The sequence below is a fragment of the Macaca fascicularis genome, chromosome 5 (assembly GCF_037993035.2).
Source record: "Macaca fascicularis isolate 582-1 chromosome 5, T2T-MFA8v1.1".
Lineage (NCBI taxonomy): Eukaryota > Metazoa > Chordata > Mammalia > Primates > Cercopithecidae > Macaca > Macaca fascicularis.
This window is the reverse complement of record NC_088379.1, coordinates 189,354,056-189,642,413: the sequence shown is the minus strand read 5'-3', so window position 1 is coordinate 189,642,413 and position 288,358 is coordinate 189,354,056. Positions and strand designations below refer to the sequence as shown.

The window sequence follows — 288,358 nt, the reverse complement described above, 5'->3', positions numbered from 1 at the left end:
TCACCAGTAACTTATGAGGCTCACTTACATGAAGCCATTCAAGAATAAGACAAGAGATGACAGCAGTCACCTGGTGTGTACAGAAAGTGCGTTCAGAACTGCAGAGGGGAGGGATCAATGTGTGCTACAGCCAAGGAAACATTTAGTAAAGATGGAATTTAACCCCTAAGCACTGTCAGGCTAGAGCAATAGGAAGTACAAACGTTTCATATGCAGAGAATAACACGAACAAAGGCACAGAAGCAGAAATACGAGTAACAGACTCAGTGGGTCCTGTTCGTTATGCACCTGTCCTGACCCTTGCACCATGCCGGGCCCTTTGCATTCATTGTATCTGATGCTCACAGCAATCCTGAGATTATGAGGTGGGTATTTTACAAATACAAGAAGTCAGTTTTAGAGAAGTACTAAATGGCAGAATCAGGATTTCATGTCTGTACTTCATTCACCGTGTAGGAAGGTGAAGGTGGTTAAGGAGGTGCCGCTCTGGGAGCAGAAGGCAGTCACTGGGGCAGATCGGTGGAGCTATGTTACGGAGATCCAGGATGGTCAGTGAGGATGCTGGGCCTCACCTGGTAAGCAACAGGGACTGCCGTAGATGTTTCAGCACAGAAATAGAACGGCAAACTTTAATCAGACACAATCTGAGTTCAAGGCCATGTTCTGTGTTAGCTGTGTGACTGGGAACCACAGTTAAACCTGCTGAGATTCTGTTTCCTCCTCTGTAAAATGTGTTCAACAGGAACATCAATGTATAGCATTGAAAGGCTTAAGTAAGATTTTACTAAAGTACCTGAGATATAGTTAGCATTTACTATATGATAGATGTTGTTGCTGTTACTACTACTACCACCACCACTGCTGCTGCAACAGTGCTTAAGGATGATAATCTGGAGAAAAACAGCTAACAGATATTTCCTGAAGACATGAAATGAGATGGCATGGATAGATAGATAGATAGATAGATAGATAGATAGATAGATAGATAGACAGAAAGATAGATAGATGATAGATAGGCAGATAGAGATATATGCCATTTGGTTATATATACACAATCAAAACTTGACTCTGGAAATACAGATGAATAAAGGTGAATTAGAGTCTAGTATAAAGAGAGAAGATTGGAGAATGAGGATTGACACATCTGGGATGTCCACAGTTGGGGAGCAGGACACGGGAGAGAGTCAGTGACAGACACAAGGAAAATGCAGAGGAAGAGGTAAGATGGTCACGTAGACCACAGCAGTCAGGTAACAGGAAGGGGTTCCTCAAAGGGCGAACGAGGTCTACTGTGCCGAGGCGTGCTATGGGGAGAGCAGATTAAGGACTAGGAAAAGGCTTCTGCCGTTGGGGCAGTGACAATGTGGAACACAGACTGGGAGGAACCAGGTAGGAGTAAAAGACACTGGCCACAGCCACAGGCACTGCCCATTCATCTGAGGTGTAAGTATACAGAGAGAACTCGGCTGTGGCTTGAAGTAATAGCAAGACAAAGAAGGAGGTTATTTTTAGTTCTTGGAGAGGCCAATATTGCTGATAATCCTGCGCGAGCTTCAGTTCATCCCTACCCCTTACTATGGCACAACTCTTCATCGACTGGCCCCTGAGCCTGCACCCTCTTACGGTGCAGGTTACTCCTGGACTTAGTCTGGGTTCTGTTAACTCTTGTTTTCTCTTTCAGGTCTCACTGTTGCTACCCCACTCATCAACTTGATCTGTTTGCCCCAATCCCACCATTTTGGATGACATTATGGATCCTCTGATCTTTAACAAATCCATCCAAGATTGTCTGTTTCTTCTTCTAAGGTGTCGCCAGGAATGAAGATTCTTTCACCTGATTTATTTTTTCTGGTTTAACACGTGTCTGAAAAAATAATAGCAATTATTATTATTATCATTGTAGAATTCATTTCACTCCTCTCAAACACATTCAAAAAGTCTCTTCATCTCTTCCATTAGGATTATACTCAGCTGTTACCCAACTACCCAACTGTATCTTGGGGTTGTGTAATTCTGTCATGAGTTGTACTCAACTGTTATCAAACATATCTTGGAGCATGCACCAGGAACAAAACCCCTGACTCAGCCCACCTTGCAAGTAATTCTTAGACACACACTTTCTCCACAAAGCCTGGCTAGTTGAAGTTCTCTAAATCCCCACCCCCACCCCCCACCAACCCCGGTTAAGCATAGGACTTCCATGGTTACATCCCATTTATTACTTTCCCAAACATGCTTAATGCATTTCATCTCCATTAACAAACATTGTCTGCTAATGAACAATGTAGATAGATACCACGTTGTATAAACAGTTACTTATTTCCCTTCTGTTGTTGGTTTTATCCAATAAACTAGTCCCATCAGCTTCAATTTATATCACCTTATCTCATACAGATGAGAAACTGTATGTAATTCAGCCTGTCTAAACTGGAGGTAACGCTAGACTGCAGTATCCCTGCACAGTGTCATATTAAAAATGGCACCCTATAAATTTTTTATGAGTTAATAATGATTGTGATCCTATTCCTATTTTCTACAAGTTCTTCTATTATGGTGGCAATTAAATAGCCTCACTTTCCTTTCATTTTCTGCAAACCTACTGCAGTCATCATTAACTTTCTTAATTGGCAGTGGCTCTGAATTCCAGTCTTCCAGAGAGTTCCCATAAACAGCCTCTTTCTTAATACTTATATCATAATGTTTTCCTCCTTCCCTTGCATTTCATTCCGCCTTTGGGCAGGAACAGCATCATTTCCTGCTCTTCTGGGGTTTCAACACTGACTTCAAAGCACCCTTGCTCATCTCACTGGGAGACTCTGCAGCCAAGCAGAGATTTGCATGAAGCCCACCCACCCTTCACCAGCACAGGATACATGGACATAACTGCAGTGACTCTTGGCGACTAGTCTCTGTGGTGCACACTCTCCACCCTACCACCAAAAAGGTCCCCAGTACCCTAAAAGGAACTGTGGACTCAAATATCACCTCAAATAAAATGAGGTCTTTCTGAGAGAAAAGAGATGTTGACGCAGGTGATGGGGAGGGGATAGGAGAGAGTTGATATAAAATGCAATTATAGGCTCTTATGCTTTCCAAAGGGGGGGATGATTCAGTGATTCCTGGCTGGTCCACAGCTGTATGTCAACTGAGGTTAAAATGCTAATTTGAATTGCAAATCTCTGAAAAGAAGGGGAAAAGCTAAGGAGATAAAATTTAACAGGGTGAGTCCTGAATTTATATTTAAACGAACTCCACAAGTACAAGAAGGCAGAGGCTGGCAACAGTACTTGCTGTCATGTTTAGTTGGCCACTGGTCAGTCTGACACAGCACGGGGTGTGATCATGTAGCAGCTATGAAAAGCTTATGCTGCATAATAATAGTAGTCATACTTCAAAGCGTATTTCAGTTATGAATGCACTCTGACCAGAAAAGTAACTTGCACTAGAGTAGCAGTCAAATAGCAAGACGCGTGGAGAAGTGGCGCTCGCTGTGCTTCAGCAGCTCAACAGTGTCTCTACTCTCTCAGCCTCTTCCTTCTGCTTGCCACCTCTCAGTCACAAGACGGCTGCTGCCACCCAGGCTCATATCCAAATTCAAGGCAACAAGAAGGCCATGGAGTGGCCCCTGCCAGGTATGGCCTTTTTCCAGGCATCCCCAGCAGATTTCTCACTGTCTGTAACCACATCCCACAGCGTTCTTTTTTTTTTTTTTTTTTTTTTAATACTTTATGTTCTAGGGTACATGTGCACAACGTGCAGGTTTGTTACATATGTATGCATGTGCCAAGTTGGTGTGCTGCACCCATTAACTCGTCATTTACATTAGGTATATCTCCTAATGCTATCCCTCCCCGCTCCCCGCACCCCACAACAGGCCCCGGTGTGTGATGTTCCCCACCCTGTGTCCAAGTGTTCTCATTGTTCAATTCCCACTATGAGTGAGAACATGCGGTGTTTGGTTTTCTGTTCTTGCAATAGTTTGCTGAGAATGATGGTTTCCAGCTGCATCCATGTCCCTACAAAGGACACAAACTCATCCTTTTTTATGACTGCATAGTATTCCATGGTGTATATGTGCCACATTTTCTTAATCCAGTCTGTCACTGATGGACATTTGGGTTGGTTCCAAGTCTTTGCTATTGTGAATAGTGTCATAATAAACATATGTGTGCATGTGTCTTTATAGCAGCATGATTTATAATCCTTTGGGTATATACCCAGTAATGGGATGGCTGGGTCAAATGGTGTTTCTAGTTCTAGATCCTCGAGGAATCGCCACACTGTCTTCCACAATGGTTGAACTAGTTTACAGTCCCACCAACAGTGTAAAAGTGTTCCTATTTCTCCACATCCTCTCCAGCACCTGTTGTTTCCTGACTTTTTAATGATTGCCGTTTTAACTGGTGTGAGACGATACCTCATTTCCCACGGTGTACTTAGGTGCAAGGCTGGCCTAGAGAGTCAACGCTTGGGTTTTCCAATACCTGCATGGGACGTGGGCAAGAAGGAAGGGAGTTGGGTTTAGGAAACCAGTAGTGCCAGCCCTTTACTTATATCCCATCTGATCCCCACAGCAACCCTGAGGAGTGGCTGTTTATTATCCCTATTGAGCAAATGAAGAAAATCAGAACTGGCAACATCAAGAAAAAATGAGGAAAGACATACATTAGTAAATAATAAAGCCAGGGTTCCAATTCAGATCAGGTTGAATCCAAAATTCCTCTCCCTGCCATTATAATGCATCATAGTGTTCGGGTCATGTGGGCCTGGGAAGGATGAATCATATTCAACTATCCCACCACATTTTTTGTCCATTTTTTAAAATCTAAAGTATAACATACATCTTGTTATGTTAATACTGACATCTCGAGAATATTAAATCTTCCAATCCATGAACATAGACTGTTTTTCATTTATTTGGTTTCTTCTTTGATGTATTTCAACAAAGCTTTGTAGTTTTCACAGCATAAGTTCTGTACTTCTTTGTTAAATTTAATTCTAAGTATTTTAGTCTTTTTATCTTAAGTGAAATTACTTTCTTAATTTCATTTTTGGTTTGCTCATTGCTACTGTGTACAATACAATTAATATTTGTACATTGCTCTTAATCCTGTAACCTTGCCATACCTTATTCATCTTGTTTGTTCTTTGAATATGTGAAACATTCAAAAGATTTTAAAAGACAGAACTATACCCAAAGGTATTGTCCTTGTAATTTTATGTCTGATTGGAAGAATTCTCCACAGACTAGCTTCTGGTGGTGTACTTTTCAAACCTTGTTTTTCTCTACTACCCATACATTTTCATGAGAATTCTGGGTACTAGAAGGTACAGTCATACCACAGTATGACCTCTGGTCCTGGACTTTAGTATCACAGTGCTGTTAGTAAGCCATAGGAGTATTCCTGGAGGTCATTTTCTCACTGGGGTGCCCAGTAATAACTTAACCATATGTTAAAGTTACTGGAAACCACATCATTATAACCTACTCCACCAAAACTAAATGTATCGATAACTCAATTTCCCCTTAATTGGGTCTCCAAAATGCCCAGTAACACCTGATGCAAGGGGAAATGTGATGGAGGGGAGGCTGAAGTGAAGGTCCAGCAGACTTAACTAGTTGTAGTAAAGATACTTTACCTCGGAACATTTACGAAACATATGACCATGTGAACACAATTCTGGGTCCCCTCTGGGGCTCAGAAGAAGGTGTCAGTGCTAATGAGGGGCTCTAAAAGTGAAAACTTCATTAAATTCATTGCAAATCCGCCTTTCTACTCCAATTCTGAGTTGTGTTCCTTTATTTGCAAAATACAAATAATATTTGTTTTGCCTATTTGAAAGGTTATTGTGATATATAATGAAATTTGTGGGTTTTTTAAAAAAATTATATTATTATTTAATGCCTGATTAGAGTTTTTGTGTATTTCATGCATTAGAGTTTTACATGTGTTTTCCAGCATTGGCTATGACAATATCTCCCTTCCCACATTCTTTTCCTATGATAACTTTGACACTCCTCCACTGAGAGCCTGGGTCTTTGCTCCCTCTCTTTGAATTTGGATGTCATCCTGTGACCACAGCAGAAGTGACACTATGACTCCAAAAGCTACGTCATAAATGGCAACACAGCTTTCGCCCGGCTCTCTTGAAATCAAACTGCTGTAAGGAAATTCAAACCATAGAGAAGCCCACACAAAGAACAGACAGCTACCTCCAACCTTCCAGTCATGCGAGGGAGCCCATTTGAAAGTGGTCTCTCCAGGTCCCATTAAGCTGACACAGGGTGGAACACAGACAAGCTGTAGACTCACGAGCAAAAGCAATGACTGTTGTTGCTTTAAGCCTTTAGATTTTGGAGTGGTGTATTATGCAGCAACTGATAACTGATACACCATCCCAGCTTTCCAGTGAAGGCCCTCTCCACTCACGCCAAAATGAACTTCTGTTCTGCAATACACTTTGCATTTCCCCCAATATGCCTTTCTCATGCCATCTCTTCCAGAATGTTTTCTGCCCATTGAAATACGACTTGTCCTTAAAGGCCTCTCTCAAATGCCACTTCCTCTCTGAAGCTTCTCACACTGCCCCCGCCAGTTTTCCTATCTCCCTCCTCAAAAATCTTGGAGGCCTTTGATTCTATCATTTATACAGTACTTATTGCCAGGATTGATATTTAGGATATTTATCAACTGACCCAGAAGGGAAGTTTCCTGGATTATCAGTCCTGGGAGCGCCCTCTGCCTTGTGGCAAAGTTGGTTCCACACCTTTTCAGCTCCTCCTCTTCTAGCCTAGAAGCACCTTAAGGGCAGGCTGCCTCATATGTTTTTCCTCCACGCAAAACATAGGTTCTTGCACATAATAAACTTCATACATTATTATTATTATATTATTTTGAGACAAAGTCTTGCTCTTGTCCCCCAGGCTGGAGTGCAATGGCACAGTCTCGGCTCACTGTAACCTCCGCCTCCAGGGTTCAAGCAATTCTTCTGCCTCAGCCTCCCGAGTAGCTGGGACTACAAGCACATGCCACCACACCCAGCTAATTTTTGTATTTTTAGTAGAGACGGGGTTTCTCCATGTTGGCCAAGCTGGTCTCAAACTCCTGACCTCAGGTGATCCACCCGCCTCGGCCTCCCAAAGTGCTGGGATTACAGGTGTGGGCCACCGCACCCAGCCCATACATTATTTTATAAATAATTTGTTGGGACTTAAAGATGGAGAGAAAATACTCACAGGGGAGAAAGTAGATTAAACCTTTAATACTATAAATTACTGAGAAATAAGATCATTTTTCTCAAATTGGGATTCTGAAGTCACAGGATTTTTGATCTGGCATTTTTTTTTTTTTTTTTGAGACAGAGTTTTGCTCTTATTGCCCAGGCTGGAGTGATCTCAGCTCACTGCAACCTCTGCCTCCCGAGTTCAAGCGATTCTCCTGCCTCAGCCTCCGTAGTAGCTGGGATTACAGGCACGCACCACCATGCCGGCTGATTTTTATATTTTTAGTAGAGATGGGTTTCATCATGTAGGCCAGGCTGGTCTCGAACTCCTGACCTCAGGTGATACGCCTGCCTCGGCCTCCCAAAGTGCTGGGATTACAGGTGCGAGTGACCGTGCCCAGTGATTCTTACATTTTTGTGTGCAAAAGGATCCCTTGAGGAAGAGGGGGGAGGGGCATGCAGGTTCTGGAGTTCCCTTCCAGACATTCTGAATGGGCAGATCTGGCTGGGCTGATGCAGTTGCCTCCTTAACAAGCTGCCCACCTGGCGCTGATGTGGGTAGTCTGAGGCCCACGGTGTCAGAAGCCCGGTTTAGTCAGGCTTCTGCATGGTGACTGGTTTGTCCCCTCCTGCAGGAGTCACGTGTCCTCTGAACTGGCCATGGAGCAGAAGAGGCCGCATGGCCAGAAGGAAAGGAAAACTGGTGAGGAGAGCCACAGCTCTGGGGCTGGATTTGAAGGAGAAATCACTGCCTTTCATCCTTGGGTGGTGGTAAAAGCATGTCTTCCTTTGGGGCTGTCCTCAGGTGGGGTGATCTGTTTCTTCACAGTCAGTCATTGTTAATGGTGTGAATCACTCAACTCTGGTTCGACCTCCAACCTTGGCTACCCGTTCCCACCACTCCCTTGTCTAATTTCACTTGCTCACAGCTCCAGGGCCATGCTGAGATTCCCACCAGTCCCTCCTCTAACTTCACTTGCTCATAGCCCCAGGGCCATGCTGAGATTCTAACACTAGATCATCTACTGTCACCCGTTTTTCCTGCATAAAATTTACCTTGTTCTGAAACCTTCATCTATATAGAAAGAAACCCATGAAGTCTTTCTAGTTTATTTTTCCAGCTCCCGTCTCCCCGTCCCCTAGAATCGTTGACACAATGAATTAATCTGCGCTGGGATCTGGGTCTCTGGTTGAGGCCTTGGAGCCACCGCCTGTGCCTGTGAGCTCACCCATCATCGCTAACAGGTTGCTCCACAGCCTTTCAGATCTCCATATTTCCCTAACATAAAACCCAAGGGGCCAGGCGCGGTGGCTCATGCCTGCAATCCCAGCACTTTGGGAGGCCAAGGTGGGTGGATCGCTTGAGGTCAGGAGTTCGAGACCAGCCTGGCCAACATGGAGAAACCCCATCTCTACTAAAAATACAAAATTAGCCGGGCGTGGTGGCACGTGCCTGTAATCCCAGCTACTCGGGAGGCTGAGGCAGGAGAATTGCTTGAACCCTGGGGGTGGAGGTTGTGGTGAGCCGAGATCGCACCACTGCACTCCAGTCTGGGTGACAGAGAGAGACTCCATCTCAAAAGAAAACACGCACACACACACACACACACACAAAACCAAGGGACTTCCGGGAATTAAAACACCTTGACCCTTTCATCACCAGTGTCTTCCTCGTCTTAGAGGCAGAAAAGGAAAAAAAGCAGTGGGAAGCAGTAAGAAGCTACCGCCGACTCACTATGAATTACTGCTGACTTTGAATAATTCAGCAGCTGCAGAATAGCCATCTTTTGTTTAAAAAATAATAGGCTTTTCTGAAATGCTTTTTGGTTTTTTTATTTTTATAAATACCTGCCCAGAACAGTCAAGACAACTGACATCTGCTAAGTGACTGAGACCCTGTAGAATTTGTATACTGGCATGGTGTGCAGTTTCGTGCAAGTGTAACAACAGAGACAAACAAATCTCTATCATTGCCACAGACTGCTTATAGCAAAATTCCAGAGCTCCTGTCATTGGTCTTTAATAGTTGTGCTTTGTTGATTTTGTTACAACGTGTGCATTTGTGTCAACATTATACAAAGCACTCCTTATCACAAGAGCTAGTTTCACTCTACAACCATACTGTAAGACAGGTATTATTTTAAGATCAAGAAACCAAGGCTCTGAGAGGTGAGTGACTCACCTAAGATCATGAACTAATAATAAGCAACAGATCAGGGACATGACCTGGGACATTGATGCCAATTCCAGGGCACCTTCCACCGTATCATGTGGCACTTGCTCTACATATGTGCCAGGCAGCACCCGCATGGCTTTTGCTCATGAAACAACGTGGACCCAGGCCTACACAGCAGTTGTGAGAAAGTGCCTCCAGCTGGGAGCACATCTGGCCCAGGGCACCAGCTGCCACTCCACGCTCTGAATCCATCCTGGCCTATGCTGAGGCTCCCTTTCCATGGGCTGCTCCCCGCCCATGATGGGGCATGGCAGGGACACTAAGCAGGCCCCTTCCTGAGAGACATGGGGCTCTTCTGCCTAGAATGTTGTCTCAGCACTTCCCTTCTGCCTTGCTGAACTTTCCCTAGAACCAAGGAGGCCTCCATACAACCTTTCCTCTCCTACGTTTGGAGTCAGACTTGCATTGCAGTCTAATGGTCATCCCACTTCTCTCCAGGCCATAGATAAAATCTACGGCCTCTGCTTCTTGGGGGACCCAGATTATCACAGCTTATCTCATTCCTTTGCAACAGATGCCCCGGCAAGCCATCTCTCCAGGCTCAGGAACCTAAAGAAGAATCTGCCCAGATGTGGTGGCTCACACCTGTGATCCCAGCATTTTGGGAGGCTGAGGCAAGAGGATCACTTGAGCCCAGGAGTTGGAGACCAACCTAGGCAATACAGCAAGACTCCCATCTCTACCAAAAAAAAAAAAAAAGAAAAGAAATTAGCTGGCTGTGGTGCTGCACATCTGTAATCCCAGCTACTCTAGAGGCTACGGCTGGAGGATCACTTGAGCCCGGGAGTGAGCTATGACCACACCATTGCACTTCAGCCTCAGTGACAGAGCAAGGCCCTGCCTCAAAAAAAAAAAAAAGAATAAGATAAAACAAATAATAAAGGAGACCCTAGTGCTCAGGTTCTCTAGTGAAGAGGAAGGCGAAAGATAGAAAGGTCAGACAAACTTGAACATGCATGCCAAGATTGGCCTGGGTCTGCCCGTAGACACGGAGGAAACTTCTGGTAGAATGTTAGGCAGGGAAACAGACGCTGCTATGAGCATGTTGGCCTGGGCAGCTTGCGATGGTCAGGAGGAGGTGGTTGCTCCCCAGCAGCGGTGCTTCCGATGAAGCCGCATGTTGCAGTGGAAGACAGGCCATTCCTGTCTGGCCTTCTGCACCGCGCCTAGGCTTCCAAAAGCTGCTATCGTCAAGACCTATTTTTGTTCACCTTTAAACTGCTTGTTACGGGGAGGAGCCAGCCAGCCATGACGCATACTCGTTAAAGAAAGAAGCGCCCATGGTGAGCGCTCCTGATAAGAAGAGAGAGCATTCGTCATTGTCTGTATCTGTCATTCGAAGAAGGAATCAATGTCAAAAATCCCACACGTTCTGCTCCTGTGAGTCACAGAGTAAGCCTCCCATTCTCGAGCTCGTTCAGTCACCAAACACATTCTGATCTCCCTGTGCCCAGGCGGTGGGATTCAGAGAAGAAATGCTGCCTAACAGTCAGCACCCAGTGCCAGGAAAACAGGACAAGGGGAGTTGTCAGGGCAGACACCAGGATTAAAGTTGCTTTTACTAAAAAGACATTTTTTTTTACCTTGTTAACAAACATATTTACCATGGTACATGGTGGCAATGCTCTCAGTTTTAAAACACAGCAATTATCCTCCAGTGGTCACTAATTAATCCAGGTGTGGCTAGGAACAGCTAGATATTGATGTGTGTGATGATGGCACCTCTATCATCTGGCTGCCATTGCTGGCTGGGGTTCTGTTCTGGGGCTGTGTGCCCAGGGTTTACACCTCACTATCTTACAGCACACTGGAGCTCCCAACAGTCCCCCAAGGTCCGGAGATAACCAACGGGCAGGAGACAAGGGAGGGGTTTAGACATCAAGGAGCCAAGTTCTATAGCATCCTCTAGATCCGGGCTACCGAGCATTTGAAATGCGGCTAAGTCTGAACTGAAATGTGCCATGTGTAAGAGACACAACAGATTTTGAAGACAGCATGAGAAAAAGAAAGTAAAATATCTCAGTAATTTTATATTGGTTACATGTTGAAATAATACTAATTTTTGATATTAGTATTTTTGATATAATTTTGATATATTGGGTTAAATAACAGCTGAGCCGAGACCACGCCACTGCACTCCAGCCTGGGCGACAGAGTGAGAATCCATCTCAAAAAAAAAAAAAAAAAGGATGAGTGAACAAATAGCATCTGCTACTCATTTCTGGTAGGTCAAGAAGCAGTTCTACCCTCTCCTAATCTTAACCTAACACCTGAGAAGGAGGTAGGAGATTTGCAAAAATCCATCTCCCAAATTTGAATCATCAGCCCTGAACTCCCCTGAGGTGTATATCTGACTGCTTACTTGCAAACTCCACTTAGACGAGTAATAGACATCTCAAACTTCACATTTCCAAAACAGAATTTTTTATTTTCCCCTCAAACTGGCTCCTACCTAAGTCTTTTTCATCTTAATAGATGGCGCCATGATCCATCTGGTTTTTTTCAGGGCAAATACCTAGAAGTCATTCTTGAGTCCTGTAGTTTCCTACTCTTCTCCCCCATGATCACCACCACCCAGTCCCATCCATTCAAGAAACAGTCCTATTGCTTATGCCTGTAATCCCAGCACTTTGGGAGGCCAAGGCAGGTGGATCAGTTGAGGTCAGGAGCTCAAGACCAGCCTGGTCAACATGGTGAAACCCTGTCTCTACTAAAATACATAAAAATGAGCTGGGCATGGTTGTGTGTGCCTGAAATCCCAGCTACTCAGGAGGCTGAGGCAGGAGAATCGCTTGAACCCGGGAGGCAGAGGTTGCAGTGAGCTGAGATCATGCCACTGCACTCCAGCCTGGGTGACAGAGTGAGACTCTGTCTTAAAAGAAAGAAAGAAAGAAAGAAAGAAAGAAAGAAAGAAAGAAAGAAAGAAAGAAAGAAAGAAAGAAAGAAAAGAAAGGAAACTATTGGTTCTATTGCAACATCCATTGCTACTACATCCACTTTTTCCACTGTCACTGTTATCACCTAGGGATAAGCCCCCTCCATCTCTCACATGCATTATTTCTGACTGTCCAGGTGTTGCTGCCACCGCTATCAGAATTCTGTAAGCCATTATTATCCTTCTGACAAGACAAAAACATGGATGCTATGAACTGTACAGCAAGATGACTTTGATCCGCATGTAACAGATGCGCTTCCATCCACGGAGACACCACATGGGAGGGAAAAACCTGGAGGCAGTCATCTAAATATACAACTGCCTTCAGGCAAGTCTTCACTTGGCTGGTCCAGACAGCAATCTACCCTCTTTATAAAGCCCTCCACAGATGTGAGGTTCAGAGACAGGCAGGCCTAGGCTTTGACTCAACCATTCATTGGTTGAATAGCCTTCCCCATGGGGTGGGTACAATAACGGGTACAATAACGACAGCAAGCATCACTTTCCACCTCAGTGCTCTTCCTGCTGCCTTTGGGGACCTCACCAACATCATCCTCCAGTTCAGAAGCAAGCAAAGCAGAACCCTCACCCCCACTTAGAACATACAAAACAAAAAACAGCCTTCATCTGCAGGATCACCGAAAAATGAGGGAGAAATCAAAGCTGATGGAACTACACGCAGACACACTTTCCCGATTTGGTTATTTAATGATTTTGTATTGCTACAGAATTGCAGAGGAAATTAACTTAGCTTATAAGAAGACGAAGGACTAGGAGCCTGAACGTTCCATGTGAGACCTTTGCCCACAAGAGCAGAGGACCCGGATGCTCCTCTCTGCGATCAGACTAGGGACTCCGCACCTTCATGCCCTCCCTCTTCCTGCCCCTAAACGTCACCTTCTCCTATGGCAATCCTCCTGAAACATCCTCCTCTCTTACAACTCAATAGGCCCCATAAACACACTGCCATTCTTCCAGTCATCTTTGACTCCTCCTTCTGCCTGACCACTCATCTCCGTTGGTAACTCTTATGTGTTCCTTCAACTGTTTCTTAGACCTGCAGGCACCACCTGGAGCAGATATCTCCGTACTTCATGTGACCTCCCAGGAGGTGGTCCTTTCTTCACCATCTTCCCTGTTCAGTCCAGCTCACCATGATCACTGCTGCCAGGTTAATCTCCCATAAGCACCATTTTCTTTAAGTCATTGTAAATAAGAATCTGCAGTAGCTCCCTATGGCTTATTCATTCATTTTCTAAAAATCCATTCATCCAACACATAGTTATGACAAGCTATATGCTAGGTGCTGGGGATAACGGTAAAGAAGACAATTTAGCACCAACTTCATAAATTCCAGTGAACTGCACACCCTTCTGTATGATTTTCAGCCCTTCACCAGCTCTCAATCAGGCCTTCGCTTTCATTCTTTCCCCATTGTGAAGTTTCTCCTCCCCTTACTTTATCCTCTGAATTTTGCTCATCATGAAAGGACCAATGCAAAGCCTCCCTCCTCAATACTTCCGTGAATTCGTATCACTGACTTCCTATATACCATTCATTTGGTTCTTATCCTCTACGGCCTTTTAAAAGATGCATTTCACAAATGAAATTACTTTTTCATTTCTGAGTCTTATCCCCACAATTATATAATATAAATGTCTTGAGGAGAGTTCCCCCACAGATTTTTAGTTGGTAGAGTGTTTCATACCAATTTTTGATTAATTACTTTATCTACATAGAAATTTACTATTTGGGTTAGGCATGATGGCTCAAGTCTGTAATCCCAACACTTTGGGAGGCCGAGGTGGGTGGATTGCTTAAGGTCAGGAGTTCGAGACCAGCCTGGTCAACATGGCCAAATCCCGTCTCCACTAAAAATACAAAAGTTAGCCAGCGTGGTGGCATATGCCTGTAATCCCAGCTGCTCGGGAGGCTGAGGCATGAAAATCACTTGAACCTGGGAGGCAGAGGTTGCAGTGAGCTGAGATCGTGCCTCTGCACTCTAGCCTGGGTGACAGAGTGGAACTCCGTCTCAAAAAAAAAAAAGAAATATACTGTTTGAGGAATCGACTACATTATGTCAGTGAAAGCCATAAAGGAGAAAATAAGACTATTATTTTACTGTTGTCATCATAGCAAATTGTCCAGTTGAATTTCTACCATTTAGACTGTATATTAAATCTTTAATAAGCCGATATTTAATATCCATCCTATACATTGAAAAATTATTTACAAACTCCATTTGTAAAACAGAAGCCATGCTTAAAGTCAGGATTTGATATTTCACTGTTCTTTATTATTTCTTGTGCTCCATATGACATTGAACAAACAGCAAGTGCCCATTAAAAATAATTCACTGTAATATTTCCCTATATTTCAATGGTTAATTTTCTTGTCTGACTTTGCCATTGCTTTCTGACTTACTCAAAGGCAAGACTGTGTTTTGTTCACTGTGGCATCAGTGGTACCCAGGACGGGCCTGTTACTGACTGGAGGGGAAAAGACCAGTGAAGGTGATGGATGGATGGAAGGATGCCTGAATAGACAGATGGGCAGATAAATGGGTGAGTGACATAGAGCAGTAGAGATTTCTCCCAGTCTGGGGTATTAGAAACTTCCTCAAGGAACTGGCATTTGAGCTGAATCTTACAGGCTAAGGAAGATTTAGCTGTGTGAGGTGATAACAAGGGCAAACCCAGGCAAAGCCAACATCCTGAGCAAAAGCTCAATGGGCCAGAAAAGTGTGACTGCAGGAGAGTTGGCAAGCTATGGAGACATGGAAAAAAAATTGATGAGAGAAGGTACGTTTGATGTCTTTTGGCCAGGCACAGTGGCTCACACCTGTAATCTCAGCACTTCGGGAGGCCGAGGCGGGTGGATCACGAGGTCAGGAGTTCAAGACCAGGCTGGCCAACATAGTGAAACCTCATCTCTACTAAAAATACAAAAATTAGCCAGATGTGGTGGGTGGTACGTGCCTATAATCCCAGCTACTCGGGAGGCTAAGGCAGGGTTCACTACTTGAACCCGAGAGGCGGAGGTTGCAGTGAGCCGAGACCATGCCATTGCACCCCAGCCTGGGTGATAGAGCGAGACTCTGTCTTAAAAAAGAAAAAAAAAAAAAAAGATACGTTTGATGTCTTCTGAGCCCCTTAGAAGGGGTTTAAGCTCCTTGAAGGCATGGCCAGTTCATGGTTGCGTTCCCAGTTCCTAGCACAGTGCCTCTGGCACTGGGCGCGGTGGCTCAAGCCTGTAATCCCAGCACTTTGGGAGGCCGAGGTGGGCGGATCACAAGGTCAGGAGATCGAGACCACTGTGAAACCCCGTCTCTACTAAAAAATACAAAAAATTAGCCGGGCGCGGTGGCGGGCGCCTGTAGTCCCAGCTACTCAGGAGGCTGAGGCAGGAGAATGGCGGGAACCCGGGAGGCGGAGCTTGCAGTGAGCCGAGATCGCGCCACTGCACTCCAGCCTGGGCAACAGCGTGAGACTCCGTCTCAAAAAAAAAAAAAAAAAAAAAAAAAAAAAAAAAAAAAAAAGAATGAAACAATCAAGAATGCATGAATGAAGGTTGGCCCCTGGCCAATTCTCTGAAGTCATCTCCCGTCACCCTTTTCTGGCCCCTCCACGACGTCATGTAGATATTCTTGTCTTCTCTTCAACGTGACCCGGAGCCTTTGTGTGTGCTTTTCCCTCATTCTGTGCTTTGCACCCACTGACCCGCCTGCTCTTCCTCTCACATGCGCGGAGACTTTCCCACTTGCCATTTCTTTGATCTTTCTGCTTGGAAAATTCTTCCTGCCTATCTTCACTTGATTCCACCCTTCATCTGAATATCTGTTTAAAATCTCTTTCACTTCTTTGAGAGGCCATCCTGCCAGCCTATGAAGAGTTGCCTCTCTCTGGTCACTCCCAAATCCCCCCAACCTGCTTTGTTCTTTATAGCACATACCACCACCTTATATCAGAGAGTTGTTTCTTTACTGTTGACTGCCCCCGACTCCTCTTGCTAGAATCTAGCTCTCATTCAAAAGACCTCACGTAGTGGGAAGGACTTTGCTTATTTACTGCTAATTCTCTGAAGCCTAGAAGAGTGTTTGAGACATAAATAATAGTAAATGTTTGTTGAGGCCAGGGCAGTGGTTCACGCCTGTAATCCTAGTGCTTTGGGAGACCTAAGCGGGAGGATCACTTGAGGTCAGGAATTGGAGACCAGCCTGAACAACAAAGCAAGACCCTTGTCTACCCGCCCTTGCCAAAAATAATAATAATAATAATAATAACTTAGCAGGATGTGGTGGCATGCGCCTGTCATCCCAGCTACTTTGGAGGCTCAAGGGGGAGGACTGCTCGAACCCAGGAGTTCGATGCTATAGTGAGTTATGATCACGACACTGTGCTCCAGCCTATGACAGAGTGAGACCGTGATTCTAAAAATAAAATAAAATAAAAAAATATATATTTGTTGAATAAGTAAACAAGTAGTTCAAATACTTTATCCTGCAATTTAAGTTTTTTTTAATAGTCGTACTCCAATCTGCCCTTACAGTAACAAAGTCTAAAACTTTGAAGGTAGAATGGACTACATTAGAATTGTCTTATCCAATCAAAGCACTTTAAAAGATGAAAATAATGAGGCCTAGACAGGTAAAGATCAAGTTGGAGGCCAGATCACACAGCTAATTGGAGAAAAAGCCAGAATGAGACAACTTGGTCTCTCCGGGCCTGGCTTACCCCAGCCCACACCAGTTCTTGCGATCCACTCTCTGTAGAGGGACCATGGTGAGCTTTCTAAAAGGCGAATATGACCTGCCTTTGTCTAAAACTGCTCAGTGTCTCTCTGTTCATAGTCCAATGGTATAAGCTGGCTGAGAAGGGCAGCCAATTCTGCCCTGTCTCCTTTCTGTACTCCTCCAACCTCACGCTCTATGCTGTCTCATATATCTGGGCCTCTGTATACATCAGCATTTATGCCTGGGCTTACCATTATCTGCATGGTGATTCTTATCCATTCCTCCTTCAAAATTTTATTTATAAGTGTACTCCACTGTAAGGTCTACCACTATTTCTCCAGTAAATAATTAATTCCCCCCGGGCGTAGTGGCTCACGCCTGTAATCCAATGCTTGGAAGGCCGAGGTGGGCATATTGCTTGAGGTCGGGCATTTGAGACCAGCCTGACCAACATGGTGAAACCCCGTCTCAACTAAAAATACAAAAAGTAGCTGGGTGTGGTGGCATGCGTCTGTAATCCTAGCTACTTGGGAGGCTGAGGCAGGAGAATTGCTTGAACTGGGGAGGCAGAGGTTGCAGTGAGCTGAGACCACACCACTGCAGTCCAGCCTGGGCAACAGAGTGAGACTCAAATAATAATAATAATAATAATTCCCCTCATCTGAACTAATTGTAATGTTAGTACTTCTCTTACCATTGATCAAGGAATGTGGTGGAGTTTTGTCATTTTTTACTACCCGGTATTTAACCTCTTCCTACTTGGAGGGGTCACATCACACTGTCTGCAACTACAGACAACAAAGCAAACGGATCCTCTTCCTCACTCCACCCCTGGCAGCCAGGGCACAGGCACAGGACCAAAGACTGGCAACCAGGAGCTCTTGCCTAGAATTCTGACCACTGGGTGCGTGCAGCAAAGATAAAAGGAGGGCTGGAACCTCCTTGTGCAGCAGCTGTGGCCTGCAGTGGACCCAACCTGGTGGCAGTTACTGTGGCTGTGGTGGTTGGCAGCCTTCTGAGCAGCCTGTTCTTGTTAAGAGATGGCTGTGATTCTTCCTGCTTCTTGGACCACACACCAGCTCAGGTCTTTCAGTCTCGGAAAGTCTCCAATTTCCTTTCAGTGAATTCTGTATCTACTCACGTTGCTCATGGTGGATTTCTGTTGCTTACAATCAAGAAGGCAGCTGTCTCATACTCACGGCAGTTCCTGGCCCAGAACTGTACAAATTAGTAGGTGCTCAGTGAGTAGGAGTTAATAGTAAAGGTGAAAAGACTTGAAAAGGAGACACATTGAAGTAGGCCAAATAACCTAAACTGTAAACTAGACCACTGTGCTTCATTTTTGTTTTCATTTAACATCCAAATTATGGAACCTGAATGGCATGAGGAGCCTCCGTAGGAACAACACCAAAGAGACAGAGGTTTCAAAATGTTACCATTATCGAAGTCTTTAGGAATCTCTCCAGATTATTACCAAACAGCCAGGTTCTTGGCAAAGTGGGAGCTTAGTGCATTCCCGTAGACTGTTCGACTTGAAGAAAAGACCATGAGAGCAGAGGTGTTCGAACGTGTTCAGCAGTGAGGCCAAATGCCCACAATGCCATGAGCTGTTTACATTTTCAGTTGAGAACTATGCTGAAAAGAACAGCCTGTCAAGCATCTTAAAAATGGATTTTTAGTCATGATAAAAAATCATTTCCCCAAAAGTTAATCTTCAGCTGTGTAGAGTGCAATATTATAATCAATTTTATTCAGTCAGTGAAAACATTGATATTTACCATATTGAACTAATTTCAAAAGCTGCGCATTCAATATATTCATGCCAAAGACACCACACTCAATTTTGACTGCACAAGAATATCCCTAATGGAGGCTCTTGGCATTGAATTTAACAGACTCAAGGAAGAGAATGTGTTTTCACAGAGATATATGGGTGTCAAACATAGGCCAGACTTTGATCCCATAGCCAAAATGCTGGCGGTATCAATAATGAAATGTCTTTTTAGTGGGTTAATCAGGTAAAACATTTTATGCTAAAAGTTTTAGGCAAATTGCATTCTGTGGATAGATGGGTACTAGGTCATCATACTGTGAGCTCCATGAGGTCTCACATTATGTTCAACTCTGTATCCTTTCACAGTCAGGTATAAACACACACTTGCGTATTCCAGCACCTGCCACTGTGGCTAGCACATAATAAATGCTCAGTAAATGGTTTCACGTGAGTGCATGAAGACCTCTTCAGGAAAGTCTTCATGAAGTTGGCATGAAACTTCCACCTATTAGCTCCAGGGACTTGCAAATGGTAACCACGCATCTAGGAGGCTGAGACAGGGAAGACAAAACTGAGGACCTATCACATAGCAGGTCCCTTACAACCTGCGGTGCTGGCCTTACCTCATTTTCAGATGTAGACATTGAGGCTCAGAGAGATCAGCCACAGAATTAGTAAGAGGTAGAATCAGACCTTGAACTTAGATCTCTACAACTACAAATCCAGTGCCCTTTCTATTCCCCCAGGGGCTCTTAACTGGGGACCCCAGGGAACCCATAGAAAGCATGTGGGAAATGTTTATTAGGAGGGTCTGTATCTTCCATTGCATTCCCATGGTGGTGCATGGATTCCAAAAGGCTGAGATGTGAGCTCCTGGCTGTATGCAGGCTCTGGGCCGGCATCAGCCTGCTGCAGGAGAGAAGTAGAGGATGCAAATGGAAGTGGAGCATGGTGGTATGTTGTTCCACTCACAGTTTCAACATCCCTCTGAGCCAATATGCCAACTCTATGGGGTCCTGGGGTCCTGCCTCCATAGGGTATCATAGGGTGACAAATGACCTGATCCAAGTCCCATCCACTGCCCATGGCATTTATAGACATACTCTACTCACATAAACTTAAAATACTGATGTTTGTGAGCATGTGTGTGTGTGTGTGTTGGGGTGGGGGTGAGGGGTCCGAAAGACCACGGGGACATGGATAAGACCTGCAATGATTCTCTCTGTTGTGGTGATGTCACTGGGTTGTGATCTAAAAAGGAGAGAAAAGCCAGCAGAGTTCATACCCTAGGGATGCAGTAAGAAACAGCTATTGATAGATTAAATGCTAAATCTAATTTTACTCTGGATCTCTGGGCCATAGGCCTTCTTGGGCATAAGACAGAGATAGAAAACTCTGTTTCCTAAATTTAACAGGTGTTGGCCAGGCACAGTGGCTCATGCCTGTATTCCCAGCACTTTGGGAGGCCAAGACGAGCGGACCACCTGAGGTCAGGAGTTCAAGACCAGCCCAGCCAACATGGTGAAACATTGTCTCTATTAAAAATACAACAATTAGCCGGGTCTGGTGGCAGGTGCCTGTAATCCTAGGTACTCGGGAGGCTGAGGCACGAGAATCACTTGAACTGGGAGGTGGAGGTTGCAGTGAGCAGAGATTGCCCCACTTCACTCCAGCCTGGGTGACAGAGTGAGACTCAATCTCATAAATAAATAAATACATAAATGTAACAGGTATTTATAGAGTATTTGCTGCTGCCACTAGTCACGGTACTGGGGCAACTCTGTGTAATATAAAGAAATAAGGAAAATTCTTTATGTGTGCATGTTAAGCAAACAAGTCATCACAGTTCAGTGTGACAAGACTAGAAAGATGGCAGGGTGCTGTGGGAGCACCCTCAGAGGAAAGGAGGATGATACCCAGGGGAATGAGAAGCAGTTCTGTTGGAAGTGATATGTCACTTCAATTAAATAAACACATACCAAGTGCCAGGCACTGTACTGGCTTGGGGATGGAAAGTGTCTAGACACAGAATATCTGCTACCAAAGAGCCCAAAACCAGGCCCACGGAAGCACAAGAAGGACAACCTGCTACAACAAAGGCAATGTGTGTAAAGTACAGGGCGGCACAGCCCTGGGAGCAACAAACTGTGTGTGTGTTCTAGGGAGAGTGATGTCTGAGTCAGGTTTGGGAGGATAAACATGAATTTACCAGTGTAGAAAGAAACACAGACACAAATGTGATAGTAATAGTATGTACAGAACATTCACCAGGGGCCAAACACTGTACTAAGTGATATTACTGACATTATCTCACAGAGCACTACTACTCAACTCTTTGAGGTAAACACTACTACTCTTAGTACTTGTGCACTCTTAGTACAAATTTCTTCAGACTTTATTATGTACACAGTCAGGATGTGGGTAGATTGCAAAATAGCCAGCAAAATTCTCCTCCTCATACTCATGTGCTTCAGTAGTCCTTTCCCATACTGAGTCTTGATTTGGTCATGTGGCTTGCTTTAGCCACAGAACCCATCCCTGCTGTAATTCCCCTCTCCAGCAAGACAGAACTCTCTGCAGGTTAAGAGCCAAGGGTCTAGAGCCAGATTGCCTGGATTCGAGCACACAAACATGATGCACGGGGTTTGAAAAGCATTTATACCCTGAGGCTTGTCCCCTTTGCTGTGCTTGGAGCCCTGACACCACTATGTGAACATGCTTGAGCTAGCTTGCTAGGGCGGCCATGTGAAGAACTGAGGAGCCTCAGCAAATAGCCAACCATCAAACATGTAAATGAGGCTATCCCAGAGCACCTGGGCCCAGCTGATCACCAACTATTGGTGGCTGCAGGATGGAGCCCAAGAGAGACCAGCAGAGGAACCACCCAGCTGAACCTAGCCCAAGTGCCAACCCACAGAATGATGAGCTAATGAATGATTGTGGTGTTAAGCCATTAAGTTTTGGTGTGATTTGTCATATAGCAAAAGCTAATTGATAGAGGGTGCATCTTCCAATGGACATTGTTTTGCAATTAAAGTCAGCAGAAATTCTTTTCTTTATCAAGGCTACATAAATTAATGGTGCATCTTACAATTGGTGATTTAGATTTGACGCAATACAAAGTATAATATTCACTCAGCAGATAAGAAAGATAGGGATTTGACGGTTGCTTGCCTTGGGTCTGAACTAATAAGTAGTGGAATTGGATCCAAGCAGTGTGACTCCAGACTTTTGACTCTTGACCTACAGATAGCTGGAGAGGAAAATGACAAGAACTTGTCGGTGGGGAAAGCAGGGTCGGGTTATGAAGCATGCTTTAGAAACCCTTGCAGAGGTTGAATTTTACTGGTTGGGAATAAGTGGCCAGTTGAGTGAGAAAGGTGAAGTAATTATCATTTCTTTTTGACATTGACTACATACAATCTTCATATCACTTCCAGAAGCAAAAAAAAAAAAAAAAAAAAAAAAAATAGAGTGCTGTGGGGATGCAGGGTGGGGTCTGGAAGCCCTGGTTTGTCAGCTGTGTGTTGGGGCAGAACTGCAATGCCGGGAGAGGGCCTGAGCAGTGAGTCTGGGAGAGCTGGAGGCCTCTGACCCAGAAAAGAGAGGGGAAACGCTGGGCAGCTGTGGCCTAAGCAGCTGTGGATCGTTCTCCCTCATGGAGTGGATGAAGCCGGTGGATCAAGTGCATGCTAAAACTAAAAGGGTTGTGGAGAAAGGGACTATGGCTTCATCAGGGCCACTGAAGACCATGTGATAATTATCAGTAGTGTTAGAACAGTGTCCGCCTGGTGGAAAGTCCTCTTCTTCACTACTGCTGAAGCCCAGGAGAGTTGTACCATCAAATCCAAGCAGTGGCACAATAACAGTGCAAAAAGCATTGCCAACGAGTAGATATATTGCGAGGCTCATATAGCTTAATTTTTAGGGCTTCTCACTTATAGAAGCCCCTTGTGAGACCTTGGGAGGGGCTCTGGCAACCTAGTCACTTGGATAAACGTTTCCACAGAATTTGCAAAAGTAAGACCACATAGCTGCAATCAGCTGATGCAGCACATAGCACAGTTGGTGCACTCTATGCCAAGTCTCTTCTGTCACCACCTCATCCCATGATGGTGCTGAAGTGGCCAAGGTCATCTTTGGAACCCAACTAAGAGGAGCTGGAGCTGGACATACATTTCTTTGGGTCTGGGGAGACGTAGTTATGGAATTCACAGTGACTTGCTCGTATAGCTCTAGCTTTCTCTGCACAGGAATGCCTTCAGGGATACTTCTCCATCCTCTCCGTCAACTTATCTAGCATCCTGGCAGGAGGTTCAAGGTCAGAGGTCATATCTCCCCTCTCCTAAGGCATCTTAGGGCATGGGCAGGGGAAGAGAAACACGGAGTGAAATGGACATAGCCGGTAGGTTTACCACTGAAAATTCTTCCAATCAGCAGGCATTTAAAACGAAAAGCAATGAACTTGGTACTCATCAACATAGTTTTGATTTTGAGTCAAAACTAACAATGTAAGAAAAGCCCATCAATCACGGTAAAGTCCAAATTTCCTTCCTGTAGAAAATTATATTATAAAAATGTCACATGGCCTTCCTCCCAAAAACCTATAGCCCCAGTCTAATCATGAGAAAAACATGAGAAAACTCCCAACAGAAGTATGTTTTACAAAACACTCACCAGTATGCCTCAAAACTGTCAAGGTCCTAAAAAACAAGGATACTCTGAGAAACTGTCACAGCCGAGAGGAACCTAAGGAGGCATGATGAGTAAATGCAGTGCCATATCCTGGCTGGGATCCAATGCAATGCCATATCCTGGTTGGGATCCTGGGACAGAAAAAGGACACTGGGTAAAAACAGATGAAATCTGAACAATGGATGGGCTTTGGTTATAATAATGTGCCATTATTGGCTCAATCATCATCACAAATGTTAATCTAAGATGTTAATCAGTGGAAATTGGGTGGGGGGGTTTATGGAACTTGGCAATTTTTCTATAAATCAAAAGCTGTTTTGTCAAGTTTATTTGAAATGTTGCATGAAGAAAACATTCAAGAGTATGCAGCCCAAAACATAGGAAAAAAACTTATTAGAATGGTAGGAAAAAATAATTAATAAAATTTTTTGGTTATTTTTTCTGGATTTTGTGAAATTTATGATTGCAATTATGTATGTAGGCAACATTTTTTTCCTTCCTTACTGCTGGAGGCCCAAGAAAGCCCAAACTTTTAAAATTTGTATTTTACTGTGATTTCTGTTCTAATTCTGAAGGAAACATTCACTTTCATATCCAACTTTGTATTTGTAATTTTCTTAAAGAGTTTCCCTAAATTGTGTAAGTTTAAGGCTCCGAACATGGGTCTACCCTTGGTTGACGTTGATCACATCTGAGTAGTTAGAAAAATGTGTCCAACTCAACAATTGAATACCTACTCTATGTAAATGCAGAGGACTTGCAGGGGAGTAAGAAAGACTGGGATGGTTCATGAGGATTCACGGGACACACTGCCTCCTTCCAGGCCCTTACAGTTTCATGGGGGCATGGATGTACGCCTAATAGAGTTGCAGCCCCAAAATGGATTGAACAACAAGCACTCAATTACTGATGCCAATCTTCCTTTAACCAGCCAATTACCAAATTGGCTGGTAATTGGCTCTCTAATTAAAAGCACATCGGCCATTATTAATTGATGTGGCTGTACTTCAGATAGCCATGCCCAAAAGCAATAGACACAGAAGATTAAAAATAATTACAACTTCCTAGGTTCCTAATCACAAGTGGGAACTTTTGAGACAAGACCACTGTAAACCTGCTCATCAGCTTGTCCCAGAAAGACTTTGATTCTTTTTTTCTTTTTTCTTTCTTTGTGTTGACATGGTCTTGCTCTGTTGCCCATGCCAAAGTGCAATGGTGCAATCACGGTTCACTGCAGTCTCGACCTCCTGGGTTCAAGAGATCCTCCCACCTCAGCCTCCCATGTAGCTGGGACTACAGGCTACAGGTGCACACCACTATGCCGGGCTAATTTTTGTGTTTTTTGTAGAGACAGGATCTCGCCATGTTGCTCACACTGGTCTCGAACTCCTGGGCTGAAGTGATCCGCTGACCTTGGCCTCCCAACACGCTGGGATTACAGGCATGTGCCACTGCACCCAACCCAACTCTCTTTAGCTTCTCTAGGAGATTGATCAATCAGTGGTAGGCAGATATCAATGTGAATCTAGCCAGAACTAGCCACAACATTTTAATCAGGCCAAAATGTAACAAGAGCAGGAGCAACCAAAAAAAGACTCAAATTTCCACTAGGAAATTTGCACCACTATAATATCCAATTGGCTCTTATTCTCTTGGCTAGAGAGATGTTTGAAAAGACAAGAAAGTAGAAAGGAGGGTTAAGACTGATTTCTTAAAGAAGTAAGTACAAGGAAGTATAGATTCATGCTGCCTACTTCTAAAAGAATTCCATTCCTCATAACTACATAGCATTATAATACTACTGATTCATAAGTTTAATTCTATTGGAGAGGACACCAGGATTACTAGTGTTTATTTTCATCCAGGATCTTTATTCTTTAATGTTGCTGGTCCCACTGACATATTTCAGTATACAAAAACACTGCAGCATCAATAGCCAAAAGAAAAGCCATTATGATGTGAATAGTGGTCATTGTGATCACTGTGATACAATTTTTAAAAACTTTTTCTTAGAGACAGGGTCTCACTATGTTGCTTAGGCTGGTCTTGAATTCCTGGACTCAAGCAATCCTCCTGCTTTTGCCTCCCAGAGTGCTAGGATTACAGGTGTGAGCTACCACACCTGGCCTAATTAAAAAAAAAAAAAAAAAAAAAAGTTTATGTCCTTCATTTAAAAAAAAAAAAAAGGCCAGGCACGGTGGCTCATATCTGTAATCCCAGCACTTTGGGAGGGTGAGGCAGGTGGATCACGAGGTCAGAAGATTGAGACCATCCTGGCTAACCCGGTGAAACCCCATCTTTACTAAAAATACAAAAAACTAGCCGGGCGAGGTGGCGGGCGCCTGTAGTCCCAGCTACTCAGGAGGCTGAGGCAGGAGAATGGCGGGAACCCGGGAGGCGGAGCTTGCAGTGAGCTGAGATTGCGCCACTGCACTCCAGCCTGGGTGATAGGGCGAGACTCCATCTCAAAAAAAGCAAAACAAAACTTGTTTTTTTTTTTACCTAAGTCACAAACTCCCAAATATAGAGTCTGGAATCTTCATTTAATGAGAACACCAAGGGCATGGTTGTCAATCCTATGACACCTGTCTGAGGTAGGCATTATTCCTTATTTAAGGAGGATGCAATGAGGCTTGATGCAGATTCACTGACCCCAAAGCCTGTGTTCTTAACCACTATGCAATACTGCTTCCCATCAAAGTCTTTACTCCAGGCCACAAGACAACCCCGCACATTGTAAAACTTTTTGGAGTGATTAGACTCAAAAAGTTTTGTTTTTTTTTAAGTGTTTGTGCTGAAAGAGACCTAAGGGATTATTTAGCCCAGCCCCCTTATATCCTGAGGAGAAATCTAGGTTCTAAGGAATGAAGGTGCTTCCCAACGTCACATAGAAGTTCTTGCCAGAAGGAGTGCGAACTCAGGTCTGATTCTGGGTTGTGTGCCTTTCCCACCCTTGAGTTGGAAATCACCTGCATTAAGGGCTAGAGCCCAGAGAGAGGCACCCGGTTTAAGAGTAAAGCGTCTTGAGGAGAAGAGATAAGGTGAGACAACCAGAGATGACCGACTTGTTACAGGTTGAATTGTCCCCTCCACATTCCCCAAGTTCACATGTTCAGGGTTTTTTTGTTGTTGTTGTTGTTGTTTGTTTGTTTGTTTGTTTTGAGACAGTCTTGCTCTGTCTCCCAGGCTGGAGTGCAGTGGCGCAATTTTGACTGGCTCACAGCAGCCTCCACCTCCCTGGGTTCAAACAATTCTTCTGCCTCAGCCTCCTGAGTAGCTGGGACTACAGGTATGCGCCAGCACACCCCGCTAATTTTTGCATTTTTAATAGAGACTGGGTTTCACCATGTTGGCCAAGCTGGTCTTGAGCTCCTGACCTCAGTTGATCTGCCTGCCTCGGCCTCGCAGAGTGCTGGGATTACAGGTGTGAGCCACCGTGCCTGGCTGTTCAGGTATCTTAGAATGGGACCTTACTTGGAGATTATCTCTTGATTACAGAGGTCATCAAGTTAAAATGAGGCAATTAGGATGGGCCCTCGTCCAGTATGACTGGTGTCCTTATAGAAAGGGGGAATTTGCACACACACACACCACAGGGAAGATGGTGTGAGGAGAAATAGGGAGAAGATGGACATCTGCAAGCCAGAGAGGCCTGGCACAGATGCTCTTCATGACCCTCAAAGGCAGCCAGCCCTGCCCTCGCCGTGATTTTGTACTTCTAGTCTCCAGAACCAGGAAAGACCATACCATTTCGATTGTTGAAGCCACTTAGTGTGTGGTACTTTGTTCCAGCAGCCCTTGAAAAAAATAGACCACAGAACTTGGGAGGTGCCTGCGGAGGCTCTGGGGCTGAGGGACTGGTTGCAGAAGTAAGATGAAAAAGGAGAGGCAAAGATGACAAAATCATGGGTGGGGAGGCGAGATCTGGACAGAAAAACCAGGGATTAGCCAAGTGGGAAGCAGTGAAAACGAACGTGGAGTCCATTTTTTCTAGATCTAGAAGAACTGAGCTGCCAGAGAGGTTGCTGGTGTGTGCGTTGCCCTCACCCCACTGCACCGCTGCGCCCAGCACATTGTGGGAGAGACCCAGGGAAAGTCCTTCAGATATTTGTGGGAGTGAACTGCAGGGTGCCTGAGGCCTGGGGCGAACCCATGGTCAGTTTCCCCGGCCTGCAGCCCAGGCATAGTCCTGTGGTGGTTGTGCCCACACTCTGGGGGCGACCTAAGTGCCAAGTGTGGTACTGCCCTCACTAGCATTCAACCTCTGTGCCCCGCTTCCTCTTTGGTGAAAGGACAGTAATGACAGCACCTACCCCACCGGATTATGAAGATTAAATAGAATAATGTGTATGCAATGTTTGTAGCAGTGCCTCGCATCAAGCACTGGGTAAACAGTATCTGTTATTATCAAAGGCCTTTATGACAACAATCATTCTTCAAACGGCCCGCCAGCCAACGCTGGGCGCAAACCCCACGGTAACCGGGACCACTGTTGTTAGAAGTTGAGGTTCCTGGTCGGTCCCAGGTGCTACAAGGAAGAGTAGCCTTTGGAATGTGAGCCCGAAAACCATCGTGTTGGCTTCTGAAGCCCCCAGACGGGCATGGCAGGGACGCGGAAGCCCTGAGAACCGCACAGCAGGTGGCCGCCCTGGTGCAGCGCGCAGTCGTCCCTCAGCTCCCCTGCACTGGTGTGAGCTGCAGGCGCTGCCCACCTCAGGCTCTGCAGACACCAGACAGAAAAGGTCTTCCGGCCAGGCAGCGTGGCGAAGCCCTGTGGGGCCGCGGTGAAAAAGGGCTCAAAGCGGCCGCGCAAGTCGGTGTCAAGCAAAAACGGAGAGGAAGGCCCTTGCCGCCAGGGCCCTCGCAGCAGAAGCCCGGCCTGCCAGGAGGCCAGTGGGGCACGGGCTGAGGGTGCAGGATCCGGAGGGCGCCGCCCGCCCCTCGGGCATCGCAGGGCCCAGGGTCCGCGGGGCCTCTGAGGTGAGGCGGTCCAATGTACCCTTTGTCCTTCCTCAGATTCATTATGAAATCCCAGGCAGTCCGGGCCACTCCAGCTGCGTTCGCCCGCCGCCGCCTCTCCCCCGCCGGCCATCCGCCAGCCACGCGCACCCAGACTGGAGGGCGGCCGACGCGCGGCGGGGCGGGGCCTGCGGGGGGCGGGGGCCTGCGGATGGGGCGGGGCCGCTGGGGGGCGGGGCCGCGGGAGGGCGGGGCCGGCGCGGCGAGCGCACCAGCAGCATCCTGGCTCAACCGCGGCGGTGGCGGGGGCGCAACTAGCAGGCAGAGGCGGCGGCGCCAGCGGCGCCTTAAATAGCATCCAGAGCCGGCGCGGGGCAGGGAGTGGGCTGCGGTGACAGCCGGCGGCGGAGCGGCCGGTCCACGGAGGAGGTGAGTGCGCCCGCCGTGCGGAGCCGCGCCTGCTCCTGCGGCGGTGCCTGGGCCCCGGCCGAGGCGCGGGCTGAGGTTGCCCTTCAGGGCCGAGCCCGGAGCAGCGGCCGCCGCGGAGGCGCGTGAGCCGCCTCAGGCTCGTGGGGCCGCGCCGCCTTTCCGGCCTCCTGCCGCGGCCCCGCTTCCCTCGGCAGCCGGAGGCCTCCAGGGCGCCCGTGCCGCCGCGGCTTCCTGTGTCTGAGCCGCGGGCGGCGCGGGCGCGGGGCTTGTGCGCGGCGGGGGATGCGCGCGGTACCGACCCCTGTGTGTGCGGCGGCGGGGACCGGCCCGGCGGAGCGGCCGGACGCCGCGCTTCGGTTGGGAGGAGGTGGCCCCGCCAGACCGCTGACGTTTCTCTCGGCCGCGGCCCCTGCCTGCCCCAGAGACCGGGTTCGCGGGCGTTCGGACCGCGCGTGGGGCGGGACTGCACCCGCGCCCGCTGAGATGCCGGCCCCACGCCGCGCGCCGGCACGAGGCCCACAGGCAGCTCAGAGGCCGCTGCCAGTTGCCGACATTCTCGCAGTGTCTCCAGAGGAGTGCCCGTGGCCCCTGCACTTGACCGTGGAGCATTGATCTAAGGCGTGCTGGCATTTTTTGAAATTGAGAAGCAAAGATAACGTCTGTCACCTGGCAGCGTAGACAGAGAGTGGCGGTAGATGACTTGAATGGACACGTGGATTCGAGTCTGGGGACAGGCGTTCCCCCAGTCAGTGCGTGTGAGAGTGTGGAAACCTCTTCCCCATACCGTCCAATTTCAAGGTTATGGAGCGTAGTTAAGAGTGACCATTCTAAAAGCGTCCTCTAGTGCCCTGGCTAAGACTTTTAAGCTTCTTGGTGCAGGAGTATCTGAAGTCCCGCGACTCTCACTGCCCTCCCTGCCTTTTATTATTTCTTGACTTTTGATTAGCTTTGAGAGAAACTGGTTAAATCTTGCAGGTTCTGCCACACATTTCACAATTTAACCTGTGATTGTCCCATGGAAAACAGTTATTGGCCTCATGCCAGCAAAAAAATCAAAAACTTCTGGTTGATTCTTTTTTTTTTTTTTTTTCAAGTGCATGTGGGAAGGTTAGGTTGGCTAAAACGTAAAGTTTGAGTTGTAGGTGTGTGCTGCGTAGGCTTGAGAAGATGGAGCTGTTTAAGGAACCATTGCTCGCCATCAGGTTGGAGCTAGACAGTGCAGTGCCATATAGTGGAAAAGGACCGGGTCTTGGGAGACTTACTTTCTTGTTCTGACTCAACTCGGAAAACACCTACCTAGTCTGAGGCCCCCTCAGACTATCTCAGAGTTGCTGCCACAAACACTGGTAAAACTGTCCCTACCTTCTAGCATGCTTCATGTCTACGTCTTGCTATATCTTTTTTGATGTAACTGTTTTGTGGAAAATGGTTGTGTGTTTGGGGAGGCTTTTGAGAAAAGATAAGGTTGTCTTGTCGTTAGAGCTGGGTATTTCTCCTCCTCTCTCCCTTCCAGTTTGTGAACAAACTGCATTAGACTAAAATATTTCATGAGTCCAAATACTGTGACTAGAAAAATAAACTTGTTAGCAGCACACCTTATACCTCTTCACTTTAAAATAATAGACATATTAAAGACTTCGTTTTCTGAATTTACTGTAAACAGAATACTTGAAAAAAAAAATTACCCAGACGGGTGCGGTGGCTCACTGTAATCCCAGCACTTTGGGAGGCCAAGGCGGGCAGATCACTTGAGGTCAGGAGTTCGAGACCAGCCTGACCAACATGGAGAAACCCTATCTCTACTAAAAATATAAATGATTAGCCAGGCGTGGTGGCACGCGCCTGTAATCCCAGCTACTCGGGAGGCTGAGGCAGAAGAATCGCTTGAATTCGGGAGGCAGAAGTTGTGATGAGCTAAGATCCCGCCACTGCGCTCCAGACTGGGGACAGAGCAGGACTCTGTCCAAAGACAAAAAAAAAAATACCCTTCCCCCACAATTTTAAGCATTTTGACATATTTCCTTCCTGTCTCTGTTGTTCCTATTTTTGCAGTATTTTTAGTATTATTGCAGGCAGCCTGACCAAAAAGAAATCTGAGCTGTTAAGTTTTTGGTATTTGGGAGGTAGATACATGTGACTCACGCATGTAGGGACAGGTGTCTGTTTATACCATACAGGTAGAGTTTTCATAGCCACCTCTACTTTTGGGTGAAGTTTAGGCTAACTGGAAGTGTACCAGCATGCTGTGGTGTATGCAGAAAAGTGAATATAATTCAGATTATGTGATAGTTTTCTCTTCTTGGCATTATGTATAACCCAGGGCTTACCACAAACTCAAATTTCTTATGCATTGACGTTCGGCATTTGATGTAAAATGACTATCTCAGAGTTGCTGCCACAAACACTGGTAAAACTGTCCCTGCCTTCTAGCATGCTTAATGTCTAGGTCTTGCTACATCTTTTTTGATGTAACTGTTTTGTGGAAAATGGTTGTGTGTTTGGGGAGGCTTTTGAGAAAAGATGAGGTTGTCTTGTCATTAGAGCTGGGTATTTCTCCTCCTCTCTCCCTTCCAGTTTCACTTTTCTGGAAATAGCAAGACTGTAGGAATAGTAATTTGTAGATATTTATAGTCAGTAACCTTAGAGGAATGTTTCATTTTTAAGATCAATTGAATTTATTGTGTAAGTTTGCCATTTAAAACGTGCCCATTTGTGTTTACTGTCTCTCATAACCGAACTCTGTTAAATTAGAATCCATTAGTAATGTTTTGTGGACAGTCTTGTTTGGATGATGCAATGCATGAGACTCCTGTACTACAAAATAGAGAAGAATTTCCTTTAAGGCAGCTCAAAGCTGTTGGTATCCTAAAGCCTTTTTAGGCCTCAGTGTCTGACAGGCAGTGGTCTGACAGGAGGTAGATAAAGGTGCTGGAGCTCTTAGTGAAGGCTGGCAGTCCAGCTTGGTAGTCAGACAAACGCATGACGGTCAAAAGTGCCTTCGACACTGGGGCCTGGAGAAGAATTCTCAGTGGCCAGCGCTGATCTGAAGCTGCAGAGAGTTGAGTTTGAGTTTCAACATGCTGGTACTTCAAGGGGCTTCTGAAAAGTTTTAAAGGAGCACAAGCCCTGAAGGAGTAGCTGAACTTAGTGAACTAGAGAAGGCAGGGGCAGTTTTACCAGGGTTTGTGGCAGCAACTCTAAGATTGTCATTTTACATCAAATGCTGAATGTCAATGCATAAGAAATTTCAGTTTGTGGCAAGCCTTGGGTTGTATATAACGGCAAGAAGAGAAAACTATGACATAATCTGAGTGATGTTCATTTTCTACATCATGACATTTTCGCTTTCTTTTTTTTTCTTTTCTCCCAGATAAGGTCTCACTCTGTCGCCCAGGTTGGAGTACAGGCACAATCATGGCTCACTGCAGCCTCCACCTCCCTGGGCTCAGTTGATCTTCCCACCTCAGCCTCTCCAGTAGCTTAGAGTACAGGCGCACACCACCATGCCCAAATAATTGTTTTTTTTGTTGGGGTGGTGGTGAAGCGGTTTTACCGTATTGTCCAGGCTTGTCTCGAACTCCTGGGCTCAAGCGATTTGCCCTCCTTGGCCTCCCCAAAGTGCTAGGACTACAGGCGTGAGCCACTGCATCCAGCCCACTTTCACTTTCTTGACTGTGTTAGAAACAACACAGTATTCATTCACTTATGACCTTTGAGGAATCTAGAGGGGTGGGTGAAATACTGGAGACTCCTTGAAGTGTGGCTGGCTTCAAGGGTGTCACCCTTGGACAAAAACTTAAGTGGAGGTGAGTAAGGGCCCCGCTACCCTTTGCTGCCAGCCTTAGAAGGATATGATCATCTGGAGGCAAATAGCTTGTTGCTTGAGGCCAGGAGTTCAAGACCAGCCTGGGCAACACAGCAAGACCCCATCTCTAGAGAAAAAAGGTAAAAACAATAACATAAAATCTCAAAACTGGTGGTTCCATTATAGGTGCCTGGGCTGATTCTCTTTATGAAATATTTGCTGGTCTTCAAGTTTAAATAAAATTCTGAAAGCTGTCTAATATCTAAACCAAAACCACTTACCACAGAAAAGCTATATTCATTTTTCATATTTCAAGAGTCATGAACGCTTATTGGAAAAAATTTGGGAAATAGGAAAAATGAAGCTCTTCCAGAGATTAAATACTATTAACATTTTGTTGTATTTCCTTCCGGTCTTTTTTCCCTATACAATAAACAAATTTTAAGCATATATTGTTAATTAAAGATTAAAATTTTGACAATTTAATCACCTAAGTTATATTGTGGGCTTTTTTCCACGTCGTTACATATTCTTCAAAAACTAAGTTCTGAAGACAACTGCATTATTTGCTGTATGGACCATAATTTAGTTGCTTCTCCCCTATTGCTGGATATTTTTCAGAACAGTTTACCCACCTTTGTTATATGTTTAAATAGGTCTTTAAAAAATAGGGCATGTTCTGCTTTAAAACTCTTGAAATTAACAATAATTTGAAAAGTGTTTTTACTAATGAATAGGCTTGATGGACTTTTGGGTTCATGTGTTCCAGTCAAAAGCGGTTGAAATAGGGATTTCATGGTTTGGAAAGAGAAATGGAAAGAAGTTAGGGCATCAGAGGAGGAAACGGGGCCTGCCTGTAGACCATTTCCTCATTCTGGAGGGGACTTCTGATAAATGTAGGCTCTGTCCATTAGCACAGCTTTGGCTGCTATAGAAATGGGCACTTTCCCCTTAGGTTTGTTGTGGGAGAAATGTCCATCTTAGAAGGACTGAAATACTCTGAATACTATTTATTCCTTTATTAAGCAGAGTCATGAGAAAGTGCTTCCGGAGCTAGTTTCTCCTTCTGGGCCCAGGTGTCCGCCACGAAGCAGGGCTGTGGTAGCTGACCGAGGTGGTGGCCACAGCCTGGACACAGCCAGGTTTAGGAACGAAGCAGTGACCATAGCAGCAGACAGAGCCAGGTGCTGCTAAGCTTCTGATGGGTTAACTCATTAGTACCCCCAGCAACCCCGTAAGGTAAGTCCTGCTGCTAGCCTTACTGTACGCAAGATAAAGGAACAGGTGCAAAGATAAAGTTGCTCAAACCAGAATTTGAACCTAGGCAGTCTGGCTTCAGGGTCTGTGCTCCTAATTGCTTGACTCTACTGCCCCTCCAGAGCTAGAAGTTTCTCAGTCCAGGAGGGCCTAAAAAGTTCCAGGTTAGGCCAGGCGCGGTGGCTCACGTCTGTAATCCCAGCATTTTGGGAGGCCCAGGCGGGTGGATCAACCTGACCAATATGGTGAAACCCCGTCTCTACTAAAAATAACAAAAATTAACCAGGCGTGGTGGCGCGTGCCTGTAGTCTCAGCTACTCAGGAGGTTGAGGCAGGAGAACTGCATGAACCCAGGAGGCGGAGGCTGCAGTGAGCCCAGATTGCGCCACAGCACTCCAGCCTGGGCGACAGAGTGAGCCTCCCGTCTCAAAAAAAAAAAGGGAAGAAAGTTCCAGGCTATACACCTGGCAGTAAGACAGGAAGGACAGAGCTGAGTCTCCTTCGGTGTCGCTGCTCCTTGATTTTACCCCCATCTCATTTATAGTCTGCCTTGAATTATCTCTTTATACCACTAGAGTGCTGAAAGAGACCACACATTTTGATTCAGCTTGGCTCAGGGAGTGGTAAGATCACTTGCTATGTAGCTGTGACTTTCTAGAGAATTAAAAAATAAAAGGCTTTGCCTGCCCTGGACATTGGTCTTGTAAGGCTGGAGAACAATTGAGGCGCACAGTGAATGCATGCAGTGTGCTGGAGGAAGAGAGCACATTTCAGCTGGGAACAGGACTCAGGCCGAGCAGTGGTGGAGCAGCGTCCGCTAATGTAGGAGACTGGCCTCACTGCACCCATAGGTTTGCTTTCTGCTCTGTGTCGTGGGGTACTTTGATCTCTCAGCGCATTCTAGATCATATTCAACACTTTGAACAGACGAGAATAAAATTGGGACTTCTCGGGGTATGAAGGCACAGCAGCATCGCCTAGTGGTTGTGGATCTCTTTTTCCCAGTGAGATTTTAGGCAGAACCCTGAGAGATGAAATACATAAAAGCAGGGCTGCGGTGGTTGAAGGGCTTCCTCTGTCTCCCTTTGCCACCTGTGAGGGACTTCAGAGCAACACTGAGATAAGCCACCTTATTCATTGCACCCGTGCAGTGACTGCAGGGCTCGGAGGGGGGTGACTTGGCCAAGGTGACAAAACCTGCCTGCCCCTCTGGCCATACACGCATGTGGAGTTTGTTCCTGGATCCTGTGCCTGTTCAAAGAATGGCTGGACCTTGGTGTTGCCCTTGATTTCTGCCCTGAAGTCCAGTCAGCCAGCAGTTCTGCTTATTCTGACCTACTCTCTGCAGTATTGCCCAACGCACATGCATTTTCTCCTTGCCTTCTCAGTATTGCCATCCTGGTCCAGAATTGTCACCTCCAGTTTAAACAGTGAAGGCCTTTGTTAGAAGGGGGGGCAGGGTGCAGAGGGGAATGGTTGCTTTTTCTAAATCACGGCTCTGATCAAATCCCTCCTGAGCGGAAGCCTTCCAGGCCCCCCTCTGTAAGGCCCCGGGTGTTTGTTTACCTTACCTGTCAGGGCTTCTGCAGCTTGGTTCTTACCTGCTGTCTCCACGCTTCTCCAAACCACCACATCCTGAGGCTTCTAGAAAGCAGACTCTGGTGGCACGGGGTTAATGGGTCTGTGTACCCAAGACACTGTACCTGGGTGCTGTCATCTGCCCGACTGACCTTCCTATGTCCTGGTCCGATGGTGTCTTTGATCTTACAGCTAAGATTCGAGACCCTAAAAGTCTCTAGACTCAAGCCTGTGTTTTTGCTGGGATAAAGTTTGTGTTGAGTACATCTAGGCTGGGTGTGGTGGCTCACGCCTGTAATCCTAGCACTTTGGGAGGCCAAGGCAGGCTGATCACCTGAGGTCAGGAGTTTGAGACCAGCCTGGACAACATGGTGAAACCCTGTCTCTACTAAAAATAAAAAAATTAACCGGGTGTGGTGGCAGGCACCTGTAATCCCAACTGCTCAGGAGGCTGAGGCAGGAGAACCTCTTGAGCCTCGGAGGTGGAGGTTGCAGTAAGCTGAGATAGCGCCACTGCACTCCAGCCTGGGGTATAGAGTGAGAATCTGTCTTCAAAAATAAAAGTACATCTAAATGGTACAATGCCCACCTCGGCCTGTTTGGAATGCCATTCCTTGTCCCACGGAGCCCTGCTCCTCAGAGACACTTTTCCTGGAGTGACTCTCCCCTTCCTCAGCTGCGCTCACTGTCGTTCAGCTGGGGAGGCACCAGCGACCACGCTAGTGGTTAAAATATCGAAACGCTCCCATCCTGGCTAGAGAACAGCTGCTACCCTAGTGCCCCACCCTTAATATGGAAACTAAAGGGTTCATACATGGGGCAGCAGAGGAACTTCGGAGCCCTGTTCTGGTGCCCTGGCCTGTGTCTTTCCTGACTGGTTGGTGCCTGGCTATACTGGGTATTAAATATTTTGACGAGCATCCCAGCCTCTGTCCCACGTGCATCTTTTCATGAGCACATATCTGGCTTTCACAGACCGGCACCCCAGCCACACTCTAAGCTCTGGGCACATGGGAGACCTAGTCACTGTCATTTCTGTGTTTTCAGCAGCATTTAATACAGGGCCTTACCACTAGTAAGCAGGTATGATTATCTGATGATGGATTGAGTGTAGGGCAGGTTCCAATGGTCAGATGTCCCATAGAAGGTGGTCCCTAACAAGAGTATACATTGTCATGTTCCAGGTTTGTCTATTCTGATCCTGTGCAAAACTTAGATCTTATAGCTAAGATCAAGGCACTGAAAGTCTCTAGACCTAAGTCTGTGCTTTCACTGGGTGAAGTTTGTGTTTCAGAGTACGTCTGAGGTGTTTCTTTCCGTGTAGTTTGAGTTGTGGTGGAGAAGCAGGTGGCTGTGGTCTTTGCAGGGTGTGGGAGGGGAGGAGATTGGTGTTGAGTCCCAGCTAATGTTACATAACTCTACTGTAGTCTTCCTTTACCTGGTATTCTTGCGTTCAAATTGCCCCTTGTTTCTGTGCCACTAGTGAAATGGTCAAATGGCTCATTGTTCCTTCAAGGAACAGGTAATAGGTGGACAATTACCTACATTGTGCCTTAGGCAAGTTTCTGAGGCATCCCAGGATGGGTAGCTGGCGGGGGCCTTGTCTGTCAAGCGTCCCAGCCAGGCACCTCACAGTGGACGGAACTGAGTTCTCGAGGGGGTGGCTGAGCAGTCCAGACTCTCACGTTAGACTCTGAAGACAGCCAGTCTGTGCTTTTCTCTTCTGACGTGAGTCAGAGGCAAATTTTGCTGATGCCAAGACCTCCCTGGAGTTCAGGCAGGGTGAAGATCCTTGTCCTTGGGGTCAGGGCTGAAGCTTCAGGGTTTCCAGGACAGACCTTCAGAGGAGGCCAGTCCTGGAGCCTGGCATGGGTCTCAGCCTCAAGTCTCTGTCCTCCACAAAGGCGGGCTCAGCACTAACCCTCTCTCGCAGGCCAAGTGACAGTCACCAGCAGCGTCTTGCCCTCTCTGGCATGCTTCTCTCCATCACTGGGTGATGCTGAGTGTCTTTGCCTCCCTCCTTGATGTGACAGTCCCTTTTTACAGGCTTTCGCAGACACTGTCCCTCTGCCTCCCAGGCGTGGCACGCCTTTCAAGGTGCTTCCATTAGCAGCTTCATTCATTGTTGCCCATGGTGGGGAACAGATGGAGACACTAGCCAGGCAAGACACCAGAGCGGCTGTAGGGCTGCTCAGGAGATTGAAGGACTGTCTCGAGTGGGGTATGTGCCCCATAGAGGCTGGCTAGCCCATCCATTAGGGTGTAGATAGAATAGAAACATTAGAACTTCTATGGATAGTTATTTTTTGGCCATCTTTTAAATTCATATTTGTGTGTTTTCTAATGTTCAGAACATATTTGCAGAATGTCCATGTATATAGTTTATAGATAAAAGCATTTACATGTGAGGGGTGCATGTATTTATTAGGGTACATCATCAGAAGTTTAGAGAACCAGAAAGTTAACTCCTTCTCTAGCACCAGTATCATGGGAGACCTCTGAATGCCATTTTTTCAAAAGGAAAGAATTTGTCAGTTAAAGGGGAATAGAAACTGCTCTCTGGCTGGGTTGTGATTCTTGTCAAATAGGCCTGTGACTTCAGGAGAGTCGGGTTAACTCCAGAGTATGTTTTGTCTTCGATCGCAGAGCTTAGCAATGTGGAAGCCTCATTGGGATCGGGGTTTTATTTTTTTCTCTTTTGTTTACTATCATATCCCCTGAGGCTGGAGCTGACTTTGCATATCCTCAATATTTGCAAATTGAATATATGAGCCTTTCTATTGCATGATAATTAAGTATTGTGCTGAGTTGGATGCTTCAAGTCAATATTCAGGTTGGCTCCTTTTGTTTAAACCGTTGGGCAGTTGGCGAGATGCAGCCTACGTGCCAGTCAGTTTTACTGTCCTACACATCATACCCCCATGCGGTGGAACCATAGAGCCATGGAGGCCTCAGAAGTGTCACCTGAGAGACAGGGTGTTGGGATGTAACTTAAAATAATTTTTTAAGAAGTGGGTATAATGAAACAGTAGTAGCAAAATGTTGATCATTACTGGAACTGAAGTTGGAGTCATGGGTACATAAAATACAGTTTTATTATACTACTATGTCTACTTTTGAATATATTTGAATTGTCATAATACATTTTAAGTGAAACATAAAGGGAGTATAGAGACCCCAAACTAGTATCACCCATTCCGAGCAGGTAATGGCCGAACTGTACAGTCTCTTTTTCTTTCTGTCTTTTAAACACTGGTCATTGTTCTATAATCTTCTGCAACTTGTTAGGTTTGTTTTGATTTTGGCTTCCCCAGGGCCAGTCGCCTCTTTTTATAGTTACCTGAGCTCTTTGTGTAATTTTAGCTCCTGTCTCGTGGTTGTCACCCGTACCTTTCTTCTCCTTCCCCATACGATGGGCTAAATCCTGGTTAACCTTTTCTCTATTTCACTTGTTGCTTCCTGTGACACCACTGAGGTCTTCCGCGTAACAGGCACAATTTAGAGGTCAGAACAGGGTCCCATGTTTTTTGCAGGCTGTGTCCAGTCCTGGGAACCCACAACCTATGATTATCTTGTAGATTCCATTCATCTCTGCTTTTTTTTTTTCTCTTTTTGACGGAGTCTCTGTCGCCCAGGCTGGAGTGCAGTGGCGCCATCTTGGCTAAGTGCCACCCCCGCTTCCCAGGTTCAATCGATTCTCCTGCCTCAGCCTCCGAGTAGCTGGGACTACAGGCGCCTGCCATCACGCCCGGCTAATTTCGCCATGTCAGCCATGCTGGTTTCGAACTCTTGACCTCAGATGATCCACCCACCTCTGCTTCCCAAAGTGCTGGGATTACAGGCATGAGCCTGTAAACTTGGCCTCATCTCTGCTTTTTAAAGTCACAGCAGGTACCTGTTGAAATGTGTAAAAACTCAAGTGGATTTCTCCAAACTCTTGAGAGGCTGGTCTTCCTCTCCCAGGGCAGAGAGGTCTTTGTGTTCTGTCTTCTCACCCATGTCCTGCTAAGCCATTTCTGTGGTTATCAGTCTCTGAAACCTTGATGTATTTTAAGAGGTGTAAGTAACTCTACCCAACCTGTGCCCTCTTTAGCCTTCTTATCCAGGTCACTGATATGTGATAGCTGTGACCTCTGCGAGCCGTGGGGTGGTGTGGACTCCTTGAAGACAAGGACTGAGTCTTGCTCCTCCCAGTCTCCCACTCCAGGCCTGGGTCCTGGCGGGGACAGGAGGGCTTTATGAACTAAACACCCACTGGGCGAGGGCGAGCCTCCTGCAGCCAGCTGTTTCTTACTCAGCCGGTTGACAAGAATGCTGTCATGGGAGAGAGAGGCAGAGGCTCCTGGCAGTTGCTTTACAATGTTGCTGTGAGTCCCCAGCCCACCTGCTGCTCCTGCAGGGCCTCCTCCCTGCCTCTTTGCTCACAGCACTGTCTGGCTGTTGCTGTTCTCCACCCCCTCCTGTCTCTGCCTGTTCAGACTTGGCCTGGTTCCACCTTCAGCTCTCTGGACAGCCCTCCCTCAGATGCCTGGTGCATGCGTACTGTTTTCTCCCTCCTCTAGATTCCTGGAGCACCAGGGCTCTACCTGCCGTGGTTATCAGATCTGTCTTCGGTGGCTCTGTTAACTCTTGCAGGTGTGTTTATCTTCATTGATATCCTAAACTTGCTGAAGGCAAAGAAAACCTTGTAAGTGCTTTATCCTCAAGCTTTCTGTTTGTCAGGGACTAAGGAGAGTTCCTCATCCCCCTGTAACGTTCAGAGTGTTGCTTCTTTTTTGTGGTGTGACCCCTTTTTCAAAGAGGCACTTAAGTGGAAGTGGCTCACATAGCAGGTCAGCAGCTGAGCTGGGTCCAGCGCAGGCAGACGATGCAAAGCATAGCTACGTATTTTCCAGGAAGGGTTTATATCCTATCTGTCATTCTGTTCTAAGGACAGGTCACTACCCTAAATCCTTTGTGGAGCAGGTGGGAAATACATAAATACAAGAGGACATTAACTGACCTGACTCACTTATAGCTTCTTTATCTTGAGAAACTTTAAAAATACAGCTAATAGTTAGGATGGCAAGTTTTATATTGTATTAATTTTACCACAGTAAAAAATTGGAAAAAATACAGCAACATACAAAGAACAACAACAGTAGTAAAAGCATCCATAGACTCGCCACATAGAATTGAGGGTTTTATCATTGACTCTTTTGTTCACACATCACTGTTCCCTGGGGCTTTTGGGTATAGGTGGAAACTTCATTGTTTACTCCTGTACGCCGGGATTGCCTGGCCGTCTTTTCCCTTCTCTTACATAGTCTTGGAGAAGCTACCATGGTGTTCGTGATGGAACGAGGCGTAGCTCTCCTCTGTTCCCACTCTCTTCTTTATTCTCCCTGAAGCCGGCACCGATAGAGGAGCTGGCTCAAGATTTTGCAGCTGATCGGAGGCACAGCCAGTACCTAGAATGTGATCTTCTTGCATTTGGTCTAGGATTCTTTCCATGTTCATATTCTGTTTATTTCCATAGTCACCACGGGAAGATGGGAAGATCCTGACTTTGGGCAAAGCGCCTGAGAGGACCCGAGGATGTAGGTACCTTCTCTGCGAGCAGTTTCTCAAACAAGTGGAGCTTCCTCTCCATCCCTGGCCCTCGGAGGAGGAGAGTGCCTGCCTAGCTTGGGGCTCGGGGCCAGCTCTGGCTGTTGTGAAAGGACATTTGATCCTCTCTGCTGTGAAGTTGTCCTCCCTCCTCCTGGTATGGTCCCTTGCTTCAGGGCTGACTTTGTGGTTCAGCTGAGTCCAGTCAGGTGAAGAGTCTTCTGGATTCTTTCAGTGGCAAAAAGCCATTTATTTCCTTCTTTAGCTTTTGTAATAACAGGCCGTGCTTGTCTTGCCTAGTACCCTTAGAACCTACTGCCGTGTTCTTCAACATGCAGTCATACAGACACAATTCTGACTCTTCCTGTGCTGAACGTCCACTGAAATAACGTGCTGTATTGATCCAGTTCATGGGTAAGAAGTTTAATCTACACAAGCCTTATCTGTCTTGCTCTTTGCAGAATGGTTGCGTCAGCCTAACAAGCAGATCTTTCTGTCTCCATCCACTGCCACAAAGCTGTTGACTTAGGCTATCTGCCCAAGTCTGCTGGCTTCTCTAGCTCTTACCAGTAAACTTCTGTCTCGTTGTGATGTATCTACAACAGTTGCTTAGCCTTATTCAATCAGTATTGGAAGACAAGTGGAATAATCTTGCTCCTCAGGACATTTTTTGAATGGAAACTTGCCCTCTTAAATAGGTACTGCCAAAATTTAGCCCTGCTGTCCCACGCAAAGGCTGTACATGACCTGGATATCTCCACGGGGCGTGTCCTAACTATAATCGTCATTTTCTCACGTGGATGTACGTGACAGATATTTGTCGCTGTGTGTGAAGAGAGAAGGGAGGAGAGCTATATGTTTTGTTTTTTTTTTTTACTCTGGAGAATGTTGGGCAGGTCCTGTTGTCAGCATTCCGTACGTCGCAGATGGCTGCCCACTAGCTCCGTGTTTCTGGAGCGTTCTGCTCATTGGAGCCCTCGCACGGGACTCTGGATCTTGTGCTTGAGTCTTGTCTGTTTCCCTGGTTTGGAAGATTCTCTTTTCTATCATAGAAAGCTCACAGAAGTTGGAGTCCAGCCCTGGTATGGGGCTCTGGGCTCAAGCCTTTCTGACCATTTGCTGTTTTACCTAAGAAAAGTACTTATTTGATCTCTTCCCTTCCCTGTGGGCAGCCTTGATTTGTTTTAAATGAATCATCAGTCGTCTGTCCAAATCTCAGTGTATCTCAGTGTCTTCTAAAGGCACTTGCCCTTAGAGTTGATGGCAGCCTTGGGCTGACATTATACGTAAGTGAAACAATTTGACGGCAGCCTTGGGCTGACATTATACGTAAGTGAAATAGAAAACGTGATCAAAATAAGAGCAAGAGAATATTCTTATGTCCCCTTTAAATCAGTGGCTCACACCGTTTTCTTTGTCCCCCAGTCAGCCAGGAGATGTTCTCTAATCCTTTCTGGTACGCTGTATAGGAGTCTGGTGGGAGTAGAAGGAGATGACTGAAGTTGGAAAATGCTTTCAATACCCCCTTTCTTTTTGGAGAATCACTGATTTATGAATATATCCTCCAGGGACCTGCCGCAGAGACACGGTCACAATCACAGAGGGTGTGACATGGTCAGAATCACACAGGGTCATTCATGACTTGGCAGATGTTTGTTAAGCACCTGTCCTGGGCTTGGGACTGTGTTAAGCACCAAGGGCGTATAAAGACAGATGGGAGGAGACCCTGGCGGGGGAGAGGAAGGAGCAGCTACGTCGGTACTAAGTACCACTCGCTGTAAGTGTAAGACAGGAGGTCCTAAGTACCACACAGGGGTTACAGATAAAGAAGTCCTGGAGTTCAGAGGAAGGACTGATTGCCTGTCATAGAGAGGAGGGGATTGTGTAAGATTTCGGGGTGATTGTGGAACCGCCGCCTCCTCACACGTGAAGGAGGGCCCTGAGGACCCTGGAGAGTTGGGCGGGTTGCTCACAAATCGCCCTCCTGTCTCCTCCTCCCAGTGTCTCTTCAGGGTTTTGCCGTTCATTCGCAGGCTCAAAATTACTTCTCTTTTTTCCATTTGTATCCACTGAAGCAGTTTTTAAAAATAATGAAACGTTTTTATTGTGGTAAACTATATATAACATAAAATTTGTCATTCTGATCACTTTTAAGTATACTGTTACACAATGGTTGAAGTACATTCACAGTGTTGTATAACCATTACCACCATCTAGTTCCAGAATTTTTCGTCATCCCGAGTTGAAACTCTGTACCCGTTAAGCAATAATGCTCATTCCTCCTCCCCCCGCCCAGCCCCCAGTAACCTCTCTGCTGCCTTCTGTCTCTGTAAATTTGCTGATTCTAGGTACCTCCTAGAAGTGAGATCATGCAATATTTGTCCTTTGCTTCATCCATGTCATGGCGTGTATCCAAATTTCCTTCTTTTTAAAGGTTGGGTAATATTCCATTGTATAGACTACATTTTGTTGATCCATTCATCTGTTGTTGGAAATTTGGATTCGAATCCTGGGCTCTTAAAGCATTGTGCAGCTGGGCGCGGTGGCTCACACCTGTAATCCCAGCACTTTGGGAGGCCAAGGCGGGCAGATCATGAGGTCAGGAGATCAAGACCATCCTGGCTAACACAGTGAAACCCTGTCTCTACTAAAAATACAAGAAAAAAAAAAAAAAATTAGCTGGGCGTAGTGGCGAGTACCTGTAGTCCCAGCTACTCGGGAGGCTGAGGCAGGAGAATGGCGTGAACTGGGGAGGCGGAGCTTGCAGTGAGCCGAGACCGCGCCACTGCACTCCAGCCTGGGCGACAGAGTGAGACTCCGTCTCAAAAAAAAAAAAAAAAAAAAACCAAAAAACTTTGTGCATCATGGCTGGTCATTATCAGTGTCACCTATGCCCTCTGTCTAGACTCGAACACCCACGCATGCCTGGGCTGATGTGCTTGGCTGTTGAGGTCCATGGGCTTTGACTTCAGATCCAGGCAGTCATCCTGTTCTCGTGTGGAACAAGGGCAGGACATTTGACTCCTATAGTTTCCTGATCTTTGAGCTGAAGGCAGTAACAACCCCGTGCAGTAAGGCCTGTGACGAGCACGCATTTAGTCCTGTGCGCAGTCGCTTAGCACAGCGCCTGACACACACCAAGTGCGTAAGCACAGTGGCTCCTTACAAAATCATAGCTAAGCCGATTTCCCCAAACATCTTCCTTCCCCTCTCCTATCCGCTTGAGCCCTATTGTTGGTTCCAGATTAATGTGCAAAAATGCGAGCCCTGGGGTCCGGAGGCACTTCTAGTAGCCTCGTCTCTGTCCCTGTAGCGTGAAGGATAGCTCATTTTCCTAGACGATGCTCATTCGTTGGGACCAGCTCACCTGTGCCTTCTCCATGCAAGTCTCCCCGGGAGAGAATGCTCCCTGTCAGAATTCCTTTTGCACTTACTGCTACTTTGTTATCCACTATTGTGTGTAGACATTTATGTTATGTCTTTTAATTCCAAGCCTCATTAGTGAGGTCTGCAAGTTTTTCCTCAGTTTATACCCCCATCTGAATATGAAACAATTCACCTGCCCCAATATAAGATGAAAGTGTCCCAAAATTCTCCTTCAGTCTTCCTATTTAGGTCTTACCAAGGCTGTTGTAGTATGAGGTGCTCTCAGCCCCTGTATTTGGAGCAGCCTCAGGGAGAGAGAAGGCACATTGTCCTGAAACCATCTCTGCCAGTCCTAGTCATGGGTCTTTGTACAGGTCAGCTCGCTGAGGTAGACTTTTTCTAAGGCAAATTTAATGCTAGCTGGGTAATTATTTCTTAGGGTTTGACCTTACAAAAGCAAATGTTGGTTGTTACTGTAAATAGTACATTTAAAAATCCATTTAAAAAGCAATAGAGTATGAGGTTTAGATAGATAAATGTGGACCCATAGGACAAAATTTCTCCTGTTCTAATATCATTCAAATGTGTTCTTGTGACTTGGGAGGATTTTTTCACTAGTAGCGCATATATGACTTCAAAAACTGCTTCAACTTCAACAATTTCAATGGAAGAGGAAAATGTGAACGTATGCCGCAGAAAACTGTTCGATGCTTCAAAAAGTGGCTGTAGAGATGCCCCAAACCCTATTTGAAGACGCGTGTTCAAAGAACTCAAAGAACATAGTAATGAAATGGGAATTTTTTTTTTTTTTTTGAGACGGAGTCTCACTCTGTTGCCCAGGTTGGAGTGCAGTGGCACCATCTCAGCTCACTGCAAGCTCTGCTTCCCGGGTTCATACCGTTCTCCTGCCTCAGCCTCCCTAGTAGCTGGGACTACAGGCGCTCGCCACCACACCCAGCTAATTTTTTTTTTTGTATTTTTAGTAGAAACGGGGTTTCACCATGTTAGCCAGGATGGCCTTGATCTCCTGACCTTGTGATCCTCCCGCCTTGGCCTCCCAAAGTGCTGGGATTACAGGTGTGAGCCACTGTGCCCGGCCTAATGAAATGTGAATTTAAAACAGTATTTCTAAAGTAATTTAGTTCTTCATGTGACTTAAATATAGATGTAGTTTAATGAATACAGAAACTGCTATACGATATTTGACCCTGCATCCTAAAAATTTATCTGTTCAAATTCGACATGTTGTGTTTGAGATCTCTTTATTTTGGGGGGTATATATGATATTTGTGACCAATGTGAATGGTTGAGGTATGGTCCTCATTTTACTGGTTAACACTTAAAAGCTTTGTGTCTCACTCTGTCTCTGGTAACTTTATAAGGGGATGGGCAGGGAGTGGTTTAAGTGTAGAGGTACTCAGCTGGACTTGATATTTCAATAAGATTTATAAAATCAGGGCATCCACTCTGTTTCTCCTTTTTAAGTCTTTTGGAAATTCAATTGGTGATCTATAAGATCACTTTAATGAAGATTAAGTGGGTTTAAGATTTATTATACTTAATTGGGAAGAAAAAGCCCCAAGGCAGTGGGGTGGGACTAGCTAACTCCCTGTGGAGCCGCTTGCATGTTTGTGTGTGGGATCCCAAAGTTACCCCAAATCTTTCTCCTGATGCTCGGAGTGAGGAGATGGGCCCAGGGCAGTGACCACAGTCAGGACTCGGTGGGATAGGGTTTGGACAGCGACCTCTGCTTTCCTGTCTAGCTGGGAGACTGGCATCTCTTTTGAGCTGCTGTACCTCCCTCTCTCTAGGGAGAGCCTGACTGCTCTTTTGGTTCAAAAGGGAATGGCTTAAGCAAATCTAACTTTAGGGAATTTGCCAAGCCAGGGTTAAGGAGCACACATCCAACGGGTTTGGAGTGGGGCTTTGAAAGAACAGCAAATGGCCCGGCTGCTGCTCTCTTGTTCCTCCCTGAAGCCTGAGCTCTGCCCAGCTAGTGAAGGACAAAGCGGGTGCTTTCAGCCTCTGTAAATAGCCTATTGTACAAGGGGAGGAGGCGGGGCACGGAATGGCAGCATCTTGCCAGCTTGGGTTGCTGCGTTAAGGAAAGATGTCAGGCTTTCTTAATTTGCCACTGCCGGGGCAAGGGTGCAGTTTATGTGGGTTTGTTTGAGGGCTACATTCCTAGTGAAGTGTTCCATCAGATTGCCATTATTCATCTTAATGAAAGCTTGAGGAACTTTAGAAGGAGAGAAACATTCAGACCACCCGGTTTTTGGTTTCTAAATGACATGAAGAGAATACAATGTTAATGTAAGTAAAAGTTTGCAGAATTGCAGGGGTAGTGTGTGTGTGTGTGTGTGTGTGTCCTCGAGAAAATGATGTCCTTGTGAGTCACCTCTGGCCCTGAGCCACTATTTTCATGGTACAAATAAAAAGGTGAAGAGGTGAACCTTTGTGTATAGTAGGCCTCGCACCCACGTGTTCGGAGGCCGGGGTGATGGGATACATGCTAACGTTTATGTAAGATGTTGAGCATTCAGATGGACCTCAGTACAGAGCTCTCATAATACCTGGGAGCGTGAGTACTGGAAGGACTTTAGAAACCTGACCTCATGGTTCCTAACCTGGGTTGGGCTAAAGGAGACTTGTGGTAATTATGTGTATTCTCGGGGGAGAGGGTCAGTGGCTTAGCATAGTTTAAGAATTATTAGCATAGGTGGGATTTGGAGTCACACTGTTTGGTGTCCCGTTCTTGACTAACGTCCTGGGGAAGCCTTATAAGTCTCTGGCCTTGGTTTCTTCCTCATCAGTTTGCATTTGTGATGTTCAGATAAGACACTGGATATGAAAGCCTTTCCAAAACACTAAGGAAATGCTAATTGCATTTTTAGTTCTCCTATCCGAAGTTTGGGTAGACTTTCTGTTTTCTGACAGTCATGCAGTTCAGTTTCCATCACCCTGCCTCGCTGTGCCTGTCTCTGCCCAGGTCTATTTAAAGGAATCTTCTGTGCTGGATCTTTACACTGGGCTTGTGCCCAGATTTCCTTGGCCATTGTTACCTTCCCTGTCCTTCTGTGGTCTTAGACTTCAGGTTTGTAGGAAATTCAGAAAACCCAGCTGAGCAAACCCACCTGCTGTAAGGGTCGGGAGGAGGGTGCACAGGAGTGGCTGTGGAGGAAGGAGAAGCTGGCTGTTGGTAGCCTTGTGTGTTCCTGGCTGGGAAATACTGGCTCCTTAAGCCTTTAAGCCAATTGAATCATATTTTTGGCAAACTGCAGCATGATTTATATGCCCAGGCTATAAATTTCCTCAGATGTTTATGTGGAAATTTGATTTTGAAAGAATAAAGAAATATTCAAACCAGAACACTATTAGAATAAGAATAAAATCTGAGTTTTACCATTTGTTAGCAAGTGTATGAGTCTTAATCCTTCTTAGAGACCCCTTAGTCTAATGCTTATGTTCACATACAGCATTGAAAGGCTATTTATTGTGCCTGATTTTCCTTGGATGTAAGTCTGCCTCCATTTGCAAATACCCCAAGTGCCTTTTCCTTAATAGCGGTTAAATAGAAGGAAAAAGATTTGTAATGCTATCAGTGTCAGTTTAAGAGTTGTTCTTCACACAGATCTAAATGAGCCATTGTCTTAGTTCTTTATGCATAGACTATAGTTTTCCTGTGTATAGCATTAATCAGTTGGTTCAGTGAAGTTGGCTTGCAGCTTGTTACCTGGCTGCCATCTAAGAGGCATGAATTAAACTGCTATAGTTTGTCATTATCACCCACTAAATACAGGAATTTGGCTGGATTCAACCCTTAGTATTGTAGATTAGTATCTAATGAAATGCTCTTGTATACATGCTACTAAATATATAATTTTCTCAAGTTTTTTTTTAAAAAAGTGTTCTTAGGTTTAATACACTTTCTTGGTATAATGCAGTGTATAGCATGGCTACTGCTGATGCTTAAAATAGACGAATTAATCACCTGTGTCTGACCGTATTTGTTTACAGAGGAATTATTTAATATTCTCACTCAGGGATGTGATTCTGTTGAACAGCACCTGCAAATTCACACAATCTAGGTTTTATGGAGTTACTGTAGGAGCTCTGGGGAGAGAAGAGAGAAAGGCATGGCAGTGTGTGTCAAGGGTGAGTACTTCCTCTTCAGACCTGGAGTGCTGCAGGGTGATGAAGACAACTAGAGGTGGAAGGATTTGAGGGCAAAGCAAGTTTGCACATTATATTCCTAAGGCTGCTTTGAGGTTGTGGGGTTGCAATACTGTTTCTGAAATCTGACCACTCAGTGTCAATCGGACATGGACTTGATTTGTCTGCTTATCCCACCTGGTGTACATCGCTTCCTCAGAAAGGCCTTCCCCAGTGCCTTGCAGACATTGCCTGTTTGATTTTTATCTTCCCTGCTAGAAGGTTAGCCCATTGAAAGCCTAGACCAGGTCATCAGCACTGTCTTCCCAGCGCCTGGCCAAAGCCTGGCTCACACTAGGTGCTCAGATATGCAGAGTGACAGGAGTAGCTCAATTCCTATGTATTCGTCTAGAATAAATCTGCTGTCGGCATGCTCTGGGCAATCGGTTTCTTTCTTGGTATGCCTTACCTTGGTTGGACATACCCCCCAGCATCCTATGCTTCATTTCAGTGGTTTAAAAAATATATGCCATTGTCTCTTATTGGGAAGCTGAGCAGAAAGAAAACAGTGTCTGTTTTCAGAACCGGTCCTGGCAGCAACACTCACTGATGCCTGTCCCTGCCCATGGGTGGAGCAGTGGGGTGACTCTGCCGCTGGCTGCCCATTGGCCTATTCTCCGCCCTCTGCTCTCCTGAGAAGTCAAGTGTGGATTTTGTCTGCTAGTTACCTTTAGCCCAGTGGGCAGCAGCGTGGGGCTCGGCATGTGACTTATGCCCTGAGAGACCTTGGCAGGCTGGGGGAGCGCGGCTGAGCCCTGCTAACCGCCCCCCACCCCCAGGCTCACTGCCCTCTTCTGTGTCTGCAGTGGGGTGTCACCTAGCAGTCAGCTGTTGGTGGCACAGATGGTGAGTGGTTTTGGAAGTGCTGGTGCCTTCTTTCCAGAATCGTGGCCTGAAGAACTCTGCTTATCTGTTCTTTCTTTGCTGTCATGGTAAACCTTGAAATTTCGTGTGTGTGTGTGTGTGTGTGTGTGTGTGTGTACACTTACACAGATTCATTGTAGCAAATATTGAATGAGCAGAGCAAATACATTAGGTTGGTCCTGGTAGTATTAATGGCCTGGAAAACAGGGACTATTAAATTTAAAATTAATTTCATTTAAATTTAAATTTTAGCAGAAAATTTCTGTATTTTAACAAAGAAAAAGAAATGCGCATCAAAACCACAGTGCATTTCTCTGATGACCAGTGATGATGAGCATTTTTTCATGTATGTGTTAGCTGCATAAATGTCTTCTTTTGAGAAGTGTCTGTTCATATCCTTTGCCCACTTTTTGATGGAGTTGTTTTTTTCTTGTAAATTTGTTTGGGTTCTTTGTAGATTCTGGATATTAGCCCTTTGTCAGATGGGTAGATTGCAAAAACTTTCTCCCATTCTGTAGGTTGCCTGTTCGCTCTGATGCTAGTTTCTTTTGCCGTGCAGAAGCTTCTTAATTTTATCTGAACACTCCTTGTAGGCAGTGTTTTTACCTGCATGCCTTACTTGTTCTGCACTCAGGATGAACCACAGAGCGTTGGTAGAGGAAATAATCATAACATCTAACATTTTTGAGCACTTTCTAACGTGTGTGAGATCATTCTTACCTCTTTACTTGAGTCATTTAGCAGTCGGAAAAGCCCTACGGGATAAGGTGCTATTTCCAGCTCCTTTTACAGATAAGGAAACTGAGGCACATGGAGGTGAGGTCATTTGTCCCATATCATACAGCTCATAGGCTGGGGAGGCAGAATTTGGCTCTAGTATCTAGCATTTAGGGTCTTTTTTTTTTTTTTCTTTTTTGAGACGGAGTCTCACTTTGTCGCCCAGATTGGTGAGCAGTAGCTCACTGCAACCCTCTGTCTCCTGGGTTCAAGCGATTCTCCTGCCTCAGCCTTCTGAGTAGCTGAGATTACAGGTGCCCACCACCACACCCAGCTAATTTTTATATTTTTTGAAGAGATGGAGTTTCACCATGTTGGCCAGGCTGATCTCGAACTCTTAACCTCGAGTGATCTGCCCGCCTCAGCCTCCCAAAGTGCTGGGATTACAGGCATGAGCTACCGCGCCCGGCTGCATCTAGGATCTTAAATACTATTCTCTACTTTCTCTCAAACACTGTGCTGTATTCCCTCTTTAGACATCTGGTGGTCGGTTTAAAGTTTATGCACACCAATTTATCTGTTGTTTCTTTTGGCTATAATGTCTTGGGGAGTGTAAAAGAAACTGATCTTACCAGAATAGGCAACTATGGGTTTCCCAGCATTTATATGGACACCGTAGTGGTGTGAGGCGTACAGGAAGGTGAAATTTAGATTGGTGTGTTTAACCAGTTTGGGAACTTGTTCTGAGATTGTTGGAAGAAATAGAAACTGACGGCCCTTAGGTGGTTTGGGCTTGTTCTTCCTCTTCACTCACATTCCCATGAGCCTTGACAATGAGAGTCGAGTGTTTTTGATTAGGTGGACGGACAAGAGCAGAGACATAATAGCAAAGAAGAAAATAGAAACTTAAATCTACGTATTTGAGTTTTTATGGGAAGAATTCTTCATGAGTAAAATCTTTTTAATATGATTAATGAAAGGAAGAGAATGGGGTTTTTTTTCAAGACAAGACAATGGAGAAATAGAATGAAAATGAAATCCTAAAGTGTTTTTAGAAAAATGACACTTGACAGCCAGGAAAAGACCTGGACCATTAGATTGTGGGTTTAATGCCTGGACTGGCCGAGCAGCTACCCAATTAGATGGCTGGCCTTTGGGAATTCTGGAGTTCTGGAGAGGAGTCCTGCTTCCCTGGAATGAACATGACATTTTTCTCTTCCAACAGAATTCAGCTTAGAGAACTATCAACACAGGACAATGCAGGCCCACGAGTTGTTCCGGTATTTTCGAATGCCAGAGCTGGTTGACTTCCGACAGTACGTGCGTACTCTTCCGACCAACACGCTTATGGGCTTCGGAGCTTTTGCAGCACTCACCACTTTCTGGTACGCCACGAGACCCAAAGCCCTGAAGCCACCATGTGACCTCTCCATGCAGTCGGTGGAAGTGGCGGTGAGTGGAGGGCCCAGCCTGCCTCGTGTGTTTTCTCTGCATTTCCCCAGATGAGCTAAGCCCTGTTGAATGTTAAATCGATCAAGATCACAATCACAATCAAATATCTGTTTATAAGTACACTTTATAAATGTAAATGTGCCAAACAAACAAATTACTAATGGTGGTAACCAGAGGTACAGGGCAAAATGTAGGCACAGGGAGAGATGAGAGGGTGTTGGTTGGGTGTCTACCTTCAGTCACATGGAAGATCATTCTAGAAATCACATTGAGTTTCTACCCTGTAGTAAGCATTGTAGTCAGCCTGGAGGATTCCACAAGGAAAAAGACAGCACAGAACCTCTGTTCTCCCAGGGGTTAGATTCTGGCAGGAATGAGAGTTTTCAAACAAACGTTACCAAAAGAATGCGCTTGTGGTGCATCTGACACTTAGAACACAACCCCAGGCTGCTGGGAGAGACTTTGGGATTTCAGATAGAATAGGGCTGGAGTAAGAACTTGACGGAAGAACATGGCTGCAGAATTCAGGGCAGGACATGAAGAAACAACCCTCAAGAGGCGCGTCTGGCTGGGCTGCTGAGTGCTGTGGTTGTGTGTGACTTGGGCGGACTGGAGGCTGTGCTCTCATGTTAGGAAAATGAAACTGGAACGCAGGCGATGAGGGCTTAATAGGTGGGATGGTGTAAGGAAACCTTAGGATCCTTTCAGGAAGATTCTTAGTGCTCCTGCTCTCCCTGCCTTCCCTAGTGAGAAAGGCGGGGTGTGGAGAAGGTGAAGAGGCCACATGCTCACTGGTGCTTCCACTCCTCACCTGTTCTTTGGTTTTCTCTATGGTCGCTTGCTTTCCTCTACCCAAGTCAGTCACCCTTCAGTGTTTCCCGCATTCAGCAGATATGCAGAAGAACATTGTGAAACCCAGAATCCCCCCAGTTACTGCTTCCAGATGGAAGGGATGGAAGGCCTTCCCCACCCTCCCGGGCCGACCGCCGCAGAGGGAGCGCGTGCCCTTCCACACACAGCCCTGGCTGGAGCCAGCCTTTTTGTTATTTATGGGATGCTAGTCTTTGTTTTGTTTTAGACAAGTTCTTGGATTCATTAATGTGAAACTCTTAAAATATATAAAAGATTCTTCAGTCTAATTCATACTGAAATATAAATATAGAATGACTGAACTACTGCTGAGAAAAGTTAACTTTCTGCTTGATTTCTATTTAGAAGGTCAGGGTACATTAATATTTCACCTCTGTTGATCACATAGGCTGGGGAAATGAGCGGAATCCCCCTTTTCCTAAGGGATTCCTGTGAGGTTCTGGCATTCCTTCTCTACTGGCAGAGCACCTGATGTATCACGGCAGCGCTGCCGTCTCTATGAAGAACTGTTGGCAAGTGCAGTGTTAAGACATGTATAACTTAGCAATAACTGTAAGAAATGAGTAATTCCTATTGTATGAGAAATTGTGGGGGCACTTACGTATGGTTTTAAGACTTTAGCTTAGCATAAAGGCATTGTGCCTTCTTAAAATAATTACCTGTGTTCTCTATAGAACAATTTAAAACTTCAGATATGCAGCAAAAAATGAAAATCTATAATTTTACTGCCCAGGATAGAGGCTTCCTGATTTTTCTCTGTTTATAGAAATTGATTGAGCTCTGATTTTCAGAATTTGTGGGGCTGAGAAATAGATACTGAGCTTGCTTTGCCTTTTTAAAAAAGAAGTTAAAATTTTACATTTAAAAGTAGCTCTGGAATTATGGTGCTTAATAATTACAGATGCTTTGATGTAGCTAGCATCATCCTATGGACATCTAGGGCAGGGAAAGAGGAACTTGATTCACTTCATGAGGTACCGGTGAAGAGCCTGTGCTGCTGGCACTGCTGCGGGGCTGGTGGCCGGAGCAGAATATTGTGGCCGTGTTCCTACTTTGAAAACAAGTAAGCAGGGTTTGCAGTTCCCACCCTCACTCCGCACCCCCATCTCACACGCACAGTTTTTATCACCCTCCTCGTCCTGTAGAGTTTCCATGGATAATAAAATGAGAAGAATCCGCACTTTTTGGTTTGGCCACTTCTCATCACAGTCCACGCCGGCTGTTTCCCAGCTACTGATTTTTAAGGCAGTAGCACAAAGGTTCTTTGTAAGTTACACCTTCTGAAATTTCCTTTTAAAAATCAGGATCGTACGGCTGGGTGCAGAGGCCACATGACTGTAATCCCAGCACTTTGGGAGGCCGAGGTGAGAGGACTGCTTGAGGCCAGGATTTTGAGACCAGCCTGGGCAACATAGCAAGGCCTCATAGCAAGGCCTCATCTCTATAAATTGTTTTATTTTAATTAGTCGGGTGTGGTGGCTCATGCCTGTAGTCCCAGCAACTCAGGTGACTGAAGTGGACGAATCATTTGAACCCAGGAGTTGGAGGCTGCGGTGAGCTATGACTGTGCCACTGTACTCCAGCCTGGGCAACAGAGTGAGACCTTGTCTCTAAGAAAAATAAAAATCAGGGTTGTAAAGAAGAGGTTAACACTCGTGCTGGTGATCTCTAATGAATACCTAAATTAGAGAACAGGACAGACAAGCTGGGTTAGGAACAGAATCCAAAAAGTGTTTCCTAAGTGTTGGAGCCTGGACTGATCAGGGCCCTGTCTGCAGAACCATGTCCTTGTGTCTGTAGTGGCAGCTCACAGTCGTAACTGTGACTCCCTGCGTGCCAAGGAAGAACTTCCATCTTCTGAAGGATTTTGCTGCTGCTGCTCTGTGACTTTGAGCAGTGGATGGAAGCAGATTTTGTGGGTTTGGTTTGTTTTTACATCACCGTCACAGATAATGCAAGATTTCCGGGGTTAGCCTGTGTTCCGGTTTAGCCTGGCTAAATGTGTCAGCCTGTTCTCCGAGATTGAAGCTCCATGGCCCCCTAGTGAAAACCGTCTTCACTGGAGTGACTGGAAACCTTTTGGGATCGGTCAGAGCCCAGACACACGTGGTTCTGTTAAGCAAAGTACAGGAGCATGTTGGAGTGGAAAGGGACCAGGGAAAAGAGGGATGGGGCAGACGTGGGACCGGACTCCAACTTAGACCAGGCAGCCTTGGGCAAGTTCACCAGGCTTTTCTGACCTTCAGATTCCTCATGTGGAAAACAGAAGTAACAGTACCTTTCCTCCTTCAGTGTTGCTAAGAGGACTGAGTAGTTATGCAATGTCTGCTTGGCCCACAATAAGTATGTAGCAATTGTTTTTTCCCTTTCTCTTTTCCCTTCATATTTTATACACAAGAAAACTGAGTCCAAAGAGGTAAAAATGTATCATACAGTTAGTAGAAGGTCCAGAACTCTGTTTTGCTGCCTTTATTATAGTAGTAGAAAGTTGTATATTGTAACTAGGGCTTTGGGGAAGGGGGCAGTAAACCAGGATAATAAGGAAAGTTTGGATCTGTCCAGATCAATGTGAAGAGTCAGTGAACTGAGCCTCTGAACCCAGGAGCAGGCTTGTTTGTTTATTTGGAGACAGGGTCTTGCTCTGTTGTCCAGGCTGGAATGCATTGGTGTGGTCATAGCTTACTACAGCCTCAAACTCCTGGGCTCAAGCTATACTCTCACCTCTAACTCCAGAGTAGCTAGGACTATAGGCATGCAACACCATGCCTGGCTAATTAAAAAAAATTTTTTTTAGAGATGAGGTCTTGTTGTGTTAGTCTCAAACTAACTAGCTTGTGCCAGGCTAGTTTCAAACTCCTGGGCTCAAGCAAGCCTTCCTCCTTGACCTCCCAAAGTGCTGGGATTACAGGTGTGAGCCATAGCACCTGGTCTAGAGCAGTCTGTTTTGAAAATGGCTATGCAGACAAATGAGTCTAAAGGTATTGATGGAAATGGATGGAGCCAAAGGGACAGGTAAAATAAAAACAGAGTCTAGGTTCTGTTGGGTATAGGATCAGAAATTATCAAGAATCGGGCAGTGGGCTGGGCACAGTGGCTCACGCCTGTAATCCTAGCACTTTGGGAGGCCAAGGTGGGTGGATCACCTGGGGTTAGGAGTTCAAGACCCGCCTGACCAATATGGTGAAACCCTGTCTCTACTAAAAATACAAAAATTAGCCAGGTGTGGTGGCATGCCTGTAATCCCAGCTACTCGGGAGGCTGAGACAGGGGAATTGCTTGAACCTGGGAGGTGGAGGTTGCAGTGAACCGAGATTGTGCCACTGCACTCCAGCCTGGGCGACAGAGCGAGACTCCATCTCAAATAAATAAATAAATAAATAAATAAATAAATAAATAATAAAAAATAAAGAATCGGGAATGGTGAGGACTGGTATGAAAGGGGCACAGGACTGTGAAAACTGGAGTGGTTCTGCCCTTCCCTCATCCTCTATCCCTGAACCAGGTCAGACATAGGTGGAGTCAGAGCAGAACTTGGTGTTGATGCGGCTTCAGGTTCACCTATCAGAGTTTGCGAGATTTAGGCCATGAACCATTATGAATATAGTTGAGAACCTGTGTAATTGCTGAAGGAGGTAGTGTGTGCAAGACCTGCTGCTCCCAGTTAGTACGGACCCCTGTGACATTCACAGAAGCTCAGAATGTCTGAGATGCTCTGGAAGCTACCTTATCTCCGTCTGCAGCTACAACTCCAATGATCACATTCAGTGCTATGCTGGCACAGCCAGCCTGGCCCTGCTCTGGATTGGAGGCATCCTCAAGGGCTGCTTCCTGTGGAAGCAGTTTCGCTGGACTGCAGGGAGCCCCTGGAATTTTGGATACTGGGCCTTGGGGTCACTTGGGAATGGGAATGGCTGTTGTGTGGCCCTGTTTGCCAGAGGGGCCGTTGGTGATGAGCCCCATGCAAGTGGCACCTGCCCTTCGCCTGCTCCTTCTGAGCCAGTGAGACGGAGACCCTCCAGAGAGAGTATGTGAGTTACTCTCCTTGTGAGACAGGTGGTACGGGCATTGAGATGACTGACTTGTCAAATTAGTTCGGAAAGATGTTTGACAACTACTACAAGATCATAATGTCCTTAAACAAAAACCTGTGATATGTGTTATTTGTTTGTTTTTAAATATTAGAGAAGGGAATACATTTTAGCAAGTAAAAACTTTTTTATGCCTTCAAGTCTTTTCTAAGACTTTTAAGAGTATCAAAACCTGGGTTAAGGTTTACTTCTGGTGACTAACCCAGTTAGACCATCACAGATTCGCTGTTTAGATTGTTATCAGACCTCGGTTCCAGCATGGGTTCACGTCTTATAACACACAGAACCAGTTCCAGCATGGGTTCACATAACACACAGAACCAGTTCCAGCATGGGTTCACATCTTATAACACACAGAACCAGTTCCAGCATGGGTTCACGTCTTATAACACACAGAACCAGTTCCAGCATGGGTTCATGTCTTATAACACACAGAACCAGTTCCAGCATGGGTTCACCTCTTATAACACACAGAACCAGTTCCAGCATGGGTTCACATCTTATAACACACAGAACCAGTTCCAGCATGGGTTCACATAACACACAGAACCAGTTCCAGCATGGGTTCACGTCTTATAACACACAGAACCAATTCCAGCATGGGTTCACGTCTTATAACACACAGAACCAGTTCCAGCATGGGTTCACGTCTTATAACACACAGAACCAGTTCCAGCATGGGTTCACGTCTTATAACACACAGAACCAGTTCCAGCATGGGTTCACATAACACACAGAACCAGTTCCAGCATGGGTTCACATCTTATAACACACAGAACCAGTTCCAGCATGGGTTCACGTTTATAACACACAGAACCAGTTCCAGCTTGGGTTCCCGTCCTATAACACACAGAACCAGTTCCAGCATGGGTTCACATAACACACAGAACCAGTTCCAGCATGGGTTCACATAACACACAGAACCAGTTCCAGCATGGGTTCACCTCTTATAACACACAGAACCAGTTCCAGCATGGGTTCACCTCTTATAACACACAGAACCAGTTCCAGCATGGGTTCACCTCTTATAACACACAGAACCAGTTCCAGCATGGGTTCACATCTTATAACACACAGAACCAGTTCCAGCATGGGTTCACCTCTTATAACACACAGAACCAGTTCCAGCATGGGTTCACCTCTTATAACACACAGAACCAGTTCCAGCATGGGTTCACATCTTATAACACACAGAACCAGTTCCAGCATGGGTTCACCTCTTATAACACACAGAACCAGTTCCAGCATGGGTTCACATCTTATAACACACAGAACCAGTTCCAGCATGGGTTCACATCTTATAACACACAGAACCAGTTCCAGCATGGGTTCACATAACACACAGAACCAGTTCCAGCATGGGTTCACATCTTATAACACACAGAACCAGTTCCAGCATGGGTTCACATCTTATAACACACAGAACCAGTTCCAGCATGGGTTCACATCTTATAACACACAGAACCAGTTCCAGCATGGGTTCACCTCTTATAACACACAGAACCAGTTCCAGCATGGGCTCACATAACACACAGAACCAGTTCCAGCATGGGTTCACGTCTTATAACACACAGAACCAGTTCCAGCATGGGTTCACATCTTATAACACACAGAACCAGTTCCAGCATGGGTTCACCTCTTATAACACACAGAACCAGTTCCAGCATGGGTTCACCTCTTATAACACACAGAACCAGTTCCAGCATGGGTTCATATCTTATAACACACAGAACCAGTTCCAGCATGGGTTCACCTCTTATAACACACAGAACCAGTTCCAGCATGGGTTCACCTCTTATAACACACAGAACCAGTTCCAGCATGGGTTCACATCTTATAACACACAGAACCAGTTCCAGCATGGGTTCACATCTTATAACACACAGAACCAGTTCCAGCATGGGTTCACCTCTTATAACACACAGAACCAGTTCCAGCATGGGTTCACATCTTATAACACACAGAACCAGTTCCAGCATGGGTTCACCTCTTATAACACACAGAACCAGTTCCAGCATGGGTTCACCTCTTATAACACACAGAACCAGTTCCAGCATGGGTTCACATCTTATAACACACAGAACCAGTTCCAGCATGGGTTCACATCTTATAACACACAGAACCAGTTCCAGCATGGGTTCACATCTTATAACACACAGAACCAGTTCCAGCATGGGCTCACATAACACACAGAACCAGTTCCAGCATGGGTTCACGTCTTATAACACACAGAACCAGTTCCAGCATGGGTTCACATCTTATAACACACAGAACCAGTTCCAGCATGGGTTCACGTCTTATAACGCACAGAACCAGTTCCAGCATGGGTTCACATAACACACAGAACCAGTTCCAGCATGGGTTCACCTCTTATAACACACAGAACCAGTTCCAGCATGGGTTCACATCTTATAACACACAGAACCAGTTCCAGCATGGGTTCACCTCTTATAACACACAGAACCAGTTCCAGCATGGGTTCACATCTTATAACACACAGAACCAGTTCCAGCATGGGTTCACCTCTTATAACACACAGAACCAGTTCCAGCATGGGTTCACCTCTTATAACACACAGAACCAGTTCCAGCATGGGTTCACATCTTATAACACACAGAACCAGTTCCAGCATGGGTTCACCTCTTATAACACACAGAACCAGTTCCAGCATGGGTTCACATCTTATAACACACAGAACCAGTTCCAGCATGGGTTCACATCTTATAACACACAGAACCAGTTCCAGCATGGGTTCACATAACACACAGAACCAGTTCCAGCATGGGTTCACATCTTATAACACACAGAACCAGTTCCAGCATGGGTTCACATCTTATAACACACAGAACCAGTTCCAGCATGGGTTCACATCTTATAACACACAGAACCAGTTCCAGCATGGGTTCACCTCTTATAACACACAGAACCAGTTCCAGCATGGGCTCACATAACACACAGAACCAGTTCCAGCATGGGTTCACGTCTTATAACACACAGAACCAGTTCCAGCATGGGTTCACATCTTATAACACACAGAACCAGTTCCAGCATGGGTTCACCTCTTATAACACACAGAACCAGTTCCAGCATGGGTTCACCTCTTATAACACACAGAACCAGTTCCAGCATGGGTTCATATCTTATAACACACAGAACCAGTTCCAGCATGGGTTCACCTCTTATAACACACAGAACCAGTTCCAGCATGGGTTCACCTCTTATAACACACAGAACCAGTTCCAGCATGGGTTCACATCTTATAACACACAGAACCAGTTCCAGCATGGGTTCACATCTTATAACACACAGAACCAGTTCCAGCATGGGTTCACCTCTTATAACACACAGAACCAGTTCCAGCATGGGTTCACATCTTATAACACACAGAACCAGTTCCAGCATGGGTTCACCTCTTATAACACACAGAACCAGTTCCAGCATGGGTTCACCTCTTATAACACACAGAACCAGTTCCAGCATGGGTTCACATCTTATAACACACAGAACCAGTTCCAGCATGGGTTCACATCTTATAACACACAGAACCAGTTCCAGCATGGGTTCACATCTTATAACACACAGAACCAGTTCCAGCATGGGCTCACATAACACACAGAACCAGTTCCAGCATGGGTTCACGTCTTATAACACACAGAACCAGTTCCAGCATGGGTTCACATCTTATAACACACAGAACCAGTTCCAGCATGGGTTCACGTCTTATAACGCACAGAACCAGTTCCAGCATGGGTTCACATAACACACAGAACCAGTTCCAGCATGGGTTCACATCTTATAACACACAGAACCAGTTCCAGCATGGGTTCACATCTTATAACACACAGAACCAGTTCCAGCATGGGTTCACATCTTATAACACACAGAACCAGTTCCAGCATGGGTTCACCTCTTATAACACACAGAACCAGTTCCAGCATGGGTTCACATCTTATAACACACAGAACCAGTTCCAGCATGGGTTCACATCTTATAACACACAGAACCAGTTCCAGCATGGGTTCACGTCTTATAACACACAGAACCAGTTCCAGCATGGGTTCACGTCTTATAACACACAGAACCAATTCCAGCATGGGTTCACGTCTTATAACACACAGAACCAGTTCCAGCATGGGTTCACGTCTTATAACACACAGAACCAGTTCCAGCATGGGTTCACGTCTTATAACACACAGAACCAGTTCCAGCATGGGTTCACATAACACACAGAACCAGTTCCAGCATGGGTTCACATCTTATAACACACAGAACCAGTTCCAGCATGGGTTCACGTTTATAACACACAGAACCAGTTCCAGCTTGGGTTCCCGTCCTATAACACACAGAACCAGTTCCAGCATGGGTTCACATAACACACAGAACCAGTTCCAGCATGGGTTCACATCTTATAACACACAGAACCAGTTCCAGCATGGGTTCACATAACACACAGAACCAGTTCCAGCATGGGTTCACCTCTTATAACACACAGAACCAGTTCCAGCATGGGTTCACCTCTTATAACACACAGAACCAGTTCCAGCATGGGTTCACCTCTTATAACACACAGAACCAGTTCCAGCATGGGTTCACATCTTATAACACACAGAACCAGTTCCAGCATGGGTTCACATCTTATAACACACAGAACCAGTTCCAGCATGGGTTCACCTCTTATAACACACAGAACCAGTTCCAGCATGGGTTCACCTCTTATAACACACAGAACCAGTTCCAGCATGGGTTCACATCTTATAACACACAGAACCAGTTCCAGCATGGGTTCACCTCTTATAACACACAGAACCAGTTCCAGCATGGGTTCACATCTTATAACACACAGAACCAGTTCCAGCATGGGTTCACATCTTATAACACACAGAACCAGTTCCAGCATGGGTTCACATAACACACAGAACCAGTTCCAGCATGGGTTCACATCTTATAACACACAGAACCAGTTCCAGCATGGGTTCACATCTTATAACACACAGAACCAGTTCCAGCATGGGTTCACATCTTATAACACACAGAACCAGTTCCAGCATGGGTTCACCTCTTATAACACACAGAACCAGTTCCAGCATGGGCTCACATAACACACAGAACCAGTTCCAGCATGGGTTCACGTCTTATAACACACAGAACCAGTTCCAGCATGGGTTCACATCTTATAACACACAGAACCAGTTCCAGCATGGGTTCACCTCTTATAACACACAGAACCAGTTCCAGCATGGGTTCACCTCTTATAACACACAGAACCAGTTCCAGCATGGGTTCATATCTTATAACACACAGAACCAGTTCCAGCATGGGTTCACCTCTTATAACACACAGAACCAGTTCCAGCATGGGTTCACCTCTTATAACACACAGAACCAGTTCCAGCATGGGTTCACATCTTATAACACACAGAACCAGTTCCAGCATGGGTTCACATCTTATAACACACAGAACCAGTTCCAGCATGGGTTCACCTCTTATAACACACAGAACCAGTTCCAGCATGGGTTCACATCTTATAACACACAGAACCAGTTCCAGCATGGGTTCACCTCTTATAACACACAGAACCAGTTCCAGCATGGGTTCACATCTTATAACACACAGAACCAGTTCCAGCATGGGTTCACATCTTATAACACACAGAACCAGTTCCAGCATGGGTTCACATCTTATAACACACAGAACCAGTTCCAGCATGGGCTCACATAACACACAGAACCAGTTCCAGCATGGGTTCACATCTTATAACACACAGAACCAGTTCCAGCATGGGTTCACGTCTTATAACACACAGAACCAATTCCAGCATGGGTTCACGTCTTATAACACACAGAACCAGTTCCAGCATGGGTTCACGTCTTATAACACACAGAACCAGTTCCAGCATGGGTTCACGTCTTATAACACACAGAACCAGTTCCAGCATGGGTTCACATAACACACAGAACCAGTTCCAGCATGGGTTCACATCTTATAACACACAGAACCAGTTCCAGCATGGGTTCACGTTTATAACACACAGAACCAGTTCCAGCTTGGGTTCCCGTCCTATAACACACAGAACCAGTTCCAGCATGGGTTCACATAACACACAGAACCAGTTCCAGCATGGGTTCACATCTTATAACACACAGAACCAGTTCCAGCATGGGTTCACATAACACACAGAACCAGTTCCAGCATGGGTTCACCTCTTATAACACACAGAACCAGTTCCAGCATGGGTTCACCTCTTATAACACACAGAACCAGTTCCAGCATGGGTTCACCTCTTATAACACACAGAACCAGTTCCAGCATGGGTTCACATCTTATAACACACAGAACCAGTTCCAGCATGGGTTCACATCTTATAACACACAGAACCAGTTCCAGCATGGGTTCACCTCTTATAACACACAGAACCAGTTCCAGCATGGGTTCACCTCTTATAACACACAGAACCAGTTCCAGCATGGGTTCACATCTTATAACACACAGAACCAGTTCCAGCATGGGTTCACCTCTTATAACACACAGAACCAGTTCCAGCATGGGTTCACATCTTATAACACACAGAACCAGTTCCAGCATGGGTTCACATCTTATAACACACAGAACCAGTTCCAGCATGGGTTCACATAACACACAGAACCAGTTCCAGCATGGGTTCACATCTTATAACACACAGAACCAGTTCCAGCATGGGTTCACATCTTATAACACACAGAACCAGTTCCAGCATGGGTTCACATCTTATAACACACAGAACCAGTTCCAGCATGGGTTCACATCTTATAACACACAGAACCAGTTCCAGCATGGGCTCACATAACACACAGAACCAGTTCCAGCATGGGTTCACGTCTTATAACACACAGAACCAGTTCCAGCATGGGTTCACATCTTATAACACACAGAACCAGTTCCAGCATGGGTTCACCTCTTATAACACACAGAACCAGTTCCAGCATGGGTTCACCTCTTATAACACACAGAACCAGTTCCAGCATGGGTTCATATCTTATAACACACAGAACCAGTTCCAGCATGGGTTCACCTCTTATAACACACAGAACCAGTTCCAGCATGGGTTCACCTCTTATAACACACAGAACCAGTTCCAGCATGGGTTCACATCTTATAACACACAGAACCAGTTCCAGCATGGGTTCACATCTTATAACACACAGAACCAGTTCCAGCATGGGTTCACCTCTTATAACACACAGAACCAGTTCCAGCATGGGTTCACATCTTATAACACACAGAACCAGTTCCAGCATGGGTTCACCTCTTATAACACACAGAACCAGTTCCAGCATGGGTTCACATCTTATAACACACAGAACCAGTTCCAGCATGGGTTCACATCTTATAACACACAGAACCAGTTCCAGCATGGGTTCACATGTTATAACACACAGAACCAGTTCCAGCATGGGCTCACATAACACACAGAACCAGTTCCAGCATGGGTTCACGTCTTATAACACACAGAACCAGTTCCAGCATGGGTTCACGTCTTATAACACACAGAACCAATTCCAGCATGGGTTCACGTCTTATAACACACAGAACCAGTTCCAGCATGGGTTCACGTCTTATAACACACAGAACCAGTTCCAGCATGGGTTCACGTCTTATAACACACAGAACCAGTTCCAGCATGGGTTCACATAACACACAGAACCAGTTCCAGCATGGGTTCACATCTTATAACACACAGAACCAGTTCCAGCATGGGTTCACGTTTATAACACACAGAACCAGTTCCAGCTTGGGTTCCCGTCCTATAACACACAGAACCAGTTCCAGCATGGGTTCACATAACACACAGAACCAGTTCCAGCATGGGTTCACATCTTATAACACACAGAACCAGTTCCAGCATGGGTTCACATAACACACAGAACCAGTTCCAGCATGGGTTCACCTCTTATAACACACAGAACCAGTTCCAGCATGGGTTCACCTCTTATAACACACAGAACCAGTTCCAGCATGGGTTCACCTCTTATAACACACAGAACCAGTTCCAGCATGGGTTCACATCTTATAACACACAGAACCAGTTCCAGCATGGGTTCACATCTTATAACACACAGAACCAGTTCCAGCATGGGTTCACCTCTTATAACACACAGAACCAGTTCCAGCATGGGTTCACCTCTTATAACACACAGAACCAGTTCCAGCATGGGTTCACATCTTATAACACACAGAACCAGTTCCAGCATGGGTTCACCTCTTATAACACACAGAACCAGTTCCAGCATGGGTTCACATCTTATAACACACAGAACCAGTTCCAGCATGGGTTCACATCTTATAACACACAGAACCAGTTCCAGCATGGGTTCACATAACACACAGAACCAGTTCCAGCATGGGTTCACATCTTATAACACACAGAACCAGTTCCAGCATGGGTTCACATCTTATAACACACAGAACCAGTTCCAGCATGGGTTCACATCTTATAACACACAGAACCAGTTCCAGCATGGGTTCACCTCTTATAACACACAGAACCAGTTCAAGCATGGGCTCACATAACACACAGAACCAGTTCCAGCATGGGTTCACGTCTTATAACACACAGAACCAGTTCCAGCATGGGTTCACATCTTATAACACACAGAACCAGTTCCAGCATGGGTTCACCTCTTATAACACACAGAACCAGTTCCAGCATGGGCTCACATAACACACAGAACCAGTTCCAGCATGGGTTCACGTCTTATAACACACAGAACCAGTTCCAGCATGGGTTCACATCTTATAACACACAGAACCAGTTCCAGCATGGGTTCACGTCTTATAACGCACAGAACCAGTTCCAGCATGGGTTCACATAACACACAGAACCAGTTCCAGCATGGGTTCACATCTTATAACACACAGAACCAGTTCCAGCATGGGTTCACATCTTATAACACACAGAACCAGTTCCAGCATGGGTTCACATCTTATAACACACAGAACCAGTTCCAGCATGGGTTCACCTCTTATAACACACAGAACCAGTTCCAGCATGGGCTCACATAACACACAGAACCAGTTCCAGCATGGGTTCACGTCTTATAACACACAGAACCAGTTCCAGCATGGGTTCACATCTTATAACACACAGAACCAGTTCCAGCATGGGTTCACATCTTATAACACACAGAACCAGTTCCAGCATGGGTTCACATCTTATAACACACAGAACCAGTTCCAGCATGGGCTCACATAACACACAGAACCAGTTCCAGCATGGGTTCACGTCTTATAACACACAGAACCAGTTCCAGCATGGGTTCACATCTTATAACACACAGAACCAGTTCCAGCATGGGTTCACGTCTTATAACGCACAGAACCAGTTCCAGCATGGGTTCACATAACACACAGAACCAGTTCCAGCATGGGTTCACATCTTATAACACACAGAACCAGTTCCAGCATGGGTTCACATCTTATAACACACAGAACCAGTTCCAGCATGGGTTCACATCTTATAACACACAGAACCAGTTCCAGCATGGGTTCACCTCTTATAACACACAGAACCAGTTCCTTGGGTATAACTGATCTTGTTTCCTAGGTGGATGACTAAATTCCACACCAAATGATCTCATGACCTCCAGGTCACATGCTGGCCAGTGGCCCTTTTGCATGAGAGATTGAAATTTATACATCCATATGTTGGCATGTATATGGTTAGCGACTTGCTTTAGCATTTTAATCCTGTGCTTCATAAAGCCTACCACATAGGATGTGACACTTTGGGTTTAATTCTCCACTAGTCACAGTGAATAGTTATCAGATCTATATTCATTCAGCAAGGACTTGAGTTTTTCTGGCACGATGCGCACAGTACCAGGGCAGAGAAGGCTGCTGCCCCCAGGGAGCTCCAGGCCAGCAGGAAGTACCACTCAGACCCCTTGTCCTTGGCAGAGGGTGAGAGCCATCTTGAGACTAGAGCAGTCAATGCAAGTGACTTGTTTTCATGCCACAGAACTAAGCTGTGGGTTCATTCTCAGGTAAGGATTTGGAAGAACAAACTAAAGGTGGCATATCCAGGCTGTGGAAGCCAGTGCTCAATCAACAGCATGGTTTACAGTTCAAAAGTCACACCCCACCAGAGGCCTTCTCAGTGTCATGATCTGCATGAACAAACGACAGACCTCCCAGCTCACATGCACACTGCAACAAGGACTAGCATCCTTCATCCATGTTTAGAGGGTGTATATGGACATATTACCAAGTAGGATTTCCCCATGTGGCTGGTGGAATCCCTCATTTCCACATAACCATACTTCACATGTATGCATGTAAAGGCCCACTTGCAAACTGGGAGAAGTAATTTTTGCAGGAGAAGAGAGTAACTCATTGATTCATAAGTTCTTATGAAGACTCACACTGGATTTGTGGAGGGAAAGCAAGTGTGGGCCTATGGGGATCATGCCAGTGGAAACGCTGAGGGTGGCGAGACACCCTTCTGGACTTGAGTGGCTGGGGCCCACTCTGAACAGGAGCTGTTGTTGATCTGGGCAGGATTACACGTGTCTGTGAGGCAAACATTTAGAGACAAACCTAAATGGAAACTGCCAGGAGAGGGCAGGAAGGGAGCTGTCCAGGAAGGGCAGCTGGAGTTGAGTTGGATGGTGGTGTCACTCGCCCTCACTGACACCAGCCTGGTGGGTCAGAAGAAGGAGTGTCACAGTCAGTTGCAAGATGGGGCAATAGATGAATGATTTTGAACCAAGTGGGAGGTAGCAGGTGAACATTGAGAGGAAGGGACAAGTATTAGGAACAGTAGTAGTAGCATCTGGTTGTTTCTGCAGTCATTTGTAAATATGACCTAATAAATACTGTTTCCACAGTCATTTGTAAATGTAAACCTAATTCTCATCTCTGGGAAGCTTTAAAACAGAAATCAGTTATCTGACGTATATTTAACTAGAAGTGTGTGTGAGACTTCAGAAGAATCTCCTGATCCGGTGCTCTGTCTTCATCCTATTCTTCGTCCTTATGGAAATCTGGGCTGTTTTTAGGTATTAACTTCCATTTATTACCATGTGTGATTGCAGATTCTGGGTCACTATTCCCCATGGCCTGTTATACCATGGTCTTGATAGCAACATAATTGTACAAATGGTCAAATGAAGCTGGGAGCAAAGATTTCCCCTTTTAATTCCACCCGTAGCAGCTTTGCTGACTAGATACTCAGAGAATTCCTGAAAAGTATTCCAGCATTTGAGGACATTTGCCGCAAGTGATCCTGGCAGTTGGGGCAGTGAGGTGGTGCATTAGTCAGGGTTCTCTAGAGGGACAGAGCTAATAGGATGGATATATAGGAGTTTATTAAGGAGTATTAACGCAGATGATCACAAGGACCCATAGTAGGCCATCTGCAAACTGAGGAGCAAGAAAGCCCGTCCGAGTCCCAACGCCGAAGGATGTGAAGTCTGATGTTCGAGGGCAGGAAGGATCCAGCATGGGAGAAAGATGTAGGCTGGGAGGCTAAGCCAGTCTAGTCTTTTCACATTCCTCTGCCTGCTTTTTATTCTGGCTATGCTGGCAGCTGAGTAGATGGTGTCCACCAGATTAAGGGTGGGTCTGCCTTTCCCAGCCCACTGACTCAAATGTTAATCTCCTTTGTCAACACCCTCACAGACACACCCAGGATCAATACTTCATATCCTTCGATCCAATCAAGTTGACACTCAGTATTAACAAGCATAGGTGGATGGAGAGAGTATGCTTAGAGGGGGTGTTTTTGTTTAGAAATGTTATTCTGGCAGGGTGCAAACATCAGCGTTTTCATGCCTTGAGGTAACTTTAGTACCTTTTCTAAAACTTAATGAGCTTCTTAATAACAAGTTATGAAAAACCTTGCTAAATTACTTGTTCTTACAAAACTCACATTACAGGAAACAACTGAGTTGCTCTCTGAGAGGCTGTAAGACATGTCTGCTGACTTAGGGATGCTTTTAGGTGGCTGAATTAGGTGGGAAAAGTGTTAGCGCTGGTAATGAGCAGTAGTGGCTGGGTGGGGTGGCCTGCAGAGTGAGAACCGAGGGCAGAGTTTCTGATCTTTATGCCAAGACCAGGCCACAGGAGTATTAAGTGCCTGGCTTAGGAATTCAAAGAAAGAAAGAGGTTGATTGTTATATTTAAAAAACTATTTCTGGGCTCCCTTTACCTAGGAAGAAAAAGCTAAAGGTCCCTACATATATATAGGGAATATGATAAAGCAGGTCTGAAAACACAATTTGATTTTGTACAAATGATGTCGCTTCTCACAAGCTTCATTAAACAGAGAACGTGTGTACGCATAAATGACATAAATGCGTGCTGTAATATTTACTTATGTTTAAAAGTAGCCTCCCCGAAATGGAACCAACTGGTGCCAAATGAAAAATGACCAGCATAGACTGTGTTTCTTGACAAAACCCCTTCAGCACCCATTGTCCAAAAGCAACCAAAGGTAGTAGATAGGAATGTGGCTCCCTTTGAACTAGGCAGAAGTGAAACAGATGCCTTGTATATTCAAATGGTTGGCATGTAAAAATTCTACTGGCAGTCCTGTTTCCTGGAACAATGTGTATTTGTAGGAATTTGGACGTTGTGACTTCACATTTTCTTCCCTTTCATTGAGGCGGGAGGGTGATACTTCCCCTCTTGTGGTCGGCTGATTTTTTTTTTTTCTGGTGATGAGATATTTTGCAAAGTACCGTGTCAGCCTCCTGCCCCCATCCCCCCGTCCCTCTTCAGCAAATCCTCTAGTTGGGATAGTGGGGAGCTGGGAAGTTGGAAACTGGAGATGAACAAGGAATGAAAAGAAAAAAGGTTCTGAGGGTTATGGGCAAGTGCTGAAAAATCAGAAAACCCAGCCAGGCACGGGTGACCTGGACCCCACCTCCTCAAGGATGAAGGATGTCTCCACACACGCACAAAGGAGGTGTGGGCATGTTTGGGACCTGCCTGTGAACTGCCAAGCAAACCTTGACGTATCTGGATGTCTCATTGAGCTAGGTTCGAAGCTCTGCTCCACTACGTGGTGGACGTGGGACTAAGAAGGGAGGCGGCCCCCGGAGTCTGAGCTTCCACATCTGGAGAGGGGCTGGCCTTTAGCAGGCTCCGTACACATTCACTCACCTTCCATCCTTCCTGCACACCAGTGTCAGGATAGTTCTGCCTTCTGTGCTCAGCTGGGAGGAAGGGATCTTGGGAAGTCAGCCAGTTCAACAGTGAGTATGAATAGTGAGCGTGAGGCCTCACTGTCTCCTTGTGACATTTGCAGTTCACTGTATTGGGGGAAATCTGGGAATTTTACAAATATCTATCCATTGTCATTTAGAAATTATTGTGGAGGGGGAGTTGCCCAGGGGCTGGCCTTTAAAAGACCTAGTGTAATATATCAAAGGTGTAGTCTGCTAGATAAGAGAATTGATGGCCAGAGTTCCTCTCTGAAAGGTCACTGGATGGAAAAGTAGTTTTATGTCTGTTTACAAAAAGAAGCACATGACGGAGTTCTGAGCAGGCTAAGATGCGTGTAAAATGTAAATGCTGGGAAGGATATGGTTGGCGCTCTGTGTCCGTGGATTAAAAATATTCTGTGGAAATAAATGGATGGTTTTGTCTGTATGGAACATTGCCAGACATTTTTTCCTTGTCATTATTCCCTGAACAATACAGTTTAACAGCTACTTATTTACATCACATTAGGTATTGTGAGTAATCTAGAGACCGTTTAGAGTCTACAGAAAGATGTGCATAGGTTATATGCAAATACTATGCCATTTTGTATCAGGGACTTGAGCATCTGGATTTGGGTATCCTGAAGGGAAACAGCTGTGTGGACCACGTGTTAGGTATTAGAAGGAACAAAAAGGAATCACTTTTACCCCGGTCCATGGTTCTACGTGCTCCTTTGCACCCCAGAGATGGATTCCGCATTAGAACCCAGCCACGTCTTTGGCAGTCTCTTGGCTCTGCCTCTCCCCCTTCTACTCCTTTCTCTCTCTCATTCTCCCTTCTCTCCCTTCTCCCTTTCGCCCTGCGTCCACCTCCCTATCCCTCACCTGCATAAACAATAGCAACACAAGGGGCATATAACTGCTGTGGCCTGTAAATGCCCATTTGGAGATGGAGATGAATGAGGCTGTGAGTGGTAAAGCTTGGGCTTCTCTACACCTAAGAAATCCTCAAGGGCATAATTTGCTTTTGCACTTAAATAGGGGAGTGGTACGAAATAACTGGCCATTGGGTTTCTGTTAGTCACATATTGGTGAGAGCTCTGGCCTTGGAAACCCTTGATATGCAGATGTTCTTCTGCCCCCAAGAGGAACTTGGACTTACTTCCTACTTCAGCCCTTGTGGGGAGATTGACCTCAGGAGGAACCTGAGCTTGTAGAGATGTTGTGGAATACACTCATGACCTCTGATTTCACTGTAGTGGGTTTGACTCACCATCTTTTTTTTTTTTTAACTGGGAAAGCTATATAACCACATTAAAGAGATCTGTAGCAGAAGCAGTAGAAGACCCATGATGCCTGCTGACTCACTGGCTCATGACTGATTTCCTACACATTCAACTGGGGTTGTCTGCTTCTCTTGCCCTGTTTCTTGAGCCCAAGCGACCCCCACACACTGCCACCTGCTCAGTAGGTTATGTCAGAAGGCCATAAGGGCCAGATTTAAGCTATTTTTCATTTAAATAGGTGTCCCTAGAAATAGCCACGTGGACTCACCTAGTACAGTATTTAAGTCCCCAGCTTTTGAAGTGACGCTATCTTGTAAAACCTACAGAAAATTTGGGCTCCAATTGTTACAGCTATGCTTCCCAGCACTCAGCTTGCAACCCCTTATGTAGATAAAACTAAGGTTGCTAACACTCAGTTTTAAATATAGCATTTTTGTTCAAAGAATAGCAACACTGGGCCAGGCGCAGTGGCTCACACCTGTAATCCCAATACTTTGGGAGGCCTAGAAGGAAGGATCACTTGAGCCCAGGAGTTTGAGACCAGCCTGGGCAGCATAGTGAGACCTTGTCTCTACAAATAATAAAAAAATTAGCCAAGCAAGGTGGCATGTGTCTGTGGTTTCAGCTACTCCGGAGGTTAAGTGGAAGGACTGCTTGAGTGCAGATGGTCGAGATGGCAGCAAGCTCTGATGATGCCACTGAACTCCAGCCTGGGCAACAGAGCACGACCCTGTTTCAAAAAAAAAAAAAAAAGATTCATTATTGGAATGTGTGGTCCTTTCATAGAGCCACAGATTTTGAAGCACGGATCTTAATGTTTTGTGCCCTTCCCCTTCTTATTCAACCCCCTTTCTTGAAATTACAGTTATGTCTGACAACTGAGTGACAGTGTGACCTTTTATCCAGTATCATCAAGCCTTCAATTAGTGTCTCCTTTTGGCAGATGTCTTATTTACTGCTTCATGTTCAGGCTTTTCTCATTATTCTAATTGCTAATTAGGGTAATAATAAGTATCTTGCCCCAGGTTACATGTCACGATGTTGCTTTATTGGGGATATCATTCACTTCTTCAACTTTGATTTAGTTCGTTTGCCTCCGTGTTTCTCGGATTCCAGAAGATTATACACCACCAAAACCTTACACCTAACTAAAAAATTATTTAGCTAAAAATTTGTTATAAAATGGTCCTCTAGAGCAGTGGTTCTCAAAATAAAATTTGGGACGTTGACCAAGGTGGTTGACCTATCTCGAAGGGTTATGGTCTCTGTATGTCCAAAGCTAAACTTCTCTTTTCTGAAGCCTACCCCCAGTGCCCAGTCTTCTATTGGATTAAAGGGAACAGTTTTTCTTCTCAGCCATCCTTCTTTCTGCCTGCACCCCATTACCTGTCAAATCCTGTTCCTGAGTGCTGCAGCACGCCCGGTGCCTTGGTCCTTCCCGGTTCCCAACTCCCACTGCCCTCTCCAGGTCTGTAGGAGTTGGTTTCTCTCCAGTCTCTCCTCTCCCTCGTGTTCCACACACTGCGTGCACTTCTTGTAGATTTCTTTCTAACCCGTTCGCCTATCCTCACCACTTCCCTGCTGGAAACCTCAGTGTCTCTAGCAAGGTGTTTGTCAAACCTTAGCGGCCCCTGGAAGGCTTCTGAAAGCGCAGATTGCTGGATTGCATCCCCAGAATTTTGGATTCGGCAGGTCTGCTGTGATTTGCTTTCCTAACCAGTGCCAGGTGTTCGGCAGACCACACTTTGAGAACCCTGGCTTTAGGATGAGCCTGTGCACCTGAGATTTCAGGCTTGCTTCTGTCTGTTCATCCTGACTCTCCCTGCACTCTTCTGCTCAGCCAGGGCTCCCTGAAGTCCCTCTGGTCACTTAGGGACAAGACTTGGGCTCCTTCAGAACAGGCTTGTGTCTTGTTCACCTTATCCCCATCTGCCCATTCACAGCTAGGGGAGTTCCTCTGCAGAGTGCAGTTGAGGAGATAGTGTGAAAAAGACCATGAATGCTTTTCTGTTGTGTCAAGAGGTATAGAAGGCACCGTCCTGAGCAGAGCATCGTGAGGACCTCCCTGTGGGCGGCCAGGCCGCCTGCATCTCCAGGCCATGCTGAGACAACCACACTTCACCGTCATGCTTGGTGCTTTTCTTTTCTCTTTTCACACCCTCTCAGTCTTCCTGTTTTCTATCATTTTGTCCGTTCCCCCTTTCTCTTCCTGCCTTAGCCTTGGTACCTGAGGTGTTTTTGGTGGCTTCATGGGTTAAAGAGGCTTCTGATACTCTCTACCAAGCCAGAAAATTGCTTCTGAATTTCAGGCTATTTGTTGGAGTCAAGATTGAGGTGATGGAGGACTTGTACTGTAGTTAGAGCATGTTACCGGGTGCACAAGTAATATTCTACACAATCATATTTTACAGGAAAGTTCCTCTTTAACAAAAAATAACCCTGGAAGTGGACTCATGATGTCTCCATGTTACAGAAAAGAAAACAGACTCAGCAATTAAGTAACAACAATGCGTGACACTGATGCGAAGATACTCTCCCATTCTTGTGCACACAAAGAATAACGTGTTTGCTTTACAAAGCAGCATGCTGTAGTTAGTAAGTGTGTTTGGAATCACAGCCATAGGTGTTAGAAAGTTTCTGCCAAGAGAGAGAAGACATTGTGATGATTAAAAGATATGATTGGGTCATATTTACTCCAGAAAAGTATTTGCAGTTTTGGATCAAGAGTTAAATACACATATGTAGCACACAGTGGATATTGACAGAATGTCTGTAAATGTATAAGCATAGAAAAAAGACTGGGAGGAATTTACCAAACTACTAATAGTAATCATTTTTCCTTGATATACTTCTGTATCACTTAAATGTTTTTTAAACAGTATATACATAATAACTTAAGGATGGACAAAAAGCAAAAGAGCTTGTAGGAAGAGGAATGGATAATCCTAATGAAAATACAAGAGTCCATGGAAACAGATCAGGCAGTCGTCACCTTCTAAGGGGTCTCCCTGTGAGTTCATCCCCTGGCACCCATCCATTTCCTCCTCCGCGCTGCCCTCCTCAGCGCTGCCACCCTACTCTGAGACCTAGCTTTTCCCCACTTCTTTCTGGTGTCTCCTGTTTTCTTTCATCACACCTTAAGCCAGAAATGATCTCTTCCACTTTTGGACAGCTCTTTCCTGTTGGTACCAGAAGTTATCGTATCACAGTCTAATTTCTCCAAGCATTTCCAGACTGTTGTAAAAGTGAAGGCCCCTCTCTGAAATTTAAAGAACAAGTGGCAGGCTCTAACGTCACAGTCACTGAGCTTTTTTTTATCAGTCTCTAAAAAGTGCTTTTTGGCTTTCTGTGGATGTCTGGATGCCTTACAGTGTCCTTTGGCCCCAGAGGACTCAGCAGCTCCCATTGGAGACCTGCTACCTCTAAAGACTACTGCTGCTACTGTGGGAGGCTAGGCCCTGCCGCCTTATCCATCATTAGGAGTTCTTGTGCATAGCAAATATACTCAGGAAGCCAACAGATGAAGACGACTTAGAGAAGGGTGCACAGCGATGTCAAGTCTGCACACCTATAAATGTTGCACCTAAAACTAGTGAAGACCTGTCTCTGCACAATCATATGTTTTGTAGCCGATTATTTTAACTGTTAGAGATGCTGTGAAAGAAAGTGAAGTTTCTAACAGATTACATTGCGCTTGGTGAGGAGATAAAACAGTGGAAATAGTCTCAAAAAGAATATAGGAAACATTTTAGAAGTATAGCCAAGTGGGGTTTCATTTCCACCAGGGCTGAGCAGGATCAGTCCTCTGTGTTGTGGATGGCAGTGGCTTGAGAACTGGCAATGTGTGTAGTGGTGGCAGTTTCTGGCTCTTCTCTTGCTCTCTTTGGCCTTATCTGGCAGGGCCAGCACTTATAGGTCTGTGAACCTGTTTTCTTTCTTCAGGCATCTTTTTGACAGCCCTGTTGTCTTAGCTGTGGTACCCCGGAGCCTGTGCTTACCTCTAGGCGAACGATGGGTTTACCTCAGCACATCTTCCGCCACAGTCTTTGAGCACTCGCTCACTGAGCAGCTGTTCCGCAGGGGGCCGCCTGGAGGGGTGCGGGTACCACAGGGGCGTGTTAGACTTTGTATTTAATTTTTAAGCATTTTATTTATTTTTTTAATGGACAAATACAAATTATATGTATTTATGGTGTATAATAGGAGGAACGAGTTCGGGACATCTATTTTTAATTAAAATGGTGACTGTGCATTATTAGTTGGTGACTGTAGTTAATAACAGTGTACCGTATACCTGAAATTACTAAGAGAATAGATTTTAAGTGTTCTCACTGCAAGTAAGTGATAAGGATGTAAAGGAATGGATATGTTAATTAGCTTGATTTAGCCATTCCACAGCGCGTTCGTATTTCATCGCCTTCTAACACGCCCCCTTTCTTCTTGGATAGGGCAGTGGTGGTGCACGAAGATCCGCACTGCTTGACAGCGACGAGCCCTTGGTGTATTTCTATGAGGATGTCACAACGTTATACGAAGGTTTCCAGAGGGGAATACAGGTGTCAAGTAAGCATTTTCCTGCGTTTGCGTGGCTGCCGCTTGCTGTGTTTCATGAAGAACGAGTGGCCTTTCAGAAATGCACATTTGCTCTATCTTTCGCCGCCTTAGTATCGCTCAGGCCCCTCTGTGTCCACTGTAACTTCCCCAGAGTCTGTCCCAAAGCTCACTGGACCCTCTAGATGTTCCCTATGGCCCCGGGGCTCCATGGTCAAATATGTGAGTGTCACATTCTGTATTTTATGGTGAGTCACATGTTACACCAGTGCACAGTAGGCTCTGACGTTTCCTGCAATAAAGAGGTCGTTAAACTGGTTCCAATCCAGCATTTTTCATGCTTACTTGACCAAGAGACCCATATTTTGAGAAAGAAATACTGACATCCCAGGATGGCAGTGTTCTGTTAGAGACACTTGGGAAATGTTGGCTCATGGGATTACCCTTAATTATTAACTGTGGCGTAAGAAACCCTGTGATATCCAGCATACCTCCTTTCCAGCCTCTGTCCCTCCCAGGCCTCCTGTATATGGCTCTCAGGTCATACTGAACTTCCTGCAGAGCCACGACTACCTCTGCTCTCTCCCCAGCCCTGAGCCTTTGTGCAGTTTTATTTTGTTTTTTAGAAATGGGGTCTTGCTATCTTGCCCAGGCTGGACTCAAACTTCTGGCCTCAAGTGAGCCTCCTGCCTCAGCCTCCCAAAGTACTGGGACTACAGGTGTGAGCCACCGTGCCCAGACTTGTGCACTTTTTTTTTTTTTTTTTTTTGGAGACGGAGTTTTGCTCTTGTTGCCCAGGCTAGAGTGCAATGGCGTGATCTTGGCTCACCGCAACCTCCACCTCCCAGGTTCAAGTGATTCTCCTGCCTCAGCCTCCCGAGTAGCTGGGATTACAGGCGCCCACTACCTCGCCTGGCTAGTTTTTGTATTTTTAGTAGAGATGGAGTTTCAACATGTTGGCCAGGCTGGTCTCAAACTCCTGACCTCAGTGATCCACCCGCCTCGGCCTCCCAAAATACTGGGATTACCGGCCTGAGCCACCATGCCCAGCCATGCACTTGATCATAAAGCCTCTTTCTACCCCCAGCCTGGACGCTTGATGTATTCTTTAATCTTTTAAAACTCTCTGCATTTCACCTTTTCTCTAAAACCTTCCTAGTCTATCATTTTCATCCCCTACCTCCCAGTGAGGTATTTCTTCCCTTTTCCCTTCCAGCACGTTATATTCCTTCCGCATAAACCCTGATGGCGCAGAGGTGTTCGCCTGGCATTCTGCCCCCCTAGCCCGAGCTCCTTGAGAACAGGGTGGCTGTCAGTCATCTCTTTTCACAGCATTGACGGTGCCTGGCATACAGTGAGCGCCCCACTAATTCATCCTCAGTGAAGGAGGGAGTACCTCTGGTTTCTCCACCCCTCTTTCTGTTTTAGCCACTTCATTTTTGCTTATACCAAGTACTTCTCTAAAAATGGTCTTGGAATCTGTGCTTTGTTATTTAAATCCTCTGATGCTTAGCTTTTATTTGGGCCACTGCTAGCTAGATTGTAATCCCTTTATGGTCAGGAACCATGTGGTATTGCTGGCTCTATCCCTCATGATATGTTGCATGTAATATGCACTCAAGAAGTGCCTATTGGCCGGGTGTGGTGGCTCACGCCTGTAATCCCAGCATTTTGGAAGGCCGACACGGGCATATCACGAGGTCAGGAGTTCAAGACCAGCCTGACCAACATGGTGAAACTCCGTCTCTACTGAAAATACAAAAATAGCTGGGCATGGTGGCACGTGTCCGTAATCCCAGCTACTCGGGAGGCTGAGGCAAGAGAATCGCTTTAACTGGGGAGGTGGAGGTTGCAGTGAGCCGAGATTGCACCATTGCACTCCAGCCTGGATGACACAGCGAGACTCCATCTCAAAAAAAAAAAAAAGCCTATTGTTTTTTGCTTAACACTGGTAACTGGATGTCTCAGCTTGGCGAGTTTGTCCCAGTGTTCCCATAGCAGGTGCATTAAGCCCATTACAAAGGAAGAGCAAGCTTACTTGTGTGTTATTTAATTTATGAACATTTTCAAAGTTGGTGTCAAGGTCAGGATTTGTCTGTGATAGTAAATATCCATCAGGTGGATCAGCCTAACATGTGGCACATGAAGCAGAGTGTGTGTGTGTGTTCGTGTTCGTGTTCTTTACCACCATCACAGAGCATGTGCAGTTCTTGGAAACTGCAACTTGAAAACGACTATAATGAAACCAATTTTCTCATAGGCTAATTGATATGAACAAGAGTTAAATTCCCACAGCATATTTCTAGTCACAAAAACATCACCAAACTTCTAAATAAAGACCACACTTCTTATATTAAACATTGAAATAAATGTGAGTGCTACATACATTTAGGAACAATTAATACAAACAAGTAAGATAAATATTTACCTGTTTATTCCAGTTCAGGGTCATGGGTGACTGGAGCCCATCTGGGCAGCTGAGGATGTCAGGGGGGAACTGCCCTGGCCAGGACACCCTCCCATCGTAGGGAGACTCATACTCACACCCACTCACACTCACACTCACTAGGACCGTGGAGATGCACCAGATCACCTCACAGGCACAGCTTTGGGATGTGGGAGGAAGCCAGAGTTCCCAGGAAAAACCACACAGATGTGGGGAGAACGTGCAAATGAAATGCCGTTATTTGAGGACCTGCTGTATATATGTAAGTGTATATACATTCATCGAGGAGTGTGGTGACTTACATTATGCTTTTGACTCTCCCCTGATCTGAAGACAAGTCACATAACTTTTCTTTGGTCACTTGCTCCCCCTGGAAAATGAAAGTCCTATGGATGTGTCGGAGAAGGTGAAGGAAAGTGAGTCCAGTCTTCTTGATCTGTACTCATTGAAAGGAGCTGCTTTGCAGGTCTCAATTTACTTCCTTTTTTATTTTTATTTTTCCAGAAGATCTTTTTATTCTAAGCTTTGATTTTCTTAGGCTACTGTAGAGTTAAACTTCTACAAAAGAGCAAGACTCAGCATTTGGATAAGGGGTCAGAAGTTTGTTGAATGATAGAAGAAGCCCACCTAGAGGTTTTAAACCTCGTACTTTAAAATTGCACCAAGGAAGCCATTTGTAAAGATTGAGCTCCCTGCTTCTCAGTGGTTCTCATCTCTAGCTGCACTTTTGTGCCATCGGGGAACTCCTGGAAAATACTGAGACCCAGGCCCCATCCCTATTCAATGGAATAAAAAATTGTAGAGCCTGGGTAGAATAGAGCGTGGGTATAGTATTAAGTTCCCCCGGTGAGCCTGCAGCTTAACCGACTAGTTCTAAAGCTGGAGTTGGCATAGGTTTTCTGTAAAAAGTCTGATAGTAAATATTTTTGGCTTTGGTGCCATATGGTCTTGGTTGCAACTACTCAACTGCAGCCTTACACAGAACAAAAATGAATCAGTGTGGCTGTGTGCCACTATCACTGTGTCCACAAAAACAGGTGGTGGGCCTGATTTGACCCTTGGCTGCAGTGTGCCGGTCTCTGTTTTTGAGGAATAAAATCGCATCATTTCATATGGCTAATGCAATTTTTTTTTCCCATCTGGAAACAGCATCTGATTGAACTCATCTTGTATGGCCCTTGTTACAGTCTCTGTAAATTGGAGAGGGTCCGAGAATAACGCTGTTTTCATCAGGACTGTTTTTAGGGATGGCAAAGAAGTCAGTGTGTCCGGCCTGCGTCCTCCCCAGCCGCGCGGCTGACTCCTGAATCTGTGTGTGCGGCACACTGTTGTCTGGGGCATGATCTGTGTGATGGGGCCAGCCCTGCCTTCCGTCCTACTTCCTTAGGTCCTCACGTCAAATCAGAGCCTCCTCACGAACACTCAGACCTGACGTGCTAAAGCCAGATGCACTATGGTCCCCTTTTGCTTCTTCGAAACCTCAATGGGAATCGGGAAACATCTCGATATTTCCTTTTGCTTCACAAATGGCACTTCACGTCCCCTCACTTTGCATCTTTTCTTTGTTTTTGTTCTTCTGCAATCACGACTTCACCCATGTAACTAGGATTCCAGGTAATTCTTGATACCTTTGGTCATCAAAATTTGGACACATGAAGAATTATATTTTCCTTTCCGTATGCTGAGTTAGAATGCTTTAGACCTCTTGAAAAGTTTTGATGAAGATCTCTTCTGAGAAGGTATCCCTTTACCACTACAGCGGGATCTCTTCACCACTCATCTGCTGACTCCTGGTCTAAAGCAGTGGGGTGTTAAAGAGGAATCACAAATGAAGTGCCCTTAAGAGTTGGATTTTGCCATTTCTCCCCTCATCCCCCTCTCCTGCCCCAATTAAACAAAACAGAAATAAACCAGCAAAGAAAAAATCAGACCAAAACTGAGGGAGAAAACATTTCCAATCTGAAGCCACCATCTACTTATCTGAGGACTAAAGTAGAGTCTAGCTGATGTTTAGTAGGTTGGGGCTGGGATACAAATTAAAATCTGGGAATATGTATGTATGTTCAGCCCATCCATTGTTTTTTCTCTGTTTTTTAGATAATGGCCCTTGTTTAGGCTCTCGGAAACCAGACCAACCCTATGAATGGCTTTCATACAAACAGGTGAGTTTGTATGAAACAGGCTCTGTGAACTCCTCTTGCAAGCAGGGATGCTTCCGTATGTGAATTCTTGGAGCCAGAAGGTTGCTCCAAAGTGTATGTGCTGGACCATCTCAGAGCCTTGCCGTAAGCATGGGGCGTCCAAGGAGAAACTTGACACAAAGGTTTGGGGAGAACAAGTTAAGGAATTTAGCTAGTGGTTCAAAGCACTGTATTTCAAAGCTGATGTGGATACATTGTGAAGTCGAGTATAATTTTTAAGATAAAATTTTAGAAACTCTCCCAGTTCCCCTGGCGGGATAGGATTATTCCTCTCCACTTGAAGGGTACTAGAAAAACTCAGAAGCCAGAACGTGGAAGCATGTCCTCATTTTACGGATGAGGAGGACCTGTCTCAGGAAGAGAGGTGACTCACCCAAGGTCATAGCTGGTTAGTGGCAGAAACAGGACCAGAAGCAAGGCCTGCAGCCTCTTGTGTGGGCTTTCCTAGTGCGTGCTACTGACCCTCAAAGCTGTGCGTGGCCAACTCACCACCTGTGTGACACCCCCAGGGCAGCCGCAGGGAGGAACACAGATGTTCGGGGAAGACACTTGTGTTACTGTAGAAGCACAAAGGAAGCTGGGATCTGAGTGTGGTGACCCTTGTCAGGCTCTAGTCCCCACCCAGCAATGGCCACAACTGTGGAAACAGCAGTTCCTGAGTGTCAGTAGCAGTGTAGGAGGACATTGCTGTTTATTTATTTTTTTGTCGTGATTACAATGAATGTGGATGCCACGGTTCTTCCCCAGTGCACACGGCACCCCGGGACAGGCAGGTGCCCCAGACATGCCAGCTCTGCTTTGCTGCCTGCTGCTTCCACACAGCTGTCCAGGAAAGGCTTCCGCCCCTGGCTCCCCCTCTCCTGCTCTAGGGGCAGGTAATCATGCGGATTCCTGAATACAAATGCACTTGCTTCTTCTGGGTTTTGTGTGAAGGGCAGTTTAGGGGCTGGTGTATTTGGGGTGCGTCTGTGGAAGGGATTGTTCTCTGCAGCTGCAGAGTGTGTTTGCAGAGTGTGTGGATTGCTCTCAGACTGAAGTGCGTGATTCTCCCCGTCCGTCCTCTGGGGTCGACAGGATGCCGAAGGCTTTGCTTGAGAGGTGTTCGTCTGTCTCTCGAGAGATGGGGAAGTGACTTCTCACACCTCCACTGTAGAAGGAGCTAGGAACAGTAGCTCACATGACTGGAAGGATTTCCCATTTTTATTCTGTCCTACCAGAGCCCAAGTTTCCTCTGTAAATACTAGTTTCCAGGATCCTTCATTTTCACAAGTGTAAGAACAGCCTGTGTGTGTTGAACATGCGTGTGTTGTGTGTGATGATCCTGAGGCGTCATGGAGTCCTCTGTGTCTCCTGAGTTACTTCTGTTGTTTATTGGCTGGAAGAGAGAAGACACATCCATTGCAGATTGGCATTTTTCAAGGCAGATGGAAAATCACTGGGGTTTCTGAAGGTGTGAATCTATGCCTTGCACGCTTCATTTGGAAGTGGGTGAAGATACAAAACTAAAGCCAACTTTGGATTTGTACATTCAAATCTTTTTTTTTTTCTTTTTCAGTCATCCAATGAATATGACCTTTTGGTGACTAGGAATGCCTTAAAGGGGTTTGTTTTTTTTTTGTTTTTTGTTTTTAAGAATGTATGACCGATCTAGAAATATAAATGTGCGTGTATTATTCAATCATATTTACCAGCTATGTAGCATCCAATTGCAGGTATTTCTCAGGTTCCTATTACTTAAATGCAACCAAGACTTTTGAACTCATCTGTGAAGAAGAGGATAGTAATGAACCTGTTTGTGTCATCCTATTGTCACCTTACCATGATCACTCTGTTCCCCATAGGCAGGGCCAGGATGGTGCCAAGGCCCAGAAAGTAGGGTTCCAGGCCAGGAGTAGGTGTGGCCTTACTTCCTATGGGTATGGGTGTGCTTTAAGAGTGCTCTTGAGAATTTGCCAACTGAGAATAAAGAAAATAGCTCCAGGCCAGGCACGGTATGCCTCATGCCTATAATCCCAGCACTTTGGGAGGCCGAGGGGGGCAGATCACCTGAGGTCAGGAGTTCAAGACCAACCTGGCCAACATGGCAAAACCCTGTCTTTACTGAAAAATACGATGTGGTGGCAGGTGGTGTAATCCCAGCTACTCTGGAGGCTGAGGCAGGGAGAATTGCTTGAACCCTTGAGGCAGAAGTTGCAGTGAGCCAAGACCATGCCCCTGTACTCCAGCCTGGGCAACAGAGTGAGACTCCATCTCAAAAATAAAAAGAAAAGAAAAGAAAAAAGAACTGCAAAGTTTAAGATTTTTTAAAAATTTTAATTTATTTGGGATAGGAACGGGGAGAGGATAGGATAACCCTGCCGAATTTTGCAAACCTACCAATTTTTACTTAGTTATTATAATATGCATTTTTATATTTACATGTGTTGCTTATCATTATAATATTGTCCTAAGTTTGATATAGTTTTCACAATTATAATATTAACTAACCATGTAGCATTTTCTTAGTGATTTACCATCATTTACTTAATCACCAGCCATGATTAGGTTTTTTACCCTGGAGATTTTTGATGCAATAATTTTGAAATATTTGCATATGTTTATACGTAGGTTTTTTTTTTTTTTTTTTTTTTTTGAGATGGAATCTCACTCTGTCACCCAGGCTGGAGTGCAGTGGGATGATCTCAGTGCACTGCAGACTCCACCTCCTGGGTTCAAGCAATTCTTCTACCTCAGCCTCCTGAGTAGCTGGGATTACAGGTGCACGCCACATGTCTGGCTAATTTTTGTATTTTCAGTAGAGACGGGGTTTTACCATGTTGGCCAGGCTGGCCTCGAACTCCCTCAAGTGATCTACCCGCCTCGGCCTCCCAAAGTGCTGGGATTATAGGCGTGAGCCACCATGCCTAGCCTATATGTAGGCTTTTAAAAACCTCCTCCTGAGATTGAATTGTTTCCTAAGAATACGTTCTTAAGAACAGAATTGTAGAACTTCAGGATAATAGCTTGCTCTTATTTTTTATAGGTCTCTCAAAAGTTGCTGTTTCTGTGTTTATACCAAATAAACAAGTTTTGGCTGCTTTATAAATTAAAAAAAATCCATCTCTCTACTATTTTTATAATTTTATAAAACTAAAATAGAAAAAAATGTATAAGAAGCCTTGCCATATAATTATCTGTGACCTGCAGCCGTTGGGATAAGATTAATTTGCTTTGCAGAAGGAACCCTGCGGTCAGTTCTCTTAATTCTGATTTCTTGTGAATAAAACCTTGTGCTTTACCAAAAAACCTACCAATAAAGGAATGCCTGCGTGTTCCCTCTCCCGTTCTGTGTGCAGCGTTGCGTGCTGGCTGAGACGTAAGCCTGTCCTCTGGTCAGCTTTGGTTCTGGAGTTGGGGCACAATCTGTTTCTGACTTTCTCCTCTCCATTTTAGGTTGCAGAAATGTCGGAGTGCCTAGGCTCAGCGCTGATCCAGAAGGGCTTCACAGCCACCCCAGATCAGTTCATTGGCATCTTTGCTCAAAATAGACCTGAGGTATGACCCAGTAGGTACTTGCTGTGCATGATTTGGAGAATTCTCCAATGTAAGAGCCTAACTTCTGCTAGAGACCAGATTTTGTAGTCTGATTGCTACTAAAAGTACAGCTTTGCGTTACACCTTAGAAAGTTACACATACAAAAACCTGAGCCAGGGCTGGGCGCAGTGGCTCACACCTGTAATCCCAGCACTTTGGGAGGCCGAGGTGGGTGGGTTACCAGAGGTCAGGAGTTCCGGACTAGCCTGACCAACATGGAGAAACCTCATCTCTACTAAAAATACAAAATTAGCCAGGCCTGGTGGCACACATCTATAATCCCAGCTACTCAGGAGGCTGAGGCGGGAGAATCGCTTGAATCTGGGAGGCAGAGGTTGTGGTGAGCCACCAGTCCGGGCAACAAGAGCAAAACTCCCATCTCAAAAAAAAAAAGAAAAGAAAAGAAAAGCTGAACCAGGGCCTTTTAATCGCCTTTAAGAGAAAAGAGAAATCACTTTTCTGGGGGGGGATTATTTTAGTTTTTTTAAACCAGGTTCCCCAACAAAATCCTTAGAACAGATAACTAACAAAGGAGATTTTTTACTTTAAGAGTCACCTCTGTGGTTAGAAAAATGGCATTAATAAGTTATAGAGAGATTTAGATACATTTTTGTTAATAGCAGGCTTCTTTTTTTTTTTCCTTTCTGAAAGGTATGAGGCTTTCCTTCTGGTTGGTTTCCAGAGTTTAAAATACCATGGGTGATGGGGACAGTACTCAGCGCTAGCCGGCCTTCATTTGCGCAGTCTGTCATTGGCGGTCTGGGCCCAGCACGGTTTCCATAAACCACTGTGTAAAAGTGTATTAGTCTGTTTTCACGCTGCTGATAAAGACATACCTGAGACTGGGAAGAAAAAGAGGTTTAATTGGACTTGCAGTTTCACATGGCTGGGGAGGCCTCAGAATCATGGCAGGAGGTGAAAGGCACTTCTTACATGGTGGCGGCAAGAGAAAAATGAGGAAGAAACAAAAGCAGAAACCCGTGATAAACCCATCAGATCTCATGAAACTTACTATCACAAAAATAGCTGGGAAAGACCAGCCCCCGTGATTCAATTACCTCCCCCCGGCTCCCTCCCACAACACGTGGGAATTCTGGGAGATACGATTCAAGTTGAGATTTGGGTGGGGACGCCGCCAAAACATATCAGAAATTGAGTTTAAATGAGCAGCTCTTTTGGAAGTATAGCTTATGGTGTGACTCAACAGATTAGTAGATCTAGCTGGCCTGGAAAAATGGAAGCATCTGGCTTGAAGAAATCGAATTTATTCTTATACCTGCTTGTGGCCAGCAGACATGTTGACACAATTCCTGTGCTACTGACTTTTTTTTTTTTTAATAAATAAAGGTGACTTCTTTAGAGTTTTGTGGTCTTTCAAGGGGAAAGCAGCATTCTCCACAGCTGGACTATGACTGGGCTTTGTAGAATTTAGTTTTTTTCATCCCAAATGAACACATCAAAATGCTTGTTTTGATGGAATTTTATCATGAATCTAGAACTGCAGAACGAATCTCTTCAAGAAGTAGGTTCTTTCCTATATTTATGAGTTTGTTCAACAAATGTTTGCTGAGCACCTACTATATGTCAGACACTGGGGGGGGGGTGACAAAGCACAGTAACTCAGCCCTTCTTCTGAGGTACCACATAAGGAAAGACCTAAACACGGGTGCTTTCTGTGTCATGTGGTACGTGTGGTTGCAGGGCAGGATTATGGGAGCTCAGTCAAGGAAGGCTTCCTGGAGGTGGCACCTGAGTAGAATCTCGAAGGAAATAGGGGTGGGGAGGCCAAGGGAATGGCCACGTTCACACCTGTGTCTGGGAGTGGAGCATTTTCATGTGGCAGAGTGGCAGGAAAGAGAGCCTTCCTTAAGCGTCACGTGTGCCTAAGGAGCTTGGACCTGATCTCTCTGTTGCTGGCTGAAAATTCCTTCCGGGAAAACACCGAAACTCAGAAGCCCATTTCCAGGCCAAGTGGATGTGAGTGGGTTGTGCCCCCTTCCCCCGGCTGTGCCTTTATCTGTCCTGTGTGTCAGAGCTCTGCAGATGATTTCATTAGAAAAGTGCAGCCGGAGGCAGTGGGGTGCCCTTGGGTATGATGGTGAGAGAGTGGGCTTTCACCTTAGTCCAGTAGGGAGGGCAGTGGCTACGTGGCCAGTGCCGTCAGAGACACCTTACTGCGTCTTCCCTGTGGCAGTGTGGCCAGTTATCGTCTCACTTCCTTCCTTCACTTTTCTAGAGGGATGTTCTCAAAACAGTTTTGCTGCTAGACAAGGTACTCCTTCCCCTATTCCAGGGCATACAGTGCCCCACAGCCACTGTTTTGTGAGAGACTCTCAGTGGCTGCCCCCTGCTCTCCAGCCAGAACCGTCTGTGCCAGTCACATCGCTCTAACCCCCTGCTTTTGATCCTGCCGTCCCCTCTGTTAGCATCTCCCTGCCTCCATCTCTGTCTTTTTCTCTCTCTCTCTCTTTTTCTTTCTCTTTCCAAAGGCAATCTCAGTTACACCCTCCCAGTGGCATCTGTAACTACCTTGGCCAATGGTGGACTTTCTTATCTTGAGTCAGTCACTATCTGATATTGCTAATTATCTTTTAACATATTTGCCTCAATTCTTCAGGCAGATTTTAATTTCTCTTTCTTTCTTTCTCTCTCTCTTTCTGTCCTTTTCCTTTCCTTTCTTTTTTCTTTTCTTTCTCAATCTCTCATTTTTCTCTGTCTGTCCTCTCTCTCCTCTTTCTTTCTCTCTCTCTCTTTCCTTCCTTCCCTCCTTCCCTCCCTCTCTTTGTGCATACATACATACATACAGGATCTCACTCTGTCACCCAGGCTGGAGTGCATTGGTGTGATCACAACTCACTGCAGCCTCAACCTTCTGGGTTCAAGCAGTCCTCCCGCCTCAGCCTCTCAAGTAGCCGTGACTGCAGGTGTGTGCCACCATGTCCAGATAACTTCTGTAGAGGCAGGGTTTTGCCATGTTGCCCAGGCTGGTCTTGAACTCTTGGCTCAACTGATTCCCCCCACCTTGGCCTCCCAAAGTGCTGGGATTCCTGGTGTGAACCAGTGTGCCTGGCCTTAATTTCTTTTTAAGAATGGGGCAAGTGTTTTGTTCTCATTCTGAATCCCTCATAGCACCTGGCACAGAGTAGTAGATAACACAAATGTTAATTTTGCTGCGTCAAAGGTTTTCACGTTGAATCTCTCTTGAGTATTGTTCTCCTTATTGATTCCATGATGACATCTTGTTTCCTCTCCCTGACCTTTACTGTTTGTTTAGTGGGTGATTATTGAACAAGGATGCTTTGCTTATTCGATGGTGATCGTTCCACTTTATGATACCCTTGGAAACGAAGCCGTAACGTACATAGTCAACAAAGGTACGTCTGTGATCTTTGCCTGGATTATTGGCATAGTTATTGGTCAGGATCAGTGACTTTACATTTGCTTACATTTGATTTGACAAAGATTTTACATGTAAATGTATATTTACCTTTTTATCCAAAGAATGTAGTACTTCAAGTATCCTTGTGCTGGATATGACAGAGTCAATCTTTTAACATCCCAGAGCTTATTCTTCGTTGTATCTTTTCATTTACAGCTGAACTCTCTCTGGTTTTTGTTGACAAGCCAGAGAAGGCCAAACTCTTACTAGAGGGTGTAGAAAATAAGTTAACACCAAGCCTTAAAATCATAGTTCTCATGGATGCCTACGGCAGTGAACTGGTAGAACGAGGCCAGAAGTGTGGGGTGGAAATCATCAGCCTGAAGGCGATGGAGGTGAGTTCGCAGTTCCCCCGCCTCCTTCCCCGAAGGCTTTCCCGGGGGCATGTTGGCTCACACGTGCTATCCAGTGCTATCTAGTGCCATCGTGCAGTCCCAGCGCTGGCCGGTCGCCTCCGCAACCCATGAAAGAGAGCAGAAATTTCTGTCTCATTGCTGGAGAAAGGATTCTACATGTGTGCCCAGTGTTAACACATCACACCTTACCCAAGTGCTTTCAGCACTCAAATATTTATTCCAGAGTACTGACAAGCTGTGCCGGGAAATGCCAGAAATGGGAATTACAGCTTCAGGCAGGTTTCAGTTTCTGTGTCTTCTTTGGCTTTAATGCCTTTTACTTACTAATTTTTCTTTAATGCCAAGCCAAATATAGAAATCAACCTCATCGTTCTTTTCCCTGGGTGGCTCGTGGAGAGTCCTGGTGAGTTTCCAACATACATGTTTGATTTGGTTTATTTTCGTATTGACTCTTTTAAGAGTCATACCCATCACAACTTTAAAGGCAGCCGATCCAGGAGAGTGAGTGTGGTCCATGCTCAACCTGGGTGCTTGATGTCAGATGATACAAGAAGTTGATCCCCGTCAGCCGGACTTGGATTACAGTTCCATCCAAGGAGCATGACCAGAGGAGGATCTTTTTATATACATATCATAGCAAGTCATAGGAAAATAGAGTCAGTCATTCTCTTTCTGAAGGAGTTAGAAATATTTTTCTGAAACTGTTATAAATAGGATTTTAAATTTTTATGTGTAATTTTCCTCCTTCTACAAAGAATTTGAGGCTATAAGTAAGGATTCATAAAACCTTTCCTGAGGAACCTAGTAGGCACAGGGAAGCACGTGTGTTCTAATAGAACCTTCTCTCTTGTGCATGTGTGCGCCCCTGCCCAACACGCTCTCTCAGTAGCATGGAACTGGTTCCGTAAGTGCTGAGCCACGTGCTTCCTTGTTGAATTGGGGTTTTAGTTAGCTTGTTACCTGGTTTTTCCCCACTTCCCTTTTTTCACTTTTAACCCCCTCTCACTATAATGTAATCTCTTTTTCCCTTACCTTCCCTTTTTCCCTTTTTCTCCCCTCCCTCCCCATAGATGCAGGAATTTTTCTGGTGTTTTTTGACTGCTGTATGATAAAGAAGTAATGTTGAAATTTAAAAATTATTTAGATGATTGAAGATTATAATATAAAGTTTATATTAAAATATTAAATTATAGAAGACATTGTTTTACACTTACCTGCTTGATTTATACTTAGTTTTTAAAAATATTCTGAGCGAAAGGTGAAGGTCTAAAAAAAAAGAATTTAAAACTAGCATTATGGTTGATCTTGTGTTGAATTTATATTAATGTATATTTTTACAGGATCAAAAATAGAATTATTGTATTTGGAATGTTTACATTTTTCAGTATTTTAATTATGAAAATTTTAAACATCCAGTTGAAAGAATTGCGTAGTAGACAGCTGTATACCCACCACCAATTGACATTTTAGTATATTTGCTTTATCACTTATCACTTCATCACTTTATCCCTCCATTCATCCATCCATCTTATTTTTTTTGATGCATTTTTAGTAAGTTGCAGATTTTATTACCTCTAAATACTTCAGTGTGTTTATCATTAACTAGAATTCAGTTTTTGTTTATGGGTGGTTTTTTTTTTCTTGGAACATAAAAACGGCAACTTTTTTTTTTTTTTTTTTTTTTTTTAATAATTGTAGTATTTGGCCAGGCGCAGTGGCTCACTCCTGTAATTCCAGCACTTTGGGAGGCTGAGGTGGGCGGATCATGAGGTCAGGTTGAGCCTGGCCGGCATGGTGAAACACCGTCGTACTAGAAATACAAAAAATTAGCCTGGCATGGTGGCGCACACCTGTAATCCCAGCTATTCGGGAGGCTGAGGCAGGAGAATCGCTTGAACCCAGAAGGTGGAGGTTGTAGTGAGCCAAGATTGTGCCACTGCATAGCAGCCTGGGCGACAGAGCGAGACTCTGTCTCAAATAATAATAATAATAATAATAATTGCAGGATTTTTCCTAAGTGATACTGTAAGAGAGATGTAAGGCTGTGAAACTTCGTGGCAACGGTGCACTAATTTGGATAATGTTTGTTCCCAATAAATTAAGAGCCAAATTGTATGTAACTGGTGCTTTATTTTATTTAACATCAATTTTTGAAAACTTGGGCATCTCCCGAAGTTATGTAAGAATTTTTAATAGACAAGTAGAAATCTGGAGCTAATGACGGTTATTTTGAAAAAAATATACAGAATTATTGCTTTAGCTTTTGGCTGACCTCTAATTGGATATATTAGTTCCTGTTCTTAATCGGTGGTCTGCCACTTACATCATTTAAAATGTAATTAAGATTGAAAACTTAATAAATGCTGGGCAGAAACTCAGCGAGCCCTGAGCACATCCATCTAATTTCCATGTGAATTGAACATGTTCAATGGCATGTTCATTCCATATCCTCATTCACGCTGTTCCATTTTAATAGGAAAAGAATATAAATTGTTCATTTGTTAAAATTAATAGATATTAAAGTGGCCACCAAGACTGCACTCATGCAGTCAACCAAACCCCATCAGTGGTAGTGACTGGAAACCTGCCGCTGGGAAATGCTGTGCCCACGCAATGCGTCATTCTTAACCTGTAAGTCCATTCAGGAAATAGTCTTTGAGGTTCTGCTGTGGCCTGTTTTATCATTGGAGGCTCCCAAATCCTATCTCCACTCTACGTGGGGAGATATTTGAGCAGATATTTGAGCCTCTCGAAAATGGCTAGCATTTCAACCGAGCAGAGATTGATTTTTCTTCTCAGATTGCAGATGTTGTGCAGAATGCGGGGGTGAGGTCGTACTGTGCTCTGATTTGAGGAGCCTGCAGAGTATCTACAGTATCTAGTTATGGTTAAGAACAGGGCTTTATTAAAGGCCCTGATAAGGAGTGGAAGTGGGGACCAGAAATGCGTTGTAAAGACTTTGACTGCTGTATTTTAATACATCCTATTTCAAAGGCTAGTCCTAATATCATTTATGTAGTTTTATGTAAGAGAAGAGATAACTGGAAAATGGCTTCTCAGAACAATGAATAAATATTTTGGTTCTGGTTAATTAAAACTGCCGTAGTTTCTTTAATTAGAAAATTATGCTGTTTTCGAGCCAGCTGTGAACGAAGTCCACGGTAAAGCCAGCTTTAAGTGCCTTGATGTGACCTTATCCTTTACAGTTAGAAAACATTTCCATTTAAAATGACTTTTTTTCTCTTCTAATTAAGGACCTGGGAAGAGCCAACAGACGGAAGCCCAAGGTAAGCACACTGTGTCAGACCCTGCTCTGTCCTCTTTGTAGTCTTCAGTATCTAGCCTGGTACTTTGTGGTTTATAGTTCTCTTTTCTGTTCTGATTTATACCAACTTTTTTTTTTTTTTAAATCTTCTTTAGCCTCCAGCACCTGAAGATCTTGCAGTAGTTTGTTTCACAAGTGGAACTACAGGTGAGTTTTGAGATAGAATTGCTTCTACATGTGGCAGCCAGTGGTCTGTACTCTCCCCCACCTCTTTTGGATTTCTTATCAGCTAACAGTAGATGGACCCAAAGCAGAAGAGAAGGAAGCGGTTCCAGTGCTGTCTTCTTGTGCCATGTGCTATCTTCTTGTTGCTCTGTAAGATCTCAGAGTCCAAGAGTGCCGGATAATTCCTCAAACATTTATTGAGGGTGATATTAGATTCACCTGTCTTCCTAGGACAGACTAGATCGGTGGCTCCCAGGGAGACAATTTCTGGTTTTTCTTGTCCTATGACTACGTATACCCTTTAAAATTTGCCCATATTAATAAAGGTTTTTAAAGATAAGTCAGTGAAAGGATTGCAGGTTGCTCAGGAATTTAGTGTTCAACATTTGGCTTTCACGATGTATCTTAACAGTAGAGGTGTCCGAGGCCCTAATTATGCGGGGTTTCTGGGCCTCCTTCATTTCTATCATTCTTTAACTTTGTTCTGCTTCATATGTGCTCCACAGGCAACCCCAAAGGAGCACTGATCACTCATCGAAACATAGTGAGCGATTGTTCAGCTTTTGTGAAAGCAACAGAGGTAACTTTTTGGGATGTTGTCATCTTTCCTCACTGGTTGACATTAGTCCTTGAGAATGAAAGTGCTGAAGGTGGCACCACTGTGTTAGGCCTGTGTGGTATTTAGAAACGAGGTGACATACGGATAAGGTCAGAACTTTAGGCCCAAGTCCACCTTCTCTCTTTTTTCACTTTGGACCTAATCGCCAACCCTTCTCTGTGATAATTACGGTGAATTGACAGATGAAGTTCACTGCAACATTAATATAGTGAAACTCTATTTGGAGATTGCCCTAGAAATATGTCCAAGAAAGGACAGAGAAGAGATGGACTGTCTTGTGTTTTTATCCAGTGTCCCTGCATTTGGGAAATAATTTATTTTAAATTGGCAATGATATGCTAAAAGTTTTTGAATTATTATTATCTGTTTTGGTCAGTGTGACTTCCATTGCACTAGAAGTATTAAAGACTTGCACTTCAACTAATTTTCCCTACTTTTAAAGTTTACTACCCAGTGTCTTAGTCTATTCAGGTTGCCATAACAACAACCACAAAAAAAACCCCACAGACTGGGTGGCTTATACAATAGACATTTATTTTCTCATGGTTCCGGAGGCTAGAAGTCCAAGATCAGCTGCTGGCAAATTTGGCTTCTGGTGAGGGCTGACTTCCTGGCTTGCAGACAGTCTCCTTCTCCTGTATCCTCACATGGCCTTTCTTCCGTACATGTGCGAAGAGAGAGCGCTCTGGTGTGTCTTCCGCTTCTCACAAGGACACTATAGCCCTATCAATCAGAGCCTGCCTCCAGATACAGTAAGGACACTAGCCCTATCAATCAGAGCCTGCCTCCAGATACAGTAAGGACACTAGCCCTATCAATCAGAGCCTGCCTCCAGATACAGTAAGGACACTAGCCCTATCAGATCAGAGCCTGCCTCCAGATGCAGTAAGGACACTAGCCCTATCAGATCAGAGCCTGCCTCCAGATGCAGTAAGGACACTAGCCCTATCAGATCAGAGCCTGCCTCCAGATACAGTAAGGACACTAGCCCTATCAATCAGAGCCTGCCTCCAGATACAGTAAGGACACTAGCCCTATCAATCAGAGCCTGCCTCCAGATACAGTAAGGACACTAGCCCTATCAGATCAGAGCCTGCCTCCAGATACAGTAAGGACACTAGCCCTATCAGATCAGAACCTGCCTCCAGATACAGTCACAGCAGCGCCCTATCTACATGGGAGTTAGGACGTCAACATATGAATTTAGAAGGAGGTGATGTGATTCAGTCCATAACACCAAGAGCCTATTCCAAACTTGCCCTTTGTAAAGGTGCTTATTGAACAATATAATGCCTTTTCCTCATACTCTTTTTTACAGTTAACATAATTGGCTTTTGCAGTCTCTTTGGGAGTATTCTGTAGCTCTGATTTTTGTAGCAGGAGCCTGAGCTTAATGGCTTTGGAGAATGGACATGTTTGGTGGCTGCAGAAAACTGATCTTTGAAGGATTTTGCACTTATTTTACTTGGCTCACCCTTTCCAAATACCCTTTATAAAGGTGTATACTTTCTAAACAGAGTTCAACATTTAGTACCTTACCAAAGTGAAATTTTAATGTTGTAATTGGCCTTCGAAGAAAACTTAAAATGCATTGGTGGGTTCATTGAGGCAAATGATTACAGAACTTTGTTTAAAGTCAATTATAATATCAAATCGATTACAATATCAGTTACAATATCTGTCTTCTTAGCTTTGTAAAATGTCTAATCATGATAATGGACAATATTTTTGTTCTATATCAGAATGTTGAAAAGTATAGGTAGAATGGAGTCTGATTTCTCATTATACTAATAGAACAATTTCATCCTGAGAAGTACGACTTGGGATGCCTGTCAGACTTGAATACAATCAAGCTGAGATTACAGCATGCTCAGCCCACATCCGGTGCTTCTGAGGCTGCTGTGTTTGCTCAGGGTCGATGCTTTCATCCATTGTCACGTTATTAAGGGTGACCCAGCTTTAGGAAAGGAAAGGGCATGGCTCAGAACTTGGTACATCATCCCCTAGGTAACGACAATGCCCTCATTTCTTAGTTGGTGTGACAGCAGCTGCTGTTGGACACCCCCTGTTTTGGCCAGAATTCTTTATGTTAAAAACATGAATATTCTATACAAACCCTCACTGTGCCTGCCCTAAGTAAGGCCCACTCTGAGGGAAACCAGATGTCCAAACATAATCTGTCTGTTTAATCATCATGATCAGTATTTTATAGGAGAGCAAATTCCTGGGTGCCGGATCTGAGGTTGCATTAAACAAATTATGTAAAGTAGGGCTTTATGTATTTGTATATTGATCAAACTCAAAATACTCTAAGGACCTTGGAAATCTACCTTCTTTTATCTTCTTTCCTCCTTTTCCTTAGCAACATAAAATGCAATTTTATGTTGAAATGGGACCTATATTTCTTAAGGTAGAATTGAACTTGCTGGGTACTGGGATACTGTAGTGATGAAATACTGATTAGAGCACATAATCCCTCAACCTTCCAATTTGGGCAAAATTTTCCTTGTTTTGATTAAAGCCCTGAAGTGAATTTACTTTGTCATTGGGAGTGACTTCCACTTTATTTGAATAATGAAAATATTGCTTTTTTTTTTTTTTTGAGTCAGAGTCTCACTCTGTTACCTAGGCTGGAGTGCAGTGGTACAATCTGGACTCACAGCAACCTCCACCTCCCTGGTTCAAGCGATTCTCCTGCCTCAGCCTCCTGAGTAGCTAGAATTACAGACATGTGACATTATGTTTGGCCAATTTTTGTATTTTTAGTAGGGATGGGGTTTTACCATGTTGGCCAGGCTGGTCTTGAACCCCTGACCTCAAGTGATCTGCCTGCCTCGGCCTCCCAAAGTGCTGGGATTACAGGCGTGAGCCACCATGCCCCTTACTTTTCATTTTATTCTTTGGTGAGAAAAAATTGCAGACCATAAGCAAAAGCTGTTTCTCCTCAGTGTTGAGGTACTATGTGCTCAGAAATAAAATGGAAAGTTATTGGGAGTCTTAATGCTTTTCTGCCTTGCTGGTGTCTTTGCTTACAGAATTCAGTCAATCCTTGCCCAGATGATACTTTGATATCTTTCTTGCCTCTCGCCCATATGTTTGAGAGAGTTGTAGAGGTAGGCATTTAGTTTTGTTTTCCTTGCTTGCTTGTTGTGTATGTTCTGCTAAGTTGTTGTGTTTTACAGAAAGTACTTCCCTTGAATGCCAGTGACACACACATTTCATTTTTACCACTTGCACACATGTATGAACAGCTCATGAAGGTAAGTGTGACGTGCAAACTGTCATCCCTATAAAGAATTCTTTGCTCAGCCCCGTTTTAGAAATGGTACAGAATATTTGAAAGAATATAAATTCTTTTTCTGAGTATGAACAGGATACTTGAATTTAATCACTCATTTTAAAATTAGGAGCTCAGACTTTTGAAGGATACTAATATGGACATCAGTCCAGAAAGATCAACTGTAAAAGAAAAGTCATTATTAATTTAGTTCTACAAAGCCCGGTGAGGCTTCTGTTCTGTAAGGAGTCTCTAGTTTTGATTGTGCTTGTTCATAATGGGCAAGTTGGCTTGAGACTAATTTTTTCAGCAATATTCTAAGTGCCCTTGGAAAAAGAGAATGATCCTCCAGTTGACCTTTGCTTAGGCTCCCTTTAATCAACTGTGTGACTAATTTTAAAACTGACCAAGAACCACCTTTTTTCTTTCTTTGACAATTTTGAATTTTATACTGTAGGAAAAAACAATGAGCACCATTCATTCATTTAGTGAGTAGTTACTGAGCTCTAGCTGTGTGCCCGCTGCTGTGTTGGAGACAGAGGTGACTAACAGCCAATGCTTTGGATGGCAGCTGCCCTGTCGGATTTGCTCACCCCAGAGGATCGAAGGCGATTACATCCCTTCTGCCATCTGTTCCTTCTACGTCCTGCACACCTCAGGATCTTCTGGGTTTATGAAGCAATCTCAAATGAGTTGCTGTACCTAACGAGTTTTAGAGGGGTGCCTAGAAGGCAGGCCACACGGAACAAAAGCTTTCTGAGCTGTGATTGTTAAACTGAACCATGGTGTCCCTTTCTTGTGGTTTCTGCTTTTAAGCCAGAGAACGTTTGTACTTCCCTTGTGTCATCTTTTGAATCTTTTCTTTTTAAAATTTAAAATAGGCAAACTGTCAGGTCCATATGGCTTGCCAGTACGGTTTGTACTAGACAGGAGAAAGATCGTGCAGTGTGTTCTAGCTGAATCGCAAGCCACTTTGGTATTAGATACCCTGGTGTCACAAATTCATCATACTTGGTGGCCTTTCAGAAACTTTTAGTTAGATTCAAACAAAAGAAAGTGAGACTTTCACAAACTCGAACTCTAGGCAAGAGGTTAAGTTTTTATTCTGAGAATAAATTAAACGTAAAGTTTCTGGAAAGCTATATAAATATATTTGAGACAGAGTCTCCCTCTGTGGCCCAGGCTGGAGAGCAGTGGCATGATCTTGGCCCACTGCAACCTCTGCCTCCTGGGTTCAAGTGATTCTCCAGCATCAGCCTCCCGAGTGACTGGGACTACAGGCACCCGCCACACGCCCAGCTAATTTTTGTTCTAGTAGACGTGGGGTTTCACTCTAACATGGCCAGACTCATCTGGAACTCCTGAACTCAAGTGATCCGCCCGCCTTGGCCTTCCAAAGTGCTGGGATTACAGGCGTGAGCCACCGTCCCCAGCCACTAAAAATACTTAGAATATGTAATACCATATCATTCATTCAACAGACTACCACTTACCACCACACTAAAAGAGTAGAATCTCTGTGGTCATCACTAAAAACAACATAGCCTGGTTTTTTACTAAGTCCTGTATCTTCAGGATAACCAAGAGAAATACCACATTTCCATGTTGTACAATGACTAGTAAATGCACATTTTTTTTTAAGTTACCTATATTTAGGAAATTTAAGATTTCTGGAAACTGGCCTGAACTGCTAAAACTGAAGTGTTGGGTGTTGTCCATGTTTTGTACTCCCTGCTGTGATGATAAAATGTTTGTTGTTTCCATTGCCCCTGTAGTGTGTAATGCTGTGTCATGGAGCTAAAATCGGATTTTTCCAAGGAGATATCAGGCTGCTCATGGATGACCTCAAGGTGCTTCAACCCACTGTCTTCCCTGTGGTTCCAAGACTGCTGAACCGTATGTTTGACCGAGTAAGTTCCAAGCAGCAAAGTCCCAGAACTGAGCTCTGACTTGGACGCAGGGGCTTGGGTTTGAATTGCGCTGTGCCATGTGCCATGTGCATGACCCTGGACAATCCTCTCAGTCTTGTAGAACTTCAGTTTACTCATCTGTAAAGTTAGGATGCATTACCTCCCAGAGTTGTTGATAAGGATTATAAGAGAAAACACTTGAACACACTTTGTAAACCGTGGTCACAATACAAGTGTAAGGTGGGAGGTTATTTTATTTTTACAATAAACACTTGAGCCTCTGCTTCCTCGTGTATAACATGGACTGTTACCTCTTCTCTCCTACTGTTTGTCTCCAAAAGTTGCTAATGGGATCACATGAGGATAGTAACTATGAAATGGTTTTCTTCATTGTAAAGCTCCTTGCATGGACATGTAAAACATTACTTAATTGGCCACACTGAAGGAAGTGACTAAGCCACAGCAGAGCCCAAGAGAACACCAGCCCCTCTGTGGTGGGTATCATCGCGTGGACCACACAGCCAGGGTCAGGCGTGTGGGGCACGAGCAGGCAGTCTCCAGAATGAGTTTTCACTTAGAGGCAGGACTTCTGTTCTCTCTCAGAACCTTCTTATGTTTTTAATGGTTCTTTTGAAAAGAACAACTTTATCAACATATAATACTCTGTATAATTTGCTGATTTAAAGTGTATAATTCAAAGGTTTTGAGTACTTTCACGGAGTTCTGCAGCCATCACTGCAATCAATTTTAGAACATTTTCACCACCACCTTCATCATCACCACTTACCTATTCTTTAGCTGTCATCTCCCAGACCCCCTCCACCCTTAAGCATCCACTCATCTGTGTTCTCAATCTGTGTATTTCTGTATTCTGGACTTTTCTATGGATGGAATCATGCTGTATATGCTCCTTTGTGACTGGCTTCTTTCACGAGCATCCATGTAGCACATATTTGCTTCATTCCTTTTAATGGCCAAATAATATTCCACTGTATGGATAGAACGCATTTTATTTATCCATTCTTTTTTTTTTTTTTTTTTTTTTGAGACAGGATCTCTCTCTGTCATCCAGGCTAGAGTGCAGTGGTGGTATCATGGCTCACTGCAACCTCCACCTCCAGGGCTCAAGCAGTCCTCCCACCTTAGCCTCCTGAGTAGCTGGGACCACAGGCACATGCCACCATGCCCGGCTAATTTTTGTATTTTTTGTAGAGATGGGGTCTTACCACGTTGGCCACATTGGACTCAAACTCCTGAGCTCAGGAGATCCACCCACCTCAGCCTCCCAAAGTGCTGGGAATATAAGCATAGGCCACCGCACCTGGCCTACACATTCCTGCTTGATGGGCATGTGGGGATGTATGTGTCCGTTACTCCTGGGTGTATACCAAGGTGTGGAATTGCTGGTCCTGTGCTGACCACACGGGACTGTTAAGAGGACCGGCCAGGCTGTCAGAGCGGCTGTGCCATTTTGTGTTCCCCAGCCGTGTATGAGGGTTCCGATTTCTCCACACTTTTTGACTCTGGCCTTTCTAGTAGGCGTGAAAACCTTCTCATGTCTTGCCTCATTAGATTTTCGGACAAGCAAACACCACACTGAAGCGATGGCTCTTGGACTTTGCCTCCAAGAGGAAAGAAGCAGAGCTTCGCAGCGGCATCATCAGAAACAACAGCCTGTGGGACCGGCTGATCTTCCACAAAGTACAGGTAACACGTGACTCACAGCCGCTGCTCCCTTGGAAACCAGCTCCGGTTTTCAGAGTTCTGGGAGGGCTTTTTTTGTGAGAGGGAGAGATGAAGGTAAGGGAGAGAATGACATGTTTTTGTTTAATTCTGGCACACGTTTAAAAACTAAGGCAGAGCCATTAAGGAGGCCTCAGTTTCTAAGATAAACAGTATTGCAACCATCTAGGGGGAAAAGGATTCAGGGTAGTGTGGCCTTTTTTCTCATTCTCCATTTTGTTTCGTTTTTCCAGAACAAGTATGTCACTCTTGAGGTAATTTTTCAAGCATGAGTGATAATGTGTAATAATATTGTGCCCCCCAGAAGGCCAGAGTTGTGGTAGTTGCCACAGATCCCCCCAGTCGTGTTCTAGTTTCCTGAAATAGCTTCTGCAGAGGTGGGGCTGACTTCCGTCCCCTTTGGGAGGGAACAGGGCAGTCACGGGTGGAAACAAACTGGAGCCCTGTGTTGCCATCGTGCGCACTGAGTTCTCCATGTGGCCTTCAGCTGTGGGTTAGGGAATGGGGTCCCAAGCGGGCCTCCTTGGCGGAGAGGCCGCCGACTTGCAGGTGTGTAACCCTTGCCTTCTACTCTCCCTCCCTGAAAGTCGAGCCTGGGCGGAAAAGTCCGGCTGATGGTGACGGGAGCCGCACCGGTGTCTGCCACTGTGCTGACGTTCCTCAGAGCAGCCCTGGGCTGTCAGGTGAGGTGGATGTCAGGGCGCCTGATTCTCCCACACTGGGACGCCCAGTCCTCTTCTGCGCCAAAAGTCGTCTGTACTCTGTGTGTGTGTGTGTGCGCGCGCGTGTCTGTCTTTTTTCATTGGCAAGCGTATCTGTATTTATGGCATACAACATGATGTTTTGATGTATGTAAACATTGTGGAATGGCTAAGTCAAGCTCATTAACATGTGTCTTACCATCCATGCTTTTTTCTCCCCCCATGGTGAGAACACTTGGAATCTATTCTCTGGGCAGTTTTCAAGGATATGATACATTGTTGTTAGCTGTAGTCACCCCGCGGTGCTATGGAGCTCTTGAACCCGCTCCTCCTGATGGAGACTGTGTCCGTTCACCAACATCACCCCAGTCCTTCCCCACCCCTGCTTTGTGTGTGTGTGTTACTTTTGTTTGGAAGATATGTTATTACTAGGTTGCTTGGAGAAGCAACCACATGTCTATTTTTTACCCTAGGCAGGGGAACGTGTGTGTCTGCCATTTGTTGAATTTTCTCCAGGATCAGGCACCAGATAGTCTAACCTTTAGAAGCAAGCATGCGGGTGTGGAATGGGTCACAGGTGATGAGCCTACCCGCACACCATGCTGACAACCTGTAGTAAAGGGGGAAAGGAGGATTTGGTGGCAGACAGGACATGTGTGGGGTACACGTCCTGTGAACTGGCCAAGGGAGTTCACTGCCGCTGGGTGGTGACCAGTCACATAGGGGTTCTCCCTTGCTTGGCAACAGGAAGTTAAGTAGAGGGTGTACCTGGGTGATGGCTGGTGTTGGCGTACAGCACACTGGACCATTGAATGAATTTACTGAACAGACCATTTGAAATGAAATTTCACTAGTCAGCCATGATTTGGGAGTTAGTGATACTTCATTGTGCACTTCCAGCAAAGGTGTGATTGTGCTGTCCTTAATAATGTCCCGTCTCTTGATGCCCCAGTTTTATGAAGGCTATGGACAGACCGAGTGCACTGCCGGGTGCTGCCTGAGCATGCCTGGAGACTGGACCGCAGGTATGACTGTGGGAGGCTTCTTTTTGGAATATTGTTCATACTGGGTTATTGGTATGTCTGAAATTGGGTTAATCACTGATTGGTTCATTAACCATCTTAAACAAAAGTGCTGTTTGCTTGTAAATCAGGACACTGTGGGGAAAACGCCTCCTGCAACTGAGGGGTGGCATTGGGGATCTGACTGTAAAGCTGGTGGCAGCAGGGACTTGCCTAGACCCCACTAGCGACATCTGAGAGGGGGCCCTGTGTTCCAGATTGAGAATGTCTGGCCCAACAGAGCTTCCTAGTAATTGAGTAGGGTCTCGTTATTTGGTCATTTTAAACAACAAATAGTTATTAAATTTGTACTGTGTGCTGTGCTAGGTGTTAGGACTACCAATAGGAATAAATACAAGTCCTTTTTCTCAAAGAGTCTTTTCTCAAAAGGAAAAAGGAGGAGGACAAACAAAAATCAATGAGCACCTGTCATGGGTGAGCCTCTACGATGGGTGCTTAGGATGCACCTGATGTCCGTGTAACCCCAACAGCGTCCCTGTGAGATAAGTTCTGGCACTTCTCAGAGGAAATGATAGATTGTTGCTTAAGTAACACATAAATAATATCTGAGAATTTACACAGCATTATGCTTTGGAGCTGGGATTTCAACCCCGGCCTGACTACAGAACTTCTGTGCTTCCTCTGTGTCACCTGAGTAGTAAATTCTATACTGTGATAAATAAACTTCCCCGGCTTATTTGGAGTATTATAAGTATTAGCACCATTTAGTAACGTAGATTCTAGAACCTAGCACTGTCTAGTAACATAATTCTACTGGAACTGACACAGACAGTCTGTGAATCTTCTTTATGGTATTTGTTTAATTTTTAACCTGAGTTTCCTGAACAGAGAATTTGGGATACTGATCTCTAGAAGCTCAAATTATAAAAACATAGGAAGAATTATTTGTGATATCCAATGTGATATCTAATATCTAACATATCTAATGTCTGATGTTGCTGCTTTTGGAAAAGACAACCCAGTCTGAACAGCCTTTCGCAAGAGAGTTAAGTTAACTGTAGAAATAAGCACTGTCCCATCTTAGTAAAACCTGTAAGACATGCTTCTTCATATGCAAGGAAATAAAGGCCGTGTTGATGAGAACCAGGTGGTGTGTCAGGTTTGCCAAAGCTGCATATGTTCTCTCTTCTTACGAAGAACAGGGATGCTAAGAAGTCTGTGTAAGGGGAGGCCAAGGCGGGCGGATCACAAGGTCAGGAGATCCAGACCACCGTGAAACCCCGTCTCTACTAAAAAATACAAAAAATTAGCCGGGCGTGGTGGCGGCGCCTATAATCCCAGCTACTCGGGAGGCTGAGGCAGGAGAATGGCGTGAACCCGGGAGGCGGAGCTTGCAGTGAGCCGAGGTCGCGCCACTGCACTCCAGCCTGGGCGACAGAGCGAGACTCCGTCTCAAAAAAAAAAAAAAAAAAAAGTCTGTGTAAGATGAGTGCAAGTGATGGGTGGGGGCGATTGGAGGGTGGAAGCCGGGTGAAGGTTTGAGAGAGCCTGCTTCCAGGTGTTTGTAGGAACCTTCACATAGAGGCCAAATTACTCATAAATAACAGAGCATCACACTTGGAAAAGGTCCTGAAGAGACTAAATGTGTTCTGCCCTAGTCTAAGAATAGATTCTCTTCAATTATACTAGGAAGAGAATGGCTATAATTGCAGAAATCAGAAGTTTATCCCAGCTGTTTTTCTTTTGTGGAATCCTGTTCGCTATCAAAATAATGTGACCTGAGGTTATAATTAGTTCCCTTAGGAATGACCTTTGCTTCTTTAACATACAGGCCATGTTGGGGCCCCGATGCCGTGCAATTTGATAAAACTTGTTGATGTGGAAGAAATGAATTACATGGCTGCTGAGGGCGAGGGCGAGGTGAGTGAAAAGTGTCAGTCATTTCCCCTCACTGCCGTTTCCTGTGATCGCTGGCCTTTGCAAATGCAGTGGTATTTCCCAGCAGCTCAATAAAGCCATTGAGCTTGACTTCATTGGTGATCCTGGAGTCTGCCAGGCTTCTTTCCGAGGGTACATTTATGTTCAGCTCTCGGGGACTCGGCGGCAGGGACAAGACGCCTGCCTTCCTCTGCCAGGCCTCATAGGGATTTGGGCTCCAGAGCCTGCAAAGAAAGGGACGAAGCTCCTGCCTGTGGATTGCCCTGGGTTCCTATTAGTGAGCTGCTGGCTGCTGGATGGGAAGCCTAATTACTTAAAAGGCATTTCATCCCCTGCAGGGTTTTCCAACAGCTTTGAGCCAGAACCCAGGGCAAGCATTCACCCTCCAAATTGACCAGAGCTGAGGTGATTCAGGAAGGGAAGTAGAGGCCCTGGAGATCCCTCGCAGATCCCAGTGGGGCTCTGGTAACTCCCTCTGTATCCTGGAGTTTAGGGCTTCCAGCTAAAGGTTGGGGCAGACACACACGTACACACATGCACACACCACTTTTCTCTGGAGAAGCCCCAGTAACTGCTGTTCACTGATGATCTTCTTTTCTTTAGGTGTGTGTGAAGGGGCCAAATGTATTTCAGGGCTACCTGAAGGACCCAGCGAAAACAGCAGAAGCTTTGGACAAAGACGGCTGGTTACACACAGGGGACATTGGAAAATGGTTACCAGTAAGTTGCCACCTCCTCTGGTCACAAACAGTTCTCTTCCACTGTAGGGAAGAAAATATATAGTCTGCTGTACAGCTGCCATGTGGCAGTGGCACCCTGAATTTTCTCTTTCCCTTCCTCCTTGGTGAGTGGTATGATGTAGACTGTTCCATTTCCTGCAGGGGACAGGTTTACACTTAGCATCCTTGGTTGGATTTTCACTTTAACTTTAGCAAATGTGTTTTGTTTTGTTGGTTTTTTTTGTCTGTTGTGTGTGTGTGTGGTTTTTTTTGTTTTGTTTTGTTTTGTTTTGTTTTTTTGAGACAGAGTCTTGTTCTTGTCGCCCAGGCTGGAGTGCAGTGGCACGATCTTGGCTCACTGCAACCTCCACCTCCTGGGTTCAAGTGATTCTCCTGCCTCAGCCTCCGAGTAGCTGCGATTACAGGTGCCCACCACCACACCCGGCTAATTTTTATATTTTTAGTAGAGACGAGGTTTCACCATGTTGGCCAGGCTGGTCTCGAACTCCTGACCTCAGGTGATCCGCCCCCCCTCGGCCTCCCAAAGTGCTGAGATTATTGGCGGGAGCCACCACTCCCGGCCTGTTTTGATGCTTAACATCAATTCTGGTTGTTGCTTCTCAACTGGAACACAAAGAGACAGTGGCTTTTTACAGTGTCCGTACTGAGCTGTGATGTTGAGGCTCAGTTAAATAAGATATGGGGGAGTTTGTGGTAGACTTCCAGCAATGTAGGATGGGCAAGAATTTGGGAATAAATGTGTTTCTTGGGTTTGTCATCTCATTAAAAATAAGGTGTTTTACAGATTAGACGAACTCCTTGAATTTAGTTGGATTTAGTCTCAGAATCATTTACTGTGGAGAAATTCTGAAGAGTCTATCTTAAGAGTGAGAAGCTTGTGCAAGAAGCCTGACCTGTCCCACCTGTTGGTTTGACCAGTAACCTATTGTTTCAAAGTTATTACTATGCTGATTGCAAGCACTAAAATTACAAATACAATTTTTATTATTATGTATTGGCAGATTCTTGTAGATTTTAGGTGCTTACTTCTCTCAAATTTGTATTGATTAGAAAAATACCTCCCAAAATGGCTTCAGATTTTGCAATACCCAAACTATTTAGAGATAAATTAAGTCCCCCTCTTCCGGTTCAAGAAAGATTAAATGTCAGTTCTGATTCTACTGTGGCACTCACAAACACATCCCATAGTCTCTCTGGACCTTGGTTTGCTCCTTTTGAAATGGAGAACTGGTGTGGAACAAAAGAACGCTAGACACTTTCTACAGATCAATTTCGGAGGCGTGAGAGTGGCCCCGGTGTGGGGATGGGGTGAAAGTGAGACTAGTGTTTTGCTTACGGCACTACTGGGATGTGACTGGTCTGGTCCAGAGATGCTAGCGCACTTCCACAGTTGACTCACTCTTCCCAGAGGGCCAAGAGCACCCCTCCAGACATTGAGGAAGAAAACAGGAATTTGGCCTTTGTGTAGGAAACATTTCTTGAACTCTTACTCTGTGCAGAGCACTTTGGAAGGAAAAGTTGTGCTCCTGCTGTTAAGGAACTTGAGTCACTTGGTGAGCCAGGTGTTACGCACCTAATTCAGGCAGGGGGCGTAGTGAGCCAGCACAGCCTTGCTAGTGTTGACCAGTCAGTGGTGCCAAGTGGTGACGCTGAATGAGCACAGGCTCTAGGACCCCTTCTCCATCTCTGCACTTGGCCGAATAGCCTTGGACAAGTTCCTCAGTCTCGCTCATTCTTAGTTTTCCTCTCTGTAAAATGGGATCATAGCTGACCTCTGTGGGATGATATCAGAATGAATCAATAGTGTGTATTAAATACCTTTCACTGTTCTATTGGGATCCATCCTGGTTGGAAACTAGCCATCAGCCCATTCATAACCCCCTCCCTTCTGATCAACAGAATGGCACCTTGAAGATTATCGACAGGAAAAAGCACATATTTAAGCTAGCACAAGGAGAATACATAGCACCTGAAAAGATTGAAAATATCTACATACGAAGTGAGGCTATTGCTCAGGTGTTTGTCCACGGAGAAAGCTTGCAGGTATGTGCTTTCTGGGTCATCAGTTTTGCTGCATAGACGTTGCCATTGCCTGGTACTCCAGGGGCTTTAAATGTGATTGGAAGTTTGAGATGCCTATAAATCGGCTTTCATGTCTAATATACTAGAGCATCATTGACCTGTTACTGATTTTTGCTGCTTGGCATTTCCTACTCAGAAAAATTTGTTCTCTTTAATTTCTACGTTTTTATTTTACTGAGAGAGGTCTGATGTACCAAGGGAGGTTGGATAAACATACTGGGGGAGGGGGGCGTGGGTAATACATGTTTCCAATTATGAAAGAAAATATTGACATGGGTTATAAGAAAGTTTAAAATTTTTACACATATTAAACCCAGCCTATTGATGATATGCTTCCTAATCATTTTTGAGTAAATGGTGGTTGTGAACCAAGAATACTCAAAATTGAAAATCAAAATCAGTATCGCAGTGAAACATGTATGGTATTTGCCAAAATGTTGGACAGATGATGCCAAAGAAGAGAGAGACTCTGGTTTCCTGAAAGTTAACCTTTTGAAAAGTTGTAAGATTTTAAAATTATTTTAGAAGTATATTTTCTTATAAGAGAATGCACTTATTTTTCTTTGAGATTGCAGCTATTTTCCTTTGATCTAGAATCTTCTCATTCTTTGATTTTTATTTAATTTTATTGTTACTAGATTATAAAGAATGGGATATTAGAGATTTTTCTTAAAAATGAACCTATATAAATTTTATTTATTTATTTTCTTAAAGATAGGCTCACTCTGTTGTCCAGTCTGGAGTGCAGTGGCAGTCATAGCTCACTACAGCTTCAAACTCCTGGGTTCAAGGGGATCTTCCTACCTCAGCCTCCTGAGTAGCTGGGATTACAGGCGCAAGCCACCACACCCAGCTGATTTTTAAATTTTTGGTAGAGATGGAGTCTCACTATGTTGCCCAGGCTGGTCTCGAACTCCTGGCCTCAAGTGATCCTCCTCAGCTCAGCAGAGTGCTAAGATTACAAGCATGAGACAGGCTCCCTTTTTTTCCTGTCTCATGATATCCATCATGTTCCTCTGATATCCATCACGTTGTTTATTTGACCCTGCTTCTAAAAAATAAGTACACAGAAGTAAATACAAATTAGAGGTTTGTTAGATTGTTATTTCCAGTGGTTTTTTAAAAACACTAATTGCAAAATTCCTGATACCATCCACATTTTAGAGCCAGGAGTTCTTAATCTGGGCTGAATGAACTCCTGGGGGAGGGGGGTAGTATGTTCTGAAGAGATGAACCATAACTTGGATCATATTCTCCCAGGGGGCCATAAGACAGAAAAATAACCCCTATTTTAGAGCATTTGGATCAAGCTATGTAGTGACTCATTTGTCTGTGTTAAAGGCATTTCTCATTGCAATTGTGGTACCAGATGTCGAGACATTACGTCCCTGGGCCCAAAAGAGAGGATTTGATGGGTCCTTTGAGGAACTGTGCAGAAATAAGGTAAGGTTCTGAAGCGTCCAGTCTGTCCTCATCATAACTTGGCATTAAATGTACCTGTAGATATTCAGGGCCCTCCAACAGAGGAAGTAATTTATTTTTCTTACCCAATTAGGATGTCAAAAAAGCTATCCTTGAAGACATGGTGAGACTTGGGAAGGATTCTGGTCTAAAACCATTTGAACAGGTATGACCTGCATCTGAGTGCATGAATTCCTGTAAAACAAATTTTCCACTTGAAGATGTTTTACAGGTAGATTAGATAAACATATGGGGTGACCTAAAGACATGCATGAGGAATAAGTAATGGAGCGGTTCGACAGGGGAGAGGTTTTTAAATCAAGAGCATGTATTCTTTTTTCCTGGACATCAGAATATGATCCCGAATCCTCTCCTAAGAGTCGGATGCCTGTCCTTTGTGGAGAAAGTGCAGCTTGGCTGAAATGAGAGGATAGATTGGATGGCGGGAGGATGTTGATCCCCTCCAAGGCTTACGTGCTTTTTAGACCGGTGGCCTGTGTCCTCTTTCCTCTTTTAACTGCCTTGTTTATTGGCAGGTCAAAGGCATTGCACTGCACCCTGAATTATTTTCTATCGACAATGGCCTTCTGACTCCAACAATGAAGGCGAAAAGGCCAGAGCTGCGGAACTATTTCAGGTCGCAGATAGATGAACTTTATTCCACTATCAAGGTTTAGTGTGAAGAAGAAAGCTCAGAGGAAACGGCACAGTTCCACAATCTCTTCTCCTGCTGATGGCCTTGATGTTGGTAATTTTGAATACAGCACGTGTAGGGAAGGAAGCGTTCGTGTTTGACTTGTCCATTTGGGGCTCTTCTCATAGGAATGTTAGAGGAAACAGAACACTGCCTTACAGTCACCTCATGTTGCAGACCATGTTTATGGTGATACACACTTTCCCAAATGAGCCTTAAAAATTGTAAAGGGGAAACTATAAATGTGCTAAGTTATTTGAGACTTCCTCAGTTAAAAAGGTGGGTTTTAAATCTTCTGTCTCCCTGTTTTTCTATTCAAGGGGTTAGGACTTTGCTATCTCTGAGATGTCTGCTACTTGCTGCAAATTCTGCAGCCGTCTGCTGCTCTAAAGAGTACAGTGCACTAGAGGGAAGCGTTCCCTTTAAAAATAAGAACAACTGTCCTGGCTGGAGAATCTCACAAGCGGACCAGAGATTTTTTAAAATCCCTGCTGCTGCCCCTTCTCATAGGCATTCACAGAACCCTTCTGATTCATAAGGGTTATGAAACTCATGTTCTTCTCCAGTCCCCTGTGGTTTCTGTTGGAGCATAAGGTTTCCAGTAAGCGGAAGGGCAGATCCAACTCAGAACCGTGCAGATAAGGAGCCTCCGGCAAATGGGTGCACATCAGAACGCATGGATTCTCATTCATGGCAGAATGTTCTTGGACTCTGTTCTCCAGGCCTGATTCCCCCATTCCATCCTTTTTCAGGGGTTATTTAAAAATCTGCCTTAGATTCTCTAGTGAAGACAAGCATTTCAAGAAAGAGTTACCTGGATCAGCCATGCTCAGCTATGACGCCTGAATAACTGTCTACTTTATCTTCACTGAACCACTCACTCTGTGTACTGGCCAACAGATTTTTAATGTGGTTTTCATATCAAAAGATCATGTTGGGACTAACTTGCCTTTTTCCCCAAAAAATAAACTCTCAGGCAAGCATTTCTTTAAAGATATTAAGGGAGTAAATATACTTGGGTACTTATTGAAATGGACAGTAATAAGTAAATGTTCTTATAATGCTACCTGATTTCTGTGAAATGTGTTTGAGAAGCCAAAATTCTAGGATGTAGAAATCTGGAAAGTTCATTTCCTGGGATTAACTTCTCCAGGGATTTTTTTAAGTTAATTTGGGAAATTAACAGCAGTTCACTTTATTGTGAGTCTTTGCCACATTTGACTGAATTGAGCTGTCATTTGTACATTTAAAGCAGCTGTTTTGGGGTATGTGCGAGTACATGTATTATATACAAGCACAACAGGGCTTGCACTAAAGAATTGTCATTGTAATAACACTATTTGGTAGCCTAACTTCATATATGTATTCTTAATTGCACAAAAAGTCAATAATTTGTCACCTTGGGGTTTTGAATGTTTGCTTTAAGTGTTGGCTCTTTCTATGTTTTATAAACCAAAACAGAATTTCCAAAAACAATGAAGGAAACCAAAATAAATATTTCTGCATTTCAGGGAGTGAGGCATCTTTTTTAATGTCACGTTTAATATTCAGAACAGCCTGTAATGTGCACAAGCAGAGAGCAAGAATGGCCCTGGGCCTGGAATCCTTCCCAGTTGTCTCCTTTTCTTCTTAGTCACCCTCCTCTAACTCAGCTGGCCTCAGACACTGACACTGACCCGAGCCTCCCACCAGGTTGTCTGTGGCAAAAGTCCTAACTGGTTGTGGAAAAGAAAGTCATGGTGTGAATAACAGAGAAGGTCCTGAAAATGCAGCTTCCTTGCTGGAAAATGGATTTCAGGTGATGCTGGCTGTAACTGGTGATTCTGTGGTGAATTTAATTCCACTATTGTATTTTAGCAGTATTTAGTATTCCCTTACTGTAGAATTATTTTAGATGTCTCTTTATAGCAGCCAGCTTTCTCTTGTTTCTTTTCTTCTATCTCTACCCTATTCCTTCTGTTACGATTTTAAAGATTTTCTTTTCCACAGGTATTAATGAATCAACCCCCCAATTTCTTCCAAGCCTGTTGTGTTTAAATCTAGTTTCCTCTCTTAAATTCTGTTTGGTGTGATGATGTGCACATCAAGCCCTGTGCAGATGTTCTCTCATCCATCTTCCACCTTTATTTATTAAGATCCTTATCTTAGCGGGGGGCAGTGGCATGCACCTATAGTCCCAGCTACATGGGAGGCTGAGGCAGGAGGATCCCTTGAGCCCAGGAGTTCGAGTCCAGCCTGCCCCTTAAAAGAATTATTTTTGAGACAGAGTTGTGCTCTTGTTGCCCAGGCTGGAGCGCAATGGCACGATCTCAGCTCACCACAACTTCTGCCTCCTGGGTTCAAGCTATTCTCCTGCCTCAGCCTCCCGAGTAGCTGGGATTACAGGCGCATGCTACCATGCCCGGCTAATGTTTATATATTTAGTAGAGACGGGGTTTCATCATATTGGTTAGGCTGGTCTCGAACTCCTGGCCTCAGGTGATCCGCCCGCCTTGGCCTCCCAAAGTGCTGGGATTACAGACGTGAGCCACTGTGCCTGGCAGGAATTTTTTTTTTTTTTTTTTTTTTTTTTTTTTGAGACGGAGTCTCGCTCTGTCACCCAGGCTGGAGTGCAGTGGCCGGATCTCAGCTCACTGCAAGCTCCGCCTCCCGGGTTCACGCCATTCTCCTGCCTCAGCCTCCCGAGTAGCTGGGACTACAGGCGCCCACCACCTCGCCCGGCTAGTTTGTATTTTTTTAGTAGAGACGGGGTTTCACCGTATTAGCCAGGATGGTCTCGATCTCCCGACCTTGTGATCCGCCCGTCTCGGCCTCCCAAAGTGCTGGGATTACAGGCTTGAGCCACCGCGCCCGGCCAGGAATTTTTTTAATGCAGATCCTTCTCATGTCTTTTCTCAGCTTACCTTCCTCCCCTTCTCTCCTGATGAAGTGTGAGGTTCTTAAGGCCTTTCCTTTCTCCCCTCTCCCTTAGCACTAAACATAGGGCTTAGAAACTAACAGATGTTCATTAAATAAATCTTTTGAACAAATACCTGAAATTTTGAACAAAGCTCCTCTTGCAATGAGGTTGATAATAAACACTGGGCTCTTTTAAAATCATGGTGAAATACACATAAAGTTAGCATCGTCACCATTTCTCAGTGTACAGTTCCGTGGCATTGAGGACATTCATACTGCTGTGCTGTTGTCGCTACCATCCAGCTGCAGAAGCTCTTCATCTTGCCAGACAAACTCTGTACACGTTAAATGACAACTCCCCGTTCTCCTCTCCCATTAAACTCCTGGCAGCCACCACTTCTTTTCTGTTTCTGTTAAATTGACTAGGTACCTCATGTAAGTGGAATCATACAGTGTTTGTCCTTTTGTGACTGGCTTATTTCACTCAGCATAATGTCCCCAAGGCTCATCCATGTTGTAGCATGTGTCAGAAATTTCCTTCCTTTGCAAGGCTGAATAATATTCCATTGTGTGTATAAGCCACGTTTTGTTGACCCACTCATCCATCGATAGACACGCAAATTGTTCTTACCCTATGGCTATTGTGAATTGTGCTGCTGTGAACACTAGTGTACAATTCTGTGGAGTCCCTGCTTTCACTTCTTTTGTATATATGCCCTGAAGTAGAACTGCTGCATCATATGGTAATTCTATGTTTAGTTTTTTTTTGAGAAAATGCCATATTGTTTTCCACATCAACTATATCATTTTACATTTCCACCAGCAACGCACAAGGGTTCCAATTTCTCCACATCCTCACGAACACTTGTTTTCTGTTATTTTCAGTAGTAGCCATCCTAATGAATGTGAAGTATTGTTTCATGTTGGTTTTGATTTGCCTTTCCCTGATGATCAGTCATGTTGAGCATCTTTTCACATGCTTGATTACCACTGGTATATCGTCTTTGGAGAAATGTCTATTCAAATCCTCTACCCCTTTTTAAAAAATGAGTTGCTTGGGATTTTTATGTTACTGAGTTCTCTATATATTCTAGATATGAATCCCTAGACCTGGTTTTAATTCTTCATTTTCACTGCCCTGCTAGGGTTCAGTGCCTCCTTAACAGCACTAGAGATGTGACGGTGCTTCTTCCCTCAAATCAAAACCACCTCAAAAGCCCAGTGGTCTCTCTCCAGCCAGAACAGAAAAGAAAAAATACGATTGATTCCAAGAGAGTTGTTTGCCTGGCTGTGTGGCAGTCCTTTCTTCCATCCAGGCCCCTGGCATGCTAATACTTCTTTCTGCAACTTCCCTGAGAGCTGAAGTCTCCAGGAGGACCTGAGTCAGGAGGCCCAAGTAGGGAAGTGAGGGTCTGGCAAGAGCAACCCTGTTGCCCTCAGAGCTCCCCAGGGACCCCTCCCAGGCCCCAGCCCTGCCATACCCTCATTTTACATCTAAACTCGGAAAGCAATCTATTTTTAAGTCTATTTGGCATGTGGTCGTTAAATATTTTTGTCCCACTCCCTATTTGTAGATTATTGTAATAATTAAAATGTGTTGCTGCACGCCAGGAACATTTTACGTAGATTACCCATTTTATACTTACAAACTTTTGAGCCAAATGTCGCCATTATTCCAGTTTACAGATGACGAAATGGAAGCACACCAATAATTTCATCAGTGTCATGCCCCCAGACAGAATTAGAGCTAGCCATCTGCTTCCAGAGACTGAACTCGAAACCTCATGCCGTGGATCGCTGTTCCTTCTTGTGTGTCTTTGGCACTGAGCCTCCTGAGAAGACCTGGACTGCTTGGTGCCAACAGTTCTGCCTCCAAGCTTCAGAACAAATGGTTTTGATTCCCATCTAATGGCTTTTCTTTGCCCCAGTAGAGGCGAATGCCACTTCCCAGAGTTTTATTCAGGTTTTATAACTTAGCAGAAATGAAACCCCAAACCCATCAAGAACAAAAGCTTGATAGAAACACCACTCACCAGGTGTGGTGGCACACGCCTGTAATCGCAGCACTTTGGAAGGCCGAGGCAGGAGGATTGCTTGCACTCAGGAATTTGAGACCAGGCAGGGCAATACAGTGAGACCTCGTCTCTACAGAAAATAAAACAATTAGCCAGGCATGGTGGCGTTCACCTGTAGTCCCAGCTACTTGGGAGGCTGAGGTGGGTGGATTCCTTGAGCCCAGGTCAAGGGTATGGTGAGCTATGATCTGCTACTGCACTCCAGCCTGGGTGACAGAACAATAACCTATCTCAAAAAAACAAAACAGATACCCTGTGTTAGGAAAAAAATACGCATGAGTCACAGATACGCAGGTTCACATGATTCCCCAGAACTTCCACGAATCACCAACGATGGAGATAATAATGGCCATAGGTATTGTGGATTTGCTAACGGGCAGTATGCCATGCTGTGCTCTTCACGTATGCTCTCATTTAATTCTCACAAAACCCCTGTTAGATGGGTGGTCAGTCCATAACGATGTATTCACTATCAACTAAGTGCCAGGCGCTACTGTATGCTGTGGAGGTGCAGCAGCGAGTGTGGCAGACGAGATCCTTGCCCTTGGGAGGCTTACTTCGTCATGGAGAGAGAGAAGGAGGCAATTGACAAGAAAACAAATGAATAATGCCTATTGTGATGGATGCTTTGAGGAAAGCAGTTGTATTGATGGTGCCCATTTTTAAGTGTTGTGGTCAGAAAAAGGTCCCTTTGAGGAAGTGACATTTGGGGGGATAAGCCAAAGAATGAACAGAAAGCCTTACAAAGCTCTGGGGGAAATGTTTTCCAACAAAAGAAGTAGTGGGTGCGAGGCCCTGGGGTGGGAAAGAGCTCGATCTATTCAAGGAACTGAAAGGAAGCCGACGTGTCTAAAGCATCATGAGCAAGGGCAAGAGTGGACTGGAAAGAAGTTGATGATGCGGGGCCAGGTTACCAGGCCCTGCCGCCCTGCAGGGAATCTCAGTTTTCCACTGGTTTAGGAGGAAAGGGTTTGGGGCAAGCAGTGACATTCCTTGAATTCCCCTTTTGGGAACAGCTGCCGAGGGCTAAGAAGAGAGGCACAGAGACAGGTGGAGACAGTATAGTGTGCGAGGGCAGCTTGAGCCAAGTGGGTGGCAGTGGCTGGAGAAGGAATTTATTTGAAAGCAGTTTGGAGGTAGAACCACTGCGTGGGAGGAGCCAGGAGCAGAGAGGGCTGGGGGTATGAGCATACTAGGGTAGATGGTGGCGCTGTGCTTACTGAGACGGGGAAGATGCCAAGGCATGTGTTTAGGAGGAGGGATCAAGAGCTTGGACTGGAAGTTTTCACTTGAGGTTCCTGTCAGACCACCACGTGAAGAGACACACGAGTCTGCGGCTCAGGCTCAGGAGACAGCTCCAGCTGGAGAGAACGGTTCAGAAAGCCACCAGCCAGAGAAGGGATTTAGAGCTGTGGGACCTTATCAGGTAACCCGGGGAAGATGTGTAGATAGGAAGTGCAGTAGAGGACCCAAAACAGAGTCCTGGGGCCCTCTGACGAGAGGGCTAAAGAAGGAGCCGGCAAGGGTGATTGAGAATTACCTGCCTTGCAGGAACGACCAAAAACCAAGAGTATGGGGTCCCTGCAGCCAAGGCAGAAAGGCATTGTGGGAAAGGCATAAGAGGCACTGGTTAAGGCATATGCTGTTAAAAGCAAAATATGTTGCCAGGCACGGTGACTCATGCCTGTAATCCCAGCACTGAGAGGCTGAGGCTGGAAGATTGCTTGAGGCCAGGAGTTCAAGGCCAGTCTGGGCAACCGTAGCAAGACCTCCGTCTGTACATTTTTTTTTTTAAGGTAGAATAATGTGGGGATAGTCCACTACATTCAGCAGTGGTGGTGACCGTGGCATAACTGCTGCAGCAGAATAGGGAGGACGGAGCCTGCTGGAGCACATTGAGGAATGAACTCCCAGGAGGTCAGGATAAAGGGTAAATCGCTCTGTCTTGCTGTGAAGAGAATGGAGATGAATGGACAGTAACTGCAGAGAGGTGGGGTTGAGAGGTTCGCGTTTGCTCGCAGGTAGTGGTGGTTTCGAAGATGGGAGATACTGGAGTAGAATGACAGGCTGGTGAGAGTGATCCAGCAGAGAAAGAGAATGATTTAGGGAAGGGCTAGCTCGAGAGGTGGGGAGGGTTAGATAGAGCTGAAGGTTAGTGGCGAGACTGGCCTTTGATAGGACTCTTCCATTACAACAGGAGAAGACTTGGCAATGTGGGTTAGATGTCGGGTAGACCCATGGTGATTGGGGTGGAAAGATTAGGGAGCTATCTGAATACTTCTGGGTTTTTGTTTTCTGTTGTTTTTTTTGTTTTTTTTTTTCTCTTGAGACAGAGTCTCGCTCTGTCACCCAGGCTGGAGTGCAGTGGTGCAATCTCGGCTCACTGCAACCTGCACCTCCCGGGTTCAAGCGATTCTCCTTCCTCAGCCTGCCAGGTAGCTGGGACTACAGGCGCCTGCCACCACGCCCAGCTAATTTTTGTATTTTTAGTAGAGATGGGTTTCACCATATTGACCAGGCTGGTCTCATACTCCTGACCTCGTGATCCACCCGCCTCAGGCTTCCGAAGTGCTGGGATTACAGGCGTGGGCCACCGCACCTGGCTGGTACTTCTGTGGTTTTGTTTGGTTTTTTGTTTTTGTTTTTTCAGTTAAGTATTACCTCCTTGTTATGGATGAGAAACGACTTGGAGGGATCAGCTATTTTGTCCAAGTCCAGATGCCTATTAAGTGGCTGAGCTGGATTTGCTGACTCCAAGGCCTCTAAGCGTCTGGATCACCTTTTTGCTGTTCCTTCCCCTCTGATGCGAAGCCCAATGCTGTGAGCACCCTGAGTGCCCAATCATTGTTGAGTAAGTTCTCCTAAGTAGCCAGTCCTCGGGTGCAGCTAAACTTTCCATTGTAATTGTACCTGTTTGCCATTCTGTGTTAGTCATGCCATAAGGGGAAGGAAGATAAATGCCAGGGACTCTGGAATTTCCTTTTTATGTTTTCATATTTCCAGTTGCTGTTTCCTTTCACAGCAGCCTAGGCAGAAGAGACACCTGGCACTGACCCCCATCGGTGCACAGCAGGTGGAGAAAGAGCAGAAGGTCCCAGTAGGACCAGAACAGGCAAGGGCCACGGGTCAGTTAGACTGGTCAGGCCCACAGCATCCCTCCCCTTCCTCAGCCTCCAGCCCCCTCTTCTTTTATTATGAAAATGGTTGCAGCCCTGAATCTGACTGGAGGGAACTCTCCTTAGGCTCCCAGCACAGGGACAGTCCTTCCAACTCTTGTCAGCAGAGCAGTGTTGGTGCCCAGTGCTGAGAAACCTCCACTCCAGCTTAGTCTGGAGCCTGCCAAAGGGACCCCCCACCCAGTGCCCTACCCTGGCTGACTCTTCACCACTGTACCCTGCAGTAGATGCCTCGGTATGTGTTGGTTCAGATTAAACTCACTTCTTTACTCAGCCAGAGTGATTAGGGAAATTTTCCCATCTTATTATTCATGTATTTGGCATGAACAGCGATCTAGAGTTTTCCTTTGGACTCAATCAACTCTTTTGCATGGTTGACTTGCTCCAAAGGTACAAGTCTTGCTAAAGGAATTTTGCTTCTAAGCAGTGTTCTTCAGGTGCAGAGGGATTCTGTTCTTGGCCTAAAACAGGATTTCTTTTTCATCAACATATTTTGCATGTAAGTTCTTAGTCACTCTTTTTTATTGAGACTTTTATCGGGCAAGGGGAGTGGGTTTGACCGTCAAATTTGTTTGACTGTCAGATTTCTCTGGCCGAAATCGTCCTTGCTCAATACTAACTAACACTGCAGTATTTCTCCCCAAGAACTCCAGGCAGACTTCCTGCTTTGCATGTGGCTTGTTCAAATTGGAGAATGAGCAGCAGAAGTGCCAACCCCAGAGCCCAGCTGCAGGGACAGCGAAGCACCACGCATTGAATGGGACACACATTGAGCATATGTGAAAACCAGTTCGCTCACATTCTGCACCAGGCGACGTGTGCAGACACAGAAGGACTGGTTTTGGAGTCCCACACCCACTGATACTGCATTCCCCACCCTGCTGTGCTGCTGCCAATGCCTGGACCCCACCCGGGCCCAGCTGTCAGTGGGCTGTGCATTTGGGAGAAGTTCCAGGGGTGCTCCAGGCAGCCTCAGCCACCAGTTCCTGCTGCTGCCATCTCATATCGGCTACCAAATCTGGCCACCTGTCTCCATGCCCCATTCCCACTCCTGAGGGCGGAGGCCACGCCTTGCCAGGACCATTGCACCAGCGTGTTAGTTGGCCCCCTTGCTGCCTATATGGGTCCCTGCTCCCTTACCCATTCTGCGGCAAGAAAGATTTTTCTAAATCACAAGTCTTACCATGTGATTCTCCTGCTTCATTGTCCAGAGGCTTCCTATTCTCTAGTCTGAACGGCTTCATGGAGTGAGAGAGGGGCTTCTCAAGATTGATTGTACATCCAGTCATCTGAGAATTTTTTGGTTTTTTTCAGACAGGGTCTTGCTCTGTTGCCCAGGCTGCAGTATGTGGTATGATCACAGCTCACTACAGCCTTGACCTCCCAGGCTCAAGGATTCTCCTGCCTCAGCCTCCCAAGTAGCTGGGACTACAGGCGTACACCACCAAACCGGGCTAATTTGTTGATTTGTTTTTGTAGAAACAAGGTCTCACCATGTTGCCCAGGCTAGTCTCAAACCCCTGAGCTCAAGCGAGACTCCAGCCTCAGCCTCCTAAAGTACTAGGATTACAGGCATGAACCACCTTGCCCAGCCACCTGGGGATCTTAACATGAAGATTCTGATTCAATCAATCTGCAGTTCAGCATTTCTAACAAGCTTCCCGGGAACACCAGTGCTGCCGGTCTTCGTGCTACACTTTGAGGAGTGGGGAACTGGAGGGCACCTGCTTGCCCTGGTCTAATTTCTTGCCACTTGCCTAACTCTGTTCCAGCCATGCTTCAGTTATTCCAGTTCCCAAAGTGCATCCTACTTTCGCTCACCGCAAACAGGCTGGCCTCCCTCCCCAGAGCACTCTCACCCTGGCCTGGCTGCTCCTACAGGATTGGAGATGGCATTTCCCTTAGAAGCCTTCCCTGATTCTCTAAGCCCAGGAAACAAACGGCATGTTTGTGGCCTGGGTGATAATGATCTTTATGCTCAATGACAAGGGGTGAGACAGCTGGCCTGTGAGGTGCAGGGGAGCAGCCAGAGGTTTCGTTCTAGAGCAGGTTCTATGAAGAAGGTTCCTGCATCGCCTGGGAGGCATGTCTGCCAGGTACCATCTGCTGAGTCCATTCCTGCCTGAGCAGTAAGGGCGGCTGAGGTCAGGACACTGGCCGAACAAGATCAGCCTCACAGCTGTGTGTACTCTCAGGTCAACCAAAAGTGCTGTCAGAGTGAGGATGTTCATTACAGAGGTGAAAACCTTTTTCAGAAAGTTCTTTTCCAACCACAGCTTCAGGGAGAGTTATAGACATTAGACTCTACTGTAGACGTTTTCTTTCTTATTTTTCTGTCCTTATGTCCTTAAAAACAAAAACACTTTTTCTCTGGGATGTCCTTCCATTTTCTCTTTCTCAGGTTTTTTACATCCGTTTCCGTTGTAAAGTTATTGCTTATGCAGGTTGGAAGTCTGCCATTCCTTGGCTAAAGAAATCCTGAATTTTGCTAGCATGCTCCTGCCAGGGTCCCAGCACCAGACTCTCCTGGCCCTTTGGGGAGCTGAGAATGGAATCTGAAGCATGAGACATTGCATGGTCATGATGTACTGGCCAGACCTATTTAGCCGTGTGATCGCAGCTTGGGTAGGAGCAGTGCCAGTTAGTTCTGGAAAAAGTAAAACAACATTAGTTACACAGCAAGTAAGTTCAGCAGCTGGGTAACAGCACCCAGGAAATGTTGAAAAGCATGTGACATAGGAAGAGATCTAACGTCATTGTTGTTTGCTACAAAAAATCTTTCTGCCCTGTAACTGTAAAAGGCGAGGAGTACTTCCTTTCTGGATTTTATTTCCTCTTTTTCTTAAAGAGAACATCCAAGAGAAAGTATTTTCCTCTGCTCCCCCATCTCTGCCCTCCTGGGATGTGTTAAGTCTGTTTTGCAGTGTCATAGTTACAGAGGTTGAACAATGGGTCTGCTTAAAACAGATAACAACTTCATTAAACTGCCAAGTTGAGTGAGATGTTCCTTTGTACCCAATAATTAGTAAGTGCTGTAGGAAGTTATATAAGAAAGTGGGAAAATTTGAGACATCAGTTCTTTTCCTCTCCATCATAGAAAATCATACTTTGCCTTATGGGAAATGGACAGGAATGGATCGAATAAATTGTGGAAGAATATCATTTATGTGAAAGGGGAAAAGGATTAAGCAAGGGCAGCTAAAATGTATAGTCTTATTCATCTTCTTGAACTGACTTTGAAGCAGTATTTACCACGTCTGAAAGTGAGGAGCTCTGTGCTCCAATGACATCGTCAAATCTCCAGGCCCTTTCTTCATCTGCCCCCTGGTGGACCCAGTGCTGAAAAGAAAATTCAACAGAAGAGCTCCCTGGAGAAAAGCTGAGTCCATTAAGAAACGGCGTCCTCTGTGTATCCAGGGGCCTCCACATTCTTCTCTTATCTTCATGAGTATCCTGTAAGATAGAAAATAATACTCTCACTTAAAATCAAACTAATGAGGCCAGGCAGGGTGGCGGACACCTGTCATCCCAGCACCTTGGGAGGCCAAGGTGGGTGGATCTCTTGAGCCCAGGAGTTTGGGACCAGCCTGGGCAACATGGCGAAACCCTGTCTCTACGAAAAACACAAAAATTAGCCAGGTGTGGTGGCATGTGCCTGTAATCCCAGCTACTCAGGAGGCTCAGGCAGGAGGATCGCTTGAGCCCAGGAATTTGAGACTGTAGTGAGCTATGAAGTCACCACAGCACTCCAGCTTGGACAACAGAGTGAGACCCTTGTCTCAATCCAATCAATCAATCAAAATCAAACTAACAATTCCAAAACATGGAACTCATATATACATCAACCTCCATCACAGGGAACATATATTTCCACATGGAAGTGTCCAGGCCCAAGCACTCAGTTTATCCCAAGCCTCCCAAAAGTTTTGTCATTATTTTCTATAGTTTGTATAATAAAATCAACAGTTTTTTTTTTTCCATTTCCCAAATATGAAAGCATATAACTTAAGGACCTGCTACCTATGTCCTCCAGTGTCCTGAAGCCTCTGGTCCTCTGGTGTCCCTGAAGTTCCTTGCAGTTGCTCACATTGCTCCAGATCACCTCTAGGACTCCTGACCCCGCTGCCTCCACTCCTGCGTTTTCAGCCCATCCATTCCAATAAGCATGCTTCACCCCACCCTGAACACTAGCTCGTTAATGGCAGTGCATCCACACAGGTCTGCAGCAACTTCAGTTCTCGCTTCCTCCGAGGAAAGAATTTGACCAAGGGGCACAAGGCAGAGTGACAGAGGCAACTTTTAGAGCCCAGTGAAAGTTTATTTAAAAGTTTTAGAGCAGGAACAAAAGGAAGTACACTTGGAAGAGGGCCAAGCGGGGACAGGAGAGAGTCAAGTGCTGTGTGGCCTTTGACTTGGGGTCTTATACGTTAGCATGCTTTGAGGGAGGGGGCATGTTACCTGTCCCCAGAGTCTTCCCTTGGGGAGGGCTGTCCCGATGCGCAGTGGCCTGCCAGCACTTGGGAGCGGCCACAAACGCAGTGTGGTTACCGAGGCTGTGCACATGCGCAGTTGAGGCGTTCTCCCGTCTACCAGTTAAACGCCATCATTTTGCCTCTCACCGGGTTTGCTTGAGCTCACTCACCCAAATCCTTGGATCTTATCGGGAAGCTGCTAATCACCAGCTTCAGATGCTTTCCTGGTTGTAGAGGCCCTCTTCTGCCCTGCTCACGTCTGCTCCGACTACCTTGCTAACGATCCTTCCTTCCTCACCGCCCTCCTAGACACAGTCTTCTTAGACACAGAAGGCTGTGGAGTTTAGCAAACTTTACTGACGGTTAACTGGTGGAAAGAGACCAGCACAACACAGGCACCATCTTAAAATGGAAAATACTGGCCATGACTTCCCTAAAAAGTAACCCGTCTTTCTCCTTGCGGGGAGTTTCTTTCCTGATTGGTTGGAATCTGCTGGGCACCTCCTCTCCCATCTACACACCCTTCTCCCCTATGACCAGCCTCCAGCCCCCACATTTATATCGAGGCCTTATGATGAGCCTTTGTGTTCTCTTCCCGTCACTCCAAACCAGGCTCCCCACCTGGCTTTCTATATCTAGAAACTCGCAGAGATGCTGTGGTTTCCATCCTCAACAACACAAATCACTACAGAAACTCCAAGATGGCTCTTCTGGGTCAGAATCGTAGGTAGGGCTCTCACACAACCTCTGCTCAGAGCACCCCAGGAGTCTCCTTCCTGTGATAGCATCCACTGGCTTTATCAGGTTACCCCGCCCCAGGCATCCTAGTAGACCCCTTTCCCTCTGCCTTCCCCTCACCCAAGCTGAGAATCACTGCCCTAAGCTGACAGTCTAACTGCGGAAGCAGCATGGAACAAAGGCAGGAGTGGGTTGGAATCTAGCTTCCCTATGAACAGCTCTACAACCCTGCGCAAGTTTCTGTCATGGATGTATCTGTCTCCGCTCCCCGCTACTCCAGTTCCAGCCGGAATCCAGGTGGTGCCAGGAAGCAAATGAGTGTATTCCATTTCCCCGGCCACAGGGATTGGTTCAGGGGCAGTGTGATGGTTAATGTTAGGTGTCAACTTGCCTATGCTACGGTGTCGAGTTGTTTGGTCAAACACCAGTCTAGGTATTGCCATGAAGGCGTTTTTTAGGCGTGATTACTATTGAAATCAGTAGGCTTTTACTGAAGCACATCACCCTCCATAATGTGGGTGGGCCTCATGCAATCTGTTGAAGGCCTTAAGACTGAGATTTCCTGAAGAAGGAATTCTCCTCAATCCTGCCACACAGACCCTCTGCCTGGGTTTCCAGGCTGTTTGACCTGCTTTGTGGATTTTGGACTCATGATGGCAACATCAACTCTTACCTGAGTTTCTAGCCTGTGCGCCTGTTCCCAGAGATTGCAGACTTGCCAGCTTCCACATTCGCATGAGCCAGTTCTTAAAATCTCTCCCTGCTGTCCCCGTATGTACATTGGTTCTGCTTCTCTGGAGAGCCCTAATACAGGTAGGCGCGGCAGCCCTTTTTCTGGGAAGGCTGGGAGATACGGAGTCTCTTTCTCTGAATGGTGGAATTCAGACAGACACGGAATGGTGCCGGGTTTCAAGCTCTGGACCAGGCTCCCAGGAGCTCACTCAGGCAGCACCACTTGCTGTCAGTGGGACCGCTCCCTGGGATCCTCCGCTGAGACGTGGGATTACAGTGCCTACTGCAGAGGGTAATTGAGAGGATTACATGAGTCAACAGATAGTAATCACTCAGGACAACGCCTGCATCATAAGTGCTCGGTAAATCCAGAAGGAAGAGGGAAAACAGAAGACCTGGCCCCTGGAAAAGTCGACGTACGAGGTGGGCAAGCAAAAGGACTCAGAGCCCTGACGGTTTCTCAAACCTCTCCATCCAACTCAGCTGGACACTCATTCTACCTCTGGATGTTTCAGTGACTCAGGGCCCTGCCTGCTTCTCAAACCTCTCCATCCAACTCCGCTGCACACTCATTCTAACCCTGGACATTTCGGTGATGCATGCTCCTGATTTTCCTTTATTATTTACATGTATTTGGGTTGAGCGTTTGTTATTTCCACCCAGAGTGCTGAACCCCTTCTTGTTTTGACTGGGTAGTTTCTTTTTTCAGACCCGCAAGCACAAAAGGTTTGACTACACCCCCTTTCCTAGAAAACGGAGCTTCTCACTCACTCTCTTAAGGGCAACTACTTTTAGTGGCTCCAGGAACTTATTTCTACCCACCCACAGGGAACTACCTTTAATACCTTACAGGTGATTCCCTTCTATGGCAGTTGCCCACATGATTTCCAGGTAAACAAGCATTTCACTGAAGAGGAAATAGGAATGGCCTATAAGCAGTAAAAAAGATGATCAACTTATGGGAAATGCAAACCAAAACCCAACAGGATGCCCATATGGAAACCCATTTTAACTCACTAGATAAACAATGTAAAAGTCTTTAAAATGCTGAATATTGATAATATTTGAAGCCAGTGGGGGGGTGTAAACTGTACGATCTACAATGTGTAAACACTGGTATTATCATGGAAAGCTGTACTCTGTATCCTACATAGCAGTAATATCCCTACTGAATCTATCCCTAGAGAAGCTCTTAGACATGTCCCCTGCAAACCTCCTATAAGAGTGTTCAGTGCTGTATTGTTGGTAACAACAAAGTACTGCAAACAACTGATACACCCACACACAAGAGAACAGATAAATAAAATATGGAGTATTTACTTATGCATTCCAAAGACTGAACATAAATGAACTGCAGCTACATGCAGATTTAGATGCAATTGCGGATACATCTAACAGTAACAGATTTATATGAGGACGCAAAGGCATTAAGAATGATACAATGGACTTTGAGGACTTAGGGGGAAGAGTGGGATGGGGGCAAGGGATAAAACACAACATATATGGTGCAGTGGGGTGATGGATGCACCAGGATCTTACAAATCACCACTAAAGAACTTACTCGGCCGGGCGCAGTGGCTCACGTCTGTAATCCCAGCACTTTGGGAGGCTGAGGCAGGTGGATCCCGAGGTCAGGAGATCAAGACCATCCTGTCTAACATGGTGAAACCCCATCTCTACTAAAAATACAAAAAAAAAAAAAAAAAAAATAGCTGGGCGTGGTGGCAGGCGCCTGTAGTCCCAGCTACTCGGGAGGCTGAGGCAGGAGAATGGCATGAACCCGGGAGGTGGAGCTTGCAGTGAGCCAAGATTGGGCCACTGCACTCCAGCCTGGGAGACAGAGCAAGGCTCCGTCTCAAAAAAAAAAAAAAAAGAACTTACTTATGTAACTAAATAGCACCTGCACCCCAATAATTTATGGAAAAATAAAATAAAAAATAAAAGCAATAGCTTTAGTAAGAAAGGACATTTGCAGAATACCTACCAAATATCATATAAAGTTTAGAAACATGCAATAATCAATACATTATTTGGGGCTATATCAAGGTAGAAAACCACAGGAATGATACACATAAAATTAGAACAGTGGTTATTCTCTGGAGGAGGAGGGTGCCATTCAGAGGGGTACCCAAGAGTTATGTATAATAATGATTCATATCCCCATCCAGTGCTGGTTACACGGATGTTTGTTTTTATCCTTACATTACACGTTATATTCTTTTATATGCATGAAACGTAATTTTTTATCATAGTAAAATATACACAACAAAATTTAGCATTTTAACCGTTTGTAAGTTTACAGTTCTGTGGCATCAAGTACGTTCATCTTGTGCATCCATCCACCACTATTTCCAAAACGTTTTCATCATCCCAAACTGCTGTTGGTATCATATCCAAGAAATCATACCACCAAGTCCAATGTTATGAAGCTTTTGCTCTGTTTTCTTCTAAGAGTTTTAATTTTAATTTTAGCCTTTATATATAGGTGTTTGATCCATTTTGCGTTAATTTTTATACGCGGTGTAAGGTAAGGGTTCAATTTCATTCTTCTGCATTACACATTTTTAAACAGAAACAAAATAAAAGAGCAAAAGGATCCCTGACCATTTACAAATGAAGGTGCTGGGATAGAGGTAAAGTAACGTGCTAAGCTCAGACAGCTGATAAAGGCAGCAGGGGCTGCAAGCCAAATCCTGTGGGTCTGTCAAGACGACTGCGGCCTCAGCGGCACCAGCTGCGATCGCTGGTTTGCGCCCACCCACTTACCTGCCCACAGGCTCAAGGACACTAGCTCCTCCCCTTTCCCCACCCACAGGGGGCGGTCCCACGTGGCTCCGGGGCTTTCGGGCTCTGGAAAACTGGCGATGCGGGTGGGAGGAAAGCCCGGAAAACTTTGGCATGACATGGACCGTAGGCAACTGGTTGTGCGGCATGGACTTCAGTTCCGTTGCGGTGTGATAGCCAGGCCCAGTTTTCCCTCACGCTCCAAGGCGGGGAGGAGCCCGGGGCCCGCTCAGCAAGTTCTGCGCACGCGCGCGTGCTCGGCCCGGATTGGCTGCTCGGAGCGGCGAGGGGCTTGGCGGGAGCTTCCAGTCGCTCGGGAGCGGAGGGCGGCATCATGGCTCCGCGGGGGAGGCGTCGGCGGTCGCGGCCTCACAGGCCTGAGGGGTAAGTACTGCCGACCCTCAGAACGCGAGGCCGGAGACCAGCTTGAACTGCTTTCTCGCCTGCCGCGGTTTGCGCCTCCCGGCGCTGTTCGTGCTCCACTGTGGAGCTCGCCCGAGTGGCCAGTCGCCCGGGTCCCGGCTTTCTCGTCAGACTAGTGGGGATAAGAGTGATTCCCACCCGCACGAGCCTAACCCTGCCTGGCGGGCGGGAAGACGTTAGCCAGTGTCGTGTCGTTTTGTAGGGGGCAGTAGTGCCGTCCAGAGTAGTGAGTGTCGAAGTGTTAGCTTGAAAGCAAAACATTCAGCAAATACTTATTGCCTACGATTTGGCAGACTTTAATGTGAGTGGAGTTTACTCTCCGGGAATCAGTTTTCTTATTTTGAAGACGCTGGTGTTTTCGGACTGCAAACCACAGACCGGAGCACAAGTGTGGCTGGGGGAGCGAGCTGCCGCCTGCCTTTCTTCAGGGTGGGTGGAGCGGTTGTTGTTCATCAAAGCCAGCGCGCGTTTGGTCGGTTGCAAGACGCGCTCTAGAATGCTGGTCGCTGATTGGTTGGCGAATGGCCATCCAAGGCCCGGCCTGGCTCTGGCGGGAAGGGTCTCGGCTCGCTGCAGACCGTGCACAAAACCGTGCGCCAAGACGGTCTGAAGGCAACAGGAGTTCCCCGGCGGGGAAGGCTGCCTGGAGAAGGTGGTGCTGGCAGCTGCGGGGTTAGGGTGGAAAGCTGGAGCAGGACACCGCAGGTAGGTGGGGAAACCGAGACCAGACTCCTGGGGCCAGTGGAGAAGAGGATTAGAAAAGAATGTCAGCCTTGAATATCAGCTGAAAAGAGTTTATCCGAAAGGCTAGTGGTTTTTGTTGTCTTTATTTTTATTTTTTTAACATTTTTGGGTTTGAGACTCATGAAATCTGTTCAGGCCTCCTCCCAGAACACACTAATGCACATACAACAGAATTTTTTTTTTTTTTTTTTTTTTGAGTCGGAATTTCACTCTAGCCCAGGCTGGAGTGCAGTGGCGCAACCTCCGCCTCCCAGGTTCAAGCGATTCTCCTGCCTCAGCCTCCACAGTAGCTGGGATTACAGGCGTGAGCCACCACGTCCAGCTCATTTGTGTATTTTTAGTAGAAATGGGGTTTCACCATGTTGGCCAGGATGGTCTCGATTTCCTGACCTCATGATCCGCCCTCCTTGACTTCTCAGAGCGCTGGGATTACAGGCGGGAGCCACCGCACCTGGCCCAGAAATTTTACCTGTGGGTTGTCACAGAGGTTTCTATCTCTCAGAAGCCCCACCTTGACTGCAACCTAAGGCAAGGAGGAACCTTGACTTTTTTTCCCCCCCAAGAAAGGACAAGACAGCTCAAAGAGTTTAGATGAAGAAGTTTATGTGGTCTAGTTTTTGTTGTGTTTCTGTTACTTGGCTTTGTGACCCTTGATAAGTCACTTAAATTTTAGGAACCCCGGAATCATCATCTATAAAATTGCCATAAAACCAGTACTTGTCCTACCTTCTTCCTTAGGTTTCATGAAGTAAATAAATCATGAACTTGTTAGAAATGCAGAGTCCCAGGCCATGCCCCAGAGGGACTGAATCATACACTCCTGGGGTGGTGCTGAGCAACCTGTTTCACAAGCCCTGCTGAGAATGTTGATGACACTCCAGTCTGGGAACCACTGCTCTGAACAGTTTTCTAACTTTTTTTTTTTAAACTGTGATTCACAGTAATGATGTTTTATGTCACACTTAGTACACATGCGCACACATCCACACATAACAAAACAAAAGGCTTATGAACATAGTATATCCAGTGCAATGTTTCATTTTATATTTTCCTTTTTTTGTTTGTTTTTTTAAAATGCTGGCCTGGCAATCTTAAAAGGACATTATAGGACAATTGATGTGATTTGGGTAGGGACTGTAGATTAGATTATGGTATCAGTGTTAAATTCCTTGATTTTAGAAATTGTACCATGAATATGCAGGATAATGCCCTCCTAGGAAAGACATATTATGGTATTTAGGGGTAGAGGTGCACAGTGTCTCCAGTCACACACACACACACGCACGCACGCACGCACACAGCAAATGAGTAAAGGGCATACAGAAGGTCCTTGTACTGTTTGCAACTTTTCTGTGAGCTTGAAATGATATCAAATAAAAGGATACTAAAACATTGGTTTAGACTCACTAAGCTGATTTTGCTATCTACAAATGAGAAAAATATGGCTACAATCTGCATGGCATATTTTAAAGTCAGGAATTATGTACTGTATTATTCCAGAGTATCCCCCCGTACCCTTGTATGATGCCTGGTTGGTGGAGGATAGTCTGTACATATTCACTGACTCCTGGCACTATTAGTAATAATAATATATAATTCCTGCCACTGTTATTTCTCGTTTTTATTCTAGTCACCATTGTTACATCTGTTTCCTTGAAGCTTGTTGAAGATATATATACAACTTTATCGTTTGAAGCTATGGCCCAACTGAAAGAGTGTGAAGGGAGGTCGAGGGCAGGCCCTGGATTTGAAGTGATGTAAATGTTAATGCAGGCTTGTCTCCCTCCTGGCTCCGTGTTGCTGTGGGCAAGCATACATCTGTAACATGGGATTCACTTCTACCTTATAGGACTGTTAGAATTAAATGAGAAAAGGACATACGAGAGCCAGGCACAGGATGGAGCAGGTGTCCGGACTTAGCATTAGCCTACCTCCCCTTTGTTCAGCCCTGCAGAGAAAGTCAATTACTGCTGATTGATTAAGGCCTCAGGGAAAAAGTTAACAGCAAGATTCCAACTTTTCCATGTCCCTGAGGGGGAGAGGTATGTTATTTTATAACATTGGTGATAGGATTTGACCTATAAAAAATAAATTTGTGGAATATGGGTTCTTTTTTTTTTTTTGTAAAAATGTGTGGAAAGGATCATAACTATGGTGTTTCCTCAGTTATTTTAACTATTTCATAACTCTTGTGGTTTTTTTTTTGCTGTTTAATAGTGCAAGACGTTCGAAGAACACTTTAGAAAGAACACATTCCGTGAAAGATGTAAGTTATCTTTTTGTGTTGTAGTTTTCTCAAAATTAACAGTACAAAATAACATTTTTTGAGTACCTCAGTTTTGTAGACTTCACTTGGCAAGTTCAGTGTTTCTTGTAGTGAAAAAGTGTGTTCATTTTCCTCACACTTTTTCCAGTATAGTGGATAAAATGACTTCTGTTAATGTTTTAGAATTTCCTTTATTTCTGAGCCTAGGTTGGTTTTATTTTCGTTTAGATAATTGGCTTCATGTAAAAATTGTACAATGCTGTCAACTTTTTTCACTTAAAGCCATTTCTCGTTGTACTTTTCAAGAATTGTTTATGATTTCATGATACTCCACTTAGTTCACATTACAGGTTTACTTTTCTTTAGAGTAGAGTCCTAGAATAAATGTATGTGAAAAGTGTGTACATTTCTTTAATGTTCTTGATTGCTAATTCCAATATTTTTTCCAGTGGCTTGTGTGATTGGCATTGTAATCTCACATTAACAGTGTATGACAGTGCCAGGCACCCTGGAAGGAGTTACTTCTGCTTGTTCTGCCCTGGGCTTTCTTTGTCCTGCATAGTCCTTAACCCCAGCCTGAAGAGGATAGCTCTCTTCCCCTCTGGGAAACCCTGGGATCACCCTGCAGGATTTTGCTCAGCGCTCTGCTCCCACCCCAGCATTACTTCGCGGGTTCTTTGGGTGGGTTTCTCTCAGTTGTCCTGCCTTGCCCCTGCCATTAGTAGCCAAAGTCCAGTGTGCATCGGAGGGATTTATCTAAGCTCCAGCCTTAGCTGGAAGCCCAGAGTTCCTGGAATGGATTCAGCTTTCCTGGCCTTCCCTCTGCAAGGCAGTGCCTTACATGTGGAGGCCCCCTGTGCCTTGGGAGGGGCTGGAAGACCTGCCAGCTCTCTTTGCATTCCACCCACAAGCACTCCAGGAATAATTCGTTTACTGGGGGCATCTGAATGGTCAAGTTTGTATATGGTTTGCCAATTTTATTTTACCTCCTTTATACCTGCCAGAATTTTCTTATTTTCGTGTCTGTTAATACTACCCTTCCACATTTTCCGGAACTACCATGAAAGTTTTTCTCATTTTATATATGTTTTCATGTTTCATTAGATTTGGGGTAGCAGACTTCATGGGCATATCAGTATATTGAACTGTAAACCCTGGTGTCCTTTAGTCAGGAGTTGTTAACCCATGTGTACCCTTAAAACTGTTTATGAACTTTTGGGTATATGGGCATATTTCCGGAGATAGGACCCATCACTTTCCCTAGGTCAGAGGTGTAGGCAAACTGGTCCATGGGCCAAATCTAGCCTGCCACCTGTTTTTGTATATCCCTGCAAGCTAAGAATGGTTTTTACATTTTCTAATGGTTGAAATGAAAAGACTGTGTCATAACACGTGAACATGATATTAAATTCAAATTGCAGTGTTCAAAAGTCAAATTGTATTGGAACACAGCCATGCTCATTCTTTTCTGTGTGGTTACTGTCGTCATTCACATGACAGTGGTTGAGTTAGTAGTCAAAAGAGAAACCTTATGGCCTGCAAAGCCTAAAATAATTTACTTTCTGGTCCTTTATAGAAAAAGTTTGCCAATCCTTGCCTTAGGTTATCAAAAGAGTCTGTGTCCCCAAAAAGTGTTAATTGCTTCTTTCTTTTTATTTTACCTGAAACATTGTAATTGTACACATTTGTGGGGTATGATTTGATCTTGCCATACATGTCTATGTTGTATAATGACCCAGTCGGGGTAGGTAGTGAATCCATCACCCCATGCTTAAGGATTGCTTCCTTAGGCAGCAGTGATTACAAGAATATTCTTGCTCCATAAATCAGCCTATTGTTCTTTGTGAGAGCCAACTCAGTAACTTCAACTTCATTCACTTTTAGAAAGCTGGTCAAAAGTGCAAGCCTATTGACGTGTTCGACTTTCCTGATAATTCTGATGTCTCAAGCATTGGCAGGCTGGGTGAAAATGAGAAAGATGAAGAACCTGATGAGACCTTTGGTTAGTACTTTAAATCTTTATCCTAACATAACTCTAAAGCAACAACATTTAGGCCAGATATAATAAAAATTAGAAATATCTTCAAATATAAAAATTAGTTGCCTGCATGTAAATATAATGTTCTCTGGGGAGTACTTGATAATTTGAATTAATTTTTCTCACGTCTAGGTACATTGAAACTAAGAACATTATCAAAGTGGTGGCACTCTTCTAGTGGTATTCGTTAACAATCCAGTCACATGAGGACACTTACTATAGTACTCTGTAACAAGAGGAGCATAGAATACATTTCTCACTTCATTCTACCGTTTGATAGAGCCATTAATTTAGGGAGGAGAAGAGTATGGGTAATTTTCCTTTGTCCTAAACTCATGGAGGCAGGGGATGCTTTGGGAGAGCCAGTAGGAGAGCTTCACCTGTGTTCCTTTGGAGTATGAGCTAAAAGGTCAGTACCTGGCTGGCCAGGAGTGTGTGAGTTGTCAGGGTGGGCTGCTTGTGTCACTGGGCACTCCAGAGGCCAGAAATGACAGAGAAAATGCCATGTGCCCCCACATCTAGAACTGTAGTAGTCAGGCATTTTTGCTGGAATAAGTTTTAAGAGAATTTTGAAGGCTTTGGTTTAATTTTTTGTTAATAAAAGAAAATATTATACATTTTATAAGGTGAAATATATTCACCAGAATAATGTCTTTTATTATGACTTGATAAAAATGTCCTGTTTGTCTAAAATCTAAATCTAAAAGATCTGAACCTAAAACCCCATAATTTAAAAAATGGAAATGAATTCACATACCATAAAATTCACCCTTTTAAAGTGTACACATCATTGGTTTTTAGTTTATTCACAAGGTTGTACAACTGTCTGCATTATCTAGTTCCAGAAAATTGTTATCATCCTGTAGAGAACCCTGTACCCATGAGTGGTCACTCCCTCTTCCCCCTTCAGGCCCCTGGCAGCCGTGAATCTCCTTTCTGTCTCTGCAGATTTGCCATTTCTGTACATATCAGTGGAATCCTAGACTCTGGTCCTTTGTGACTGGCTTCTTTTACTTAGTTTGTGTTTTCAGGGTTTATCCATGTTGTAGTGTGTATCTGCTTCATTCCTACACGTTTTTATAGATCAGCAATACTCCATTGTTTGAATATACCACAACTTGTTATCCATTTATCAGTTACATTTAGGTGGTTTCTATTTTTTGGCCACTATGAATAATGCTGCTATGAACATTTGTGTATGAGTTTTTGCGTGGGCTTTTTTCACTTGGGCATATAGTGGGAGCAGAATTGCTGAGTCCTACGGTAATTCTGTTTTTAACTTTTTAAGGAACTGTTTTATAAAGCAGCTACATGACTTTATAATTCCATGGCAGTGTATGAGAGTTGTCGTTTCTGCACAGCTTCACTGAAACTTACCGAGTTTTTTATTCTAGCCATCCCTGCACCTCATTGTGGGTGTGAGTATGGGTGGGGGTATGGGTGGTAAAATATAGTTTACCATTTTAACCTTTTTTAAGTGTATTAACTCTGTAGCAGATAAATACATTCACATTGTTGTGCAACCATCATCACCATCCATCTCCAGAACTTTCTCATCTTTCCTAACTGAAACGCTCTATCTATTAAACAACTTCCCGTTCTCCCCTCCCCTCAACTCCTGGCAACCATCATTCTCCTTTCTAGGAATCTGATGTAAAAGGAAGCATACAATAGTTGGTTCTTTGGTAACTGGCTTATTTCATTTAGCATAATGTCTTTGAGGTTCATCTGTGTTGTAGCCTGAGTCAGAATATTTTTTTTTTTTTTTGGAGGCAAAGACTTGCTCTCTTACCTAGGCTGAACTGCAGTGGCGCAATCTCGGCTCACTGCAACCTCCACCTCCCAGGTTCAAGCAATTCTCCCTGCCTCAGCGTCCCGAGTGGCTGGGATTCCAGGCGCTCCCCTCCCTTCCACACCATGCCTGGCTAATTTTTTTATTTTTTTAGTAGAGATGGGGCTTTGCCATATTGGCCAGGCTGGCGTTGAACTCCTGACCTCAGGTGGTCCACCTACCTCGGCCTCCCAAATTGCTGGGATTACAGGCATGAGCCACCGCGCCCAGCCAGAATTTCCTTTTTACGTTGAAGAACAGTCTGTATGTACCACATTTTATTTATCTATTCATCTGTTAATGGACCCTTGGGTTACTTCTGCTTTTTGACTGTGAATAATGCTGCTATTAATACTAACATGAGTGTATCAATAGCTGTTTGAGTCCCTGCTTTCCCCTCTTTTGGGCGTTTACCCAGAAATGGGATTGCTGGATCATATATATTTTATATTTTCAGGAGTCACCATTTCCGCAGTGCCTGTATTCCCACCAGCAGTGCCCAAGGATTTCAGTTTCTCCACATCCTTGCCTACACTTGTCATTTTCTGGGTGTGTGTTTGTTTTTGTTTTTTAAATAATAGCTAGCCTAAGCTTAGGGTGTGAAGTACTATCTCATTATGGTTTTGATTCATATTTCCCTAATTACTAATGGTGTTCAGCACCTTTTCAGTGTGCTTATGGCTGACCATTTGCTTTTTTTTCCCCTTTGACCCTCTTATACATGATTATTGGCCATTTGCATATTCTTTGAAGAAGTTTCTGTTCACCCTTTGCCCGTTTTTAAATTGGATTATTTGTCTTTTTATTGTGAAGTTGTGAGAATCCAGTTTATATGAGTGGTTATCTGTGAACATTTGGGATTGTTCTATTTCTTTTCCCCCCCTTGTTATTCACAGCAATGAAGTAAATAAATCCCTTTGCCTTGTTGAAGGCAATACAAAGTATACTACTAACTTAAAAATTGTGCAGTTGATATGTTCATTATTTAAGCAGCTGTTTAGTTGAAAAAATGTTGAAGTTTGCACTGTCGTGCTAAACTTTGAGCATGAAGAAATGGTTGCTTGGCTCTTACCAGGCCCCCTTACAGCAGTTTAGTTCTGTCACCACTGGCCACCTCTTCTTCAAGCTCTCTACCCCTGCGATAAGTACTGGATCTCTCCTGTTACTCCTCTTTCCTGAGCACCCGCTAGGAGCATCTTTCTCCTCTTAGCATCTCTTTTCTATGCCTTTCCACCAAGTCCATTTGCTCTCCTTCTCTTTTATCTTCTTCCTCATTCAAGGTACCTTTATATGCTATCTAAAGGCTCTGGCATCCCAGAGTAAAGCAGAGAGGAAGTAAGGGAGGCCGGGAATCTCCCCAAAGGGCTTTTCATTCAAAAATACTGTATGACCGCTATATGCAGGGCACTTTGTGAGGTGACCTCTCTAGGCCTGTAGAGTTTATAGTTTAATGCAGTGGTCTCTAATGCAGAGTGTATGACACCTGATAGGGATGAGGAAAGAAAACGTTAGATTTCCGATTTATATTTTTATCTCATTAAAATTTCCCCAACCTGGGCAACATAGTGAGACCCTGTCTCTACAAATAATTTAAAAATTACCTGGGCATGGTGGCATGTGCCTGTAGTCCCAGCTATTCAGGAGGCTGCGGCAGGAGGATCGCTTGAGCTTAGGTGCTCCAGGCTGCAGTGAGCTGAGATCGCACTACTGCATTCCAGCCTGGGCAACAGCGTGAGGCCCTGTTTCAAACACCAAAAATAATTCCATATAAGTGCGGTAATAAAGGTTTATTATTCATAAATATTCATGTGTTTGTTGGTGATAGGGTTTAAAATTTTTATTGTTGAGGTGTGAGATCAAAAACATTTGGGAAGTGGCCTGTTTAATTGATTTTGATTTTGTTAGTTGAACAAAGATTGTTTTGTACTCCATTGTAAGGGAATAAACTTCAGTATTGCCCAAATAGCCAGACTTTTAAAGTTGTCTTCTTGTTTGTCTTTTGAAAGATCCTCCTTTACATAGCACAGCTATATATGCTGATGAAGAAGAATTCTCCAAACTTGGTGGACTATCTATCCCTTCAACTCCTCCAGGAAAAGAAGCAAAAATAAGGTACTGGTATATTTCAAGCAATTGTTTATTCATGGTTAATGGGATTTCTGAGATAGAAGCTAATAAAAAGAAAGCGTTTTAAGATACTTTGAGCCAACTTGTTATGCTTTTTCTCAAGAGAACTGAGGCATAAAAACTTTATTAATAATTGACAATTACGATAATTATAATAGCTGTGATAACTGACAGAATTCACACCTGATTATCCTAGAAATCATGCCTAGGAAGATAGTTTAGCTTTGAGTCAAATAAGAAAGGAGGGAAAGATTTTATGAGCATAAAATTTTAGGTGATTTTTGGGAGGTCTCTTTCATTTACCAACTAATGATCACAAATGAGATGTTTCCTTGTATATGGTAGGTGATGATTACAAAGCAATACAAAGCCTGTTTCAGATGCGTTGTTCCTGAGGCGCATTGGCTTGCATCTTTCAGATTTATGTGAACGTATAGGTCAGGAAAATCTCTATAAAAATGATTTCATAGAGAAAACTTGGGAGCAAGTTATATAATGCAGAACTCTTCGATAACTGTAGTACGCATTTTAAGTTGTTATCTAGAGCAGCCCTTTGACTTATGGACCTCTATTGGGTAATAGGTCAGTTCTAGTTACTAAATGTATTTAGCAAGTATCAAAAGTGCAGTGTTTGTTTCTTTATTTGTTTTTTTTGAGATGGAATCTTGCTCTGACTCCCACACTGGAGTGCAGTGGCGTGATCTGGGTTCACTGCAAGCTCCGCCTCCCGGGTTCACGCCATTCTCCTGCCTCAGCCTCCCGAGTGGCTGGGACTACAGGCGCCCACCACCACGCCCAGCTAATTTTTTTTGTATTTTTAGTAGAGACTGGTTTCACCGTGTTACCGAGGCTGGTCTCGATCTCCTGACCTCATGATCCGCCCACCTTGGCCTCCCAAAGTGCTGGGATTACAGACGTGAGCCACTGCGCCCGGCCAAAACTGCAGTTTTAAAACAAATATTCCAGTTGGGCAGAAATCTGAGAAGTCATTTTGAGATTGTCTATACTAGGGAAGTTTTATAGTACTTGGTTATTTTGGAGACTCACTCTGTCACCAGGCTGGAGTGCAGTGGCGCTGTCTCGGCTCACTGCAACCTCCACCTCCTCAGTTCAAGCAATTCTTCTGCCTCAACCTCTCGAGTAGTTTGGACTACGGGCGCATGCCACCATGCCCAGCTAATTTTTGTATTTTTTAGTAGAGATGGGGTTTCACCATGTTGGCCAGGATGGTCTTGATCTCCTGACCTCGTGATCTGCCCGCCTTGGCCTCCCAAAGTGCTAGGATTACAGGTGTTAACCACCGCTCCTGGCTGACTCCAGTTTTATATGTTACTGAAAATCAGTAGAAGTCATACATTTGGAAAACATGCACTCTAAATAGTGGTGAATGTAATTTTTAAAGAGGAATACTTTGAGTAAACATTCACATGGTTTAAAAATATAAAAAGGTGTATAGTAAGTCTTCAGATCATGTCTACTATCCATCTAGCTCCTAGAACCCACTTCTTCCCTCTCCCTTATTATTTTCTCATATGTCCTTCCAGAATTTCTTGGTGCATATAAAAGTAAATATGAAACACATTTTAACCCTTTTTTTGTGTACAAAAGGCAGCATAGGTTGCTACCTAGCTTTTTTCACTTACTACATCTTAGAGATCTTCACATGTCAATACACGTGGAGCTTTCTCATTGTTCTACCCTTTCCACAGCATGAGTGTTCCTTAGTGTGATTATCCAGTCCTGTATGAATGGGCAGTCAGGCTGTTTCCAGTCTGTGCTCTCACTCCCAGTGCCACTGGGAGTGCCATTTCACACTTGTGCTTGTGTATCTATAGGATATAGTCATAAAAGTGAAATTCTGAGTCAAATGAAATGTGTTTGTCATTTTTATAGTTATTGCCACATTGCCACCAAAGTGAGATCAAACTTGGATTTTTGCCAATGTGATAGGTCAAAAATGCTATCCCAGCCTAGTTCTAATTTGTATTCTTCTTAGGAATGATTGAACAGCAATTATTTAAAAGCTCTTGAATTTGTCTTTCTGCAAACTGTTTATATCCTTTTTACTATAGTTGATGTTGGTCATTTTCTTCATGACTTCATTTAAACATTAGTGAGATGAGCCCTATGTTACAGTTTTTTTTTTTTTTAACTGGTTCATCTGTCTTTTGACAAAACACCTAATGGTGGTGTTTTTTTTTCCAACATAGAAAATGTTTAGTTTTATTTAGATACGGTGATATATTTATCACTCTTAGCGTTTAGGGATTTTGAGTCATAGTTAGGGAGATGTCTCCCTTCATGTTTTCTTTTAGAACTTGTATGATTTGTATTAAAATCCTTGATCTTTTCTATTCTTGTGAGGTATAAATGCAACTTTTCTCATTGTTTTCTCATTTTTTTAAATGACTTTTAAGAGCTACTTGTTAAGTTAAAAGCAAAAGTTACAATCTTTATTGGGTTGAGGTAAATTTATACATTTATTTATAAAAGCTGATCTTTATTAGTTTTGGATTTGGTTTGTTCTTGCTTTTCTAGTTCTTTAAGATGCATCATTAGGTTATTTATTTAAAGATTTTCTTTTTTGATGTAGGCACTTATAGCTGTGAACTTCCCTCTTAGTATTGCTTTTGTGGTATCCCATAGGTTTTGGTATGTTGTGTTTCCATTATCATTTGTCTCAAGAAATTGTTCAGCTTCCTTCTTAATCTCTTAATTGACCCACTGGTCCTTCATTAACATTTTTTCTCTGTGTGTTTGTATAACTTCCAAAATTCCTCTTGTTATTGATTTCTAGTTTTATTCCACAGAGAAGATACTTGATATTTCAGTTTTTAAAAAATGTTTTAAGACTTGTTTTGTGACCTATCACATGGTCTGTACTTGAGAATGATCCATGTGCTGAGGAAAAGAATGTGTATTCTGCAGCTGTCGGATGAAATGTTCTATAAATATCTGTTAGGTTCATATGGTCTACAGTGCAGATTAAGTCTGCTGTTTCTTTATTGATCTTCTGTCTGGAAGATCTCTCCAGTGCTGAAAGTGGGGCGTTGAAGTCTCCAGCTAATGTATTGGGGTCTGTCTCTCCCTTTAGCTCTAATAATATTAGCTTCATCTATCTGGGTGTTCCAATGTTGGGTGCATGTGTATTTAAAATTGTTGTATCCTCTTGCTGAATTTGACCCCTTTTGTCATTACGTAGTGACCTTCTTTGTCTCTTCTTACAGTTTCTGTCTCAAAAATCTAGTTTATCTGAAATAAGTATAGCTATTCTGCCCTTTTTTTGGTTTCCATTGGCATGGAATATCTTTTTCCGTACCTTTATTTTCAGTCTGTGTGTATCTTTATAGATGAAATGTGTTTCTTGTAGGCAACAAATCATTGGGTCTTTTTTTTTTCCCCCCAATCCAGCCACTCTATGTCTTTTGATTGGAGAGTTTAGTCCATTTACATTCAGTGTTACTATTGCTAAGCAGGGACTTACTCATGCCATTTTATTTTTTGTTTTCTGATTGTTTTGTGGCCCTCTCTTCTTTTCTTCCTTCCTGTCTTGCTTTTAGTAAAGGTGATTTTCTCTGGCAGTGTGATTTCTTGGTCTTTTTATGTATTTGTTTTTTTTTAATTTGAGGTTACCATGAGGCTAGCAGGTACTGCCATATAACCCATTATTTTATGCCATTAACAACTTAACCCTGCTTTCATAAACAAGCAAAAAAAAAAAAACTAATAAAAACTCTACACTTTCACTTTGCTCCCCCACTTTTTAACTTTTTGTTTTTACTTTTATTGTACTGTTTATGTTTTGAAAAGTTATTTTTGATTGGTTCATCTTTTAGTCTTTCTACTTATAATGAGAGTAGTTTACACACATCAGCTACAGTGTTATCTTTTTCCGTGTACTTAATATTACCAGTGAGTTTTATACCTTCAGGTGATTTATACTGCTCATTAATGTCCTTTTCTTTCTGCTTGAATTACTCCCTTTAGCATTTCTTTTGGGACAGGTCTGGAGTTGATAAAATTTCTCAGCTTTTGTTTGGGAAAGTCTTTATTTCTTTTTCATGTTCGAAGGATATTTTCACCAGATATATTCTTATAGGGTAAAAGTTTTTTTCCTTCAGCACTTTAAATATATCATGCCAGTCTCTCCTGGCCTGTAAGGTGTCCACTGAAAGTCTGCTGCCAGACATACCGGAGCTCCATTGTAAGTTACCTGTTTCTTTTCTCTTGCTGCTTTTAGATTCTTTATCTTTGACCTTTGGGTGTTTTATTATTAAATGCCTTGAGGTAGTCTTCTTTGGGTTAAAGCTGCTTGGTGTTGGTTGTATAACCTTCTTGTACTTGGATATTGATACCTTTCTCTTGGTTTAGAAAGTTCTCTGTTACTACCTTTTTGAATAAACTTTCTACCCGCCTTTCTCTACCTTTCTTTAAGGCCAGTAACTCTTTGATTTGCCCTTTGAAGCTTTTTCTAGACCCTGTAGGCATGCTTCATGACTGTTTTTCTTTTTTTTCTTTTCTTTCCTCTGTATTTTCAAATAGCCTTTCTTCAAGCTCACTAATTCTTTCTTCTGCTTGATAGATTCTGCTATTAAGAGACTCTGATGTATTCTTTAATATGTCAGCTACATTTTTCAACTACTGAATTTCTGCTTGATTTTTAAAAATTATTTCAATTCTTTGTTAAAGTGATCTGATAGAATTCTGAATTCCTTCTCAGTGTTATCTTGAATTTCTTTGAGTTTCCTCAAAACAGCTATTTTGAATTCTCTGTCTAGAAGGTCACGTATCTGCTGTTTCCCCAGTATTGGTCCCTGGTGCCTTATTTAGTTCATTTGATGAGGTCATGTTTTACTGGATGGTCTTGATGCTTACGGATGTTTATCAGTGTCTGGACATTGAAGAGTCAGGTATTTATTGTAGTCATTGGAGTCTGGGCTTGTTTGGATCCATCCTTTTTGGGAAGGCTTTCCAGATATTTGAAAGGACTTAGGTGTTGTGATCTGCATTAGGGGGTCTCATGACCCTGACTGGTGCCCTGTGCTACTGTGGCTGAGCTGGTATCCAAGATGGAAAACAAAGTCCTCTCCACTCTTCTCTCTCCTCTCCTCTCACAGAAGAAAGAGGTCTCTTTTGGAGCCATGGGCTGTGCTGCCTGGGCCTGGGAGAGGGGTGATGCCAGCACACCCTTAGCCACACTGGTTGGTGTCTCAGTAGGTCTCATGCCCCCACAGTCCACTGGCTCCAAGCCCAGCTCAGCACTAGGAGTTACCATCCTTGTGGCCTAGACTGCCCCTCAGGCTCACGTGGGGCCGCAGAGCACTTTAGCCCACAGTGGCAAGGCTTGTCAGAGCTCTACCTCCCACTGCTAAGATGGGCAATTCCCCTCACACCAGGACTAGTCCAAATGTTCCCTCTGTGTGTGGGCATCAGTTTAGTTCAGCCTGGTTCTGCTTTCCACTGTTAAAGGACAGCGCTGATTACAAAGCAAAGCTGCAAAATCACTGCGCTCTCCCCCTAAGAGCACAGATTCTCTGTGCCACGCAGCCACTGTTGGAGATGGGGAAGGGGTAGCGTCAGCGATTGTAGACTCTTTCCTACCCTCTTCAGTGCGTCTTTCAGCGATAGGAAGTCAAGAACAGGCACTGTGAGTACTCAGCTGACTTTTGTTTCCTGTGAAGGTGCTCCCTTTGCGTAGATAGTTGTTAAACTTGGTGTTCCTGCGGGGACAATCAGTGGAGCCCTCTGTTCAGCCATCTTGCTCCTGGCTGTTTCCTCTCCTGTTTTTTTTTCTTTATGTGTAGGTGATTCTGTTCTCAGCCCTCTCTTCTCTGGCCCTCTCTTCTCCATCTAACCCCAGTTCACGCTCATGGTTTTAACTACCTGTGTGCCACCGTTTCTCAAGTTTGTCTCTTGTCCAGACCCTCTCCTGAGTTCCAAGATGCCTTGCACATTGGCCATATTTCTCTAGATGCCCATAGGCACCTCACTCAACAAAGGCAAAACTGAGCTCCTTTTCCTTCTCATCTAGTGTCAGTGAACTCTTTTGGTATTCTCTAGGTTAATAGTCTTGCCATTCACCCAGTCCCCTCCAATCCAGCAATCTGGGAATCAGTCCTGGTATGTTCTGTCTGGCCAGTCCTATTTTTCTGGCCTGTGACTGCCTTGAGAATCCGTTTTTCCTTTCCACACCCCTGCCACCTCCCTGTGGCTGCCATGGTTTGGGGACTTCACTCTTACCAGCATTCCTGCGGTAGTTTCCTGTCTGGTGTCCTTATCTCTCGTGCCAGCTCCCTCTGGCCTACCTTCCCATACACCTTCCAGAGTGATCTTTTGAAACCCCAGTCTCGTCTTACTCCTACGTCCACGTCCTGTTAGGGCTCTCCTTTGTCTGTATGCATGGCATAGAGGGCCCCCGTGCCAGTTTGGATCCTTGGGTGAGTAGACACTGAGGCAGTTAGGAATGGAAGGGGTTTATTAGTGATATCTGTGAAGGGTAAAGTTGGAAGAAGCAGGATGGGGCAGAGATGGCCTCAAATTGCACTGCAGTGCCTACAGTTCTGAACAAGCCACTGCGGAGCTCTGGAGGAGTGAGGGCTGTTAAAAGGAGGCCTGACCTGTATTAGGCAGAAACGTCGAGGCCCCAGACCCTCGCTGTGCTTACTTGTTGGCTAAAGACTGCCCACAGCTATAGCCTCTGCCCAGATGCTGCAGTGGATCCAGAAGGTGCTGCAGTGGATCTAGAAGACGCTGCAGCTGGAGGCTGGCGCTGACCATAGGAGATCCATGCAGCATGCCCATGTGGGTACCCTGCAGCCCTTCAGTCATAGCCTTTGGCTTTTCCCGAGCGTTTGTTATCTTCTCTTAGAAAATACATTTTATCCGTGCTCTGTTGCACGTTTCTTGAACGTGCCAGGCTGTTTTACACCACCATGCTTTTACATTAACTTTTCCATCTGCTTTAAATGTCCTTCTCCACACTTGTTTTCCTGAAAAAAGTTTTTTACCAGTCACCGCCAAGTGTCATAACTGTGATGCCTTTCCTAATACCCAAGCCATGTCTCCACATCATCTTCTCTGTCAGGTGCTTGCCAGGTCATCACTCTGCACTATCTTTGGCCTTCCTACTAGACAGTGAACCCTTTGAAGGAAAACCTCTCAATTTTGAAGTAATTTTATTCACTGTACTTTGTATTTTGAGGTTGGTGTTAAATAAATTTGTTGTATTGAACAAAATGAAAAGATGAATTTTCATAGCCCATCAGAAGTTAGGACTATTTTTTTCCTTTTTAAAGGATAAAATGTGTTCCCTTTTCTATCACCTAAGGATGGGCCTAGTGGATTAGCTTTTAGTACAAATGATGGCCCATATGCCTGGGACTGGTAACTTGGAGAAAAGTGCAATTCTCAGACATCACCACAGGTGCTGCAGTAATGGAACAGGTTACTTGCTTGCCTGGGATAAACTCATGTGGCCTGGGTATGGGAAGATGTGGGAGGCAGCAGTAAACCTGGGAACATGGCAGGCTTGTATGTGACAAGTAGGATATTTCCTCATTAAATTGAGTCTGTTTTCGTGTTGGATGAGCAAGTTAGAGAAGACATGCGAATATAAATGGAATGTGTACAAGATATTGATGACTTGTACTTTTTACAGTTCAGACACTTCTGGAAATGAAGCAAGTGCAATCGAATCTGTAAAAATTAGTGCAAAAAAGGTATGTAGGAGTATTCGCTCTATTTTAATTTGTAATATAGTTTGATTGGATTCAAATAGAAAATGTTCTGTAAAATATTTCATTTCCTCTTTAGAATGGATGCAAATAGAGAAAATATTCCATAGCAACATTTTTCATAAAGTTCTATTTTTAGAATATACTTTTATAGTAAAAAGCAAAATATTTTTGTATCTGAAGTGTTTTTCATTAAAGAGGTCTCACATCTCTATGTACTTTGTCAATTTTCATAGCATTCTTGTACTGTGGTTAGGTCGTGATTTTAAAAGGCAGAGGGAATTGTTGGGAGTGTTTATTGTAACCTTTGATTTAGGTTTCCTGTCCTATCCATTAATTATGTTGCTGTCTTCCTATTATGTTCAGTTTTGAAGTTTAGAAGTGAGTAATGTGGACTGTATATATGTTTTCTACTATTACAGTAAGAATTATAAGCATTTCTATTTTCTAAATAAGTACTGCTGTTTTTTTCTTTTACACAGCCAGGAAGAAAGCTCAAGCCCATTAGTGATGACTCTGAAAGCACTGAAGGAAGTGATACAAGAAGAAAAGTTAAATCAGCAGAGAAAACAAATATACAGCGTCATGAGGTTATTCCAACTACAGCATCTTCAGAACTTTCAGAGAAACCAGCTGAGTCGGTCACTTCTAAAAAGACAGGACCCCTTAGTGCCCAGCCCTCTGTTGAACAAGAGAACTTGGCACTAGAAAGTCAATCGGTAAGAATGTCAGCCATCCCCAAGGAGAGCAAAAAAGGTTTATTGAAAAATTTTGGGGAAGAAAATGAAGCATTTTCTCTTTCCTTCATATCTTTTCAAAGATAAATTTTATATTTTCCTTAATGTAATAAAAATGTTTGTTTTAGAAAATCTAGATGGTATGGCCGGGTGCAGTGGCTCACGCCTGTAATCCCAGCACTTTGGGAGACCAAGGCAGGGGGATCACCTGAGGTCAGGAGTTCAAGACCAGCCTGGGCAACATGGTGAAACCCCGTCTCTACTAAAAGTACAAAAATTAGCTGGATGCAGTGGCGCATGCCTGTAATCCTAGCTACTCAGGGGGCTGAGGCAGGAGAATCGCTTGAGTCCAGGCGGCGGAGGTTGCAGTAAGCTGAGATTGCACCACTGCACTCCAGCCTGGGTGACAGAGCAAGACTCCGTCTTAAAAAAAAAAAAAAAAAAAAAAAAAAAAAAAAAAAAAAACTAGAGGGTATGGAAAAGAAGATAAAATCACCTATAATTCCATAACCCAAAATAACCACGTCTTTTGGTCTATGCTGTTCAGTCCTTTCAGTGAGCTTTAATTACCCTGAGATCATATACTTGTTATTAAGTATTCAACAATGCGTAACATTCCATTCATGGCATGCCATAGTTAATCTCTTACTAATGAAGAATTGCTATTTAAAAAATTATAAGTGCTTTGATGAATTTTGTTGTAGCTAAATATTCGTGCATTCCTTAGATCATTTCCTTAGGAAAAAACTACTGATAAGAATTCTGGGTCTTAGGCCAGGCGCGGTGGCTCATGCCTATAATCCTACCACTTTGGGAGGCCAAGGCATGTGGATCACCTGAGGTCAGGAGTTCGAGACCAGCCTGGCCAACATGGCAAAACCCCTTCTCTACTAAAAATACAAAAATTAGCCGGGTGTGGTGGTGCATTCCTGTAATCCCAGCTACTCAGAAGGTTGTAGCAAGAGAATCAACTTGAACCCAGGAGGCGGAGGTTGGAGTGAGCTGAGACTGTGCCACTGTACTGGGCAATAGAGTGAGACTCAGTCTCAAAAAACAAAGAACTCTGGGTCTTATTGGTTCTAAAATTCTTGACATATAATATCTTTTGGCAAGTTCTTAATATGTGATTAATTCATTTGGACTTAATTGAATAAATAATTTATGCTCATGTTTGAAAACTTTTTGAAGTATAGTAAATTGTCCCTGCTACCCTGTCTTCTTCACCTTTCCACCTGCTTAACATACACACAGGTAACCTTATACTTTCTTATATATCTTTCAAATTTCCTTTTGTACATGTAAACAAGTATGAATGTATATTCTTATTTTTATTTCCTGTCTTTACACAAATTGAAGCAAACTATGATCTCTGTTGTTGATCTGTCTTGGTGAACATCCCATGTGCACTTGAATTTGCAGTTGTGTTCTGTAAATGTCAGTTGAGGTCAAGCGTAGTTCAGAGATTTTGTCTCCTTACTCTTGTTTTTGGTGATGGGGGATGGTCTGCTTGATCCATCAGTTACTTAGAGGAGGTATTTTTTTAACTTCTGCTAAAAGTCCATTGACTTTTGATGTAATTTTAAATATGGTGAGGTTCACATCTACCATACTCTGTTTTCCATTTGCTCCTGTTTTCTGTCTCTCTTAGAACTCATTTTGGATTAGTTGAACGTTGTTTTTGTATTCTATTTTATTTTCTCTATTGACTTCTTAGCTGTACCTTTTTAAATTTTTTTCAGTGGTTGCTCCTGGGTTAAAAATGTACATCCTTAAATTAACAAAGTCTATTTAGAATCAGTGTGTTATCACTTCATACATTCTACTTGACAATTAACTACCTCCCACTACATAAATGTAATTATGTAACAATATTATGTATAATTCTATTTATCCATCCCCATCCTCTGTGCTGTTTTGTCTTGTTTTACTTCTGTGTTACAAATCTAACCTTACAGTATTGTCATTTCTGCTTGAAAGAGTTGTTTTTTAAAAAAAAAAATATGAGAAGCAGCAGCTCTGTAGTCTTCTACCTGTTCCTCTCTCCAGTTCACTGATTGCCTGCCTATAGATACTAGTTTCCATTTGTTACCTTTTTCCATCAGCCTACAGAATATCTTCTAGCATTTCTTTCATGACAGGTCTGCTGGTGACAAATTCTCTCAGATTTTGTTTATCCGGAAGTGTTTTTATTTCAACTCTGTTTTTGAAGGATATTTCACTGGCTGTGGAATTCTGAGTTGACAGATTTATTCCCCAGCTCTTTATACCATTCTGTTGTCTTCTGGTCTCCATGGTTTCTGATGAGCCGTGAGTTGTCTCTTTCCCACGTACATTTACCTTGTCCTGTGCCCCCAATGCTGCTTGCCCTTCATTATCAACTATGTTGTTATCCTCACGATAGCGTTTTCTGGTAGGCTTTATGTGGTCTCACCCGGCACATGGGCAGTACTTAGACAAGGCCTCTTAGGACCCCCGCTCCACAGGCACCTGTGCTCTCCTGAGCAGCTTATTCCAAGTGCCTCTCAGCTGGGTAGGATTGTCATGCCCTGCTTAGACTTCAGCTCACTATACCCCATTTAGAAACTCTGTGTGCGTGGAGTGGGGGTGGTAGTCATAGGGTTCACCTTCCAAGTTTTCCTTTCTCCTGGAACTCAGTCTTGTATTGCCTGTTGTCCAATGCCTGAATAAAATTGCCACCCCTTTTCCCCCATTTTATGGTTGTTTATGGCAAGAGAGCTAGTTTGGAAGCTGTTACTTCACCGTAGCTGGAACAGAAATTTGAGCTGATTCCACATGTTATTATCTTAAGTAATAAAAGTTCAACTTTCCCATCAAGGCAACAATTGTTATAAGTCAACTGAAAGTTTTATTTGCTCTTATTTTGTGATGGTTTTGTTTGCAATGCTTCCTTATATTAATGTAGATAATTTATATAACTAATCTGTTTTACAACTAAATGAGAATTATAGCTAAAGTTTTTTTTCTTCTTGAGATGGAGTCTCGCTCTGTCACCCAGGCTGGAGTGCAGTGGTGCAATCTCAGCTCACTGCAACCTCTGACTCCTCCCAGGTTCAAGCAGTTCTTCTGCCTCAGCCTCCCCAGTAGCTGAGACTACAGGCGTGCGCCACCACACCCTGGCAATTTTTGTATTTTTAGTAAAGGTGGGGTTTTACCATGTTGGCCAGGCTGGTCTGGAACTCCTGACCTCAAGTGATCTGCCTGCCTCAGCCTCCCAAAGTGCTAGGATTACAGGCATGAGCCACTATGCCCAGCTAAAATATTGAATGACAGTTTGGTAACAGTCTTAATCCTTATGTTTTAAGAGAAAGAAAACTTCTTAAAACCTTAATGCTTTTTTTTTTTTTTTTTTGTAGAAAACTCAGAAAAAAGGGAAGATGTCTCATGGCAAAAAGAAGAAATCAAGAAGTAAAGCCGTAGGCTCAGGTAGAGAATGATGTTTTATATTTTGTCACTCGTTCAGGAATTTCATGAGAGAAATAAGACCCTATTCTTAATTTGTTATAGTTGTAAATTGTAAGTACATAAAATTGCCACTTTTAAAAATTAGGAATATGTGACTTTGAAGTAACATTTTTTTCTAACATTTTGTCATGAAAATTTTCAGCATACAGCTAAGATGGAAAAAAAATTTATATATTTATATACCCACTACTTAGATGTTACAGTTAACATTTTATTATTTACTTTATTAGATAGGTAGTAAAGTTAGTATTAATCCATTAATGCAGTTTTTAAGGCATTTTAAAATAATGTAGACATCAGTACTTCCTCTGGAATACTTATGTACATGATTAACTGGAGTTCAGTGTGTTTACAGTTTTTTCTTTGAATGTAAAATGTACATGCAGTACAATGTGTAACTCAAGCCGCTGTCAACATGTGAAGTCTTTACTCCAGAAAGTTCTTTCATGTCAGTCCCCACCCCATATCTCCGGAGGCAGTGGCTTCAGGGATGTTTTTTCTGCTATGGATTAGTTTTGTCTGTTCTGGGATTTTGTGTAGATGGAATCTCATAGTGTGTACTCTCTTGTGTAAGGCTTCTTTCACTCAGCATAGTTTTTTTGCAATCCATCTATGTTTTGGTATCATTTTTATTATTGAGCTTATTCCACTGTGTAATTACACCACAGTTGATCCAGTCTCTTACTGATGGACAGCTGAGTTGTTTTCAGGTTTTGGCTATTTGAATAAAGCTGCTGTGAACTTTTTGTTGTTGTTGTTGTTGAGACTGAGTCTTGCTCTGTTGCCAGGCTGGAGTGCAGTGGCTTGATCTCAGCTCACTGCAACTTCCGCCTCCCAGGTTCAAGCGAATCTCCTGCCTCAGTCTCCTGAGTAGCTGAGACTACAGGCCCACACCACCACGCCTGGCTAATTTTTTGTATTTTTAGTAGAGATGGGGTTTCACCATGTTGGCCAGGATGGTCTTAATCTCCTGACCTCATGATCCACCTGCCTTGGCCTCCCAAAGTGCTGGGATTACAGGTGTGAGCCACTGCAACCAGCCAGTGAACATTTTTATACACATTTCTTTGTGAACATATGTTTTCATTTCTCTTGGGTAAATAAAAAGGAGTGAAGTTGCTGAGTCATAGGGTAGGCATATGTTTAATTTTACAAGAAACTGCCAAACTTTGCAAACTGCATTCCCAAAGTGGTTGTATAACATAATTTTATACTCCTACCAGAAGTTTAAATGTTTAAATGCACAGTTTAAATGTTACTAAGAATATAATGAGCAACTTCATGTGAATAAATTTAAAATAGATAGGGGAGGCTAGTGGGGAGCGGGGAGAGGGAGAGGCTGGTCAGCGGGTACAAAGTTACAGTTAGATAGGTATAAGTTCAGGTGTTCTCTTGCACAGTAGGGTGACTATGGTTAACAGTGTTACACATTTCAAAACAGCTAGAAGAGAGGATTTTTAGTCTTCTTACCACAAACAAATGATAAATGTATGAGGTGATGGATATGCTGAATGCCCTAATTTGATTTTTTAGACAATACATATATGTATTGACACATCACACTGTACTCATAAATATGTACAATTACTATGTGTCAATTAAAAACAAAAATTTAAAAGTGAATCCACCCACCCTGCCAAAATAGAGGAAAAGGGGATATCCTCTTCTCCCCCATATTGTAACACATAAATATCTAGAAAAATGCAAGGCTAATGAAGCTGGATTTTGAAGAAGAAAACTGAAATAATCCTGTAACTATCAAATTCAAACACTAGTTTAAAATTTTTCTATTAAACTAACAAAAACTCCTCAATTCTATATAGTTTTATAGGCAGGTCTAATATAGCAGTCCCCAAACTTTTTCGCACCAGGGACTGGTTTCATGGCAGACAATTTTTGCGTGGACGAGGATTGGAGATGGTTTTGGGATAAAACTGTTCCACCTCAGATCATCGGCGTTAGATTCCCAAAAGGAGCTCACAACCTAGATCCCTCGCATGTGCAGCTCACAATGAGGTTCGTGCTCCCATGAGAGTCTAATGCCACCACTACTCTGACAGGAGGTGGAGCTCGGGTGGTCATGCTCACTCGCCCCCCCACCCTGCCACTCACCTCCTGCTGTGTGGCCCAGTTCCTAACAGGCCACAAACTGATACCAGTCTGTGGCTGGGGGCTTGGGGACCCCTGGTCTAACAGACATTTAATTCTAATCTTAGGGACCGTGACACCAAAAGATAGACCAGAAAAGAGACCCTGCATATATGGAAACTTGATGAATGTATGACAAAAATGTTGGCTGCTGGTCAGTGGGGAAAGGTGGTTCTGTGACAGTGTTTTCCCTGTAGAAAAATGAAATGAGACTGCCTCTGACTTGCAGCACACAAAAACAGTTCTGAACTGAAGGCTTAAATATGACAGGTAAAATTGGACAATTTTTAGAGAAAATAAAGGAGTATCAATAAAAAGACAACTTAGTAGAAAAATGGGCAGATGACACCAACATTTTTACAGAAGAGGAAATAGTAAAATAAACATTTGGAGGGAGTGCATTCCTAATCACAGAAATTTAAATTCACAGCTACAGTGAGACACTCCTTTGCACCTCCTAGTTTGACACATATTTTAGCCTCTCAAGAGTCCATATTTAATGAGGATGTCACCAGTAGAGATCCTTAATCACTGCAGATATGAAGAGATATAAGCACTTTGAAAATAATTTTGGCCATTCTCTGGCAAAGTTGAAAAAACATGCAGACTTTGAAACCTAGCAGTTGCTGGTGGGTGTATTTACTAGAGGAATTCTTGAACGTGTCTGTGTATCATGTGTATGAGTGCTCTTAGCATTGTCTTTCATGCTAGCAAAGTACTGCAAACAACTTATCACATTAGAATTGATAGATAAATTGCTGTGTACGTATGGAGTGGAATACAAAAGCAGAACTTTTACTGGTGCATAAGCAATTGTAAAAAGGTCAAAAACATTCTAAACTCCACATTGTTTAGGAATATATTTGTGTACAATAAAATTATAACAAAGAGTAATATGATGATAAACACAAAGTTCAGAAGGCATTGGAGTCAGGTACGCAGAGTGCTTTCAGTGTCTTATTAATGCTCTCTTTTTTTTTTTGACCGAGTTTTGCTCTTGTCGCCCAGGCTGCAGTGAAGTGGCACAATCTCGGCTTCCTTCAACCTCTGCCTCCCAGGTTCAAGCGATTCTCCTGCCTGAGCCTCCTGAGTAGTTGGGATTACAGGCCCCCGCCACTACTCCCTGGCTAATTTTTTGATTTTTTTTTTTTTTTTTTTTTAATAGAGAGGGGGTTTCACCATATTGGCTAGGCTGGTCTTGAACTCTTGACCTCGGGTGATCTATCCACCTCAGCCTCCCAAAGTGCTGGGATTATAGGTGTGAGCCACCACACCTGACCAGTGCTCTCCTTCTTAAGTTGTACTGTGGTCCTATGGGCAACCCTTTTATTATGCATATTTATATTATGCATATATAAATGTTGTCGTGTATAAAATAACTCATCATAGATCAATTCTGATGCCAAAATAAATGTTATGTTCAGTAAGAGTAGATAGCTTGGATATACGGTTCTTAATTAAACTTAAAAAAAAAATCTGTTGGTCCTGAGAGCTTAAGGAAGATTTTATTTAAACTAATAAGACCTTTAGATACTGTGTCTTTTATAAAAGCAGAACTAGGCCAGGTGCAGTGGCTCACGCCTGTAATCACAGCACTTTGGGAGGCCGAGGCGGGCGGATCACGAGGTCAGGAGATCCAGACCATCCTAGCTAACACTGTGAAACCCTGTTTCTACCAAAAATACAAAAATAGCCGGGCGTGGTGGCGAGAGCCTGTAGTCCCAGCTACTCGGGAGGCTGAGGCAGGAGAATGGCGTGAACCCAGGAGGCAGAGCTTGCAGTGAGCTGAGATCGTGCCACTGCACTCCAGCCTGGGCGGCAAAGCGAGACTCTGTCTCAATAAATAAATAAATAAATAAATAAATAAATAAATAAATGCAGAACTACTTTTTGCAGATTACTGGTTTTTCTAAAAATCATGGTGAGCTGAGTTTAGGTGAGTAAGGATTTATGTATATTGGGGTGGTGGCAGAATTGTGGGTAACAGTGTTATGGGTCTGGCCTGGAAGTATTATTGGAATACTTTTTACTAACTTCTGTTCCTACTGTTTCTATTTTATAAATTAGCAACAAAGACAGCAAAGTATTTACTATGTGCCAGTCATTATACTGAGTGTTTAATGTTATCTTCTCTCTCATTCTTATAATAAACCTATGAAGTATAGATATTATTTCCCCCATTTTTACAGGTGAGAAAATTGAGGTCTTAGGTTAAAAAACTTGTCTGAGCTTACACAGCCATAAGTGGGTTCAGCCAGTGTTTTGGGTGTATTAATGCCTAACAAACTACCTTAAAACTTACTAATCTAAAAACTATGTGTAGGCCGGGCACGGTGGCTCACACCTGTAATCCCAGCACTTTGGGAGGCCAAGGCGGGTGGATCACTTGAGGTAAGGAGTTCGAGACCAGCTTGACCAACATGGTGAAACCCCGTCTCTACTGAAAATACGAAAATTAGCCAGGCATGGTGGCACATGCCCGTAAATCCCAGCTACTCGGGAGGGCGAGATAAGCGAATCACTTGAACCTGGGAAGCAGAGTTCAGCCTGGGCAACAAAAGCAAAACTCTGTCTCAAAAAAAAAAAAAAAAAAAAAAAAAATCTATATCTACAATTCAAATTTAGTCCATTGCCTGTTTTTGAAAATGAACTTTTATTGGATCACAGCCAGATTCACTCTTCTGTGGATTGTTTGTGGCTGCCTTCACACTACAATGGCAGAGTTGAACAGTTGGCCCATGAAGCCAACAGTAGTTACCTTCTGGCACTTCACTGAAGTTTGCCAGCCCCTGATTGACAATGGCCATCGTTTTATTTGCTTACAGTTTTGCTTTGGGCAGTTCTGTTCGTTTAATGGCTGAGCTAGGGTGGAAGGTCTAAGATGACTGTTTTCATCTATCTGGTGCCTTGTTCCTCCTGCATGTGGCCTCTTTTTAAGTGGCTAGCTTGGGCTTGCCTGTTGTTCAGTAGTCAGAATTTCATGTGACAGTTGATGTCCAAGAGGGAGCATTGCAGGAGGTGTAAAGCAGAAGCTGCAGATACCCTGAGACCTGGCCTTTCACTCCTTCATGCTCTGTTGATCAAGCCGGTTATAGGGGGCTATCCCAGATTCAAGGGAATGGAAGTAGGGAAGAGTGGGAAAGAATTGGTGGCTGTTACTAATCCACCAGAGCCAAGAGTTACACTCAGGTCATTGTGAATCTGGAGACAAACTCTCAGTATGTTTGTCAGTTTTGTAGTATTAAACAAAGAATTATGGAAGAAGAGTAGACTTCCCTGCCAATGGCTTCTGTTAACATACAGAAAACTGGGGGCTGAGAATGATGGGTGCACCTGTAATCCCAGCACTTTGGGAGGCTGAGGTGAGAGGACTGCTTGAGCCCAGGAGTTCAAGACCAGCCTGGGCAACATAGTGGGACCCCACCTTTACAAAAAATTTTCAGAACTAGCCAGGCATAGTGGCATACACTTGTAGTCTCAGCTGTTTGGGAGGCTGAGGTGGGAGGATCACTTGAACCTTGGACTTCGAGGCTGTAATGAGTGCTGAGCATGCTACTGCACTGCAGCTTGGACAACAGAGTGAGACCCTGTCTCAAAAAAAATTTTTTTAAAGAAAAAAAATTGAGGTATGCTTTGGAAATTGATAATAACACCTTACAGATGTATAGTATTTTATAGTTTTTATAAATGCATTCACAGATATTTTCTTGCTTGAGTCTCATAATAAAAAGGAGAGCATTCTTTTATTCCATTTATCATTGAGGAAATGGCCTCTGGAAGGTTAACTGACTTGCCTGAGATCTTATGACTAGTAAGAAAGAAGCTCAAACTAGAACCAAGATCTGTCTTCAGATCCCTGTGTGGGATAGTACTGTATATTACTACAATTATTTAAATTAATACACTGAATAATCTTGCTGTATCCTACAAGATTATTAAAGGCCTATCAGATAGATTAAAATTCAGAAAATACAGCTAACAATGAAGAGCTTATCCCCAGTGATGTTAAATAACAGCACACTACTAAATAAAGATACAGTAAGGTGATTAAAAGGCAGCAATGCTTTTGGTTGCTTTAGCAAAAGTAGGAGAACCAGCAAGATGGCAGTTAAAGTGAAAGTATATGTAGGGGTTTGCAAGACTGCACAGGGGTAAGAAGTGAGTACGGCGCCTCCTGTCTGATTGTTCAGCTGTAGCTATCTTTTACAATTTGGTGAGACTATTTTTGTGGCAGGCTTTCAGAACCCTGGACCTACAGCCAAAATATGAATAACCAGCATGTTAACTTATCTTAATATTCTAGATACTTCTGACACTGTGGACATTTGGTGTCTAGAAGGAATGAAAACCAGTGACATCAAAGAGTTGAATATTGTTTTGCCTGAATTTGAGAAAACCCACCTAGAGCATAAGTAAGTCTTTTGATGATGTGGTATATTTACCTGATGAATTTCCCTTGAAGCACTGTTTTTGCTCATCATACAGCTTTTGTTATGTACTATTTTCATTGTCATTGTTTTAGATATTTTTACGTTTATTATAATTGTTTAATTCTTTGAAGAATTCATATGTTTTTAAATGTTCCAAATATGTAGACTTTTAAATTTATATTTGTGTATTAACCTTCTATCTTAAATATGTTGTGGTCAAAGATCATGGTCTGGTGATAATTTTTTTTTTTTTTTTTTTTTTAATTTTGAGGCTTTCTTTATGACCTGGTACATGATCTGTGTGCAATTTCTAATCATTGGATCTAGATAGACTCTAATTATTGGATCTATGTTCAGTATTTCTTGGTACTTCTATTCATTTGTGCTGTATATGTTTAGAGACTATTAGGAAAATCGTGTGTAAAATTGCTCTGTCTTGCAGACTGAACATTTTAGTTGGTCACGCACTCTATTCCTAAACATACTTTGTCTTAAAATTTATTTTACCTGATACTAATATGCATCATAGTTTTCTTTTGCTAGCATTTGCCAGATTTTTTTTTTTTTTTTTTTTTTTTTTTTTGTTTGTTTGTTTGTTTGAGATGGAGTCTCGATCTGTCCTCAGGCTGGAGTACAGTGGTGAGATCTCGGCTCACTGCAACCTCCACCTCCCAGGTTCAAGCAATTCTCCTGCCTCAGCCTCCTAAGTAGCTGGGACTACAGGTGTGTGCCAACATGCCCAGCTAATTTTTGCATTTTTAGTAGAGACAGGGTTTCACCATGTTGGCTAGGATGGTCCCGATCTCCTGACTTCGTGATCTGCCCACCTTGGCCTTCCAAAGTGCTGGGATTATAGACGTGAGCCACTGCGCCTGGCCAGATTTTACATTCTTTTTAATTTCTTTTACTTCCAACCTTTTTGCTACCTTAAATTTTAATTTCTTTATTCGTCTTTTTAAATCCAGTGTATCAGTCTTTGAATTTCAACTCGAGTTTAGTCCATTAGCATTTATTGTAATTATTGATATATCTTGAACAATATGTTAATATATTGTTACTTCTTTAACTTTTTTATTCTACTTTTTGATGTTCTGAATTTTTTTTAACTTAAAAAAAATGTATTTATAACTCACCACCTTTAATTCTAAATTAAGGTAGATAGAATTTCCCCTTCTGTTGTGTGTGTTTGTCTCTGTTTTTAACAATAACAAAATTTACTTAGGTATTTGATCACTTTTATCTCAGATATTTTCTTGCAATATCCTGTAGATAAGTATTTTCTCTTATTTAAATATTTCATCCAACACCACAGTGTGGCTCTTTATGTTGCAAAACTTCTAAACCTTCTGATTATTTTTATTATACCCTTGAATTTGAATGACAGCTTAGCTGGATATAATATTTTATGTTCTAAATTATTTTCTTAAATACTTTGGAAACTTTATATTCTTTTACATCGAGTGTTGCTTTTGGAAAATTTGATGTCTATCTAATTCTTATTTCTTTGAATGTGATCTGTTGTTTAGCTCTCTCAACTGTTACTTTGTTTCTTTGATATTCTTAAATTTCACTATATTGAGCCTGACCTTTTCATTCCAAGGTTTAAAAAAAATTTTTTTTTAATCTATTGCTGCTGAACAAATTACTTTTTTTAATTCTAAGAATTTAAAATATTTTTATCCTAATTTTCTTTTTTGTTATCTTATTATCCTTTGCTTCATTCACTGGGAGATTTCCTCAATCTAAGAAATTAGATTTTCTAATTTATTCTTAGAAATATCCAGTCTGCCGTTTGTCCCATCTGTTGAGTTCTCTATTATATTTGTTTTTTGTTTTCTGTTTTTTTTTTTTTTTTTTTTTTGAGATGGAGTCTCACTCTGTCACCCAGGCTAGAGTGCTGTGGCGCAATCTCAGTCCCTGCAACCTCTACCTCCCGGGTTCAAGCAGTTCACCTGCCTCAGCCTCCCTAGTAGCTGGGATTACAGGCACCCACCACCACACCCAGCTAATTTTTTGTATTTTTAGTAGAGACGGGGTTTCACCATGTTGGCCAGTCTGGTCTCCAACTCCTGACCTCAAGTGATCCACCCACTGTTGCCTCCCAAAGTGCTGGGATTACAGGTGTGAGCCATCATGTCCAGCTATTTCTGCTGCTTTTTTTGTGTCTTGTATTTGTGTTTTATGCTGCTAATATCTTCCTTAGAATATCTGTTGAGCTAATTTCAAATTATTGGATCAGCTATTCTAAAATACCTGCTCTGGTAAGGTTTCGGATATAATATGTGTTTTCCTTTTGAAATGGTTGGGTTCCTCCAGCATCTTGTTATTCCAGTCTCTGAGTTTATTTTCCCCTGGGCCTGTCCCTTTCTGTCAGACAGTATGTACAGAAGAAGGCCAAACTCCAGTCTCTGTTAGTGCCTGTGAGTGCAGGGGGTGGGGTAAGCCCTAGGGTGGGCAGCCTCAGCTACTCATCTCACAAAACAGCCTGTCAGGTCAGTACTTCACTCCTCACCCTCCAGAGAGGAGCAGCAGGAAGAAAAGATGGACTCTGGGTCATCATTCTCCAGCATGGGGGTTTGACCGGGGAAGGGTGAGGAAACAGCTGCCCAAAGTCAGTCAGCCTCCCATGTTTTTCTCTAGGCCCAAGTCCAACCCCAGTTTCAGTCTTGATGAGGACACAGGGACCGAGGTCTAAGTTGCTGCAGGGGGCAGGGGAGCGGGGGTGGAGCAGGCACACTGTTGATGAGATCGGTGATGGGAAGAGGCAGGAGTCAGTTTCCCACAGCTGTCTATTCCTGCCCTGGCCACAGCGCCACTCCTCACAGCAGTCATCCTCTCTACATGACCTCACCCTCAGGGTTTTCACAGCTTTCTCCATTTTCTCTGTGGTATTCCCTCTGTAGTTCTGGGTGAGCTTGGGGAAAGGAGCCAGCCTGTCATGCCAATTCATCATCATCATTGTGGGAAGTACCTGTTTTACTCTTCTGTATATTCCAGAGCCAGTTTCCTGTTAAAACTAGCACAGTTAACACACCCAAGACCATCTTGCTTGTGTTATCCTTTTCCTATTCACAAATCTCTTATAGGAAGCTTATTATAGATATCTGATGTTTTAGGGAAAATGGCATTGTCCCCTTCTAAATCATTTCTTACGTCAAGAACTTACTACCCAGTGGGTAGTAAGGACACAGGGACAGGTCTGAGTTGCTGCAGTGGGTAGTAAGTTCTTGATAAGAAATGATTTAGAAGAGGCATAGTATTTTTCTTAGACTTATATAACATTGCAGTACAACTTTGTATTTTTGTCATACCAAATAAGAATTCTGGTGAATCACTGATCTCATTTTGTTTCCTTGACAATGTGGTGTTCTCAGCCACGTGAAACACTTTTTCAAAATTAAGTCAACAACTATTTAAGGATCTGTTTTTAATATCCTGTACCTAGCACTCAGACCTGAATAGCTTCACTGTTATATCAGTATAAACTGACGATAAGCAGTTTATGTATAAGTAGGGAAGTATGCCATGAAATGCAACATTACAAACGCTTAGAATAGTCTATAGCTGATTCAATTAATTGAATTTTGCCAGATGTTTAAGTTGCTAGAATTTGGAAGAGCTGTCTTGTGTAGACCATTACCTTTGTGGTTGAAAGAATCTATTGATTTATCATTACAAGCCATATGCGGAGAGGCCTGACCAGCTTTTCTTATTTAAAAAAAAAAAATTTCTTTAGATGGGGTCTCACTGTGTTGCCCAGGCTGGTCTCCAACTCCTGGGTTTAGGGGATCCTCCCACCTCAGCCTTCAGAGTAGTTGAGATTACAAGCATGTGCCATAATGACTGGCTATATTTAAAAAATATTCTAACATCTGAAAATAATGATTTGATATTTATATTGCATTAGAAATTCTTTTTTTTTTTTTAAGTGGGACTTATGTAAATTTTTAATTGTGCTAAAAAACACACATAACATAAAATTTGCCATTAAGTGTTTTTAAGTGCACAGGTCAGTAGTGTTAAGTATATTCATGTTGTTGTGCTACCAGTCTCCAGAACTTCTTTATCTTGCACAACTGACATTCTGTACCCATTAAATCACAATGTTCTATTCTTCACCCCATCTCTAGTGCTTGGCAACCACCCTTCTACTTTCTGTTTCTATGAATTTGACTACTTCGAATACTTCACATAAATGGAACCATCCAGTATTTGTCTTTTTGTGACTGACTTATTTCACTTAGCATGTCCTCAAGGCTCATCTGTGTGATAGCATGCATCAGAATTTCCTTCTTTGTTAAGGCTGTGTTTGTGTGTACACAGATGACCATTCCTCCATTCACTGTTTACCCATTCATTCATCAGCGGACACTTGGCTTGCTTCCACCTGTTGGCTGTTGTGAATAATGTTGCTATGAACATGCATCTATAGAAATACCTCATTATTCATGAATTTTTTGTTTAGTTCAATGTGTAATAACAAGTTACAACTTTATTTTTTTTTAATTAAATGTCTTTTGAGATAATTGTAGAATCACATGCAGTTGTGAGGAATAATATAGGGATTTTATCATATGTATAGGTTTGTGTATTGCATCACTGCCAGAATTCTTGTGTCCTCATGCCCCGTCTGTCCTCATGTTGCCCTTTTATAGCTACACCCACAGCCCCAAGCCCTGGAAACCACTAACCTGTTCTCCATTTCTGTCATTTCATCATTTCAAGAATGTTATATAAATGAAACTCTATAGTGTGCAACCTTTTGGGATTGGCTTTTTTCCACTCAGCATAATGCCTTGGAGATTCATCCAAGCTGTTGTATGATTCCATTCCACTACATTGCTAGGTAGCATTCCATGGTATGGATATACCATGGTTTGACATTCACCCATTGAAGGAATTTGGGTTGTTTCTAGTTTTGGGCTGTTACACACACAGTGCTGTGAACATTTGTATACATTTTTTTGTTTGAACCTGAGCTTCCATTTCTCTGGGATAAATGCCCAAGAGTGCAGTTGTTGGGTTATATGGTAATTGCATGTTCAGTTTTGTAAGGGACAGACTGTTTTCCACAGTGTATGATCCAGATTCTCTGCATCCTTGCCAGCATTTGGTGTTCTCACTAATTTTTATTTTAGCCATTGTGATAGGTGTGAAGTGTAGAAATATTTTCTCTTTATTGTGTGTTAACTGTGTGCACTTTGTTAAGCAACCCATCTCTGGAACTAAAGCCTTATGAAACGGTAGCTTTGTACCCGTTTGAGCAATGACTCCTCATTTCTCCCTCCCCCAGCAATCACTATTCTACTTTGTCTCTGTAAATCTAACTGCTCTGGGTACCTCATATGAGTGGAATCATACAATATTTGTCCTTTTGTGACTGTCTTATTTCACTCAGCATGATGTCCTCAAGGCTCACCCATGTCATAGCATGTGTCAGAATTTACTTTTTAAGGTGGAATCATATTCAGTCATATGAATACCCATTCATGTCTCTTAACAACAGGGATGTGTTCTGAGAACTGCATCCTTAGGCAGTTTTGTCATTGTGTTAACATAGAGTGTACTTACACCAACTTAGATGGTGTAGCCTAGTACATGCCGTGGCTATATGATGTGTTGCCTGTTCCTCCCAGGATACACACTTGGACAGCAAGTTCATTCAATACTATGTCACTGTATTGAATACTGTAGGTAATTATATCATGATGGTAAATTGTGTATCTAAACATAGAAAAGGTACAGTAAAAATATGGTATAAAAGATAAATGAGCCTGGGCAACATAATGAGACCCATTTTCTACAAAAAAGTTAAAAATTAGGCAGGCATGGTAGCATATGCCTGTAATTCCAGCTACACGAGAGGCTGAGGCAGGAGGATCATTGGAGTCGAGGAGTTTGAGGCTGCAGTGCTCCATGATCGCACTACTCAGTCCAACTTGGGTGACAGAGTAAGACCTTATCTCAAAAATAAATAAATAAATAAAAGATAAAAAATGTTATGCCTGTTTGGGGCACTTGGTAATTTATTATCAAGTTTTATGCAGTATACCTAACTATATACACAACTAGGCAACACTTTAGGTTTGTTTACACCAGCATCGCGGCAAGTATGTGAATAATGCATTGTGCTATGACATTTTGATGGCAACAGTGTCACTAGGTGATAAGATATTTTTAGCTCCATTGTTTTATGGGTCTACCATTGTATGTGCCATCCATTGTTGACTGAGACATTGTTATATGGTCATGATTTTAACACATTTTCTTTATCCACTTATCTATCAGTGGACACTTGAGTTGTTCCCACCTTTTGGCTATTGTGAATAATGCTGCTACACACATTGATGTACAATTGATATTCAAGTCCATGCTTTCAATTCTTTTGTGTATATGCCTAGAAGAGGAATTGCTGGATCATGTGGTAGTTCTATGTTTAATTATTTTATTTTATTTTTTGTTTTTTTTTGAAACTGCCAATACTGTTTTCCACAGTGACTATATCGTTTTACATTTCCACCAGCAACACAGGGGTTCCTATTTCTGTACTTTCTCACCAACACTTGTTGTTTTCTGTTTTTTAAAATAATAGCCATCTTAATGGGTGAGTGAGCCAAGCCAGAAGAATCAGAGACTGGCCACCAGATCTCTTCTCCCCAGCGACAGAGACCTGAGGCAGTTTCTTTTAGTCAGTTTTATAGTTTCTGAAGAACTATCACCTGATTTATGGCTACTTTTTGGCTAGTCCAAATGTGTTACACAGTTGCTCCTCCTTTTGCTAACAGGCAGAGAGGGAGGGAATAAAGTCTGCTGGGTCTTTCAGGTAGTAGGAAAAGACTGGGATTAGCCATAAGCATTTCTACCTTACTTGGTATCACCTGTGAGGTTGTTTAGTATCAGGGAATTAAGATGACCCCGTACCGGAGGGCTTACAGAAAAATGTATTTGTTCTTTTTCTTTTGCTGATACGTGTTTCCAGTATTTTTTTCAGGCTGAACATTGCCATCTTAGTTAGTTAAAATGGTGTTCTCATATGTTCATCACAGCACTATCCATGATAGCAAAGACAGAATCAACCTAGGTGCCCATCAACTGTGGGTTGGATAAAGAAAATATGGTATATGTAGACCATGGAGTACTGCACAGCTATAAAAAAGAACAAAATCATGTCCTTTGTAGCAATATGGATGCAGCTGGAAGTCATTATCCCAAGTGAATTATTGTAGGAACGGAAAACCAAATACTGCGTGTTCTCGCTTATAAGTGGGAGCTAAACATTGGGTACACATGGACATAAAGATGGCAACAGTAGATCCTGGAGATTCCTAGAGGGAATAGGGATTCAAGGACTGAAAAACAACCTGTTGGGTATCATGCTCGCTACCTGAGTGATGGGGTCAGTTGTACCCCAGACTTCAGTGTCATGCAGTATGCCCATATAACAAATCCCTTAATCTAAAAAATTGAAATTATAAAAAAATGAGATTAAAGATATTTTTAAAATAAAAAAGATATATGCCAAATTGTATGTACATGTTTGTTTATATGCTAAGCAAATGAAACACCTTTCAAAATCCATCATGGTACTTAGACTTTTTTTTTTAATTCCTCTACAGAGAAAGAACAGAATCTAAAGTTTGTAGGGCAGCCATCGACACATTTTACGTTAATGTTAAAGAACAAGTCATCAAATTGGTAAGCTCACTGACATGAATTTGTTGGTCTAAGGTTTTTTTCACTAATCCTGAAGCAGCATATTGTTGTCTTAGAAAAGCTTGCATTTGTTGGCAGTATGGTAATAAACTCATTAGAACTACTCATAACTATTCATAAAAACATAACTGTTTTTAACTGAATGTGATACATGTGAAACTAACATTTACTTTTGGAAAATAATGTACATATGTATTTTTTGTTTTGTGTAGCTTAAAGAAAGCCAGATGTTGAAAAATCTGAAAAGGAAGAATGCTAAGGTAAATGATGTATGTGATTAGAGTCATAGAGTCAATACTAACATGTAGAGTTATGTAAAGACTTGACTCTGGGTTTACAGCCTTTAGAGTGTGAGTAGATTTCATAATCTTGTCAGGCTTTTATTTGGTTGATCTCATGGTTGATATCGTTGGTATTATTAATGCAAGGTAAGGAATGGGGATCCTAGTCACTTTTGTTTCCTAAGGCTGCACAAGTGTCAAAATAATTGTTTTTATAATTAAAGACAGAAATTTAAGCCTTTTATTAATGTCACAAAGTTAGCTTTTAAAAGACTACCAAGTCCAAGATGACCACTTATATGGATAAATATTAATATATATTTATTGCTTTTGCGGACGTCGAAAAGCACAACCTTTTAGAATAAAGAACTGTCCCAGGTAGGACAGCCTGGGAAGAATACTGGGTTAAGGGTCAGGAGACCTCATGTCTCGTCCTGGCTCTGCTGCTTCATTGCTATACCACCTATAAACTATACACCACTGGGTCTGCAGTGGGCGACAAGCCAGCCAACACGAGAGTCTCCTTTGCTTACCTGGAAACGGCTGGACCAAATGGCCTCTGAGCGTCAGAGGTGAATCCAGGAGTGGAAGACCACCTCTGCATTTAAAATAGAACTAGACTTGAAATACATACATTTTCCTTCCAGTGATTGCAAGCTCTGGGATGTTTTTGTTTTTCTTTCAGTTTTAATCTTTTATTGATCATTTCTGCATTACTTATTACCGAATGGGAACATTATGAATGTCTAACAGTGGAGTATTACGTAGTCACTAAAAGTGACTCGATGACTGAGATAATAAAATACATTGAAATGTTCCTTTTAAAATACAGAGTGGATCACAACACTCCCCTGCTTTGATAGTTTCCTAGTGCACCTAGATAAAATCTCCTCACTTTACAGGTCACAGGGTCCAGTAAAGACCTGGCCCCTGTTTTTCTTTTCCAGAGTTCTCTCTTCTTTTCCTTTATAGCACATATCACAGGTTGTAAATACATATTGTTTCTGTGTAATGTCTGTCTTCCCCATTAGACCAAAGTCTGTGATGGTAAGAATTGGGTCTGTCTTGTTTTCCACTGCACTTCATTACCTGGCAGCGTATGTGGCAGTGCTCAAACAGTTACAAATTAATTTTAACACAAATGATTGTGTTACTTAGATGATTTCAGATATCGAAAAGAAAAGGCAGCGTATGATTGAAGTCCAGGATGAACTGCTTCGGTAAGATACTATCAAATCCTGTTTGAGCACTTACCTAAAAGGATGTAATTATGGTGTGTCATTTAGGGGAGTGACACTTGCTGCTGTGTTGTATTAAAGCCCAGGTTATCTTCAAGCTCCGATACTCAGTGAAGGCAGGGTATGTTGCCTAGTTGCCCCACCTTTTGGCAAAGGAGAATTCCACACTGATCTATCTCCACAGATTTCTCAGCTCTGGCCTTAAGAGATATAATGCCTAGATTCCAGAATTCAGCTGCCTGGGTTGAATTCTAGAATCTACGCATTAAACTGCTTGAACTGCTTGGGTTGAACCCAAGCTCTGCCACTTACTGGCTGCGCAACCTTGACCAAGTTATTTGGTGTCCCAGTGTCTCAGTTGCCTCTTTTGTATATAGGCGTCATCATCATCATACCTAGACTTCGGTATTCTCAAATTCTGCCTCTGTCTTTGGTTACTTTTGCTCACATGTGAAAAACATAGAGTGCTGTGGAAATTAGATGAGTACATATATAGCAAGTGCTGTGGAAATTAGATGAGCACATATATAGAAAGTGCGCCACAGGGACAGGCGCACGCAGTAAGTGCTGTGTAAGTGTTGACAGTTGTTGTTTATGTTGTTACGGTGGAAGGGTATGCCTTGGAGTGGCATGCATGTGAATCCACTCCCAAGTGTGGGCCAGGTGAACTTACCAGGCCCTGCAGGCCAGGGCTGCCCCCAATTTCTGGTTAGGAAGACTGGAACGCACATCAGGTGGCAGCCCACAAGTATGTTTTGAGGCCATGGCTGTCATGAGAGTTAGAGTCTTGGTAATAAAACAGTGCTGGATGTGCTGTCTGTTCCTGGGCTTAAAAATAGCTTGAGAAAGAAAGTGATATTGTCAGAAAATAATGTGTATAATTAAAAGTTGAAACTTTTAAAAACTCATTCAAAACTAAGTTTTTAAAAAGAGCCTGCTAGGTCAGGCACAGTGGCTCACACCTGTAATCCCAGCACTTTGGGAGGTCAAGGTGGGCGGATCACTTGAGGTCAGGAGTTCAAGACCAGCTTGGCCAACATAGTGAAACCCCATCTCAAAAATACAAAAATTAACGGGGTGTGGTGGCGCACGCCTGTAATCTGAGCTACTGGGGAGGTTGAAGCACAAGAATCACTTGAACCTGGGAGGCAGAAGTTACAGGGAACCAAGATCGTGCCCGTGCACCCCAGCCTGGGTGACAGAGTGAAACTGTGTCTCAAAAAAAAAAGAAAAGAGAGACTGCCACAGGAGTTTAAGGGGGAGAAAGCAGTTGTCTAATCTGTTGGTTTCTAAATCGAGTCTCTGGACAGGTGCTGGCCTATGGTAAGGTTTTCATTGACCCAGGCCAAAATAAGAAAACTAAAGGCAAATATAACAAGGAAAGCTGACATTTACAAGCTTCCTCTGTGGCAGGGCACTTTCCTAAACGCTTTCTATGCTAACTCATCATCACAGTCCTATGAGACAAGTGGTTATAACTATAGTCAGGCCGTGCCTGGTTACACTTGTCTTCAGTGTGAGACTACTGAGATGAGTTTTTTTGTTTTTTTGTGTTTTTTTTTTTTTTTTTTTTTTTTGATCCAGAGTCTCACTCTCGCCCAGGCTGGAGTTCAGTGGCGCTATCTCGGGCTCACCGCGAGCTCCGCCTCCCAGGTTCATACCATTCTCCTGCTTCAGCCTCTCAAGTAGCTGGGACTACAGGCGCCCGCCACCACACCCGGCTAATTTTTTTTTGTATTTTTAATAGAGACGGGGTTTCACGGTGTTAGCCAGGATGGTCTGGATCTCCTGACCTCGTGATCCGCCCGCCTCGGCCTCCTAAAGTGCTGGGATTACAGATGTGAGCCACCGCACCCGGCCTGAGACATGTTTTAAAGACTGACTTTTGTTTCTTTTCCAGATATAAATTTAGAAGTTGAGAAGTATATTTTGAAAAGGCATAATAAAAACTATGGTATATCATTATTTTAACTTGCTATATGAAAACCTAAAGCACAGGCTTTTGTTTCTTTTCTAGATATAAATTTAGAAGTTGAGAAGTGTATTTTGAAAAGGTGTAATAAAAAAAACTATGGTATATCATTATTTTAACTTGCCATATGAAAACTTAAGGCACAGGGAGGTAACTTGCCCAGAGGCGCAGCTCTAGGTAGTGGGGGAGCTGGGATTCACTGTCAGCTGACTGACTCCAAATTCAGCACTCCTGACCACAACTGCCAGCTCAGTAGTGAGTTTTCCCCAGCGCTGCATTTGTTCAATGTAAAGAATTGTTAAGGAAGACTTTTCGTGACTCATGCCGGTAATCCCAGCACTTTGGGAGGCTGAGGCGGGTGGATCAGTGAGGTCAGGAGTTTTGAGACCAGCCTGGCCAACATGTTGAAACCTCATCTCTACTAAAAATACAAAAATTAGCCGGGCATGGTAGTGGGCGCCTGTAATCCCAGCTATTTGGGAGGCTGAGGCAGGGGAATCGCTTGAACCCAGGAGGCGGAGGTTGCAGTGAGCTGAGATCATGCCCCTGCACTCCAGCCTGGGTGACAGAACAAGACTCCGTCTCAAAAAAAAAAAAAAAAAAAAAAAAAAAGACGTTTTTATGAAATTATATTAGAGAATAGTTGTGTTTTACATCTTTATTTGGCAAAATACAAAATTTGCCGCCTTTGCCCCTCATTTTTTTTGTTGGTCCATAAAACCCAAGTTATACCTTTTTATTTTATAGGTGAAGAAACTCAGCCATTGAGATGAAACAGTTTGCCCAAGGTCACATGTTTTCATCCAGGCACTGAACGTCTTCCACTGGTTTTATTAGACTTTGGAGAGTGGACAAGATTTGATAAGAGGAAGGAGCACTGGGAAAGCTTTTTGTCTGTGGTTTCTGCGTTAGACTGTAGTGCCTGGCTCCTCCGGCACGAGCCTCTGAATGTTAGCCAAACATACATTTGATCCAGTAGTTCCGAAGACTTGAATGGCTTGATGAATTTCAACATTTATAAGGAATATTCTTCTGTGAATGTCACTGCTAATTATTCATTGTGCATTGTATTTCAAATTTTTTTTTTTCCTACATTTTAAACTGAAACCCAGAATCTTTTACACATTCATAGTTTCAGAGCCAAAGCAAATCATCTAGTTGGCCAACCCCGGTTCTTCACACTCGCTCAGTGTACTTACAACCTCAGTTGCACACACGATAGACTGGTACATTTTATTATATGTCACTTATTTTTGTTTTAGGTTAGAGCCACAGCTGAAACAACTACAAACAAAATATGATGAACTTAGAGAGAGAAAGTCTTCCCTTAGGAATGCAGCATATTTCTTATCTAATTTAAAACAGCTTTATCAAGATTATTCGGATGTTCAAGCAAAAGAACCAAACATAAAGGAAACGGTAATTCCAATTTTACTTTTTACCATGCTTCAGAAGATGATTGCGGGAGGGCATTTTCATGCTAGAGTATCAGAAGCTTTGGGGAAAGACAAGTGCAGAGACAGAATTACAGAGTCCACCTAAAATAGTACCGCTGTAAGCCAGTGAAACTTCATTATATCAGCACTTTTCTTAGCTACTTAATGAAGGCTGGAGGAGTAATGTCCAGAATTGCTGATTCGTGTAAGATATTTTCACTCGGACAGCTGAATTTCATCAAGGGAAGTTTATATTCTGTGTATAAATCTCAACTGAAAAATCACACTCTGCTGTATTATAATTTTCATTCATATAAGACCACTCAGCCATGTTTGAAAGACCAACCTTTTCTGTTTTGTCTAGCCCATGTTCACAGCGTCTTTTACATATGAAAAACAAGCTATTTTTCCATATAAGTGGTAGGTATGATTTTAGAAGCTAAGAAACAGGCCGGGTGTGATGGCTCTCACTTATAATCACAGCACTTTGGGAGGCTGAGGCAGGTAGATCCCTTGAGCCCAGGAGTTCAAGACCAGCCTTGGGCGATATGGTGAAACCCTCTCTCTACTAAAATACAAAAACTAGCCAGGTGTGGTGGTGCGTGCTTGTAGTCCCAGCTACTCAGGAGGCCGAGGTGGGAAGATCACTTGAGCCCTGGAGGTCCAGGCTGCACTGAGCTGTGATCGCACCACTGCACTCCAGCCTGGGTGACAGAGCAAGACCTTGTCTCAAAAAAAAAAAAAAAATAGTTAAGAAACATTAAAAGGGAATATAATGGGAAAACATATTTATTGTTTTAATACGTTTTGTAGCTGCTTCTGGATTTTTACTGCAGACTTTGCTACTGTTAGGCCATCTGCCTCAGATTAATAGAAATGTTTAAGTTCTAGGGAAAAAATTTGTATACCCTAATATAATTTTATATAAAATATGTATAATTATATGTAATATATACATATTTTATGATCAGATTTGTATTCTTCACTTCTAAATTCAATGTTAAGGTTTTGACACTGATCTAAGTTAATTTTCCTGAGCCTAAGATTTGTTTATATATTAGAGATCTGGAAATAGAATGCTTTTAAAGGTATTTTTTAGAATTACCTCACTAGTCCAAAGCTTATGATGTGGAGTTTGGTTACTAAATTTGGGGAAGTTACCTGTAGCATTGATTCAGCTTGAACATAATACTTTAGTTAAAAGCGAGGTTTAGTGTCTCTGCCTTGTCTGGAAAACACCACTGGATGAGCATCCTGTTCTTGGCATGACCTCAGTGCCTTCTTGCACTCCTCTTGTAGTAACTCTCACTTTTGCCTTATTGAGTGTAGATATTTGGGCATATGTCTTACTCTAAACATTTAGTGACAAATGTGACTTCTTCCCCTTTATCCCTCCCTAGAGCAGGTGCCCATGGGAGCTTGAACACATTAGTTTGTCAGATATTTGTATAAAATTTCATTATCATGTGTGGTAGTCACAGCATGACAGCTTTTCTGCTGTCATCTTGAAAACATGATATTAAACAGCAAACTATCAAAGTATGATACAATTCTGTAAGGGGAATTTAATCATGCACCCTTAGATACAATTTGCAACTGGAATTTTGACTTTGTTATTTCAAAATCGGGGCTGGGCATGGTGGCTCACGCCTGTAATCCCAGCACTTTGGGAGGCTGAGGCGGGTGGATCACAAGGTCAGGAGTTCAGGACCAGCCTGGCCAACATGGTGAAACCTCGTCTCTACTAAAAAATTAAAAAAAAAAAAAAAAAAGCCGGGCCTGGTGGCGGGCGCCTGTAATCCCAGCTACCCGGGAGGCTGAGGCAGAGAATTGCTTGAACCCAGGAGGCGGAGATTGCAGTAAGCCAAGATCACGCCACTGTATACTCTAGCCTGCTCAGAGTGAGACTCCGTCTCAAAATGTTAATTATTTCAAAATCATGAGTTGGATGTTGTGTTTTATTTTATGTTGGGTTTGTGTTCTAATTTTAACTTTAATCATTAAGAACATTTGGATTGGTAACCTTTGAGACATTTAATTGATTCTCCCAATAATTTCTTGAGATGATAGATTTGGGGTTTTTTTTTTTTCTTAGGAACTTTTATGGATCTGGTGTCCTCATTCCATTAGTTCTTTAGTTAAAGTAAAACCTATCTTACAGTTTTCAGTGTTTTAAAATAGACATGATATCAAGCAGACCCTACACAGCACGAGCAGACTTGCCAAAACCAAGCCTTGACGTGTCCCAGGCATGATTTCCTGTCTTCAGTAATAGAAATGATACAGTTCTTTGAATCAGCTGGTCTTCTGGGATAAGAAGATCAGTTCAAGCTTTGCAGAGCATCTCCCTAGCAACTTCGTGATCAATTATGTTTTAAGGAAATGGATTAAAACCAGTTGTCTTAATGGTCCTAGTTAAAAATGAGAGGAGGAGTAGTTAATGGAAAGCTCAATCAAAATTTGCATTGGTCATAAGACTGGGCTACGTGACGACAAGGTTGTAAGTTTTTGATATTGCTAATTATATAAGTTTTTTTCTTTCAACAGTATGATTCATCCAGCCTTCCAGCCCTGTTATTTAAAGCAAGAACACTTTTGGGAGCCGAAAGCCATCTGCGAAATATCAACCATCAGTTAGAGAAGCTCCTTGACCAGGAATGAGAAGAGCAATCTACTAAAATGTGCCCATAGGAAGACTAGTCTCATGCTGTTACTGTCTGAAACTGTACTTTTATAAATAAATTGTTTTGCAAAGAAGTTATGGCCTACTTGCCAGAATCTAAAATTTGTTATTCAAATTAAATGGCTGTGAACAATGTTAAATAGCATCAGTTTGTCCAATAGTTTTAGAGGCCATAATCATCTTTTCTGGTTAATAATCTTGAGTAATTTAAAAATGTTGACACCTTAATCAGCCCCAGATATGAGCTGTAATAAACCTGTAAAATTAAGTTGATGTGAATGTAATTTTGATTAGTTAAGGCGATTTCTATTGAATTTAAGTACATCAAAGGTAATTTTTAATAAAATTGGTTTATAGAAGTAAAAAACAAAAATTGGAAAGCAAAGTGATAAAACTTATCAGGTTGAATGATATATTTATCAAATCTCACAGACATCAGGCAAATTATAGCCTGGTGACAAAAGTGTCCATAGTGAATTAGCTACTCTTGTAATACTTCTATAATTAGCTCATCAGGAATTTCATCCGCTTCACTGTTATAACTGAGAAGACTGTTCTCTGCAGCTTCAGCTAGTTCAGCATCTTCAGTAGCTTCTAAAAAATAAGCATCATCAATGTCATTATCCCAGACAGCATCAGCAGATGCACCTGTTGACAGCTTGCTAGGTGATGGTTTATGAGGATTCTGGGTTTCATTGCTCCTAGTTTCATCTGCTTCATCTGTTGTCAACTCTTCTTCCTTTATTTCAGTGGGGAAGGGTGAGAGAGTGGGACAGGAAAATATTTACTCAGGATGTGATTTAACCATATACACTATGTTGAAGTAAGGTATTAAGTGACAGATACTAAAGTGAATATGCTGAAGGAATGCTGTCTCCGATATCTCACCGTGGGAATGAGTGCACTGAGGCAAACATTGTTGCACCGAAGCTCAGACACACTTGAAACTCCAAATTTGAAATTACCTGCAGTGCTGTGACACATACTTTTCAATATTCCCCAATGGAGGAAGAGCAAGAGTAGATTTAATTTTTTAACAAGTGGACAGTCCAGCTGAAGACAAATCAAGATAAATTTGCTACCTTTACAATGGACTTAACTACCCATGCTCTAAATTTTAAAGTATTTAGAAAATTATAAACATGGATTGAAAAAAGATTAAAAACAGTTGCCAAAATATGACTGGATTGTATATTACATAATAGTATTGTATCAATTATTTTACCATAGAATGTCGTCAGTATAGACATTTAGTTGATCCTCTCAAAAAATTATTTATGTAAAGAATGTCCTTATTCAGTGTAGTGGCACGTGCCTGTAATCCCAGCTACTTGGGAGGCTAAGACAGGACGACTGCTTGAGGCCAGGAGTTTGAGACCAGCCCGGGCAACATGATACCCCCCTCTCATTAAAAAATCTACAGAATGTCTTATTCTTCAGCTACGTGCTTAAATATTAGGAGATGAAGGGTTTTGATGTCTGCAGTTTGAGTCATCAAAAATAAGAATGCATATGTATATACAGTAGAAGGAGAAAACGAATGTTGCCAAATGTTAACAAATGGCAAATCTCAATGAAGGACAGACAGCAGAGTTCCTTATTCTTGTACATTTCTGTAGGTCAGACCTTTATATTAAATTTAAAATCAGGTCACCAATGAAATAAAATGATCAGTGCAATAGAAAAGCAGGTATAAATAAAACCAACTGGTAATTTAGTTTAAAATATTTTTTTAAAAACCAGATGAAGCACGAGGCAAAATGTTAACTGAAAACCAAGTGATAGGTTCATGGGTGTTCATCATATATCTTTTATTATTTTAAACAGTTATGTCCAAGTAGTAATACTGTACCCCAATGGTACTTTCAACTTGGCATTTTTGACACGTTACTGGATAAGCGGAAAAAGCTTAAAAATCCACTGCAACCACAAATACCTAAATCACAATCCAGACCAACAAGGATGATAAAATCCTCCTCCTCTGGGAGACAGTTTATTTTTTAAAATTTACTTTGTTCTTATTTCAACACACATTTTAACCTGGCATTTTGCCAGAGAATTTGGCTATCAGTTATTTTATGTCCAGCTCTTGCAGACCAAGAATGGAATTTCCACCATTTCAAACGGATGGAGTTTTTTTCGATGGACATGTGTTACAACTTGAGTAGATACCAGATTGAATTTTCTAGACTATAAACCCAATCACTTGTTCTGCTTGTAGCAGGTAACTTTATTCTAACCATAACACTATAAAGGAAAAAGCTGATAGATGTGACCAAAAAAAACAAAAACAAACTAAAACCTAAAAGTAAAAGAAATATGTCAAAAAGAGTACTTAAGTTATTGCAAAAAAGTTACAGAAAAATGGATAGAGGACAGGTACACGCACTTCATTACAGAAATACTAATAGTGAATCTGAAAAAAGTTCATTAAAGAAATGCAAATTAAAACTGAGGTACTGCATTTTTGCCTACCAGATGAGTAGTGATTTGAGGTAAACAAGCACTGTTGGCAAAGTGTGAGGTAATAGGTGCTCTCAAATTATTTGTGGAGGTCTAATATCCTATACTTTGCATGGAGAGCAATTTGTGCCACTGAAGATATTTGTGATACTTCAAGTAGAAAAAAAACTGAAATAGTATGTGTGCTATCACAATGAACACATAAATTCTCAAAGGTACATGCCAAAACATTTGTATCATTTATCTCTGGTCAAATGAGTGAGGAAGATTCCTCTTTTGCTTTTTGTGTATTTCCTAATTTTATGGTTTTTTGTTTTTTTTTTTTTTCTTTTTTGAGGCAGTCTCACTCTTGTCTGCCAGGCTGGAGTGTAGTGGCATGATATCAGCTCACTGCAACCTCCGCCTACCGGGTTCAAGGGATTCTCCTGCCTCAGGCTCCTGAGTAGCTGGGATTATAGGCATGGGTCACCACACCTGGCTAATTTTTGTATTTTTAGTAGAGATGGGGTTTCTCCATGTTGGCCAGGCTGGTCTCAAACTCATGACCTCAAGTGATCCGCCTGCCTCGGCCTCTTAAAGTGCTGGGATTACAGGCCTGAGCCACCGTGCCTGACCTAATTTTATGTATTTTCATTTCATTCTACAATGCATGTTAATTATTTGGGTAAATAAAAATCTTTAAGAGAAAAATGTTGGTTTGACAATCTGGTAATACCTGCCAAAATTAAAACTGAATATGCCCTTTGACACAATTCTACTTCTAGAAATTCATCCTACAGATACAAATGTTCAAAGAAACACAAAGATGGGTATTTTGTTACTTTGAAAAGCAAAATATGGGAAACTTCTTAAATGCCTGGGACTGATGAAATTATACACCTTCTCAAGCAGCAGTGAAAAACAAGGTGTGTATTAGGTACGTGCTGAAACGGGAAAATCACTACAATATATTCCTACAATACAGTCATAAGTGAAAACAAGGTACCAAATGGGGTTCAAAGCTATTTGGACACTCATGGCTCAGGTATACTATTGTACCAATAACTCCCTGGTAAGGAGAAAGACTAAAATCTGTACTTACCTCTTTGAAAAGAAACAGGAGACATACTTCAGCAGGCAATGGGAAACCTGAATCAGAAAGACAGCAAAACTATTACATATTATAGCTATCTAATTTTTACTTTGTGGTAAATGTAAAAATTAGTAACTCACAGTCAGATTTGAAGTTTTCTGCTTTACATACAGGGTCATGACATTTTTGATACCAAACTTCATTTTTCAGATCAACCAGAATCCTTTGTTTAAAAAAAAAAAAAAAAAGTAATATTAATACCCAGACTGGGTAGAAAACAAAATCCAGCTGCATGCTGTTCCAAAAAAATATTCCTAAAACTTACAAAGATGGAGAAAAATTAAAAAGTGAAAGGATAAAAATACATATCAACCAAAACAGTGGTTGCCAAAAATCACACAAAATGAACTGCAGGGCAAAAAGTAGATACAAAAGTTCCCCCAGGAAGATACAACAATTCTCAACCTGTATTCACCAAATAATACAGCTGCATCTTTGTAGAGCTGGGTTTTGGGGTGTGGTTATAATAAAAAGCACCATTAACATCAGGCCAGGCGCCGTGGCTCACACCTGTTTGGGAGGCCAAGGTGGGTGGATCACAAGGTCAGGAGTTTGAGACCTGCCTGGCCAACATGGTGAAACCCCATCTCTAATAAAAATACAAAAAAAATTAGCCAGGCGTGGTGGCGGGCACCAGTAATCCCAGCTACTCAGGGGGCTGAGGCAGGAGAATTGCTTGAACCCGGGAGGCAGAGGTTGCAGTGAGCCAAGATCGCGCCATTGCACTCCAGCCTGGGTGACAGAGCAAGGCTCCGTCTCAAAAAAGCACCATTAACATCAACGGAGAACAAGGTATGAGTTAGGGAGGCCGGTGTCTAATCTGATTCCAAAGTTTAAGAGTGCATACATAGGCCTGGCGAGGTGGTTCACACCTGTAATCCCAGCATTTTGGGAGGCTGAGGTGGGAGGATAGCTTGAGGGCAGGAATTCGAGGCCAACCTGGGCAACAGAGAGAGACCCCATCTACAAAAAATTTAAAAATTAACCAACCATGGTGGCACACCTGTAGTCTAAACTACTCGAGAGGCTGAAGCAGGAATATCGCTCAAGCCCAGGAGATGAAAGCTGCAGTGAGCCATTGCACTCTGTCCTCAAGCCTGGGCCATGCCACTGCACTCAAGCCTGGGTGACAGGGTGAGACCCTGTCTCAAAAACATGAAAAAAAGGAGAGTATACATCCCATTAATAAGTAATAGTATTTAAGAATGAAATCAAAGTTTGGTTTTTTGTTTGTTTGTTTTAGTTTAATGGATACTGTTATTCAAACTGCCACTAAACTGTTAGGACATAAACACTTACCAAGTTGTTTGAAATTCATTACCAGAGCTCAGGTATTTCTTTCGGCCTCAGAGAAAACGTGAAAAAACAAATACACCAGGGGAACCATGAACCAAGAAAATCTGGGAACTTCTGGACCAAATGCTAGGCGTTTAGTCCTTACCTACAGAATGCTCTTTGCGGGAAGTTTCTGATTTTAGAATTGCAGTGGTAAGTCAGTCTGGAATGGATGCATTGCGAGGCACGCCTTCCGGAAATGTCACCCAGCTGTGCAGCTGGAGTCTACAGTGCAGGTGAGTCATAACCTTGGCGCTTCCGCTGTGCGCAGGGTTGCGCACTTCTGCCTCGGGTTTCCGCGTGAGTCAGAAAGAGCAGATGCCCTGGGCCTTGCTCTGCCCCATTTGTGCCTTTTCATTCCTTGTATTCTGACATTATTAGTAAAGCTTGACACTGGGCAAGATTTCTGATGTGCGTGGATGTAATTTGATTATCCAGTCCTCAACTTCATTAATCAGGGAAATTCCCAGGAAAACCACAATATTGTTTTATATTTGCCAGATGAGCAAAACCAATTTTTTAATCCTAACAATACAAAAGTGTTGGTGAGAACATGGAACAGTAGAAAAATCTCAAAACACTGCTGGCAGGACTATAAACTGGCACATCCATTTGGGAAAACAATTTATGATCTAGTAAAATTAAATATGTACATATTCCATGACACAGCAAGTCCACTTTGAGAAAGTCTTGCACGTGTATCCTAGGTGCTATGTACAAGAAGGTTCCCACCTTCATGGTTTATAACAGCAACCCAAATGTCCACTGTGGGAAAATAAACTGTGGCATATTTCTATTTACGTACATGGCATGCGGCACAACAATGACCCGAATAAACAACAGTCGCGCGCTGCAACGTGGGTGAGAATCACAGACATGCTGCCGCAAAGCGAGGGAAAGGATGCAGTTCAAAATTATGGCCGGGCGCGGCGGCTCACACCTGTAATCCCAGCACTTTGGGAGGCCGAGGCAGGCGGATCACCTGAGGTCGGGAATTCAAGACCAGCCTGACCAACATGGAGAAACCCTGTCTCTACTAAAAATACAAAACATTAGCTGGGCATAGTGGTGCGCGCCTGTAATCCCAGTTACTCGGGAGGCTGAGGCAGGAGAATTGCTTGAACCCGGGAGACAGAGGTTGCAGTGAGCCGAGATCGCATGATTATACCCCAGCCTGGGCAACAAGAGTGAAACTGTCTCAAAAAAAAAGAAAACAGTATATTGTTTAGAGATATGAACATACATGGAAAAATCATAAAAACAAGGAAAAGATGAACACAAATAGGGACACTGGCCACCATCTTGGAGGGCCAGGGAGAGAGGGAAATTGGGGCCCACAGGTGCTTCTGAGGTTTGATCAGGTTCTGGTTCTTAAGGTGGGTGGCAGATACAACAGGTGGTCATTTTAGTCTTTAAAATGTGCGTATAGTGTGTTATCGGCTGGGTGAGGTGGCTCACACCTGTAATCCCAGCACTTTGGGAGGCCAGGGCAGGCAGATCACTTGAGGTCAGGAGTTTGAGACCAGCCTCGCCAACGTGGTGAATCTCCGTCTCTACTAAAATTACAAAAAGTAACTGGGCATGGTAGCACGCACTTGTAATCCCAGCTACTTGGGAGGCTGAGGCAGGAGAATCACTTGAACCAAGGAAGTGGAGGTTGCGGTGAGCTGAGATCACGCCACTGCACTCCAGCCTGGGCGACAGAGCGAGATTCTGTCTCAGAAAACAAAAAAAAAAAGTGTGTTATCTATACTTTTGTACGTAAGATACATTCTACGGGTAAAAAATAGAATAGATCATGGAGACATAATACAAGGTGTTATGATCACCATGTGATAATGATTTTTTGGTAAGTTAATATGCGTACAAAAAAGAACAGAAGATACGTCAACTGATAGTTGCGGTTATGTCCTGACTGTGGCACTGATCTCCTTCGTGTTTTCTGTGTTACAGCTTTGTGTACTGAGCCTACAGTTTTTGCAAGCTTTTTTAAAACTGAATTAATCTAAGTACATCGAGTATGGCACCGAACCATGCTACCCAATGTGTTTCCAGCTTCCCAGAAAGAGCGTCCCGATCCTTTCCCCACGTCCAGCACACAGGCCACATATGCTCGATGATACAGGAGTTGGTTTGACATGAAATAAAAAACAGCAAAATTTCTCACATCATAACTGATAACTACTGGGTATCTATTTATCTCTATTCTAATCATCCTTTTATGTTTTAAAGTCCTACTTCTGGCTTTACTTCATCCCTTACTTTCCCTCCTCTTCCCATGGGCATTTTAAAGAAAATCTCTCAAACAGGGCCTGGCATATATACCAAGCATTCAATAAATACTAGTTCCCTCAATACCACGCAGTGTCTTGAACAAGTTAACACAATCCTAGCTCCAGTTCTTCACAATAACTGAGGAGATACCATCTTGTCTAAACCTGCGCACTTTCAACACAGAGTCCATAATGTGGCAAGGGCCACAGGAAGGAGAGGCACGCTTCCCATCCCCACTGCACCCCGCCCACAGCCTTCTCCCAGCCCTACTCAACCCCACCTTTGTCCTCTCCAGATATACTAAGCGGTTATTATCTTAGCAAATAAAGTACACATAAAGCTGATGTGCTAGAAGCGATGCAATAATTACACTGAAATTAAATATTATGTAATGCTAACCATATACAACAAATAGAAACTTAATACAACAGCCGGGTGCGGTGGCTCACGCCTGTAATTCCAGCACTTTGGGAGGCTGAGGCGGGTGGATCACAAGGTCAGGAGTTGGAGACCAGCCTGGCCAACATGGTAAAACCCCGTCTCTACTAAAAATACAAAAATTAGCTGGGCGTGGTGGCAGGCACCTGTAATCCCAGCTACTTAGGAGGCTGAGGCAGAAGAATTGCTGGAACTCAGGAAGCAGAGGTTGCAGTGAGCCACGATCACACCACTGCACTCCAGCCTGGGCAACAGAGCAAGACTTCGTCTTGGGAAAAAAAAAAAGAAATTTAAAACAACTAAATTTATTTTTAAAAGAAAATAGTTTTCATAGTCTCAACTTTAAAGTTATAAACATTTAAAATATAATATTGGTTAAATACACACAAATCATTAATATTACTTACATTATATTATTACTCTTATGGGCTCTTCCAATGTTTTCACACCACCGATATTTACAAATATCATAAACCAGTAATTCTTCTGGGAAAAAGTAGTTCCAACGCCGAATTCCTAAAATGCAAATAATGTTTCTAAAGGTACTATCACTCTATCATATAACAGTTAACAAAGGATGAGATTAACTTTACCTCCTTTAATGCCATCTTTATTCACCAAAGAAAGAACAAAATGATCAACTTCAGGATAGGGAGAGCACTGAAAACCTTCAATGGTTTCTACTGCAACAGAGAGAATGATGTATAAATTACAATAGCTGAAAGCTGAGAAGTTACATTTTGATTAAATGCTGTTGAGTACAATTATGGGTTTTGCAATCTCTCGGCCTTCCCTCACTTTTTGCAATTTCAGTCAATTCATGTTTGTTATACTACAAGGAAGCAGGTAAAAGTCAAACCTCTCAATTAGGTCAAATGTTAACTAATTTCATAAAAAGCGCTTGAAATAATTTCAACTGCTGTCTTCATTTTGGCAAACAGAAAGGCAGTCCCTCACATCCGGAACAGGCCTAGCTCTATCAGCCAGGCCTTGGTGTTGCCATGCGCTAGCCTGGCACGCCTACCTCAGCCTGGGCATTGTCCTGTGAACACAGGCACTCACAGAACGTCAACAACAGATAAGGCCCCTGTGGTCATGAGGACTCAAGGAACGAAGATAACCCCTGGGTGACCATGTCCCAACACAGCCAAAACAGGAACATCTTCCAAACCACAAAAACGACCAACACCCCGATCTCAGTGAACATAAGCAACTGGTTTTTGTTTGTTCGTTTGTTTTTAACAAATGACACTGTTAATTTCTATTCTGGTTTCCCTTCAGTTAAGCTTTACTAAGAAAACCAGTCATAGAATTGTGCCTGACAACACCCAACGCAGAACAAACCCCAGGGTTCCTGGTGTGCTCCCCCCGCCCACCCATTCCAAGCCCAAATCCAATCCTCCCGGTCCTTTCCAACCCCTCTTCCCGAGATGCCCCACTTTACTGAGGTTCCCCAGTACTGTGTGCTGGCCATCGCTTCCCTGGCAATACACTCAGCTGACCTGCTACAGGTGTGTGCCCTGAGGCCTTTAGCTGGCAGGTACTGACAATCCAATTATATTTTCTAAAAAGCTACTGTAGTAATTTAGAATGACCTATTTTAAGTATCGCTTAATTTTTTTTTTTTTTTCTTGAGACGGAGTCTGGCTCTGTGGAGTGCAGTGGCGCGATCTCGGCTCACTGCAACCTCCGCCTCCCGGGTTCAAGCAGTTCCCCTGCCTCAGTCTCCTGAGTAGCTGGGACTACAGGCACCCGCCACCATGCCTGGTTAATTTTTGTACTTTTAGTACAGATGGGGTTTCCCTACGTTGGTCAGGCTGGTCTCAAACTCCTGACTTCATGATCCGCCTGCTTTGGCCTCCCAAAGTGGCATTACAGGCATGGGCCACCGAACCCAGCCAGTATAATTTTTTTTTTTTTTTTTTTGAGACGGAGTCTTGCTCTGTCACCCAGGCTGGAGTACAGTGGCGCGATCTCGGCTCACTGCAAGCTCCGCCTCCAGGGTTCACACTATTCTCTGCCTCAGCCTCCAGAGTAGCTGGGACTACAGGTGCCCGCCACCGCGCCTGGCTGATTTTTTGTAATTTTAGTAGAGACAGGGTTTCACTGTGGTCTGGATCTCCTGACCTCGTGATCCAAGTTTGCTTTAAATGAAGTTTATGTTTCACTTACTAAAATGATTTATATAATTGGAGAAATATTGGAAAACATATTAATGTGGAAATGTGAGATGTGGACTCTAAATCAATGTCTATAAATACATATGAAACAGAAGAAAATAAACATAAGAAAATGTTATCTATATTTTAAAGTAAGCTTGTAATCATACTATACACATAATTTGAGAGACTACTTTTCTTTTAACATCACAAATGGGTGTTTCCACATTATACAGGCTTCATAAATTTAAATTAAACAGCTAGAGGATTTCATAGTATATAACCAACTCACTTGTGCTGTACATTTAGATTGCTTTAATTTTTCCCTATTATAAATAACAATATACGAAAATATGTGTATAAAAATGTTTACTGGAGGGTTTATGTAAGAAATATTTGAAAAAAACGCTCTATGTTCTTCAATAGAGGAATGGGTAAGTTATGACAGAGCTGTACCATGAAAAACTACACAACCATTAAAAGACTGAGGAAGATCTCTCTACATATATTGGAAACATAGGAAAAGCTCTTCTAGGTTAAATAGAAAATGACTGCAGTATTTACCTGACTGATCGTGGACAGAAGGGTGAAAAAGAAATTTAAGTTTTCATTTTGTTATGTGTTTATTTTATACAAATAACTTACATTATTTTTGTAGTTTTTTGAAAAACACCATAAAATGAAAATTAGTGAATAATACTTTTTTTTTTTTTTTGAGATGGAGTCTCACTCTTGTTGCCCAGGCTGGAGTGCAGTGGCACGGTCTCAGCTCACTGCAACCTCCGCCTCCCAGGTTGAAGCGATTCTCTTGCCTCAGTCTCCCAAGTAGCTGGGATTACAGGCACCTGTCACCATGCCTGGGTAATTTTTATATTTTTACTGATTTCACCATGTTGGCCAGGCTATTCTCAAACTCCTGAACTCAGGTGATCCACCCACCTCGGCCTCCCAAAGTACTCGGATTAGAGCATAAGCCACCACGCCCAGCGAATACTTTTTTTTTTTTTTTTTTTTTGAGACGGAGTCTCGCTCTGTCACCCAGGCTGGAGTGCAGTGGCCGGATCTCAGCTCACTGCAAGCTCCGCCCCCCGGGTTCCCGCCATTCTCCTGCCTCAGCCTCCCGAGTAGCTGGGACTACAGGCGCCCGCCACCTCGCCCGGCTAGTTTTTTGTATTTTTTAGTAGAGACGGGGTTTCACCGTGTTAGCCAGGATGGTCTCGATATCCTGACCTCGTGATCCGCCCGTCTCGGCCTCCCAAAGTGCTGGGATTACAGGCGTGAGCCACCGCGCCCGGCCGCGAATACTTCTTAATAAACATCTTTTTCATACTTTTTGCGTTTGAGATGGAAACCCTGAAGTAGATGAGTGATTGATTGATTAACTGACTGGCTGAGACAGGGTGTGATTCTGCTGCCCAGGCTGGAGTGCAATGGCACCATTAAGACTCAGTGCAGCTTCAACCTCCTGGCCTCAAGAGATCCTCCTGCCTCAGCCTCCTGAGTGGCTGGGACGACAGGCATGCACCACAACTCCTGGCTAATTTTTGGATTTTTTTGTAGAGATAGGGTTTTGCTAAGTTGCTCAGGATTGTCTCTAACTCCTGGGCTCAAGTGATCCTCCTGCCTCAGTCTCCCAAAGTGCTGGAATTACAGGTGGGAGTCACTGTGCCTGGCTAGAGGTAGTTTTTGAAAGATCAGTGATTATGAATACTTAACATTTAATATTTTAAAGGCAAAACAGATTCTGTATCCTTACATTTTGATAGGAAATTTTTTTTTTTAATTACCTGAAGTAGCTGCGTGCAGTGGCTTGTACCTGTAATCCCAGCATTTTGGGAGGCTGAGGCAGACAGATCATTTGAGCCCAGGAGTTTGAGACCAGTTGGGCAACATGGTGAAATCTCATCTCTACTAAAAATACAAAAATTAGCTGGGCGTGGTGGTGCACGCCTGTAGACCCAACTACTCTGAAGCTGAGGCAGGAGGATGGCTTGAGCCTGGAAGGAGGAGGCTGCAGTGAGCCGAGCTGGCACCACTGCACTCCAGCCTGGGTGACAAAGAGATGCTGTCCTAAAAAGAAAACAAACATCAAAAAATTTACCTGAAGTGCCGATACTGTTAAAATATCCAACTCCTTTTTGTTTATTCTGAGATGGGTCACATGTAAGAATTCGTAAAGTATCTGAGAACCTGAAGAAGAAATGGGTAAAAGAAACAAAGCACCATTACACTGGAACTACAAGGCCTGGCTACAGAAAGGATGCTGAATTCCTAATAGTTTCTCATTAAAATCCTTTGTTCAGCAGATAATTGTTCTAGGACATTTATTCCACATTTGCCCACAAAACCACGAACCCCACACATATAAAAAATATGATTTGTCAATTAAAGAAAATAATTTTTTAAAGAGTAGGTTGGTGATTACTTATAATACTATCCTCAATTACAGAATGGATCAGGGACTCTAGGACTGCTGAAGCCCTGTGTCCATGGTTTCACATCTGCAGATTCAACCAACTGCAGATCAAAAGTATGTTTTTTAAAAAACAATAAAAATAGGCCAGACGCAGTGGCTCACGCCTATAATTCCAGGACTTTGGGAGGCTGAGATGGGCTGATCACTTGAGGTCAGGAGTTTGAGACGAGCCTAGCCAACATGGTGAAACCCATCTACTAAAAATGCAAAAATTAGCCAGGTGTGGTGGCAGGCGCCTGTCATTCCAGCTACATGGGAGGCTGAGGCAGGAGAACTGCTTGAACCTAGGAGGCAGAGGTTGCAGTGAGCTGAGATTGTATCATTGCACTCCAGCCTGGGTGACAGAGTGAGATTCCGTCTCAAAAAAATAAGTAAATAAGTGAAAATAAAAAATAAAAATAACAATAAAAATAATACAAATTAAAAACAATATAGTATAACAACTATATGGCATGTGTACTGTATTAGGTATAGGTAATCTAGCAGGATTTACAGTATTATATATGGAGGATGTGTCTGGGTTACGTGAAAATAGTACATCCTTTTATATATGCAGATTTTTGTATCCACAGGGGTCTTGGGATAATAATCACCCACAGACACCAGGTGACGACTATATAACTCTATTCACCAAACATAAAGAGCCTTTGAATTTTTTGTTACAACAATTGTAGAGGTGTGACTTATAGGAAGAAATGAAGGAAGAAGGAGGGGTGAGAGCAAAGGGAAAAACAGATTAAAATTAACGGAAAGAAAAGGTACATTCATAATCATAAAGGATTTAGCCTTTATTTCAAGAAGTAAAATACCTGGTACTGACTTGGAATACACAAAAGACAAGGTGACTGTATTCAGTAGAAGAACCCTCCACCTCTGTAAGATTCGTATTTAAACTGCGAAAGAAACGGGATTGGGTAATCGGGAGATTACCTGCACTTCCGGCTGTAGTTGCTTTTCTCGTAGGAGCTAGAACTAACAATGTTGCTTTTCGCACTTCTCCATAAGTGGTAGAAAGAATGTGACCTTATTCTGGTGCCCACAGGGGGTGGCAGGAAATATACAATTTGTACACTCCTGCTATGGCACTTCCCATTTTCAGAATCTCAGATACTACTACCGCTACCAACAACATTCACTGAGCAGATGCCATGAGCTGGGCACAGCTGTATATGTTTTATATGCACAATTTTAACTTTTTAAATGCTCTCGACAACTCTATAAGGTAGGTGTTAGTATCATTTCCATTTAAAAGTAGGAAACTCAGACCTTACTTCTGAGACATGTTATTAAAAGAACTCAAAGAGTACAAATATATATATGAAGAAAAACAATCCATCTTCCATCCTCCTGGGTAACGGCTGTTAACTGTATAACCTGATACAACTATCCCTACAGCACTGTATTTTAGACAATTACTAAAATTAATTTCCAGAGAACTTTTCCTTAAAATTATATTTAAGTGGCCGGGCATAGTGGCTCACACCTGTAATCCCAGCACTTGTGAGAGACCAAGGTGGGCAGATCACTTGAGGTCAGGAGTTTGAGACCAGCCTGCCCAACATGGGGAAACCCTGTCTCTACTAAAAATACAAAAATTATCTGGGTGTGGTGGTGCACACCTGTAGTCCCAGCTACTTGGGAGGCTGAGGCAGGAGAATCGCTTGAACCTGTGAGGCAGAGGTTGCAGTGAGCTGAGATCACACCACTGCACTCCAGCCTGGGCCACAGAGCAAGATTGTCTCAAAAAAAAAAAATTATATTTAGAAAGGCAAAAGGAAAAGAATTACGGCAAGGTGATGGTAATTTAGTCTGAACCTTAACCATTTTTTGGGCTGAAAAAGTTGCCAGCCTAGAAAAATGGGGAATGAAGGCAAATACAGTAAGTCCTCATTTAATGCCATGGATAGATTCTTGGAAACTGCAACTCTAAGAGAAATGACATCTAGCAGGTCTTTGAATAATGTTCTTTTGTTCAACATCATTTCCTTATAACGGCAGTCCCCAACCTTTCTGGCACCAGGGACCGGTTTCCTGGAAGACAATCTTTCCACGGGTGGGGCGGGGGCGAGATGGGCTGGTTTCAGACTGAAACTGTTTCACCTCAGACCATCAGGCATTAGATTCTCATAAGGAGTGTGCAGCCTAGATCCCTCCCACGCACAGTTCACAGCAGGGTTTGCACTCCTATAAGAATCTAATGCCACTGTGGATCTGGCAGGAGGCAGAGCTCAGGTGGGAAGGTGGCTGCTCGCTCGCTCGCCTGCTGCTCACCTCCTGCTGTAGGGTCCAGTTCCTAACCACAGACCACTGGTCTGTGGCCTGGCGACCACTGCCTTATAACATGGATGAGAAAAAACAACTGGATTCATCATACATCACTTTGTTTAAAGTTCAGTTTCCAATAACTTATCAACATCAAATGATGACTTGTTACAGTATTTCTGTTGAAAGATGACTTTCACAGATTTTATTTTTTTTAATTTATTTATTTTAGTTTTTAGCAATGGGGTCTCACCCTGTCACCCAGACTGCAGTGCAGTGGTGCATTCATAGCTCACTGCAGCCTTGAACTCCTGGGCTCAAGTGATCCTTCTACCTCAGACTCCTGAGTAGCTGGGACGACAGGCATGTGCTACTGTGCCCAGCCAACTTAAATACTTTTAAAAAATGAACGAAACATGGGAACCTAAAGTTTCAACAATAGAACTCACAATAAATTCCAGAGTGTCAATATAATGGAAATTTTACACAGGCATTAGAAGTTTTATTTACAATTAATTGTTGGCAAATTTTTAACAAATATTCATAACATCAAGTAGAAAAAACAAATGACAATCATCTAAATAATAATCTCAAGAATATTTTTTGAATAAAGGAGCTATACAAATTATATGTATGTGCATACATGAAAAGAAAATGAGGCATTTAATAGTAAAATATTTCCAAATGCAATACCAGTAGTACTGTTTTCTTCTTTACAGAAGTGATAATCATTTTAGAAAAATTGGAAAATATACTAAATATAATCCTAAAAAGATATACAGAGAAAATTAAGTGTTCAAATATATGTTTTACTATTATCTTTTAGCTAATGGAGAAAAGAGAAAGGTTAACTTAGAACTGTAAGAACTGGCTGGGCGCAGTGGCTCACGCCTGTAATCCCAGCACTTTGGGAGGCCGAGGTGGGCAGATCACCTGAGGTCAGAAGTTCGAGACAAGCCTGGCTAACATGGTTAAACCCCATCTCTACTAAAAATACAAAAATTAGCTGGGTGTGGTGGCGGGCACCTGTAGTCTCAGCTACTCCGGAGGCTGAGGCATGAACCTGGGAGGCGGAGTTTGCAGTGAGCCGAGATCATGCCACTGCACTCCAGCCTGGGCGACAGAGCAAGACTCTGTATTCAAAAAAAAGAGCGGTAAGAACTGACTTTTTCTTAAGGTAGAATGAATTTAGATGATTTACATTTTAGTAATACACAATGCCATTCACTGTTTAATAAATAAATATTCATGAATACAAAATGGTTTGATGCTGCTACTACATACCTGACATTGCTGACCAAAGAAGAGAGAAAATACTGATATTCGTCAGAAACATCCTTTGATGGTATAGGAAAAAATGTGTTATCTTCAGTAACCTCCAAAGCCACACGCTTTCCTATTTTTGATGATTTATATAGCCGAAAGTTTCTATTTCTTGTATAAACTCCTACATCAAAAAGTAATAAAACAATATGAAAGCATGTTTTCTGTGATTAGTTTTATGGTCAGCAAATATTCAATTTTTATATAGCATTAATAAAAGAAATAAGTATTTTCTACATGTAGCTGTAAACAAAATAAACAAAATTAAAGCACTATATAAATTAAAATAAACTGCAGTCAGCATGGAGGAATGCCACATTCTGAAATAGCAAACTCAATTATTCTGCAGCAATTCTGCAACTGAAACAAATGGAAAAGCTGGATGCAGGTATTGGAAAGTTTGAGACAACCAGAGAGCTTCTAAGACAGTGAGGTTGTGCCATGCCAAATCCCAGAGAAAAGGGAAGGACCAAAATCAAACAAATATCTAGAATAAATCTAACAACATATGGATAAGATTTCTATTCAGTAAATTATAAAACATTATAGAGAAAAATTAGAGAATCCCTAAGTAAATAGATGGGCCTACCATGTGCATAGATTGGAAGACTCAGTATTATAAAAATGTCAACGCTCCCCAAGTTGATCTGTAGAGTCGAGGCAATCCAAATAAAAATTCTAGCAGGATTTGTTTGCATAAACTGGCAAACTGACTCTAAAATTTAAACAGAAGTGCAAAAGCTCAAGAATAACCAAGAAATTCCAAAGAACAAATTTGGAGGAATTGTTTTTCCTAGATATAAAGACTTACAACAAAACCGTATTAGACAGTGTGGTGCCTATCTAATATATAAAACTATATTAGACAGGAATAGATCAATAGAACAATGAAGCAGAACAGGGTCCAGAAACAGACCAAAATATATACAGTCACTGTATACGGCAAAGGTGGCACTGCTGAGCAGTAGGTAAAGGACAGTCATTTCAACAAACAGTGCTGAGCCAACTGGATATTCACAAAAGAAAACATGAATCTTGACTGCTCCTCACTCAATAAGCAAATCCTTTCCAAGTAGACTGTAAATCTAAACATAAAAGCCATGCCAGGTACAGTGGCTTGTGCCTGTAATCCCAACATTATGGGAAGCCATGACAGGAGGATCACTTGAGGCCTGGGCAACATAGCAGACCCTGTCTCTACAAAAAATAAACAAATAAAAAAATTGTGTTGCTCTATGATACTTAGAGAGAGAGAGAGAGAAAGAGACAGAGAGGGGGACAGTGAAAGGAAAGGAAAAGGGCAGGGGAGGGGCAGAAGGAAAGGGGGAAGGGAAGGGGGAAGGAAAGGAAAGGGGAAAGGAAAGTGAAGGGGGAAGGGAAGGGGGGAAGAGAAGGGGGTAGGGAAGGGGCAAGGGAGGGGAAAAGGAAAGGAAAGGGAAGGGGAAATGAAACAGAAGAGGGAAGGGAAGGGGGAAGGGAAGGGGAAGGGAAGGGTAAGGGAAGGTGGTAGGGAAGGGGGAAGGGAAGGGGAAAGGAAAGGGAAGGGGAAAGGGAAGGGAAGGGGTAAGAGAAATTCGAAGGGGGAAGGGGGAAGGGAAATGCGAAGGGGGAAGGGGGAAGGGAAATGCGAAGGGGGAAGGGAAGGGGGAAAGGGGAAGGAGGAAGGGAAAGGGGAAGGAAAGAGAAGGGAAGGGAAGAGGAAGTGAAGGGAGAAGGGAAGGGAAGGGAGAAGGAAAGGGAAGGGGGACGGGAAAGGGAGAAGGAAAGGGAAGGGGGAACGGAAAGGAGGAGGGAACGGAAAGGAGGAGAGAAAGGAAGGGAGGGGAGGGAAGAAATTGATTTAAAAATGTGGTCGTATGCACTTGTAGTTCTAGCTACTGCTGAGGCTGAGGCAGGAGGATTGCTTGAGCCCAGGAGTTCAAGGCTGCAGGACCATACCACTGCACTTCAGCCTGGGCAACAGAATGAGACCTTGTCTCTAAAAAATAATGAATTAAACATAAACATAAAAGGCAAAACAATAAGCTTTTAGAAGATAAAGAAGAAAAGCAAAAGAATACCTTCATGGCTTTGGGATAGGCCAAGTTTTTTTAACAGGATGCAAGAAACACTGACCACAGAGGAAAACACTGATAAAATCAGACTACTACTACTATTTAATGACTTATGTTCCTCAAAGACATGACTAAGGGTGCAAAGACAACCACAAACATACACTACAGTTTACCCTTGAATAACAAGGGTTTCAGCTAAATAGCACCACTTATATGTGATTTTTTTTTTCTTCTTTCTTTTTTTTTGATACTGAGTCTCGCTCTGTTGCCTAGGTTGGAGTGCAGTGGTACGAACTTAGTTCACTGCACCCTCTGCCTCCCAGGTTCAAGTGATTCTCATGTATCAGCCTCCCGAGTAGCAGGAATTACAGGCATGCACCACCACTCCGGGCTAATTTTTGTATTTTTAGTAGAGATGGGGTTTCACCATGTTGGTCAGGCTGGTCTTGAACTCCTGACCTCAAGCAATCCACCTGCCTTGGCCTCCTAAAGTGTTGGGATTACAGGCGTGAGCCAAATTTTTTTCAGTAAGTATACTGGAAACTTTTGGGGGGACTTACAACAATTTGAGAAAACTCACAGATGAACCATATAGCCTAAAAAATTAGAAAACGTTAGAAAATAATTAAAAATAATTAGAAAAAGTGTTCATGAATGCATAAAATATATGTAGATAGCTAGTCTAAGTTATCATTTACTGCCATAAAATGTACATAAGTCTGTTATAAAAAAGTTAAAATTTATCCAAACATATGCACACCCTTGCAGACTGTACATGATGCCATTCACAGTTGGGAAAAATCTAAACAAATGTAAAGACAGAGTATTAAATCATAACTGCGTAAGATTAACCATAGTACATACTACACTACCACAATAATTTCTTAGCCGCCTCCTGTTGCTATTGCAGTGAGCTCAGGTATCTGCCTACAACACGGCCTGATGCCAGTCCTCTCCATCTGAGCAGGTCATTACACCAATCAATTGCGTTTCACAGTCAAAAGTGATCCTTGGCCGGGCGCGGTGGCTCACGCCTGTAATCCCAACACTTTGGGAGGCTGAGACGGGTGGATCACAAGGTCAGGAGATCAAGACCATCCTGGCCAACACAGTGAAACCCCGTCTCTACCAAAAATACAAAAAATTAGCCGGGCGAGGTGGCGGGCGCCTGTAGTCCCAGCTGCTCGGGAGGCTGAGGCAGGAGAATGGCATGAACCCAGGAGGCGGAGCTTGCAGTGAGCCGAGATCGCGCCACTGCACTCCAGCCTGGGCGACAGAGCAAGACTCTGTCTCAAAAAAAAAAAAGAGTAGGGTATCAGTAATGAAGATTTTGGGAAGTCAAAAGTTATACATGGATTTTGATCTACACAGAGAAGTTGGTTCCCCAAGCCCTGCATTGTTGAAGAGTCAACTGTATGTGATTCCAATTACACAGTAAAATACAGGCAAAACTAACGCACACAGTTAGAGGACAGAATAGTTGTTACCCTGGGACAGAGGGAGGGGTCCTGACTGGAAGGGGGATGAAGTTGGGGGTCCTGGTCATCTATCTCTTGTCTTGGGTAGTGTGGTGACAAGGGGTGTTTATTCTGTAATCAAGTATATATTTTTCTGTATAAATGTTATACTTCAACAAAAAAGTTTCTTAACAAGATTTCAGCATATACTATGAAATCTCTGAACTTTCCAAGGATGGTTTAGGAAACGACTTCCCCACCCTCTCTGGATATGTGAGTAAATCCAGGCGTATGTATCAAGAGGACCAGGGAGATTTTCTTGCTAGTCCGGTAGCCTGACTTCCAAGGTTAGGTGTGCTGTGACCTGGGGTACTGTGTTATACTGGAGTAGAAGCAGAGACAGGTGCTGGCCACTGCTGCTCTCCCTGGATCAACTTCCTGTTATGCACTCGGCCTCACTGACTGCAGGCTAGTCCCGCCCGGACACGACATCCTGCTCATAAAGCAAAACCTGTCAGGCCTGGAAGAAGGAGCCTCTGCCTGTGTGACTGCTCCACCTCACACTCCTCTGTCTTTCCAAGTTCTGGTGCTCGATTGCCAGGGGTGCTAGAAAAACATGAAATCCAGCAGGAACACGTCCCTAATCTCGGTACACTGTTGGCCTGGGATTCTGACCTATACCTTAAACCTACCTTCCCTCAGCCTTTACACACTGAAGCTCTCCGAGGTGTTCAAAGCCAGCAGCAAAAATGTTGCTGTCTGGCGGTACAATGGCTCACACCTGTAATCCCAGCACTTTGGGAGGCTGAGGCAGACAGATCATGAGGTCAGTAGTCTCAGACCAGCCTGGCCAACATGGTGAAACCCTGTCTGTACTAAAAATACAAAAATTAGCCGGGCGTGGTGGTGCGCACCTGTAATCCCAGCTACTCAGGAGGCTGAGGGAGGTGAATCATTTGAACCCGGGAGGCGGAGCTTGCAGTGAGCCGAGACCGCGCCACTGCACTCCAGCCTGGCGACAGAGCAAGACTCCGTCTTAAAAAAAAAAAAAGAAAGAAAGAAAGAAAAAGAAAAAACCTGCTGCTGTCATGGCTTTTGAAATCACAAGCTAGAGCCTCAGTATAAAAATGAGGTGCAGTTCACCGAATGGGAGCTGTTATGTTAGGGTCTTGATTGGCCTGTTGTTGAATTATGCTCAAGTCCTGTCAGCCCAGGGCTTCTGACATCCTCAGGCTCTGAGACCAAGGCCTAGCAAAGCCACACTGGGTTAAGAAATCACTGGTTTCAACACAGCACGAAAGCTGATGAAATGGGCCCTGCCACGACCACTGAGATCTTCGGCGAGGAAAGCAGCCAGGCTCACTGCGCCACGTGAGTACTGCTTTTACACTGGGTCTGTTTTTTAAATGTCTGTACTCTGACTTAACCTCTCAGCAGTCCTGGAAGAAGCTGGTCCAACTGTTCCTGTAAAACTCCCTCAACAGGAATCCTCTGGACACGCAGAGCAGAAGGCAGCCACAGCCATCCTCTGCTGGAGCTCAGGCCGGCCTGGACCCCTCTAAGATCTCTGGAGAAAAACCTCACAGATTCCCAGCACCTGAACTCGCTGCTTGCATCCTGCTGGGGACTTGGGCAGTGGAAGAAGCGAGAATCCCAAGCACGGTGACGAGTGGGCACCAACCTGTCACTCACGAAAGCACCAGGACCGTCTGATAGAGACAGCTGTCAATCTTACTTACCAAGATCCACAAAAAGATGCTTCTCTCCCACGTTATTCTTCACAACTAGAAACGAAAGGTCAGGACTGCTTTGCTCAGCTGACCCCAGCATCTCCAGTTTCTCTGAATTCAATGTCCAGCTTTCCCCTGTAGCCTTCTCTGTGAAAGAAAATCCTTGTCTTGCAGGTGCTTCCAAAAAATGGGGAAATCCGTGGCCTGTTGTCTCTGAAGCGCTATCATCATCTTCACTGCCAAGCAAGTCAAGAGCAGGCTGCAAAATTTTTCTCAAAAAATTACCTGAGGAAAAAAGCTGTTATGATTCACCCGATTCTTCTTTTCCACACACCATATCTTAAGGTCTAGCCATGAATCCACACATGACAATTTTATACAGAAAACCATTTTTTAATTTCTGGTTTCAAAACCAAGTTGCTATAAATTGTTACACGCCAGTCCTGTGACTTCCTTCCTTTTGTGAAATCGTTTACCTTTTCAAGTCCATTGACTTGGGAGCCTGGTGTCAGATGTAAACAAATCATCTTAGAAGGGAAAGTTCATTTGAGAAGATGTGTCAATGCTGCCGGTAGGGGCCTGAGCCTAAGAGGCTGTCATCCAGAAAACACTACTTATTAACACATACTGGGACATTCAATGATTAAAGAATGAGGGGCCTCGTGCCCTTAAGGGATCATAAAAATAATAATAATGAAGAATGAAGGTTTATATAAGGAAACTGCTGCTCAGCTAACAGACAGAAGCACTGAGGAAATCTCAGGGAGTCGGGGTGCTGGCAAATTTCTCAAGAGCTTATTTTCTCTCCTTTACCTGCCACGACATGCCCCTGCAAACCCTGGCTTTCACAGCCGTCAGCCCCCAGGCTGCTGCTCCTACCTCTGCCTCAAACTGGACACAAAATGGACTACGGCCTCGGAGCTAACATCCACAATAAAAGCAATTCGATACATTTACTGTACTTCAACATTTATTCTAAGAACTCTGAGTAACAGTAGTCCTATCTGTACCATGAAAAGTTGGTAAGAAAATCCAGAACTTCTTCCAACTCTCACATTTTACACCATGAAATCAAATAATTTGGCTATTAAGTTGCTTCACGTATACCAATACTTAAGAAATGCAATATTGTAAGAAAAATTTAATTTTAATCTGTAGAACTGTTATTGTTTAGATTCATTCTTCACTTTATTTACCAGAAAGGCTTGGGTCCTTACATTATAACAAATGCATGCTCTAAATTCAAAATTTTCTTTCTTCACATTAGATTTTATTACTTGCCTACTCAGCCAGCTGTGGTGGCTCATGCCTGTAATCCCAGCATTTTGGGAGGCTGAGGTGGGCGGATCACTTGAGGTCAAGAGTTCGAGACCAGCCTGGCCAACATAGTGAAACCCCGTCTCTACTAAAAATATAAAAATAAGTTGGACGTGGTGCTGGACACCTGTAATCCCAGCTACTTGGAGGCTGAGGCAAGAGAACTGCTTGAACCTGGGAGGAGGAGGTTGCAGTGAGTCAAGATCATGCCACTGCACTCCAGCCTAGGTGACAGAGTGAGACTCTGTCTCACAAAAAAACAAAAACAAAACAACAAAAAAAATTACTTCCCTACTCAAAGAAACAAATCCAATTTCTTACAAAGCACTAAATGTCAAAATCAAAGCAAAAGCATTTGGTCTCGCAATGATATGCTGGTATGGGATGGATTCCTTCTGGAATGAGGGAGAGAAAGTAAACACCAAGTGGAAAGAAATCACAACACATCAAAGGACAACAAAGCAATCTAAACCCAAACTGATAAAGCTAATTTTCCTGAAAACTTAACATTGCAGTTACTTGACCCCACACAACAAGAGAAGAGAGTGCACGGTTGCAGAAACGGAGGCAATGGCAGTGCTGGGGAGGCCACAGGCCTTGGAACCCTGGCATGAAGCAACCATGGCCAGGACCATGACATGAGGCCTGTCACCAGCATCAATGCTAACACATTGGCCCCAGCAAACCACACTGCTTTCTACTTCCCTTCCAGGATCTTATTGCTCCCAACCCTCATGAGGACAGGAACTATCTTATTTGCTGGAAATAACTCAAAAGACGAGTCAGTCAGAAATTTGAGGTATGACAGCAAACTGGCAGAAGAGTAGTTTTAGGCAGATCAAGAGCTAGGATCTCTTACATTTAACTGAATTCTCTTCTCTGAAAGGCTGACAACAGCAACTAGAAATGTCATCCAAAGATACACTAAGGGAAGAAAAAAGGGAAAATTCTGAATCACTTCATATTCTCTGCACCTCTGGCTCTGGCAGCTCCTAATTCTAGGGCAAAGGGGCTGAGGTGACAGCCCAGTTACCAGGCCTGATCACATCTCTCCAGCCACACTAGACCATTCACTGTCCCCCATTATTAGCCACACACTCTTATCTCCATAGCTTTGCTTATGCTGTTCTGACTGTAAAGCCTTTCTTACCTTTGACTATACAATGAAATCTGACTGAAAGCCCAGATGAATGCCATCTGCTTTCAGAAGATACCTGTAGCAAAAACTGCTGGTACCTCACAAATTTCTATTCTCTCCTTCCTAAGCAAGAGATTCTCAGCTTTCGGCCTGTGGCTAGTAGTCATAGAGCAGACGATGACCAGTAAACAGCAAGCAAAGAAATAGCCTGTTTGGTGCTCTGCCTCCACACCCTGACAGCAGTGCCTCCTCACTATTCACGCATTCATTCGGAAGGGATTTATTCAGATACGACTGAGCAAGAAGGCCACACACTGCAGAAAGGCAGCAAGCACGGGGGCTGGAGTCAGAGAAGCTCAGTTTCTGTTTTGGCTTTGCCATCTGCCAGCTCTGTGACTTTGGTCAAATCTAAACCTTAACATTCCCCAGCTGCTTAACAGGAATAACAGCAGCACCTACCTTTTGGAGTTGCTATAAGCAGTAAACAAGAACATGAAATTAAGAAATTAGCACAATGCCTGGCACATGTAACTGCTTAAAAGCCTTGGTTGTGCAGCCTTAAGACAAGTCCCTAAAGGTATTTATTAATACCTTCTGGATGAATGCACGAACAGTAAGGAGGACCAGGTGAACAGACCACATCGTGTTAGACAGCCGCATCAGCAAGTGCAGAGGCCCAAGCACTACAGAAAATGTGGCCCATGATAGGAGCTGAATGAAAAGGGCAGGGTGGCGGGAGATGAGGCTGCCAACTTGTATTTACTATTGTTGTTGTTATTCTTATATTAATAATATTAGTAATATTATTGATAATGATATTTTTATTATGGGCTAAGCTCTGGAAATACAAAAGTAAGAAACAGTCCCTGCCCTAGAGAAACATTAAGTAGAATAGAGGAGATGACAAAGAAAACAGGAAATGACCATAGGAAGTAGTAAATGCTTTGACACAATAACTCTGGACATTCTCTGCAACCCAGAGGAACACTAATCTAAGTAAGGCCTAGGGTTTCAGACGTGACAGAAACAGCTTCTCACACAGTTTGATGGCGACAGAGTCCTAACAGGCCAGGGGCTCATCCCTGTAATCCCAGCACTTTGGGAGGCCGAGGCGGGCAGACCACAAGGTCAGGGGATCAAGACCATCCTGGCTAACATGGTGAAACTCCATCTCTACTAAAAATACAAAAAATTAGCTGAGTATGGTGGCATACGCTTGTGGTCCCAGCTACTCGGAAGGCTAAGGCAGGAGAATCACTTGAACCCAGGTGGCAGAGGTTGCACTGAACTAAGAACGTGCCACTGTACTCCAGCCTGGGCAACAGAGCGAGACTCTGTCTCAAAAAAAAAAAGTCTCACTTTCACCGTTCTCCGAGCCTCGAAGTTCATTCTTTAGGTTTGGATGGGTGAGTGTGTTTCTCACAGGATTAGGGAGAGAGACCGAGATGGAACTTCTCGGTCCAGCTGAGCTAACAGGAAACAGGCAGGTGATGAGAGCCTTATGAAAACAGCACGCTGGGTTTCTGTGGCCACCTTCCCCTAAGCCAGAAATCAGGTTCTTGACTTTCATGCCAGTGCTTTAGTGACTATGTCCACACCTTTTATTGTAGGTGGCTGTGAAACTCTAAGACACTAGTAGCTCTGAACCAAATTACCTGTTACCTGAGCTTCAGTCAATCATCTGCTGTTTGGACCCTTGCCCTATCCCTGCTTTGATAAGCTCTCAGGATTTGGCTTCTGCTCAGACCTCCATTATGGAGTTCCCATTCTACCTGTGTTTCTCCTTTGGACTGACTTAATGTTTAACACCTGGGCCTACATCTCTAAATGCCCAGGCCTGAGATAAGTAATCTAGTTTCACTTTCAGACTTGTACCTCTAGAATTATCCCAACCCTGAAGCTCTGCCTGGAACAATAAACAAGTCATCTTTGATACGACCTGGGACCGAAGCCCCAAAGCAAGGCCGAAGCAAAGGTCAGAAATCCAGAAGCAACATTGCAGATAAGGCTTGAAATGGAAAGGCCTCTCATGAACTTTCCAGGAAACTGAAATAAATCCTGTTGGAGCAGAAACCACTATCTGGACATGGATAGCCATCCCAGTATCTATGATTAGAGATGCAAATACCAAAGAAGTCCTGAATAGGCTGATATGTCTAGAACAGAAAGCAGGTCTAAAGCTAAAGGAACATCTTGAAAACATGAAGAAACACAATGCCATTTTTTTTTTTTTTTTTTTTGAGACAGGGTCTCACTCTGTTGTCTAGGCTGGAGTGCAGTGGTGTCATCTTGGCTCACTGCAACCTCTGCCTCCTGGGTTCAAGCAATCCTTGTGCCTCAGCATCCCGAGTAGCTGGGACTACAGGCATGCACCATCATGCCCGGCTAATTAGTAGAGACAGGGTTTTGCCAGCTTGGCCAGGCTGGTCTCAAACTCCTAGCCTCAAGTGATGCACCCAGCTTGGCCTCCCAAAGTGCTGGAATTGCAGGCGTGAGCCACTGCACTCAGCCCACATCACATTTTTTAGGATAAGTTAATGACCATAAAAGTTGATATGTATGCACAAAATTTTAAGGGGAACAAGAGCATATGAGTTTTGAATACAACTCCATGGTTTTTAAAAAGCAGTATACTTACCAACATGAATATTATCTTTAAATGCCACATCATGGAGCTGAAATATTAAATGCCGGCTGAATTTCTCATCAGTGCTAGAATCCAAGTTCAAAACATCTTCAGCTGAGCAATTAACACCATATAACTCTCGCAGCGCTTTACACACATACTAAAAACACAAGTAAAATGCAAATAATTTATATTTTTTGTCTTAAAATTTTTCTATGAGCAAATAAGCATCTCTTTAAATATAATCTATGAGTTAAAAAGTCATTAATTTCTGATCAGGCACAGTGGCTCATGCCTGTAATCCCAGCACTTTGGGAGGCCAAGGCGGGCAGATTATTTGAAGTCAGAAGTTTGAGACCAGCCTAGCCAACACGGTAAAACCCAGTCTCTGCTAAAAACACAAAAATTAGCCAGGCGTGGTGGCGGGTGTCTGTAAATCCCAGCTACTCAGGAGGCTGAGGCAGGAAGATCACTTGAACCCAGGAGGCAGAGGTTGCAGTCAGCCAAGATGGTGCCACTGCACTCCAGTCTGGGTGACAGAGAGAGACTCTGTCTCCAAAAAAAAAAAAAAAAAAAGTCATTAATTTATTTTGTGATGGTTTTATTTACCAGAAAGTGTCTAATTCATACCGAGCCTGAATTCAGCTCTAAGAATACAGCCTCTGAGACTACATGGCACGGAGCAAGAAGGCCATGCGCAGTAGAAGGCCATGCGCAGTAGAAGGCCATGCGCAGTAGAAGGCCATGCGCAGTAGAAGGCCATGCGCAGTAGAAGGCCATGCGCAGTAGAAGGCCATGCGCAGTAGAAGGCCATGCGCAGTAGAAGGCCATGCGCAGTAGAAGGCCATGCGCAGTAGAAGGCCATGCGCAGTAGAAGGCCATGCGCAGTAGAAGGCCATGCGCAGTAGAAGGCCATGCGCAGTAGAAGGCCATGCGCAGTAGAAGGCCATGCGCAGTAGAAGGCCATGCGCAGTAGAAGGCCATGCGCAGTAGAAGGCCATGCGCAGTAGAAGGCCATGCGCAGTAGAAGGCCATGCGCAGTAGAAGGCCATGCGCAGTAGAAGGCCATGCGCAGTAGAAGGCCATGCGCAGTAGAAGGCCATGCGCAGTAGAAGGCCATGCGCAGTAGAAGGCCATGCACAGTAGAAGGCCATGCACAGTAGAAGGCCATGCGCAGTAGAAGGCCATGCACAGTAGAAAGGCAGCAAGCACGGGGCTGGAGTCAGAGACGGCTCAGTGTCAGTTTGGGCTTTGCCATCTGCCAGCTCTATGACTTTGGTCAAATCTAAACCTTAACATTTCCCAGCTGCTAAACCGGAATAACAATAGCAGCTACCTTTTGGAGTTGCTGTAAGGAACAAACAAGAAAATGAAATTTTTAGCACAGTGCCTGGCACATGTAACTGCTTAAAAGTTTTGGTTGTGCAGTCTTAGGACAAGTCCCTAAAGCTTCAATCTTCTCATTTGCAAAATGAAGCTACTAAGAACTACCATGCAATATTATCTTGACATGAGCAAAAATGTTTATGAACTGCCGTCACTTTGGATACCTAAAAGTTAGGCCACAAATTGTATTTTTAATAATGTTTGGGCATTCTTACAACACCACACTCCCCTCATGCTCTCTGGCTTTACTCTTCTGTAAATTCTCACTTTCTCAGAAAGGGCTTCCTTGATTTCCCTCTCTACATCAAATTCCCCCTATATACTCTTTCTCTCTTTATAGACTTACACAGCTACAATTTTAGGTTGATTTATGTGATTAGTTTGACATGTTTTATCTATATTACAGAGGCTCTTCCTCCATATTTGTTCTCTCCCTCTGTAGAAACAGAATCCCGATTTTTAGCTAGATTGGAGGCCATCCAGAACAAAGACTACATTTCCCAGGCTCCTCTACAGCAGGGTGTGGCCACTAAGTCAGCCAATGGGATGTGAGAAGGAAAGTATGCCATTTCTAAGTGATCCTCTAGCAGGCAAAGGGCATGCCCTCCCCTTCTCCATTTGTACTGTCTAGAATGCAGACACAGTGGTATGAGCCATCCTGGACAATGGAAGAAGGGCAACATCTTAGGGACAGCAAAGCAACAAGCCTAGTCCCTAACAGTACAGAGCCACATTAGATATTACTTGGGGGAGAAACAGGTTTCTGTCTTGTTTAAGCCACTTTAATTTTGGGTCTTTATTATGGCAGCTAAATCTATCCTAATTTATTATCCTCCATTAGACTACAAAGTGTATGCCATCAGAAATTATGTCTCTTTGACTTACCACTTGATAATCCTAGTGCCTAGGCACAGTGCCTGACACTTAGTAGAGACTAAAAACTGATGAATGAAGTTGACTTCTGTACTTTTGGAGCCACAGAGAATAAATTCAGTGACACTTTAGGTAGGACAAGTAATCATACACTCCTAAATTCTCTTTCCCAAGATTAACTTTAATTAAAACTTTAAGTTACTTAAATAATTAAATTATAAAATCCAGGAGTTAAACTTACATGATTGGATAATGTTGCCCTGAAACGTGGTCCTAATAAAATACATTAGCACCAGAATTCATTCTAACTGGGGAGAAGTGGCTTATTGAAATGTGCCAGTTTAGCTACTGAACCAAAGGGTATTTTACATTATCACTAATTATTATTAACCATCTGCTAAATTAACATAATAGCTAACCTAATTATGCCTCCTCACAGTAAGACTCAAAGGAAAAAGTACTTACTGGATTATAAACTTATTGCATACAAAGTAACCAATAAATGAAATTAATTTCAATGCAATCATTATAAAAAGCATTATATTAAGTAATCCAATGAGAACAGTTCTATCAACATGGTAAACATGTTAAATAAAACTGCTGTATAATTTTGAACTTAGATTTATACAGTTTCTTCCAACAGTTTTGCTGATGCAAAAGATTAGCTACTCAAGACTCATTTGGAAAAACTGGTATAAAGAATAAGGAGAAAAAAATTCTAAACATCTACATAGTCTTTGCCATACCAGTGTTTATTAATAGTGTTACAAATGAAATTTCCTCCAGTGTTCATTAGAAATATTTCTAGTTTCTAATGCAATGTGGTACTTCTTTGTTAATATGTAATGTTAAGTGGCAGTGAAAATATCTGAATCGAGGTTCCTTGTAGCCCACGGAGAAACTACACAAGAAATCTTACTTTAGACTTTAGAAGAAAGTCAATATTTATGAATTATTAAAAACATAATTAGGCCAGGCACCATGGCTCACGCCTATAATCCCAGCACTTTGGGAGGACGAGATGGGTGTATCACTTGAGGCCAGGAGTTCAAGACCAGCCTGGTCAACATGGCAAAACCCTGTCTCTACTAAAAATACAAAAATTAGCCAGGTATGGTGGCACACACCTGTAATTCCAGCTACCCGGGAGGCTGAGGCAGGAGAATTGCTTGAACCTGGGAGGCAGAGATTGCAGTGAGCTGAGATTATACCACTGCACCCCAGCCTGGGTGACAGAGAGAGACTCTGTCTCAAAAATAATAATAATAATGATAATAATGATTAGGTTAAAAATTAAACAGAATTTACCAGCTGTAATGAAATAAGCATCTAAATTTATTTTTAAGGGTTCAATGGCTATTTTAAGAAAAACATAATTTGGGGGTTTTTTGGGGGGAGGTGGGGGAATTTATATATATTTATTATGCTTCAAAGCCAGGATAAGGCTAATATTCTGTATATTTTTTAAATAGCATTCACATACATTTTCAAAAAGATTTAAAATCAAGCATGTAGAGGTCCAACAGAGAATACTAGCAGATACTCTTTATCAAAAACATTTTAATTTGGATATATTTTAAAAGTTATAAAATGGGTAATCTATAACATTATTATTCAGTTAACATTTAAAAGAAAAACAGCTAGTCAGTAAGTGTCAGCACCTACACTTAGGCTGAAGAATAGTCAGTACAATTTTAACACAACTTCCTGTGATACAATCTGAAAATTTTTTTGAAATAATCCTAATAGAACTTAGCTGCACAGGTCCATGCTATTCCTTTTATTAGTAACTTCCTGGTTGACACAGCTAAATCAAAAATAAAGAGCTACAATATTTTTCTCTTACTTAAAAACAGTGATAACTATATTTATAGACAAGGTTTTACCAATACTGGTTGTAGGGCCTTGAATAGGAATTCGTTTCGTCTGGGCCTTAATTTCCTCATTTCGAAAAGGACAAGATAAGATGATTTCCAAAATTCCTACAAGCTCCAAAAATCTGATACTGTTTGTAGTCAGTGTTCTTGAGGTTCATCTCAGTACCCAATTTTTACAGTAAAAATTATTTTGCCTGGCTTTTACCAAAGTCAGCTATTTGTAATGGAATTCAGAGAATTAATATATTTTTAATATATAGAAAACTTCCAAACTGACATCTTTTTCAAAGCATTTTTTTTTTACCAGACAGTAAAATCGCAAACTATATGAACATAAATTGAACTTTCCTTCCTTTTCACAGTTTACTCATAGAAGTAATATTAAAAAATCAAAGTCAAAAGGAACAGTAGCAAGAAAAAGAAGAGATACAGAACTTACATATTATGTAGGTTGAATTCACTGAATGAATAAGCCAATGAAGAGCTGAATAGATAGAAATAAGGAAAACTTGAGTCGGCCATTTACCTCGATGAGTAATGCAACCATCTTTTTCCCATCAGCTCCTGGGTTGGCAGGTTTGTTAAATTCCAAATCAAAATAAAGCTTGCACACAGCATTTTCAGGAATAACTTCATAGCAGTGTAAGAGATTTTTTCTAAATTGAATAATTCAAGATTGTTAAATTGATATCTTATACCTTTATTGATTGATTGACTGAGACTGAGTCAGCTCTGTTGCCCAGGCTGGAGTGCAGTGGTGTTATCTCAGCTCACTGCAACCTCCTCCTCCTGGGTTCAAGCGATTCTCCTACCTCAGGCTCCCGAGTAGCTGGGACTACAGGCACGTGCCACCACACTTGATTAATTTTTGCATTTTTAGTAGAAACAGGGTTTACGCCAAGTTGGCCAGACTGATCTTGAACTCCTGGCTTCAGGTGATCCACCTGCCTCAGCCTCCCAAAGTGCTGGGATTACAGGTGTAAGCCACTATGCCCAGCCTCTATCTTATTCCTTTTAAATCGTGGCAGTTTATCTTACATTGCAAATACTGTGTTAACTGTGCTTTCACTACATACAAGTATGAAATAAGAACATGATAAAGTGAACTGTTCACCATAGGTTTATGGCTCATCGTATCAAGGGTTTCCATCAAGCAAAATGCAACAATTATATCCTGTAACATTATTTAACTGGAAAATACAGTCAATCTTACAGTGCTATTTATTTACAGATGAGTTTGATATTGTGTAATACCTCTATATTTGTTTTTAGTGTCACCATGAAACAAATTTTCTTTGAAAAAAAAATGTTCTTTTCAGGATGCCATATTCTTCAGATTCCATTAATTTTCCATGAGAATTTTTAAATTCTGTATTTTCATTGGAAGATAATATTTTAAAAATTGGTTAAAAAATTCTGAATCACCTGACTTTGATAAGCTCTCAAGGCTGTTTGCAGTTACATTCTTTCTGGCATTAAGAGGAATGATTTTGACATGGGTTAAATAGGGAGAGATGCTGACTTAATTTGCAAATGATAATTTGGACTAAAGTTCAGATGGCACCCTATACAAATTAAGGACTTGTAGTAATTTGAAGAGGGAAAAGTTATGTGAAAATTGTATCATCAGGTGGCACAGGTAGTGGAGGAACTCAACACACACATACACATACACCCATACACATCCTGGAGCAGTCGGTACCATATTTACATTGCAAGATGAGACAGTTTCAGCAAAACATCTGTCACGTTATCCTAATGATTTTCATTCAACTCTAACTGGTGTTGCATGTATATAAACATAAATAAATCCAGTTTCATATTTGAAGCTACTTAGCAACTTTCGAATAAAAGTATTCTAAATCAATATAGGGCATACATAACAATTTACTCTCCTTTTCCATACATTACACAAGTCTGAGAAATACTTGAATACGGCTGGGCACGGTGGCTCACACCTGTAATCCCAGCACTTTGGGAGGCTGAGGCGGGCAGATCATCTGAGGTCAGGAGTTTGAGACAGCCTGACCAATATAAAGAAACCCCGTCTCTACTAAAAATACAAAAATTAGCCAGGCATGGTGGCAGGCACCTGTAATCCCAGCTACTTGGGAGGCTGAGACAGGAGAATCACTCGAACTCAGGAGGCAGATGTTGCAGTGAGCCGAGATCATGCCATTGCACTCCAGCCTGGGCAACAAGAGTGAAACTCCATCTCAAAAATATTTAAAAAATAAAAAAAAAGAAAGAAAAAAAGAGAAATACTTGAGTAGATCACTCAGTTAAAATAAAGCTAATAAGCCAGGTGCAGCGGCTCACACCTGTAATCCCAACACTTTGGGAGGCCGAGGTGGGTGGATTACCTGAGGTCAGGAGTTAGAGACCAGCCTGGTCGACATGGTGAAACCCTATCTCTAAAAACATAAAAATGAGCCGGACATGGTGGCAGACACCTGTAATCCCAGCAACTCGGGAGGCAGAGGCTGCAGTGAGCCAAATCATGGCACTGCACTGCAGTCTGGGCAACAAGAGTGAAATTCTGTCTTAAAAAAATAAAAAAGCTAATAACAATTTAAAATAGTAATAATAAAGTCAAGATAAAGCAGATATTTCTTTACTACTAGGTAAATAACATAAATATTCCTTTGTGATTAATAGTATAATTTAATACCTGTTTGCAAAAGAGAGATTTCAAAACTCCCTTTGAGTACACACATATATTCGTGTACATGCATGACTATGTACGTGCATGACTATTTTCTCCCAGCACCTGGTGAGATACTCAAGCATTGCTATGACAAGAAAACTCCAGATTTCAATTCTGAGAGTAAAGGAGCAACTAATAGTGTGGTCACAAACTGTGGAGGCCAATTCAGCCTGAACTAATTTCACCAAAATTCCTAGGCAAAGGAAATGGAACTCTAGCTTAATGTGTGGTTCTGCTGCATGCCACCTACCTGGATTTATAGTAAAACCAAAATTCAGCATAGGTTGTCACAAGGTAAATACGTTGTCCATCTCCTACTTTGTATTCCAAAGCAAATACGTGAACGTCCTAAATAAAATCAAAAAAGATTAGAAAAATTCACAAAATGCAAACCTAAATTCAACTGTAGCTATTGAATGTTCATAAAGAATTTTTCATTCAAGTTTTCAGAAACTGTAATTTGAACATTTGTATTATTAAATACAAGACAAATAGTCACTAGGTTTATGCCATTCAAAATCTAATTATACCTATTTTTTAATCATTCATATAAAAGGTGAAAACAATTAGAATATGCAGACCGAAGAGAAAAAAGAAGAGAAACCACTCTTAAAAATATTACTCATTTTATTTCCTATGATAGTTTTATGAAATTAAACTTATCTTTTAATGATTTGGGCTAAAATTAATTAGTAAATTCCCTAGTACATATAAAAATGTATGTAGGAGACTTTTTTTTTGTTTTTTTGAAACAAGAGTCTTACTCTGTCGCCCAGGCTGGAGTGCAGTGGCACAATCTTGACTCACTGCAACCTCTGCCTCCCAGGTTCAAGCAATTCTCCTGCCTCAGCCTCCCAAGGAGCTGGGATTACAGGCGCCCACCACCATGCCTGATTAATTTTTTGTATTTTTAGTAGAGACAAGGTTTCACCATGCTGGCCAGGCTGGCCTCGAACTCCTGACCTCAAAGTGATCTGCCTGCCTCAGCCTCCTAAAGTGCTAGGATTATGGGCGTGAGCCATCACACCCAGCCGAAACCATTTTTTTAAAGGTTAATTACTGTGATAGTGGTTTAAATATAATTGTCCATGCCTCCTGCCATAAAGTTTCTTCTAATAGAGCAATACATCCACAAGTTCTTTTGTTTCCTCTTAGCTAAAGGTAGCTGGTGAGCATATTTTTCTTTTCATGAGTGAAAAAATCACAGGACTCAGTTACTTAACCCTAACAAAAATCTTTTTGAAATAAATTTTACAGACTGGTGATTAGCAAGTCCAACAAGCATACCCCTATCTATATCTTTTTAAAATTCAAGTTCAGATGAATCTGTCAGTATTTTAATTGCTGCTGCTTGAATTAGGTTTACCCAAAATGACTAAGAAAGGTATTTCTTAAACCATTCTCATGAGATTTGAGTAAGCATATCCTGACTAGAGAAAAGAGGTCCTTCTAAAACTTCCAGCACTTGGAGCTTTTAGACAGCAACAGTGATCAGACTCACAGTACATTTCTGCTATCATATATGCATCTTATCTTTTCTTTCACATTTCTTTATATTCCCCACAGTGCCCAAGAAAAAAAGAATGTGAAATACACATCTGTTGCTTGATTTAGTGATTTTTGTTTTTGAGCACCATGTTCTTTGAAAGGCTGACACTCCTTTCTCCCACTTGCTTAATGTGTTGAAAAAAACATGGTTCCCCGCCCTCTAAGCATAAAGCTTCATTTAAATGTCATTACAATTTTTAAAATCTAATGGGCACTGGACGTGTCATTCTTTTTCATTACTAATATAAATTAAATGGTAAATGATTCACAGGGATATTTTTCCTAAATCACATGCCATTAAGATTCCCATTAAATTCTCTTGGTAGAATACATGGCCTGAAATGAAGACAAATAATAAATTTTAAAAAAAAAATTATAATGAAGAAGAAGAAGAAACAAGAGGAGGAAGTGGAAGAGGAGGACAAAGAAGAGGAGGAGGAGGAAATTACTTCTTTACAGCTTTTAACAAAATTAAAAGCTTGAGCTTGTCGATGAAATAGTCTCCAAATGGAGGGTGGTTCCTCTGGCTTGGACAGTCTTGGTCTATACACTGAGGACAATGGTTTCCTCTCATAATGAGATGCTCGTTCTTCAATTTGCTTCAGTTTTTCTTCCCATTTTCTGTTCATTGGTTCAGAAGTACGGAGAGAATAAATCCTATCCCATGTAATATTTCTATCAATTACTACTAAAACAAACAACAAACAAAAAGGCCATTAATTTCTTTATTTAGAATATATTTTGTTTGATAAAGTTTCAAAACTCACTTCCTGACACTTATTTCCTTGTTTATTCTTGGCATGAAGTTTTACCACAGAACGAGAGCAAGGATGGTTATCAGAAATTCTTAGATCCTGGTTCTTCCTCTAACGGTATTATGACCTTGGACAGGTTAATGAAGCTCCCTGAATCTTATTTAATCAACTGAAAAATAGGAATCAATATTATCTTGAGTACTTTATATACTTACCTTGAAGATAGAAAGGTCATAAGACATAAGCAAATGATCTCTAAATTACAAAGCCTCATGTAAATATATGTGTTTTTTGTATCATTATGGTTTTTACTATACCCATTTTATTGTATCACATGCTATGACCTTGTCCACCATTCTTGTGCTATTATTTCTCGGGGTAGAATTCATTTCTAGATACCAACGTACAGCTCTTCGTTCCCTTTTCCTCTGTTTCTGTCCATGTCTTCTCTTCTCTCTCAACACAACTTTTAGTTGGGAATATGAACGGGAATTACAATATTGGCTAGTTTTGGATGTCTATAGTAATGGATGATTTTTCTTTCTATATAATACTTCCATGTCAACCATACCAGAGTAAGGGTGCCAGGCAATAATTTTCCAATTTGGGATTATAATTCATTTACAAAAGAAAAAGAATAGGTTTTTAGAAGAAGAGTGGGAAAACTTTCACTCTAGATTAAAAACAGCCAAATCAGCCACAAACTCCTTGCCACAAACTCCTTGCACCTAAACTCACTCTCATAGTGACCCTCGGCTTGGACATATGACTTGTTTTGGGCCAACATCACATTGACAAAAGTGAAGCAAGTAGAGGTTTAATGAGTGCCTTTGCAGCAGACTTGGTTATCCTAAAATCCTGCCCTGAGATTGCCATGCCATAACTCTAGCCTCATAGAGGATGAAAGTCCACATGGAAAAGAACCAAGGAATTGCAGCCAACAGCCAGCATAAGCAGTCAGATACATGAGTTGGGCCATTCCAGACATCCAGCCATCATCTGAATTCAATGCATTAGTAAACCTGAGTCCCACAGAGACCTACCAAACTGCCCAGCCAACCCACAGAGCTATAAGAAAAAATAAATTTGGTTGTTTCGTCTTTTTTAAGCCAGTAAGTTTGGGGCTGGCTTTGACATAGAAACAGGTAATTAATAGAGTTTCTCTCTTCATTAATATCATCTTTGCCATAATTTACCTATGTGGAAAATAGATACATTAGGGCTTAAGTGAAATAATATGTACTAAATAATTTAACAGAATACGTTTGTGCTTATTGAGTTGATAAACATCGTCTTGAATTTTAGCAGAAAACTTTGCAGCAACACAAACTCATTGGCAAACGAGTATTTCCTGGAAGGAAAACCAGAATCTCCCTAAAAGATTAAGAGAGGGGGCCAGGCGCGGTGGCTCACGCCTGTAATCCCAGCACTTTGGAGACTGAGCCGGGTGGATCATCAGGTCAGGAGTTCGAGACCAGCCTCGCCAAGATGGTGAAACTCCATCTCTACTAAAAATACAAAAATCAGCTGGGCGTGGTGGTAGGCACCTGTAATTCCAGCTACTTGGGAGGCTGAGGCAAGAGAATAGTTTGAACTGGGAGCAGAGGTGCCAGTGAGCCAAGATCGCACCACTGCACTCCAGCCTGGGTGACAGGGCAAGAATCCATCTCAAAAAAAAAAAGATTAAGAGAGGGTAGGCCGGGCACGGTGGTTCATGCCTGTAATCCCAGCACTTTGGGAGGCAGAGGCGGGCGGATTACCTGAGGTCAGGAGTTTGAGACCAGCCTGACCAATATGGTGAAACCCCGTCTCTACAAAAAATACAAAAATTAGCCAGGCGTGGTGGCGGGCTCCTGTAGTCCCAAATACTTGGGAGGCTGAAACAGGAAAATTGCTTGAACCCAGGAGGCAGAGATTGCAGTGAGCTGAAATTATGACACCGCACTCTAGCCTGGGCAACAGAGCAAGACTCCATCTCAAAAGAAAAGAAAAGAAAAAAAAAGGGCGGGGGTAGAACATCATGACCTTGTTAGAAAAAAAAAAAAAAAACGCATATTATCCACAGATTTCAAATCTGACATCAATCATAACAGACCTAAGAAAGATTATTCTCTCAGAGTTCTACCTAATTCACATAAAAATTATAAACTAGGAAACAGAAATATAATTCTAAAGGTACTAACATAAATTTCATAACAGGTATGCTTAGGAAAAATATCAATTCAACTGGATTGAGGAGATGAAGCAATTTTTTATAAAACTGCTTTGGCCGGGCGCGGTGGCTCACGCCTGTAATCCCAGCACTTTGGGAGGCCAAGACAGGCAGATCACAAGGTCAAGAGATAGAGACCATCCTGGCTAACATGTAAAACCCTGTCTCTAATAAAAATACAAAAAAAATTAGCCGGGCATGGTGGCGGATGCCTGTAGTCCTAGCTACTCAGGAAGCTGAGGCAGGGGAATAGCGTGAACCCGGGAGGTGGAGCTTGCAGTGAGCTGAGATAGTGCCACTGCACTCCAGCCTGGGTGACAGAGCGAGACTCTGTCTCAAAAAAAAAAAACAAAAAAAAAACTGCTTTAACTTGTCAATACAAAGTGATATTGCTCCTTATTGCTAGATTCTGAGTATTGAGTTACTTTGATCTGCTTCACATACAGCTAAAAATCTGCTACCCTTAGATAAACCTAATTGAGAAACTGACTTTCTATAATGAAATTTAACTTTTAACAAAGTCCACTGATTATTAGTGAAGAAAATAAATACAGAATGTAATCACATCTGAATTTAGCTAGTATCTAACCGATAACTGACTACAAATGACTATGTGGATGTTCGTACTTAATGACACTGAAATTTTATCATGAAAAATTGTTTGATTTTGTAAAAATCTTGGTGGGACTGTTGCAGGATGAGCGGCAGACAAAACTCCTCAGACGCCGAGTTAAAGAAGGAAGGGGTTTATTCGGCCGGAGACATCGGCAAGACTCCTGTCTTAAGAGCCGAGCTCCCCAGGTGAGCAATTCCTGTCCCTTTTAAGGGCTCACAACTCTAAGGGGGTGCGTGTGAGAGGGTCATGACTGAGCAAGCAGGGGGTACGTGACTGGGGGCTGCATGTGAAAGGACACAAAGATAGATGTGTACCCGCCCCCCACCCGCTACACCCTTGTTCTGCTCTCTAATCTTTGCACGTACCAGAGGTTTCGTAAGTTCTGTAAGTACATGTTTTTCTTTCTGAGGCCAGGTCACAAGGAATGTTTAAGTAAGATAGCCAGGTCACAAGGTGTGTTTAAGCAAGATAGCCATAAACTGGTCGTGCAACCTGATGCAATATAATTAACTGCCTTTGTGTAAAACTGCTCTTCCGCCTCAAGGGTTGTACTGAAATATCAGAAATGGCGGGAACCAATCATAGTTAGCCAAATCGCTTTGTTCAAACTCCAGCCAATCATACCTCTAATTTGTATAATGATTCTATACCTACTTTCCTTAGACTATATAACATTGTTCGGAGCTCAGTAGGGGAGCTCTCCTGCCCGTCTCGTTTCATGAGCAAGTGAGAGCTCCAGGTTCGAACCTGTAATAAAGATCCTTGCTGCTTAGCTTTGACTCTGGACTCTGGTGGTCTTCTTCGGGGAATAAACGGTCTGGGCATAACAAATGGGGGCTCGTCCGGGATTTCCCCCAAGCCCACCAGACCCCCAAGTCAACGGATCTTAATCTGTAGGTAAGCCGGCTTTGTCACTGTCTCTGTCTTTGTCTCTGTCTGTCTCCCTGAAATTTCGCGAAATCCGTAATCTGTAATCTGTATTGGTCTGTTCTGTAAGTGGCACGGTCTTGGCGGACGCGCTAGAAGACAGCCACTCGGGACTGGTGGGAGACGTTCCCCAGTGCCCATCTGGGGGCCTCCATCCTTGGTTGCCCCGTCTGACTCAGGTCGGAAGTCCGACACGCGCTCGCGAATGCTCATCGTTATTACTGTCTGTCCGTTATTGTTAAGTGTTAAGTGTAAGCCCAAAACGAAACATAAAACCTTTTCTTCCCCTTCCAGGACCGGACCTGTCGGATACTCCCCTCTGCTTCACACTCATTTTCGTCCCCCCTTCTCTTTGTAGGAGCAGTCCAAAGATGGGCAACAACCAGAGCACGCCGCTCTCACTCCTTGTTACCAATTTTAAGGATGTGAAGGCTCGGGGGCGTAACTTAAGCGTAGAACTAAAGAAGGGAAAGCTAGTTACTTTCTGCCGTTCGGAGTGGCCCTCTTTCGGCGTAGGGTGGCCCTCCGAAGGAACTTTCTGTCTCTCTATTATTACTAAGGTAAAAACTAAGATTTTCCTGCCAGGGCAGTCAGGACATCCTGATCAAATTCCTTATATTCTAGTGTGGCAGGATCTTGTGGAAAACCCACCACCCTGGATAACTCCATTCATCCCTGAGCCCTGCAAAGTCCTAGTAACGCGACCTACAAGACAAAAGACTCCCTCTGCTCCCTCAGCCCCTGTGCTGCCGGACAGCCAGGACCCCCTAACGTTAGAACCCACATTTCCCCCACCATATCCGCACCTTATCCCGCAGGACCCAGTCCCCCAGGGTGGTGCTTCCGTAGAGGGAAACCGAGAAGCGGAAGCAGCCGAGAGCGAAAGTAACCTGGGGGGGCCGGCCGGCCGAACACGAGGCCGCGTACAGCGGGACCAAGCTTCCCGACTCCCTGACTCCACTGTAGCCCTGCCTCTCAGAGAAATAGGATCGCTCGATGATACCGGGCTCTCCCGTCTCATGTATTGGCCTTTTTCCACCAGTGATTTATACAATTGGAAGTCCCAAAATGCTCGGTTCTCAGATAATCCCAAAGATCTAACCTCGTTGTTAGACAGTGTCATGTTTACTCACCAGCCGACCTGGGATGACTGTCAACAGCTCCTCCGAATCCTGTTCACAACGGAGGAGCGGGAAAGAATCCAAGTTGAGGCCAGAAAACTGGTTCCAGGAGATGACGGCCAGCCAACTGCAAATCCTGACCTCATTAATGCGGCTTTCCCTTTGACCCGGCCCAGATGGGACTACAACACGGCAGAAGGTAGGGGACGACTGCTCATTTATCGCCAGACTCTAATGGCGGGTCTCCGGGCTGCAGCTCGCAAGCCCACCAATTTGGCTAAAGTATATTCTGTGTTACAAGGTAAGACAGAAAGCCCCGCTGTGTATTTAGAGAGATTAATGGAAGCCTTCAGACAGTTTACCCCTATGGACCCGGAAGCACCGGAAAATCAGGCAGCGGTAGTAATGTCCTTTGTAAACCAGGCAACACCAGATATTCAAAGAAAACTCCAGAAATTAGAAGGTTTAGAGGGAAAGCAGATTCAGGACCTCCTTCAGATGGCCCAGCGAGTTTATAATAATAGGGATACTCCAGAAGAAAAACAGTTCAAGGCAACCAAAGAAATGACCAAAGTCTTAGTAGCAGCTTTCCCCCAGGCAGGAAATGGCCAAAACAGAAAGCAGAAAAAGCAAGGCCCTAGGCAAGGATTAGAAAAAGATCAGTGTGCTTATTGCAAGGAACGTGGCCACTGGATTAAAGACTGCCCAAAGAAACGGAGACCAGCTAACCCTACCTCCGTACTCGTTACCCAGGACTCTGACTAGGGAGGACGGGGTTCGGACCCCCTCCCCGAACCCAGGGTAACTCTGCAAGTGGAGGGGTCCCCAGTTCGCTTCTTGGTCGATACTGGGGCGGAACGCTCAGTCCTAACCAAACCAATTGGAAAAATGTCTAAGAAAACATCCTGGGTGCACGGGGCCACAGGCATCAAAAAATACCCCTGGACAACCCAGAGGACTGTAGACTTAGGAACGGGAAAAGTCTCCCATTCCTTCCTAGTCATCCCAGAGAGCCCCTGCCCTCTACTAGGGAGGGACTTGCTGACAAAGATGGGGGCCCAAATCCACTTTGAGCCAGAAGGGCCCAAGATAACCGATTCCCAAAACAGGCCAATATCTATCCTGACTGTCACCTTAGAAGATGAGTACCGACTCCATCAAGAGCAAAAGCCCCCCGATCAGGGAATTGACTCTTGGCTCCAGCGTTTCCCTGAAGCGTGGGCAGAAACTGGGGGCTTGGGGCTAGCTAAACATCGACCTGCCATATTTGTGGAAGTTAAGCCAGGGACGGACCCGGTTCGGGTTCGGCAATATCCTATGCCCCTGGAGGCAAGAGAAGGAATTACGCCCCATATCCGCCGACTCCTAGACCAGGGAGTCCTACGGGCTTGCCACTCATCCTGGAATACTCCACTGTTACCTGTTCGTAAACCCAACAGTACGGACTACAGGCCAGTACAGGATTTAAGAGAAGTTAATAAAAGGGTCATGGACATACATCCCACTGTGCCCAATCCATACACCCTTCTGAGTGCCTTACATCCCAAAAAACAGTGGTATACCGTTCTTGATCTAAAAGACGCTTTCTTCAGCCTTCCTCTGGCTCCCAAAAGTCAAGAACTCTTTGCATTTCAATGGACGGATCCTGAGAGGGGCATCAACGGTCAGCTAACATGGACCAGGCTGCCACAAGGGTTCAAGAACTCGCCAACCCTGTTCGATGAAGCCCTTCATGAAGATCTGGGTGAGTACCGGCGGCAACACCCTGAAATAACTCTTTTGCAATATGTTGATGATCTCTTAATAGCAGCCAGGTCCCCGGAAACTTGTGTTCGAGGGACTGAGGACCTCCTGAAGACTCTGGGGGAGCTAGGCTACCGAGCCTCAGCAACAAAGGCTCAGATCTGCAAGTCGGAGGTAACTTATCTGGGGTACCTATTAAAAGGGGGGCAACGCTGGCTAACCAAAGCCCGAAAGGAAACAGTCCTACGCATCCCTAGACCCCAGTCAACACGGCAAGTGAGAGAATTCCTGGGGTCGGCAGGGTTCTGTAGGTTATGGATACCCGGATTTGCTGAGTTAGCCAAGCCCCTATACCAGGCAACAAAGGAACGGCAGCCCTTCAATTGGACGGAAGAGGCTGAGCTGGCCTTTCAGCAAATCAAAACTGCCTTGTTATCAGCCCCCGCGCTGGGGCTCCCTGATGTCTCCAAGCCCTTCCACTTATACGTGGATGAAAGTAAGGGTGTTGCAAAAGCCGTGTTAACACAGTACCTAGGCCCCTGGCAGAGGCCAGTTGCCTATTTGTCAAAAAAATTAGATTCAGTGGCTGCTGGCTGGCCACCCTGCCTCCGGATAATCGCGGCGACCGCCCTAATGGTCCGAGACGCTGATAAACTTATCATGGGGCAAGAGTTGCGTGTTATAACCCCGCATGCCATTGAAGGCGTCCTCCGGCAGCCGCCGGACCGATGGATGAGTAACGCCCGGCTCACCCACTATCAAGGACTGCTGTTAAACCCCCTCAGAATAACTTTTCTGCCCCCAACCTCTTTAAACCCTGCTTCACTGCTGCCAAATCCAGACTTGGACGCCCCGTCCCATGAGTGCACTGAGATACTGGCTCAGGTGCATGGGGTGCGGGAGGACCTGCAAGATCGTCCGCTCCCCGACACAGAACTCACCTGGTTCACTGATGGCAGCAGCTATGTCCACCAAGGCCAGCGGTATGCAGGAGCGGCTGTAACGTCAGAGACTGAGGTAATCTGGGCGGAACCCTTGCCTCCAGGGACATCGGCCCAAAGAGCCGAACTGATAGCCCTTACACAGGCCCTCACCCTAGGGGCAGAGAAAAAACTAACAGTATACACGGATAGCCGCTATGCTTTCGCTACTGCGCACATACATGGGGCCATCTACAGAGAAAGGGGACTATTAACAGCCGAAGGCAAAGAAATAAAAAACAAGCAAGAGATCCTAGCTCTATTAACTGCTTTGTGGAAACCAAAGAAATTGGCTATTGTACATTGCCCTGGGCATCAGAAACCAACTACGCCAATTGCTCGAGGCAACTTCTTAGCCGACCAAACCGCAAGGAGCATAGCAAAAGCTCCCAGTCAGCTCCTCGCGCTCCAGCTCCCCGATCCTGGCCCACGAAATTTGCTATGTTTTCCCGACTATACCGAACAGGATCGCGAATGGATGAACACGCTTCCCCTAAAACAGGTTAAAAATGGGTGGTGGACTGATATAAATGACCAAACCATCCTACCAGAAAAATTAGGACGGCAGGTGTTGGAACACATCCACCGGACAACCCACCTGGGTGCCCGGCGAATGATGGACTTAATCAGGCACGCCAAGTTTAGAATCAGGCGCATAGCTGAACTGGCCAGCGATGTCACAACAAATTGCAAAGCCTGCCAACTAAACAACGCTTGCCCCCAAACCCAGACCACCACAGGAATTAGGTGTAGAGGAACTAGGCCTGGTATCTATTGGGAAATAGACTTTACTGAGATAAAGCCTGGAAAATATGGGTATCAGTACTTACTCGTCTTTGTAGATACTTTTTCAGGATGGACAGAAGTGTTCCCAACTAAGAGAGAAACTGCTCAGGTTGTAGCAAAGAAAATTTTGGAAGAAATCCTCCCCAGGTATGGCTTTCCCGTCCAAATAGGGTCAGACAATGGACCAGCCTTCGTTGCTAAGGTAAGTCAGGATTTGGCTTCCATTCTGGGGGCAAATTGGAAATTACATTGTGCTTATAGGCCCCAAAGCTCAGGACAGGTAGAAAGGATGAATCGGACTCTGAAGGAGACCTTAACTAAATTGACCATGGAGACTGGCGCTAATTGGGTAGTACTTCTCCCCTACGCTCTGTTCCGGGCCCGAAATACCCCTTACAGACTGGGCCTCACACCATATGAAATCATGTATGGCAGACCCCCACCCCTGGTCCCCAGTCTAAAAGATGACTTACTCAAACCTGAAACTGAAAATGTCTCTGAGCTCCTGTTCTCCTTACAAGCCTTACAGAAAATTCACCAGGAAATTTGGCCCAGACTACGAGAACTGTACGAGGCAGGACCTCCGCCGACGCCTCATCCCTTCCAGCCGGGAGACTGGGTCCTAGTCAAGCGCCACCGGCAAGAAACTCTTCAACCCAGGTGGAAAGGACCACTGCAAGTACTCCTGACTACTCCCACCGCTCTCAAAGTAGAAGGCATCGCTTCGTGGATCCACTACACACACGTCAAACCAGTGGACCCAACATCCGACCTTCTCGAGCCATCTGGAGCACCGGTTACATGGACTGTAGACAAAGCTAAGAACAATCCCTTAAAGCTAACCCTGCGCCGTCATCCCCATAGCCGTAACCATGTCTAGCTTACCTATGCTTTTATGCCTTATGCATCTGACTCTCCTCACTGCTGCGCCGTCTAATCCCTATGTCTGGAGGTTCTGGCTCTATGAGAACAAAACTCACCCCGGGGAAACCCCCCAGGCGGGTAAACTGCTAGCTAGCGCAGACTGCCCCCCCTCAGGGTGTAATACTATAGTTTACCTCAATTTCACTAGGTTCCAGATTGCCCAACCAGCAATACCCATGATCTGTTTTGAATATGATCAAACTGAATATAATTGTAAAAATTATTGGTGGCACCAGAGTGCAGGTTGCCCATATAGCTACTGTAAGACGCACTCTGTCCGATACTGGAGAGAACGACAAGGGTGGTATTTTTACAAAACTGAGTCTCCTGTCACTTACACTTGGATAATTAGAGACCCATGGGACTCTCGGTGGACAACCCCACAACATGGGGGAGTATATTACTCATCAACTAGTACCTGGCCCAGTAGCCATTTATATCTGTGGAGAAGTCTAGTCCAGATTCAACCCTTAATCCACACACAAATCCACAGGCAAGAAACCAAGCTATCACAAGACTTGCAGCCCTTCTCCTGGCTAACTCTATTACGGGAAGGGCTAGCATTCGCCAACCTCACTGGTTTAGGCGACCTGTCCTCTTGCTTTATGTGTGCAACCCTAGGAAGACCACCATTAACGGCTGTTCCTCTATCCTCCCCTCCCACAAACTATACAGGTTTTAACTCATCGATAGTCACGATACCCGATGTAGCCCTGTACCGTGACCCATACCAAGAGAAATACCCCTATTGTTATTCGGCATTTAGCAACAGCCTCTGCAACCAATCGGCTACATACCCTAATAGTCCCATATATGCTCCCCCTGGTGTGTTCTTCTGGTGTAATATGACTCTGTTAAAAACTCTGTCCAAAAGCATCTCTGACGGACAGTTGTGTATCCCTGTTACCCTAGTTCCCCGACTGACACTGCTAACCCCGGCAGAGTTCATAGGCTGGGCAGGGACCGCCCCAACTAAAACTGCGCGACATAGACGAGCAGTTTTTCTACCACTAATTGCCGGAATATCCTTAACCACCTCTGTCGTCGCAGCGGGGTTAGCAGGAGGGGCCCTACAACACTCCATGATAGAAAACGACAAGCTGTTACAACAGTTCTCTGTTGCTATGGAAGACTCCGCCTATTCCCTAGCCTCCCTTCAGCGGCAGCTCACCTCCCTAGCACAGGTCACCCTTCAAAACCACAGAGCCTTAGACTTACTCACAGCTGAGAAAGGAGGTACCTGTATGTTCCTCAAAGAAGAATGCTGTTTCTATATAAATGAGTCAGGGTTAGTTGAGGAAAGAGTCCAACGCCTACACGAACTAAGCTTAGAAATGAAAAAGCAACAATTCACTACAGCCGCTAACAATTGGTGGAGCTCTTCAATGTTTTCCCTTCTGGCACCCCTTTTAGGCCCCCTAATGTCTTTACTACTTCTATTCACTATAGGCCCCTGTGTGGTAAATAAAATTTTACAATTTGTCAGAGAAAGGTTTGATACCATCCAACTAATGGGCCTCCGTAGCCATCACCAGCCTCTCCTGCACCCAGAAAGTGAGGCTATATTATAAGACTCTGGAAATCCAAGATTGGACATCCAGTTACTTATGAGAAGGGAGAAATGAAAGGACACAAAGATAGATGTGTACCCGCCCCCCACCCGCTACACCCTTGTTCTGCTCTCTAATCTTTGCACGTACCAGAGGTTTCGTAAGTTCTGTAAGTACATGTTTTTCTTTCTGAGGCCAGGTCACAAGGAATGTTTAAGTAAGATAGCCAGGTCACAAGGTGTGTTTAAGCAAGATAGCCATAAACTGGTCGTGCAACCTGATGCAATATAATTAATTGCCTTTGTGTAAAACTGCTCTTCCGCCTCAAGGGTTGTACTGAAATATCAGAAATGGCGGGAACCAATCATAGTTTGCCAAATCGCTTTGTTCAAACTCCAGCCAATCATACCTCTAATTTGTATAATGATTCTATGCCTACTTTCCTTAGACTATATAACATTGTTCGGAGCTCAGTAGGGGAGCTCTCCTGCCCGTCTCGTTTCACGAGCAAGTGAGAGCTCCAGGTTCGAACCTGTAATAAAGATCCTTGCTGCTTAGCTTTGACTCTGGACTCTGGTGGTCTTCTTCGGGGAATAAACGGTCTGGGCATAACACATGCACCAGTAATTAGATCGGAACAAAACAAGATAGGGATTTTCACAGTGCTTTTCTATGCAATGTCTGTAATCTATAGAAAACAGAACCAATTAGGTCAGGGGTCGGTCTTTAACTACCAGGCCCAGGGCATGGCGCCGGGCTGTCTGCCTGTGGATTTCATTTCTGCCTTTTAGTTTTTACTTCTTCTTTCTTAGGAGGCAGAAATTGGGCATAAGGCAATATGAGGGGTGGTCTCCTCCCTTAGGACCATGGGAGTATGCCATACATGAACATCATGAAGTCACAATGAAAAAACAGCTTAAGACTCACTGAACTGGGGAAACGATGAGCGTCAACAGAAGAAGAAAGAGAAGTTCAGTACATACCATGCCCCCTTCATGTCTGCACAGTCTGAAAATTTTAACAGCTGGGGTGAGATCAGAAGACAATTGGGGCTCGGTCTAGTCCCAGCAGGAGGGTTGAATTACAAAAAGCCAAGGAAATGGAGAACAGGAAGGCATCTGGCATTCTGGTTTGGGACTATCACATTCCTCATCCCTCCCCTCTGGGGGAATATGTCACCATATTAGAAATGCTTTTAATTCCCGGTGGTGAAAGAGTGTTGTCTTTCTTTTACAGAATTGTGTATCAAAGCTCCTTTTCACTCAGGGACTGTAACTGTTTTTGGTAATAGTTTCCAAGTTCCAGAGGAAAACATTTATTGTATTTTAAAAGATTGGGCTCTGCCAGGGCGGGTGCGGTGGCTCACGCCTGTAATCCCAGCACTTTGGGAGGTTCAGGCGGGAGGATCACAAGGTCAGGAGTTCGAGACCAGCCTGGCCAACATGGTGAAACCCCATCTCTACTAAAAAAATAATAATAAAATAAAATTAAAGATTGGGCTCAGAGAGTTTCTATTATTTACTTCTTAGCATTGCACAGAATGTTTGTTTAACCATGTTTGATTATTTAAGCGTGGTTGATACCGATCTTTCAACCGAAGGTGGTTGAGCTAGAAAAAAGGCTATGTTAGTCCTTTTCAAGTAACTACAGTGGGAGAAGAGGCAGCGGGGATGGAAGGGGTGAGATGACGCTGACCTAAATAGCCCCAGCTTTCCCGTGTTTATGCCCAGACTTGCCCAGCTGTGACACTTGATGGCATGGATCCCAGGAGCAGCTGAAGGAGGGGGCACATGCTTCATATTTACTGGTTTCTGGGGGGACCTGAAGCCAGCCTGGTCATGGTTCTTCCTAGCCTAGTTCTCTCAGTTGCCTTCTTTATCTTTATTCCTCCCTCCTTCCCTCCCTCCCTCCCTCCCTCCCTTCCTTTCCTTCTTTCCTTCCTTCCTTCCTCCCTCCCTTTTTTCTTTTCTTTTCTTTTTCTCTCATCACTGGTCAATTCCTATTCCCCAACTCCAACTTCTCCCTCTACCCTGAGATTAGATTCATCAGTATTTTGTGTTGTCTGCCAATACTCTAGTTCTACGATTTGGTAATATCCTGGTATTTGACAGTATTTTCTTAATATAATCCCTTTTCTAGCCTCTTGGAATGCATTTGTACTATTTCTCCCACTGTTAAAGTATTTATTATAAAGTATGTGATCAAAAAGCATTTACAAAAATATTATTATATAAGTTCACTTTCTGGATGAATAACACCTTAAGAAATTAAGTATAAGTGACTGGATTTTCTTTTTTTCTCCTGCTTCAGTCACTTTGCCTTTCTACGCTTCAGCAAAAGTAACTCATATTTAAATTTCCCCAAATCCTCTTGTAAGGAGTAAGAAAACACACAGTGATATGTTGTGCTTTTTTTTTTTTCCCAGTTCCTCCTTTCTATCCTCCCCACAGGATCTCCCATCCAAACAGCGTAACTCTGCCAGGCAGACCAATCACCCTTAAAACCATTTTCATCACTTTTCACAGGGATAATGATTCATAGCAACATTCAGCTCACACAGGTAAACCAACGTAATGAAGTCTAAACTCCCCTCCAGAATCTGGCCCTAAATCATTTACCTATTTCATTTCTTACTCTTCCACCATCTCACCAAATGAATTGATAATGACCTCTCCTTTGTCCTGAGCCACTCCAGAAACCTCCCCCAACCCGGCAGACATTTCTCTTACCTGGAATGCCCCACGTTGCCCTTCCCGAATTCTTCCCCTTCCAGGCCCAGATCAAGTTCTGTCACCTCTGGGATACCCCTGTAAAGAGAAATTACTGGCTTCAGTCAGAAGCCACTGCCTCCAGCCTACTGTTTTGCTGTAATTAAAATGTTTGGCTGGGGGCGGTGGCTCATGCCTGTAATCCCAGCACTTTGGGAGGCTGAGGTGGGTGGATCACCTGAGGTCAGGAGTTCAAGACCAGCCTGGCCAACATGGTGAAACCCCATCTGTACTAAAAATACAAAAATTAGCTGGGCCTAGTGGTAGGCACCTGTAATCCCCAGCTACTTGGGAGGCTGAGGCAGGAAAATCATGTGAACCTGGGAGGCAAAGGTTGTAGTGAGCCAAGACTGCACCACTGCACTCCAGCCTGGGCAACAAGGGTGAAACTCTGTCTCAAAAATAAAAGTTCGTAGACTAAGTAAATTAGTATGATTTACAGGAATCCAGAAAACTGCTGCTGATGCTTGCTCATTTTGGCAAGAAAGTTTAGCACAGGAAGGGGTTTGGGTATCACAATGGGATAAGGACTAGTTCAACCACACTAGTCCCCTCTTCGCAAATTACTGCTCTGCAGAGCCGCTGTTCGGGTCGGGAGTGGGTCCTATTTCTCAGTTTTATTGAGGCAGAAAAAGACTGTCAAACATTGTGTTCACTCAATTCGGGAGGGATAAAGAAAGGCCTAAGTCGTATTTGTGGGATCTGAGTTTAACTCCTGTGACTTTTCAGCAACAGCAAACTACTTAACACTTTTTTTTTTGAGATGGAGTGTTGCTCCGTCACCCAGGCTACAGTGCAGTGGCACAATCTTGACTCACTGCAACCTCTGCCTCCCGGGTTCAAGCAATTCTCCTGCCTCAGCCTCCCAAGTAACTGGGATTACAGGCACCCACCACTGCACCCGGCTAATTTTTTTATTTTTTTTTAATTTTTTGTATTTTTAGTAGAGACGGGGTTTTACCATCTTGGCCAGGCTGGTCTCAAACTCCTGACCTCCTGATCCACCTGCCTCGGCTTCCCAAAGTCCTGGGATTACAGGCATGAGCCACCGCGCCTGGCCTTAACCTCTTTAAATTGTAATTCCTACCCCGAGGGATTGTTGAAAGGATGAAACAAACAAATGTGTTATGAAAATGTAAAAGCATGCAATAAACTCTCAGCAAGTTGTAACGATACATAAAACTAAGTATATTTCTGTGCAGAATATAGTCCCTATAGTCGAATAGGCGCAAGCGTTAGAAATAGGCTCTGCCATGGGGTCCCTGATCTGACTTCTGAATGTCAAGAACCTTTTGAAATCTGATGCAGAATGTCGTGCTCACGTGTTGGAGAATTCTTCTGCGAAAACGATTCACAGTTTGCTTCAGGGTCTAAAATGAGTTCATGACCCAAAATAGGAAGGGGATCAGTACGGCAGTGTATAGCACACCCTTCACGTAACTATTAATAACTCCATCTTAGGAAAAGACCCCATTTTATATTTCATAGGGCATTTGCCAACAAGGATACTATACTTTAATAAACAAGTAAAAAACTAGTCCGCATCCACTCAGGTAAGGACACAAACAAGCGCCCTCTTCCACTGTCAGTTCTCACCCGGACTCTGCCTTCGGCAGCTCCAAACAGTCTTAATTGACGCTGTCTCTGCAGAAGGACCTCTCGGGCCCAAACCAGGCTTCTTCTTCTCTTCTTCACTTCCTCTGGATTGGTTGTTCATCTCTTTGTCCTCTCTCTTTTTTTCCTCGGGATGTTAAATGCTACTTTGTTTGCTGTGGGATGCTTAACATGTAACGTTTATATATGGATTAAGTACACTACTGCGTACGGTTTGTAGTACTGACTGATGCGCGGAGTGGCTTGAGCCCGTGTGTCCAGCATGCGTGGACCTGCTTATTACTAGCCCGGCACCCTGGCGACAGGAGGCTAAGGCTTTTGATTTAGGGAGAGGGACCTGGGGGTAACCCCAAGAAAGGCCTCAGGTCACCGGAGGGGGGACGGAAATTACCGGAGGGCGTCCCGGCCCGCTCCTCTTCTTCTCAGAGCTCACACTGGGCAGCAGGCCTGGCCTTGTCTCCCTTCTAGGTCCCCGTTGGGCCTGGCGCGGTTTCCAACTCTTCCTCAAATTACCTCCAGAATCCCGCGCTGGGAGCGGAAGCCCGCGGACTCTCAGGAAGACCCAGCTTTCAAATCCGGGGCGGGGGAGCGGGGCCGGGCCTCGGGGGCGGGCCTCGGGGGCGGGCCTCGGGGGCGGGCCTCGGGGGCGGGGCCTCGGGGGGCGGGGACCCGGGCGCGGGCGCGGGCGCGGGCGCGGGCGCGGGCGCGGGCGCGGGCGCGGGCGCGGGCGCGGGCGCGGGCGCGGGCGCGGGCGCGGGCGCGGGCGCGGGCGCGGGCGCGGGCTGCAGCGGGCTGGCGGCTCCTGGGGCCCAGCCCGGCCCTGGGTTCTCGGGCGGGCGGGAGCTGGGGGACGGGCCCCAGGGAGGGGGCGCGCGGGGCCGACAGGGGCGGGCCGGGGGCGGGGCTAGCGCTGGAGCACGTCCCCAGGCGGCGGGCTGCTGAAGCGGTGCAGACGCGGATCGTAACGGGTGGCTGCTGCTGTGAGGCGGTTGTGGAAGGTGTGAGAAGGCTGTGCGGTGAGTGCCGCGCTCGCTCCGGGCGGTCAGCCCTGTCCCCGCTCCCTGCGTCCTCCCAGGCCCAGCGCCCGCCCGGGGACCTGGGCGGCGGAGCCTTTGTTTTGCCACCTCACCCGGGGCGGCAGCGAGCAGTGAAGCCCGGGGCCGGGGCCGGGGCAGCCAGGCAGCGGGTTAAGGCTTTTGATTTAGGGAGAGGGACCTGGGAGTAACCTAAGGAAAGGCCTCAGGTCATCGGAAGGGAGACCTGACCCGGGGGCGGGAGGCTTGCCTGGGGCCGGGGAGGCCAGGCAGCGGGAGGCCGGCCCGGGGGAACCGAGGCCGGGGCCGGGAGGTCGGGCACGGGGCACCGAACTCCGAGGGCCAGAGACCTGGCGGCCGGGCCTGGGGCCAGGAGGCCGGGCCAGGCAGCGGGAGGCAGCGGCAAGCTGGAAAGCAGACGGTGCTACCGCCGGCGGAGGAGTGGCCCCGGGAAGCGGTGCGGCGAGGGCTGGGGCGGCCGGGTGCTGACTGTGAGGGACTCGCCCTCGGGGCTGATCCTTCCAATTTTGGGCGAGGCTTCCGTCTCTGCTGCCTTCCATGCCTGGGGCCTGGACTATCCCGGGTTGACTGTGTGGTTTAGCTCTTCCAGAGAGCTAGTTGCAGGGTTTAAAATCCAATTCCTTTTCGGCCCTGCAGAGTTTCGTGAGTGCTCACAGCTCATCCCTGTGGCTGTGTCTCCGTGGCCACAGCTGATTGGCGTCGCCTTGAAATCCCAGGCCGTGAGGAGTGAGCGAGCCCTGCTCGCGCTCGGCGCTGTTGTTTTCAGTGGGTGTGCTCTGCACCTGCGTCTTTCCCCCATTCTCAGTAAGTGGCACCCAAGCAGGAAACCGGAAAACATCCTTCTCGCCCCCCTCTCGCCCACCTACTTCTTTTCCCGCTTAGTCACCAAGCCTTGTCGACCTTGTAAACGTCTGCCAGGTCTGTCCACGTCTCTCCATCTCCACAGCAGCCTCTTCCCTGGTCTCTCCACCTCCAGACCCGCCTGCTCCTTTGTAGTCCACTTTTCACAGCACAGAGGGATCTTTATGAAATGAAAGTCTAGAAAGCGCGTCCTTTGCCCTTAGGTTAAACCCAGCACTTAATACGGCTGACAAACCCCAGTACGTGTTGGGTCCTGAGTGCCCCCACCCCTCCCTATCTTTAGCACCGATTCACTTTCTGCACAGCAATGCTGACCTTCATAGCTAGTGTCTGCCACACCTCTGCATTCCCCTTCTCCCGCCATCACATTTGATTAGAAGTAAGAGCTGCTACTTAAACTTCTGTTTTCATTAAAACAGTTCAAGGTTCAATCTTCCTCTACTGTGTTCTTTCTGCAGCCAGCGTTCCCTAAGAGAGATGTGTCATATCCTCTGCAGTTGCTTGTTTACTGTCTTCCCTGCTAGATTTGCAAGCAAACTCCAGGAGGGATGGACTTGGTTTATCTTGGTGTCCTTAGAGTCTTTCACCAAATGCGGGCCCTGGCACAACGCAGTGAATGCCCATCCGTTGTGTTTTTACTTTTATGCCCTATCTAGAAAAAGTAGACCTGGTTTAGGATTATTTAGCAAATAATAGTTAGAAAAGAAATGGTAGAGGTGACATGGAGTCACTGAAACCATGTAAACCTGCAAGATAGCAGAAAGAGGGCCAGGAAAGGTGGTTAGACTAGACTGTATCAAAATGGGCTCAGCCACTGTGAGTGTGCGTGCTGTGGTTACATCATCTCTAAAAGTGAAATGTAAAGCTTAAATCATCTCTATCACAGCCCGATGCTTGGGCTTTGGTTTTGCTTTGCCTTTTTGTAAAAGAAGGTTTTTGAAAGTGAAAATATATTTTAGTGAATGCACGAACAGTTTATTGGAGTATGGCAATAAAACCTGTTCAGAGTAAGAGACATTAGACATTGTACCTAGTTAAATCAGGTTTGCTTTTGCTATCCTGAATAAAGGCCTTGACTCTTGCCTTTTGAAGAGACTGGCATCTGATATAGGCAGTTATAATGCTTCTTCACTGTTTTGCTTTCAGACCTCATTTAACACAATCTCCTACTGCTTCATCCCCCTACAAAGCAGTCTTTATTTTCATGAATGATATATTACATTGCTTCTGGTGCCTACTATTAGATGTTTAAGCTCTGCCCCAAAGATAGGAAGCACTGGTATTTGGGCCTAAAAAAAGATGTGAGAATTCTTAGATTTATATAATGTTCTTTCTCTGCATGTTTTGTTCTTACCGTCACATGTTGCCTGTAGGGCTTCTTTGCATTACAATAATGCAATCAAGTTACCTGATATGTATTGGACACCGTCTGGCATCTGCTTTGTTGAGCCACTTTTGAATGCCAGTGAGCATCGGTATAAGCCCTGCATAGAGATAGGGTTTGTCTCGTCCACTGCTTGATACACTCAGGGTCTAGTATAGTACTCTGCACACAGTTGGTGTTCAGTAAATTGTTATGGTGCAAATATCAAATGAATAGATGCTACTGAATCTGACTTTTGGCAGTTTCAGTCTTCCAGACAGTAGGGTTTCTTCAAGCGGTTTTAAACCTGAATCTGATTCTGCAAAGTAGTCATTCTTGGTGGGAGTGGTGAGCCTTTAATGTTATCTGTAATTTTTATAAAAAAGCATTCAAGATCCTCCATTTTACACTTATATAAATCATTTAGATCTGTGAAGGCTTTCCCGTTTTCTCCTTTTGTCCCTCCAAAAACACTATCCTAGGACTTCACTTGGCACAGGGAGGACAGAGCTTTTGCACATGGTAAGTGCCATTCTTTCTGACTTGTGTCGTAAACTCGGAGACTTTGAATAGTGGGGAGTGCTCTATACTGTCTTCCTGGTCACATGGCCCATGCCAGAGAAAAGGAAAGGATGGTTTGTTTGTATAGTACAATGGAACTTATTTCAATTTATTCTGTATTTGATTTTACATTCCTGTTCTCATATTTTTACCTTAATTACGTAGTAAATATTAAAAGATTGACTTCACCAGGTCCAGTGACAATAGCCAGTTTGATAATTCTTGTATGTACCCAAATGAATTCAGAGACCAGATGGGGAAAGATTTTGATAAAACCTCTGGTACATTACAACTGAAGTCTTTTCTTGTCCAGACTATTGTGAAACAGATGTTCTTTCTGTTTCATTTGCTAAATCTGGAAACGTGACTGCTTTTGGGACTTTTTCCTCTCTACAGGTAATAAATATAATCCTGATACTTTTCAAGTTGTTTGACAGAAGTGTAATCTCCCCAGAAGTCCTATTGGACAGGCTTCACTTTTCCTTTCGAGGAACACAGAGATATAGGAAATATGTTTTAATGAGTTATACGGAATGCTGAGCATAAAACCAATTATTTTACTTTTATTATTATTATTTTTAGAAACAGAGTCTTGCTCTGTCACCCAAGCTCAAGTGCAGCGGTGTGATCGTAGCTCACTGCAGCCTCTAATTCCTACACTCAAGTGATCCTCTTGCCTCAGCCTCCTGAGTAGCTGGGACTACAGGTGTGTGCCACCATGCCAGGCTACTTGTTTTAACTTTTTTGTAGAGATGGGGTTTCTCTGGCCTCCCAAAGTGGGATCGCACTGGGATTACAGGCGCGAACCATGTCTGGCCTATTTCACTTTAGAAGTAAATTGAATGCCACATGCAGAGTTTGTTAAATTTTTTTTTAAAAGAAGGAAAGAAAAAATAAAAATAAACTACCTAGTCGCATCAGAAATGCCACACTCATTTTTGCCATTTTTTCCTTCATTAGAATTCAGTGCATTGTGTTATTTTGGTATCTCTGCAGTAACTTTCTATCATGTTATTTATGTTCTTTGTCTTATTTAAAGCTTCTGAGATTATGGATTTTTGTTTCCTTCCCTGAAATTAAGTGTTATCACTCATATAGTACTAAACTGTCTACAGAATAGTGGGAGTCTTCCCTCTTTGAGTTGGGAAGATCCTAGTTTGAATCCTGGCTGTGCCGCTTTAAAGTTCATTAACCTCTCTTAGCCTCAGTCACCTGAACTCTGCAGTGGGGATCCTTATTCCTCAGAGTGTCATTGGGAGGACTCACGAATAATACGCTTGTACTTTGAGTTCAGTACCCAGCCTGTCTGAGCCAGCAGTAAGAGGGACAGTCATCACACAGCGTTTTGCACACACCTCGCACGTCACATGCGGCACTGTTCTTCCTTTGGCTACTGTCTTGGTAAATCTTTACTAGTAAATGTTTCTTAAAAGCATTTACATTCGTGGACGTGATTCAGAAACCAACAGAGTTGTTTTTTAGGTCTCATTTTGAGATTTAAAAACCGTTAGGGCAGAAACCAGATTTTATTTCTTACCTCAGAGTTTCCCTGTAGGACAGGAACCAGCAATAGCCTAATGATGGGTAACAGATGAGCTGATTAAGAATTCTAGAGATTTAAAATTTAAATTAGGATTGCCAGTTTTAGAGACTGTTTTAGAGACTGGCAATCCTAATTTAACATCTCCTTTTGAATTCCCCACCACAGGCACACTTTCACACATTCACTCTTCAATAACAGGTTGTTTCAAATTGTTAATACTTTTAGCTTAATATAGAAATTTCACTTTAGAAATTAATTTTTATTTCTCTGCCTTAATGCTGTAGATGTTGCATTCTGCTTTACTTCATTGTTGTAATGAGTAGTTGGCTCGCCACCATGTAAATAGGGAGAACATTCCAGTTTTTTACTTGTGTAGGAAAACACAGCTTGAAATATCTAAATATCTATTTTAGAGTGAAATAAATTTATACTGACAGTATTTTTTAGTGTTTGAAGACCTGACTGTTACAGCGTTGGTGGCAAGTGTTAAGGGATCCAGGAACTAGACAAGTGATTCTGAGACCTGAGTTCCAGGTTTCTAAGTAATATCAGTTGGTCTACTGACAACTTTGCCATAAACATATGCGTTCAGAAATTTCCTTTCTTAGCAGCAGCATCCTGAATTGATGAAAAGAATTACATCAGCCCAGTAAGAAACAATTCATGTTAAGTCCATTGCTATGCCAGGATAAACTTTTTAAATCCCAATTATTTTTCCTGTTTATGTTTTGTCAAATAAGAATGTTCTGAAAACCTAAATTCTGTTTTCATTTAAGGCAGTGAATATGTCCCATATGATATGATTTTTTTATCCTTCTAAGATGAGATCACCTTCCTCAGAATAATTTGTACTCCACTGGGCACTAGCTAATGGAGGTGATGTCATGCTAAGCAGCACTTTAGTGAGTCTTGTGGGAACCAAAGCTCTGCTCCCAGGAGTGTGGATTTGGTGCTTTCATGTGGAAAAAGCGGATGATGACACGTAGAGAGCAAATGTGCGCATGTCTGATGCTGTAAGGATTTCATTTACCATCATATAAATTTTTAGAAGTGTATCAAAATAAACTGATCACTGAGGCAATGTAGGTTGTTCAGATACTAATGATGAAGTTGATGAAGTGCACTGTAGTATTTGTCCCTGAGAAATCTTTATCAAATAGACAATATTTTAAATCCTGTTGTAGAAGAATTCGTTTTTTCTTTCAGTGACCAGCTCTCTTACTAAAACAAATTATCTGTTGTGACTAATATCAGAAATGATTAATTTATAGTTATTTGTATTGATTGGTCTCTCTGACTGTTTTAACTTTATTAACTTGATGTATAGAAAGAAAATGACTTTGAAGTTAAGTCACCTAATATTTAGAGGAGATCTTAGATTGGTCTGAGCCAAGAAGCAAATACTATAAGTACTCTGAAAAGCTGGTCACTATTTAAAGTTTCCACTACCAGTCACAAGGAGAGAATAATTTTATCCCACAGTTTTATTGCTGGCAAAAGACACAAGTTTATTGAAAGTCAGTATTTCGGTGTGAGAATTACTAGACTGTTTGCAGAAGTGTTGAAAAGAGATCTTCAGAGCCTTGGTTGTCTGTAAGCTGGTCCACATTCGGGGGTTCCTGAGCACAGACTGTGAGCCCTGCATTTGGCAAATGCATTCAGAGAGCCAATCTGAGGCAGACTGGGGGCTAGAAAGGATACTGCCAGGAGCTCCAAGCTCAGCTTCAGAAGTTAAATTAGACTTCATTTTTCAGAGCAGTTTTAGGTTCAAACCAAAACTGAGAAGAACGTACAGAGATATCCTATATCCCTCCTGCCCACCCCCCGCCTACATGCGTAGTCTCCCCCATTATCAACATCCTGCACCAGTGTGTACACTGACACACACTGACAGGTCATCATCACCCACACTCCATTGTTCACAATCAGGTTCACTCTTGGTGGTGTTTGTCCTGTGTGTTTGGACAATTTTACAAGGACGTGTATCCACCATTATAGTGTCACACAGAGTAGTTTCACTGCCTTAAAAATTCTCTGTGCTAGCCGGGCACAGTGGCTCAAGCCTGTAATCCCAGCACTTTGGAAGGCTGAGGCGGGCGGATCACGAGGTCAGGAGTTCGAGACCAGCCTGGCCAACATAGTGAAATCCATCTCTAATAAAATTCAAAAATTAGCCAGGCATGGTGGCATACGACTGTAATCCCAGTTACTTGGGAGACTGAGGCAGGAGAATCACTTGAAACCTGAAGGCGGAGGTTGCAGTGAGCCAAGACCGTGCCACTGCACTCCAGCCTGGGCAACAAGAGCAAAATTCGATCTCAAAAAAAAAACAAAAATTATCTGTGCTGTCTCCCTCCCTCCTAGCCACTGACAACCACTGATCTTTTTACTGTCTCCGTAGTTTTGCCTTTTCCAAATTGTCAGATAGTTGGACTCATGCAGTATATATGGACTTTTCCAACTGGCTTCTTTCACTTAGTAATAATGCATTTAAAGTATCCTACATGTCTTCATGGCTTGCTGGCTCATTTCTTTTTAGCGCTGAATAATATTCTGTTCTCTGGATATACCATAGTTTATTTATTCATTCACCTACTGAAGGACATCTTAGTTTCTTCTAGTTTTGACAGTTATGAATAAAACTGCTATAAACATCTGTGTGCAGGCTTGTGTGAACATAAGTTTTCAGCTCCTTTGGGTAAAAACCAAAGAGTGCGTATTTACCATATGGCTGGATCATATGGTAAGAGTACGTTTAGTTTTGTAGGAAACTGCCAAACTGTTTTCCAAGTTGGCTGTACCATCTTGCATTTCCACGAGCACTGACTGAGCATCCCTGTTGCTCCACATCCTCGCCAGCATTTGGTGTTCGTGGTGTTCTGGATTTTGACCATTCTGCTAGGGGTGTGGTGATATCTCAATGTTGCTTTAATTCGCATTGCCCATTATGTGCAATCTGTGTATCTTTGATGAGGCCCACTGGATTTTCACTTTAGATTTTCTATAGACTGGCCATAAAGTCTTGAAACAAACCTATTTTCTCATGGATTATAATGCAATATCAGTAAACTATTATGTGTTCACCTGTGTTTCCAGACTTATTAGCTACCCTGTACTATTCTCTCAGTTAATCAAGTCAACCACAATTTGTTTCTCAACCACAGGTGGCTAATGATTTTGTCTGTGGTCTGTCCGCTTTGAATTGATGTGCATGGGACAAGTTGGTCTCTATGATATTTATGGTTCAAGGAAGTTTGAGATTTCCTGCTACCTAATACATGTTTATTGTACATATAAAAGGAAAAAAGAAAGGCAGATAGACGGGAACATGGTACTGAGCATGATAGAGGCAAGGAAGGATGGTTACTTTGATAGGAGAATACCCTTATTTTTGTCACTCTTGAAACAGGGCCAAGAGTTGAAATTGGCTAGAACAATCCTGACCTTTGTTGATATTATTTTATAGAATAATATTTGTTGCTATTTTCTGACTTAAAAAATGCAGATGTTATAGAAAAAAATAGAAGATATAGAGGAATGTTAGGAGTAGGTAGTTGTCAGTAATGCCATCACCCAGACAGCCACTATTAATAAATATGTTAATATGTAGTATGTACTGAGTGACGAATGGCAGGTCACGTAGTAGCTGTCTTGGTTATCAGATCAACTGTCGTGGTATGGCAGTGCTTATGTTCACATAACCCTTATTAGTTTTTGTTGTTAATCCCTTTCTTCGCCCAATTTATAAACTAAACTTTTTCATAGGTCTGTATCTATAGGAAAAAACATGCTGCATGTAGGGTTCAGTACTGTATTTGGTTTCAAGCATCTACTGGGGGACTTGGGAGGTACCTCCCGCCCCTGCCCCGCAGGTATACTACTGTATAATTATTCTTCTATCTAAAGTAAGAACTTCTGGAAGATAGGAACTTTGTCTTGTCTTCCACTCTTCCTATTTCCCAGGATGATATCTGGCATAAAGTATTTGTTGACTGACAAACTAAAAGATTATTTATCCCAATTACACTCACATCTTCCCTTGGTTTTCCAGAAGGCCTACAGGAGGTAAGACGGTAGAAAAGCAAAGGCTTCGTCGAAATGCAGAGCATAGACTGGCTCTTGGAGAAGGTCAAACATCCCCGTCTCCTGTGTTTAAATTGAGATGGTGGCGCTGGCTCTCCTCTGTATTATTAACGCACCTTTCCCCACTAGGGGTGCACACAAAACTGGGAGAGAGGGGAGGAAGGAGCTTAGCTTTGTCTTAATAGAAGGGAAGAAATTACGTTTTCCAAGAGACCTTGAAATTGGGGACCTTGGTAATGGTTTCGGTTTGGAAAGATAAAGTTCTGGGATGGATTCCAACAATGTAACTGTACTCACTGCCACTGAACTGTACACTTAAAAATGGTAAATTTTGAGTCTATTTTACCACAGTTTTAAAGATTAAAATTTTAAAAGTGGGGAAGTTACCTAGGACTTTTTTTTTTTTTTTGAGACGGAGTCTGGCTCTGTCGCCCAGGCTGGAGTGCAGCAGCGCAATCACGGCTCACTACAAGCTCCGCCTCCCGGGTTTACGCCATTCTCCTGCCTCAGCCTCCCGAATACCTGGGACTACAGGCGCCGCCACCTCGCCCGGCTAGTTTTTTGTATTTTTTAGTAGAGATGGGGTTTCACCATGTTAGCCAGGATGGTCTCGATCTCCTGACCTCGTGATCCGCCCGTCTCAGCCTCCCAAAGTGCTGGGATTACAGGCTTGAGCCACCGCGCCCGGCCGTTACCTAGGACTTTCTAGAAGGACTTTTGTGGGTTAGCAATTCCTGTTAGAGGATCGTGTATTATTTTGGTATTTCTGATTGTATCGTAGGAGTGAGGTTAAAGTTGTATTTTGACTGGAATTTTTAACATTGTCAGGGTTTCTAGAGCCTGGAGAAGGTCATTGAATATTTTTGGTTCTTGTTTTTTGTTTTGCCTTTGGTCTTGTTTTCCTCTATTTAGGGAGGTGGATTGCCATGGGAAGTACCTTTGCTTCTGAAAAGCCAGAGAATGCCTGGTAGAACCGCAGAAAAGTATAAGGAGCTGGCTTCTTCAGAGGCGGCCTAGCAGAGTGGGAAGAGGACCCTGTCACTTAGCTTGTGACTGTCGGCAAAGTCACTTAACCACCAGAAGTTGGATTTTCTGACCTTTAGAATTTTGAAAAGATTAAAAATGAGTGCCTTGCAGAGCATCTGGTGTATATTAAGTGCTCAATAAGTGATCGTTGCTTTGCTTATAAGAACAGGTTCACCTTGTGAGATATAATTGTGTGATGGAAGAATGAAAGCAGAAACTGTAGTTTTTACTTTTACGTTTCGTGGGCCATTTTACTACCCTAAATGAGATGCTGGGTTTCCAAAACCCAGTTTAAAAATAAAGACTAGGCCAGGTCTGGTGGCTCTTGCCTATAATCCCAGCACTTTAGGAGGCCTAGGTGGGCAGATCGCTTGATCCCAGGAGTTGGAGACCAGCCTGGGCAATGCAACAAGACCCTATGTCTACAAAAAATACAAAAATTAGCCAGACACGGTGGTGCACGCCTGTAATCCCAGCTACTCGGGAGGCTGAGGCGGGAGGATTTGAGTCCAGGAGGTGGAAGCTGCAGTGAGCCGTGATTGCGCTGCTGCCCTCCAGCCTGGGTGACAGAGTGAGACCCTGCCTCAAAAGAAAAAAAAAAAATTAGTGGAGATTTGAAACATCTTGATACTTTATCTTGGGAATCTAAGCATTGTAGAATTGTGTTATGTGAGTTATACCATTGTGGTGGGAAGTGTTTGATTTTTGTTTTAACTGTGTTGAGTTGCAGTTCTTAGAAATGACCCGCTGTGTTGTCTTACAAAAGAAATAAACTGTAATCTATATCTTAATCTGATGAGGACATGTAAATATAAAAAATCGAGCTGTATACTATCTATATGCTTTATGTAATTCACTATATATAATTCATAGCTCAGTTGAAAAGAGAGAGAGACTAAATTGTATGTACCATTGCTAAGAAATCATTATCCCCAGAACTGACTCACATACACCTTTAACAGTAGAGGTGGAACTGAGGCATTAATTTGGAAAAATAATCACTGGGGTAATTAATATAATGCAGTGGTTTTATGACTGATTTTTTTATTAACTTCTATTTTCTTTGTATTCTAGTTAATAAAGGTATCCATGGAGAACACTGAAAACTCAGTGGATTCAAAATCCATTAAAAGTTTGGAACCGTGAGTATTTAAATGGAATTCTTTATAATCAGACAAAGATGGGGATGTGTAATACAGCAAACCTTGAGGAGTGGGAAAAGCAGAAAGAGAGTGGTCTCTCTTTCAGGCCAGAGAGACCAAGCTGACTTCCTACCTCAGACAGCTGTGTGGCTTTGCGTAAACTAACCTCTTCTCTAAACCTTGTCTTTAACATGGAGCTAAAGCTTTTACAGAACTGAAGGGAAGATGAAAGGAAAGGCCTAGTAGGGTGTGTGACCCATAGTTGGAAACCTAGTCCTGGAACCAAAAGGACACTACAGGAGAGGCAGGACTCCCAAGCCCAGGTGCTTTCTACCCTCCTGAATCACTCTATGGGATTAGAGGGTTTGGGTTTGGGAGGAGTTTTTTGACCTCTTGTTTATGAGTTTTTATGACTAAAATCCAATGCCGATTTGCAGTCCAGGAAGGAATTACCTAGTTATGGATGAATTTTACCCTTTTTTTCCCCGTGTCTTTTTGGAATATTCTGCTTACTAATGCTTCCAATAACTAGCAGATGGAAAAAGGGAAAAGATAAAACTCAAATTCGCTTTTTAATTCATGTCTGTTATTATTTATTTGGAATCTCTTGTAATACTTTAAATTCTGAAAGTTTATTTCTGAAACCCAGTATTATTATTCTCGGCTGCCCTGGAAATTACAAACTAATTTATTACTAAACAATACAATTACAGAAATACTATTAACAAGTTACCAGCAAAGATTTCACAATTTTTGTTTAGCAAAGGGATTTTTCTAGAAAGTAAGCTTTTGAAATGCAGTCCCATTTTAGAGAGTTGTTGTTGTTAGTTAAATCATTTTAGCCAGTGTAATGGTTTGCTCCTGTAATCCCAGCTACTTGGGAGCTGTGGCAGGAGGATCACTTTAGGTGGAGAGTTCGAAACCAGCCTGGGCAACATTATGACACCCTGTCTCTACAAAAAACAAAAGCAATTAGTCCACCGTGGTGTGTGTGCTTGTAGTCAGTCTTAGCTACACGCCAGAGGTTGCAGTGAACTATAATTGCACCACTGCACCCTAGCCTGGGCAACAGAGTAAGACCCCATCTCTTTTTTAAAAATCCTTTGAAAGTGATTTACACATGTTCCTACTACTTTTTTTCTTTCTTTCTTTTTTGAGACAGGGTCTTGCTCTATCACCCAGGCTGGAGTGCAGTGATGTGATTATGGCTCACTGTCCTCCTGAGCTCCAGTAATCCTCCCAAGTAGCTAGGACTACAGACATGTGCCACCATGCCTGGTTATTTTTGTTTTTTGTCTTTGTAGAGATGGGGGTCTTGCTGTGTCTCCCAGGCTAGTCTCCAATTCCTGGCCTCAAGGGATCCTCCTGCCTTGGCCTCCCAAAGTGCTGGGATTACAGGCGTGAACCACCCTGCCTGGCTCTCCCTTTTCATGTCATACAGAACACCACTTCAATAACGAGTTGTACGGGAGCCCCAGACAGGTTTAGGGTTGTTTTGATCCTGTGATAAGTTGCCCTCACATTCCCGGCTTTCACAGCTTCTGCCATTTGTTAGGAGTATCCCCTCTTGGACTAGCTATCATATGCTTGTAAAGTACCTACCTCCTTAGGAGGCAGCCAGAGCAAGTGGGGAATAGACGTTGGGAGCTAGGAATTATAGTTCTGTGATCCATTATCTATATGACAAAGGTCAAGTCACGCTTTTAGGATTTAAATTTAATCTATAAATGTGAAGCTCTTCACTTCTAGTTAAAAATAATAACTGCTTTCTGACCTTGACTCCTTTAATTTACTACATTTAATCTTTTTCCAACGGTATTTTTGGAATTGTGTATAATGTGAGATACTCTAAGTGCATGAGTATATGGACTGTAGGTGTTAGTGTTTGGCAGTTTCTAGACCTGTTTTTTCCTGACTTTTAGTCTAGATCTGGGATCAAGCTTGACGCCTGTTTTTATCAAATTTCTTTGGAATATAGGCACATCCATTCCCTGACATGTTGTCCTAAGCCCATTTCACCAGAATTGAGTAGCTATGGCTGGGCGCATTGGCTCACAACTGTAATCCCAGCACTTTGGGAGGCCAAGGCAGGAGGATCACTTGAGGCCAGGAGTTCAAGATTAGCCTGGGCAACATGGCGAGATCCTGTCTCTACAAAAAAATACAGAAATTGGCTGGGCATTGTGGGGCATGCCTGTCTGTAGTTGTAGCTACTCGGACGGCTGAGGAAGGAGGATCACTGGAGCCCAGGAGTTCAAAGCTGCAGTGAACTATGATGGCACCACTGCACTCCAGCTTGGGTGACAGAGTAAAACCATGTCTCAAAAAAAAAAAATAGAATTGAGTAGCTGTAACAGAGACCAGATGGCCACAAGCCTAAAACACTTAATATTTAGCCCATTAAAAAAAAAGTTTACTGATCCCTAATCTAGATAGCAGAGATTTTTTTAGATAAGTGACTTCCAGACAGATAGTTTCAATTATTTACAATAATGCTTTTATATATTCATGAATTACTAATTTGTTAAGCTCATGGGGTTTAAGGAATAATTTATGAATTGTGATAAATATTGTGCTTTGAGTTATATTTGCATTTTGTTGATTTCCGATCATTTCAGGGTAATTTTTAAGATTTTTACTTTTACCTCAAAGGATAAAATATTTCACAAAGTTAGTAAGTAATTTTTAAATTATAAAGGTATTTGATGGAATTTAGAGGAAAATGTTAAAACATGGAAGTTAAAAGCCTGAACTCGGCTAGGCACGGTGGCTCATGCCTGTAATCCCAACACTTTAGGAGGCCGAGGTGGGTGGATCATGAGGTCAGGAGATCGAGACCATCCTGGCTAACAAGGTGAAACCCCCGTCTCTACTAAAAATGCAAAAATTAGCCAGGTGTGGTGGCGGGCACCTGTAGTTCCAGCTACTCGGAAGGCTGAGGCAGGAGAATGGTGTGAACCCTGGAAGCGGAGCTTGCAATGAGCCGAGATTGCACCACTGCACTCCAGCCTGGGCAACAGAGTGAGACTTAGTCTCAAAAAAAAAAAAAAGCCTGAACTTTGAAGTCCAACAGATACTTTCCTTCCTTCTTGGCTGTGACACAATATTTGCATAACCTTTAGCACATTTCTTAGCCTCATGTCAGGTCATTTTCTCATCTGTATAATGGTTGATGTGAAATTGAAATGAAGACAGCCAGCCTGTTTTATAACATTCAACAAGTGTTAACTGTGACTGTGAGTTATAAAAATTGCACTAATGTAAACAGAAAGCGTGGTCATTTCTACCTTTATGAAGTTATTATTTGATTTCTAAACAGAAAAATCATACATGGAAGCAAATCAGTGGACTCTGGAATATCCCTGGACAACAGTTATAAAATGGATTATCCTGAGATGGGTTTATGTATAATAATTAATAATAAGAATTTTCATAAAAGCACTGGTACGTATCTTACGTAATTTTTAATCCTTTTCAAATATTTGCGCCATTTACATTTGATACTAAAAGGAGTATTATTGAGGTATTATTGGTCAGTAAACTGTGACACAGACTAGTTGTGAAGTAGAGATTGGGCAGGACCTACAGGTCCTGTGATACATGTGAATGCTTCCTCTTCTGCTCAACGTCACAGCCTCCTTTTCCATCAGCTGGCCTCCTATCTGTATGCTTGGCTGCTTCTGCCCTGACTTCTCTGTAGTCCTTGCTGCTTTTTCTTCTTTCTACTCCCTCTTTGAACCCGTAAGGTTCTCAAAAAACAGTTAAGTGGTAGTATTTATTTTTTTCCCCAGAAACTGCAAGACATATCACAAGCATTGCCTTATTTAATTTTATGACAACCTGGAAAGTAACGATGAAATTCTGAAAGGTTAAAAACCTTGCACAGTCACACAGTATGGCGGCAGAGCTAGGTCTGTGTGGCTCCAAAGCCCAAAATCTAAATCCGTCTTCTGTTCTGCTTCACTTCCTTGTATCTTCATGTGCTCTGTTGCCTGTCTTCCCTTACCCTACAAAGCTCACCATCTTAGAGAAACTTTTCTTGTACTCTGCTCCTTTTAACTCCTTTGATATTTTATCTCCTTCCCTTCTTCCTTAAATTTTGAATACCTGTAGTTTAAGCCTGTACTCTTCACTTGTTTCTGTTCCTTCTTGAGTCTTTTTCTATTTTCTATCTCTACTGCTGAAACTGCTCGCATTAAACTTACCATGGCCTTGTCACCAGATTCCCCTCTTGACTTCTGTACTAGGTACAACTTGAATGTAGTACTACATTTGAGAATTTTTTTCAGAAATATAGATAATAAAATCCTTCACAGTGCCAGAAAAGCTAATTAATATTTGGTGTATTGATATTTTTTTCTTGACAGTTCTTTTTAAAGCTTGCTTTTATTCATAACATGTAAGCAATGTTGTATTCTTCTTGTTTCACTTAAAGTAATAGCATTTTTCATATGGCTGCATAATTTTCATATCTGTTATCGTGATTATATAATACTGCATCCCCCAAAATACCATTCACTTAATTTCAAAAATTTACTGTATGAATGAACATTATGGCTGTTTCCCTTTTAAATTGATGCTGTGATAATTCTTTGAATTGGCATATTAATCATATTAGAGTTAATTTTTAATTAGAGAAGCTATAGTAGATCTAATGTGGGCCAGTACCTATCAGAGTGGTAGTGGAAAGGGAAGGAAGCCAGATCACACTGGGAAGATAGCAGGGTTTGTGTCAGATTAGTTATAAGGAGTGAGGAGAGAATAGTTGAAAATGGAGCTCTAAATGGCACCACTTTTATTGCTTTTGGCTATAAGTTGAGATGCCACCTTCGACCATTAACACAGCACCTTGTTTACTTTTGCTTTATGCATATTTGGAAATTTACTTCCAGATATTCTGCCTCACATTTCTAGTTTTAGGATACCTTCTTCCTATAGAATTTTGCACTGTTGGCTCTATTGTTTAAAAAACCAAAAACAAGTATATCATTCCACTACCACTAGCACCTCCCCCACATATTTAGACCAGCAGTCTGGGTTTTGCCCTCAGTGAGCTCCTTTCCTACTTTGCAATGTAAAAGTTGGGTTCTCATGAGATCTCTGGCAGGCTGGTGTTGGGCCAGCTGCCGTGGCTCACGCCTCTAATCCCTCTAATCCCAACACTTTGGGAGGCCAAGGCAGGAGGATCCTTGAGCACCAAAGTTCAAGATCAATCTGGCAACATAGGGAAATCCCATCTGTACAAAATAGAAAAAAAGGTAGCAGGATGTGGTGGTGTGCACCCATAGTCCCAGCCACTCAGGAGGCTGAGGTGGGAAGATAGCTTGAATCTGGGAGGTTGAGGCTGCAGTAAGCTGTGGTTGCTGTACTCTAGCCTGGGCCGCAGAGTGAGATCCTGTCTAAAAAATAAATAAAATAAAAAATAAAAAGGCAGCCAATACAGCACCAGAAGCCAGTGACCTTGTCACACAGCTGAGATAATCAACAACGTTTTGGAGATATGTGTAGACTTTTTGTATTTAGTCTTCATACCATCAAATTCACTCAATTCTGAGGGGTGTTTCCCACCGAGGTTTAGCATTTTGAAATCTGAGTGCATCATGCAGTCCATCTGTACATTAATGTAGAAGGTTCTGTAGTGGAGTGGTAGAAAGCCCAGGAGCCCTGGCTACAGGCCCAGCATAGCTTTGTCACTTTAGACTGGTTTGTTAACCCTAGTACATGTCCCACATCTGCACAAGTGAAGCTAGTAATAATACAACTCTCATGGTGATTGGAAGGATAGAGATTACCCGTAGCAGAATACCTGATGAACCGTAATAATGTCTGGGGCTTTTCCTTGAAGACACTATAAATGTTGTAATGCTATCTTAAAATTGTTGGGAAGTTAGAATCAGAGACATGCAGTTCCTCTGAGTATAACAGATGTGTGTGTGTATTATAGGATCATATTGTTTTCTAGTTTTATTTTTTTTAAATATGATGATTTTCCCATGGCAACATTTTATCTGTGAAAATGACAACATAGTATATCCCATTATATAAGTGAGTGTAACTTGTCTAACCAAGCCCCTAGTGTTAGACATTTGTTTCTGTTTTTCACCTGCCTAAACAGCTGTGAAAGATCATTTTGGCTATAACACTGATAAGCTTATATTATAAAATATAAGCTACAAAGTTGAAGAGATTTTGTGTCACCAAACTCAAAGTAGTTAGAGTTCTCTTACCATTTAAAAGGAAGAATTTATTGTGGACTTTTGAATTGCTAGGTAGTTAATTTCATTTCAAAGTAGTTATTCTTTGCTTTCAATACAATTAAAAGTAATTCTTTCTGTTCCAAGGAATGGCATCTCGGTCTGGTACAGATGTTGATGCAGCAAACCTCAGGGAAACATTCATAAACTTGAAATATGAAGTCAGGAATAAAAACGATCTTACACGTGAAGAAATTGTGGAATTGATGCGTAATGGTAAGAAGAAACAATTAGAAGAGTGAACTTCATTGTACAATTTTATATTATGGTCTAGCAATAATTACATGTATAATATGAGAATTGTGGAATTATACTGTACCTAACCCTAATCTTACATACTTTAGTAAGAAATTAAAAAAAAGTTATTTATGCCAACTTCCTAAAATAGTTTGAGATGTGTTGCTGTGCCCCAGGTTAGATTAAGATGATCTCTCAGTTTTATTCTCAGTTTCTTCATCATGTTCCCATACAGTATATCTGAAGTTGTTGAATAAAGTCATGGATTTTTTTCCTTTTATTTGCAAATGTCTTTCCAGTTTCTAAAGAAGATCACAGCAAAAGGAGCAGTTTTGTTTGTGTGCTTCTGAGCCATGGTGAAGAAGGAATAATTTTTGGAACAAATGGACCTCTTGACCTGAAAAAAATTACAAGCTTTTTCAGAGGGGATTGTTGTAGAAGTCTAACTGGAAAACCCAAACTTTTCATTATTCAGGTAATGTATAACTGAGTGATTTGGTTGTTGACGATTAAGCAGGGGTTACTTTTCTTAATTGGAAATTATCCAAAGGATTTGTAGTTTTTTTCCTGAAGTTAATGAACTATTGTTATTTTTCATTTATTTAAACTACCACTTAAAAGATACAGAGTAAATTTTAATTTTATACTTATATCAAAAAGGCTCAGCATAATTAACATCCATTTTTACATAACGTTTTTAGGAATAAGTTACATGTTCACACACAAATTTTTATAAATAAATATTTATTTTCTAACACCCAGGCCTGCCGTGGCACAGAACTGGACTGTGGCATTGAGACAGACAGTGGTGTTGAGGATGACATGGCGTGTCATAAAATCCCAGTGGAGGCCGACTTCTTGTATGCATACTCCACAGCACCTGGTGAGAAAGTTACACATAATGAATGTTACATGTGGATTTTAAATGAATTACACTGTGACTAATCAGAATTATACAATGAAGAGTGTGTTTCAGAGACTGTCAAGATTTTGATATCCCTAAAGATATCAAAACTTGTTTATATTTTAGAGAACCTTCATCAAAGAGAAGTCTCAAAAAGTTATCTTTAGCCAAAAGTTTGGCTAGAAAATATGCATACATAGCCAGGCACGGTGGCTCACGCCTGTAATCCTAGTGCTTTGGGAGGCCAAGGCAGGCAGATCACTTGAGGTCAGGAGTTCACAACCAGCCTGGCCAACATGGTGAAACCTCGTCGCTACTAAAAATACAAAAAAATTAGCTGGGTGTGGTGGCACATGCCTGTAATCTCAGCTACTTGGGAGGCTGAGGCAGAAGAATTGCTTGAACCTGGGAGGCAAAGGTTGCAGTGAGCCGAGATTGCACCACTGCACTCCAGCCTGGGCGACAGAGCGAGACTCCGTCTCAAAAAAAGAAAAAAAAAATGCATACATAGAGTAGACTAGCACGATGTCATTCATTGGACTTATGTGGCAACAGAGGCCAAGTCAGAGCTTCCGCTGCATCTTATAGAAGAAGAGAGGTATGTTTCTCAGGAATTATTTGAAAGGTAGTAAATAAAAAAGATAAACATGACTGGTATACAAGAGGATAGATGTGGAGTGGGAGAAAATAAAGAAGGTAAAAAATGATACATGAATATGCCGTTAACCTCCACTTTTTTACAGTTCCGCTGCACATCGTCTAAATAAATATTTGTTGATTATACCACCATTTACTTACACAACTAACTCAGGGTGTCAGAGTTTGGAAACTTAAAGTAAATGTATTCTTAAGCAGTGTGGCATTTTAAAATATGCTCAATATGGTTTATTTTATCCTCTAGGCATCTTTCCAAGCAAAGTACCTCTAAGTTAAAAGCAGTGGGTCTAACATTTAACCTAGAAAACAAAGTATGATAAATACACTATTTTCCCTTTTTAGAACTTTTGAATACTCGGTAGTGTGTTTATTATACTTTATTCAGATGCTCTGTAGACAAGCAGGACACTCAAAGCAATTTATTTCTAGACTAAGTCAGTATTAAAATAAGGTGAAATCTGATTGGAACACTGTGCTACTTAAAATGATCCTTTTTATACATCTTTACTTTTGCATCTTCTGTGTGTTTGCTGTTCTTGCCTATTGAAAGGGGAGTCCAAAAAGTAAAACTTTGAATAATTCAGTGTTCGTGAAGCTGGTCCCGGCCCCTGTCTTTGCTGAAAGCAGGGGCTGTACGCATAGCACACATTCTTCCTTCTTCAGCATCATTTCTTCTGAAACCAAAGGTGTCTTTTTTTTTTCTTTGACTAATAAGACTTGTGGGTTTATGCTTATTCTTGCCTTTATGACTACATAATAATTTATAGAATCAACTAAAATCAGCTATCCATGGTATTTTCGTTGTATTTTGCCTTTTAGGTTATTATTCTTGGCGAAATTCAAAGGATGGCTCCTGGTTCATCCAGTCGCTTTGTGCCATGCTGAAACAGTACGCCGACAAGCTTGAATTTATGCACATTCTTACCCGGGTTAACCGAAAGGTGGCAACAGAATTTGAGTCCTTTTCCCTTGATGCTACTTTTCATGCAAAGAAACAGATTCCATGTATTGTTTCCATGCTCACAAAAGAACTGTATTTTTATCACTAAAGAAATGGTTGGTTGGTGGTTTTTTTCAGTTTGTATGCCAAGTGAGAAGACGGTATATTTGGTACTTATTTCCCTCTCATTTTGACCTAGTCTCATACTGCAGAGGGTACTTTAAGTCATACTCCTTCCATCAGGTGGAACCACTGTGAAGCTACCTCAAACTTAGAGCCAGGTAGTTGCAATTGAATTAAATTAGGAATAAATAAAAATGGATACTGGTGCAGTCATTATGAGAGGCAGTGATTGTTAATTTACAGCTTTCATGATTAGCAAGTTGCAGTGATGCTGTGCTATGAATTTTCAAGTAATCGTGAAAAAGTTAAACATTGAAGTAATGAGTTTTTATGATATTCCCCCCACTTAAGACTGTGTATTCTAGTTTTGTCAAACTATAGAAATGATGATGTGGAAGAACTTAGGCGTCTATGGGCATGGTCAAAGGCTCAAACCTTTTGTTTAGTATTGATATACAAAGGTGACCTAACTGCATTTTTAGACCATTTATCTGGGATTATGGTTTTGCGATGTCTGTCCTGAACACTTTTGTTGTAAAAAAATAATAATAATAATAATGTTTAATATTAAGAAAGAAACTAAGTATTTTATGTGAGAGGAAGTGTGAACAAACTTGACTCTTTTAAGACTAAAACATAACACTCCTAGAGGATGGAGTTTTAACTGTAAGGTGCTACAGTGCAGCTGATCTACCAGCAAAAATACCTTCTGATTTGTCCCTATGCAGATCAGGTGAGCTTCACATACCAGCAGTCTATCTGAAGAGCTGTGATATAAAAAGCCCAAACTGTTGATTATTAGCCAGGTAATGTGAGTAAATTATATAGGGACATATGAAAATACAACTTAAATAATAAAAAATGGAATATAAGGAAAGCAATAAATGGATGGGCTGAGCTGCCTCTAACTTGCGAGCAGATGGTTTGATCTTGAGCAGAGACAGGACTCGGCCTGTTCCGTGAAGGCAGAGCCATGGAGCATGGTTTCAGGAAGGGCCTGCAGCCCGCTTCTCCATACACACTGGTGTGTGTGGACAATGCCGTCAGGGCACCATTGCCAAGTAAGAAAGTGAAGCAAATCAGAAACTTGTGAAGTGGAAATGTTCTAAATGTGGTGAGTTACAATAAAAAATCATAGTACTCTTTGTAGCACAATTCTTAAGCATGTTATTTTCTGTTGAAGTTTACAATCAAAGGAAAATAGTATATTTTATACTGTTTACTGAAAGAAAAAGACCACATAGGACTCTAGATGGTATCCAGCCGCAGGCCAGAGCTGAGCACCCAGCCTGGGAGGCAAGCTCCAGGCCTCACATGTGCTGAGCCGTCACTCACCAAGTCTCACTGGCTTCCAGTCTGACATTTCACGGGAGATTTCTTGTTGCTCAAAAAATGAACTCGCATTTGTCAATGACTGTTTTTCTTACTAGATCTGTAACTTTTCTAAATACACGTAGCATGTAATGGTATCTCATTAAAGTGTGTTCCTGTGTGACAATTTTGTACAAATTTGCTATTTTCCATTTTTATTTCAAAATACACATTCAAACTTAAAATTACCAATGTGTTTGAGTTTTTTGTTGCTGTTGTTTTTGATGTTGTGCTACTAATTGGAAGTTAACATGTTTTTAATCAGAAGCATGATTTGGAAGAGTCAAAGAGGAAGCACCAGAACTCTAGCCTAGTTTTTGAGGTGGTGGCAGTTACTAAACAGGGCCGACAGATCACTTACGCTTCCCAAGTCCTCGCAGAAGGTCCTGACCCTGAAATGACCACAATGCCAGGAAGATACTTTGTTTGCATAGATCTCAGGCCTTACATGTGACCGTATTTGTGAATTTGAAACTTTTTCCACAAGATAAATTTTAAATGTGTCTAATGGGAAGAACAACCTAAGAGGTTGTACAACAAGCCGCTGATGTTTACTGATGGCCTCCTCTGGGTGCTGGGATTTTGGCAGAGGAATTTGCTGTCAATTCCTCTTTAAACCCAGCTTTAAAATTTCTCTCTTTTGTATTCTTTCCCTTTATTTCTCAGACCGGCTGACACTTAGGGAAATAGAAAAGAACCTACATGAAATATCAGGGGCTGGTTTGCCCGGATAATGAAGGAGACAGGTTAGATACACTGGAGCTTCCACACAGGAGAAAGGGAAGGAGCTGGAGGAGAAGGTAAGTTGAAAGACTTGGGGGTTTTGTTTTAAGTGAGAGATTTGAATAGGTTTAATGCAGATGGTGGGGATCCAGTTAGGAGATTAAGACTGAAAATACTAGAGGGAAAGGTAACTGACAGTACAGGGTTCCTAAGAACCCCAAGCAGTAAATTCTAGCATAGCTGGGGGTGGGGTGTGAAGAGGCAAAGAACCTTTTTTTTTTTTAATGGGCTGGTGTGAAGTTAAATTTGTAGTTTTGTGGCAGGAAGTTCCCTTAGTGTAACTTATGTATTTTCTGTGAAGCAGAAGACAGAACTCTGTTCAAAGTTAGGGAGATGATAGATCGAGGGCTAGAAAAGTAAGGCAGGCTTGAAACAATCATTGTCACGAATGGGAGTTGACCAGAGATTAGTAAGGTCGCTGGGCCATGTGTAGGGGCCCGGTTGAAACCAACGGTTACAAATGTGCAGTGGTTCCAGGCTGTGCGGCTGTGTGAATCTACCCGGTGACACTCGGCTGTTTGGGTGCTGCCATGGATATCGCATGTGTTGGCTTTGTCCAACTTTGGGCTTTTGCCCACACTGATTTTAAAAAGACAGAGGAGCCACAGATTTTGGAGTACTGCAAAATGATTTTCTGAATTGATGAACCATGGACTCTAAGCTGGATAGACAGAGAAATGAAAAGAAGGGACTAATAGGGAATAAGACATGTGATCCATGATCCGATAGCGCTGATGGACGTGAAGATCCACTGTTGTGGGAGGAGTGGAACACTAACACTAAATGATGGGGGCTGTGGTCAGAAACAGGTTGTCTGAATTGGAGGGGCACACATTTGGTCATGAAAATGGTGGGACTAAGAAGAATGAAGGGGTATCAAGAGACCATTATAGAAATGATGTGAACTAAGGGTGACGATGTTGGGTGTGTGCTCTTCTGTATGGACATTGATTTTATGCTAAAATGAGATTCAGTATGTGGGAACATAGTAATAAAATGATGTTGCCAGGGGCGGTGGCTCATGCCTATAATCCCAACACTTTGGAAGACTGAGGCGGGTGGATAGCAAGGGCGGATAGCAAGGTCAGGAGTTTGAGACAGCCTGGCCAACATGGTGAAACCCTGTCTCTACTAAAAATACAAAAATTAGCTGGGCGTGGTGGTGGGCATGTGTAATCCCAGCTACTCAAGAGCCTGAGGCAGGAGAATCGCTTGAACCCGGGAGGCAGAGGTTGCAGTGAGCCGAGATCACACCACTGCACTCTAGCCTGGGCAACAAAGTGAGACTCCATCTCAAAAAAAAAAGATAATGTGATATAACTTAGTTGTGTTTACAAACTTTTGATTTTATGGATTTGAAAAAAATCCATTGTTCATTTTTGCCAGATAACATTTTTTAAAGCAGTCAACCATTATTCATAACAAGAAAGACATTTTAACTCCCACCTCCTCATTTTCCTCTCAACCCCCAAATAAGTAGAGACATAATCCCAGATTAAAGGATAATACGCTGGGCGCGGTGGCTCATGCCTGTAATCCCAGCACTTTGGGAGGCTGAGGTGGGCGGATCACGAGGTCAGGAGATTGAGACCAATCTGGCTAACATGGTGAAACCCCGTCTCTACTAAAAATACAAAAATTTAGCCAGGCGTAGTGGTGGGCGCCTGTAGTCCCAGCTACACGAGAGGCTGAGGCAGGAGAATGGTGTGAACCTGGGAGGTGGAGCTTGCAGTGAGCTGACATCGCACAACTGCACTCCAGCCTGGGTGACAGACGGAGCGAGACTCCATCTCAAAAAGAAAAAAAAAAAGGATAATACTTCCAAGGAAAGGCTTATCACACATGCACACACCCACACATTCCTCAGGATCTAACCTTTTGCAGGTTGAAACCGCATTTGGGAAGCAATACTCTAATCCACCAAAATAAAATTTCACTTACCACTTGAAATAAACTTGAACTCAAGAAATTTCCCTCCTTGGTGAGACTCAGGCAGTGAGAAGCAGCCATGACTAGAAATGGCACTGAACTGTCCCTTAGAAACCCTTTTACAAAACATGTTCATTGTGCCGATTATTGTGTCATCATTATCAGTGAGATGTCAGAACTTTCCATAGATAAAATAAACACTCCAAGTTAATTCATTTCTTTTCAGATTTGTGTGAATTTCAGTTGATCCAGAGCAAGAAAAAATGAATGTTCACGTGTGAAAGTCTGTGGGTCCATTGCATAGACGATTAAGAAATAATGGATAACAGATTCAAGTCAAATGCAGTACGCATGTGGGTGTGTGGCCTAGGATATTTGGATTCTAGCCTGTTAGGCCACTGATCAAGTGATCTTGGCCAAATTACAACTTCTGTTGTCCACATTTGAAGACTCAGGCCCTTTCAGCTCTAATATTGTATATAAAAGTAAAAGGCAGCTGGGCACACTGGCTCACGCCCGTAATCCCAGCACTTTGGGAGGCCGAGGCAGGAGGATCATGAGGTCAGGAGTTCGAGACCAGCCTGGCCAACATGGTGAAACCCCACCTCTTCTAAAATACAAAAATTAGCCGGGCATGGTGGCAGGTGCCTGTAGTCCCAGCTACTCAGGAGGCTGAAGCAGGAGAATCACTTGAACCCGGAGGCAGAGGTTGCAGTGAGCCAACATTGTGCCATTGCATTCTAGCCTGGGCAATAGAGTGAGACTCCATCTCAAAAAAAAAAAAGTAAAAGGCACTTTGAGTGTGTAGAGACTGTTCACAACTGTACTTTTTTTTTGAGACAGAGTCTTGCTGTTGCCCAGGCTAGAATGCAGGAGCGCAATCACAGATGACTGTAGCCTCAACCTCCCAAACTCAACTTATCCTCCCACCTTAGTCTCCCAAGTAGCTGGCACCACAAGTGTGTGCTACCACACCCTGCCAGTTCTGTAAAATTTTTTGTAGAGACAGGATCTTGCTATGTTGGTCCAAGCTAGTTTCAAACTCCTAGTTCACGATATCCTCCTGCCTCCCAAAGTGCTGGGATTACAGGTGTGGGCCACCACACGTGGCCGCAACTCTTCATTTTGACAGGCCATAGTTTTCAAACTTTAACATACATCATTGTCATCATGTTAAAAATGACAATGCCAGGTCTTCATACTCTGGGATTCTGGTTCTTCATGTTGTTAAAGAGATGCAGAGATTCAGGAATCTTCATGTTGTTAAAGAAAAAAAGGGTACATGGCACTTGATAAAGAAGGATAAGGCAGACATTGTTCAGGGGGAGGATTGCGATAGCTGTAGAGAATGCCACGATGGGGTTTTGCAGTCATTTGGGGCAAGAAATTAGGCTCTACTCCAAATACAGCAAGGAAGAGTGGGAATTTATAGCTGAGGAGTTGGTGGGGGTGGCGGGAGGATCAGAGGAGACATCAGGGATACAGGGGGATTCCAGCTAAATCGACTCTTAACAGGCTTCTTGCTGAAGGCAGGCCAGAGTGATCAGACATCACCTGGGGGTTGGTGGAGGACGAGGAACCCAATCGAATGTCAAGGTTGGGTTCTGGCTAAACTGACTTAGCAGGCTTCTGGCTATAATTGGACAGTGCAAAGGTGAACAAAGAAGTCCAGAAGTCAGAACCTCGTGGAGAAGAGAGTTCAGAGGTGCCTGCTTAGAGATCGGCGAGGGAGAGAATCTTCCTCAGGGTCTAACAAGCACTTCAGGCGATCCCCATGCCATTGTTCCTAGGATCACACCTGAAGAAACGCTGCTGATGTCTATGTCACAGTCCTTTCTGTCTTACCCATGAACCAAGTGAGAAGACTGCATTGGCCAGCAGTTTTTATTATTTCTCTTTAACTCAGGTCTGGACTTTAAACTTCCATCTGCCTCTCTCCTACTTTCATGGTGTCTGGAATGTTTTCTCAATGCCAACAATCAATTCTCTGATTCTCCAGACACCAGCTGGATATCCTACATTCAATTCTCATACTGTCTACCTGGAGTTAGCACAGACCCCACAGGTTAAGGGCTCGTTCCCACAAGACCCCCACAACTTCAGATGCTCGTTGCAAGGCCTGGCCGCCTGCACCTCTGACCCACTGGCTATAATTCAGGGGTTCCTGCTGAAACTGTAATAGGTCCATCACCCAACGCAGGCATCAAGGCAGCACACCAGACCCCCAGCTGCGTAGAGAAAGAGGTATTATTGTGGGGCCACCAAACAAGAAGACAGGAGGAAACCTTCAAATCCATCTCCCCAAGGAGTTTGGGGCGTGGGCTTTTTTTTCTTTTTTTTTTTTTTTTTCAGACGGAGTCTCACTCTGTCCCCAGGCTGGAGTACAGTGGTGTGATCTCAGCTCACTGCAATCTCTGCCTCCCAGGTTCAAGTGATTCTCCTGCCTCAGCCTCCCGATTAGCTGGGATTACAGGCGCCTGCTACCATGCCCAGCGAATTTTTGTATTTTCAGTAGAGACAGGGTTTCACCATGTTGGCCAGGATGGTCTCGATCTCCTGACCTTGTAATCCACCTGCCTGCCTCAGCCTCCCAAAGTGCTGGGATTACTGGCCTGCGTCACCACGCCCTGCCTGGGTTTGGCTTTTAAGGGTTTTGGAGTGGGCAGAAGTGTGTAGATGGTGGATTGGCTGAGTAGTGCGGTGTGAAGTCATGGGACAGGAAGATGAAGAAGCTGTATTCTCACACTGATTTGGTTCCTCTGTGGGGGTCTTCACAGTGGTTGGTTTCAGCTGCTTCGCTGAAATTCAGGGTCTGAGAAAAACATCTTAAGCAATCCTCAAACAAAAGTCTTATGATTCTAATGTCAGAGATCCTATCTATAGGAATAATGGGAATGCAAATGATCAGTGGCAGGTGCTACGAGACTTTAAGCAATGAGGAAGGGGCCAGAGCGCAGCCTGATAGATGCTGAAATATAACCGTGTTTCATTCTTGTTAATGCTGTGGGGATGGCTTCATCACAACTTCCTCCTCAGGTTTCAAAACATGTTAGAATGAGTCACAGAACTCAGGAACACACTTTACTTACATTTACCAACTTAAGATAAACAATACAACTAAGGAACAGCCAAATGGAAGAGAGGCATAGGACCAGGTGTAGGGGAGGGGCATGGAGCAGCCCTGCCACCTCTCAGGCACCAGCCTTCCAAAACCGATGTATTCACCAGCCTGGAGTTTCTATACAGCTCAATCTCCAGCTTCCCCTTTCCCTTGCATAAGGCAAAGGTCAGGGGCAGAGTGAAAATTCCAACCTTTTAAACATTTAGTCTTTCTGATGACCAGCCGCATCCTGAGTACCTAGGGGCCACACTCTAGACCACCTAATTAGCATAAATGCAGATGTGATCAAAAGGAATTCATTATGAATAACAAAAGACTCCCATCAGTCCTGGCATGGTGGCTCACACCTGTAATTCCAGCACTTTGGCGGGCTGAGGCGGGCGGATCACTTGAGGCCAGACCACCCTGGCCAACACAGTGAAACTTCATCTCTACTAAAAATACGAAAATAAATTAGCCAGGCGTTGTGGCAGGCATCTGTAATCCCAGCTACTCGGGAGGCTGAGGCAGGAGAATTGCTTGAACCCGGGAGGCAGAGGTTGCAGTGAGCCGAGATCACACCTCTGCACTCCAGCCTGGGTGACAGAGCAAGACTGTCTCAAAAAAAAGAAAAAAGAAAAAAAGACTCCCATCACTTAGGCAATTCCAAGGATTTAGGAAACTCTGTGCCAGGAACTCTGTGCCAGGAACAGGGACAAAAACCAGATACATATATATGCTTTTTAAAAATATAATTTCAACTTTTATTTTAGATTTGGGGGCACATGTGCAGGTTTGCCACATGGGTATATATGGCATGATGCTGAGGTTTGCAGTGTGACTGATCCTGTCATCCGAAGAGTGAGCATAGTTCCCAACAGTTAGTTTTTCCACCCCTGCCCCCTCCCTCTCTCCTCCCTCTAGGAGTCCCCAGTGTCGCTGTTGCCATCTTTATGTCTATGAGTACCCAGTGTTTAGCTCGCACTTATCAGTGAGAACATGCCATCTTTGATTTTCTCTTCCTGCATTAATTTGCTTAAGATAATGACTATATATAAAAATATATATATATAAAAATATATATATCCTGTAGCTAAGGACTCGTCTTTCTACTTGTAGGCAGTATTTACAATGCATGCATCAAATCAGCACACCAAGACGACCGCAGAGAAAGAGGTTTAATCGTAGGGCCACCAAACAAGAAGACAGGAGGAAACCTCAAGTTCATGTCTCCAGAAAGTTTGGGATTAGGGATTTTGTTCAGTAGCTGAATGTAACTGGCCAGTGCAGAAGAGCCTAGTGAAGGTGGAGAATGGGGGAAGGAGGACCCCATGCTGGAGAAGTGATGGAGATTTGAAGTCTTGGAAGGTGGTAGCAAGGGACATGCCAGAGACGAGACAAAATCTAATACTCTGTTAAACATCTGTAATCTAACAGTCTTCTATGGGAGTTTATTATATTTCCATATCCTATGTTCACTTATAGTGAGAAATAAAAATAAAATCTTAAGCCCCCCACAACTGATTAAATGGATCCCATTGTGAAGGGAAAATACCTTGAGCCTCCAAAATCACTAAGGAAAATTCAAGCTGGAAACTGCTTAGGGCAAACCTGCCTCCCATTTTCTTCAGAGTTATCCCTCTGCTCACGGAGATAGAGGCCTATCTGATTGCCGCCTTTGGAAAGGCTCATCAGAAACTCAAAATCATGCTACAGTTTGTATCTACCTACGTGTGACCTGGAAGCTCCCTCCCTCCCCGCCTGAGTCTTCCTGCTTTTGTTTCAAACCGTCCCGCCTTTCCAGACCACACCAATGTACTTCTTACCAACACTGATTGAGGTCTCATGTCTTCCTAAATCGTATAAAACCAAGCTGTGCCCCAGCCACCTCAGGCATGTGTCGTCAGGATTTCATGAAGCTGTGTCATGGGCGCATTCCCCAACCTTGAAAAAATAAACTTTCTAAATTAACTGAGACCTGTCTCAGATTTTCTGGGTTCACATTATTTTGGTCAAGGGGACTCCCCATGTAACTTTGAAAACTAATTTCTAGGCTGTGAGGGGATGGGAGGTCAGAGGTCAGATGTAACTTGCTGCACACCCCCACCTTGCTAACCCCATTAGGCTTTCTTCCCTAGGGGATAAACAGAAACCAGCTCTTTCCTTATATTTTTTTCTTATCCTTTTTTTTTTTTTTTTTTTGGAGAGGAGTCTTGCTCTATCGCCCAGGTTGGAGTGCAGTGGTTCAATTTTGGCTCACTGCAACCACCACCTCCCAGGTTCAAGCAATTCTCCTGCCTCAACTTCCTGAGTAGCTGCGACTACAAGCACGTGCCACCATGCCCGGCTAATTTCTTTTGTATTTTTAGTAGAGATGGATTTTCACCATGTTGCCTAGGCTGGGCTTGAACTCCTGAGCTCAGGCAATCCGCCCGCCTCCGCCTCCCAAAGTGCTAGGATTACAGGCATGAACCACCGCACCCAGCCAAAACCGGCTCCTTCAAAAGACTCCAGTGCTGATATCAACAACTACCTGAGGCTTCCCCACCCTTTCGCAGTGTCCACATAACAATTAACCAGCTTCCCTCCTGATAAGAGACCCCCAACCCAGCGTGGTTCCGGACAGTCTTCAGAGGCTGCACACACAGAGCCTGTGTGTCCCTGCTTTATCTTGTGATGTATAAGGCCTAATTGTAATGCATTTAAATGTTAAGTCTCCACCCCAAAGTGAACATGGGACACGTGTTGCATGCATGTTAGCCTACTACACATGCAGGGGCCTCCTCTTCCTGAATATTCATAGCTCCTCCTGTAATCAGTTGAATATGTATACTTAAACCTGCTCAGCATAAATTCCTGTTCCCTTTACCCCGCTTTTGAAGTGTGTGTTTCCAGCTTCTGGCCCAAGGCTACGCTTTCCAGCCTGTCAGAATGGCTGCCTGCAGGCAGCAACCCTCTAGGAGAAAGCAAGCTCCCCTCTCCCAATTTATAAATGTCATCACACTTCAGTTTACAATAGTACTTAATTTTTTGACCTTTAAGTTCTCCAAGGTCCTTCCCCATTTTTAAGGCTTTCAAAATTAACTGATGATTCTACTAAAAAGCTAAAAATATGGTTTTTGTTTCAGAACATAATATAGTCGAAAGCACCATATAGAAATAGTTCCCTGTTTCCAGCCAATACAGCTGTGTCTCTGTTTTGAACATTTGCCTCCAGAGTGTTGCTGATGCAGTTCAAACAGAAAGGACTGAGAAATAAAATTTGCAAGTGGTTTCTGTTGAGAGTTTCTATTGTTTATAAGTCTGTGAGAATTAGTTACATTACAGCAGGGGGTGAGAGAGAGAAGCAGCGGGTACCAAAACCTCGCTGAGCTCCTACCTGCCCTCCCCATTTCTTGCCCGCCCCCCATGGCTACCTGCCCCCTGCGATGAACTCAAGACCCTGGAATGAGACAGTTCAGATTTGTCTGGCGTGTGCATGTCACCTGTGGTCTAACTCATCACCCTGAAAGAAACCAAAATATTTCACCCCAAAATACCTTTCTTTGACATATTTTGAGATGGCTGTTCAGAGGGCCTGCGAGCATGGGCAGCCCTGCAAAGGTCTCTGGTGGGGGAGATTTGCATCTGCCGGGAAAATCAGCAGTGGTACAGTCAGGCTTTGAGTTCCTCCCTTGTCTGGATCTAGAAAAGATTAACTGAGAGTGACACCTCTAAACAGCTGAAAGAAACATTCCCATCTATTCTCTCTGAGGGTTGCCACCTGCCAGCTTTCATCTACATAACAAGACCACCTTTGCAGACCAGGCCTCCTCTTCTCTCCCTCCTGTAACCTGTCTTGCCATTAGAAACTGATTTACCACCATAACCTGTTTTTAGCCATGCTCTGAGGCCCCATTCTTTCCCTAACCTCGAGACGGTATAGAAAGGTCAACCATCTGGCCATTTCTTTGAGTTCTTCTATTTTGTAGGACTCCCATACATATTAATACATTCAGATGCCCTTTCGCCTATTAATCTGCCTTTTGTCAGCTGATTTTTCAGTGAACCTTCCGTGGGTGAAGAAGTTTTCCCTTGGCCTCTACAATCCCTTTACCCTAAACCTGGCTGATACAAAAATTAAATGATGTAAATATTTTAAAATCTGCTTTTGCTGGGCACAGTGGCTCACACCTGTAATCCCAGCACTTTGGGAGGCCAGGGCAGGAGGACTGCTTGAGCCCAGGAGTTTGAGACCAGCCTGGCCAACATAGCAAGACCCTATCTCTACAAAAAAAATTTAAAAATCAGCCAGGTGCTGCCTGCAGTCCCATCTACTTGGGAGGCTGAGGTGGGAGGATCCCTTGAGCCCAGTAATCAAAGGCTGCAGTGAGCTACGATTGCATGACCGACTGCACTCCAGCCTGAGCTTAGAGCAAGACTCTGTCTCAAATAAAAAAGTAAGTAAATAAATAAATAAAAAGTATCTGCTTTTAATGGACAGATTTGTTCTTTCTAATTTACTTTCTGTCACTTTATTAATCAACTTTGTAGTCTGAAAAAATTTTTTTAAATCTTGTCTTTATAAATGAGGAAAGAAAATAGCTTTTATTCAAGGAAGGTGAGTCCTTTAAAATTATCAGGCCCAGAGAGACATTTTTTTTTTTTTTTAAGATAATCTTGCTCTGTCACCCAGGCTGGAGTGCAGTGGCGCGATCTTGGCTCACTGCAACCTCTGCCTCCTGGATTCAAGCCATTCTCCTGTCTCAGCCTCCCGAGTAGCTGGGATTACAGGCGTGCCACCACACCTGGATAATTTTTGTATTTTTAGTAGAGATGGGGTTTCGCCATGTTGGACAGGCCGGTCTCAAACTCCTGACCTCAGGTGATCTGCCCACCTCAGCCCCCCAAAGTGCTGGGATTATAGACCTGAGGCACTGCGTGAGGCCCAGAGAGACATTAAGATGAGCCAGCAATCACGTTGTACTTCCCCTTTGAGTGATATATTCATCTTCTGAAACTTCTTGCTGTTGCCATAATAGCTACAAATTAACCTAATAATAATGTACTTGACGCTATAACCCACACACTATAGCTTAACAATGTATAGCCAATCATTAATATTATTTTTGTAAACCAATGAGACTTCCTGTCATACAACTTGTATCAGCCCACAACTTGACCCCTTTGCCTTTCAAATATCTGCTTGTAGCTTTCAGCACCTGAAGATCCCGGGAGCTCCCAGCCAAGGACGTCAGATGTCATCGTCCTTGCTGCTTTGCCACCCCATTCCCCTCAATAAAGTGGTTTGACCCCCACAAAAAACAAAACAAACAACAATGAAAAATCTGCTTGTAACAAAGGCTGAACGAAGCACTCTCCAGGGCAAATGGGAAGTGTGTCTTGTGCAGATGTCGTCCACCCTGGACCAAATAAACTCTATATTAATGCTACTTCTGTTTTTTTTTTTTTCTTTAGATTGACATTATGAACTGTCAAGGCATATCTCTCTGATATTCACTCCATTTAAATATCCTTTATATTTTATTTGAATGTCTAGTATTAGTACAAAAATCATACAAAATTGGAACTTGATTTATCCCTCTTCTCTCCCTATCCCAGTCCAGCCCCTCACACATCCTCAAATATACAGCAGAATTGAAACATTGAAATAGTTGAACCAAACAGTGTTTTTGTCAGAGGCGTTTGAACCAGAGCAACTCCACCTTGGATAGAGGCTGGGTAAAATGAGGCTGAGACCTACTGGGCTGCATTCCCAGGAGGTGAGGCATTCTAAGTCACAGGATGAGACAGGAGGTTGGCACAAGATACAGATCATAAAGACCTTGATGATAAAACAGATTGCGGTAAAGAAGCCAGCTAAACCCACCAAAACCAAGACGGAGACGAGAGTGACCTCTTGCTATCCTCATTGCTCATTAGGTACTAGTTATAATACATTAGCATGCTAAAAGACACTGCCACCAGCACCACGACAGTTTACAAATGCCATGGCAATGTCAGAAAGTTACCCTACATGGTCTAAAAGGGGAGGAACCCTCAGTTCCCCCCACTTCCTGGAAAATTCATGAATAAGCCACCTCTTGTTTAGCATATAATCAAGATGTAACAATAAGTATCCTTAGTCAAGCAGTTCAAGCGGCTGCTCTGCCTGTGGAGTAGGCATTCTCTATTCCTTTACTTTCTTTTTTTTTTTTTTTTTTTGAGATGGAGTCTTACTCTGTCACCGAGGCTGGAGTGCAGTGGCGCGATCACGGCTCACTGCAAGCTCCACCTCCTGAGTTCGCACCATTCTCCTGCCTCAGCCTCCTGAGTAACTGGGACTATAGGCACCCACCACCATACCTGGCTAATTTTTTTGTATTTTTAGTAGAGACGGGGTTTCACCGTGTTAGCCAGGATGGTCTTGATCTCATGACCTTGTGATTCGCCCTCCTCGGCCTCCCAAAGTGCTGGGATTATAGGTGTGAGCCACCGTGCCTGGCCCCTTTACTTTCTTAATAAACTTGTTTTGACTTTACTTGATAGACTCACCTTGATTTCTTTCTTGCACGAGATCCAAGAACCCGCTCTTGGGGGTCTGGATTGGGACCCCTTTCTGGTAACATTTTGGTTCATTCAACGAACTCATGAAAAAGAAAGATGGGCTAGACTCACGGCCACTGTAATACATTTGTGTCCCTAACGTTATCCTACTAAAATATTAACATGATTTATATGGATTCTTGCCAAGTCCAACCCACAGACGCTGGCTGAATGACGGATGAAAGAATACACTCAAGACACCAGTATCCAGTGAAAGAGCGGGCTAGGGGACTAGGCCGTGCACAGACCCTGAAGAGGGTGCTGTAAGGAGTCAGCAGCCCTGGCCCTGGCAAGTTGGTGCTGCAGGCATTTATTTAGTACAGATCTAATGACAAAGGCTTTGGGTCAACACACTTGTGGGTAATTAACATGGTCACCCTTCCCAGAGAGAGTAGTCCCACGCGGATGATTAAAGGCCAGGTTCTGAGGCCTAAGTAAACTAACTTATCTAGATCAGTTTCTTTACATCCCCTTGTTACCTAACCTAAGCTCTTCAGCGAATTCAGCTGCCTTCAGCCAGACTCTCTTCTGAAGCTATGCAAACTCCCAGCCTTCTGAGAAGGTTTGCATCCTTTTCCTATAATTTTTCCTACCACCCTGACTGCTCTCTTAAAATTCTCTTCATAAATTTCTCCTAAATTCCCACCACTGCCGACCAAGTCACTGATGGAAGCTTGTGAACATTTATCTGTGAGCCATAGGCCCATCTACTTTATGTTCAAGCCCTGATGTAAATGTCCCTCATGTCACTGCACTGATACCAACTATGAAACCTCCATGGAGAGGGGCATAATTGAAAATTGTGTCAAGTAAATTCCAGAAAATTCCAAGTTGACATCTGCACTTTCTTTGGAGTTTGTTGGGCACCTCGTTTTTCAGCATGTGAAACTCACAGGCAAACTATGACTAAGAAATATTTTTCACAGGCTGGGCGTGGTGGCTCACACCTGTAATCCCAGAATTTTGGGAGGCCAAGGCAGGTGGATCACCTGAGGTCAGGAGTTCGAGACCAGTCTGGCCAACATGGTGAAACCCCATCTCTACAAAAAAAAAAATATATATATATATATATATATATATATATATATGTGTGTGTGTGTGCGTGTGTGTGTGTATATATATATATATATACACACACACAAAAATTAGCTGGGCATGGTGGCAGGTACCTGTAATCCCAGCTACTTTGGAGGCTGAGACAGGAGAATCCCTGAACCCAGGAGGCAGAGGCTGCAGTAAGCAGAGATCACGGAGATCACGCCCGTGCACTCCAGCGTGGGTGACAAGAGTGAAACTCCATCTCGAAAAGGAAAAAAAAGAAAAAATGTTTTTCACAAACTGCAATCACAGTTCATTTCAACTCAGAATCCTCCCCTCCCTGCCCCAGCTCCCATCTCCACCTTTTCTCGACTGGGTTTTGTGTAGTTTGGCTAATAACGGCTCTGGGATCCTTTAGGTGGCTGCCACACCCAATCTGAACTCCAGTTTCTGCTTCCCTAAAATAGAAACACTAATATTGTCAAAAGACAAAATTACAACAAATTTAGCATAAAGATCTAATTCGATTAATTAGCAATTCATGAATTAGACAGCATCTCTGTAAAAGTAGACAGGTGCTCTGATGGGCTGAGCAACCAAAAATAAAATTCTGAGCCTCCCACTATCCGAACAGGCCCCTCCTCTTGGCAAGGGCATTACAAAGTTACCCTGAAAAACTAATTCAGGCCATGATGGGAAGAGGGAAACAGATATTCTTCATTATACCTTCCTCCCTTTTGGAATTACGGATAGAACAGACTCTTTAAGTCTGATAAGAAACATTTATAATCTATTCTCTCTGAAGCATGTCCTCTGGAGGCTTCATCTGTATGATAAAACCTTGGTCTCCACAACCCCTTATTGTAACCCAGACATCCTTCCTATTTAATAACTCTTTCAACCAATCCCCAATCAGAAAATCTTTAAATCTACCTGTGACCAGAAAACCCCCACTTTGAGTTGTCCCAGCTTTCCAGACCAAACCAACATACATCTTACACGTATCGACTGATGTCTCACGTCTCTGCAAAGTATAAAACCAAGCTGTGCCCCACACACCAAATTAGCACATGTTGTCAGGACCTCCTGAGGTTGTGCCACAGTCACATCCTAAACCTTGGCAAAATAAACTTTCTAAATTGATTGGGACCTGCCTCAGTTGCCTTTCATTTACAGCTTTAAAGGCAAAAAGGGGCTGAAACAGGGAACAAACAGTGGATTGGTCATTTCAAAGTTACTTTCCTTATAGAGTGAAAACAGAGGGAACTTGTTGCCATGCTGGCTCAGGGAAACTAGGCCCCTTCTGATTGGTTCCTGTGAATCTCCTGTGTTTTTTGAAAACTGGCCCATTCAAAGTTCAGTTTGATTATGCGGCACCTAGCACGAGGAACTCCATTCTGGTTTGGTTTGGTTTGGTCTGGTCTGGTGGGCCTGATGCAGGAGCTCAGTCCAAGGCAGTGAGCGCCCATAACTCATTTAATAATCTTCCTTCGAAGTAGAAGAGATATGAGAATTTTTAAAGAGATAACAGCAGGAAAGATGTCTAAGAAGTTAAAGTACTATAGAACCATGTAAATTATTCTAAATATCCCCCACAGTTTGACACCATTAAAGATGTCAGTAAGGCTAAGAAAACTGTTCTATGTACTTATCAACACTTGATATAGCTCTCAGCTTTGTGCCAGCCTCTATGCTGAGTGGTTTCTAAACATTAACTCATGTAATCCTCTTATCAACCTTAGGAGATATCCTTAATTCACTGAGGGAAAACTGAAGTAACCTGACCAGGGTCACAGTGTATTATGAAATGGCAGGGTCAGGATTTGAACTCAAGAGTCTTACTGTAGACTCTGTGCTCTGAGCCACCACGCTAAGCCATCTACAGAGAGAGATCCTGTGTTACTGTGGCAGCCGTGTTAGCAGGTTTAGCCCTAAACGTACAGACAATCCGTGAGGTATCTAAAGTTTCCATTCAACATTTATAGAGTGCTTACAATTTGTTTACCAGGCATTGTGCTAGGTGCTGGGACTATAGAGTGGAGAGACTCATCTCAGGCTCTCGAGGAACCTGTCAGATGGTTGGTGAGACAAACAAGGAACACCTACATGATCCTGTAAAATATATATTTGGTCTTCCATGGCCTCTTGGCATACAGCTAAAACCCTTAGAACCTCCAAAGTGCTGTCTTTGTGTACGCTAATGAGTTGACTGAAGGCTGGCAGCACCCAGGTAGCTTCAGTATAGGGGCTGGTCACAAGAAAGACCAAGGCAGGATTAGAGAGTTGGGACCTCCAGCCCCACCGCCAACCTCCTGGGAAGAGAGAGAGGCTGAGATTAAGTTGATCACCAATGGCTAACAATGAATTAATTGTATCTATGTAACAAAGCTTCCATAAAAACCCAAAAGGACAGGGTTTGAGGAACTTCTGGAGAGCTGAACACATGGAGGTTCCTGTAGGGTGGTGCCCAGGGAGGGCGTGGAAGCTGCCCTCCAATTTCCTCATACCTCACCCTATGCATATCTTCACCTGTATCCTCTGTAATATTCCTTATAATGAATCTGTTAATGTAGGTGCTTCCCTGTGTCCTGTGAGCCACTCTAGCAAATTAATTGAGCCCAGCAAGGGGGTGTGCAAACCCCAGTTGGTAGCAGGTCAGTCAGAAGCACGGACGAAACAAACTGCGGCTTCCGATTATCGTCAGAAGTGGGGCGGGGAGGACAGTCGTGGGGACTGAGTCCTTGACCTGTGGGATCTGATCCCACAACATCCATCTGCTGTTTCCAGGAGGATGGCGTCAGAATTGAATTAGCGGACACTCAGCTGCTATTGGCTGCTGTAGAATTGCTTGGTGCGAGGGGAAACCTCACACATCTGGGCACAGAAATATTCTGTGTTGCGGGAAAGCTGAGGAAAAATATTTTTGAGTTTTTCCATACTCAACCTGGTAAGATGCTTTCTCTTCATTCCAGGTCAAGAGGAGTAAACTGAGTCCAAGAAAATTCCAGAGAATGAGAAGTCTAAACTCTACCTTATCCTAGATAATGAATTGGCCAGCCTCCTAAACTCTACCTACTTATCTGTCAAAAAGGAAAGCAAAAGAGAACTAGGTGACTCACTGGGAGCTGTGGCTCACGCCTGTAATCCCAGCACTTTGGGAGACCCAGGAGGGCAGATCACGAGGTCAGGAGTTCAAGACCAACCTGGCCAACATGGTGAAACCCCATCTCTACCATAAATACAAAAATTAGCTGGGCGTGGTGGCATACGCCTGTAATCCCAGCTACTCTGGAAGCCGAGGCAGGAGAATCGCTTGAACCGGGGAGGCAGAGGCTGCAGTGAGCTGAGATCATGCCACTGCCCTCCAGCGTGGGCAACAGAGCGAGACTTTGACTCAAAAAAAAAAAAAAAAAAGGAAAAGGAAAAATAGATAAATCTTGGTGACTCAAGAGCTTAAAAAATTATACATGATTCTGTTCAATCCCAAGGCAGGTCAGTGTAAGGGCTACGTTCAACTCAATTTAATTGGACCCAAGCACCCTGGGGAATGGAGGTCTTAAGGAGATGGCACATTCTGCTTCGCCCAGACTACACAGGGACCAGGCCAAGCTAAGCCAGCATAGCTCAGCTTTTTAGGGACTGATCTTAACACCCATGTGGGATCCTGGATTAGACCTTGCTCTGGGAAGGAACACTGATTTCCCCGCTGGGTATTTACAAAGCAGTAGGGTGTGGAGAGGAAGAACTATCACAATGGTGGAGTAAGTGGTAGAAAGAAACAGATCTGGGGTGAAAGGTTTATGCTTGGAATTCATTCCTTAGTGTTAATGGAGTTTATTCTGAGCCATTATGAGTGACCATGACCCAGGAAGCTCTCATTAGGACCTAGGAAAGTATGCCTGAGGTGGTCAGGTTACAGTTTGGTTTTATACATTTTAGGGAGACAGGAGTTACAGGCAAATATGTAAATCAATACATATAAACATCAGTTTTGAGACAGGCAGACAGGTTGGTTTCCTACTTTAAGATGGTCTGGAGGAAAAGCATAAGGAGGCCCCCACTCAAGCTCTAGCTTATCTAACTCTCAGCCAGTCAGCCACAAAAGACCCAAGGAGCGATTAACTGTAAGCTCTTATTTCAGGGGAGCTGGGGACTTCCACAGAGCCCTACATGGAAAGTTAAACTCCAACATACAATTACTCCTTCCTCATTTTAAGACTAAAATTCATACTCAGGGGTGGAGATTTAAAACACGAAGGCTACATACGACGTATGAAGAAGCATGTTGAACTACATACGACATATGAAGAAGCATGTTGAACCACGGTGCAAGCACGAGAAAAGCCCCTCCTATATGTGCCCTGAAGTAACCCTTTCCTTTACAAAGACCCCAAAACTAACCCACACGCTGATCTCGGGGAGCGGCCCATTCTTCGCAGTTTCTCAATGCTGGCTCCCTTGAGCACAAGCTCAGGTAAACTTTCTCTTTGCTGCTATGTCTGGTGATCTGTCTTGATTTCTAACATGGGACATTACAGGAACCCAGGGCATTGGTAACAGTTTGACCTGGAAAGGCAGGAAGGACATCTGGAAGCATGGGCCTACAGGTTATAGGTGAATTCAAAGACTTTTTTTTTTTTTTTTTTTTTGGTGAGACGGAGTCTCACTCTGTTGCCCAGCTGGAGTGCGGTGGCATGATCTCGGCTCACTGCAACCTCTGCCTCCCAGATTCAAGCAATCCTCCTGCCTCAGCTTCCCAAGTAGCTGGGATTACAGGCCTGTGCCACCACACCTGGCTAAATTTTTTGTATTTTTAGTAGAGGTGGGGTTTCACCATATTGGCCAGGCTGGTCTCGAACTCCTGACCTTGTGATCCATCTGCCTTGGCCTCCCAAAGTGCTGGGATTACAGGCATGAGCCACCGTGCCCATCCTGTATTTTACTTTTTTTCTTTATTCTGGGGTACATGTGCAGAAAGTGCAGGTTTGTTGCATAGGTATACACGTGCCATGGTGGTTTGCTGCACCCATTAACCCGTCATCTACATTAGGTATTTCTCGTAATGCTGTCCCTCCCCTAGCCCCCCACTAACTAACAGGCCCCGGTGTGTGATATTCCCCCCCGTGTCCATGTGTTCTCATTGTTCAACTCCCACTTATGAGTGAGAACATGCGGTGTTTGGTTTTCTGTTCTTGTGTTAGTTTGCTGAGAATGATGGTTTCCAGCTTCATCCATGTCCCTGCAAAGGACATGAACTCATCCTTTTTTATGGCTGCATAGTATTCCATGTTATGTATGTGCCACATCTTCTTTATCCAGTCTATCACTGATGGGCATTTGGGTTGGTTCCAAGTCTTTGCTATTGTGAACAGTGTTGCAATAAACATATGTGTGCATGTGTCTTTAAAGTAGAATGATTTATAATCCTTTGGGTATATACCCAGTAACAGGATGGCTGGGTCAAATGTTATTTCTGGTTCTAGATCCTTGAGGAATTGCCACACTGTCTTCCACAATGGTTGAACTAATTTACACTACCACCAACAGTGTACAAGCGCTCCTATTTCTCTACATCCTCTCTAGCATCTGTTGTTTCCTGACTTTTTAATGATTGCCATTCTAACTGGTGTGAGATGGTATCTCATTGTGGTTTTGATTTGCATTTCTCTAATGACCAGTGATGATGAGCTTTTTTTCATATGTTTGTTGGCTGCATACATGTCTTCTTTTGAGAAGTGTCTGTTCATATCCTTCAACCACTTTTTGATGAGGTTGTTTTTTTCTTGTAAATTTGTTGAAGTTCTTTGTAGATTCTGGATATTAGCCCCAGATGGATAGATTGCAAAAATTTTCTCCCATTCTGTAGGTTGCCTGTTCACTCTGATGTTAGTTTCTTTTACTGTGCAGAAGCTCTTTAGTTTAATTAGATCCCATTTGTCAATTTTGGCTTTTGTTGCCATTCCTTTTGGTGTTTTAGTCATGAAGTCTTTGTCTATGCCTATATCCTGAATGGTATTGCCTAGGTTTTCTTCTAGGGTTTTTATGGTTTTAGGTCTTACGTTTAAGTCTTTATCCATCTTGAGTTAATTTTTGTATAAGGTGCAAGGAAGGAGTCCAGTTTCAGTTTTCTGCATATGGCTATCCAGTTTTCCCAACACCATTTAGTAAATAGGGAATCCTTTCCCTATTGCTTGTTTTTGTCAGATTTGTCAAAGATCAGATGGCTTTAGATGTGTGGCGTTATTTCCGAGACCTCTGTTCTGTTCCATTGGTCTGTATATCTGTTTTAATACCAGTACCATGCTGTTTTGGTTACTGTAGCCTTGTAGTATAGTTTGAAGTCAGGTAGCATGATGCCTCCAGCTTTGTTCTTTTTGCTTAGGATTGTCTTGGCTATGTGGGCTCTTTTTTGATTCCATATGAAATTTAAAGTAGTTTTTTCCAATTCTGTGAAGAAAGTCAATGGTAGCCTAATGGGGACAGCATTGAATCTATAAATTACCTTGGGCAGTATGGCCATTTTCACGATATTGATTTTTCCTATCCATGAGCATGGAATGTTTTTTCAATTGTTTGTGTCCTCTCCTATTTCCTTGAGCAGTGGTTTGTAGTTCTCCTTGAAGAGGTCCTTCACATCCCTTGTAAGTTGTATTCTTAGATACTGTATTCTCTTTGTAGTAATTGTGAATGAGAGTTCATTCATTATTTGGCTCTGCTTGTCTATTATTGATGTAGAGGAATGCTTCTGATTTTTGCACATTGATTTTTGTATCCTGAGACTTTGCTGAAGCTGCTTATCAGCTTAAGGAGATTTTGGGCTGAGACCAAGGGGTTTTCTAAATATACAATCATGTCATCTGCAAACAGAGACAATTTGACTTCCTTTTTTCCTATTTGAATACCCTTTATTTCTTTCTCTTGCCTGATTATCCTGGCCAGAACTTCTAATACTATGTTGAATAGGAGTTGTGAGAGAGGGCATCCTTGTATTGTGCCAGTTTTCAAATGGAATACTTCTAGTTTTTGCCCATTCAGTATGATATTGGCTGTGGGTTTATCATAAATGGCTCTCATAATTTGAGATACGTTCCATCAATACCTAGTTTATTGAGAGTTTTTAGCATGAAGGGTGTTGAATTTTGTCAAAGGCCTTTTCTGCATCTATTGAGATAGTCATGTGGTTTTTGTCATTGGTTCTGTTTATGGGATGGATTACATCTATTGATTTGCATATGTTGAACCAGCATTGCATCCCAAGGATGAAGCTGACTTGATCATGGTGGATAAGCTTTTTGATGTGCTGCTGGATTCAGTTTGCCAGTATTTTATTGAGGATTTTTGCATCAATATTCATCAGGGATATTGGCCTGAAATGTTCTTTTTTTTTGTTGTGTCTCTGCCAGGTTTTGGTATCAGGATGATGCTGGCCTCATAAAATGAGTTAGGGAGAAGTCTCTATTTTTCTATTGTTTGGAATAGTTTCAGAAGGAATGGTACCAGCTCCTTTTGTACCTCTGGTAGAATTTGGCTGTGAATCCGTCTGGTCCTGGACTTTTTTTGATTGGTAGGCTATTAATTACTGCCTCATTTTCAGAACTTGTTATTGGCCTATTCAGGGATTCAACTTCTTCCTGGTTTAGACTTGGGAGGATGTATGTGTCCAGGAATTTATCCATTTCTTCTAGATTTTCTAGTTTATTTGTGTAGAGGTGTTTATAGTATTCTCTGAAGGTAGTTTGTATTTCTGTGGGATCATTGGTGATATCCCCTTTATCATTTTTTATTGTGTCTACTTGATTCTTCTCTCTTTTCTTTGTTAGTTTGGCTAGGGATCTATCTATTTTGTTGATCTTTTTTAAAAAAACAGCTCCTGAATTCATTGACTTTTTGAAGGGTTTTTCATGTCTCTATCTTCTTCAGGTCTGCTCTAATCTTAGCTATTTCTTGTCTTCTGCTAGCTCTTGAATTTGTTTGCTCTTGTTTCTTTTTTTTTTTTTTTTCTGAGATGGAGTTTTGCTTTGTTGCCCAGGCTGGAGTGCAATGGCTCAATCTTGACTCACTGCAACTTCTCCCTCCTGGGTTCAAGCAATTCTCCTGCCGCAGCCTCCCAAGTAGCCAAGATCACAGGCATGCAGGACCACACCCGGCCAATTTTTTGTATTTAATAGAGATGGGGTGTCACCATGTTGGTCAGGCTTGTCTGGAATGCCTGACCTCAGGTGATCCACCCGCCTCAGCCTCCTAAATTGCTGGGATTACAGGTGTGAGCCACCACACCCGGCCATTTCTCTAGTTCTTTTAATTGTGATGTTAGGGTGAATTTTAGATCTTTTCTGCTTTCTCTTCTGGGCATTTAGTGCTATATATTTCCCTCTAAACACTGCTTTAGCTATGTCCCAGAGATTCTGGTGCATTGTGTCTTTGTTCTCATTGGTTTCAAAGAACTTACTTATTTCTGCCTTAATTTGGTTATTTACCCAGTACTCATTCAGGAGCAGGTTGTTCAGTTTCTATGTAGTGTGGTTTTGAGTGAGTTTCTTAATCCTGGTTCTAATTTGATTGCACTGTGGTCTGAGAGACTGTTTGTTATAATTTCTGTTCTTTTGTATTTGCTGGGGAGTGTTTTACTTCCAATTATGTGGTCAATTTTAGAATAAGTGCGATGTGGTGCTGAGAAGAATGTATATTCTGTTGATTTGGGGTGGAGAGTTCTGTAGATGTCTATTAGGTCTGCTTGGTCCAGAACTGAGTTCAAGTCCTAGATAGCCTTGTTAATTATCTGTGTCATTGGTCTGTCTGATATTGACAGTGGGCTCTTAAAGCCTCCCACTATTATCGTGTGGGAGTCTAAGTCTCTTTGTAGGTCTCTAAGAACTTGCTTTATGAATCTGGGTACTCCTGTATTGGGTGCATAAATATTTAGGATAGTTAGCTCTTCTTGTTGCATTGATCCCTTTACCATTATGAAATGCCCTTCTTTGTCTCTTTTGATCTTTGTTGGTTTAAAATCCGTTTTATCAGAGACTAGGATTGCAATCCCTGCATTTTTTTTTTCATTTGCTTGGTAAATATTCCTCCATCCCTTTATTTTGAGCCTATGTGTGTCTTTGCACATGAGATGGGTCTCCTGAATACAACACATCAATGGCTCTTGACTCTTTATCCAATTTGCCAGTCTGTGTTTTTTAATTGGGGCATTCAGCACATTTATATTCAAGGTTAATATTGTTATGTGTGAATCTGATCCTGTCGTTATGATGCTAGCTGGCTATTTTGCCTGTTAGTTGATGCAGTTTCTTCACAGTGTTGATGGTTTTTAAAATTTGGCATGGTTTTGCAGTCACTGGTACCGGTTGTTCCTTTCCATGTTTAGTGCTTCCTTCAGGAGCTCTTGTAAGGCAGGCCTGGTGGTAACAAAATCTATTAGCATTTGATTGTCTGTAAAGGATTTTATTTCTCCTTCACTTAGGAAGCTTAGCTTGGCTGGACGTGAAACTCTAGGTTGAAAATTATTTTCTTTAAGAATGTTAAACTTTCTGGCTTGTAGGGTTTCTGCAGAGAGATCTGCCGTTAGTCTGAGGGGCTTCCCTTTGTGGGTAACCCAACCTTTCTCTCTGGATGCCCTTAACATTTTTTCTTTCATTTCATCCATGGTGAATCTGTCGATTAAATGTCTTGGGGTTGCTTTACTCGAGGAGAATCTTTGTGGTGTTCTCTGTATTTCCTGAATTCAAATGTTGGCCTGTTTTGCTAGGTTGGGGAAGTTCTCCTGGATAATATCCTGAAGAATGTTTTCCAACTTGTTTCCATTCTCCCAATCAGTTTCAGGTACACCAATTAAATGTAGGTTTGGTCTTTTCACATAGTCCTATATTTCTTGGATGCTTTGTTCATTCCTTTTCACTCTTTTTTTTAAATCTTGTCTTCATGCTTTATTTCATTAAGTTGATCTTCAATCTCTGATATCCTTTCTTCCGCGATCGATTAGGTTATTGATACTTGTGTATGCTTCACGAAGTTCTCGTGCTGTGTTTTTCAGCTCCATCAGGTCATTTATGTTCTTCTCTAAACTGGTTATTCTAGTTAGCAATTCCTCTAACCTTTTTTCAAAGTTCTTAGCTTCCTTGTGTTGGGTTAGAACATGCTCCTTCAGCTCAGAGGAGTTTGTTATTACCCACCTTCTGAAGCCTACTTCTGTCAATTTGTCAAACTCATTTTCTGTCCAGTTTTGTTTCCTTGCTTGTGAGGAGTTGTGATCCTTTGGAGAAGAAGAGGCATTCTGGTTTTTGGAATTTTCAGCTTTTTTGTGCTGGTTTCTCCCCATCTTCATGGATTTATCTACCTTTGGTCTTTTATATTGGTGACCTTCAGGTGGGATTTCTGAGTGGATGTCCTTTTTGTTGATGTTGATGCTTTTCCTTTTTGTTTGTTAGTTTTTCTTCTAATAGTCAGGCCCCTCTGCTGCAGGTCTGCTGGAGTTTGCTGGAGGTCCACTCCAGACTGCCTGGGTATCACCAGCGGAGGCTGCGGAACAGCAAAGATTGCTGCCTGTTCCTTCCTCTGGAAGCTTTGTCCCAGAGGGGCACCTGCCAGATGCCAGCCGGAGCTCTCCTGTATGAGGTGGTTGTTGACCCCTGCTGGGGGATGCCTCCCAGTCAGGAGACACAGGGACCAGGGACCCACTTGAGAAGGCAGTCTGTTCCTTAGCAGAGCTCGAACACTGTGCTGGGAGAGCCGCTGCCCTCTTCAGGGCTGTCAGGCATGGATGTTTAAGTCTCCTGAAGCTGTGCCCACAACTGCCACTTTCCCCAGGTGCTCTGTCCCAGGGAGATGGGGGTTTTATCTATAAGCCCCTGACTGGGGCTGCTGCCTTTTTTTCAGAGATGCGCTGCCCAGAGAGGAGGAATCTAGAGAGGCAGTCTGGCTGAAGTGGCTTTGCCAAGCTGCAGTGTGCACCTCCAAGTTTGAACTTCCTGAGCTTTGTTTACACTGTGAGGGGAAAACTGCCTACTCAAGCCTCAGTAATGGCGGACGCCCCTCTCCTCACCAAGCTCCAATATGCCAGGTCAACTTCAGACTGCTGTGCTGGCAGCAAGAATTTCAAGCCAGTGGATCTTAGCTTGCCTGGCTCTGTGGAGGTGGGATCCGCTGAGCTAGACCACTTGGCTCCCTGGCTCCAGTCCCCTTTCCAGGAAGGGAATGGCTCTGTCTTGCTGGCATTCCAGGCACCACTGGGGTAAGAAAAAATACTCCTGCAGCTAGCTCGGTGTCTGTCAAAACAGCCGCCCAGTTTTGTGCTTGAAAAGCAGGGCCCTGGTGGCGTAGGTAACGGAGGGAATCTCCTGGCCCACAGGTTGCAAAGATCATGGGAAAGTGTAGAATCGGGGGCAGAGTGCACTGTCCCTCACCGCACAGTCCCTCACAGCTTCCCTTGGCTAGAACAGAGAGTTCCCTAACCCTTTGTACTTCTCGGGTGAAACAACGCCCCATCCTGCTTTGGCTCACCCTCTGTGGGCTGCACCCACTGTCTAACCAGCCCCAATGAGATGAGCTGCGTACCTCAGTTGGACATGCAAAAATCACCTGCCCTCTGCGTTGATCTCGCTGGGAGCTGCAGACTGGCGCTGTTCCTATTCGGCCATCTTGAGAGATCTCCCAGCCTGTTTTTTAAGGAAAAATATCGTATTTGTAAAAAAGATCAAGATCATATGGGAAACACTTATTTTGGGAAACACTTCTATTGTAGGAAGTATCTGCGGAAAAAATCAACAGATGAGTAAATGTGTGTCTAGGACACAGAATTGTAACCACCCAACTGGTTCTTTTTGTCCACTGCCCAGACAGAGCTGATTTATCAAGACTAGGGAATTGCAATTGAGAAAGAGTTTAATTCACCCAGAGCTGGCTCTAGGGGAGACCAGAGTTTTATTATTACTCAAATCAGTCTCCCCGAAAACTGGGGGATCAGAGTTTTGAAGGATAATTTGGTGGGTAGGGAATCAGAAATTGGGGAGTGCTAATTGGTTGACTCACAAATGAAATCATAGGGGGTCCACGCTGTCCTCTTGAGTTGAGTCAGTTCCTGGAAGGTGGCCACAAGACCTGATGAGCTAGTTTATTGATCTGGGTGGTGCCAGCTGGTGCACTGGAATGCAGGGTCTGCAAAATATCTTAAGCACTGACCTGAGGGTTTTCAACAATGACTCCTAAACCATCATTTCTAATCTCATGGCTAATGTGTTAGTCCTATAAGGACAGTTTAATCCCCAGGCAAGAGGGGGACTTATTTTGGGAAAGGGCTGTTATCGTGTTATCATCAAACCATAAACTAAACTCCTCTCAAAGTCAGTTCAGCCTATGCCGGGGAATGAACAAGGGCAGCCTGGAGGTCAGAAGCAAGATGGAGTCGGTGAGGTCAGATCTCTTTCACTGTCGTCATTTTCTCAGTTATAATTTTTGCAAAGGTGGTTTCAGAATGATACTCAGTAAGACATTCTGGATTCCTTTGTGTGGTGTCATAAGTCTCTTTCCACATCCGGTTACATCTTGGGTTCTACAACCCAAGAGAGTCAAGCTGAGGAGTAAGGCATCTGGCCAAAAGGCCAGGAAGCCAAAATCTTATATGTGATTTTTCAGGCCCAACCTGAGGCAATTCCAAAGGCTTTTCCTGGTAGGCCTGGGCGGGGAGAGCTGCCCTCCTCACCGCAGACTCGACCCACAGTATGGGTCCCCCTGGCCAGCCGTGACGCTGCACGTGTCTGCATTTCTAGCTCAGACACACAACTCAGAGACTTCCTTATCTGCAGACCATGAGCTGAGGTCTTTCTTGGGGTCTCTACTGAGACCATGCTGTTGGGGGCCACGAAGACATTTTTCATCACTCTGACTCAGCATTCAGTATTTTAACACCCCTAGTCCTTCACCCTCCTCTTCCTCCCCAACAAATCTACAAGAGCCTTTTGCCGGGGTCGCTTGCCTCAGTGGTGAGATGACCCCTGTTGATCCATCTGACCTGCTCCTGGTGCTGTTCTGGGGGAAAAAGAAAATGTGGAGGAGGCGACACTCTCGCCCCTTGCCTCCTGCTTACGCCACCACCGGAGGTGATGAAAGCCTGGATCGTCACTTTCGTCTTGGTGTGCTCTTTTAATTCACCATCTGGACACCGAGCCGCTCAGCTCTTTCCAGCTCAGCTGTTGACAGAGAGGAGGTTAAAGCAGTGTATTTTCTAGTTGTAACTAAAAGGTCAGTATTAGAACTATTCCAGCAAAAGTAACCAAAGATACAACCTGCAAGGAAAAGCCTGAGGCAGCCGCCGCTGTCCTCTGTGGTTTCAGTGCCACTGCCTCCCTGATAAATACGTCAGTCACATCACCTTCAGCTCAAGCATATCCTTGTTTGTCAACAAGGAGCATTTGTCTAAAGTTTCAGCAAGGACGTAGTTTTAGTTTCCAAATAGTCAATATGAATAATTTTTTCAAAAAATCACACCTGAAGTCTTCAAAATGAGCTTTTTCTCTAGCTAAAGTTAGCAGCTTATCAGACCTAACTTACGCTAGATAATTTGTTGGGCAAAGGTACGTTCCAGAAGGAGGCAAATATCACAGATGAAAGCGAAAGCAATGCTTTCTATTTCTTAGATTGCTTTGAAATAGGATTGTGTGTATAAAGAGACTAAGCTGCCATTTGAACATGAGTTTGCTGTAGACCTCCTTTAACTCAAGTGTAAGAACCATGTCCTGTGAGGAAGGAAAGGGCTGATGGGGGCTGCACAGAGGGCTGTGCTGGCAGAGGCTGGTAGGGCCAGGAGGGGCAGTGGGCTGACTTGGCATGTACATGCTCATGCGTGTGCACATGTGCATGCGTTTGCATATGCCTGGGTGTACACTCACTCAAAGGTTCAGTTCAGCCACCTATTTTCAGGATTCTAGTCCGTCAGGGATAAAAAAATAAGGCAATTATAGATTTTTATTCCCTTAAATTTATGTCATTAGTGGAAGAAAGAATGGATATTTGTTTACTCATTAAAAAGTGTAGACAGGGCCAGGTGCAGTGGCTCATGCCTGTAATCCCAGCACATTGGGAGGCCGAGGCAGGTGGATTACCTGAGGTCAGGAGTTCGAGACCAGCCTGGCCGACATGGTGAAACCCCTTCTCTACTAAAAAAATACAAAAATAAGCCAGCCACAGTGGTGGGCTCCTGTAATCTCGGCTACTCAGGAGGCGGAGGCAGGAGAATCACTTGAACCCAAGAGGCAGAGGTTGCAGTGAGCCAAGATCACACCATTGCACTCTAGCCTGGGCAATGAGAGTGAAACTCCGTCTCAAGAAAAAAAAAAAAAAAAAGTGTAGACTGTGGCTGGGTGCAGTGGCTCATGCCCGTAATCCCAGCACTTTGGGAGGCCAAGGCGGGCAGATTGCCTGAGGTCAGGAGTTTGAAACTAGCCTGGCCAACATGGTAAAACCCTGTCCCTACTAAAAATACAAAAAATTAGCTGGGTGTGGTGGCGGGCACCTGTAATCCCAGCTACTTGCTAGGCTAAGGCAGGAGAATCTCTTGAACCCAGTAGGCGGAGGTTGCAGTGAGCCGAGATCGCACCACTATATTCCAGCCTGGGCAACAAGGGGAAACTCTGTCTCAAAAAAAAAAAAAAAGAAAAGAAAGAAAGAAAGAAAAGAAAAGTGTAGACTTATAAGTGCTTAATAAATGAAAGCCATTATTATTATTGCTACTATTCTCAAAAGTCTAATGGGGTATTTTCCCCCATCTTACACAGATCAGACGAGAGCAACATCTCGCCGTGGACCTGGCAACTCATATTTTCTTCCTTCACCTGTCAAGGTAGACCCACTCTCATAATATGCTGGGAAAGTTTTGAAAACATTATCAAAGGCAAGGAGCTCCCAGCCAGTCCCCTGCATTATTCCTGAAGGGAAGCAGCACGGTTTCCTGCATTATCAAATTTGCCCATTCTTGGCGGCAAATGGCCCAAAAAGCAGCGTCTAAGATCTTTATAGGTGATCCCTGCTCTGCAGGAGGTGATAACATTCTTTGCATGGTGAGCACGCATTTCTCGATCCACCAGCTCCAGCATCCCAGAAATGCAATTTTCTCAGTCAAGTTACCTGAGACTCATTCGTGGAAAACTTGTCAGTCAGGTCAAGCTCAGTCCATTCAGCGTGGACTGAGCTCTGAGGCCCACACCAGTGACTCACGCCAGTGCTCCTGTCCCCAGGTCCTCTCCCTCTCCTGCTTGGAGCATGTTTACCGAGGCAGGCTGGGCAGGGGTGGGTAGAATCAGGTCTGTGTTATCTTTCTGTGCCACACCTGGCTGTTAAACATGAAACCCAATAACTGAATGCCCTTGTCCTCTAGTTCTGCTGAGACAATTCTCCTGGGGGACATGAAGGTCTCATGCCTAAAAGCCAAACTGGCAGCGTGGGAGTAGGAAGAAGAGTAGAAGGAAGAGGGCATGCAGGTGATGAGGGCATGTCAGCTAACATCGTTTTGCCACACATGCTGGTCATTGTAGTTACTCTTCTCCATGCCAAGCACTTTATAAACATCATCTCCCTTAATTCTCACTCGAGTCTTATAAAGTATTATTAGCCCAATTTTATAACTGAGGAAATGAATGCCCAGAGGTTAAAGAACACTCCTAAGGTCACCCAGCTGTAAGTGGTGGAGCTGGAACATGAATCCAGATGTTTCTGATTCCCATCGCTGTCCTCTTTTCACTAGTCCCCCACTACACGCTTCCCCAAAAGGACACTAAATTACAAACACAAGCCAAAGCATGTGCCAGGGTCTAGCAGACAGCAGACACCTGTAAAACAGCCTGAGGGTACAACTCACATCCGGTTCTTAGAGTTCCAGCCTTGTGAGCAGCCCGCGTAGGGAGCATTAGCCAAGCAGATAGAAGGTCAGGAAGGATTGGGCCGCAGAATGGCCCTTCCTTTAGAGGAGCTGGACAAAAGAGCAGAAGAGCAGATGATCTCCAGTCCTTACGAACCATCTGAATCAATGTCAGGGACCTCGTCTTTTCCCTCCCCTCCCCTCCCCTCCCCTCCCCTCCCCTCCTGTTTTCTTTTGAGACAGAGTCTCGCTCTTTTGCCCAGGCTGGAGTGCAGTGGTGCCATCTCGGCTCACTGCAACCTCCGCCTCCTGGGTTCAAGGAATTCTCCCACCTCAGCCTCCCAACTAGCTGGGATTATAGGTGCATGCCACCACACCCCACTACTTTTTTGTATTTTTAGCAGAGACAGGGTCTCACCATGTTGGCCAGGCTGGTCTCAAACTCCTGACCTCAAGGCATCCGCCCACCGTGGCCTCCCAAAGTGCTGGGATTACAGGCGTGACCCACCGGGCCTGGCCGAGACCCTGTTTTCTAATGGCTGCCTTCAAGATGGCCAGAGAACTATATGGCCACCTTTTAAATAAACCAACTTAAAGGAGAGCCAAAGAGGAGTAAGTTCAAGAGATTTATTGTGCAATATGGTGACTACAGTTAATAATAATGTATTGTGGGCCGGGCGCGGTGGCTCAAGCCTGTAATCCCAGCACTTTGGGAGGCCGAGACGGGTGGATCACGAGGTCAGGAGATCGAGACCATCCTGGCTAACATAGTGAAACCCCGTCTCTACTAAAAAATACAAAAAACTAGCCGGGCGAGGTGGCGGCGCCTGTAGTCCCAGCTACTCAGGAGGCTGAGGCAGGAGAATGGCGTAAACCCGGGAGGTGGAGCTTGCAGTGAGCTGAGATCCGGCCACTGCACCCCAGCCTGGGCGACAGAGCAAGACTCCGTCTCAAAAAAATAAAAAAAAAATAAAAAAATAAAAAATAATAATAATAATGTATTGTGTTCTTAAAAATTGCTAAGACAGTACATTTTAAGTGTCCTTACCACAAAAAATGATACATATGTGAAGTAAAACATATGCTAATTAGCTCAATCAAACCATTCCACAATGTATATATATTTCGAAACCATATATTTGAAAACATATTGTGTGCATGATAAATAGGTAAAGTTTTTATTACTAAATTTTATTAGAACTTAAAAATAAATGAATTAAAAGGAAGTTAACCTAGTCCCAGGATAGAGTGGGAAAGCTATTGTCTTAATTTGCTTTGTGTTGCTGTAACAGAATACTTGACACTGAGTGATTTAAAAAGAAAAGAAATTGGCCGGGCATGGTGGCTCATGCCTGTAATCCCAGCACTTTGGGAGGCCGAGGCAGGTGGATCGCCTGAGGTCAGGAGTTCAAGACCAGCCTGGCCAACATGGTGAAACCCCATCTCTACTAAAAATACAAAAATTAGCTATGCATGGTGGTGGGCACCTGTAATCCCAGCTACTTGGGAGGCTGACACAGGAGAACTGCTGGAACCCAGGAGGCGGAGGTTGCAATGAGCCGAGATTGTGCCATTGCACTCCAGCCTGGGCAACAACAGCGAGACTCTGTCTCAAAAAAAAGAAAAGAAAAGAAATGTATTTGGCTCATGCACAATTCTAGAGGCTAGCAGCACACCTAGTGAGGGCCTCATGCTGTTCAACTCATGGTGTGTGCAAAAGAGACAGGTACGAGAGGTGGAGCTCACTTTATAACAATCTGCCTTTCAGAAACTCAGTCCCGCAAGAGTGAAAACTCACTTATTCCCAAGAGAGGACGTAATCTATTCATGAGGGGTCCACCCCCTAACCCAACACCTTCCCACTTCCCAACACCACCACCTTGGGAGTCAAATTTCAACATGAGTGTCGGTTGGGACATACTCAAACCATGGCACTAAACACTAACCTTAAACCACATGGGTTTGAACTGCACAGGGCCTTACACATGGATTCTCGTCTGCCTCTGCCACCCCCGAGACAGCAAGACCATTCCCTCATCTTCCTCCTCCTCCTCGCCCCACTCAATATGAAGATGAAAAGGATGAAGGCCTTTCAGATGATCGACTTCCACTTAATGGACAGTAAATGTGTTTTCTCTTTCTCATGATTTTCTTAATAGTTTCTTTTCTCTAGCTTATATTATTGTAAGAATATAGTATATAATATGTATAACAAAAAATATGAGTTAATCAATGGGTTATGTTCTCAGTAAGGCTTCTAGTCAACAGTAGGCTATTAATGTTTAAGTTTGGGGAGTCAAAAAGTTCTATGTGGATTTTGGCCAGGCGCGGTGGCTCACACCTGTAATTCCTGCACTTTGGGAGGCTGAGGCAGGCGGATCACCTGAGGTTGGGAGTTCCAGACCAGCCTGACCAACCTGGAGAAACCCTGTCTCTACTGAAAATACAAAATTACCTGAGTGTGGTGGCACATGCTTGTAATCCCAGCTACTTGGGAGGCTGGGGCAGGAGAATCACTTGAACCTGGGAGGCAGAGGTTGCAGTGAGCCGAGATCGTGCCATTGCACTCCAGCCTAGGCAACAAGAGTGAAACTCCATCTCAAAAAAAAAAGTTATATGTGGATTTTTCACTGTGTGGGAGTCAGTGTCCATCATCTCTCTGCTATAGGTTGGAGAGTCAACTTTGGTTGAAAATTGGCAGGTCCCTATTCTTCGATGCATATACTGATTTGTTAACTAAATCTCTGAATTGCTTGACAACAAATTTAAAACATCATATTTTTGTACTTTTCTTCTTGATTTTCCATTCAATACCATTCTTTTCTTACTTATCCGTCACCTTAGGATGCAGAAAGTAAAGAAGCAACAGCTGCTACAGCTGAGGTAGCTGAGCTGGGCTCACCACATGGTGCTGGGTGTGGGTATCAGCAAAAGAACAGGAGCAAGAGTTCTAGCAAGGACAGTTCTGGCCACAAACATAGCTCTAGGCAAGGAGTAACTACACAGGCACACAGCAGACTTGGGTATGGGGACTCCGGGGTAGAGTATGGTGTGGCCTGGGACTCCGAAACAAAGTGGAGGAGAGAAATAGGAAGCAGCATTGTAACCTGGAAAGTTCAAGGGCTTTGGAGTCAGCAAGGTCAAGCTGTGAATCCTGACTTCACTCATTCGCTACATGACCTTGGGCATTTTAGTTAACCTCAGTTTTCTTCTAAAATGATTATCATAACTAACCTCATTTCCATCCTTGCAGAGCAGTTGTGAAGATAAAATATGCGTATGAAATACATGATTTAGGACTTAATAGGCAGTCAGTTCTGTCCTGCTTTAAGGCTCCTTTACTTCCCACGGGATCCTCCGTGGTCTCCATCAGATCGTTGGAGCTCATGAGAGGTTGGATTCCCTGCCCTCCCACGTGCTAGTGCTGTGAGGTCAAGGTGCAAACAATTGCTGCAGAGAGCTGGGGGAATGCTAGCACTGAAAGAGCCTTGCTGTGTTTCATTTTCTAGTGATAGGTGATGATTTACCCCACAAACTTAAAACAAATTTAGCCTCTGACAGTTTTTGTGGCCTGAAGTCCAGGCACAGTTTAGCTGGATCCTCTGTTCAGTCTCACCAAGCTAAAATCAAAGTACTGGCTGGGCTCTGTGTGTGTGTGTGTGTGTGTGTGTGTGTGTGTGTGTGTGTGTGTATGTGTGTGTGTGTGTTGTAGAGAAGGAGTCTCATTATGTTGTCCAGGCTGGTCTTGAACTCCTGGCCTCAAGTAATCCTCTCACCTCTGCCTCCCAAAAGCCTGTGAATCAGCTCTTGATTCACTTGGAAATTCACCAAATGAGTTTTCTTCTTGCCAGACTTACATATTCTACAGGGGTGACCACTGTGCCTGGGCCCTACAGGGGTGGCCACTGTGCCTGGGCCCTGTAGAGGTGAGCCACTGTGCCTGGCCTTGGGACTGTGTTCTCATCTGGAGGTTTGACTCCAGAATAAACTGTTTCCAAGCTCATAAAGGTTATTGGCAGAATTCATTTCCTTGTAGTGTGGGACTGAAGTCCCTCTGTTCTTTTACGGCTGTTGGACAGGGCCCATCGTAGCATCTGCAGGTCGCCCTCACCCTTGCCACCTGGCCCCACACAGGCAGTTCACAATGAGGCAATTTGCTTCTTGAAGCTCAGCAGGAGGATCTTCCTCACTTCAAACACCTGCTTCCTTCCAGGAAGGCCTGGACTCTTTTAAAAAGTTCACCTGATCAGGTCAAGCTCACTTAGGATCGTTTCCTTTTTAAAAAATTAACTCAAAGTCAATTGATGAGAGACCTTAGTTACATCTGCAAAACCTCTTCATTTCTGCCAGAGAGCCTCTACCCTGATCCAGGGTCCTGCCCACTTGCAGGGGGAGGCAAGCACCCCAGGAATGCCCACCAGGGGGCAGGGATTTGGGGGCCACCTCCGAATTCTGCCTCCCAGACCTGCTTAGCCACGCCCAGCTCCAAGAGGACTGGGGGCCACGCCTTCATGACGCTGGGAAGATGCCTGGGAATCGGCTCCTGATTCACTTGGAAATCCACCAGGTGAATTTTCTTCTTGCCAGATTTGCATTTTCTACAAAATCCTGGCAAAAATAATAGATGTCACACACTGTGAGAATGTCGTCTTTCTGGGACGCGTCACACCCTGAGAAAGCATCTCACCATCCCAGACCCTGCCCTGCTGTCTGCCCCACAGAACATCTTTTTTGCCTTTTTTTTTTTTTTTGAGACAGAGTCTCGCTCTGTCACCTAGGCTGGAGTGCAGTGTCCGGATCTCAGCTCACTGCAAGCTCCGCCTCCCGGGTTCACGCCATTCTCCTGCCTCAGCCTCCTGAGTAGCTGGGACTACAGGCGCCGGCCACCTCATCCGGCTAGTTTTTTGTATTTTTAGTAGAGACAGGGTTTCACTGTGTTAGCCAGGATGGTCTCGATCTCCTGACCTCGTGATCTGCCCGTCTCGGCCTCCCAAAGTGCTGGGATTACAGGCTTGAGCCACCGTGCCCGGCCCCGACAGAACATCTTAAGTGTGCAGCCGGAGGAACACGGGGCACAGGGCCTGAGATCTAATTTTGGAAATACCCTCAATCTAAATATGGGGAAACTGAGACCCAGAAAGGACCAAGCTCATGCAGCCCCTGCTCTGGGTCTCTTGTAGTGCTGCCTTGGCTGAGATTTCCATGGGCTGGTTGGGCCTGGCTGTCAGAGGAGAGAAGTATCAATTCATTAGGATTCCTAGCAACCGGGCAACAGCTAGAAAATGGGAAACAGACTATCTAGTGTGGATGGCTGGGACGTTTTCCACCCAACATTTAAATTCCTGAATGACTACAGCTGTGAAGAGACATTGGTGAAAACTGTTTTCAAATTACTTGAAGTTGAATTAATTAGTTGAATTGAGGAGAATTTCGTTAGTGTAAAATCTTTAAAAACTTTTTTTTTGTTTTTTGAGACAGGGTGTCCGTCTGTCACCCAGGCTGGGGTCCAGTGATGCAATCACAGCTCACTACAGCCTCAACCTCCCAGACTCACGCGATCTTCCTGCCTCAGCCTCCCGAATAGCTGGAACTACAGGTGCATGCCAGCACCCTTGGCTATTTTATTTATTTTTTTGAAACTGAGTCTTGCTCTGTCGCCCAGGCTAGAGGGTACTGGCATGATCTCAGTTCACTGCAACTTCTGCCTCCTGGGTTCAATCAATTCTCCTGCCTCAGCTTCCCGAGTAGCTGGGGTTATAGGCACGCACCACAAACCCACCTAATTTTTGTATTTTTAGTAGAGATGGGGTTTCACCATGTTGGCCAGGCTGGTCTTGAACTCCTGACCTCAGGTGATCTGCCCGCCTTGGCCTCCCAGAGTGCTGGGACTACAGGCATGAGCCACTGCACCCGGTCGCCTAGCTATTTTTTTTAAAAAATTACTTGTAGAGATGGGGCCTCACTATGTTGCCCTGGCTGGTCTTGATCTCCCATGCTCAAATGATCCTTCTGCCTCAGCCTCCCAAAATGCTGTGAGCCACTGTACCTAGCTCCCTTTTTTCTCATTTGTAATAGAAAAATAGATTTTGTATTTGTATTAATAACCTCCATGAGGCACACCACATTTTGAAGGTAAGTAGCTTACAAAGCCTCTCAAGGTCTATTTGAATTAAAACGGCTACAAAATTATCTTCCTTATTTTTCTCTGTGCAGATGACTGACATCAGATAGCTCTGCTTTTCCTCACTACCCTCACCCCTCCAAATGATGTCTATATCTCTTTTAGGCTAAGCTTTTTAGTGAAACTTGATAGTGTGAGTTTTATCTTAGGGAAGACGCCCCGTGATGACTAAGTAGACTTGAGAAAGAATTGTGGGATTAAAAACCGAGATTTTAAAAGTCAAATGGGAAGAGTGGCTCTTGGCGTGTGCGGGGCAGATCCCATAGCCTGTCCTAGCCCAGGTCTCCAGTGCGTGGGAATATGAAGAGTGAGATGGTGTTCGTGTGCACTTGTTTTAGTAAGTGGTACCTTTGGCTGAGCTGAGCACTGGAACCATGCTGGCTTCAGAGGGATTCTCAGCAGTGCTGGGACCAGAGCCAGACCCCAAGGATACGAAGCCATCAGAATTCTCATGCACTGCTTTTGGGAATGCAAAATTGGGCAGCCGCTTGGGAATTCAGTTTGGCTGTTAAGTTAAACATACACTTACCGAATGAGCCAGCCACTCTACTCCTAGCTATTCAAAAGAGACAAAAGTATACATCTACGAGGCTTGAACATGAATGTTTAAAGCACCATATTCATAACAGCACAAAAAGAAAACAACACAAACGTCCACTCAGGGGAGAATGGACAAACAAATTGAGGTATAGTCATACAATGGAATAGCATTCACCAGTCAAAAAGGACGAGCTACTAATACACAGAATGTGGATGGATATCAGAATTATGTTGCTGAATGAAAGAAAAGTTCATTTATTTAGAAGTTCATTTATATGAAGGCAAAAACCAAGCCAAAGCAAGAGAAATCAGATGAATGCTTGCCTGGGGCAGGGATTAGGAGTGTCTCAGCTACAACGAGGCACAGGGAGATTGGAGAGGTCAGGGAAATGTCCTATATCTTGGTGGTGGTAATAGCTACACAGGTGTAAACATTTGTGAAAACTCATGAAACTAATCTTAAATGAGTGCATTTTATTGTATGTAAAGTATCCATTATTGTATGAATATCAAACCCCAGTAAAGTTGATTTTTAAAAATGAACCAGATACAGAGTTTCCACTGGAGAAAACCCTGACGTAGATCACTGTGTGTCTCTAGAGACAACTGAAATTGATGCTGTGTTTCTCACCCCCAGTGAAATTTCCATTTAATTGATATAAAAATACTACAAGACCAAAAGGGAGTGTGTGCTTTTCTCTGTATTCCTCCTGCTAAGTGTAGCTAGAAAGCCTAGACATTATTTGCAAGACAAATATAAGAAGACTCTGAAAATGGATGGAGCAAGGAAGGCTACGTGGGGACCTGGGAACGCAGGTCACGACACGGCAGTGAGTGAGTCACTGAGTTTTCTTTTAGTCTCCCGTATCGTGGGTCACACACTGGAGAAGCTGGCAACCCAGAAACACCAATGGGCATGGATTAAAAAAATAAAAATAAAAAGCCAAAGAAAGCCTGCTATGTCTAGCTAAGGACCAGGAAACGGGTAGCCTGGCAAGATGGAAAACTTTTAGACAATAACCACTCTACTCCAGCCAAACACCACAAAAAACAAAAACCAAAAAACCCTTGGCTCCACTTCCGCCCTGTCAGCAAATGTACCCCAAGCAACAGAGCTTGTTCTTCCTGAAGCGGGGACTGTTTTTTCTAAGAAAAACTTAACATTTTTCCGTTACACTGGCTATGCTTTGGGGTAATTCATGGCTAATGACAATAATAAAACGGTAGCTCTTCTGGGGGAGCTAATATATCCAGATGGCCCTTATAAGACTCCTTCTGTAATGACTATATTGCTAGCTCTCTGATCCAAGTCTCTGCTGTTCCACATTCTCAGACCGGACCCTTGATTTAAAGAAAAAAATAACCAGTCTTCTCTGACAACCCCAAATTCAGAGGAGGAAATACTTAGCAAACTGTCAGGCTAACTTAGTATCCAAATTCTGTTTGGCACTACTTAGATGGTCATTTGGCAATGCCAAAGGATTTACTTGTGCTTCTCACTAATTTAAGTCATGGCCTGGCACACAGGAAGGAAGATGGGATTCTGAGAATAATTTCACATGATTCAGAAGCTCCACAGTTTTTCTGGTGTGGCCCGACAGTACTGGGCCAGCTGCCCTATTTTTCAGATCCACAGAGCGAGAAAAACTTTCAAGACAAAGAATGCAGCTCATCCTTCTCCTTGAAGGATATTTCTAGTTATTCAGATTTAACCTACTCAAATCAAAATGTTATTGTTACAAATGTATGCTTTAGTAATTGTGTCTTTTTGGGATGAACAGAAGCAACTCATACACGAATATCTGTCAGTTAATACTGTCAAAGACTATTCCGTGTTGGAAATACCTTGTCATTAAAAGTGAATAGGCCAGGAAAAAGAAAAGAAAGTAGGAAATAAAAAAGAGTGAATAGGCTGGGCGTGGTTGTGCACGCCTGGAGGATGGCTGGAGACTCCAGAGACCCTGTGTCCAAAAAAAAAAAAAGGGCGGGGGGGCTCTTTATAGGATGATGTAAACAGGGTTTATTTATTTATTCATTTATTCATTTATTTATTTATTTTTGAGACTGAGTTTCACTCTTGTCACCCAGGCTGGAGTGCAGTGGCATGATCTCGGCTCACTGCAACCTCCGCCTCCCCGGCTCAAGCAATTCTCCTGCCTCAGCCTCCCGAGCAGCTGGGATTACAAGTGTGTGCCACCATGCCCGGCTAGTTTTTGTATTTTTAGTAGGGAAGGGCTTTCACCACACTGGCCAGGCTGGTCACAAACTCCTGACCTCAGGTGATCCACCTGCCTTGGCCTCCCAGAGTGCTGGGATTACAGGCATGAGCCACCGCGCCAGGCCGTGAACAGGGTTTTTAAAGCCCTATAGCATCAACAATGCTTCCACTACTCACATCATCCAGGAAAATATCAAAATGGCATTTTGAGAAAGAAACTTGCCATGATATGTCTTCAGATCAGCCCTGCCTACAGCTCTTGTGAATATGAAATTTACAGCTTTAAAGATTAGCACTCTCGGCTGGGCACAGTGGCTCACGCCTGTAATTCCAGCACCTTGGGAGGCTGAGGTGGGTGGATCACGAGGTCAGGAGTTAGAGATCAGCCTGACCAACGTGGTGAAACCCCGTCTCTACTAAAAATACAAAAAAGTAGCTGGGCGTGGTGGTGTGCACCTGTAATCCCAGCTACTCAGGAGGGGGAGGCTGGAGAATCTCTTGAACCTAGGAGGTGGAAGTTGCAATGAGCTGAGATCGCACCACTGGACTCCAGCCTGGGTGACAGAGTGAGACTCCATCTCAAAAAAAAAAAAAAAAAAAAAAAAAAAGCACTCTCCCTGCATGAAACATTAATCTGTAGGACTTTGGGTCTTCTAGATACTTTTGGCAGAATATACAGGAGCTAAATGATATTACGTTGGATCATAATGGCATATTATGGATTATAACAGTGGTCCCCAAGCTTTTTGGCACCAGGGACTGGTTTCGTGAAAGACAAGTTTTCCACAGCGGGTGGAGGGGTGGGGGACAATTTTGGGATGAAACCGTTCCACTTCAGATCATCAGACAATAGATTCTCATAAGGAGTGCGCAACCTAGATCCCTCCCATGTGCAGTTCACAGTAGGGTTTGTGTTCTTATGAGAATCTAATGCTGCTGTTGATCTGACAGGAGGCTGAGCTCAGTTAATAATGTGAAGGATGGAGAGCAGCTGTAAATACAGAAAAAGCTTTGCTCGCTTGCCTGCCACTCACCTTCAGCTGTGCAGCTGTGCAGCCCAGTTCCTAACAGGCTATGGACCAGTACCAGTTTGTGGCCCGGGGGTTGGAGACCAATGGATTATAATATATATGAGATGTGACCTATCATTTGCAAATAAGAGAGGGTCTACCCAGTTATTTGCACACTCATGAAATGACACGGTTTCACACTGGGGCCCATCAGTGGAAAACATTGTTTAAATCTCACTGCTGGCTGGGTGCAGTGGCTCACACCTATAATCCCAGCACTTTGGGAAGCCGAGGTGGGCGGATCACAAAGTCAGGAGTTCGAGACCAGCCTAGTCAATATGGCGAAACTGCATCTCTACTAAAAATACAAAAATTAACTGGGCATGGTAGTGGGCGCCTGTAATCCCAGCTACTTGGGAGGCTGAGGCAGGAGAATTGCTTGAACCCAGGAGATGGAGGTTGCAGTGAGCTGAGATTGCGCCACTGCACACCAGCCTGGGTGACAGAGTGAGACTCTGTCTCTACAAAAACCCAAAAAAACCTCACTGCTTAGTACCTCGTGTCAAATCTGAGTTCTTTTGTTTGTTTATTTGTTTTCTTGAGACAAGGTCTCACCCAGGCTGGAGTGTAGGGGTGCGATCACAGCTCACTGCAGCCTCAATCTCCCAGGCTCAAGTGATCCTCTTGCCTCAGCCTCCCAAGTAGCTGGGACTACAGGCATGTGCCACCACACTCAGCTACTTTTCTTTAAAAACATTTTTGTACAGATGGAGACTCACCATGTTGCCTGGATCATATCAAACTCCTGGGCTCAAGCGATCCTCCTGCCTTGTCCTTCCCAAGTGCTGAAGTTACAGGTGTGAGCTACCACATGCAGCCAAATTCTTCTATCTTGAATCCCTACCTCCCACTATAAGCAGATGTTAGTCCCACTTATTTTATAACTTTTTGCTCTTTATGTCTCTTTTTGTCCCTGGACACAGGGATTAGCAACCCACTCTCCACCACATTTCAGATCATTAGGGGCATTATGCTATGTCCCAGGAGTGGCTGAGCTTCAAGGAACAATGATAGGCCTGCTGCTCTAACCTAGGCCTGCTGAGGAGTACAATTCCACCTGTTTCTGTCTTGTTCAACAATCGTCCTGAGCTCCATCCTGCCATGACTGGGAAGAATCAAGAAACTCTCCAAGAAGATGTTTCTCGGTTGATAAACATCTGTTTACCTGCCTGTTGTCAATGAGAAGACAGGTCTGCTGACCGTGGCAGGCATGGCAGCACGTGACAGCAAGCGCCCACCACCGTGTTTGCTGTTCACTGCATGTTGCACCTGAACTTTCCCGTCTGGCCAATGAGTCTTGACAGTGGGGTGAAGGGGACTCACTCTCAAAGACCAAGGCTGACCCGCTTTGAGTACAATGCCTTGACCTAGTTACTGTCACTGTGGTTTTGTCTTCAGGAACTAAAAGGTACAATAAAAATTTGTTCCTTTAAATGTCCTGTTGATGCACAAAATACTTCAATGCTGCTACGTAGGTCTGCTCTTCTGCGCCACAGAGCACCAAGGGAAAGTCCCCACAATACACACGCCTTTCACCTGAGCTGCTACGTGTGACAGTTAAGCAGCTAAAGGTTAAAAAAAAACAAAGCTCCCCAAATGTTGTGGTTGTGACAGCTGGTCCAACCTCACAGTCTGTACTTTCCCTCTCTAACAGCATGGAAAAATAGAGATGTGCCGAGTGTGCCGAGCCATCAATGAGTCTGTGTGATTAGAAAGCAGCATTTAACCATACCCCAGAGACATTAAAAATCAACCCCACACTCATGACCGTAATGCCACTTTGCTTCCAGATGGCAGTTGCAATTGGCAAGGAAATACCTGGTTTACAGGAGGCATTGATACTTATGTTGTTGCAGAAACTGAACCCTTAAAAGAATGTATTCTGGACTCTGTGACCTGGTTACTAACAAACAGTGAACAACATCTAAGAACACACTTGGAACAGAAATGTGAAAAACCAAAAGTAAGAGATATTATGAAGAATCAAATGTAAAATGACATACTGCTAAAGAGGCCACAAAGAAAATTGTAGAATAAGAAAACGACAAGAAGCACTATGTCTTAGTGCATTTGTGCTACTATATAACAAAATACACTAGGCTGGGTAATTTCTAAACAACAGAAATGTATTTCCCACAGTTCCATAGGCTGGAAGTCCAAGATCAAGGTGCCAGCAGGAGTGGTGTCTGGTGACGGCCTGCTCTCCGCATCCAAGATGGCGCCTTGAGCACTGTGTCCTCACATGGCAGAAGGCAGAAGGGCAAAACAGGAAGCTCCCTCCCTCCAGTCCTTGTGTAAGGTCCCTAAATCCACTCGCGAAGACTCTCCCTTCATGACTGAATCACTTCTTAATGGCCCTACTTCCTAATACTATGACACTGGTGATGAATTGTAGAAGGACTCATTCAGACCATAGCACCCTATATTCAATTTCTTAAAAATTATTTGGGCCGGGCGCGGTGGCTCATGCCTGTAATCCCAGCACTTTGGGAGACTGAGGCGGGCAGATCACAAGGTCAGGAGATCGAGACCATCCTGGTTAACAAGGTGAAACTCCATCTCTACTAAAAACACAAAAAATTAGCCAGGCATGGTGGTGCGTGCCTATAGTCCCAGCTACTCGGGAGGCTGAGGCAGGAGAATCACTTGAGCCTGGGAGGCAGAGGTTGCAGTGAGCCGAGATTGCATCACTGCACTCCAGCCTGGCCAACAGTGAGACTCTGTCTCAAAAATAAATAAATAAATAAATAAACAAATAAAATTATTTTGTTGTTTTGCTTTTCTGTTTTTCAAATGACTTAAAGTGCAAAAACTGGATTAATCATAATCCTTGGCTCATAGCATACATTGGTTCCTATTTCATCCTTGTCTGTGCCTAAGCCTCTATGTAAATATATTTGAATAAAATGGTAATCACTTGTGAGCCCACCACACAACCCAAGAACTAGGATCCGATCCTAACATCTGCTCCTCTTCTGTCCTTTTTCCTGATTCACACCCTTCAGCCCCAGGGGTAACTACTACCCTGAATTTATGTTTAGGATTCCATTCCTTAAAAAATAAAATTGTTTTATTGTATATATATGATTGCCCTAAATAACATATTATTCAGTTTTTTAAGTGTATAATTTATTTACCCATTCTCCTGTTAATTTACCCATTCTCTTATTAATTTACTCATTCTCCTATTAATGAACATTTGGCTTATTTCCAGAAATTTGGTATTATGAATGGCATTACATGAGTGTTTCTTTTCTTTTTTTACTGCTTCTGGTACACATGGGCAAGAGTTTCTCTAGGGCTTATGGTAGAGGAATTACTGTGTCATAACATGTGAGAATGCTCAACTTTATAAGATAATCCAAATTGTTTTCCAAAGTGGTTGTTCTAATTTAAACTCTCACCTCCTGTATTAGTTCGAGATAATCTTGTTGATCCACAGTCTCTCCATATTTGGTGATACGGTTTGGCTGTGTCCCCACCCAAATATCAGCTTGAATTGTATCTCCCAGAATTCCTACATGTTGTGGGAGGGACCCGGGGTGAGGTAATTGAATCATGGGGGCCAGTCTTTCCTGTGCTATTCTCATGATAGTGAATAAGTCTCATGAGATCTGATGGGTTTATCAGGGGTTTCTGCTTTGGCTTCCTCCTCACTTTCCCTTGCTGCCACCATGAAAGAAGTGCCTTTTGCCTCCTGCCATGACTTCAAGGCCTCCCCAGCCATGTGAAACTGTAAATCCACTTAAATCTCTTTTTCTTCCCAGTCTGGTGTATGTCTTTATCAGCAGTGTGAAAACAGACTACTAAAACAGTAAATTGATACCAGTGGAGCGGGGTGTTGCTGAAAAGATACCCAAAAATGTGGAGCGACTTTGAAACTGGTCAACAGGCAGAGGTTGGAAGAGTTTGGAGGGCTCAGAAGAAGCCAGGAAAATATGGGAAAGATTGGAACCTACTAGAGACTTGTTGAATGACTTTGACAAAAATGCTGATAGTGATATGAACAATAAGGTTCAGGCTGGGTTGGTCTCAGACGGAGATGAGGAATTTGTTGGAAATTGGAGCAAAGGTGACTCTTGTTATGTTTTAGCAAAAAGATTGGCAGCATTTTGCCCCTGCCCTAGAGATTTGTGGAAGTTTGAACTTGAGAGAGATGATTTAGGATAGCTGGTGGAAGAAATTTCTAAGCAGTAAAGCATTCAAGAGGTGACTTGGGTGATGTTAAAGGCATTCAGTTTTATAAAAGAAGCAGAGCATAAAAGTTTGGAAAATGTGCAGCCTGATAATGTGACAGAAAAGAAAATCCCATTTTCTGAGGATAAATTCAAGTTGGTTGCATAAATAATGAGAAGCTGAATGTTAATCCCCAAGACAATGGGGAAAATGTCTCCAGGGCATGTCAGAGGTCATCACAGCAGCCCCTCCCATCACAGGCCTGGAGGCCTGGGAGGAAAAAAATAGTTTTGTGGGCTGGGCCCAGGATTGCTGTGCTGTGTGCAACCTAGGGCCTTGGCGCTCTGCGTTTCAGCCTCTCCAGCCATGGCTGAAAGGGACCAACATAGAGCTCAGGCTGTGGCTTCGAGAGTACAAGCATCAAGCCTTGGCAGCTTCCATGTGGTGTTGAGCCTGCACATGCACAGAAGTCAAGAATTGAGGTTTGGGAACCTCCACCTAGATTTCAGAGAATGTACAGAAATGCCTGGATGTCCTAGTAGAAGTTTGCTGCAGGGGTGGGGCACTCATGGAGAACCTCTGCTAGGGCAGTGCAGAAGGGAAATGTGGGGTTGGAACCCCTACACAGAGTCCCTACTGGGGCACTGCCTAGTGGAGCTGTAAGAAGAGGGCCACCATCCTTCAGACCCTAGAATGGTAGATTCACCAACAGCTTGCACTGTGAGCCTGGAAAAGCTGCAGACACTCAACATCAGCCCATGAAAGCAGCTGGGGAGGGGGGCTGTACCCTGCAAAGCCACAGGGGCAGAACTACCCAAGGCTGTGGGAGCCCACCTCTTGCATCAGTGTGATCTGGATGTGAAACATAGAGTCAAAGGAGATCATTTTGGAGCTTTAAAATTTGACTGCCCTGCTGGATTTTGGACTTGCATGGGCCCTGTGACCCCTTTGTTGTGCCCAATTTCTCCCATTTGGAACATCTGTATTTACTCAATTACTTATACCCCCATTGTATTTAGAAAGTAACTAGCTTGCTTTTGAGTTTACAGGCTCATAGGCAGAAGAGACTTGCCTTGTCTCAGATGAGACTTCGGACAGTGGACATTTAGGTTAATGCTGAAATGAGTTAAGACTTTGGGGGACTGTTGGGAAGGCATGATTGGTTTTGAAATGTGAGGACATGAGATTTTGAGAGGCCAGGGACAGAATAATATGGTTTGTCTGTGTCCCCACCCAAATCTTAACTTAAATTTTTTTATCGCCCAGAATTCCCACATGTTGTGGGAGGGGTCCAGGGGGAGGTAATCGAATCATGGGGGCCAGTCTTTCGTGTGCTATTCTTGTGATAGTGAATAAGTCTCATGAGATCTGATAGGTTTATCAGGGTTTCCGCTTTTGCTTCCTTCTCATTTTCTCTTGGCGCTGCCATGTGAGACGTGCCTTTCACCCCCTGCCATGACTCTGAGGCCTCCCCAGCCCTGTGGAGCCGTAAGTCCAATTAAGCCTCTTTTCCTTCCCAGTCTCGGGTATGTCTTTATCGGCAGCGTGAAAATGGACTAATAGATTTGGTATTGTTAGAGTTCTTAATATTTGTGGAGAGAAGAGATATGCAGTATCTTGTGCATTTTCCTGATTACCAATGAGGGTGAGAAAATTTTTATGTTTTGGAGGCTGTTTTCTCTTTTGTGAAATCCCTATTAATATCTTTTCCCAATTTTCTGTTGGGTTGCTACTTTAAAAATGAATTCACAGGAGCTCCCTATGCTTTGTTGATATGGTATTAATCTTGTGTAGGTTTTAGGTACTGCAAATATTTTCTTCCAGTTTATAGTTTATCTTTTCACTCTTTTTATTTATTTTTTATTTTTATTTTTTTTTGAGACAGAGTCTCGCTCTGTCACCCAGGCTGGAGTGCAGTGGCTCACTGCAACCTCCGTTTCCCTAGTTCAGACAATCTCATGCCTCAGCCTCCCAAGTAGCTGGGATTACAGGTGTCTTCCACCAATGCCTGGCTAATTTCTTGTATTTTTAGTAGAGATGGGGTTTCACTATGTTGGCCAGGCTTGTCTTAAACTCCTGACCTCAGGTGATCCGCCTGACTCAGCATCCCAAAGTTTTGGGATTATAGGTATGATCCACTGTGCCCAGCCTATCTTTTCACTTTTTGATGTAACAAGTTCTTAATTTTGTGATAGTCAAAATTTCTAATCTTTTTTAATGGTTAAATGCCTTTTTGTGTCTCATTCACTTACATTTTCTAGTAAAAGTTTTAAAGTTTTGTTTCTGACATTTAAGTCTTTGGTCCATCTGGAATTTAATGTTTGTATATAGAGTGATGTAGGAATATAATTTCATTTTTTTTCCTAGATCAATAACCATTACTTTTCTATTCCATTTATTGAAAAGTCCTAGGCTGGGTGCGGTGGCTCATGCCTGTAATCCCAGCACTTTGGGAGGCCGAGATGGGCAGATCACGAGATCAGGAGATCAAGACCATCCTGGCTAACACGGTGAAACCCCGTCTCTACTAAAAATACAAAAAAAAAAAAAAAAAAAAAATTAGCTGGGCCTGGTGGCAGGTGCCTGTTGTCCCAGCTACTTGGGAGGCTGAGGCAGGAGAAAGGTGTGAACCCAGGAGGCGGAGCTTGCAATGAGCCGAGATCCCGCCATTGCACTCTAGCCTCGGTGACAGAGCGAGACTCTGTCTCAAAAAAAAATAAAAGAAAAGTCCTTCTTTTCCTTGCTGATCTGCCATGTCACCAACATCACATATCAAAGATTAAATTTGTGGAGATTTGTTAGGGAGCTCTCTTCTTCATTGGTCAGTTTTTCAGTTAAGACCATACTGTCTTAATTGCCGTAGCTTTATAAAAGTTCTGATATTTGGCAGGACAAATCTTTCCTCTTCTTCAATAATGTCTTTGATATTCTTGGCCCTTTCCTTTTTCCATATTATATACGTGTGTGTGTGTGTGTGTGTGTGTGTGTGTATATATATATATATATATATAAATATATATAAAATAGAGAGAGAGACAGGGTCTCACTCTGCTGCCCAGGCTGGAGTACAGTGGTGCAATCGTAGCTCACTGCAGACTTGAACTCCTGGGCTTAAGAGCTCCTCCTACCTCAGCCTCCCAAGTAACTAGGACTCTAGGTATGTATCACCACATCCAGCTATTTTTTAAAAGAATTATTATTTCTTTTTGTAAAGATAGGGATCTTGCTGTGCTGCCCAGGCTGGTCTCAAACTTTTGGCCTCAACCAGTCCTCCTACCTCAGACTCCCAAAGTGCTGGGATTACAAACATGAGCTACCACACCTGGCTCCATTTTCTATATTTTAAGACCATGTTTTAAAGGCTGCTCAACCCTGCTTTTTTCTCTTGGTGCTACTTGTAACTCCCTCACTTAGCCTTGGAAATACTCTTAGTGAAGAAAATCTAAAGAATAGAAAAATAAAATATTTTTTTCTTCCAATTGCAAAAGAACAGATGCCCTCCTGAATCATAAAGCTAGTTCTGATAAATTGGTGAACTGAGAGCATACACAGTAGTATTAATTCTGTTCTAATTTCTGTTTAACTGTGGAGTCTCATCACATAGTCTTAAAAGATTATTGCTATGAAATATTTGTATACATGTAACCCATAACCCCTACAATTCTGCAGTTGTAATTGGTTCTTACCTAATAATCAGTTGCTCTGCTTCATAATATTTAAATTGGCATCTCCATTTTCCAAAAGCCATAAATACTAGTATAGATTTTTAGTTAAGCCAGGAGAAAGTTTGCTTTATTTTTTATTTTATTTTATTTATATATGTTTTTTGAGGCAGAGTCTCGCTCTGTCGCACAGGCTAGAGTGTAGTGGCATGATCTTGGCTCACTGCAACCTCCACTTCCCGAGTTTAAGCGATTCTCCTGTCTCAGCCTCCTGAATAGCTGGGACTACAGGTGCCCACCACCACGCCCGGCTAGTTTTTTTTTTTTTTTTTTTTTTGAGACGGAGTCTCGCTCTGTCGCCCAGGCTGGAGAGCAGTGGCGGGATCTCGGCTCACTGCAAGCTCCGCCTCCCGGGTTCCCGCCATTCTCCTGCCTCAGCCTCCGAGTAGCTGGGACTACAGGCGCCGCCACCGCGCCTGGCTAATTTTTTGTATTTTTAGTAGAGACGGGGTTTCACCGTGTTAGCCAGGATGGTCTCGATCTCCTGACCTCATGATCCACCCGTCTCGGCCTCCCAAAGTGCTCAGATTACAGGCGTGAGCCACTGCGCCTGGCCAGAAAGTCCACTTTGTTTACTAACATAACTTATACGTAAAGGATTAACAAATCTCCCCCTGCTTTGCTTCTTTTGCATCTTAACCGCTGAAAATAATATTTCTATAGCAGTTGGGGGTAAACGGACAATGGCTTTTGTGACCAGAGGTGAATGGCCCAAGGGCTCCAGCATTCCAGGTCCCAATGAGCCTGCCCCACGGCCGAGGAGGGCATCGGTATTTCCACACACCTGTAATAGTCGGTGCCCCAGAACAGAGACAGGATGC

General features: G+C 43.6%; 4 protein-coding genes and 1 long non-coding RNA gene across 82 annotated transcripts; 4 read left to right on the top strand and 1 right to left on the bottom strand.

Moving 5' to 3' along the window:
* The first annotated feature begins 28,931 nt into the window (after nt 1-28,931).
* On the top strand, nt 28,932-109,003 carry ACSL1 (acyl-CoA synthetase long chain family member 1). 16 transcript variants are annotated; one of them, XM_045393116.2, is made up of 22 exons: nt 28,932-28,984; nt 51,598-51,824; nt 75,698-75,812; nt 80,344-80,408; nt 83,880-83,981; nt 87,296-87,395; nt 87,617-87,795; nt 91,071-91,103; nt 91,237-91,288; nt 91,813-91,886; nt 94,961-95,038; nt 95,108-95,185; nt 96,978-97,112; nt 98,685-98,819; nt 99,443-99,538; nt 100,509-100,581; nt 102,410-102,498; nt 103,120-103,236; nt 105,156-105,299; nt 106,680-106,781; nt 106,894-106,965; nt 107,336-109,003. In XM_045393116.2, exons 2-22 carry the CDS (start codon nt 51,630-51,632, stop codon nt 107,474-107,476), a joined length of 2,175 nt encoding a protein of 724 aa, XP_045249051.2. In that variant the 5' UTR covers nt 28,932-28,984; nt 51,598-51,629; the 3' UTR covers nt 107,477-109,003. The 16 variants fall into 16 exon arrangements, with proteins under 16 accessions (XP_045249051.2, XP_073896918.1, XP_045249047.2 ...); XM_074040817.1 differs by lacking the exon at nt 94,961-95,038 and adding an exon at nt 41,143-41,203; XM_045393112.2 differs by lacking the exon at nt 95,108-95,185 and adding an exon at nt 41,143-41,203.
* Nucleotides 109,004-113,757: 4,754 nt separating this feature from the next.
* On the top strand, nt 113,758-119,615 carry LOC141410364 (uncharacterized). The gene is made up of 2 exons (XR_012435272.1): nt 113,758-113,892; nt 116,288-119,615. It is a non-coding gene; the product is annotated as an uncharacterized lncRNA (long non-coding RNA).
* A 5,017-nt stretch (nt 119,616-124,632) lies between these two features.
* CENPU (centromere protein U) lies at nt 124,633-167,919 on the top strand. 7 transcript variants are annotated; one of them, XM_005556398.5, is made up of 13 exons: nt 124,633-124,752; nt 127,753-127,801; nt 129,686-129,803; nt 133,677-133,782; nt 141,455-141,515; nt 142,013-142,249; nt 145,642-145,711; nt 152,202-152,310; nt 159,945-160,023; nt 160,254-160,301; nt 161,481-161,542; nt 164,795-164,951; nt 167,516-167,919. In XM_005556398.5, the coding sequence occupies exons 1-13, from the start codon at nt 124,703-124,705 to the stop codon at nt 167,627-167,629; spliced, it is 1,260 nt and encodes a 419-aa protein (XP_005556455.2). In that variant the 5' UTR covers nt 124,633-124,702; the 3' UTR covers nt 167,630-167,919. The 7 variants fall into 7 exon arrangements, 5 of the variants coding, with proteins under 5 accessions (XP_005556455.2, XP_045249038.1, XP_045249039.1 ...); XR_277615.5 differs by lacking the exon at nt 161,481-161,542; XR_012435271.1 differs by lacking the exon at nt 161,481-161,542 and having other exon boundaries at nt 164,280-164,951; nt 167,516-167,725.
* Nucleotides 167,920-167,985: 66 nt separating this feature from the next.
* Nucleotides 167,986-218,766, bottom strand: PRIMPOL (primase and DNA directed polymerase). 50 transcript variants are annotated; one of them, XR_012435268.1, is made up of 16 exons: nt 218,614-218,766; nt 216,570-216,647; nt 202,676-202,914; nt 200,929-201,026; nt 198,498-198,627; nt 193,848-193,995; nt 188,764-189,039; nt 184,103-184,228; nt 183,475-183,637; nt 179,554-179,642; nt 175,887-175,976; nt 175,701-175,809; nt 172,688-173,106; nt 171,327-171,409; nt 171,196-171,242; nt 167,986-168,390 (listed from the first exon to the last, which is right to left on the bottom strand). XR_012435268.1 is itself a non-coding variant. In XM_074040820.1 (15 exons), the coding sequence occupies exons 3-15, from the start codon at nt 202,853-202,855 to the stop codon at nt 168,133-168,135; spliced, it is 1,797 nt and encodes a 598-aa protein (XP_073896921.1). In that variant the 5' UTR covers nt 202,856-202,914; nt 216,570-216,647; nt 218,205-218,766; the 3' UTR covers nt 167,986-168,132. The 50 variants fall into 50 exon arrangements, 47 of the variants coding, with proteins under 47 accessions (XP_073896921.1, XP_073896922.1, XP_073896931.1 ...); XR_012435269.1 differs by lacking the exon at nt 184,103-184,228 and adding an exon at nt 174,595-175,561; XR_012435270.1 differs by lacking the exon at nt 184,103-184,228.
* Nucleotides 218,767-219,170: 404 nt separating this feature from the next.
* CASP3 (caspase 3) lies at nt 219,171-251,449 on the top strand. 8 transcript variants are annotated; one of them, XM_065545743.2, is made up of 9 exons: nt 219,171-219,238; nt 219,914-220,081; nt 222,645-222,768; nt 229,789-229,856; nt 233,176-233,300; nt 236,198-236,326; nt 236,647-236,822; nt 237,110-237,230; nt 238,728-240,527. In XM_065545743.2, the coding sequence occupies exons 4-9, from the start codon at nt 229,804-229,806 to the stop codon at nt 238,955-238,957; spliced, it is 834 nt and encodes a 277-aa protein (XP_065401815.1). In that variant the 5' UTR covers nt 219,171-219,238; nt 219,914-220,081; nt 222,645-222,768; nt 229,789-229,803; the 3' UTR covers nt 238,958-240,527. The 8 variants fall into 8 exon arrangements, 5 of the variants coding, with proteins under 5 accessions (XP_065401815.1, XP_073896961.1, XP_045249041.1 ...); XR_006698405.3 differs by lacking the exons at nt 219,914-220,081; nt 222,645-222,768; nt 238,728-240,527 and adding exons at nt 241,009-241,142; nt 251,346-251,449; XR_006698404.3 differs by lacking the exons at nt 219,914-220,081; nt 222,645-222,768; nt 238,728-240,527 and adding exons at nt 241,009-241,142; nt 247,274-248,127.
* The last annotated feature ends 36,909 nt before the right edge of the window (nt 251,450-288,358 follow it).

Coding starts and splice junctions, on each gene's coding strand:
- PRIMPOL (XM_074040820.1), bottom strand. CDS start 202,855: ATGAACAGAAAATGGGAAGAAAAACTGAAGCAAATTGAAGAACGAGCA. Junction 184,229..188,763: donor GCATCTTTTTGTGGATCTTG/GTAAGTAAGATT, acceptor TTTAAATTTTAG/AGTCAGTTTGCCAGTTTATG. Junction 175,977..179,553: donor TAACAGTATCGGCACTTCAG/GTAAATTTTTTG, acceptor TCTCTGTTGCAG/TAGAAACCATTGAAGGTTTT.
- CENPU (XM_005556398.5), top strand. CDS start 124,703: ATGGCTCCGCGGGGGAGGCGTCGGCGGTCGCGGCCTCACAGGCCTGAG. Junction 124,753..127,752: donor CGGCCTCACAGGCCTGAGGG/GTAAGTACTGCC, acceptor GCTGTTTAATAG/TGCAAGACGTTCGAAGAACA. Junction 161,543..164,794: donor GTCCAGGATGAACTGCTTCG/GTAAGATACTAT, acceptor TTTTTGTTTTAG/GTTAGAGCCACAGCTGAAAC.
- CASP3 (XM_045393105.3), top strand. CDS start 229,804: ATGGAGAACACTGAAAACTCAGTGGATTCAAAATCCATTAAAAGTTTG. Junction 233,301..236,197: donor GAATTTTCATAAAAGCACTG/GTACGTATCTTA, acceptor TTCTGTTCCAAG/GAATGGCATCTCGGTCTGGT. Junction 236,823..237,109: donor CCAAACTTTTCATTATTCAG/GTAATGTATAAC, acceptor TCTAACACCCAG/GCCTGCCGTGGCACAGAACT.
- ACSL1 (XM_045393116.2), top strand. CDS start 51,630: ATGCAGGCCCACGAGTTGTTCCGGTATTTTCGAATGCCAGAGCTGGTT. Junction 80,409..83,879: donor AATGGCTTTCATACAAACAG/GTGAGTTTGTAT, acceptor TCTCCATTTTAG/GTTGCAGAAATGTCGGAGTG. Junction 87,396..87,616: donor AACGTACATAGTCAACAAAG/GTACGTCTGTGA, acceptor TTTCATTTACAG/CTGAACTCTCTCTGGTTTTT.